Source organism: Lutra lutra, chromosome 5, assembly GCF_902655055.1.
Source record: "Lutra lutra chromosome 5, mLutLut1.2, whole genome shotgun sequence".
NCBI lineage: Eukaryota > Metazoa > Chordata > Mammalia > Carnivora > Mustelidae > Lutra > Lutra lutra.
This window is the reverse complement of record NC_062282.1, coordinates 54,771,549-55,059,906: the sequence shown is the minus strand read 5'-3', so window position 1 is coordinate 55,059,906 and position 288,358 is coordinate 54,771,549. Positions and strand designations below refer to the sequence as shown.

Here is a 288,358-nt window from a genome sequence, read left to right as displayed (position 1 = left end):
AAATCTAAATTTGGTTTGGTTCACAGATCATAAAGGATAGAATAAGAAAATTAGTCATTTTGCCCAAAATTATATAGAAATTGTGTATAGACACTTTTGGTGAATTATGTAACCATGTAAAATAAACTTTTCTCATTACAACAGTGATTATTTATCAACTAAAAAGTAACACTTAGAAATGCAACACATGTTTACTATGAGATTATTACAGAAAACACTAAAGAAAAAGATTAAAAATAAAAATAATGTGCAATTTTCTTACCCATAGAAAACTTCCATTTACCTTTGAGCTTCTGATCTTTAATCCTACTTGACATATATCTACATATTACTTTTATAAATAAGGGATCATATTATTTATAAATGTCATACATTTCTTACCTAATGTAGTATTCATTTTTCATGCCATTAAGCATTCTTTATGGTAATATTTTTGTCTATTTAACATGACTTTATCAAACCAATTTTCCATTATTTGTCATTTATATACAGTTGACTCTTGAACCACATTAGTTTGAACTGTATAGGTCTGCTTATACACAGAGTTTTTTCCAATAAATACAGTATTATAAATGTACTTTCTCTTCCTCATGATTTTCTTAATAACATTTGTTTTTCTACCTTACTTTACATAAAAATATATATAATACAAATAATATACAAAATATGTGTTAATCTACTGTTTATGTTATCATAAGGTTATTGGTAAACATTAGGATATTGATAGTGAAGTTTTAGGGGAGTCAAAATATATTTACTACTTTTGACAGCATGGGGCTCCTAATCCCCATGTTGTTCAAGAGGGAGACTATATTTTTTTAAAATATTTTTATTTATCCATTTGAGAAAGAGAGAGAGAGAACATGAGCGAAAAAGAGAGCATGAGTGAGAGAGAGAGCATGAACAGGGGGAGGGGCAGAAAGAGAGGGAGAAGCAGATTCCCCACTGAGCAGGGAGTCCACCTTGGGCTTGATCCCAGGACCCTAAGATCATGACCTGAGCTGAAGGGAGACATTTAACCAACTGAGCCACCCAGGTGCCCCCAGACTGTATTTTTTAATTGTCCTCTATCACAAACAAGTTAGTGACGAGCATCTTTATCACTAGGTCTTCACATATACCCTACACAAACAAATACATATACTCAAATGCATATGTTTGTCACAATCATTAGTGATCCATAAAATCACTAAAATATGCATCTCAAGTAATTACTGTATTTTTTTTTTAAACAGAAGCTCATAGTTACAAAAGGCAAAGTGTTTACTTAAAAAACCACACTGGACAAATTTATTTCTGTAAATTAATTTCTTCACCACAGCATCATAGCTGCCAACGTTTATTTCAAACATTTTATTTCCTCAAACATTAACCCACTGGCTGCCAGGTGCCAGGTGGTGTTCTAAGAATATAAGATGAAGATCACAAAGTTTTTATGTTTAATCTACTCACAGTTCCATGGAAATAGATTTATTTTATAGAAATGAGGTAGGGTAGGGGTATGTGGGTGGCTCAGTAGGTTAAGTGTCCAACTCCGTTTTGGATCAGGTAATGATCTCTGGTACCTGAGATGGAACCCCACAGTGGGCTCAACGCTCAGCAGGGTGTCTGCTGGAGATTCTCTTCCACTCCCTCTGCTCCTCCCTCTCTAAAATGAAATTTAAAAATCTTAAAAAAAAAAAAAAAAGAAGAGGCGCCTGGGTGGCTCAGTGGGTTAAAGCCTCTGCCTTCAGCTCAGGTCATGATCTTGGGGTCCTGGGATCGAGCCCCGCATCGGGTTCTCTGCTCAGCAGGGAGCCTGCTTCCTCCTCTCTCTCTGCCTGCCTCTCTGCCTACTTGTGATCTCTGTCAAATAAATAAATAAAATCTTAAAAAAAAAAGAAATGAGGTAGGATTGCAGAGACAAATCAAAGATAAAGCTTAACTTCTCAGAAGTCCTTACAAGTATACATCAAAACAGATAATAAATGAAGAAATAAAGGAATCAAGTGATAGACAATAAAATAATAATAGATGAAAAAAGGACTAAGCTCATATGTGCTAACATTTATTTAGATATTTGATATCTATATTACCGATCATTGATTATCACTATTATAGACACTAATATCCATGATGCTTACTTTCTACCATCCTAGGTTAAACAGCAGTAAATCCATAATAGTGTATATTGGGATTCTCTATAAAGAGATAATGGAAAGATTATGAAGGAATGGAGATTTGATTTACCCAAAGTAATGTTACAAAACAAAAACATAATTTAGTAGTATTGAATTATCAAATAACAATTGATGGAACTCTGAAATATAGCCTAATTCATGTATTTAGAAAATTTTTTTAGTTGAATTCCCTTCTGTGTTCTGGTATTTGGTGTACCCCAAAATCCACAATGATGCATTCATTATGCAACATAAACATTATCACAATTGCACAATCATTTTGGATCATGGTTCATTTTTCTTTGCTATATATTGATGTAGGATATGACAATGTGCAGAATTTGTCATTGCTGATTTATCTGTAATTTCAAAATTTAGTATTTTAAAGTTTCTCAAAAAGTTCTTAATAATTTACTTTTAAAAAAATGTTTCAAGTTCAGGCCCTATAATATGGATCGTGTGAAAATTAGAGAAATTTCAATGTTCTATATCCCTAGAATCAGCAATATTTTCACTATCATATTGACTTCTTCGAATCAATGTGGGGACAAACAATGTAATTTCTCATTTCTTTGATTTGAAGTGAAAAGTTGCATGGGTAAAATGGTCTAACAAATATTGTTCATGAACTGTTGACTGTCAAAGGGAAGAGTTAGAGAGAAAGAGAAAATCAGTCTTCAGCTCCTCTCCCTAATCAGACACCAATCAACCAACTCAGGTGGTTTTGTGCCTTCCTCACTTATCCAATTAAGTAGTGCTTGTATGGATACCATGTAAATGCAGCCCATTCATTATTTTCAGGATGTAGTGTACACTGCTAAATCCTTAGTGAAGAAACAGAAAAGCTGGTATCACAGTTGGCATTTATAAGGGGTTTGTATCCTGGAGTTTAAGTCAATGAGTTCGATTTCCTAATTCTATATATTCAGGGGCTTTATGAAGAATGGTTAGAAGTTTTATTGGCAGAATTATAAGCTATGTGGTTCTGACAAAATGATATCTCAATTCTTCTGTGTTTTGGAATTTGAAAGAAGAAACTATAGATAAAAAATATAAACACTTACTGAGAGCTATTTGTCATTTTTATTTGAGTATTATATGAATTTGTTTACTATGAAGAAATAAAAGAAATCTGTACTTTTTTTCAAAACTGGTTCTTTTTATCTGAAAAACAAAGAAAATCTAACAGATCATACCAAACTGAAATCATTCCAAAAGACTATTGAGTAAAGAATGCCTACTCTTGATAATTTAAAATATTCATTGAATTAATTCAGAACTAAAAATGTTTCTACATTTTAAGATTATTCTTTTTCCCCGTATTATTTTATGATAATGAACAATATTTTTTCTTCCAATAACAAGCAATAAGCATCATTAACAGAAGCACTAACTATTCTCTATGCTCACTAGACATGGGGCATTGGCTAGATGTTGGAAGAGAAAATGGTGTTATTTTTTTTCTTTTTAAGTTTAAATAAGTATAAGGCCTATATCTCATCTATAGGATCTTACAATCTAATTTGAGAGAAATGAGTTGAACAGAACAAAGACAGTTAATAGTATATGCTAGTTTCATAAAGTTTCAGATGATGTCCATGATACATGCCATAAATACTGAGAAAGGAATAGTCATAAAGGAACTGTACTCATAAATGTCTTTTAGGAGTCTCTAAGAAACACTGCAAGGAATTTTAAAGGATATTTTAATGAAAACACCAAGGGAAAGATTTGTAAGAGGGCATATATAGAACAAGAAATAAAAATGTGAACCTTATTATGATAGCAAAGAGAAGGACTTTTGAAGAAAGTATTGTTTGACATGGTGTTTGGGGAACACTGGATTACTTTGTTAACAATGTGAAATAAATTATAGGAAAGAGGCTATACTGAGGTCCATAGACAGGGGTCACCAGTTAGGAGAATGATGCAGTTGATCAGGTTTGAAACAATGAGACTGCTACTGGAGAAGTGGCAATGGGAACAGGCATGACTGGCTTGATGTGGTACCTCTGGTAAGTGGGCAAATGCGAGAATCTAACTGACAGAGATAGCTCCATCTGAGGAGTAAGAGAAAAACTTTTTTTTTTTCTTTTTAAAGGTCAGGTTTTTTTTTTTAAAGATTTTATTTATTTATTTGACAGAGATCACAAGTAGGCAGAGAGGGAGGCAGAGAGAGAGAGAGAGAGAGAGAGAGAGAGAGAAGCAGGCTCCCTGCTGAGCAGAAAGCCCGACGCGGGGCTCGATCCCAGGACTCTGGGATCATGACCTGAGCTGAAGGCAGAGGCTTAACCCACTGAGCCACCCAGGCGCCCCTTAAAGGTCAGTTTTAAGACTTTAACAGAAATGTTAGATTTGAGACACTATAAAGATCTTGAAGGTAAAGGTGATAAAGGTTGGAGATGTAGGTTTTAATAATGATCATCTAAGAATATGTGAATAGGTTCAGGCTGAATTACATCAATAATTATCAGGGTTATTTGTACACTAACAGATTTGATGTTACATATTTACACATTTACATGTTTAAATGTTTAACTATTTGCATTTTTATTTATTTTATTTTTTTAAAGACTTTATTTATTTGACGGAGAGAGAGAGATATCACAAGTAGGCAGAGCAGCAGGCAGAGAGAGAGGGGGAAGCAGGCTCCCCACTGAGCAAAGAGCCCGATGCCAGGCTCGATCCCAGGACCCCGAGATATGACCTGAGCCAAAGGCAGAGGCTTAACCCACTGAGCCACCCAGGTGACCTTATTTGCATATTGGTGTGTTTCCAAAACACCAAGAAGGACATGAAATGAAAGACAGGTAAGTTCTCTGTACTGAACCAAACAGTAAAGTTGTTGACAACTGAACTTGGAACACAGAACACATATTAGGGCAGGAACAGGAAACACAAATAGGAAGAGACACAAGGAAGTAATGGGTTAAGGAATAGAAAAAAGAAAGAAAGAAAGAAACTTTGTAGAATAAAAGTTAAGAGTTAAGGTAATTTCACAAAAGAATTGGTTCAGTCCACAATTAAAAATGACAATAAAATGTGACCTGAACTTTAAGATCTCGCATAAAATAGTTGCAGTAGAAACAGGGGTGCAGAAAAACAGATTTTTTAGCTTAAGAAATGAGTGGATGAGAAAATGTAATGGATTATCTCAAAGAATAGTAATTCTTTTATTGAAAAAAGCCTATTATTTTCTTCAAAAGATAATGTCTTCTCTGTGAAAAAAGGATAAAGAGACAAGATCCTGAAAAATAAAAAGATAGATTATGCATAAATCTTAAACATATATATAATGTTAACAGAGTCCCTTGTAGAGCAGGCTATCCCTAAAGAACATTTTCAGTATTTTATTCACTGCTTCACTGTAAACTTAGGATATGGAACTACAAACCATAGCAAAGATTAGGTAAGCTTTTGGTTATATGTAATCTTATTACCCTAATCAAAAAAATATATATTTCAAACTACAGTTGAGCAATAGTGACATGAGTAAAACTGAATCTGTAATACAGAAAAAAAGCAAAATACTAAAAAAATTCTGATATTTTGGCTATTCAGTCAATTCTTTAGAAAAAACTTTAACTGATTTTTCTGAGTAGGTCAAATCCCTCTGTTGTATGTGCTCTCCAAGAAGATCATTGCCATTTCAAAGCAATAATCACAGTTTATATTTGAAAAAATATTTTAGACTATTATTTGAATAAGGATTTTCCCCCACATGAATTTTAAGTACCATGAAAGCAAGATGCTTTTATGAATGGTTTTGCTCTTGTTATAACCTAACACCTAGGACTGTGCTGAGGCAGAGAGGACTAATCTCAGCATTATCACCATTTCAGACTTGGCATCGTTACCAATATCAGTATCAAGCCACAATTTCTCGATAATTTTTTCTTAGGGGTAATGATGGGAAACGTCCTACAATATTCTTGACTTCTAACCATCAGGGCTGTGATGAATTAAGTAGAAATATGTGAAAACAAAACAAAAATATCTCTAAGCATTGTAAAATATCCCTTAGAGGGAGCATAAAATTGTCCCTGATAATCAGAGTCCCAGGGCTGGCACGCAGTAGGTAGTCAGTAACTGTTTCTTGAAGGAATTAATGCAAATGATCACCACTTCCCTACTAAGCAAAACCTACACTGAGAACTAAAATCCTTTAGAAGGAACTGAGGTGACATCCATGGTATCTACTTCTACTATCCCTTAGCTGCAACCTTGACTGCTTCCACAGTGAGACTGGGAGACTTTGAGAGATGCTCTAATGCCTCTATAAAATGAAAATTCTAGTTCCTCGATTTAGCTTTAATCTTAATTGGCCTTGCCTATATAAAATTTTGCTGTTGCTACCAACAGAGGATTAAGTAATCTTGAGAAATGTAGTTAGGAGACAGTTGACTGAATTTAGCTAAAAATGCAGGATGTAGATGAATTTCTCTATAACCTGAGTTGTAATTTTAGTGATGGAATCAATCTGACCCTGGAAAAACTCTCATTCATTATGTATAGGAGTAAAACTCCCTTCTGAGTAAGAGAAAATTAAGATAAATCATGTCTTGTTTGGCTATTCCTTTAAGAATTTATTTCCTTAAAACTGCAGCTGTTACTTGGCTAGAAACCCTTGGCTGGGCAGAGCATCACTTACTTATTCATTTGTTTATTTAGCACATGGACTATAGTCATCCATAATGACTATCTGCAATATGTGTGGGGAAACTTGCCACCTCAATCTCTTCTACTAGTAATTTCTGTTAGTCATTCTTTTTAAAGTATCTTATCTTATGGGTCAAAGTGAGGAAACATAATACTATTTTTTAAGCTGTACTTCTTGTAAGTAACTGTGCTATGGAAAATACCAAGTATTAATTGATAAGAAATTAACACAGATAATATTACCTCACACTTGTACATTTTCACATAATCTGTAATTATACATTTTCAAAACATTTTTGAACCTTCTTTGCCCTCACAATAATCCTCTGATATAGCTAGGGCAGGTGTTGCTAACTACGTCTTACAAATAAATAAACAGATAGGAGCACTTTAATGTATTCATATCTCTTTAATATATGAAAAACTTCATGACTGTAAACTTGATTTCTCTTTGTCCCACTAATTAAATTTAGCAGTTCTCACAGGAATCAAAATAAACTAGTTGACTTTCAGAGATGTTTAGATGTTTCATCCTGTTTTTACGTATCAACAAAAACCTAGAGGAAAGAACAGACTTACTAGCAGTGGGCTCTACTTGGTATAGCTCTGGCAAGAAAAGAAATGTGTACTAAAATCCAACTTTAAGTCCGGAGTTTCAGCAAACCTGTAGAGAACTACTATGTGTGCAAAATGTGCTTTTTTCCTTCCCAATATCTACTTTGATACATATTTAATACTCTAACGTGTAGGAATTTGAGTAACATTAAGATAATAGTAAGTTTTTTTTAATTAGGAAATTGGAAAATACACTTGCTTTATTTAAGACCCTAAAACTGAATAAAGAGGCAGCTCAAATCCTTCGTATATATACATATTTTTTTTAAAGATTTTATTTGTTTGACAGAGAAAGAGAGGGAGAGAAAGAGCACAAGCAGGGGGAGCATAGGTAGAGGGAGAAAGAAAAGCAGGCTCCCCACTGAGCAGGATTTTTTTTCCCCAGGCAGGGCTCTCCTGGGATCATGACCTGTGCAGAAGGCAGACACTTAATCAGCTGAGCCACCCAGGTGCCCCCTTCATTTATTTTTTAACTGCATTTATACTTATGAAATAAAGAGTAGTGCTAGAGTGTCTTTATCACTTTTGAACTATAATCTAGAATGCTCTATGGTAATCCTAGGGCTGTTTGCCCTCAGAACCATTCCTCGCCCTTCTCCTCCTTCCTTCCCTACAGCAGTGGGGCTAATCCCTACAGACTGCACTTCTCAGTCTCCTCTACCAACCAACTGCCTTCCTCAGGATTTGGCCAGTGGCAGACACTGATGGCAGATTGGAGAGATGGAGAAAGAGAAAAACATGAGTGTGGATCCTCTTCTCTACTTTGGGCAGCCTTAGCAGCCACTGAAAGAGCCACTTTTAGGTTCCAGTAACACTAGTTCCTCTCTTCAACCCTCCAGGCCTGGGATGACTGTGCCCCTGCTCTTGATGAACATGGTTGATTATCCAGCCATTCCCTATTTGGCTTCTCAGCCATTCTATACATGGATAACAAACTCCCTCCATTAAATCTGGTCTCTTCTCAAAATGGATAATGGTTTCTGTTTTATTGTTTGAACCTTGACTGATATGTGGTTTTTATTGCTTTGGTTTCCTTTGGGAAGAGAGCAGGGGTAATGATGGCTTTGAGAAGCTTTTTAGCCTGCAACTTTTCTGAGCTGACAAGATTAGTAATTTCTAGATGTGGCCAGGTCAACATTCGCCAGAAGGCCATCTTAAAGGCAGAAAGATTATCTGGAACTGGAAAGAAAGATATTGCATAGCTGGAAGAAACTCTGACACTAGGGAAGAATGTTTAAGTCTTGTAAATAGTAGTCTCTGCTGTGTCTGCCTTAAATTTACTCTTTTTACTTCTAATCTAATGAGGAAAAACGATTGATAAAGAAGAACCACTCGTGACAACAAATATAAACATTTTTAAACATTAAAATACAATTGTAGTATCTGCTAGAATTAAAGAAAAAAATTCACAAAGGAGCAAATGCGATTTATCTGAATATAAACTGCTAAGAGCGGCTAACTATTGCAACATGCATCAAGGGAGATAACAGTGAATTTCCCCTTGAAGAAGGGCCTCCAAGACATGGAGAAAGCAATCTGAGATTCCAGGTGGAAGAGCCCTCAGGCTGGTGTCTTTGGGTAGGAAGTTGGTTACTCCCTGCCTAGAGTGTGGCATGCTTGAAACAAATATTTGTTGTTTCCAAGGAGGCAGAAACAAATGGAGGACAAATCTCTGTCCTAAGTACAGAATTCAACTCTGTCTCTGGGGCTGCTATTAATTCTCAAACTTCCCAAACTTAACTTTACCTTCTTAATGAAACCTCCAGTAACTACCCATCTTCTCTAACCTCCGCTTCCTAAACTTGACAAAAATAAAAAAAGAATTAAGACCAGTGTTTACAGAGCCTCGGAGCACATAGCCACATTGTAGGAAGAGCCTTCTTCCCCACTCTGGGGCTACTTCTGTTCTTTATGTACACATTTTGATTCAATCTCATGATCCTAAATATGATTATTTTGTCGATGACACCAAAATCTCTAATTGTCTGCTTTGACTTCTTGAGCTTTCATGCTGTTATTCCCAGTGGCTCAGCATACTCACAGGGCTGCAAATGCACTTAGCAGAAAGCCCCAACTCCTCAACTGCTAACAATGTCCTCCCTGATCTCACTTCATTTTGCTCCTTTCCTACCCACTATGTTCTAGTCAGATGCATCTTCTCATGTCAACTTCACTACTTGTGCAGCTACCATTCCTTCTGCCTTCAGAATATTCTACCATACCGATCTTCACAGGGCTGCTTCTGTCCATTTAAATCCCAGCTCAAATGGCACTGTACAGAAATCTTCCCTGACAACCCAAAATAAATTTTCTAACCTTTCTCCTTTCTTTAGGTTAATGGCAGTTAGAACTCTTTGAAAGTGTTTTTGTTTATTTGTTGTACCATAAGCGCTAACCTACTTTGTCTTGTTCATTACTACGTTTCTAAGACTTAGAACAATAGATCCTGTCAATAATGGGTAATCATATATTGCCTAGATGAGTGAATGAGTACATTCTAGTGGAAAAGAGTCCAAAAACAGTGTCCGCATCATAATACACTGGGAGTTAACAAGAGGATGTGGCATCTCTCACCATCCTTGCCCCCAAATACCAACCTTATTTTGGCCTTTAAATTATTAGTACTAAGATTAATGTACTGTAGAGAGATTTCTGTTATCATAGAACAAATTTCCAAGTAGGCTCACTGGTTCTCTAGACTGAACTCTTCTCTAGCCTAAAAAATGTAGAACTGTTATTCCTTTGAGTTCTAAACAATTTATAATTCAGAAACACTTTTGCCCTAATGGCCACATTAACTAATTAACAGAAACCTTCCAATGTATTTGCCCTCTCTCTGGTCCTGAGATTGTCAATTATTATTATCTGCATTGCAGACATGCAGAGTAATGGTCTCATGGGCACAAAATGTTTCCCAGCATAATATATACAACCAAACAGTGGTGCTGTTCAAAGAATAAGAATGTGATGAACTGTGTCATTCAGAAAATGTGGACTGAGAAAACAGTCTAGTTTCTAAAAATTTCTTGGATTTCATCTTGTTTTCCCAGCATTAATTCTCACATTACCTATTAATAATGAGCATTTAATAAATGGTTTTTAATTGAATTAACTTTAAGATATGTTAGTTTCTACATTAAAAAATAAATGTAAAAAATTCTTAAACATTTGCTGAGTTATTTATTGGTCCTCACAATTTATGATATCTTTTACAGAAACAGTTCATGTGTAATTTTCTTAGTGTCATATTATGAGAAAGTAAATTCTTTATATTAATTCAAAGTTTCCTTCTTATACTCTTTTTGTAGTGTATGGTGTTAGTAGTTTGTATCCTGAAGTTCATGCATAGTTTTTCATACTCAGTGTTGACAATAGGTATTTATTTTTATTTAATAATCTTTTATTTTGAAAGAAACCATATGCCTATCAATACAGAGCCTTGTGTCAAAGCTGAAGAAAAATATTTACCAAATTCAAACTGATCACTCTTCTTATGCAAATTCTCTTCCAGAAGAAAGGGACTAGATTCTGTTCCAGAAGAAAGGGTCTAGATGAACATGTGTCTAGATATATGTTTTGGGGAAAGTTTTGTGAATAAGTATAACTTTTTGTTAAACATTCAGTATAATTTTTTGTTAAACATTCAGTGAAGCCATCTAATTATGGATTATTCTCTCTGGGAAAAATTTTTACCACAAATCTGACTTCTTTAATAAATATGGGGATTATGTTGGTTATTTGTAAATTCCTATGAGAGCTTTAATAGTTTCTATCTTTCAGAGAATTTATTTCATATAAACTGCTAAAATTATTGATATAGAGTTGTTCACAATGTTTTCTTATCATTTAATGTCTGTAGGATGTATAGTGAAAACTCTTATTTTTGACATTGGTGATTTGTGAAAAATATGATTTTATATCTCCATTTGAGTTTGTAAGATACACAGGACTTAACAGAGTCTATGTCTTGTGTGAAACTTAACTTTTTCTTAGCTTAAATGTATTTTCAATAATAAAAATGTTAACAGAATTTCAGAGCACCCCAAATTTTAGCATTGTTTTCCATTTTTACAGACATGACTCAGATGCAGAAAAAAAACAAAAGGTTTTACGAAGACAAAGTGGCCAGCTGATGGAACATCTAGATTTGAAACTATTTCAATTCTATGTCCTAATGTTAAATCACACTTAGAAAATTTTTAGCTAATTGTTCTTTATAAAATTTGAAACCTGTTATTTTTTTTAGGAATTATTAATACAATTATATTTCTCATTCAAAAATTATCATTTAAACATTTCAATTAAGAATTATCATGTGAACATTTTCTAATCTACACACATACACACACACACACACACACACACATACACACACACACATACACATCACTTTTTTTGTTGTTTTTATGATTGCTGTGATTCTTCTGGTCTTTGCAGCCACCTGCCCATCTCTTGATGCTTGTAATGTGGCAATTAACCAGCAGCTTCTTAATGACCTAATTAAACCATAATGATTGAGGTACAAGGCATTTCCTGGGGATTAATGGCCAACTGAGAAGAGTTGATGGCCCATGGCAGAGCTGAGAGCCATTAACCCTAACCAGCCATTAATCCTGTGAAAACAGTATATACAGAAGTTATTATTATAAGCTCAAAATGAAAACAATGAAGTATGGTATATTTATATGCAGTGAAATTATACTTGCTAAATATGGCATCTTACTAAAGAATAAATGTTTGAACTGCTCTAAAATAACCATTCAACCTTTAAAACCTACTGCCAATATACAGAGATATTTAATGAATCAAATAAGCATTTCTTGAGTAACTTTGGTTGAAAATTAACAGGAGACAACTGGAGCTATATTAAGTCAATGAGGAGAAAGTAGTGCTTTCTGAGACCTGACATCAGAAAACAGTTGGAATTCAGGAATAATGGGAACTGGAATTTAGAGATCTGTGCAGAACCCAAACAGTATGTATATCTCTTCCCTCTATTCCACTCTAGAATTAAGTATTTCTCTCTCTCTCTGCAAATTAGCTTCCTTTGCATCAAAGACTTAGAAAGAAATAAGGCTACTCACTGTGTTCCATCACTCAAAGAGATTGAATCTCTTTTAAATTTCAATTACACGTTCCTAAATTAGGAAATCTGGCCAATTGCAGGGGCAGGAAACTAATTAGTGGCCCTTGTGTTTATATGCATATGTGTACATCTTGTTAGAAAATGAATATATGACAAATAATCCCACACAAAAAATGCTGAGTGTCATTTTTCCCTAGAGATACACAAAGTAAAACTACAATGAGATATTACTCTACATACCCATTAGTATAGTTTAAAAAGATTAACCATACCAAGAATTGGAGAAACTAGAACTCTGATAAACTGTTGGTGGGAATTTAAAGAGGTAAAATGAAACACAGCTTCTTAGTTATACATCTACCATATGATCCATCTATTTTAATTCCAGGTATTTACTCAAGAAAAATGAAAACGTGTTCAAATATAGACTTGTACATGAATGTTCATAACAGCTTTATTTGTAATAACCACTATATAAAAGCTATCCAAATATCCATCAATATGCAACATGTATAACTCTCAAAAAAACTGCAATGAGTTAAACAAACCAAACAAAAAGAGCACTCATTGTATGATTGTGTTTATACAAAATTCAGGAAGACAAATCAATCTTTAGTAACAGAAAATAGATCAGTGGTTACATGGGTTTGGGGGTGGGAGGGAGAGATTACAAAGGGGATTGCTGAAACTTTGCACTGATATGTATGTTCATTATCTTGATTATGGTTATGGTTTCAAGGGTATATACTTATGTTAAAACTAGTCAAATAGTACACATCAAATATGTACACTTTATTTGCAAGTCAATTGTACCTCAAGAAAGCTATTTTTAAAATAGCTGTTCTATGCCTAACACAGAAGCAGAGACAGTGACGACAAAACAGGAACTTGTCAAGTGATCAGTCTCTATTTCAACCTTTTATATCCAAAAGATATGGGAACCTATAAAGTGAGTTAAGCATACTCCTTACTTGTAAGGAATTGTCTCCATCTTACTTATAGGGCATTATGATCTTCGTTTTGAGGAGAATGAGATGACTATTTTTTTTTTTAAAGAGAGAAGATAATACAAAATGTTGTGTATTATAAGGGAGGTAAAAATACATCTAGAAAGTGTTTTAAAGCAGGGAGAGGTTATTTCCAAATGAGGATTCAAGAAAAGACTACACAGAATAATGGTATTTGGAAGTGAGGCTTTCAGAACATACAGAATTCCAGTGGGCATGAGCTGCTTAGACCAGCATGGGCAGAGACTCAGAGACAGGAAAATTTGGTGTGTTATTAAAAACACTAAAAAATCCAATCTTACTGTAGCATAGTTATGTGACCTGGGGAGTAGTAATGGGGAAAGGCAGAAAGGTAAGTTGGAGCATATATTGTTCAGGTCTTAAATATGGCAGTTAGGATTATATGTAATTTGGGATTTCCACCTCCGAGTAAAATGTAATAGGTTGAAACAATCATTTCAAGTGCAAAAAATGAGCAAATCATAAAAATCATACTTCTAAAAGCAGTATACAGCTGTGGAACCAGATGAAACAACATGAATTAAATTCTAGAGAGAGAACAGTTTTTCTGGGCAAGTTGAGATCATCAGCTATATTTTTTCCCCCAAGAGGAATAGGCTGAGACTGAGGATCCCGAACTAGAAGTAGAAAGACTCTAATAGGGGCAAGGGAAACCAGGAGAGTGTTTGGACCATGTTTTCTTGCATGGCAGACTGAAATCTAGAGGAGCCCCAAATGTATGGCTGGTTTTCCCAACAGGACATTTGCTGAGTGCTACTGTGGTACAAAAAGCTGGGGCTAGCCAGAAAAGCACAGTGAAAGAACCAGTCTTATAATGCTTTGGCATCAAAATTATTCTAAAGGAATGAGCTTGTAAAAAAATTCACTGATGCTCTCTTTGCAAGATTTTGAATCTGTGTAAGGTAGGAAGCTAAATAGTTAAGCCTATAACCTCCAAAAGGCAATATTTCAGGGAAGACAAAGCAACAACATAGCAGGATATCAACCAAAAGCAGGGAAGACTATTGTGAAAGAAGGGATAGTGCAGACTCATTTTGCTTAGAAAAAAAAAAGTGCCATTAGAAGACAGATACTGACAAACACACTACAGAGCTTGCCCTTCAGACATGTGTGGACTGTGTCTAACTAAAAAAGAACCTCAGGTCCAATTTGTTTAAATATAAATAGCCCTTAAGATTATCTGCTTATGAAGGGAAAGAGCCAATCTTCTCTGGATAAAAGTAACATTGATTTAGTCACTATTATTCTTTTAAAAACAATTACTAGAGTATTATTTTTTTAGAAGTTGAGACTTGAAAAGAGTCAGGAAAATATGGCAGTAGATCAAGAGAAAAATCAGACAATAGAACCAGACCTAGAAATTGTAGGTGTTAGTAGTCAATGTTGTTGGAGATAGTAGGCAAGGACTTTAAAATAATAATTGTAAAAACGTTAAGATAACTGAAGAAAAGATGAACAAAAAGGAGAGAAGGAGAATTTAAACAGAGACTTGGAATCCATAATAAAGAATAACTAGACATTCTAAAATAAGGATAGTAAACTTTTTTTGTAAAGCATCAATGAGTAAATATGTGGATGATGTAGTAAATGTCACAAATGGTAAAGTCCATTGCTATGGTAGGAAAGTAGGCATAGACAACATGTAAACAAGTAGATGTGGTTGTATTCCAATGACACTTGTTGAAGATAAATTATATAACACAGAAATATCTTGCAGAAAAACAAAAGCACAGGTAAAGTTTAAGATAAAGAATGATTTTTGTAACAAGAAATGAGAAAGATAAATTTACCCTGGTGTTTTATTTATAAGACCAAAAAAGTCAATAAAACATAATAAAAATGATCAGTTCATGGTGTGTCTTTATCAGTACTTGCAATATTATTTTAGGAGATTAGATGTTATAAAAATGGATTTGATAGTCACCTTGATATAAGTTTAAGTGACAGTAAAAGTTTTAAATAGCAAACTATGCAAATTATTCAAAATTATTCTATGGTGATCAAATTTTATTAAAATGAATACATTGCTAGAATTCATATAGGCATTCTTCTTGACCTAAAAGTCAGACAAAGTTGATATTCATTCTTACTCAAGTAAATTAGCCAGTAGAAAAGGGAAGTGAAATAAATAAATAAGTAAATAATAAATAAAATAAATAAAATAAATAAAATAAAATAATAAATATAAAAAATATATAAAAATATATTTATTTATTTAAATATATTTATTTAATATAAATATTAAATATTTATATTTATATTTATAAATATTTATATTTATATTTATATTTATAAATATTTATATTTATATTTATATTTATTTAAATATATTTATTTAAAATATATAAAAATATATTTAAAAATAAATAAATAAAATAAATAAATAAATTCCTCTCTTTCTTTAAGCTTCTGTACATTGTCTGAACTAGTTCATAAACTAGAGGTAACTTTATTTTATCTTTCCTAAAATCATTTGATCCCTGCTCTACCCCAATTAGCAGGAAGAGTATTAGCTCTGTCTCTTTAGGACTCATTTCTCTTTCCTAAATATCCATTAATTCTGGGAACTTAGCCTGTCCAAAAGAAGAGAAGGACTTGATATGCTTCAAAATGAGACGTATTCAGTTATTTAACTACTGACATGGGTCCTGAAGATAACCCAACCTTAATCACTCTTGCTACAAATTCTGAAATTCTTGTTTTATGCTCAGACCTAACCATTTTTCTCATTATAGGTATTTTTCATGTGGGGGTCTCTTTGTGCTTTCCTTCTCCAGAGTCTTTTGAATTTCATCCTTTCTCTCCTAATATTACTGCTGGGTCCTTGTAAATTGTGTAGCTCCTCCCAAGAAATCAGCATTATCCCCCAGCAGTCTTTTTTTTTTTTTAAATGTTGTTAGTCACTATACATTACATCATTAGTTTTTGATGTAGTGTTCTAATTCATTATTTGCATATAACATCCACTGCTCACTACAACACGTGCCCTCCTTAATACCCATCACTGGGCTATTCTATCTCCCTACCTGCCCTATGCTCTGAAACCCTTGGATTGTTTCTCGGAGTTCATAGTCTTTCATGGTTCATCTCCCCTTCTGATCCTCTCCCCTTCAGTTTTCCCTTTTTTCCCCTAATGTCTTCTGTGCTATTCATTATGTTCCACATATGAGTGAAACCATATGATGATTGTCTTTCTCTGTTTGACTTATTTCACTTATCATAATCCCCTCTAGTTCCATCCATGTTGATGCAAATGGTGGGTGGATATTCATCCTTTCTGATGGCTGAGTAATATTCCATTGTATATATGAACCACATCTTCTTTATCCATTCATCTGTTGAACAGCATCTTGGTTCTTTCCACAGTTTAGCAACTGTGGCCATTGCTGCTATGAACATTGGGGTACAGATGGCCCTTCTTTTCACATCTGTATCTTTGGGGTAAAAACCCAGTAGTGCAATTGCAGGGTCATAGGATAGCTCTATTTTTAATTTCTTAAGGAATCTCCACATTGTTTTCCAAAGTGGCTGCACCAACTTGCATTCCCACCAACGTTGTAAGAGGGTTCTCCTTTCTCCACATCCTCTCCAACACTTGTTTACTGTCTTGTTGATTTTGGCCATTCTAACTGGTGTAAGGTGGTATCTCAATGTGGTTTTGATTTCAATTTCCCTGATGGCTATTGATGTTGAACATTTTTTCATGTGTCTGTTAGCCATTTGTATGTCTTCTTTGGAGAAATGTCTGTTCATGTCTTCTGCCCATTTTTTTACTTGTTTTTTTGTTTTTTGGGTGTTGAGTTTGAGGAGTTCATTTTTTTTTGGGTGTTGTTTTTTGGGTGTTGAGTTTGAGGAGTTCATTACAGATCTTGGATACCAGCCCTTTATCTGTAATGTCTCAGCAGTCTTTATTAGTAGCAGCTGCAAGACAAAAGGTTCTGCTACAACCTAATTCCAAGACTATAAGAACCTCTTCGTGCCCTATTTACTTTAGGATTCAGAACACCCAATGCTTTAATGAAGGGTTAAGCTAACATTTTCAATGACTCATAGAACACCTGCATCAGAAGTACCTGAGATTCTTATTTAACTGGCAGATTCCTGGGTCTCATCCCAGGTCCACTAATTCACAATTTCTTAAGGTGGGCCTAGCACATCTTCACTTTCAACCAGCTCTTTGGGAGATTCTTATGTCCAAGGTCTAAGAACCACTGAACCAGATGGTTCTTTAGAATGCTGTACGCATAACTCTAATGATCTATATTTCTAAGAAATAGATAAAATATATAGTCAGGAAATTTCCTTTCCCCTTTAGTGGGCAAGCTTCCATTAAATAACAAGTGTTATTCTGTTTGTGTATGTGGTGAAAGGAGGTGGAGGGATTCTTCTACTAGTACATTAAAACTACAAACTATTTCATCCTGGGATCATAATTCCTCCCTACACATAACTGCCACTAAAGGTAAGACCAAAGTGGCTTAAAACTATAGCATGTTTCCCTTTACTATTAACTTGAAAGTCCTGTCATACTCTCCCAGTCTTCTAAATAAGCTTCAGAGAAGCCAATATTTCTGGTAATCAGTAAAGCAAACTGTTTTGGGAAAAACAAAGTATTAGTCATATGGCCTTCAAAACTAGACCTGAGAAGATACTGAAATTAATAAGAGAAGGAAATCTGTTATAAAAACGTGAGTCACTAGTTTTAAGGCAACATCATTATTTCATAGATTAAAAAGTCCTTAAAATTTATGGTCTTAACTATCTTAATGCTATCATATAACATGTATGCAGTTAACAAACAAAGACAATTGAGAATTGATTTTACTCAAGTGTGATAAATAAAAGGAAGGAGTTTAATTAATTATAATTTACTTCAGCCTGATTTGAGCTAAGAGAAGGAAATGAATTCTCCACTTTACCTGTGTAAAACTGAACAAGTGATAGTGGAGAAGCCTGGATGATATCATTGCTCTTTCCCAGATAAATGCCAAAGTGTTTCCCACATTAATGTGCCACCAGATAAAAATGTTTGTCTGGATTCAGTGGAAAGATCAATATGAACAAAAAGAGGTTTTACAGGCTCTGTATTTTCTTTCTAGAATAACTGTCAACTTATAATTAGAATGAAGGTCAAACTACTCCAAAGAGACTTCTCTCTCGACTTTCAGAACGTTAATAAACACTTTGTGAGCATTATTCTTTTGCACATTTGTCAGACCACCGATCCTGTATCTATAACTCCAGAAATTATGGGAATGCTTGAAACTGGGTATAGATCAACTCACTGAACCTTAATCTTCAACTGAAATTTAATACAAATCAAACAGTATTGAACATGTGTCATGTTCCATCATGATAAGAGTGAGCATAGTAATGTCACTGTTTGGTTTATGAATGCTCGTTTAACCATACCTGTATGGTTAAAGTCCTTTAAAGCAGAATGATCTATGATGAGGTCACAAAGTGTATAATTTCCTTTAACTAGAGAAGACTTTGAGGACAGCTATATTAGACATTTTACTTATTTTCATGTCCTCTATATTAGCCCAGCTGGATAAGCTTCTCTTGGGTAATATTTTGACTTATTTTGCTTTGTTTTTATGGACAGACTTGGTAGTGTAAAGAAGGCTGGCGCTAAACATAGGTAGTAGATCTACAATGGCATGGAGCCCAGGTGAATGTCTTGGTCTGGGAATTGGAGCCCCTCTATAGTGCCAACTGTCCTACAGTGTCCTCATCTCATTAAAGGTTAATTAGTTTCTTTTCAGCCTGTAGCTCCATGATATATTATGTGGGTCATAAAGATGATATGAACATGTACTTGGCATGAGATTGTAGACTAACCATATTCATTATGGAGGCATAAATTCACTGCTCTGGGGCCATTTCTATTCTGGCAATGCAAAAATAGTCTCTAAGAAAATCAGACTAAAGATTGGGACATTGCTCACATCCAGGCTCGAGGGGTGAAACTGATCCATTACTAGATGGAGAACAAATTTCTCAGGGCCAGTAACAAAGTTACTCCCAATTTCAGAAGGGTACATGAGACTCACAATTTTATTATATTCTGCAGGAAACTCGATTTAAGAAGCTACAACTGTAGAGAAAAAAAACATGAAATGAACTTGTCAGAACTTTAATATCTCTGCGTTCAATTTACCGCTGCCATATAATTGCTACTGGCAGGGTAGGAAGTGACAACAAAAACAAAAGGATGTGAAAACCAGTTCTCCAAAACCTGCTATAGATGGCAACATTTGAAAATAAGTTTTAAAGAAAAACCATTCCATTTATGTGAAGAAATTCTATAGACCTTTTGTAACTATGAGATAATAGTTTGGACAGTTCCCAGGAATCAGACATTATAAACAACTAATTCTAATAACTTACCAAACTGCAATTGTACCTTGAATATTTATTGCATCACTTTTTTAAAGAACTATTATTTTTTTATTTTGACAAAATATATGTAACATACAATTTACCATTTTAACTATTTTTAAGTATACAGTTCAGTGGCAAATGCTACTCCTTAAACCCTAAATTACAAAATATATCTGTATCATGTTGGACTCATGAGTAATTGAAATCAATGTTTTCCTAATAATTGCCTGAAAGGGAAGTATTTGAGAACCACTTTAAAGACACTAAACTGTTGGCTAGAGGAAAGCACAGCCCTTCCAGTATGGGCCAAAGCAGAACTCCTCCCTGCCCTGGGAGTGAGCACTCTGACCCAGATCTTCTATAGCACTCCTGGGTGTCTCTGCCATGTTCTCTTTTTCTCTTTCCTGCACCTCCATATGAACATCTCTAGCACACACACACACATACACACACACATGACATTAAACTGCATTTTAGTATAGTTAATGAAAGTATGGTGTTCATTTTATAAGTAGAAGTCCTATGTCCTGACTTCTTGAAATATATTTTTTGAAAAATTCCTATCTTTTTAAATTCTAAAATTGTAATTTATTTAAACTGAAAATGTTTATGTTATAATTTCTTAAGGTATATATTTCCAAGACAAATAAAATTTAACATGTATTTTGGCTAAGAAAACACACATAGGATTGCAAATACCAGTTAGTCAACACATAACCAAGAAAAATGTTGGTTCCTTTACTGGGGAATATGTGTAGCCAGTAGAATATAATCAGATTCCAGATTCCTAAACCCAATTATCCAAACTTTTAGAGAATTATTACACTAAACTCTCACCTTCATCTTAAGGATCCATGATAACACCTGTGGCATCTATCCATTTATTATAACATGATTTCCCAGTTCGCTAATCTGAGTTAGAAAGAACATCTTTGATTACTGGGATATTTTTGACCACTTAGGAAGGAAAGAAAAAACTGTCCTTGTCCCTTTTCAAAAACTCCCCTTCAAATGAAAAGGTAATAATGTAGATTCATGTCTCACACTTTCCTATCGATAAGGTTCATTTTATTGAAGTTAGAAGGCAGATAGATTCACCATGCCTTCATTCAGAGTGTTCACAAATAGAAGTGGTGTATGGTCATAAAGCAACCTTCCAGGTCCTTTGAGGTTCTGTGCTCCCCTTTCCATGTAGCTTTAATTAATACTTCTCTCTCTCTGGTCAAAATAGACAAAACCTATAATGGTAGTACCTCTACTTGGTCTCCACAGAGTACAGTGCTTTCCATTTCAAGGTCAGCATTCAAATGTTGCTATATAAGAATGGGACTAAAAGATTTATAAACCATAGCCAGGCTTTTTAGCAGATCCTTATATAAAGCAAATAGAATCTCCTTGGTTTATCAGTCAATGATGGGCTCCTTTTCCCTAAGCTGAAGACATAGAGATTAGCAGAGTAGAAATGAGATGTACCTAATTAATTCCCCAGATCTCTCTAGATTATACTGCTAGTTTTGATTAGCAGAACATCGTGACTAAAATGAAAAATGTATACAGTAGCTAAAATCACACAGAAGGAAAGAAATAAATTTCCCTAGTACAGAGATGTTCTAGATAAAGTTATCAATTTATAATGATAGTTTCTGATGTTAGTTTTTTCCAAGGACCCTTATTTATGATGGCATAACTTTTAAAAGGAAATTTCCTTTCAAGGTTATTAAAATGCCTTTTATATATATTTCTTTTATAATATAGGCAAATACACATTCTTAACTACTGTAAGTTATATTCCACATGAATATTAGATCCAAACAGGATATTTATATTTCTTTGTGGTAATTACATGACTGTAAAAAATGTCTTCTTTTCAACTGAAAAAGACAAGAATAATTTGGGAGCTAATTACCAATTATAATTTGGATCATTAAATGTCTGCCATTTCCTTTTACCTGTCATCAGCCTACTGTGTTTGATGAGAATTTTTGCAACATCTAGATTTTAGAGAAAAAACAGCTCTGTGCATGTTTCCATTAGTTTCTTGGAACAATAAAATACTGAACGAGATCAATCATGAAAAAAAGCACCCTCAATTGGGTTATTGCCTATTGAGTAATAGGTGAATTTTATTGGTAGTCATTAAGAATTTTTCCTTTGTAGTTTAAACTTATTCACAATTACTTTCTTGTACTCAGGAATAAAACACAGCTGCATGTTGTAAACAGTGTTAAATTTACTAGATATTGCCAAATGTTATAGTAACACATGATGTTCTAATGGAGGAAGGGAAGGCTTTCCAAAAGAGGCAGTGAATTGTAATTGTAGGCCCCTCTGTGTCTATCAACAAGATGAACAGGGTCAGATGTTCTCCAAACATAGCATAATAAAAGGAAGGCACCTAATGGTAAAACTACATTAAGGCAAAAAAAACCCAAAAAAACAAAAAACAAAAAAACAAAAAACTTTTTTGTGAAAATCAAGAACATTCAATATATTTAGAGTTATCTTCTAATGCATTTTCTATAGTAGTGATTCTTCATGGAATGGTAGGGGGTTGGACATATCTGAATTTCATGGAGGACAGAGTGCTGTATTGTTTGAATAGATTTATTCAGTGTTACAATTTTATATGAGGAAAATATATTGTTTTAATCATGCAGAAAATAGTGTTTGACAAAATCCTACAGTTGAAGGTTCATGGTTTGAGAAAATAGACAATATATACAGTTGTAAGGATCATAAACTGTACTAAAAGGGTATTAAGACTGAAATGTGCTCCACTCACTAAGCTATGAACCCTAACTCTGTCTAGACCAGAAGCACCCATACCTACAATAGAAGGGAAACCTCTAATGTTCTTACCTTTGTGTGGGCATGCATGTACACATATTTTTTTCCTCTATAACCTTATTCTAGATTCTAAGTCTTTATCTAAAAAATCAATCTTCTCTTCAGACCTATTGCTAAAATATTATTCCTTGCTCTTGCAATATGACTCCATCCTTACGCCAAACTCTGATATCTGGAAATCTAACCTGGATATAGCATTTCAGTACTCTGTCTAAAAAGAAAGCTCAGGGGCACCTGGGTGGCTCAGTGGGTTAAGCCTCTGCCTTCAGCTCAGGTCATGATCTCAGGATCCTGAGATCGAGCCCCACATCAGGCTCTCTGCTCGGCAGGGAGCCTGCTTCCTCCTCTCTCTCTGCCTGCCTCTCTGCCTACTTGTGATCTCTCTCTCTCTGTCAAACAAATAAATAAAATTTAAAAAATAAAATAAAATAAAAAAATAAAAAGAAAGCTCAGGAGTTTGCTAAGAAGAAAATCAGGGACAGCTGTGCCCTTCTCAATAAAAAAAAATCATATATTTGCAAAAGCAAATTTGAAAATTAGAAAAAAGTGTTATCAACTACATGGTAACATTTCAAGTGCTTGATTTATTACACCTGTATATAGAAGCAACACAGGCATTTTTTTTTAAGATTTTATTTATTTATTTGACAGAGAACACAAATAGGCAGAGAGGCAGGCAGAGAGAGAGAAGGAAGCAGGCTCCCTGCAGAGCAGAGAACCTGATGTGGGGCTCGATCCCAGGACCCTGGGATCATGACCTGAGCCAAAGGCAGAGGCCTTAACCCACGGAGCCACCCAGGTGCCCCAACACAGGCATTTTTTTAAATTTAATTTTTGTGGTGTCTGGTAGCTCTTGGGTTAGGGACCAATAAGTTAGGAATAAAACTTGGGGTATCAAAAAATGCTACTTAATTACTGCTGACTGAACATAGGCATAAATCCTCTTATATCTCTCTCCTAGGAAAAACAGAAACAAAAGTTTCATCTCTGCTGAGAAATACATGGTTGATTTAGGGAATCACTTAAATTTGGTGAGGTCTGTAAGACTTCAGAGAATTAGGAGTTCTTCCAAAAACTTTGTAAAGGAGGAAAGAACTTAAATAAATGCTAGAATAGTGTGACTGTTGAGATATATATAATAACTGAAGAATTAAATTTGTAGTTGATCATTTACTATAAAATGAAAGGCTTCACCATGATATTCAGTTGCTATAGAATTAGAATCTTCAGCTTTTGAAAATACCTCAGTGTTTTTCCAGGATTTATTTTCCATAAGATAATGATTATCAACTAAATAATTGGTTTTACCTTAGCACTTATCTAACAGCAGGGGATAGCTATTCTGTGACATTTTATTTTACTGTCATTATCGCTGAGAAAATAATGATCAGCTTTTTAAAAATTTTCATAATTGCCTAGAACAGAATCTATTGGTCTGTTTAAATCACTACCCCAAATCAACTTAAATTACACAAACACAAACCTGATATTTTTATGGTAGCATTAGAAACACTGAAGCTTTCACTGGGTGGGTATCTACTGAATTCTCAGAAGCTGTGATAAACTTGAAATGAATGTTTACAAATTAACCATGATCTTTGCACTCTGGTCCTATGACCTTGCTTAATATCTCTGGGCTACAGATTCAGAAAACATTCTGTAGAATTATTGAGGAAAGTATCTAATTTGGAGCTGGAGACAAATAATATGCTTACACTTTGTTTACTTAACCTAAACCTAAATGTGTATGGCCTAGCTCAATTATTTGGGATCTGAATGATATGAAGAAAAAATATGACATAAAGCCATTAGAATATGGGCTTCAGATTCAGGCATTCCATGATCTGCCATCATTTTGTTGTGTCATCAGGCTCTTATAACCAACAGGTATCTCATGTACCTTATCAGTAAAATGTGGGTAATAATATCCATCTCTTAAGGTATGCTCTGCATATTAATGCAGGTAGCATAATAGGTTGTGTACTTTAGTACCTGCTACACAGTAAATACTAAAATGTCAACAAATAAATTATACTATTGACAAAAAATAGTGTAATATCTGGTATAAATTATACTGCGGATATGCCTCTGGACTGCTTCAAGTTTCTCCTAGAAGTGTCTAGAAAATTCTATTGTTTGTTCTCTATAAAAAAATCATCCTTCTCTTCATTCAGCTAGGTTAATAGCAATAATAGTAGTGCTATTATTATTGATATATAATTGTTAATAAAAATTAAAATATTAAACAAAAGTCAAATTTGGTTATCATCTTTCATCCCTCTTTTGCAGATGAGTTCTGCCACAGATATTATTTTTCACCTACATATGGATGGAAAAACAAATAGTCTATAACTGGAAAAGATGTCTTTTATTTCACCTTTACAATTTAAGCTAATATTTACAGCAAGTACAGACTAGAAATACAATATTTCTGAGTACTAGCATCGACTGCTAATTGAACCCTTGTTTAACATCTATTTAGTTCTCATAAGGCACTCAAAGATCTGTTTCAGCCAACCCCCCACTAGGAATTTGCATAGTAATAAAGCTGCTAAATGTTTCTGAAGGAAAAAATATACAGTATGACCATAGTGTTATGCAAATTTTGTTTTTACAGCCATTTAGTTTTGCCATAACACCTTATGCCATTTCACAAGCAGTGCGTTGAGCCATGTCAGTGCTGACAACGGCAGACAGGAAGGGGACTCCAGATCCTGCAGCTTCAGCCTTAATGTATGGTTGCCTTAGGGGCGTTCTACCTATTAATTTAACATTCTAAAACTAATTATGTATGTCAGGGTGACCTCTCTGTAATCTACATTCATCACAGAGTCCGAGCCGTCTGTCTCTATTGTTCCCATAATAAAATAGCTGTTGATAGACTTATATAATTGACTGTGTCGGAAGTGAACTCACCCTACACTGCTACATGCAAATGGTGTATAGTCCCAATGGAATAAAGATAAGCAAAAAAGTAATCCAACTATCTTCAGTAATTAACTTTGGAGGTTTCATAACAACAGTAGAAAATATATTTCCCATTGGCCTAAAAATGAAATTAGGGAGTACATGGGAGTCACATGTATAGTAATTAAAAAAAGTTTTATTGGCGAAAAGTTGAATGAAAGAAATGCACCCTGAGTTTATGTAATACTTATAACACTTCCTGCTTCTTGGGCTAGCATACTTAGCACACTTTAATAGGAGATAAATTAAAACTAAAATTTTTCTATGTCGTTCTGAGTGTCCATTTCTTCAGCATATATCAAAATCTATAATAAGTATCCCCTTTCTAAAATATCTATGTTATCTTTTCATTTATCCTGGTGATGTCATGAAAAAAACAGCTTTAAAGATTAATTTGTTGGTTTTAGTAAACCTATTTTGGAGATGAATAATTTCCCTTTTGTTTAAAAGGACTCTCCTGATAATAGCAACACTTTTGTAGAAGCTGTCAACCATAAATACTGACTAAATGGCATTTCATGTGGAATATTATACCAAGTTTGGAGGAGATTCTTGAATGAGAGAAAAGGCAAGCCATAGAGTTTATAATAAGTAACCCAGACTGTTTCCAAAGGCAGTGGAAGCACTTCCAGTCACATTGTCCCTGGGGTTCTCTCCTGTTCTTACTGAAAAAAAATTATTTAGAACTTAATCTCTTTCCAGCTTTATGGTAGGTCTAGAAGGAAACAACAGAAACATCAAACATGGTCTTTGTCCTCAGAGATACCACTAAGGAGCTGGAGCAAGGTAATGTTTAGAAATGGACCCTCTGGGGTTTGATACAGGCCTTGGCATTCCAAGATTGTCTGGCTTTGGGCTAGCTGTTTAAAATACCATACCTAAATTTCCTCATCTATAAACTGAACTTACATAGAATTATAGAATCTACCACAAAGAGTTGTTGCAAAAAGCACATTTAGCAAAGTAAATGTAGATTGCAGGGCTCATAAGAAGCACTTAAACAAGGTTTGCTGTTATTTCCTTTAGTGTGAGATATGTAAATATCTTGAGAATAATACAAAAAATAAATATAAATAAATGCTTAGTTATATGGCATTAAGAAAAATCGAACAGGGGCGCCTGGGTGGCTCAGTGGGTTGGGCCGCTGCCTTCGGCTCAGGTCATGATCTCGGGGTCCTGGGATCGAGTCCCGCATCGGGCTCTCTGCTCAGCGGGGAGCCTGCTTCCCTTCCTCTCTCTTTGCCTGCCTCTCTGCCTGCTTGTGATCTCTGTCTGTCAAATAAATAAATAAAATCTTAAAAAAAAAAAGAAAAATCGAACAATAGTCTAGAGAATAAAGTCAGAGAAGTATCAATTTAAGTCCTACTTCTACCTCTGCGAACACAGTTACTGAAGCTTTATGAAGCTTTATTTTTTCATAACTAAAATTTGAATAATAATATACTTGTTTTACAGGTCTGTATAAGAATAAAACGAAATAATGTTTATGTCAAGTTCCTGGCATAGTGTCTGGAATTCATGAAAAGTATGAAATTCAGTAAAACTCATCAAATTTTTTAGGTTCTGTTTTGCTCTTTAAGTAATATTACCATTGGGCAACAAAAGAGGTTTAAAAGGAAGGAAGGAAGGGCCAAAATTATGGATTCATGGATGCTGTTTTCATTTCCTATGGCTGTTGAAACAAGGTACCACAAATAGGTGGCTTAGAACGGACAAGTATTGTTTCTCACAGTACTATCTCAGAGTTATAGAGGCCAGAAATATGAAATCAAGGGGTTAGTAGGCCCATGTTCCCTCTGGAAGCACTAGGAAAGGATCTTTTCCAGACGTCTCTCCTCGCTTCTAGTAGTTCTTTGGCTTTTGGCAGCACGACTCCAGTCTTTCCCTGAGGTTCTCCCTATGTGAATTCTTTTTTGTAGGACATCAGTCATACTGGATAAGGAGCTCACTCCAATCCACTATGACCTCATCTTAACTATTTAAACCTGCAATGGCTCTATTTCCAAATTATGTCACATTTTGAGGTACTTAGAGGTAGAGATTCAACAAATAAATTTTGGAAGTAAGGATACAATCCACATCAGGTGGTAGAAGACTCTAAATAATCCTGGAAAGATATGAGTAAGAAATTAATAGAACATTCTAGATCAGGGAATGTCAAAAGCAAAAAATAGAAGAGTAAGTTAACAGAGTATTCGAGGCATATAATGAAATAAAAGGGTTTGTATTTCAAGTGATGGGACCTAAGAATAAGGAGATGGTAGTAGGCCAGATCTGTGGTCATATAATACACAATGACAAGTACAGTTAAGTCAGCAATTCATAAGAGCAGACACTGGTTATACCAACACAGCCAGGTTGAAATCAGCCCGAGAGTCAATTCAGAAAATGTGACAGTCTAGTTAAGAAATTTAAATGCAATGTATAGGCATAAAATTCTGAGTCTAAAGTGGTATGTTCATTGCCTAAGGTATATACTTTCAATACCAAGTAATTATTATTAGCTATATATGAAAAAGGTAATCATGATTTGAAAATAGAATGAGAAGCTGTATGAGTATGGATTAGTAGACATTAGAATATCAACTCCTCTTTCATCCAGAAGAGTACAGAAGGACTTCTTGGAGAAATAACTGATTCTAAAGCTAAGAAAAGGAATATACAAGATAAGCCTGAAGCATCTTGTAATATCCTAAAGTAAGGAAATGCTCAAAAAACAAATGATTAGCATCATGTCAAAGGGACACAAGAACAAACTGGAAAACTCTCCCAGTAGCTAAAGCTGGGACAAATTGAGCAATAAAATCAATAAAGTAGTATTAGATTATAAGGCACAAAGCTTTATATACAAATTATACAAGAAATAGAAAACATAAATAAATATCTATGAATGCACACAACTATAAATCAATGACTAACTGAATGAATGGAGGATAAATACAAATTTCCATGTAGAAGAAATCTGCTACTATCCCAATGAGATAGAGCTTAATTCTTCACTCCTTGAGTATGAGCTGCATTTAGTAAGATGCTTCCAAAGAGGAGGATATGGAAAGAAGGGAAAGAAATGGTTTTATAGTGGAGAAACCTGGCAGGCACCAACTTGGCCAGGGAATCAAAATTAACATCATAAATGATGTCATATCAATGGTATGTATTATGTGTTGAGAATTTATTAAGCAAAACAGTCGTGACAGAGGGTTTATGCAACAACCTTGATGTTATCTCTGACTCTTTAATTTCTTTTATTTCCCACATCCAATCATTTAAGGAATCCTGTTGTATTTACCTTCAAAATATGTCAGAAACTACAAATTATCATTACCTGCACCACTACCACTGTGCTGCATGCATACATTATGTAATAGCCTTTAAATGGCCACTCTGCTTTCACCCATGACCCCTACCATTTATGTCTACTAGCAGCCAAAGTGATATTCCTAAATTTGTAAGATAGATCTTGTCATCCCTGCACTCAGAAGATTCTAGGGCTTCCTATCTCCCATACAATAAAAGCCAGAATCCTTACCAAAGACCTGCATGATTTGTTATCACTTTGAATTTATTTCCTTCTATCTTTCCTGTCACTCTGAGCCAGCCATCTTGCCCTCTTGCTGCACAAGGGAAACTACACCCTCAAGAACTTAACACAAACTCTTTCTACTGTTTGTATTCTTTCTCCTTCAGATATCCATATGCCTCTTTCATCTTTTCCAAGTATTAGCTCAAACATTACCTACTCAGAGACTTCCCATGAACACCAGGGTTGACATACTGAGGGTGATCAGGCCCCTTCCTTTGAGGTTGGGTGGAACCTATGATCAACTTTCAACTAATAGAACATGGCAAACAATATGGGCTATTTCTCTGTTATTGTTATATTGAATGGTAAAGATAAAGATATTTTGCTGATGTAATTAAGTTTCCTCATCAGTTGACTTGGAGGTAGTCAAAATGGGAATTTTACTGGGTTGACCTGACCTTAAGCCAGATTTTTAAAAAAGGCCTAAACCTTCTCTAAAGTCAGAGATTAAAAGCAGTAGAGACTCTCTGAATCTTTCCATTGCTGGCTTCAAAGAAGCAAGTTGCAGTGAAATCAACAGCTACAAGGAAATCAGTTAAAGATTTTTACCTAGTTAAGCCTTAAATGAGACTGAAGCCCAGCCAACAATTTGATTTCATCCTTGTGAGAATCTGAGCAGAGGACCCTTCCGAAGCATGCATGGAATCCTGTGCATTAATAAACTGGGGTTGTTTTAAGCCAATATATTTGTTGCAAGGTGTTACACAGTGGTAAGAAATCACAGTATTTAACAATGTCATGTCCCTGATATCTCTGCCATATTCCCCTGCTTTATTTCTCTCCTTAACTCTTACTACCATCTGATGCTCTATATTTTGTACTTATTCTGTTTATCAACTATCTTCTCTCATTAAAATGTAAGTTCTATGCAAACAGAGATTTCTATTTTTTCAATGCTACAAACACAGTGCCTAGAAAAATTCCTTCACATAGTGAATTAATAAATATTTGTTGAGTGTATAAATGGATAGATGGATGATATTTATTATTTAATTGAGACAGAAATTGCCAACATGGCCACAAATCATATATTTTGACAGATCACTTTTATTACTCAGGTTACTGTTCAAGCCTTGTTAACATGTATTTCTGAAATCCTTGGGAGTTATGGAACAAACTGGTATAGACACAAAAAAAAGTATCTTAAAATGTCTTATTCAGTGTTTGGTGTCTTAAGATAGTACAAAGCATCCTTCTGTTTTTACCTTCACATAAAATTTAAAATGCCTTGAAGTGATTCTGGAGGACTGGAATGGTAAGCTATGTAGATCACTCTGTAAGACAGATCTCAAAGTACCTGGAGAAGAAGACATATTTTAGGGAATTACCTGTACACTGAGCCCAGAGCATAAGGGAAGAAAGAGTCATGCTGTCTCAATGGGCAACTCTGTCAAGAATCTGAACCAGTAAGATTTGGTACCAAAAATGGACTCAACTATTTACTAATTATGTGACATAGTGAAGCTTCAAAAATTCTCCGAAGGAGTTTAATATCTACTCATAACATTGTTATAGGCTTTTCCCAAAGATCAATAAAGGCAGTACATGAATACAGCATAGAGTCAACATGGTCTGATGGTTTGGGGCTTTTGGCTCTGTAGTGAGGATGCTAAGATCCAACTTTCTACTCTTAACTTACTAGTAGTGTAATATTGAGAACATTACTTATTCTCTTTGTACCTGATTTTTCTCATCTAAAATTAAGAATTGTTTTTATCACACAGAGTTGTGAAGATTAAATGAGGTAATGCATGTAAAACACCAAGGCAGTTTCTAGCATATAATAAATGTTCAGTAGATGTATTTCTTTTCTTTTGATTCATTTTACAAATGAAAATGCTTTATGAAAGAAAATACTTTATTAATGAAAAACATTATTATTTAAGACATTTATTGATTCTTATTTTAGTCTAGAATATAATGTGTGATATAATACAATCAGTCACACCCTAAGATTAGAAAATATTCCCCCCAAATACTATTTTCTTTAAGTACAAAAATGCATTTAGAATGTGTTTCAAAGAAAGAGTTTCCATTTAAATTTAATGTGATGCAGCCACATGTTTTCTTGCTGGCAATATCTTATTTCATTTTTAGCTTTCACCTAATTCCTCATACTTTATTTTGAGGAGTCATTACTATGCAAATACATATGCACTATATTCAAGTACATGCTTTGAGGATTATATTACATTATATCATTTCACAATTAAACAGCTTGCATCCAGTTTTCTCAAATTACAACTGTTTTATATAAGTTGGTACAAGTTACTAAGTCCAATCAATAACCGAGATCTTCCCTTTGAACCAGGATAACACAGAAATGATCCTCTGCATGTATTAATGAAAATTTAATTGCATTATGAAAAAGATGTATTTTGGCTGTAGACTTATACAAAAATACAATCTAAGATCTAACGAAAAACATCTATATTTATAAAATTAGTTTATTATGATTGATCTGATTTTTCAGTTTTTAAATTAACTAAAATTCTCATTTCTCTTCTTCAACCTGGGTATTGTTTGTGTGCCATCTCTATTATTGGATGATATCCCCAGTTGTGTATAATAAAAAGAAGTGAAAAGAAATAATGTTAAAAGCCATTTTATTTCTTATCTTCATTAGGATTAATAAAACATTGGAGGGGAAAGAACTAAAAAATTGTTTTAAAGACTCTTAACTACTGATTTCATCTTTCATCACTTTTAAAAAGGTGTTGGGAAAAGAGGGTTATTCAACCACTCATTCTGAGGCAAAAATAAGGTTTCTTTGCCTTTGTTTACAAGATTTCCAATAGTAAACACCAATACACTGAGATTTCTCAGACAGTTCCAAGTTATTAGAATAGAATGGAACAGAATTCTTGAAATCAAAGTATTTAAGACATATGGTCTTTTTAGCTAAACAGAATTTAAGTCTTGTGAATCACTTTCAAACTGAGAATTTTATTGGCAACATATTTAAAATAACTAAATAGTCCTGTGGTGATTCTGTTCAATCTGACCAGTATGAAGAAATATCTGTATATATTTAAAATATTTAAAAGATCCTACTGTGCGGACTTTTATTGTCTCCTTTTACCCAGCACTGACAAGAGCATCAGGTACATACTGAGTGCCTACAAAATATTTAATTTATTGAATGAATGAATAGACTACAGCCAAGTAAACATGACTTACTTTCTATCATGAGGAAGTGACTCCTTTGGAAGTTTGGGCTGGGTCTGCAGTACACAACCAGACCTTACATTTTGTGTTAGAAATGTATGCCTCATCTCAGCTAGTAGTGATAAGACCATCTTTTAGTCCTTATGAAGATTATTAGGAGTTTTAATTTTTTTTTAATTTAACCCAGTAAAAAGTTATATACCAGGGAACATATAAATCTCTATAAAACTAACAGAAATGACACTATCATTTAATTGTTTCCTTTTTTTTTTTTTGCTTAGTATACGCTCTAGCTCCATCCATGTTGTTGCAAATGGCAAGATTTCATTCTTTTTGAGGGCTGAGTAATATTCCATTGCATATATCTACCAAATCTTATTCAACCATTCATCAGTCAATAGATATTTGGGCTCTTTCCATAATTTGGCTATTGTAGAATAATGATGCTATAAACACTAAGGCACATGTTTCCCTACAAATTAGTATTCCTGTATTCTTTGGGTAAATACATACTAGTACAATTGCTGGATCATGGGATAGTTCTATTTTAAATTTTTTGTGGAACCCAAATACCATATTATTTCATTCATATGTGGAATTTAAGAAATAAAGCAATCATAGGGAATAGAAGAGAGAGAGAGAGAGAGAGGCAAACCAAGAAAGAGACTCTTAACTACAGAGATATAAGTGATGGCTACTAGATGGGAGGTAGGTGGGGGATGGCTAAAATAGGTGATGGGGATTAAGGAGTGCACTTGTGATGAGCACTGGGTATTGAATCACTATGTTGTACACTTAAAACTAATACTACATTGTATGTTAACTAACTGGAATTTAAATTAAAAAATGTATGTTTCCTCTTTTTGAGCTTACTTTCCTAGGTACACATACAGTACAACTGCTACTTCTACTACTATACTTTAGTTATCTTTTGCTATAAGTAGCGAGCCAATTAATTCTACCATTAGTCAGATTTCATGTTCAAGTTTAATTTGGAGGATATTTATATATCATATAAATCAGAACCATTTAAGTAATTGTAAATAACCTGGTAATCTTACCTGTGCCAAACTTTGCACATAAACATCTCATAAACACATGTTTATATATGCATGGAATATTAAAACTTAAGGAAGTTGTTATGTGCTGAAATGTGTCCCCTTTCCTCAGATTGTTATGTTGAAATCCTAACCCCTAGTACTTCCTAATATGAACATATCTAGACACGCATCTTTGAAGAGGTCCTTAAATGAAAATGAAGTCATTAGGGTAGGCCTTAATCTGCCTAGCACTCTTATAAGAAGAGGAAATTTGGACACAGAGACATATACAGGGGGAAGACTAAGTGATGACATGGAGAAAAGATGGCCATCTATAAGCCAAGGAGACAGTCCTGGAATGGATCTATCCCTCATGGCCCTCAGAAAGAACCAACAACGCTGACATTTTGATCTTGAACTTCTAGCCTCCGGACTTGTGAGAAAACAAATTTCTGTTGTATAAGTCACCAGTCTGTAGTATTTTGTTACATACAGCCCTAGCAAACTAAAAGAGTGATTATTGTTTTTATGACTCAAGTGTTTAAATTTTTCATTTGCTTACAGTGTTTTCTTTTCTTTCTTTTTTTTCTTACAGTGTTTTCTATCTCTTCAGTAGTTTATAATGTATACCAAATGACTGAGGACAACAGTCCCAGGTTATAGGAGAATGCTTATTGTTAGTTGCAGTGTGTGGAATTCTCCTTTCTATATGACTTCTGCTCAGCTTCTGGCAGATCTATGCAAAGTTAATGTGATGGCAATGGCTTGTCTATACAGTAAGTGACATTATCAAGCAGTCAATAAAATGGCCCAGTTTTTCATAATGTAATACAAATTTTGGAATATAAGAACATTCTTAATACAATAGGAGAAACCGTAAGTACATATAATAGCTTTGCTTTATTAACAGCCTTATTCATGTTAGCAATTTTGATCTAATTTAAGTGATGTTCCCATTATAGTGGCAAATTGTGTTTTCATTAATAGAGTGAGAAAGCCATTAATATGAAAATTGCTCATTCAGAATCACATTAGTGAAGTGCTTATCCTATTATCATTAAACTGATTCTAACCTAGGTGCTAAGCAATCTGAGTTGAAGAATCTTATAGCAAAGGAGGCTTCATAATTCTTTAGCAGGATCTCATTGGCTTTCTTATGTTTCTTGACACCTTTTACTGCATTTTTTAGAAGTTATATAAATATCACCAGTATTGTTTATTCCTGAATCTTATCCTTTAAATTTTATATAATGACGCATACATCTATAACTTCACATTTGGATCTCCTAAAAACCCTCAGTATACCTTCAGAATATTAGTAAGTAGTGTATATGAGTTTGGGTTCTCTGGTTGTAAGCAACAGAATTTAACTCTGCCCTCTTATGCAAAAATATTTATCAAAAGGCTATGAGGAAGTTCACAGTATTAATGTGTATAACAGGCTTAGAAACATAAAATAAGAGATTTTTAGAGGGCTCCAGAAGGGGAATTGGAGAAATGATCATTCTAACAACAATGGTTGGGTCAGCTTGCTCTGTCAGAATGAATGATTGTTTCATTCTTCTTCCTGTTTTTCTATCAAGTCACAGACTTCAAGTTCGGTAGCACACCATCTGACTGACAATCTCCCTTAGGTTCTGTGTCTGGCTACCTAGAGTAAGAGGGAGGAACTTTCCACTTTTGCATCCACCTTGAAGACCACACAAAGTGGAGGAGAAGAAGTTCTCCCCCACTAATAATTATGGTGTTGTTGAAAAGAAAGTGATGGAATTGGTACTCTAAAACTAAAAGACTCCACTACAATTAAAATATACATAAGGAATATTCTACCTCATGGGGAAATCGTGGTCAGCATTATTTCCACAATTACCTGGTTCTCCTAAAGTTTCATCCACTGGAATTATTGTCATGTGATTTTCTCTGGCCATGTGAGCAAAAGTAATGTGTGTTTCACATCTCCATTACATTTTTAATTACAGTATTCAATTCTCCAATTCTCTTCTTTCTACCACTAAAACTACCAAATCTGGAAGGCAACCTTCCAGATGGTAGAGCCCCTCTTAATAGGATCCCACAATACAGCAGGGGTTTTCTAATAAAGTAGAATATGTAACAAAATCAAGAAACAGAAATTATCCAAGTCACAGAGCTATTGTGGGTTTTGTTATGGCAAGTTATCCTAGAGACCTATGTGGAATGGTAGAAGAAATACAAACATCGTTTAAAAAAAAAAGCCCTGATACTTATCAAATATATATCCCTGAATAATTTTGTTAATTTCTTTGTGTCAATTTCTTCATTTATAAAGTGGAAAAATAGATACCAACAGCATAGGTATGATATTATGATATTGCCTACACCTATGAAATGAGAAGGAAAAAAACTAACATTAAAACACTTGGAAATACTAGTTCTGTAAAGTAAGTGTAGAAAAAATGGTTGTTTAAGGAGACTGGAGTTCAGATTCTAGAGAATTAAAAGAAAAACTAGGGGAGGGAATAACTACAGAATAATAAGAAGAAATGCTATAGAAACAATAAGATAAAGTATGAATATACGTCCAATATGTGACAACTAGGAGATAAACAATGACTTTATCAGCAACAAATAGACTACTTCATATTTGTTTCAAGAGGATATAAGGCACTTCATATTAAAATATTAAGAACTAAGAACACCATTAAACAGGGAAAAGAGAAAATATCTTAGTTGTGGTGGGATATGGGAGGAAAAGTATGCTAAGGAAAGATAGAAAGCTGAAACTATAAATGATTACAAAAATTTCTGAGCACCTTGATGACCATACTAAAGAGGAAACAACAAGTATTAAAAGGAGGCATATAAGTTAAACAAGATACATTTTGTGAAAATATTTTCACAAAGATCTCTACCAAAGGCATGATGAACTAAGTCAAAAGATGGTGACCTCCTAAAACCACTGTTCCCTATATGGTTCTTATGTTCATTATTTTTGAGAAAATTTGCATGCTAAATGGAAATAGCATTGTGTGATAGCATATTAGAGGGGAGTGATAGAATTATATAACTAAGATTGTAATTTCTAGAGAATCTAGAGATTTCTGGAACTAGGTATGCTCCAAACTAAGATGTGCTTTCTTTTTTTATTATTATTATTAACATATAATGTATTATTTGCTTCAGGGATACAGGTCTGTGAATCAGTCTTAAACAATTCACAGCACTCACCATAGTGATTCACATACCCTCCCCAATGTCCACCAACCAGCCACCCTATTCCCTCCCACTCCCCTCCCCTCCATCAACCCTCTATCTGTTTCCTGAGATCAAGAGTCTCTTATGGTTTGTCACTCTCCCTGGTCCCATAAGATGTGCTTTCTTAAAGCTAGTTTTCACTATCTCCTGAATGTATCTTATTTTTGCCAGATACTTATTCTGAAAATGATAAATCAATTTCTCACCTCAACATTAGAATTAAAAATTCAAAAACCTTCAAATTTATAAAACCTTGTACCACCATTGGGTCAAGAGTTTTATTCTGAGTTCTTCCCTGAAAGATAATGATCTGGCAACATCACTTTTTGTAAAACATTTTCTCCATTTTTAAAATGGGAGAAAAATTCTAATCATTTTTGAATAAAAGATAAAGCAGAATTCCTGAATATAAATTGCCAATCTTGAAGAGTATAAACTCAATCATGAAGAATTGCATTAGACCACCTTTACCTTCTCATGTCTCATGTCCATTAAAAGGGAGCAAATTTAAAATACCTTGTGATTTTCCCATAATTTCCTTTAAACAAACAAACTCAAAATTGTTTTTTCCTACATTTCAATACAATTTCTTCTCCTTCCTCCAAAAGGATTTAGCATTGGATTAAAGTCTTCCAGGGATGTGTATGTGTGTGTGTTACATGAGTTAACAGATGATTTATGAGAGTGAAAATGAGATATTGTTACCTTTCACTTTCCAAAAGAGTCTATATGAATTAGGAGAATTATGTCTCCTGTGTATTTATTTCTAACTTAGAATTGAGGTTAGACTAACTTAGAATTGGGACGCCTGGGTGGCTCAGTTGGTTAAGCGGCTGCCTTCAGCTCAGGTCATGATCCCAGAGTCCTGGGATCGAGTCCCACTCCTTGCTCAGCAGGGAGCCTGCGTCTCCCTCTGCCTCTGCCTGCCACTCTGCCTGTGCTCACTCTGACAAATAAATAAATAAAATCTTAAAAAAAAAAAGAATTGAAGTTCTTTCATATTTTTTATCAGTTGTATACAGATTGCATGCTATAGAATCAGGCTGATCCAACAAACCTATTAGACATATACTTGTGTTTTCAATGTAGTCACTCTAAGGAGGCAGGATTTCAACTTGGAAACTTGCCCTGGATCATCCCAGGGTTGGGGCCAATTACTATGGCAAGTCTTGGGCATTTATTGCTGATCACTGCAAGAATGGTCATGCAGACCTTGGGAGCTTGAAATTTTCCCTTTTATTTTAGGAGACAGATGTGTCATCCAAGTCCCAGGAATAATGATGTACATAAACTACAGACCAGGAGCAGCTGTGTTCAGAAAAAGTGAATCCTCATCAGCATCATATCCAGTGCATTCTAGACCATCCATGGGTCATTCTCTCCTTTTTGCTATCTGGATTGCCTCCAAAACTATTTTTAATGTGATTTTCATTGAATTTCAAATCAATGTGCCTACTTGAAGAGAGAACAGAGTTAAAAAAAAAAAAAGATGCATATAATAGGGTTACAAAGTAGAAAGTAAAATAGTCACTGGCTATTGAAATTAGATTTTATTACTATGTTTAATTTTTTCCAGTGGGCTTAAGATGTGGTATTTGTCCTTATTTTGAAATTAAAGTAAAATATTAAAGTGTTGGAAGTAGGGTGGGAAAGCATTGTGCTAGTTAATGTCCAGTTGCCCAAAAAGATGATCTTTTCCTGCGGGCAATCTGTTTATGTCTAATGCATTTCTTTTTTGGCCTATTGCTAGCTCTATTATTATCCCATGATGAATGTTTCTCATCTAGAATTTAACCTGCTATTCCTGAGAATAGGTATTCAAATATCTGCTTATTTCAAGCTTAGGCATTTGTAGGCTTTTTTACTCCTCTGGAATTTTCTTTATAACTTCCTGAAGACTGGGAATTCAGCAGGCCCTGTTCTTTTTGGTCTTAGAACTGATAATTACCAACAGAACTAGTTACTGGAAACAAGTTATGGCTCACAAACTATTAAACTTCAGGGTGAAGTTTCTTTCCAGATTTCTGATAGTGAAGTTTGCCGGTTTATTTTAACTCCTTTGCTATTGTCTACTGAAAAAAGTATATTGTTCCACTACAGAAAATATTATTAGATGGTTTTGCAAAGATACAAGCTGCCTGTCAATTTCTTTGCGTATCTGCTTATTATCTACAGAGACAAAATTGCAAAATGCAATCATACTAACCTTCAGAATTGGAAAATAACTTATTAAAGTGTGGGTGCCTCTATATTTGGGTGCCTGATGACTGAAGCTCTTCTAAGTATGTATTTTCATTTAAAAGACGTACCTTGTCTGTGTGTGGACTAGCTCTGAACTTTCCAATTTATATTATGTTGTTCTCAGGTTCTTCTTACTTTAAACTTTGTCGTGTCTCCTATTGTACTTCCTGTTACATTTTCTGATTTCATATATAGTAATTTATTTTCATTGCCCATATTAGTAACAGAATCAGATCCAGAAGCAAGGATTTGAGAGTAAGAAATTCATTTTTTTTGAATTTGGTAGCAATGGTAGGAAAGTAGGAAATTGAGATTTAGAAGGGAAAGCAACCAAAAAAGGATGAGTTAAGGAAATAATTATTATGTTGTTGACAATTGGGGCTAAAACCAGCTAAACCTGGGACTTCTAGAAATTGAAAAGAACATGCTTCAGAGTTGTGCCACTCCAATGCTGAGCAAGTTGGGGCATTTATCCTCTTGTTTCCTTCCCTCATTGGTTCAGGTTTGCTTCCTGGAGGTCATTAACTCCCTAAACTTTTAAACCTGCCCCATATTTGAGCTAAAAATAACAAATAAAGCCTACAGGTGGAAAGCTGAATTTACTTGTTGAAAGCAAAGATTGTACTTTCAGAGACCATTTCTATAGTTTGTTACTAGGGAAGTTTCTCTGAAGTACTCGCTGAAAGCAGCCATCACTGTGCACTGAAACAGTGAAAATCAACAGAAATGGGTAGAGGCACAGAGAGCTTCACAGTAGTTACCGACACTAGGATTCCCTTTCAACAACTGTGGCTTCTAAGTTTTTGACAATAAAGTATAAACCAACAACCACTGATCTGGCCTGAAGAAACTTAGGATAGTTTACCGATTTTTATTTACAGATATTACAGAGCAGGAACACTGATATTTCCAGTTAGCCCAACAATAGGCATACCAGTGTGGGCAGTGTATTCAGCAATCAGAACATAAAGTGGTGTTCAAACTCTGTAGCCTATTCACACAACTATTTTGAGTGAAAAAAAAATCCTTCTTCCCACATTTCCTGGAGTCTAATAGCTGATATTTTCCTAGTCAACCTGTTAGTGGTTGTGTTGCTCTTTTCTTCCTCACCTATCAGTTATGTTTCTTTTATTTTCAAATATTGGAAGGCACAACTGGAATCACTTAAGCAGTAAGGGAATTTTTTTTATTCACATAATTAAAATGTGCTATGAGAGCTCTAACTCAGGTGTGGTTGTACCCAAGGACTTGGTAGCAATCACAACCTATTTGTCATCCTACATGCTTTGCTCTCTTGTTTCTTGGCTCTCTTCTCAGATTGACTATCCCCTTACAATACCAAAATGGCAACCATGAGCTCCTGACATTATATTCACAACTCTAATTCAGCATAAAAAAAAAATCTTTATTCCCACCGATAGTTAAAATAAAACCCTAAACCTGAGCCTCAGAAATATAAATAGATAATTGCATTGCATTTTTATGCCTGAATCCCTGAACTAAATACTGTCATTGGAAAATAGAATGATATTAGAGTCATGAGCCTCCTTGGAAGTGATTGTCTATGGGCAGATGAGGAGAGATACAGTGTAGTAGAGCCTAGCTCTTCTAGAAGATCATGGATTAAGAGGGGAAGAGAGGTCAGTTTGAGTTGTATTTTCAATCATTTGATTGTCCAGATGAAAATTAAGAGACAATTATGAAAAAAGGTATTATGGGTTCTAACTAGTATGGTAAGTGTCAATCTCTACAGTATAACATATCTTCCATATATCCTACTACTGGCTTTGACTATATTTCTACTTCCCCTTTCCTACCTCTATTGACACTTTTAAATAGCTCTAACGAAATCAGTGCTATCCACCCCAGCATCCCATGGAAGAACAGCATTAGCTTCTCACCCCTCTTTATGCCCAATCTAGACCTGGTCCCCAAAGGTAAATCTCTCAGGAGGTTCCGTAGCCCACAAATGGGATTTGTACACTTCCCAAACTGTAACAACCATTTTAAGCTGTTTTAAAATACATCATTGTCAATACATTTTTTTAAAAAACTAAAACTCTATAACTATTAAATTATATTAAACTAAGCACAAGAAGACACCTACCCATATGTGAATTACTTCTACTCTCAGAAAGATGTCTAAGTGCAAAAACTCTTCCTGTACAAAATCTTCCAGTGGGTTTGAAAGTGATAATTATTCTTTTTGTTAATAATCTACATAGTTCTCCAAAAAGGGAATTTTCTGAATGTCTATCAGATATTATGCATATTCCCCAAATCTTCATACTATTTACTTATGATTATTCACTTCATTATTTAATATTTATAAACTTGTCTCAAATCTCTATGCCACAGAATCTGGTAAACTCAGTGTCTCTCACAATATCTTTGGAATTTCTTGGGAGTGATAAGTATTAATTGAATTGAACACCATGTTGCTCTTGGCTCATTTCCTGATCCTGGGTGAATGAATTCTCTTCATTTTGCTTCTCATGAAATCTCTGCTGGACTATGACCCAGTTTCTTTATTTCCTTAAGTACCACTTCGACAACACTGAAGAACTAGCAGACCTATATGTAGGTCAGAAGTTCTTAAACTTTAGCATTATAATCCTCTGGAGAGCTTGCTAAACCCGGTTCCCTGTACCCCATCCCCAGAGCTGATTCAGTAGGTCTCCTGAGAATGGCTTCTGAGAATTTGCTTTTTTTGTTTTTAATTATGTTATGTTTAGTCACCACACAGTACATCGTTAGTTTTTGATGTAGTGTTCCATGAGTCATTGTTTGTGTATAACACCCAGTGCTCCATGCAATCTGTGCCCTCCTTAATACCCATCACTGGGCCAACCCATTCTCCCACCCTCTTCCCTTCTAAAACCCTCAATTTGTTTCTCAGAGTCCATAGTCTCTCATGGTTCATCTCCCATTCTGATTTCCCCCCTCATTTTTCCCTTCCTTCTCCTAATGTCCTCCATGCTATAGAAAATTTGCTTTTGTATCAAGGTCCTGCATAATGCTCAGGCTGCTGGTCAGATCACACTTTGAGAATTTACTTGTTTAGAGTACATAAGGTAGGGTGGTCAGGGGAGGGTTGCATTACTATGAATATAACTTAAAATTGAAAAATAGATTTCCTAATTTAAAAAGTCCCTTAACCATTATCTTCGGGAATTTCTCAGTAGTCCTACTGCAAGTAGAGAATAGGTCTTCTCATCACCTTCTCTTTCTCTTTTCCTCCTTCTCTGGCTACCTCATTCCTTTCTGAAGGATTGCCATGAGAAACTCAAAGCTCCTCCTTTTTTTATTATGTAGAACACATAAGCTATTACTGTCTCTTTACCTTAGACCTAGTCTATCTGGCCAAGCTGATGGGCTATTTATTTTTTCAAACTGCTTTGCCAAAAATTGTTCTTTGCTATTTACATATTTCTGCTACTGGCTCTTAAACTAATAGTTTCACTCTCTCAATGATATTTTATAACAAATTATTATGAACTTTGGTTTTCCATTTCATAAATCTAAGACTTTATATGTATATTTACCTAACTTAGAATCTTTTATTTTCACTGCATGTATCATTTACAACATGGCTATGATTATGATAATAAATATTGACTGGACTAATATATACATTAATTTTTGATGCTATATCCCAGATTAACCTTGGGAAATACAACCTGTATTAAGAGCAAAAGAGGCAGAACACTGAAATAATACTTATTAAGTATCAAGGCTGTCCCAATTGGAAGGCTCTAAATTTTTATAATTCAAATTTTAGGGATGAGTAAGATATTAAAATTATTGCTTTGGCTTTGCTGTTTCCTGGCAGTTGTATTCCTTCCTATATATATATATATATACATATAAAACTACATGTTCAGAGGCAGTTGGGTGGGTCAGTCTCTTAAGCATCCAACGCTTGGTTTTGGCTCAGGTCATAAACTCAGGCTCAGGTTATAACTCAGGGTTGTGAGATTAAGCCCCACATTAGGCTCTGTGCTCAGTGGTGGGTCTGCTTGCGATTTTTCTGCCTCTCCCTCCCCAGCCCACCCCTGCCACTCATGTTCTCTCTCTCTCAAATAAATAAATAAATAAATAAAATCTTTAAATACACGTTCAAATTATTTTTTCTCTTCTATGAAATAATATTACCAATGTTAGCAATTTCTTTGTGATAAAGAGATAAAACATTTTTACCTTTACATGTTCTAAATGGTTTACTATAAAAAAGATACTTAATACCTTTTAATTCAGTGACCTAATTTTTATATATAAAATAAATAAGAAAGTGTTTGTGTCCTGTCAATTCTATACTAAGTAAATGATGCAAAACCAATAATCTTTTAATATCTTTAGAATCTCTGTTTCTGTTTCATTTTTGCAGACTATGGGAAACTAAATAAGCTATTTTCTTTTTCTTTTATAAATTGTAGCAAATTTTGCTGTAAAAGGCTTTAATGAAGGCAAAGCTTACATTGGTTGTGATGTTAGCACTGGGCCTTTTTAAAGAAAATTACTTTTCACAGAGTTTATTATGTTGATTGGAATCAGAAGCATATTAATTGCTGGTAAATAATTATAGTTTTCAAAGATGGAGAAATGTTCTTACAAAAGAAATTGGGCAAAATGTCCATTTCTTTCTTTCTGTTCCATTCCTTCCCTGTACCTAACCAACTCTAATTCTACCCCTGTAGAGTAACCCCTGACTGAGTCAGCTCATTCAGATGTCTGGAAACCATGCTGGCTCCCTTTTTAGTCAACTTTTCCTCAGCAGATGTAGTAATACCACTGGTAGATCTTTGGGGAATTTTCCTTTCTGCTCTTTACCCTCATTACTCCTGCCATCTGGTCCATTTCTGTTTTACTTCCATTCAGCAGATGGGTTCCCATCACCCCTCCCATATTGACCTTAATGAATCTCCCTAGCTCAGCACACCCCTGAGTTTGGACAGGTACAGAGACAGAGAATGGAATAATGCCAAGGTCTTAAACCCATACAGATATGAAAGGAAAGACCTCAGTCCATTTAAAACAAAGAGACTTAATGTTTATACTTCTTCATAAACCAAGATAGTTATTTCTTTTCTTTGGTCTCTATACAATTCACATGAACACAAAACCCTCATTTGTTGCCAAAAGAAGGTCATGTTTTATAGGATCCAAACTTCTGCTCTTCTTTTAGTTGAAACATTGTGGCTTATACCAGTGAAATTTGCCCAGCATTTAACATTTGGGGAATACAAGTGGCTACTTGCACATAATTGGTTAAGTGGCCTGTTACTATTGATGCCTCATACATGCTTAAATATATTACACAAGCTCAATCATGTTCTTTTTCTTACAGGAACATAAAAGATAAATTCCATCCTAAAGTAGATATTAGTTCTGTTAAGAAATATGACTAGGTATGAGGGGCGCCTGGGTGGCTCCGTGAGTTAAAGCCTCTGCCTTCGGCTCGGGTCATGATCCCAGAGTCCTGGGATCCTGGGATCGAGCCCCGCATGGGGCTCTCTGCTCAGCAGGGAGCCTGCTTCCTCCTCTCTCTCTCTGCCTGCCTCCCTGCCTACTTGTGGTCTCTGTCAAATAAATAAATAAAATCTTTAAAAAAAAAAAAAGAAACATGACTAGGTATGAAATAACTATCGTCACTGCAAAGCCATATTTTTTTACTCCTAAATTGTTAAGTATAGACTATGAAATACAGTGGAATTGCAAAGATGAAGACTCAGTTCTGGGAGGAAGAAGGAAAAGTGATAAAAGTGGACAATGAGGGTAGTTTGCCCACTGAAGTGAAAACAGTATACATCTGTCTGAATCCCAAATTCCATTTAAATGTTTTTCTACATATAATGATCTAAGATTAAAGTTTCAAAAAGTATTCTACATTCAAACCTGCTGAGAAGACAAGAATTAGATTGGGCAGTAATTGAAAAAGTTAAGATTATACTTCAGTGCCTAAGTCTACCTTCATAAGAAAATCTTCTTGTAAAAAGGGATTCTGTATCCCTATATTATTTTGCACAATTGTACAATTGTACAATTATGCACAATTGATCTGTGCAGTTTGTGGGATAGAGCAATGAAGAAATGAATACTATAAAAATACATGCAAACTTATGTGGAATAACATGTTATGAAATTCTTGCTGACCCTTGAGGACCTTCACTAGCAGGGTGGACACAAAAGATTTGGAGTACACAAGTGATAGTGTTAGGACTCTGTATCCTGCATGGTGAATATTTCCTTATCCATACTCTTTGGCTCCACTGACTCTGGGGCCAAGTGTACTTCTTATGAAAACTTTTAAGTGAAATTACCTAGAACCCAAGGGAATACCCCAAGGTAAAGAAGCACTAAAAGGTAATGAACTTTGGGGTCAAAATAGAACTACCGCATCATCTTACTGAAAGGAAATAGTTTATAGTAAATAAATGTATATAATGAGGTTATTCAAATATAGAGCTAACAATTTGATTAGAAATAATCAACAAAAGTTTTATTATGAATAAACTTTATGTGCAATTCTTAAGTTCATACAATTTTTCAGATTAGTGTAGTTTCTCAAAAAATGATATGACTGGCATGTATATTAACCTGTCAGAATGCACTTGCATGTTTTTATATATTATGAAAAATCGGTAACTCTGAGTTAAGCATTTTGGAATAACCTGCCCTTTTTTTTTTTCTTTCACATGAATCTAATTATCATATAAATTTAGACCTAAGTACATAGTGCTGAGAAACACTGAATCATTGAATTACAGGGTAAGAGGTATCTGAAACCTCATTATGTCCAACAACATTTTATTATCTCCAGAGTAAGTGTACAAATATCAAATAGAAAACTCTGTCATCTTTTAAAGGTGATGATATGCAGAGAAAACCTGGAAGTTCAAAACCTGGAAGAAACCAAGATTCACCTATTCACAACATGTTAATTATAGAGGTAATACCAAATAAAAAAATAAATTGCATATTTACTACTATAATTACTAAACTAGTTGTTTTCCATGATAAAACTGTGTGTATATTGATTTGGAAATCATAAAAAACTGAAATATCTGAGAGACTACGGGGATACGAACTGAAGCTGGAGTGACTACAGATTAGACACTTAGATTTGGGCAACAATGATTTGGGGATCAGAATATATTGGATATTTAGGGAATATTTTATGAAAGAAAAGAGGACCCATATGTAGTTCTTAGAAAAAATCTGGGCAACCAAGGAAGTCAAGTCAGTGATAAAGGAGAAGGCCTTTATCGACTAGTTTTAAAGAAAAAATTGTCCCACAGAATGTTCACAGGCCACATGAATAAGAGAATAAGAACATCAGGGAGAGTGAGTGTGTGTGTGAAGCTGAGAGAAAAGATCCAATTAAAAGAGCAAACTTGAGCTCAAAGCCAGAAGGATTACGAATGGTAGAAAAGTGTCTCTGGACCTGGCATACGATGGAATCCGAGCTCAGAAAGGGAGGTTTAGATTTAGACACCTAAAAGAGGAGATGAGGATTTTTCTGAGACTTGAAAGAGAGATGAACGGGTGGGTATAAACAAAACACTGATGAGGACAAACATAAAAGCTGAAGCTCATGAACTCAGCCTCTCCAGGCACATAGTAGTGCGACCGCCTGTTGAGAAGAGCAAGTAGATATTAGAACCTAGAAGAGAAGAGAAAAAGTCTGAAACAACTTAGGTTGGGTACATACTGAGGAGCCAGCAGGAGGTAAATAAAAGGACTGATTAGCAGCAACAAGAAACAAGTTGTAGTTGGATTATCATACTTCATTGGATAGAGTAAGAACACTGGTTTTATATTTTAAAAAAACTTTGACTTGTGTCCTTGTGTCCTAATAATTTGGCCAAACTGCTTTGTGGTGGTTACTGATATTAAAGTAAGATACGGACCATGTTCAAGTCACAGTCTTGAACTAATTGCTAATTCAACAATGAATGAATTAGCAGAAAAATGTGTGTTTATTATTAACATTTACTAGGCAAAAAAAAAAAAAAAATCTAAAACTCTCTTGATTATCTTTATTTCTGTAAACAGTATCACTGTTCCAGATGTGTTTGACTCATTTTTCTCATGGGTCCAAGAAAAAAGAAAATTTAAAAAAACCATTCTTTTCTCAAGCTGAGTTCAAAATGAAGCAAAAAAATCTGTAAAAATTGGGCAATGGAAAAGCCAAGAAATCCAGTCTGCTTCCATATAGGAAAAAAATGACATAGCTGACTCTGAAGGTAACAATAAAAATGAGGTCACTCTGCTATTATCTCAACAAGACATTTTCTGTTTATTTGGATTTTTGTTTTGTTTTGCTTTGCTTTTAATGTATTGGGCACTGGAAAGGAAGAGAAGCTTAAGCAAATGAAAATGCTTTTATGTTATAATTCACACAACACTGCCAAACCCCAAGGAGCAAAAGACTATTCATTTTCCATGTCTTGGTATACAACAAATGGACACAAATGTGTCTAACTCTTTCTAAAATATAAGCAGGACATGTAAGTGTAATGTAGCCTTTCTAAATACCTGGTTAACAAAATGACAGTGAATATTTGGAAAGTAAATGGAGAAAAGAAATGTGAAAATTTTCCAAGATGTTGCATAATCAAAGTCAAAAGAATTTATGACATAAAAATGGTTTGTCCTCAGATTTATCTTAGAGTATATTGGCTGCTAACTGAAGCAAAAGAGAGAAAGTGATCAAGTGATATTCATAGTGAACACTGAACTAGAGTTCAAGATAGGGCAAAAGATTCCAGTCAAATACTGCCTGGGGATTCCCATTATTGCTATGCTGAACAAAAAGAGAGAAACCTGTGGGGCTCAAGGTTTACTGATTTTCAATTTATAAGCATAAACCATTGAGCCTCTCTAAATTACATGTGTAAAACTTTAGCTGACCACCAAGGTGAGACCCATCTAAAGAAACTACATTCAGATTTACTTTTGTCTGCCTCAGGTTTAAGCCAATGCTGTTTTAAATTACTGTGTAAGATCTATTGAAACTCCACTAATTATTTTATTTTAATTCATCTTACTTTCTACAACATTGTTCCATTATTTTTTTTTCATTTTTAACAAAAATTTTACATACATGATGAAGACCACAGACACACTTAAAAGAAAGCTAAACAGGGCGCCTGGGTGGCTCAGTGGGTTAAGCCGCTGCCTTCGGCTCAGGTCATGATCTCAGGGTCCTGGGATCGAGCCCCGCATCGGGCTCTCTGCTCAGCGGGGAGCCTGCTTCTCTCTCTCTCTCTCTCTCTCTGCCTGCCTCTCTGTCTACTTGTGATCTCTCTCTGTCAAATAAATAAATAAAATCTTAAAAAAAAAGAAAGCTAAACAACCTAATGGTTAAATGTAGAAGTAAGTATCAATCGCCATAATTTTAAATAACTCTTATCATGTCTTAATTATGTTTGGGGTCTCTACTATTTTAATATGAGTATAGTTCAAGAGACGTCCAATAGAACTTGGATTACAGTGCACTTGAATACATACAAAGATTTTTAAAAAGCACTGGAAAAATTATTTTCACTCCATTTAATTGTGAGGTTATTTCCCTTCATTTCTATGTTGAGGGTAGGAGAGAGGTGAAGAGAACAGAAAAACGTAGAGAAGAAGGAAGAGAAGGAGGAGGGAGAAAGGAAGGAAGGAAAAGAGGTGGAGGGAGAGAAAGAGATTAGCTCCAGGTAACTGAATGGTAAGTTAACTTCTAACATAATACAATATGAAGCTGACTACAGACTGAGGGTATAGTAAGTAACTGACTTCATGAGTTTCAGTTAGTCACAGCCTAAAAGGGTTTTGATTTCCTCATGAGGATGTTAGTCTAGAATTTAGACTACTGATTATTTCTTAGATAACTGTTAGTTTTAAACTTCCATCATTTTAGCATATATTCTATTTTTAACACCAAATAACAAAATGAAAGATTCTTGTTTGAGAATGAGAACAGATTAAGAATTGTTTTTGAAAAATTGGAGGTAACTGTGGTATTCAGGAGAGAAGGGAATTATGACTGCTTGCTGTGCTCCAACACATTCTTCCTTGCATTGATTGGGAATAATTGGCAAATGCATCTCCGTCAGATTTATTGATCATTTTGAAGACAGCTCAACTAGGTTTATATGTAGATATAATCATGCAGGAGTAACAATCTTGCAGAATATAAGACTTCCTACCACTATGCAGAGTTCAAGCCTTTAGCACTCCATTTTCCTTCTTGCTTCATCCCCAGACTTTTAAACAATAACAAAAACTTATGCTTCATCCTTTGGTTGTATCAGTAGTCACTGTTCACTAACCATCTGTGACAAAACTTGTACTGATTTTTTTGTGTGTAAATGACTTACTGTTGAAATATTATTTATTTTTCAGTATTGTTGACCCTTGAACAACATGGGTTTGAACTGTGCAGGTGCACTTACATGTGGATTTTTTTTTTTCGATAATTACATTGGAATAATTTTTGGAGATTTGTAATGATTTGAACAACTCTCAGATGAACCATGTGTCCTAGAAATACTGAAAAAAATGCAGAAAAAGGCATTATTCTAAGAATATAATACATAAAGCAAACAAAATATGTGTTGATACTTGTATTATCAGTAAGGCTTCTGGTCAACAGTAGGCTGTTAGTAGTTATGTTTTTAAGGAGCTAACAGTTATAAGCAGGTTTTCAACTATGCAGAGGACCAATGCCACTAACCCATGCACTGTCTGAGGGTCAACTGTATTCTTGATTCCCTGTAGTCATGAATCTCATGTTCAATGGTTAAAAATATTCTACTCTTGGCAGAGGATCAGATTTTGTATCTAACCAGCCTTTTTTTCTTGAATTTCCTACATTTGTCAGAATTTCTCCCTTTGGACAATTACTCTCAAGTATTTACTGACTCTAATTCCTGGAATACATTTAAAGTGTTTGCGTTCTGCCTAGATAATTTTCTAGCATCTCCATCTCTCCTCTGCTTAAAAAGGAAATTCTCCAAAAAATACTGGCCATACAAAATGCCAAACTTAAAATACAATCAGAATTGACATTTTCTTGAAAAAAGAATTGTATAGGTGTGTCTGATTTAGTAACTCTTATGGAGACTGGAGACAACATGAGATGAGAAGCATAGTCTACCTAACTATAATATGATACCAGTATCCTCTTAATTATGGTTTTCAATTTATTTTTCTAAGATTTATTTATCTATTTTAGAGAGAAAACACAAGCATGACTGGGAGGAAGCACAGAGGGAGAGAATCTTCAGGTAGACTCCCCATTGACTGTGGAGCCCACGACATGGGGCTTAGTCTCATGACTCATGAGATCATGACCTAAGCCGAAACCAAGATCAGATGCTTAAGTGACTGAGCCACCAGGCATCCCTCCCTTTATTTTAATTATAAGCAACCTCATATTAAATACTACTTCCCTACTAAGTGAGAGTTTGATATGGAAGAAGAAGTGTAGCATATGGAGTAGAATAAGGTCTCTTTCATCAGCTGCCAGAGTTTGAATCCAGTCACTTTCATGTACTAGCTCTGTGACTCTGACAAACTTCATAGGATTTTTGTATTACATAGTGTAAGTATGTAAGGTACCTCAGATAATGCTAAGCATATAAAATAGGATCCAGAAGAGCTGTAACACCTGAGCATTATAGTTTTTGTGCTATTTGGGAATATTATTAAGTTACTGCTAAATAAAATTATGTTTTTAAAGAATATTTCATTTATATAAAATGATACACAATGATGATATAATTATAATGATAAATTCAGTTTATATATGAACCAAGAAAAAATTATGAATATACTGTAATCTACATTTAAAACCATGCAAAGGCACATGCTTACATAACACTCTGTAACTACTACTGCTATTACCACTAACTATATAATTACTGGAGTATATTTGTGGAACTGCTTACTTATAAAAAGAGCAGTCTCAATGATGATGAATATACATTTAGCAACTTTAAAAAGCAGAGAAAATATTGACACAATTTGCAAGATGCCTATTAATGACAAAAATATCAAATTGCATGTAAAGGGACAAATTTTTAAAAATAAATTAACCAGAATGTGAGAAAACAATATGGTATAGCAGAAGCAGCATGAGCTTTGGAGCTGAGACCCAGCTGCTTAACTTACTAAATTCATCACTTTGGACAAATTGTTAAACTTCTCTGATTTGAAGCTTCTTCATTTTTATATATGCCAATAATTCTACCTACCTCTCATATATTACACATTTTCCCCCATTACCCATTAAGGAAGTTATGTGCAAACTTACTAAAGTTGCTTAAATATCCTAATAACATAGGAATATTAGTAATCATAATATACACCAGAAAATAGCTTACTATTGTCTAGTAATTTGTGGCCATTGTGCTTTAAGATACATGAACTGATCCATAAAAATGTCATACCTACTATCCTTGTCAGATATTCTTCATATTATAAATGAAGAACTCCTGGCTATGTAATATTTGAAGAATGGAATGTGAACTAACATTTATCGCCTGTACTGCACTAGCATAATGCTATAGCTCCTATATGTTAACTCATTTAATTCAAGCAATAAATGTATGGGGAAAACTAAAAATGGCTAAAAAGAAATAGGCTTTTAACTCATGCTGCATCCTGACTTCGATAAATGCCCAAGTCGAAACTCACTTTCTCTATGATTCTTTTACATCCTTTATTTTTCTTCTGTAATCTATACTCTCTTCTGAATTAATGTATTGATAAGAGGTAAACTAAGAATGAGGAGCTGGATACTACAGCAATTTGTGAATTGGGTGACATAATGAGGAGACAGTTAATTAGCAGGAGGACCATGAAGTAGACTGCTTGGGTTTAGTCAGTACCCTAGATCTTGAAAGGACAATTTAGGTCAAAGGCTAAGACAGAAAACCAGACAGCTACTTTGTTTCTGATCCTTGGGTTTTAGGCAGGCACTTCATTACCAGGCAAAGGGATAAAAATCCCAGTTCTACATGCAAAATAAGAAGCTGGAGTAGAGTTAATATAATGGCTGCTTGGCCTCTCGATTTAGAAAGTCTGGTCCCCAAACGGATGAAAGCTGAATTTATAAAGAGTAAATGATACTTTTTGCAAGGGTTAGGTCAGTGTTTCCCAAAATCTGGTCCTCCTCATAGCAGTATATAAATTTCCCCGTTAAGAAATGTTTCTGTTGTCAAATGATTTAGAGGCATACATAGTTTGTTCACATTTCTATGATAAATGCACTAAGAAATCTGGCAGCAGAGAAATCTATTCAATTTTGTTTTATCTAGTGTTTCCCAAAACTCTTTAATTACAGGATACTTTCCTCACATAATATCTCTTAATATCCTCAACAAGTATTCTACAAAACCCAGGTGTGTTATTTTATAAAAGTATGTCCTCCAGTCACGTGTGTGTGTGTGTGTGTGTGTGTGTGTGTGTGGCTCATGTGTGTGTGGCTCATGTGTGTGCATGTGTGTGTTAAGTGAAATACAGAAAAGACACATAAGTTTGATAACATAGGTTAGTGGACAGGTAGATGATTTGAGGAGAAGCTGAGGAAGAAGTCAAGAAAAAAAAAGAGAGAAAAAAAGAAAGAAGTAGAAGCAAAATAAAATAGTCTCAAAAAATGGCAACCAAAAAGTAAAAATCTGAATAGGAATTTATTCTAGATGAAATGAAATTCAGAAAACCTGCTGAACAAGTGTTTAAACAAGCAAAACGTCTATTTTAAAAGGATAAGAATTTGTGAAACAGAAAAAATAAATGAAAATAGTAAGATGTGAAAAACAATGAAGAAAATACTGAAATTATAAGGAAAATCACAACAGATGGGATAAACCTCTAATTTGGAGACCAAGAAAACGTAATGAATTGAAACATGTTATTGAGTAATTTTTTATAGTGCCTCATAAATGAATCAATCTCCAAACAACCCTATAAAGTACACTATTATTGTCAATATTTTATAAGTGAGGAAGATAATGTATACAGATTAAGTAATTTGCTCAAAAACACATAGTAAGTAAAGAATTCACCCTAAGCACTGTCCATGCAGATAAACAGATAAAAGCGTGAAATAACAATTACGAAACCTAGAAGATAGATATGAGTTTTGGGACTGATACCGTCTAACTGCCAAATAATGGTTAACTTTCAGAAGCTGGGGAGAGTTATTGCTTATGGCATTTAAACAGTATCTATTGAAAATGAGAGAACCCACTGAAGAAAATATAGAAAGGTGGCAACATCTTGTAAGAAGGGGTGTTGGGTATTTAGGTCTCCAGATGTTTGAAAAAAATCATGAAAATTAAAATTTAAAATTAAGAAAAAAACCTTCAATGTGATCTACAGAATGGAATGTATAGAGTTTCATTTTGTAAAAATAAATCATATGTACAAAAGGACTAAAGAAACACATCATTTTTGTTATTGTTACATTTAAAACAATGCTTTTAAAAAGGTTTTTATGTTATATAAGATGTTCCTATAAAAACAGCTGCTATGGATTTGGTATCCTACCCAGAACTCAATGTATGCTCTCTGAGTTGGAAGTATTATGTTTCTGGCCATATATTCCAGTTCCATAGTTTGGCTACATTGTGAAAAGCTTCATGCATCACTCTTAGGAATAATTAAGAGATCTTTTGAACCAATTTACCAGTAGATTATGGAATATGACATCACCTTCTTATATATCTTATCTCAAATTTAATGATTTTTACCACTGTATATTCTAAACTCTTCAACTTCAAAAAATACAAAATGAAATTGTCTTTAAAACATTAGTTTAGGGGCACCTGGGTGGCTCAGTGGGTTAAAGCCTCTGCCTTTGGCTCAGGTCATGATCCCAGGGTCCTGGGATCGAGCCCCATGTCAGGCTCTCTGCTCTGCAGGGATCCTGCTTCCACCTCTCTCTCTATCTGTCTGCCTCTCTGCCTACTTGTGATCTTTGTCAAATAAATAAATAAAATCTTAAAACAAACAAACATTAGTTTAAACGAACTAACCAAATACTTCCATTAAAATCTCCCTGAATAATAGGATTTTACTCACCTGTACTAAAAAAATACTATATAATATGGTTTTTCTTTTTGCAGATTTCCATTGTTTTGAATATGTCTATTGCCAAATATAGTCATTTCCCTAATGGCCGCTTGCTAAGACAAGTATATGACATTGCTGAAAAGACTGACTGGGATGAACTCAGTCTCATTAAATGTTCTCCCTAGGCTGAAGAAAGGTAGAAAACGCAAACAGGTATAAACAGTTCTCACCATCGTTTAAAAAATTCCATGGGTGGGGTGCCTAGGTGGCTCAGTCGGTTAAACTTCTGACTATTGATTTCTGCTCAGGTCATGATTTCAGAGTTATGAGATGGAGCCCTGCTTTAGACTCTGCACTCAGCAGGGAGTCTCCTTGAGATTCTGTCCCTCTCTGCTCCCCGCCCACCCCGCTCACTCTTTCTCTCTCTCTGTCTTTAAAAAAAAAAATCCCATGGGCATGGGAGATATGTGGGTGTTGCTGGTAGAGGGAGGAGACAGACATTGGCTCTTAATGTTTATTTTATACTAGACCCTTTATAACAGAATTTCAGATTATTGATCGGCATTGCCTGATTCCATTTCATTACATCCCATGAGAGTTGAAATTGCAGACTGAGATAAACTAAAAGTACCAAGTTCATCATGTTTAAAACTGCTTTTTCAGGGTATTGCTTTCCCTCTGCTACTTCAGTGCTATTCCTCTACCACTGAGAGGTTGTAATTGCAAAATGGATGTAGGGGAATAGCCTGAAAAAAAGAGCAGTTATGATCTAATGTCATATCGTCTGTGATGTGTGTCTGAAAGATTTATGCCCTGATTAAAGAAGCCCTGATTGAATTTTCTGATAGAAAATTGTTTTGGTCATTGGCACATGTGTTGCATATTCTTTGATCCAATGTCTGTTTTGCCTCTGCTTGGAAAAAGTTAAGAGAAAGGCCTAGGGAAGAAAAATACTGTAAGTAGAAAGGAGGTAAAATGTGCTCTATAATATAAAGCACGCATTGGGATTTAGAGAACAATAATTTGTGGTCCAGAAGAGTTTCCAGGGCATTCTCTTTTTTGTTGACATTTAAATCACTTATTCATTCATTTATTCATTCAACAAATATTTATTTATTCAACACAAAGAGTGAATACTCCTTTGTGCCAGGCATGGTTTTAGACACAAAGGATATATCAGTAAATAATATGACAGGGACAATGTTCTCTAATTTGTAGGAAGGACTATCAGCCAGTAAACAAGGAAAGGAATGAATGAGGATTTCCAACAGGGAATAATTCCATAAAGCAAATAAAATAGGGTTCAAAGTGATTAAAGTATTGGAAATGGCAAATCTTCTTAGATTTAATATAGGTTACAAATGGCCTCTTTGAACATTCAAAGGGGCTGACCATGTAGCTATTATCTCCTAGGGGTAAGAAGAATGAAAGGAACAGTCAATATCAGAACACTCTAAGCAAAAACAGCAAATACAAAACCGTAAAATAAAAGTGAGTTTGACTTAGTCTAATACTGAGTAGACTAATGATGGAAGGAATATTTCAGGGGTGCAGATCATGAGATTAGAGAGAGAGAGAATCAAGAGTTCTATTATGGAGGCCAGTGTTGCTCAATCCTTTTTGCACACTTAACTATCAACCTCTATTAACACTTAACCGAATTGGAACCAATTCAATAAAAATGGACAGTACCTACACATCAGTTGAGAATCATTCACGTGGGGCTTTGCCGGTCACAGAATGGATTCTGCATTTTATTCCAGGTATAAAGCCAACACATCTCTTTTTTAATGACTTTTGGCTTATACCTGACAGTAGATTGGCAAGACCCTTACTGAACCCATCTACAAATACCACCATCTTATCAGATCAACTGTTCACATTCCCAAACTTAAGAAATTATATTTCCCATAACCAAATATTTAATAAATACATTTTGCCTTTCATAATCCTCTTCCACATTTTCTTAAATGCCCACCAAACTACTACCACTTCTTCAATCTCCCAAGAGGTTCTTTTCCTCTCTCACATTTGCCTGATCACAGAATCGTGACACAAGCCCTGGTGATTTCAAAGTTCCAAGCAGCAGATTCCTTAACGTGTCCGGGGTCAGACACCCATGAAATCTCAGAGGCTAAGTTGACTTCTTAAGCAATAGCTTCTTATTCCACATGACATGGAAGAATTTTAAATATGTCATTAATTACTTTGATTTCAGTAATACAACCTCATCTCCAGGTGAATCCAAATAGCAGACTTACTTAGCATCATCAATCTTGACTTTCAATTCAAAATGCTTGTCCTGGAAGTTCCAAGTGCTCCTTAGTCCAGACATGTACTCAGGGCTTTGTATGAGTTTTATCAGAATGCTTGATAATGTGCCCTGTTTTTTTGGATAAGAAAGTTTTAAAAATCATGTGTGATCCTACTTCTTAGCCTTCTCTCTGTTAGCCCTCATTTTGCTGCCAAAACTCTCCTCCTCCTTAACGGCTTGTTATTTGGAGAGCTATTGATGATAATGCACTGGGGGCTGAAAGAGTGAAAAGAATGCATTTGGGATGGTTTTATTATCTTCTGTTTCAAAGTTAATAAAGTTCTATAGAAAATGGAGACAAGAGAGGTGTTAATTTGATTTGGGGCCAGGAAGGGAAGATTTAAATACTTAGAATAATTCTGAAGATGTTGATAACTTTAGAAATTAATGTGCCATTGGGGCACCCAGGTGGCTCATCAATTAAATGTCCAGCTCTTGATTTCACCCAGGTCATGATCTCAGGTCTGTGAGGCCAAAGCTGAGATTGAGGCTCACAGTGGGCTCAGACTGAGGCTCACAAGAGGCTCTAGGCTGGGTGTGAGCCTGCTTAAGATTCTCTCTCTCCCTCTCCCCACCCCTATTCCTGCCCTGCTCCTGTGCGCTAGCTCTCGCTCTCTCTCTCATAAAAAAAAAAAAAAAAAAAAAAAAAAAAGCCATCAATTTCATCTCCTGTTCTTTTGATTAAAGACACTAGTGATGTTTTCTGGGCAAAAAGCAAATAGTGCAGATTTTATGTATTTGATTACTTTGATGTTAAATGAAATGGATGGCAGAAAGGACAATGAGGCCAAATAACATTCAACTCCACTGTGTCCATTGATCAGATCCTGTGAGATTAACACCATTGAAACATAATTATCATTAGAAGATTTGTTTTCTCAAGGACATTGACTCCCTGGTGCCCTGATCCTAAATTGAAGTTTTATGAATCTTGATTACCTTGTGGAAAATGAAATGTATCAGAGAATTCAGCTTTGCATCTATTTGTGCAGGGCAGTTAAATTTATTTCCTGCCAACATCAGCAAGTCTGATTTTAGAGAATGCAGCTCATTAGAATAAGTTAACCGTATTAGAATATGTGCTGTTCCATTCCTCCCTGCCAGCTGCTCTGGGTGCTACAATGCATCCTGAGAAGCCAGAGAGAAAGCAGAACTCCACTGGACCTCATTCACTGATTCTGTTCAGACCAGGAAATGGGTTCAAATAAAGAGTACTTGCCAACAGGCAAGGTTCAGATATGTCCCACGTTAGGACCTGGGCAAGAGAAATTCTTATAAGAAAGTGGAGGACTAGGGACGCCTGGGTGGCTCAGTTGGTTAAGCAGCTGCCTTCGGCTCAGGTCATGATCCCAGCATCCTGGGATGGAGTCCCACATCGGGCTCCTTGCTTGGCAGGGAGCCTGCTTCTCCCTCTGCCTCTGCCTGCCATTCTCTCTGCCTGTGCTCACTCTCTCTCCCTCTCTCTCTCTCTCTCTGATAAATAAATAAAATATTAAAAAAAAAAAAAAGAAAGAAAGTGGAGGACTACTATAGAGCTTGTGCAGCCAGCAAATTCAAGCCATAAAAAGGGTAGGGTAGTTTGACTGTAGAGACACACTTATTGGTACATCGACTAGTTTCTGACAGATGTATTTGAACTCTTTTCTTCTCCCAGCTTGCAACTATAGGAAGATTTTGCTTGTGTTCTTGGGCTCAAGATCTATTCTGTTCTTTTACTTTGTTATAATCTTTGCCTCCATAGGTATGATCTATCCCATTTTTTCCATTCCTAATGTTATTAGTGTTTTTCAGGCCATCATCATCTTGTATTGGTATTAATTACTATGTTACTCTCCAAATTAATCTCTGCCCTCAAGTTGTCAGAGAACATTGTTCCATTCACCATTATACACACAAAAGCACACACTTGTTCTCACACAAAAAATCTATTATTCCCAATCTTAGTAAATTCACTAAAACCTATTTATAGAATTTCACTAATTGTCACTAAAAACATAAAATATTGACATCAAAATATTGATATGTTTAATTGTATCATTTCTCTACCTGAAAATCTCAAATGTCTCTTCATTTAGAATGAAAAGCAAACATCTTAACCTGGCCCTGAGAGCCCTCTACTACCTGCTATAATTCAGGTTGGTACCGGATCACAGACGAAATAAGGCATCAGTAGGACTTTAAACACAGAGTGCTTATTACAGAGCCTAACACATGAAGCAAATATTGTAGAAAATACTGTAGTCAACATCACCATGTCATTATTTCAATATAAGGTGGCCTTAAAATAATCAAACTGTCAACTTAACGGCTACCTAAATATTTGAAGTTGTCATATGAATTGCCATACCCACACTTTTAATTATACTGCCCCTCCCCTTTTACATCTATCTATCTATCTATCACCTTTTCTTTGAGACTTAGTTAGAAAGGGCACATACAGTAGCAGATCGAAAAAAAGGGCTCTGTTGTCTGAATCCATGATTTTGAATCCTGTCTTCACTATTTCCTAGTTTCGTACAAGTTGGTAACCTTTCTAAGCCTCAGTCCTCCTGTCAGTCGACTAAGACAATCACAACACTCACCTTCTGGACATGTGAGAATTAAAAGAAATAACGCATGTCAAAAACTTAGTATAGCACGTGGCACATAGAAGACATTCAACTGTTATTTTTTTAATAATCAATTTCAAGTTCCATGTTCTCTACCAATCTTTTCTCAAACAGTCCAACCCCTGTTGGTTCAATCTTTATTTTTAAAATGGTCTGTGCCACTCACTTGGCATAGAACCTTTACCTTGTTATACCATCATCACTGTCTTGAATTACTTAATTTTTGCTGTATTATTAACTTTTGCCAAAATGGGTGCTGACATTTAGAAGAAACAGAGAATTATGCTCTGCCTCCCCTATTTAGAATGTCTACCATGGTGAGTTCCCTTCCCCACTCATGTACCCACTTACTCATTCAACAAATATGCCCTGTCATGTTGAATTAAGACCACTTGGATTACAGTCTTTGATCTCATGGGATTAAGAGTTCTAATAGACAAAACAGATATAATATTAAGAAGAGTACAAGCAATTAGTTATTATTATTAGTTAATAATAAAATATTGTTAATTTTACATTAATAGAATATGTATTCATATATATGTATATACATTTTATACACATGTACACAGATTAAAACTTAGAAGAGGGAGCGTATATCATGCCATGGCTAAGAATTAAGGACTAAATGCTTTTGAAATTTTACAACTTTTATTCCTTAGCATGTCATCTTTAGGTGAGATGAAGTACTGGGGGCATTACTCACTTCTTAGTTTCTTTGGCTTTGGTAACTATTTCCATTAAGAATTCTTGTTTCCTTTAAAGTATGAGCATTATTGAGAGAGCCCTATATCATCTCCTAGCTAGTGTTCTCTATTAATTCCCATCAAAATAATTTTGTCTTTAGCACATGATTGTGTCTCCAGACTGTTGCTGAGCTGTTGAAAAGGAAAGAGGACACTGAGGATGGAACAGTCTGTCAGCAACAGCTGCTCAAACCTAATATGTAGAATCTGTTAGCTAAGCTAGCACTAAAAAGTAGCATTTATCAAGAGCATTTATCAGGGGAAAAGAAGCGCATGGGAGAGAGTAGTGTTTTATTGATCTGTGAAAAGTTTATTTTTCCATTCTGCAATGTTAAAGTAATCAATTTCTTAAATAAAGCAAAAGTACCAGTATTGATAATCTCAATGATGTTTTAAGTTTTCTAGGACAACAGAGGTATCATATTGACATTGTAATAACACAAATGCCAGGCTTGATTGTGTTTGACACATTCACTGTGGGTTTTGATTGCAAGAATTAATCCCTCACTGTGAAAGAGATGTTTTCAAGATGTTTGGTTTACGGCTGGTGAATTAGAAGGATATAAAGGATTTTTATTTCATCCTCTCTTAGTTGACATAGACATTTCATGATCATAGAAAGTCAAGAAAGCAAAGTAGGATTGTAAAAATTAGAGAGTATTTAAAAGCCCAAACTGGCCACTTTTAATCTGTATTATTCAGCAACTCCTAAGATTGAATACTTATTACTGGTTTATCATTAATATTTGTTTATAATCATTATAATACTTACTTAAAATAGCATATGTGTGTATTTTTGGAAGTCTTTCTTTAAACCATATTTTCATATCAGAGATCACTATGTAGCAAGCTACCCACTACTGATTTCCATTTCATTCCATTCCTGTTTCTTAAATTAATCTGACTCACCTCCATGAAGTCTCCTGCCAAATTCAGGATACAGTTACAGATAAGGAGGATAAGAAGGAGGCAACTGATGTAAACAGCTTTTATTACACCTACATATGGATACATTTCATGCTGTCATTAAAAGTTTCTAACTCTGAGGACACCAAACTGGCTCAGTGGGTAGAGCACATGACTCTTGATCTTGGGGTCATGAGTTCAAGCCTCACACTGGGCACAAAGTGTACTTAAAAAATAAAAAGTAGGGGCACCTGGGTGGCTCAGTGGGTTAGGCCTCTGCCTTCGGCTCAGGTCATGATCCCAGGGTGCTGGGATCGAGCCCCGCATCGGGCTCTCTGCTCAGCAGGGAGCCTGCTTCCTCCTCTCTCTCTGCCTGCTTCTCTGCCTCCTTGTGATCTTTCTCTCTGTCCAATAAATAAATGAAATCTTTTAAAAAAATAAAAAATAAATAAAAAATAAAAAGTAAATAAGTAAATTTTTTTTTCAAGTTTCTAACCCTGGTCAACTCCCAGTACATTTTTGAAGGTCTGTGTTCAAGTTGTTATTCAATTCAGAGATACAGGAAAAAAAAAAAAAAAAAACCCTAAAACTGACCCCCTGACATGTCCTCTTACATTTTTTATCTCACTTCATTTTTTACTTTTCAGAATGAAGATAATATTAAAAACATTCTATGTATATATCACTGATCATAGGAAAGAAACTACAAGCTCAAGAGGTGGTTGATGGATATAAATTCTAACTGTTTTGTTATTTAAAAAAAAGCCAATATACCAGTATATACTGGTTCAGATAAGAACCAAACAAATCTGCTAAAATATAAAAGGAAAAAATAACTGAATGTATTTTTCAAATCAATTATAAATCATCAGTGAAAGAAAAATATTTTAAATATCGGAAGAGTAACAGGATTATTTTCCTAAAGTATGGGCAGCAATCCAAGAGATTCAAAAAAGAAAAACTTAGCTTATACAAATCTTTAGCAAACAAGCTCACATAGACACAAGTGCATTTTTAAACACAGTCTTGGTTGTTGATTTGTTTTTTGTTTGTTTTTTTAATGAAATGCATCTTGGAAAAAAAAAAAAAACCCTCCATGATAGGTGTTCTTCAAAGGTCAGTAGCATTAAGCAGTGATACAAGCTAAAATAGAATGCTTTTAGAGAGTGATGGAATCCCTCATAGGAAAATATTTGCCAGCATCTTTTGCAAGATGGTGTCATAAGAAAAGAGATTAGACAAATTTTGCTTTAGAGTGTGCTATGTGATAATACATTTAACACCTTGCTTGGTGAAATTTTACTTGCAAAGCAATTTATTTCAGGGAAGATACAACATTTTTTTCTGTAATAGCTTGTCAAATATCTGTAAAATTAGTTGATTAAATGTTGTTTAATCATAAAAGAAGAATGTATGAGTGGTTCACCTGTCAGAAGCATGGAGTTTGAGTATTGCTGAGGCAAGGATTGAAGGAGAGGTGATGATGGTTACAACCCAAACAGTTAAGAGACTGAAGACAGAAAGAAAGAGAGATAGTTAGTCTATGCTGGGAATTGAACTGGAGAAAGGAAAAGGGGACTAAAATATAATTTTAGAAAGCCTTCCATGTGAAACAAAAGGTAAAATTTCTACAACATTCCTTTAAGGAAAATTATCAGTAAAGACTGACAATATTCTTCAGGAATTATGGAAGAGACATATCTTATGGACTATGATGAAGAGCAAAGGAAAGATTCATGACCTCTTAGAAATAACTGTCTTGTATTTTGAATATTATAATCTGGAAGGTTTGAATTTTGAGATTAATGGATCCTTTACATAAAATAATGATTCCAAGAAAACCATCACTAGCCAGTAAGGTATGAGAACCAGACTGAGATCAGAGATATGTTAAGAATGATGTGTAGAATGCTGCTTAGTTTGACTGTGTGACTTTATCTAATTAAGTGTAAAACAGGCAACCTAACAAACACTTCACTAGACAGTTTAATGTGCTTCAGTAAACACTCAATGAAACTCTTTTAAAAAGTTCCTTCTGAATTCAAGAGAATAGAAAGATTATCTCTGAGGATACTGGTATAATAGAATAACAGAAACAATCTGCAATAGTCAAAGTTGCAGAATCTGACTAGACCTATGTCATCCCATTTCTTCTCTCTCAATCCACAGGAAGACTGACTGCATTTCCTACCCTGCTTTGTGATTAAGTTGGGGACCTCTGACTACTTTTCATTAATAAAAGTGAGCAAAAGTCATGTCTCTCATATCTGGACCAAAGTGAACATGAGGAGAAAAGCACTGATGGTGGTTGCTATTACTTTTTATTTCATTTGATTCTATTTTGAGAAAGACCTTCAAATAAAATGTGGCTTGATTCAAAGAGAAAGTGAAAATATGCCGAATTCTGAGGTTTACAACTGTCATTCAAAGATATCTTTGCCACTCCCTGTGCTAGGCAAGTCTTCATAATGCTTCAGTATCTGTTTGTAAAAATTAAGCTTAAGCAACATATCTACATGTGAAATTATTTTAAACAAGCTAGATAACTAGCATAAGGGTTCACTTATTTGATTTATTAAAGTGAAACAGGTAAGTGACCAGAGTAACCTGGGGCCTCCTTTTCTTCAGTGAGGTTTTTTTTGTTCCTATCACCAGATGTACAATTCACGTGCCTTTCTGCTCTGAAGGTGGTTCAGATTGGGTTCAACTCTGAAAGATAAGCGATACCCTTGAGTTCTACCCAAGGAGATACTAATTGTGTTATAACCATCATTTTATAGGCTATCATAATCTTGTATACATGTCACAGCTGCAACTATTAATCATGGAATATATATTACAACTATGTTCTAACAAATACATAAATTTGATAATTCCTGGAACTTTCTTCTTCCATACTGTGTGTTTCAGTCTACAGCAATTCAGACTTATCTTTGTGTCATTCATTGTGCTGAATGTTGCCCCTGGCTAAGATCCTGGGCCAAAATGAATTAACCTTCAAAGTATGAAGAGTACTTTACATAACATGCATATTCTTTATCCTGAAAATGTTAGTTTAAAGCATTATAAAGGTATTAGGAAAAATTAAAATTCATAATGCATATTAAAAAACTTGAGATTTTTATAGCCCTGGTGACTTAGGTTGTTAGATGTGCCAGAGGAATTTTTCTCTACTCTTTTTTTTTTTCAATCTGTCATTAATTTGTGCTGTTTTTACACAGAACTGTCTTCCTCTGGAGTCACCACCTGCAGTAACTTATTATAGATTCTTCAGTTCCATTATTCATAGTTGTGCTTCTGCATCTAGATACCACCCTACTGTCATCCACTTTATGTGACACATGGTGCTTAGAACTTGCTACCATCAAATGCTGCAAAATAAAATTGAGATCCCATTCATCTAAAGTTAATACAATTTGGCAAATCTCCAACATGGACTTGAGAATTGTAACTTCCCAAATTGAAGTTTAGAAATCCAATAGTTAATAAATTATGGAAATAGGAAAAATAACTAAAGCATAGGTGGTATACAAAAGTTAAACCTTTAAATATAAAACTGATAATAGTAAAGACTGTGTCATTAGTGTGCTTTATGAAAATAATTCCCATTGTAAAATCATGGAAGAATTATAGAAGGCTACTGAATAAAAAGTTTTGGTTAATTACATCGTTTAGCATTGTTTCAGAGTCATGTAAAGTGTATGTATTTACCACAGCTTCTCAAATCTTTTCAAAGCACTCATTTTGGAAAGCTGAGCTATTTTCAAAGCCTATATATTTGAGAAAATGTCTATATATTTGAAAATATAGGTTAAATCCAATAGATCCTTTAAAATAGTTCCATTTTCCTGTCGTACAGTTTGATTCTAAACAATACAATGGAATCCTGAAGTAAACTTGATACTTGCAAGAAAGTTTTCTTCAAGAAGTTTTTTGAATTCTCTATCCAAACAGAGTCAATCATAAACATTTCAGATAGGGGACCTCTGACTAATGTCATATAATTAAGTACCCAAACATAAACCTATAAAAAAAAAAATCTATAGAGATGCCCCAATGACTTACACTCTAATGAAATCACAAAGGGCTGATATGTAACAGCTGAAATTGACTATATTGACAGGCTTATAATGACTGAGACTTATTTAACTGTAGAACAGAAATGCCCATCTGATTCTCATGAGTTCACTTCGCTTTATTACACTCTATCTGATTTCTCCCCAGAATTCTGCAAGCTATGCCCTCCAAGGACTGATCCTCAGATACTTGACTAAAATAAGATAAATGTCTTTGGATCTAGTCTCTCTGATCACTATAAAGAAATACAGAATGACTTTTTTTAAAAAAAGGTATTTGAGTCTTACTAACTTGTTTTAAAGAACTGAGCACTGTACTACAGGGGTTCAATTGTAAATAACATAAAACCAATTCAAATAAGTTTAATCAAAAATGAAATTTACTAGGTCCATGTCTGGGAAGTTCATCAGTGATGCAAAAGGCTATATACAAGAAAGACGAAATGCCTCAAACAATGTCATCTGGGCTCTCTCTTTCTCTTGGTTGGTTTCCTATGTATAGAGACTTGGTTCTAGACAGATTTCCCTGTGTGTCATTAAAGATGACAGTTTGGAATCCCTAAAGAAGAGAAACCCTGTTTATTTGAATTCATCTAACCAATCTCAAAGAAGCTCTTACTGACTGTCCTTATTTCGTGAACCAACACAAACCATGGGAATTGACTACTTACAATCTAGCTTGCTCTGTAGCCCGTCTTCAGAGTGATAGCTTTACAAAAACAATATGGAGTAGATACTGGCACCCAGTCCCCTTCCCCACAAAAGAGATGCTGGTTTTGTTTTGTTTTCTTTTGTTTTTGCCTTATGATCACTTTTGGTGTTTTCCACGTACTAACATAATTCATTTATGAAGAGGACTGTATATAGTAAAATCTGGCCATAAAGTGTCTCACTATACCCATTTTAGCTATAATGGATGAAGTGTATGCATTTTATTTTCACCTCTGTAATAGAACAAATATGTATGCCCTAAGTAGGCAGATGAATCCTAAAATAAATATTCTCTTGAGTAGGATTGGATAAAACATTATAGAGAGCTGCTCAGAAATGCAACCTCACTTAAAAGGAGCCAAGAGCCAGCAGTAAGAGTAATTTTACTTTATTTCACAATCATGGTTTGTATAATTTTCTTCCCACACATATTGTAACTTAGCTTGTTGAGTTCTCCTTCCTCCCCAAAAAAGTAATTTTAAATTAACAAGTTTGCACATACTCTATCACAGAAACTTGTATATAACTAAAGTAATAGTTGAAATTTTACCTAAATACATTTGCTCAAAGATTTAAAAAGTGAGAATTTCCCATCCATAATATTGTTCTTAAAAGCTTCAAGGAATTGTTTAGTGGACTTTGGCTAAATTCTCTTGGCTTAGAAAACACAGAAGCAATTAAAAAAAATATGGTAAAACTTAAAAACATTTAATGGATATTTTGATCCTTTCAAAATTAGTAGTTAAAATTTTGACTTATATCTGCAAACTAATATTTTATCACAGTTGCCAACACATCTTAGCCCATTAGTTGGGAGCATTTATTAAATAATTGCGAGATATTGTATATGTCACACGGAGTATAGAATTGTAAGAGAGATATGAGTCACTCTATTATAATTAAATAGAAACAGAACACAGTTATGTATGCTTCATCATGCACATAGAACAATCTCATGTATCCAGATGAATTGGTATTGGGTTATGTCTGATGTGAAAAATACACAGAAGCGAGACATAAAAATTAACATCAATAGAAAGGCATTGCTTTCCTATTTCACATCACACTGTACTTTTGGGCCCCAATCCTCTTTGTGACTTGCATGTGTGTGGCTCCTTTCCCATTTTGTAGCACAGACAGAAAAAATGGCATAGGGTTTATGGGGTAATAAATCATATGTAGCATTTCCTCTGTGAAATGTAGCATGCTATGCACCATAAAGCTTGCTTAAAAAATCTTTATAGAGATAAGTCTAGAAATAAATAGGTAAGTTTGTTGATGAGACAATAAGGGTTTTTCATAAGGAAAAAGGTTTATCCCTTCTGATGCACTGGCTTATATATGTTTATACATTTGTCTCACATTGGATCGTGTTAGAAGATATCCACTTTCTTTCACTACATTAACAAATCATTCTAAAGTGCAATGCCTTAAGGCAACAGAGATTTATTCTCAAGATTCTAAGAGGGAAAAATGGAAGGTTCAAGGCTTTTAGGCCTGCCTTTGACGTTCTTCAGCATCATTTCATTCTCTTGTTCAAACAAGTCACAGGATCTCTCCAGACTGGAGGAAGAGGGCACAGATTCCACTTCTTGATGGGAGGAAAGGAAAAGTACATTGTAGAGGAGCATGTGTGTGGACAAAATTTTTGCAGTCGTTTCTGCAAACAATTTACCACATTAAGAGCTCAATTAGAGACAATGCTCTCCTGCATTACTGATTGCATCACTACTGTGACGAGATGCTTGACATCTTAAGGTGACAAAGCTTTCTGGACAAGTGATCTGCTCATATTCCACAGTGCAATAAAACTCATTTTAAGATTTATTTTCTTTGGGTTTATTTTAAAAATTAGATGTAAAGCCTTTTTGCTGACAATACCCTCTGAAATGGGAACAACCAGTGAACATTGCTGCTGTTGAGCACCAACACCTGCTGAGCACCATCTTTTCCCTGAAGATTGACAGTTACAGTCGAGACAGCCCAGCTGTTAGGGCTCAACTTCACAGTGAAAACCTGGAATTTCAATTTCAGTATTTGATGATTCAAAAATCTTCAGGAAAATTAAGCAATAAAGGTAGAACTAATGCTGGGAAGGCTGCTCTGTGCAGGAGTTCCTCAAATTTTTCCAGCTTATGTTATAAACAAGAAATGAACTGAGAATATTTAATGTAACTCATTTAAGATCAGGACTAGAATAAAGGCAGCCTAAATATCATTACACCATACAATCCAGTACTAGAGCAACTTATATTGCTTGATATTATTTATATATGTAAAAACATAGCACTATGTCTCTTAGCATGGCCTAAACCTCAGAAAGCTTATCGGGTTTATGAATATGTGTGTGTGACTGTTTATGTATATAGATACATATATAAATGTATGCATATATACAAAAACATTTTATATATTTTTTTCATGCAACAGACATTTCCTTTTGGGTAACTGCATTAAAAGCAGTACCATAGTACACTCTTTCCATTAGTATTTTCATTCATATATATTTTCACCAATATTTTCATTTATATATAGTGGCAACCTGCATATTCAGGAAGTAGTCACAAATTCTTTAAAAAAAATTTTTATTTGTAGTGGTCTTGGGGCAAGGAGAGCTGAAATACACCTCAAACCTATGTTTAAAAAAAAAAAAAATTGAACCAAATATTTCTCCCAAATGAGTACCCTTTCCAAGATGTCAGAATCTTCACTTTCTTCTTGTTCTCACATTAAACCTCATACATACCAAAAAACTTAGAGCTTATAAAACAATTTCATGAGCACTGTCTCACTTAATTCTCACAATAATCCTCTAAATATTATTGCCCTCGTTTCATGAAACATAATTTCAGAAGCATTACAATGACCTAATCAATATGAAAGGCCTATTGAATCATGAAGCTGGGACTGAACTATAGATTATTCTACAGTACAGTTCTTCCTTTAACACATCTCCCACATGTGCCTTATTTTTTGTTTGCATACTTATTAAAATAGGCCTATGTCTGTCTGGTTCACCTCATTTTGTAATAACATTCAGTATATGTTGAATATCTTTTATGCACCAGGCACACTCCTGGATATGAAGATGTTGGATGAGTTTGACAGGCTCTATGGCTGTAAGAGCCCCAAGTCTAGTGACTCCCACAACACACTCAATTGTTTATTTTGTTCCAGGTTCTTCCAAACCATCTTTCATGCCATTGGCCTATGAAGTCTCCCTCTGTGGTAAAAAGGTAGCCCACCTTTATTAAATGCTATATTCCAGTGTTTTAAGTACATTAAATGATTTAGGTTTCACATAACCCTAGAATATAGCAAACATTTTTATTTTTATTTAACAGATTGAGACATAAAGGCAGACATATACACATGCACACAACCTCATATAGTTAGAAGTGTATGTTTTGAACCATAAGGTGTGATTCCATAGTGAATACTCTTAATCACTCCTCTAAAATGCCTCTCAAAAACTGAAACACTTTATTGTATCATTCTTTTGATTAATTACAAAGAATGGTTCCCTGTTCCCACAGTCTTCAGTGCTAACTTTTTAAGCTTTTTCCTATTATGCCCCTCAGCCATCTCCCTTGGTAACCTTCATATACTGTTTCCCTGCCTGATGATTTGACTCTATTTAGTTTTCTTTCTTTCCCCAAACAGCCTCTCCTTTGGTCATGTGGTCCCTTTAGCATGAAACTTGGCCTCCATACCCACACCCCTACTCTGCCTTTTCAAAAATTCTTTCTACCTTTGATATCTTATGTCTCTGAAGCTCTATTCACATCTATCTCTCCAATTCCTAGGACTCGCTATTATCACAGAGCGATTATTCCTGGAAATAGAAAAATGTAAGATTTAGAGACTTATTTCTATTTTTCATGTTTGCTTACTTCTTTGTCCAAACAAAGTCTTAGCTGACATAAACACATACCACATAAACTAGCATAATATTGAGTATTGTGTTAATTTACAATTTATTGACTGTTAATGTGTTAATCACAAAGTTGCATAAATTATATTTTTATGAAAAACACAAATTCCTCTAAAAATATTTAAATTAGGGATGCCTGGGTGGCTCAGTTGGTTGGACGACTGCCTTCGGCTCAGGTCATGATCCTGGAGTCCTGGGATTGAGTCTCACAGCGGGCTCCCAGCTCCATGGGGAGTCTGCTTCTCCCTCTGACCTTCTCCTCGCTCATGCTCTCTCTCACTGTCTCTCTCTCAAATAAATAAATAAAAATCTTTAAAAAAATTTTTTTAATTAAAAAACAAATACAAGGGCACCTGGGTGGCTCAGTCAGTTAGGTATCTGACTCTTGGGGTGCTTGGGTGGCTCAGTGAGTTAAAGCCTCTGTCTTCGGCTCAGGTCATGATCCCAGGGTCCTGGGGTCGAGCCCCACATCGGGCTCTCTGCTCAGCATGGAGCCTGCTTCCTCCTCTCTCTCTGCCTCCCTCTCTGCCTACTTGTGATCTCTGTCTGTCAAATAAATAAATAAAATCTTAAAAAAAAAAGTATCTGACTCTTGATTTTCGCTCAGGTCATGGTCTGAACATCGTGGGATTAAACCCTGCTTTAGGCTCCATGCTCAGAAAAAAGTCTGCTTGAGACTCTCTCTCTTCCTCTGCCCCTCCCCAGCCCACTCATGCATGCTCATTCTCTCTCAAATAAATGAATAAATCTCAAAAGAAAAAATACAAAGGGATGCCTGGGTGGCTCAGCTGGTTGAGCATCTGACTCTTGGTTTCTGCTCAGGTCATGATCTCAGGCTTATAAGACTGAGCCCTGCAACGGGCTCCCCACTGGACATGGAGCCCACTTAAGATTCTCTCTTTCTCTCTGCCACTATCCTCATCCCACTCACACACATGCACACTCTCTTTCTCTAAGAACAAACAAACAAAAAAACAAAGGTGTTTGTTTTTTTTTTACCTTGACTAAAAGAATTGCTTGTAAGAGAAAATGTCCATGATTTTGAATAAGCAAAGTAATTTATCCAGTTAATTCAGGCACTAATACATTGTTGAGTTAAAAAAAGAGAAACTCTAAGGCCACCACATTTCCAATTAGCTGTCTACATTGATTAAGAGGGAAAGGTAATTTAGCTTTGACCTCTGTGAAATTCATGTGTTTTTTAGTGAAATTACTCAGTTGAACTCCATAGAGATTTATAACTCATTTCCCATACCTAGCCAAACATAGTAAATTTACTATCTAGAAACACTGGCATGTTTGACCCCTAACCAAGATAGTGAAAATTCTCTCTTTTCATAGATGGGTTTTTCAGGAAACTGTTTTTTCAATGCTTTATGATTTCTGAAGCACAGTGCTGAAATATAAACTTTCCCTTTAGTGTCAATGTTTAAATCTTAATTTGTTCGAGTCTTTCCCAGAAGCACGGCACATTCAGGTACTCATATCAGTGTGACCTACTCTTAATTTTACCTAACTGAAATTCTAATGATTTCTCATTTTAAATTTAAAACATCCCATTAGTTTATGGTGTCAAGGGAGAATTCTAGAAGACCTGCTTGGCCAGCAAAATAACCATTTTGAAATGGAATGATTAATAACCAAACAAAGGGCTTTATCCAGCTAACTTAATTGAAACATATGAATAATATGTAATGAATAAAGGAGAAATGAAAGCAAAGAACCTCACTAACTGAAGAGCTTGGTAATGAAGGAGATGTTCTTTCTTCATTCAAGATTCAATATGCAAGTCATCAAGTTTTGAAGACAGGCAGGGTAATTTTAGGAGAGTAAATCGGTGAAGGTTCTCCACTTTATTAGTGGCCAACTATCATCAGAACTTAAGTTGGTAGGCTTCTATTTCCAGTGACTATGAAATAATTACCCATAAAATGCCAGTCATGACAGTGATTCTGGTGGCAACAGATGACTATCAAAGCTTTTATACTCTCTGAAACTTTGAGATCTACAAAGAGAAGGGGAAATGAAACACTTTGGCCATGTGATTATTAATTACATTATGTCTGAAAATGTTTTTATTAAGTCATTAAACAAGACCTTGATTCTTTAGTCTGTCAATATATATGGATTCCGTACTATAGTCCAGAACTGTTGGCTAGTTTTATTTACTTTCTCTCACTAAATCCTATCATCAAAAGCATGAAATTAGTCTTATTATTTGTTTCACATTTTACTGAGGTTGCGAGCAGTTCTGACATAAAAGTCTGTTATGATGACCATAACAAAAACAATAACAAAATACTAACAAATGATAGGATTTGACATGACTCTGTAATCTGTCCTCAAAACTATATACTTTCTATTACACTATAAATGCATATTTTACAAATGATTTTTAAAAAGGTGTTGAAGCCAGATTTAAATAGATTTTATTTCAACTGAAAATTCTGAAAGCATACAGCAAATTTCTCTTTCAACTGTAAAATCTTATCTCATCAGAATCTTACTTAGCCTAGGCAATGTATCTTGTTCAGGAACGTAGGGATTTTTCTTAAACACATCTTTAATTTTGCACTTGAAATGTAAAGCTTCAAGATGTAAATTCCAACCAGTTCTTGGTAGCTAAAATATTACATGAATAGTTTTTTCATCTTCTTCAAAGAAGATGTGGTCTCCTCACTGAAAGCTGGGCTAGAATTTTTGAGAAACTTTAAAGCCTGTATCAGGCACAAACAAAATGTTTCTTGTAACCAAAATGATTATAACCAAGAGTTTCATTCTGGAAATATTTCCTGTCAGCACAAGCATTTTTTTTTCCAAAGCATATTTTTGGTTGTTGTGACAATAACCAGTAAAATATTTTTGATGTATCTATATAAAATAGTATATAAAATTTTTCCCCTAAAAACATTTGCTTATGAAGGAAGAGGTAACATCAATCCAAAATAAACTGGCTTGGTGAAAATGATTCTGAACCTCTATTTTACTGCCATTTCACCTCCACTACCCAGACACAGACTGCCTATGAAAAATTAAATAAAACATTCAAATAGGCACAGAAATCAGTCCAATAGGGTCTGGCAGTGTAGCGTTAAAACAACTGGATCAAGTCATGTTGAACACTTTCTTATGTGTCTGTTGGCCATTTGTATGTCTTCTTTGGAGAAATGTCTGTTCATGTCTTCTTGCCCATTTCTTAACTGGATTATTGTTTTTAGGGGTATTGAGTTTGATAAGTTCTCTATAGATCACTTAGCATCAGAAAAATACAAATCAAAACCACAATGAAATATCACCTCACAGCAGTTGGAGTGGATAAAATTAACAAGTCAGGAAACAACAAATGTTGGCGAGGATGCAGAAAAAGGGGAACCTTCTTACACTGTCGGTAAGAATGCAAATTGGTACAGCCCCTCTGGAAAACAGCATGGAGGCTCCTCAAAAAGTTAAAAATTGAGCTACCTTATGATTCAGCAATTGCACTTCAGCAAGTGCAATTGCACTTCTAGATAGTACACATGCACCCCAACATTTATAGCAGCAATGTCCACAACAGTCAAACTGTGGAAGGAGCTAAGATGTCCACTAACAGGTGAATGGATAAAGAAGATGTACCACAGAAGTAGCCAGACACAATATATAATGACTATTATGCTGTGTTACAGTAAAACTTTATTTACAAAAACAGGTGGCAGGCCAAATTTAGGCAGTTAGCTGAAGTTTTGCTAACCCCTGCCACATACCTTTGTGGCACAGAAAAATTAATGACTAACAAAAATGTAATTAAAGAGCTCATACCACCAAAAATTGTTGGAATGAAATAAATTATTTCAGTAAACTTGCAGGATACAAAATCAATATATACAAGCAATTGCATTTTTATATATCAAAAAACTGTCAGAAAGAGAAATTAGGAAAACAGTGTCATTTTCAAATAGCATTAAAAAGGGTAAAATACTTGGGAATAAATTTAACTAAGGAAGTGAAAGATCTGTACACTGACATTGATGAAAGAAATTGAAGATACAAATAAATGGAAAGGTATTCCATGCTTATGAATTAGAAGAATTAATGTTATTAAAATGTCTATATTACCCAAAGTAATTTACCCAAAATGATCTAGATATTCAGTGAAATCTCTATCTAATGACATTTTACACAAAACTACAACCAACAGTCCTAAAATTTATATGGAACCACAAAAGAGCCCAAAGAGCTAGAACAATCTTGAGAAAGAACAAAGCTGGAGCCATTATCCTTATTCCAAACTATAATACGAAGCTATAGTAATTTAAAAAAAAAAACGGTATTGGTACAAAAACAGACATAAGTCAGTGCAACAGAATGAAAAGCTCAGAAATAAACTGATGCATACAAATCAATTAACCTATAACAAAGGAGCCAAGAATATATAACAGAGAAAGATAGTCTCTTCTATAAATGGTGTTAGGAAAACTGGACCACCACATGCAACAGAATGACACCAGACCCCTCTCTTACACCATACACAAAAATCAGCTCAAGATAGATTAAAGACTTGAACATAGACCTAAAATTATAAAACTTCTAGATGGAGGAAGTGAGCTCCTTGACATCAGTCTTGGCAATGATTTTTCAGATTTAACACCAAAAGCAAAGGCAACATAAGCAAAAATAAGTCAAGTAGTACTTCATCAAACTAAATGCTTCTGCACAGCAAAGGAAACCATCAACAAAATGAAAAAGAAACCTAAGGAATAGGAGAAAATATTTACAACCACAACCACATCTCTGAAAAGGGTCAATATTGAAAATACATGAGGAACTTAAACAACTTAATAGCAAACAAAACAAAACAAACAAAAACAAATAGCCCAGTTAGAAAATGGGCAAAGGATTCGAATAGACATTTTTCTAAAGAAGATAAACAAATGGTCAGTGGGTACATGAAAAGTGCTCATAATCACTTGTCATTGAGGAAATGCACATCAAAACCACAATGAGATATCACCTCATACCTATCTATTATCAGTAAGACAAGAGATAACAAATGCTGCCACAGAAGTGGAAAAAAGGAAACCCTAGTATACTATTAGTGGGAATGTAAACTGGTGTTGCCACTATTGAAAAGAGTATGGAGATTCCTCAAGAAATTAAAAATGGAACTACTATATGATCAAACAATTCCACTTCTGGGTACAGAAGGAAACAAAATCATTATCTCAAAGAGATATCTGTACTCCCTTGTTTACTGCAGCATTATTCGTAAAGGCCAAGACATAGAAATAAACTGTAGACAGATGAATGGATATAGAAAAAATATATTTATACATATGTAAATTATTCAGTCTTAATAACAAAGGAAAGCCTGTCATTTGTGACGACATGAGTGAACCTGGAGAGTTGCATGCTAAGTGAAATAAGTCAGATGAAATAAGTCAGACAGAGGAAGACAAATACTTCATGGTATCCCTTATAAGTAGAATCTTGGTGGTGGTGGTGGGCGGGGGGAGGGGAATATAGAAGTGAACTCACAGAAACAGAGAGGAGAAAAGTGGTTTCCAGGAACTGGGGAGTGAGGGAAATAGGAAGAGATTGGTAAAAGAGTACAAACTTCCAGCTGTGAAATGAGTAAGAGTACCAACTTTCAGCTATAAAATGTAAAATGTGAGGCTCTAATGTATAACATGATGATCATAGCTGATACCACAGTTCTGTGTACTTGAAATTTGCTAAGACAGTAAAATTTAAATGTTCTCACCAAAATAAAGAAGAAAAAGGTATGTGAAGTGATGGATTAATTGTGTTAACAACTCAATGGGGGGGGATCATTTCACAATGTATACACATGGCAAATCATCATGTTGTACACTTTAAATACCTTTTGTCAATTATATCTCAGTAGAGATTTTTGAAAAAAATAATAAAGAGCTTACAGGTCAGAGAGAGTGGTATTCTTATATAGTTGAAATAGAGAGTCATGAAGTGATACAATAAAACTGCAACAAGTACTATAGAGAACACAGAAAATATGAAAAAGTTATGCTGGTTCTTGAAGGATGATTAGGACTTTGACTACTGGGATAGAAGTAAACTCTACATAATGAGACCAGCAATCAACAAACTGACCAATGAGGTAAAGTTTAAGATACTCCAGAAAGAGCAAGAAATCAAGAGTAACTAAAGCAATAGGACCTTTAGGGGAATATGATAAAAGAGCCTAGAGAAGGCATCTCAGGGACACGTGGTCAGTCCTTGAATAATATCTTGAAGTTTAGATCTGATGCGTTAGTTGATGGCACATTCTAAATTCAGAAAGAATATATACCAAACTGCAAACTTATTCACCTCTCACATCTAAGGAATGAAGGAAGGGGTAAGGGTGTAAATGATAGATTTTTATCTTTTACTCTTTACCCTTCTACATACTTCTAATTTGTCATAATTCACACGCATTACTTCTGAAACAGGACAAAAAGTAATAGTATCATTTGTATCTTCTTATCCCTTATTTTTAAAAATTGTAGTTGAAGATACTTATACTAATTAGCTTCCTCATACTCAGAACATTTGTTTACTGCTTATATGTTGCTTAATCTCTGCTGTTACAAGACACCATGAACTATGAAAAATTTCATACAAGTAGAATTATTTGTGAGGGGTAATATGATGGCAGAAGCGAGCTGTGTGGCACTGACCTTACTAGACTATAACTTCCTGGGGTTAGGCCTGTGTCTGGAACACAGTACCTACTCTAACAATATTTGTTTAATGAATAGTTATAAGGTTTTCTTCTCTAAGCACTATCAAGTCTCCTTGCTATAACTGAAGGCAATAGAGAGCACTCATATTTTCTGTGTAGTCCTGAAGGGAGTAGTATCTGTTATTTTTGACAATCAGCACCCAATTGCCCTGCAGGTAGAGAAGTTCCTTAGATTTTATTAGAGAAGCCACCCTCCTCTACTTCAAACATACATAGTTGGCTGGGGCTGACACATGATCTAAGCCATAGGTACACAGCCGTCCACCAGTCTCAGTAGTTGGGTCAGGAGTTAGGAGTGAAATGTGACCCATCAAAGCTGAAGTTTGGTTGGAGTTTTCTAACAAAGGCACATCAGAAATAATCTCCAATAATTTTGAACTTGAAAGCACACAGACTAGATGCTGCCTCCATCTTGCCACCATTTATATCCTGCATGTGACATTAAAACACCAAAGAATGCTAGGGTACAGAGAAGTTACAAGCCATTTCACTTCTAACCGAATAGATGCCCTCTTTGAGCCACTTCAGAAAGTGCCCTATCTCTAAATTCATGTGCTAATGTGAGGCCACAATTGGCTTTTTATGCTTAGCCATTAATAAATCAATTACAACCTAAAGAGAACTTAGCTTTTCTAATTGGAATATATCCTCACTCCCCACATTTACAGTATATTCTAACGTGTCTTAGTTTCTTTTTCTAACACATTGTCTCCAAAATGAGTTATACAATTTCTGTAACATTTATATGAATGATTGAAGGAACTAGAAATATATAGATTGTTACATAAATCATTTTAGTTGGATCTAAATTTTTTTAAATAATTATTCATTATTAATTTGGTGGTCTATCTTTTCTTTTCAGTAGTCAACTCCAATTGATTTTACTTGGCTTACAGTTTCCCCTTCTATTCTTTATAAATTTCACCTGTGCAGAAGCATCTTTCCTACTTCTTGTTGTGCGTTCCTCCCCAAAATCAGCAACATCAAATGCCTTAGACCCTGAAATCACAAATGTATGTCCATTACTTCACTGTTTATAAAACCCAATTTATATTCGAAGACTCAGATAGGTTCAAGTAGTATTTAGTATTATAATTTTTCTTCAAAAGATTATAAAAAGGAAAAAATATTGTAATGTTTCTTCTAGCCATCAGTCTTAATTTTTTATTCCACTTAATAGGAAATTTGATCAAAACTCCCTCATTAAAAAAAAATATATATATATATATAAATGTATACTGGTGTGCTTTTTCTTCATACTTATTAGTAAATCCTACTTTCATTCAGAAGGATTTATGTATTTTTATTTAAATTTATTTTATAAATTTATTCATTTTATTTTATTTTATTTTTATTTTTATTTTTTAAGTAGGCTCCACACCCAGCATGGAGCCCAAGTGGGGCTTGAGCTCATGACCCTAAGATTAAGACCTGGAGTGACATGAAGAGTCGTACGCTTAACCAGTTAAGTCACCCAGGCACCCAGGATTTATTTATCTTTAAAAAACGAAGAAATGGTAACTTGATTACAATAAGAATTTTTTTCTTTAATTTCAGAAGACTTGATGGTTTTTTGTGGGTTTTTCTCCCCCACGATGATGTTTTTTTTTTCTGCTCTCCTATTCTTTCTAATAGCTCTTCTAAGTTGATCCCTGCCCTCTTCAAAAACACAACTCACTCCTACCCAAAACTGATTTTCATGCAGCTGAAAATAAGTCAACAATGGTACCGCATTTATTTACTGCACTACCTTGAGGATCATGTGTTCTGAGATACGGTGTAGCCATGTAAGATTTCATGGCCAATAAGGATTATGGTGATAATCTCATGGCCAATAAGGATTATGCTAACCAGCTATTATTTCTTCCAGAAACCAGAAATTATTTACGTGTTGATACAAGCTGGGCATTTATATAACATGACTGATTTGCCTCTTCTTGAATTTTTCTCGTAACCCATAAAATGCTTGCAATGTATCTTGCATAGGGATCAAAAACAATAATAATCTTATGGGGTTTTATGATTATATATTGGACACATACCATAACTATTACTCCCCTTCCTCCTCTAAACATTTTATATATCCAAGAATTGAAATAAGTCACTGATAATATGGGGACAATTTATATTTGTTAAATAGTTGGAGAATATAGGAAACTGAGTATATGCTAAGGAGATCTGCAAATGAAGGATGACTATTGGGTTTAAATTACAGATATCTTTGGCCAAAATAATACTGTAATGTTGTCTAGCCAAGCATATGTCATAATCTTCATCAACTAGTCTCTTCTTCAAGGATAATTTTTTTCTTAAAAACCAGAAACATGAGAAAGCTCATGTAAAACTAACAAGTGTAATTAATCAGTTTTAGGATCAGTAAATATTCTTTTTTAATATCTAGAAAATTATTTTTATAACATCAAGAAAGAGATAACAGAATTACATAGACAAATATTTCTTTATAACCTATAATATCTAATATTTCCCAAGACTGAATCACTGAGACTCTGTAACTAAACAAACAGACCTAACCATGCCCCTTATAATGTTTAAATGCTTGGAAACACATTTAAACACTTTTTAATTCCTATAACAAATTCTATCAGGGCAAAATTTCAAAGCACTTATTTTCAAAAGTTTATTAGTTGTCTAAATGAAAACGTAAAGTATACCCTCCCAAAATAGTCTGTGTTGCAGGAACAGTTTTCTGTCAGTGCCGACTTCATAGCCTAGCACTAAATTTTGTGCACAGTGAGCATGGCTACAGTGCAATTTATGGCATATGCATTACAGCAGATCTCAAGTAAATTATGAACCCTGTGTGTTACTGAGGCACTGTCAAACTCTGATTGATTTGGACAGTTTGCAGTTAATTAAGTTCATTCCAATTCTGTCTCTTCATCCAATTTCAAAGTATTCTATATTGAAAGCCTATTTTCAATTAGTAAGAAGGATGAAACAAAAAGAATTAATTACAAAAGTGACAATCCCCATTTAAGTCTTCATAGTAGAGCAATTATGTATCTTAAAAGTTAAGAAATTGAGGAGTTGTACTTGTCTAATACATTATGTCCTTGATGTGTATCTCATATATATTAAAACTTGACGGAGGCATGCTATTATAGTGAGGAAAAGGAAACGTGATGATTGGAGTTATCTGAAGTTGCTAGAAGTTAAATAAGGGAATACCATTTACATAGGCATTTTACTTAGTATTTAATTAAGAGTTAAACTTCTTTTCTGAATGATATAAATATGGCAGATGTCCTGGAAATTTTTGTGATAAGACATATTTACTTAGTGAATCTTACAAATCTGAAAAGTATGGCTAGTTTTTCAAAGCCTACTAGGCAACTGATAAAATAAACCACAACCCTCCAATCTTATCCTACACTGTCACTCACCAAGACCCTCCAAACCTGATCACCATAACCAATATGAGGCAAGTTTGCATAGCAGGTGTTAGAAAGGTATATAAATCTACCATAAATGTTTAGCTCTGTCACTTATTAGGCAGGATCTTGGCAGGGAATTTTTTAATCTTTTTCTTTTTCACTGAAGAGGTTTATAAAATGAGGATGATCCCATAAAATCTACAGGGAAGAGTCAAATATTAAGAAGAGAATTATGTACTTTATTTAACACAATACCTGGCATAGTGAATTGTTATTTATCATCATTCTCATAATAGTGATGATACTTAAAAATGAGACAGACACCCAGGTCTGTCTACAAACTTCACAACTACATTATTTTAACAGGATATTATTGCACAGAAGTTCCCAGAAGGGATAAGATTTTGGTGTGGCTTCAAGTACACTGACTCTGACATCCCAATGGGGCTTCAAGTTGGAAATATCAAGAAGGCAGACAAGATGAGACAGCGTTATATGAAAATATTTGATGTTTATTAATGTCAAGAAGAGATTCACAACTTGGTAGTTTTTAGTGGGTTTTTCTCCTAAACTCAGCAGTTGAAACACCACGTAGATAGAATAGAGAAGAAGGAAGCCCAGGGGCGCCTGGGTGGCTCAGTGGGTTAAGCCGCTGCCTTCGGCTCAGGTCATGATCCCAGGTCCTGGGTTCGAGCCCCGCATCGGGCTCTCTGCTCAGCAGGGAGCCTGCTTCCTCCTCTCTCTCTGCCTGCCTCTCTGCCTACTTGTGATTTCTCTCTGTCGAATAAATAAATAAAATCTTTAAAAAAAAAAAAAAAAAAAGAAGGAAGCCCAGATGTGACATAAGAAGTTGCCTTACAGGTGGAAGAATTTGAAAGAAAATATAAAACAAAAATTAAGACAAAGGATACTATGAGGTGGAGGCAAACTTTGAGAAAAAAGGATCAAGAAGAATTTAAAACCTGATAGGTATCAAAATAATGTAAAAAAAATCTATTATATTAAAAATGTGCTAATGGCATAGGAATGGTGAAATAAGTCAGAATAGAGAGTCAAATAAATCAAGCATATGAAGAATATGGATTTCAAAAGAGAGGGGAAACGCGGCTAAGTCAGTAAATACTTTAAGAACTACTAAATGATCTTCAGAGGATAAGAGAATTAGATATTTATCTTATACCACAAACATCTAAACATCCACGCTAAATGGATTAAAGATCTAGATATAAAAAATGTACTAGCCGAATAGAAGAGAATGATACAAAACTCAGGATCCATAGAAGAAATATTGGCATATGAATTATAATAATGTACTAATTCTCCATTAAAAATTAACAAATTAAAAAATAACCAAAAAGCAGAAACATTCTGGTCATACACAAAACCAAAGGTTAATATTTATAAAATACAAAGAGCTCCTACAATCTAACTTCTAAAGGGCTTGATCATCCCAGGGGAAAAATGGACAAAGTAGATAAATAATAAATCCCCAGATAGGGGCGCCTGGGTGGCTCAGTGGGTTAAAGCCTCTGCCTTCGGCTCAGGTCATGATCCCAGGGTCCTGGAATGGAGTCCCGCATCTGGCTCTCTGCTCAGTGGGGAGTCTGCTTCCCCCTCTCTCTCTGCCTGCCTCTCTGCCTGCTTGTGATCTCTGTCTGTCAAATAAATAAATAAATAATCTTGAAAAAAAATAAGTCCCCAGATAAAAATTCAAACAACCAGTGAACACATAAAAATAGTAACCTCTTAAAAATATGATACAGGTTTTTCTGCCTATTCATGAGATTAAAAAATAAAAAGGATTAGAACACCTAATGTGGGCGATACAATATGGAAATGTATATCTAATATTCATTTGGTGGGTGATAAATTGGTACAACTGTTCTGGAGTCTAACATGGTATTATTATCAATATTATAAATATATATAGTTTACAGCCCAGCAAATCCAGCAATACTAAAACCATTACTACTAAATATCACATAGAATTATAGCATAAATGACTATAAAGAATTTAGTTATTTTCACAAGAAAGTTCATTATAGCAACAATAACAAAAAGACAAAATGAAATTTAAAACCTCACAATATCCATTAATAGAAGAATTGTAGATCCAAAATCAAAATACATCAGAATTTTTTAAAAAGTGAAATCAATCCACTAACTTGGAAATATATAAATAACATATTATTGGTCAATAAATAAGCTGGGTGAACTCATGTGTGTAAATATATGCTGAAGCAAAAGATGGCTTACAAACTATTATGACAATAGTTAGCTCTATAAAGTTGAATTAGAGGAGAGAACGGAAATTTTCTAAAAATATTAATTATTTATTTATTTGAGAGAAAGAGAGCGAGCACATGTACCTGCAAGTGGGTGGGGGAGGAGGCCGGGGCCATGTGGGGGGCAGAGGAGGGGAGAAGAGAGAATCCTGGAGCAGACTCCCTGCTGAGCCGGGAGCTGGATGCAGGGCAGGGCTCATCCCAGAGCCTTAGGATCATGACCTGTGCCAAAAACCAAGAATTGTCTGCTTAACCAAATGAGCTACCCAGGCACCCTGAAAAGTTTTTAATAATTTTTCCTTAAAAAATAAGTTGGGCTATCATTTTGCTGATTGCCGTGTGTACACTTTTATCTTTCCTGAATTTTCCAAAATTACTATAAGTCGCATTTAGAATCAGAAAATAATATTTTAAAACAGGTTTCTTTGAATTGAAGAAGAATGAGAACTATGTAAATAACATATGTCAATATAAACGTGCTTTATAAACAGGCTACTCAGAGCCATGCCACAGTTAACCTACTGACATGGCTTGCAAGTTCTTTCACCTTTTGTGCCTCAACTTTCTCAGCTGCAAAGTGAGCATGAAAATACCCACTCTATAGCTTTATTTTATGAAATAGCAAATGGGAAACTGATAAGTTACTGAAGGTAAAGTATATGCCAAGCTCCTGGCATATGATGAGACTTCAGTAAACATGCTAGCATGATTTTTTGTTTGTTTGTTTTTGATAGTGATACTGACAGTAGAGTAGAAAAGGAAGGGCTGGCTTTATTTGATAGAGTGAAATATGGCAAATGATTGAATCTAAATGTTATTTATTTTGAAGAAGTTTCTTGAAGAAGTAGGTTATATCAAGATTATTTTCCTTTAGTACTCCTTAAGTCACCAAACCACCCTTACTCCCTGCCTTCCATTCCTCTGGGTGACCAGCCAGTCTCCAGTTTACACTCTGCTCTTCCCTATCTTTATGCCTTTGTACAAACCTTTCCACCAATGGGAGTGACCTCATACCGTTGAAATTCGATTCATCTTCTAAATAACATTTAAAATCCTGGGTCATAGGGTAGCTCTATTTTTAATGTCTTGAGGAACCTCAGCCATCAGAAAGGATGACTACCTACCATTTGCACTGACATGGATGGAAATGGAGGGAATCATGCTAAGTGAAGTAAGTCAAGCAGAGAAAGACAATTATCATATGGTTCCACTCATATGTGGAACAGAAGGAATAACAAAGAAGACCATAGGGGAAGGGAGGGAAAACTAAATGGGAAGAAACCAGAGAGGGAGACAAACCATGAGAGACTTTGGAATCCAGGAACCAAACTAAGGGTTACAGAAAGGATGGGCAGGTGGGGGGATGGGGTAACCGGATGATGGATATTAAGGAGGGCACATGTGGTGGTGAGAACTGAGTGTTATGCACAACTAATGAATTGTTGAACACCAAATCAAAAACTAATGATGTCTTATATGTTGGCTAATTGAACATAATAAAAAAAATTTAAAAAATAGTTCCTACTACCTCCTCCATTCCCCATTTCCCAACCTTCCTGCCCTGTGTTAGCAAATCCACTTAGTCAGTTCCTACCTTTTGCCTTATATCATTATTTGTGTCAATGTAAATCATCCCATCAAATAAACTTCTTCATGATGAGAGTAGGAGACTGGAAGTGAAGGGATGGCAGGATGTGTTAAACCTGATGTCCACACAGACTTTTAAAAAACTACTTATACATAGAAACCATTCAGTGATTTTTTTTTTTTAAGATTTTATTTATTTATTTGACAGAGATCACAAGTAGGCAGAGAGGCAGGCAGAGAGGGAGGGGAAAGCAGGCTCCCCGCTAAGCAGAGAGCCCGATGCAGGGCTTGATCCCAGGACCCTGGGATCATGACCTGAGACAAAGGCAGAGGCTTTAACCCACTGAGCCACCCAGGTGCCCCCATTCAGTGATTATTAACTGATTTTAATACAACTTGATGATGGAGGAGCTAAGGAGGATGCATTTTGCCTAGGTAGTGATGGTGCTATAAAGAAAACAAGATGGTGGGGACTTCTTAAATTGAACAGTGAGAAACACTGCAGTAAGAGAAGTCTCATTTTCAATGAAACCATGAGAAAACAACCCCAAACCACAAAATATGAAGATTAGTTAAAAAACAAAAACAAAAAGAACCTGTAATGAAACCAAGGGAGACTATTGGGGGAAAATACGAAACCATTTTTTAACTTTTTAAAAATTTTTGTAAAGATTTTATTGATTTATTTGTCAGGGAGAGAGCGACAGAGTCAGAGTCAGGCAGAGAAATTAGCAGTCTCCCTGGTGATCAAGGAGCCCAATGTAGGACTCGAACTCAGGACCCTGGGATCACAACCTGAGCCAAAGGCAGATGCTTAACCAACTGAGCCACCCAAGTGTCCCTGAAACCATTTTTTTTTTAAAGTACAAGTTACTATTGTATGTAGTACAACCTTGAAGCACCAAATAAACAATGCCTTACTTGAAGAAATGAATTCTGAGTGAGTCGATTAGCCAGGGGAATATGCCTGGACTGCGTTCCCCATGCTAATGATTAGATGTGAGGTTAAAGACATACCCTCAAGGGACGCCTGGGTGGCTCAGTGGGTTAAACCGCTGCCTTCGGCTCAGGTCATGATCCCGGGGTCCTGTGATCAAGTCCCGCATCAGGCTCCTTGCTCGGCGGGGAGCCTGCCTCTCTCTCCGCCTCTCTCTCCACCTCTGCCTGCCTCTCTGCCTGCTTGTGTGCTTTCTCTCTCTCTTTCTGACAAATAAATAAAATCTTTAAAAAAAAAAAAAGACATACCCTCACAGAAGTAGGTCAGTAGCATAGAAAGGTAAAGAAATAAGCATTGTGTGTCCTAGTTTCAGTCAGCTGCATAAATGTAAATAAATGCTAAATTGTAATGCATGAAGCCCAGATTAAATTATTTAAAGGAAAATGTAGATTTCTGAATTTATCTCAGAAAATGGAAAAAGACTATGCAGTTACCAAAGAAGTAACTGAATATGTGGACAAAGAGCTACCTCTCTAAGACTTATGAGGCCATGATGGTTCAACAGGTAAAATCTATCAAACCTTTAGGAACCAGTAACAGAGCATTAACAAAATTGTTTTTAATAATTTTAAAACATCCTTCCCAGGTCTTTCTCTAGAGTCATAACTGTGATGCCAAACTATAATAAAGATGGCCTCTTAAAAGAAAGAGAGGGAAGGAATACAAGCAAAGCTCACTTATTAGTATGAAGACACCAAAACTCTGAGGGAAACAGCAGTAAAATTAATCTAGCAGTATTTAAAGAGAATTACAAATAGGATTCAGCCTTGTGCTGCTGAAACGTTTCAATATTGAAAATGTTTATATTAAGAGTTTAGAGGTATACACTTATCTCCACCAAAACTTCAGATGGCATTGTGTAAAACTTAACATTCATTCTGATAATACAGTAGAATAGGAATCAATATGATAAACACATAGTCACATAAACAGACACACATTCTCTTTTAGAAATGGAAATATTAAAGATGTAAGCCAAGAATGCTCAATATATATAGCAATATTAAATAGATTAGATATGAAATAGCATAAAGGGAGAGAAAAAAGGTATAATTATCTGCCCAAAATTTGATCACACATTCCAGAAATCATAAAAGATTCAGTGGTAGTATTATAAATGTAGCAATATTTAGTACAAAATTGAGAATATTCTGTCTTTGCCTATCCAAGCAGTCTCCTCCTCCCTTACATTTTTGGAAGGAGGAAGGCTTTATTAGCCCAGCCAGTGTGTGTGTGTGTGTGTGTGTGTGCATGTGTGTGCACATCTATGTCATACATGTATACATGTAATGTAGAATTAGGACATGTTTAAAGGCAAATTAAAGAACTAAGATCAGGGGCACGTGAGTGGCTCAGTGGGTTAAGCCGCTGCCTTCAGCTCAGGTCATGGTCTCGGGGTCCTGGGATTGAGCCCCGCATCGGGCTCTCTGCTCAGCGGGGGGCCTGCTTCCTCCTCTCTCTCTGCCTGCCTCTCTGCCTGCTTGTGATATCTCTCTGTCAAATAAATAAATAAAATCTTTAAAAAAAATTGTAAAGAACTAAGATCAGCAACTTTGCATAATAAAGACTCTGGATATATTTGTAGATAAAGTAAAAAATACAGAAGAAAAAAGGACTGATGGCAAAGGTGGGTATCGCAGGAAGAAAAGAATTCTAAAATTTGAGAATCTAAGACAGATTTTGGTTGTGTGCAGAGGGGGAATCACCCAAAGAAGTTTGCAGCTGTGACCAATTAGTGGAAGCACATACCACCTGGGTGATGAGCAAGTCAACCAAAACCATTATTCACAGGGAATAATTTCAGGAGAACAAAAGGTTGCATCTCACATCTTCTGGTTAAATTTTGAACTCTAAATCTAAGAGCTGGATAAAAATCCTTTGGAAATGATAGCACATTACACCATGCATTGGTTTCTAATAATCATTTTTTATATTGGTGGAAAGTGAAGACCATACTACCTGCCACCCAACTTGGTTAAAAAAACAAGAGATGTTCTTTTCTTCAGAGGAATTAATTATGATTATAAGCAGTATAGTGGTACAAATTATCAGTTCTGGATTCTGAGACCTGGATTCAAATCCTAGGGTTGTTGACTAAGTTTCTGAACCTTCTGAGTATTGGTTCCTTACCTATAAAATTTGAGTAATAATAGCATTTCTTATATAATTTTGTTGTGAGCATGAATAACACATTCAATACAAAGCTGGGATTTGTATGTACTCAATAAATACTATCTATTTTTATGAAACACACCTGTGATATGTTTCTGGGGAAATATGTCACTGTTTAGTTTGTCATCTCCATACACAAAATTCTACAGCTCCAGCTTACTTTATGAGCACATACCAGAAAAAATACTTTTTAATTTTGAACACATCATGCTAGATAAGCAGTTTTTAATGTTGAGAAGTCTTCATACCTAGATTTATTTTTTAATCTCAATTAGTTGTCACAAGAAAAATTTTAAATTCTCACTTAAAATTTTATACACAGTATAGATGGTGTTTAGTTTCATGGTGAGCAATTATCCAAATAAGTCAAGATATAATACAGTTGTCACATTTCAGAAGAAACTATGTTTACAACTTCACAAAATTGAAGAGAGAAATTATTTGGATGAGAAGATAGATTTCCCATCCTGAAAAAAAGAAAAACAACAACAACAACAAAAAAAAACCCTCAATCTCATTCAGCCCCTGCTGTGTTTCTCTTCAAAGGGATGATCAGCTTTATACATTTCTAATTTTTGCTCCATTGAACATACAGACATAACCTGAATATACCCTTATCATTTATTTTCAAAAGAGATATCCTGATTCCTTGCCAGACTGCTATTTATATTACCCGTAAGACAGCTGGACTGATGATACAGGATGAAAATGGCTTCCAGCCCTACCCATAAGTCCACTGAGCTATAAAGCAACTTTGTTAACTTCACTTATTGGATTTTAAATTGTCATGTATTGGCAGTTTGTCACTGGCATTGACTTCCTGCCCTAGAGCCAAGATTACTGCTACAACTACTGGTTCATTCTTCATCACCAAGTTTATAGCTCACTACTCTGGCCACTGTGAAGAGGTAATGTTTGAGAACTCTCCATCACAGTACCATTTTTAGTACATCCCTGGAAACTGAACTATGGAGAATTTCATCCTGGATCCTCAGCCAGCTATCTTTACAAATTCTCGATGACTGAATAATTCCATTCCCAAACTCATTCAGTCAGCAAATACTTATGAGACCCAGCTGGTAATGACTTGGAAGTTTTGGTAGACAGAAAAGAATATCAAGACATGGTCTCTGCTCTTAAACAGCTTATAGCTTAAACAGCTTATAGCTTAACTGAAGAGAAAAAACAAATGCACAGCTAACCATTAGAGAAAAGTGATCACCTATTTCAAATGTCTGGCAAGTTTGTCCAGTTCTTGCTATCCCCACTGCGACCATAGTAGTGTCAGTCACCATTAGCTTTTGTCTATAACATTGTTTCAGGCTCTTCACTGGTCTCCCCTCCTCTGAATGAGTCTCCTCCATGACAATGAAAGTAACCTTTCTAATGTAGAAATATAATAATACAGCTTCCACTTAATACATCCCGCAATGCTTCTCCAATACTTTTAGGACAAAATTCAAATTTCTTAACATGGCTTATATGGCCCACCTAGATCTGCACCCTCTCCAGTCCATCACTCCAGATTTATCGCTCACCCTTTTCTTCCTCTAGCTTTGCAGTATAACCATATCCAATTCCTTTAGTCCCTAAAATTTCAAATAGGCTTAAGCCTCTAAGCTGTAAAACATGCTAGTCCCACTGCCTAAACCTTCCTTTTACAATTTTTCACTCTACCCCATATCTGAGCCTGGATAATGTTTACTTGATCTTTATGTATAAGCAGAAATTTTACTCCCCTTAGGAAACCTACACTGACCCATATATTTGATTACTTTCCCTACTCTATCCTAATATGTGTTCATTTCACACCTTGTTTATACTTTATCACTGTATTCTAATTATTTTTACTATCATTTTGGCTGAATATTAATGTTCCTAAAGACAGGGAGTATTTCTATCAAATTTATTGCTACTTAGCTAGTATCCAGCTAATACATAGCAGACTCTCAATAAAGATCAGGAATGAATGAATGAATGAATGAATGAGACGCATAACATAAATGTAATAGAAATTCAGAAAAAAAAGAGATCAATGTTACTAGAATAATCATGAAGGACCTGAGAAAAAGCATTTGATAAATAAATAGGATTTTGACAACTAGGAGAGAAGAAAAAAGCATTTTATACTAAGAAGCAGCAAATTTATAGCAAAGACTAACAATTATATTAAATAAGAAGGAGAATTTCATTACACTGTGTGTATATTATTAGTCAGGGGAAATAAAACTAGCTAGGTATATGGCGAAGACAGATCATGAAAAATCTGTAGAACAGGCAGAGAAGCAAATAAGTTCACTGTGATTTATTTATTTATTGTCTACTTAGGACTTACTGTGATTTTCAATCAGAGGATGCTTGATACTGAACAAATCTGGGAAAATAACCAGTCATTATCTCATCAAATACTGCCCCTTCTTTTCTCTATTATTTTTGCATTCTCATTAAACATATGGTAGTACTTGTCATTCTTTGTTCCTCACTTTCGTATTTTTCACTGCATTGTCTATTGTCTCTCTTATGTTGCACTGTTACTTCTTCAGACTGTTTGCCAAAAATGTCTTCAACTTTGTCCAATGCTATTAAACCTACCCATTGCATTTTTTATTTAAGTTACTACATTCTTTTAAGTCTTTGTTTTCCTCATTTTAAAAACAGTGGTGTGGTTCTTCTTAATATTTTAAATATTAACATATTAAGAATGTTCATTTTACATCCTTATTATATAATTCTATTATCTGAAGATCCTGGAGGTCTATCCCTCTGGGCTCTTGTTTCCGTGCATGTTTTTTTAAGTTTGGACTGTCCAGACTTAATCCACGGGAACTGTGTGCAGCCTGGGTTGAGAGAGCCTCATTCAAAAGAGAATTTGTTGTTGCTTCTGCCAAGTAACCTCATAGTCTACCAACCTGAGACTTACTTAATTACTCATTTACACATTTTCAGGGCTACAATGGAAGTATAAATTTTAACTACACACTAGCATGAGGGCCTATCTATCATTACAAATCTTTAGGGGAGGCATTTTTCTCCAACTAGAGCTCAAGACAAAACAGCTAAGTTATCTTCTCTTTGCAGTTCTGTTGGATTTTTTTCTTCTTTTCCTTTCCATCCTCTCATTAGGTTGTGGCCATTAGAGATTCCCAGCTTTGTCAGTTCCAGCTCCTCATGAATTCTCCCACCACTTCCCTAATAAGGCCTTCTCTTCTACCTCCAGGTGTCCATTAAAAGACAAACCTTTAGGTTACCAAGAATGGAAAACACCTCCAGGCAAATCGCACCTGTAGTACAGATGTCTACTCCAGAGTTTTTGAGCTATCTCTTTATTTTGGGGCAGTGGGAAGCTCCCTTACATTCTGACAAGCTCAGCATTCTAGTGCATGTTGTGATATTTTATCTAGTTGTTACATTTAATCTACATATTTTATAATGGGAGAGTTTGTGAGCATTTTCTCAATCACACTGACAGAAACTCAGGTCAAGAGGAATCAATAATTTAAATGGGGAAGGAATGTTGGTCTTAAATGGCAGGAACCAGATAGGCTCTAATTCATACTTGTTTGCATGGTTTTATCACTGTAAGTCCCTTGTCCTGGTAACCTGTCACTCCAGGACCCTACATCTAGAACTAATCACTTCTGGCAGTTGAAGTTGTTGGTGACAAGTAACAGAAATGGACTATGTTAAACAAAAGAGAAAGGAATTTTTTGGAGAGCTATTGCCAGAATCAGTGACAGATGGGCAGCCAGGCCTTCAAGATGGGAAAGCACAAGAGCAGTCATGATAACTTGCTCAAATTTCATAAATTCTCCTAGGGGCAATTACCCAAGCCTACATATTTTCTCCACTCCTTGACTGCATCATAGTGGTGAGCCTTAATCCCCACCAAAATGCTCCTGAAAGAGCTTCTCTAAAAGGAAGATGTGGTGCAGCAAAACAATACTAAACAAACAAACAAACAAAAACTCATCACAGCAGACATAGTGGGCTAGTGGAAAGCCATGGTGATAAGAAAATTGCCTTAGATCTTTTGAAGTCATATGACTATTAACCCTTTTTCACCACAACTGCCCTTAAATCAGATCACTTTCATCTTCCAGCTGGTGAATTTTTGTTATTTTAAGTGCATGATGTTATATTTCCTGCTACTAAAATTTTCACAGATTTATCTTCATTACATTTCTACCACTCACAGGGAACATTTAGAATCTCAGTTGGAGTCATCCTTTATCCTTTGTATTGTTCAATTCTCCACTTCCTCCCATATCCTGTTTATATTCCCGTGGCCCTCATTGCTTGACATTTTTTGAACAAATACATATCCTCTTATTTCTATCTCTATACTCATGTCTACCCTATAGGTATTTAATTGTAAAAGGTCTCCTTTTTTAGTAAAAAGCTACTTGTCACCCAGTCTCTAGGAAAGAATGGACAGAGTTGTGTTTTATACAACAGCACTACAGCTACATATTATTGTAATGTATGTAAAGATAAGCAAACTATTGCTTCTAGGAGGGGGAGAAAAAGCCCAAAATTTATGGAATGCGTAAGTAGCAGAAATGGGATCCAAAACCTTTATCTGACTATGAAGTTTTCCAGTTAGCAATTAGCTCATTCTGGTATAGAATATCTAAGAATTGCTTCCAAATATTTCCTACTACTGAATAGATAACTGAGTATCTCCTTTATTGTGTTCTAAGCTATAGTATCTGTTCATTCCAATGCTTAACAAATAGTAATTTAATGATTTGTGCCATGTGCTTTTCTAAACCCTGGGAATATATCTGTAAGTTAAAGAGAGGGAAAAAAAAAAAAAGATCTATATGCCCATGTATCTTTGTGATGGAGATGGATAGTAAATACTAAATATGACAAGTTTCCTTATATAGTATTTCAGATGAATGTTAAATGCTAAGGAAAAATAATTAAAAGGAATGTAGGGTAAGTGGGAAATGAGAATGCTGAGGGGCAGGAATTGAGTTTGCTGTACGTAGCAGCATATATCAGATTGAACCACATGAAATTGTCCCTGAATTATGAAAATAGCTCTTTTGTAGAGTTCAGCCTATCTGGGTGGTCAAGGCAAACATAACTGAGAAGGTGAGATGTGAGCAAATACTTGAAGTTGCTAAGAGAATTAGCAAGGCATATTTAGAGGAAGAATGAGTTGGGTTCCTTCTGTTTATTACCTGTTCTTCCTTTCTCATTTCAGTTTAAAGCCCTCTTGATCTACTGGTCTCTTTTCATAAATAATCCTCTAGTCTGAGATATTCATTGTTAGGTGTCAGAACCACCACTGTAGAAGTGAAAGGCATCAGAAAACCAAATGTTTTTTATAAAGCCATAATGGTCATGGGCTTATCACATAAGCTCTTTTTTTTTTTTCAAATATAAAATACAGTAAAAAGACCAAGCGAAACTTCAAGTTTCAAGTGTTTTCCTCACAATGATTCAGAAGCTGTAGATATACTTTATTTCTTTCATTTGGACTTACTGGTTCCCACCAGAGGAAAAATAGTTGTAGGATGTTTGGTATATTTGGTAAAGCCTGGCAGGCTCTATTATGACTTGTTATCCTCTCCAAACAGCACCATCTGTGCAGTAAAGGATTGACTCAGCAGGCCTCGTTACTCAAACCCTGTAAATCAAAAAAAAGAACTGGTCCTTGACCAGTTCCTGGGAGAAAACTTCTGAAAGCTTGAAATATCCTGCCTGATAAGAGTGTTTTGGTATGCCTGAGGCCTTGGGCCATGCCAGATATGCCAACAATGTACCCTATGTCACCACATGGGCCATGCTGTACCAATGTAACTTCTGAGGGTTGGACACTGAATAACTAAGGTCAGCCACATAGGCCATGCATGTCTCCCTGGCCAACCTGTTATATCTTGTTCTTGTGAGACTTCAGCACTAACTGGGCCATTCCTCTGGGAGAAGACAACAAAAACGAGTGCCTGATTTCTCCTGGACTCTGCTCTCTGTGTCCTTTGTCTTTCCTGAATTTAATCTGTATCTTTTCACTATAATAATCTATAACTGATTATCACAGCTTCTGAGTTCTGTGAGTCTTCCTAGGGAATCACAGAATCTGAGAGCGGTCTTGGAGACCCCTAACATACCATTCATGACATTTCATCTCTTCCTCCAGGAACACACTAACAACTTTCATTATACCTCCAGGATCTAAGACTCTACCCTTGAACAGAGTTCAGAATAAGAAGTAGGCAATCTCATAATTGTGTGTCAGAGTCCCTACCCCATCCTCACTTAATATTCATCATGTTAACATCTACACACACATTTTGATTCTTTTTCACCTTTTCAGATTTCCCTACTTCCATCTCCATCCTGGCTTTATTCATGGATTACTTCTCATATTTTGATTAAGAGCTTTTTATTTTAGAAATTAAGCTAAAATGCAGAGATTGCAGCATTTTTAGCAAGCACACTAGATGCCTTCTCATGTGTCCTAAAAAATTGGAAAGACAAAGTGCTCAATTACAGTCCTTCCTCAGTTATTCATTCCACAAAGATCAGTGACCTATTTTTAAATATCCCACTTCTATTTTCTTTTCATAGTAAAAATTAACATTAAACATCCTTCTTTTCATAATATTATAATATGTAATATTATATAAACTGCAAGAATATGGAAAACATGCTCATTGCATGGAAGGTTAAACTGCTCTAAAATAAATATATTAGAAGTCCCACATTCTTAAAAAATTTAAATAATTTGTATAAGTAAAGAGACAGATTACTTAAAATTTTAAATACTAGTGCCAATAAACAGACTTAACAGAACTGTTTTCTACAGCAAATGTTACAAATGGAATTGGAAAACATAAAAACCCAAACTGACAATCAATTTGCATTTCATACTTTTAGTTTTGGGGTTTCATTTTGGTTATACATTACTCTCACGGTAACCTATTATTTTGTTAAATGTGCAAGACTAGATGAAAATAAAGTTAATTAAAATAATTACATAACTATGAAACATGTTTTTTAAATTTCTTCAATATGACTTATTTCAAAAGATGTACTTCTCTTTAAAATGACATAAAAATCAGTGCTCAAAATAACCAACGAATCAACTATTCCATTAAAACCATCTGGTAAATCACTACTTACAAAATTATGTTTAATACTACCTTAAACTAATGAAATAAAATAATTCTGTCAAGTAGTAATCATATTTCCATCTCTGTAAATTCACTGTTTGTATAAGTAATGAACCAATACTTTGTACCTCTGTAGAGTAACCTCTGTGCACATTATTATTTGGCTGATCATCCTTTTGTGACAGATTATTTTAAGTAGAACTGTTACTGTAAATGAATTTGCTTAAATGTATGGTTCTAAATTAGTGAACATAAAATTACAGCTCCATGATTTGTCATCATTTTGGTTGTTATAGAATTACATTTAAATATATTATAATTGAGAAGTGATTTGAATACTACATTTTCAGCTACTCTGATAAGTTATCATCTCTACCACTATATTTAGCTTCTTTCTAGGACTATAGCTTTTGGCAATTCAGAAACTGACTGCAAACCTCTAACTTCCAGATAGCTCAATGTCAGTTAAAAGGGGCATAGCAGGGCGCCTGGATGGCTCAGTGGGTTGGGCCTCTGCCTTCAGCTCAGGTCATGATCTCAGGGTCCTGGGATTGAGCCCTGCATCAGGCTCTCTGCTCAGCGGGGAGCCTGCTTCCCCCTCCCCCTCTGCCGGCCTTTCTGCCTACTTGTGATCTCTCTGTGTCAAATAAACACAAATAAAATCTTTAAAAAAGGGGGGGGCATAGCATAAATAACATATCAGCTTATGAAATATATACCTTAATTCACAGCATTCACTGAAGAGAATGGTAGTTACAGAAAACAGGCAAAGGAAACTGGCTGTAACCAGATGCAAATGTTCCAGGCTTATGATCTGGCATCCAGTAAGAATGTATCATTGAACTTAACTTGTCTCTTCTCTTTGTCTAATCAGGCAATTGTTTTTTATTCTAGAAAACCTACTTTTCTTGTGAAATGTGGCACTCTCCCGAGGGGAGAGGTTTTAGCTTTTCATGAAGTTATTATGTCATAAACATACAGGGAACCACAGACACAAGTAAGAAATGACTGCCTTTTATGTTGGTTCAAGAGAGAATAAGGATTCGAGAATGATAAATACAAGTAAGAGTTACAAGCCAGAGAGAAAAGATTAGAAGATTTCATTTATATCTGGGAGAGAAAAAAACTATTTTTCAGACATACTACCTGAATAGGTCTGCCTAACGTATACATAAAAGACTGCAGGATTTTTAAAATATGAATTTAGCTTGGGTAAGATCAAGCAAATGTAGGAGAGAAGAATGCATATATAAGTTTAACATTAGTATTTCAGAGAATGTTGTAATCTATACTTATTTCATTTGCTCTTACCCTTCAAACATCAGGATACTTGTTTTATTCGAAAATGAGCTTTTCATTCAATTTACTAAATATCTCTAATGTGCCAAAGTTACATAGATCTCTTAGTTTCTGCTTTTGCTTCATGTGTGAGTTGGAATATTTCTTATTTTCTTACCAGGTCCCCTATATAATTGTTAGTGATTATCCAGCACTGGTATTTGTTAGTCTGGGTATCGAAGTCACCAGAAATGGAACTCATACTATTTGTCTTCAAACAATGTACATCTATTAAACTTATGAAGTTAAAATTAGTCAAAAGTAGAAATAATTTAAAGAAATATCTCAATAGACATTTCAGGTATAAACTTTAAAAAATCCTGAAGGGAGCACTATTTACATGAATACTGCTATAAACAGAGCAAAATTCTTGTCTATCATCAATATACCTACCCCTCCACCCCTAGGTCAGACAAAAGCTGTACAGTATATAGAGAGAAATCATTATGGTCTACTCAGTATTATTTATAAAGTTATATCATGTCTTCCCTACCAGAGATTTTTAAAAAATAGTAACATTTTTCCAAAGGCCTTTTCTTTACTCAACTAAAGAGATCATGTCCCTACCCCTGCTCTATTGAGGTAAAAGAAAATCAATACAGAGATAGTAAATGCTATTATCTATCCCTGGTAAAATTATATTTTGTACATAAGTAAATCTATAAATTTATTTACTGTTTATTGGGGAAAGGTGCATAGGAGGAGGCCAAAAGGCAGCAAGAATCCCTGGTATCAATCAATCTGTTCCAAATAACCTTAAAGAAATTTAGCTACTGGGAGGCAGAAACACCCAGTAATAAGCTGGCAGCAAATACTATCCCTTAAATCTATAAATATGTAAATGGCATGAAACAGTAACTCCTGATAGTTGGTACCCCAGTTAGAGTAGTGGGATTTTATTACCTAAAATTTAAAATGCTTATATCTGTATTGCCAGAAGTGTCAAGTAATCTCATTTCAGGGTCAGTGACATGGGAAAGAGTAAATGGATAAGAGCAAACTGATGTGTTTTTTGTTTAAAAAAAGGAAAGAAAAGAAGAAAGGATAGGAAGGAGGGAAAGAAAGGAAAGAAGAAAGAAAGAAGTCAAAGAGAAAATCCATTTCTTAAATGGTTTGAATCCAATGAATAAGGCTGATTCAAGGATAAGCAGAAGGACAAGAAGCTGAATGAGAAGCCTGAGGTTTATCTGCAAAAGTATGCAACCTAAAGCTGAGGAAGACCTAGGAGGGGTTGGGCGGGGGGGAGAATATATGTACTGCTTATCTGTGGCTAAGGTCCAAGTACTAGGCCAGTCCCTAGGAATACAGCAGGCAACAAAAGTACCAAAGCCCCTACCCTGAATGAGCTTAGATTTTGGTGGGAAAATAAAGATAATAATCAAAAACTCATATAGTATTTTGCTTAGTGATAGGTACTATGAAGAAATGTAAAAAATAAGGTAAGGGAATACAAAAATAATTGGGCAAGAAGGATATTCAGGAAAGGTGTCCATTAGGACAAGACATGAACAAGAGAGGCCTGAATGAAATGAGCAAAGCAGCCCTGGGCTACCTGGGGGGTGGAGTGGGGTGGGGTAAGGAAGAGTGATCTACACAGCACAGTAAAAGCAAAGATCTGAGGCAGGAACACTATGTGTGGAAGGCACAGCAAAGAGCCCACTGTGGCTACAGTAGAATGAGTTGGTAGTAAATGAAATCAAAAGAGGCTGTGGGTGGAGGCAGAACTGCAGATTGTACGAGGATTATGTAGGACTCTGGATTTTACTCTGAGGTGAGAAGTCATTAGAGTGTTTTGAACAGAGGAGTGACATGTTGTGACATAAGCTTTAAAAGGCTCAGTCTGCCTGCTGCAAAGAAACTAGACTGCAGAGTGACAAGGGTGGAGGCAGGAGAACAGTTAGGAGGCAGTTTTATGTGTGTGTTTCTCTGTGGGATGACTGCTGTTACAACTTGCCAGATAACAAAGGGAATTAGTTATAATTCATTTACCAAAGTGATTCCAGGCAAGTTATTGTCATGTTAATTTTTAAGACTTAATATTTAGGGTTATAGCAAAACTGAGAAGAAGGTACAGTGACTTCCCATATACCCCATCCTCACACATGCACAGCCCTTCCCATTATCAACATCCCTCAGAGCAGGACATTTATTACAAGTCATGAACCTGCATTGACACATTATAATCTCCCAAAGTCCACTGTCTACATTATAGTTCATTCTTTGGTATTCTACATTCTATAAGTTTGGACAAATGCATAATGACATGTACCCATCTTATAATGTCATACATTGTAGCTCCACTGTCCTAAAAATCCTAAAAGCCTTTGCAAATATTCTGTCCCAGTATGTGACTTGTCTTCTCATTCTCTTGACCATATTAACATTTTTAGGTGTGATTTTATTGCAAAAACATTTAAAAAACACAGAAATTAAAGGAAAAAATCATCAATAATAAAATCACCTCATCAAATAATTATTTTTATCAATATTCTAACTTTTCAAATGTAAATATTTGTGTCTAATATCATATTTACAATAATGTCATAAAAAGAATTACATCATCTGTATTTTTACCTTCACATTTAACATTTTACCCTGTGCATTTTCCTACTTTGTGTTTTTTTTTCCTTCCTTATATTTTGCCCTTTTGAAATTCCCTTCCTCTGCCTCCAAATAACCAACATGAGCAGGTTTCTGTGCATTATTTCCATACCTTTCTTGATTCATACACAATCTCTTTTTTAAATAATCTAGTCCTAAAAAATATTGTTCCATTTCCATTAAATACACTATGATTCTTCATAGGCCCACATTCTACTTGCATGATAGTTTTTTATTAATTCCAGTTAGTTAACACACAGTGTAATATTAGTTTCAGGTATACAATATAGTGATTCAACACTTCATACAACACCTGATGCTCATCACAACCGTACTCTCCTTACGCATGATAGTTTTAATGAGTTAAATTCTTGATTTTTTTTTAAGTGTCAAACTATTTTGAGGAAAAATAAGAGTGTGTACTCATATTAATAAACACAAACCTGTTTAACTAGGGCGTCCCCCCCCCCACCATTTGCTGGCTAGATGAGGCACACCCATCCTCTTCTCTTGAAACCTTCCCTTACAGCTCTTTTCAAAAAGGAATGGTGTGTTTCTAAATACATTTGTTATTTAAAATGTATCCCAGGGTGCCTGGGTGGCTGAGTCCTTAAGCATCTGCCTTTGGCTAGGGTCATGATCCCAAGGTCCTGAATCAGGCTCCCCACATTGGGCTCTCTGCTCAGCCAGGGAGCCTGCTTCTCCTTCTCCCACTCCCCCTGCTTGTGTTCCCTATCTCGCTGTGTCTCTGTCAAATAAATAAATAAAACCTTTTAAAAAATATAAATAAATAAAAATAAAATGTATTCCAAGGATGTTTCTAGTGAAGATTATGACTAAAATTGCATTTGCATTACTAAGTAATGAGTACTTATTCCAAGTACTATTCATGCATGGCCATCTGTTTTAATGGCACATCCAAGGCTGGGACAGCTCCCCAGGACTCCTCAGGACTCACTGAGATCCCTGAGAGGGCATCACTAAATCAGCAGACCCAGAATCTGCAAACACACATCCTCTAAACTGTTAACTGGCCCTAAAAACAGCTTCCTCCTTCTGGAAATCATGAAAATGGATTAAAGTTATAAGCTTAGGGTCCAGCATATTTTATTTAGCCTACTGTCCCAATAATCAGTATTTTGGGGAGAAGTTTACTGCTTTGATATTTTGAACACTTAATTTTCCTAGCTATATTCTGACTAAATAATTTGGACAAAGGAAAATGTGCTGGTGGGAATAAGTATTTTCTTATATTTTTCTAGGACATGATTATTAGGTGCAGTGGAAGAAGCTAATCTATTTTAGTGATATTCAGTTAGGAGAGGTATCTATTATTTGAAAAAATAGAATGACTCAATTGAATAAGTCCTTTCCAAAAATGCTCTCTTCCTTTGAAATATTTTAGAACTATAATGTGTAGGTTTCTTATTCCTTATTACTTTAGTGAAGACTAAACAAAAAGTTACATGACATTCCAAATTAAGTTTATGAATATATATGTATGAATATAGGAACTTATATGTATTATACACACATTTACATATTTTCTATTACAACTCTCCAGAGCCAATATTTCATGTTTAATATGCTTTATTCTTGATAGACATATTAATATTCTTCAGATAAGCCTATAATTCAGTATTTGAAAAAATATATATTCAACAAAATATTTTTCATTCCATTATCCTGTTACCTTTCTGTTACTTTATTCCATTTCTTCTACAGGAAAAATCAATGCACAAATAAAAAATGTCAGTCAGCCTCCTCCTGAGATCTTTTATAAAGACTTTACTTTTTTCTTCAAATACATGATTAAGAGATTGCCCTCTGTCCTTAGTATATATAATACACTAAAAGCCTTGAATTCAATCCTTTAATCATCAATGCTTAAAAGAAACAGCCCATTCTGAGTTCTCTATATAGGTTATCAGCTATACCTTTAAAAATGACTTTCTATTTTAGCAAGTGAATTTCCAAAAGGAATTATCATGAACATAAGATCTAACAGAGAGAAGCTCTTACCCAGTAGGATCTGAATAAATTAATTTCTGAGTCATAAAAGTCCTCAATTTCTCATCAAGTTTGACTTAAATATTTAACCAGAAACAAAGAATCAACTTACAGTCAAACCAAGTGCCTCTATATAAATCTTCCAAAGAATTAAGGCTGAAATCTAGACTTATCTAGCTCATTAATATCACAAAATAACCAGGCCCTGTAAACTATGACTTTCAACACCAAACAAGCTTAACAGAATTCTAAATAGGTAATCCAAAGGTTCAACATGTCACTGACCAGAAAAAATTTTGGCGTGTCAGGTGACTTTCATAATTTTAAAGTGTATTTAAGAATTATAAACTCACTAGACTCAGGAAGAAACTTCCATACTTAGATGTCATGCTTAGGAGCTTAATTTATTTTTAATATTTTTAAACAACAGATTTTAATTCCATTTTTTTATCAACTACCATAGGCAAAAGAATATGTTCAGAAGAGAATTTCTCAGACTACAGCAAATAAATATCACTAACATTGGTACCATTTTGGCTCTGATTAGATGAAACCAAAGTTGTTTATTTATTATTATTATATTGCAGGATTAGGAAACATGAGCAGAGCTTGAAGACAAAAGCTTTCCAGAGATGAATAAAATCAGTTAAGCAACAGAAACTGTCACTTCCAATAGTTCTTTTTGAGGGAGGAGTGTGTTCACTCTCAAATTTATTAGAAGTTCTCCCTTTTTGCCACAAGTTAAATTATTTTTCCTATTCGTAGATATCTTTTAAAGTCCAAATAGAAAGACATCCTTGATGTTTCTTAGCATAAGAAATTTTATTCTTAAACTGACCAATTTGGTTCTTCTACTGATACTCTCAAATGTTTACTCTTCTCATCAGATCCTGCTTCTCTTAAATACATCAAATCAAATAAAGCCTGATAAATCATTCAGATTTTAATTTTTAATAATCTTTTATCCATGGAAGAACAATTCTGAAGGGTAATCCCTAAGGAAATATTTTCACCATAATACATCTTTAGTTCCTACAAAGCTTCTGCAAAATAGCAAATTATCTAATACCTTAACCATTGTAAGAAGAGTTTCTCATCATGCTCCTCAGCTTTCAATCTGGTTCTTCTTATTCCACTTCTGGTGATTCAGTCATTTTCAAGCAAAAACCCTTCAGTTAGAAAATCTAAGGTTCTTTGCACAGTTCAGCATACCCTTAACAAGCAACAAAATTTTGGTCAAAGGTGCTAATATGTTATTTACAGTCCTTGGCATTTACTTCTTTTAGAAATTTCAGTAAGTCTTCTAAACATGCATGACTTCAGTTTTCCAACCCAGAACCATGCAAAAATAAATTATATATTTCTGTTGTTTAAGCCACCCAGACTATGGTATTCTCTTAGGGCATTCTGAGCTAAGATAATGGGATTGTCATTATATATGTAGTACATACAAAATGAGTGAGTTAATATAGAGTGTTTAGAACAGGGCCTGGCACACATAAAGATCTCTATATGTTTTAACAATTACTTTTATTTGGATCTAGATTCAAAATTTTTATAAAATCTTAGCATATTGAGGGTACTTAAAGGCTACACAGTACAATTGTACTTTCCTCTCAGAATTGCCAGTAACTGCTTTCTCCAGGTGTCATCTAAAGCACCACCCCCAAGTGGCTTACCCTGTGTTACACAATGATGTGTTAGCACACCCAGCTCTCCCAACTCTCATCATATCATTTAGGAAGCAGCATTCAGAGTACAACTTTAGAGTCATGATATTCAAAAAGCAACAACTACCATATTTTTACCAGGTTCATTTTATTCTTCTAGTAAAATCTGTCCCATTACTTTCATTGTAATGTTCACATTGGGTAAAATCTCTCCTCCCTCTTTCTGTGTATGTATGCGTACACATACACACACACTGTCTTTGTCTGTCTCTGAAAACAGAACTCAAAGAAGTAAAGTTAAAAGAAAGACATAGTTATTTGGGTAATAAGACATATTTGGTCTCTAGAAACAAAATTGTTTCTTGGAGGCTACTTCCATGGAAATCTGCAAAGCATCTGCCCACGTACTAGTAGAAATTTTAAGAGTAGTTTTTAATTGAGTCTGGAGAATGTGTCAAAGGCAAGAATATTTTAAATAGTTCTTAATGCCTGTGGGTGTACCCAGAAATAACTTAGTGTTGTTTCAAGCTCTTCATTACCTACAGCTAAAGACAGACTCATTTGGGGGAATTCCCTTAACATTTTATTTACTAAAGAGAATTTGGTTAATTTTTGTTTTCTTAGAAATGACTGGATATACTAAGTTGTACACTACTTTGAGAGATCTTTTTTCTTTATATTCTATGGCTAGCCTTCAATTACTTTATCATGATACTTCTAGAATATTCTTCCAACTTTAGTTTCCATCTCCTTCAATCTGAGACACAATATAAAGTAGTATTAAAGACAGAGATGTTTGTATTTAGGTCCACTAGTTCAAACCCCAACTCTTCCACTTTATAGCTAAATGAGTTGGTAGTGATTACTCAATTTTTAAAGTCTGATTTGCATAATGTTTACTCCATCTTTCCTTTAGTGACTTCTCACTGATTACGAAATACAATTCCAATTGTTCTTGAAGTCATTCAGTTCCACTACCATGTAACCTGCCCCTTACTATGTAATCTTACATTTGTATGGTCCTCTCTTCTATGTGTAAGCCAATTCTACATCAACTTTTATTTATGCAATTTCCTCTCTGTGCTACAGGAGGGTTTTTTTTTTTTTCTTATTTTTAGGGCCCCTCAGTATTTGTTAGTTTTTCCATTCATAATTTTAAAAAATTTATTAATTTTTATAGCCATTTTAAGTTCAGAGCAAAATTAAGTGGAAAGAATAGACCATTATTTTTTCCAGGAAAACTACAAACTTTATGAGTTGCATATATCTGGTTGATTTAATAGAGCTCTTACTTGTGTTATTACTCATTATATTACTTAATCACTGTGTATCATCACTCTGTATTGTACTTAACTGTAATGGACTGCATAATTTAAGTTAGCACTACCACAGCAGGACTTCAGTGGTTCTCTAGTGACCAGAGAAAATATGGAAGGCTGGATAAGAAATCTATTGCCCCTACATATCTCTCAAGACACATAGTAGTTTTTCATGGACTAAATGGAAGAATGAGCTCTGCAGAGTATGTTATCCAATTTGTTCAGTGTGGTAGACATCCTGCTACCTGGTTCTTATCTCCTTCTAGATATATGGTAGGACTATACCGTCTCACCCTACTGAAGCAAAGTATGGCCATACCACACTCTCCAATAAAATGGAGCCATACCACATACCAACAATAAAATGTGAAAAGTCACATATATAACTTTCAGATAGAAACACTAATTTTCTAGTTCTCTATCCCTTTCTATTATTCTGCCACTGCAATCATGTAAGCATGTGTTTATATGGATGTTCAATGTTACACATGTTTAAAGAAAACAAGCCCATGGACTGTTTCCCAGACTCAAAATGGAATTCATGGTAGAAAGACATAATCTTTGGGCTTTAAGCCATTGAGATTTATGCCATAGAGTTGGTTGTTATTTTAGTATCATCTACTCTATTTTGACTCATGTAAGTATGTAAAACTATCTGAACAAATAAAAATGAAATCTAAATCTATTTACCCACCACTCTTCAAATGCCTCTCTAAATGAGTTGATTGCATTTCTTTTCATCTTTACATCCTAATTTGTTAAGATTCATTTAGGATTTACTGTATGTATGGAACTAGACAAGTTGTTGGGGAATTAAAAAAATAAATTGGTTAGGTATGGTCCCTAACCTGATATAATTGGTATTCTTGTGTAAAAGACCAAAAATAGAAAATAAAAATAATTCAACAAATGAAACAGGTATAGAGTGTTATAACAGCTATAAAGGAAACAAGTAAGGGTCTAACGAAGAGCAATAGGGAATTTACTTTAGATAAGGTAGTCAGAAAAACATCCTTAATGTGATGAGATTTAATCTGAGCCCTGAAGCCTGAGGGGGAAGGAAAGCCATGAGAAGTTCTGAAGGCAAAAAGCACAGGTTTCCTAACTTGTTAATTTTAGCCATTCTGACTGGTGTGAGGTGGACAGATACTGGCAAGGATGAAGAGAAAGGGGAAACCTCCTACACTGTTTGTGAGAATGCAAGCTGGTACAGCCACTCTGGAAAACAGTATGGAGGTTCCTCAAAAAGTTGAAAATAGAGCTGTCCTACAACCCAGCAATTGCACTACTGGTTATTTACCCCAAAGATACAAATGTAGTGATCCGAAGGGGTACATGCACCCCAACGTTTACAGCAGCAATGTCCACAATAGCCAAACTATGGAAAGCACCTAGATGTCCATCAACAGATGAATGGATAAAGAAGATGTAATATATGTATGTGTACGTACACACACACACACACACACACACACACACACACACACACCAGTGGAATGTTATGCAGCCATCAAAAATGAAATCTTGCATTTGCAACGATGTGGATGGAACTAGAGGGTATTATTCTAAGCAAAATAAGTCAATCAGAGAAAGATAATTACCATATGATCTCACTGATATGTGGCATTTGAAAAGCAGGCAGGGGGCTCATAGGGGAAGAGAGGAAAAAATGAAACAAGATGAAACTAGAGAAGGAGACAAACCATAAGAGATTCTTAATCTTAAGAAATAAACTGAGAGTTGCTGGAGGGGAGGGGAGTAGGAGGGATGGAGTAGCTGGGTGATGGATACTGGGGAGAGTATGTGCTATGATGAGTGCTATGAATTGTATATGACTGATGAATCACAGACCTGTACCCCTAAAACAAATAATACATTTATGTGTCAATAAAAAAATAAAAAATTAAAAATAAAAGCTTGACACTTAAAAAAAATAAAAGTACAATTATATACTGTTAAAAAAACAACAACTGCAACAAAAAACAGGTTTTAACAGTATGTGCAGGTGCCCTAAGGTAAGAGAGAATTTTGCTGTTCAGAGAAACTGAAAAATCAGTGTGGCCATAGTCAGGTAACCAAGTTTCCAGATAACTAGTACCACTCTAATTTTATGTTCTCTAAACTATGGTAAGATCCCCAGATTTCCTGACAATATTTCTCTGTGGAAAGGACATTTAACATTATTCATGGTGAAAAATTCTCTCAACTGTGACTTCATGGTTTACCAACTGAAATTTTTTTTTTTTTTTTAGAAAATTCAGAAAACAAGGGAAGGACATAAAATACAAAGCTATTTACACATAAATTTATAGAAAGCCTTGACTTGAAAGAAAGAAGAGAGCAACAACGTCCCACAGAGAAAAGTAGTTGAGTTGTGTTGCTTGACATTTATAGTCACAGTCAGGTGGATTTTTCCCACATGGTGGTGAAGTCACTCCAATGTAAAGAAATTGAAAAGAAGTGCAATCTTAAATCATACCTGTCATAAAGAAACAGAATTTAAAAAAAAAAAAACAAAAAATAAAAAACCAAGTTGGTTAAATCCCCTTCAAATATTCTCAGAAAATTAGCCCTCATTGATAATTTAGGAGTAGAAATGTACAATCTTAGCATTTTATTGCAATGATATACCAGGCTGAATGCAATTAACACAGTGACCTTGAAAAATATGTGAAAATACAGTGTGGCTTTTCTGGTAGAACCCCAAATTACTTATAAATCTGGATAGATGTTACAGCTTTCCCTTGATTCTGTCTCCTACCATTTAGATGTCACAAGCATATATAGATGGTGTTCTTCATTATTTATTTTATTAATAAGAAAGAGGGATCTTGGAAAACAATGTGAAAAAAATATGGGTATTTTTCTTCACAGTTGTCCTTTGGTGATTTGATTTTATCTTTCTCTTTCTTATTCTTTCATTCATGACCCCCACAGCCTTCCAGATTACCAAACTAACCGAATCACATAAATGATGTTGAAATGATGCTTCTTTAGTTCAAAACAAATATTTGTTTAAAACCAAAAGCTACAAAAATGGACTAGTCACTCATTTATCCCTTTGATATATATTACATATTTACTCTGTTTTAGGTATTGTTGATTACTCTGCCCATGTTCAACTAAAATTTCAAACGATGTCTCAAATTCATATTATTGTGTATATACTGAAATAAAAATCCAAAATACTATGGATGGCTAGACAAATACTTAAAATTTACACATATTCAAAGTTTGCCTGCTTCTTCAATGTGTATATGTATATTTTTGAAAGATCCTATTTACTGCTGAAGGAAAAAAAAAGTAACCATGTAGAGGTATATTTGACCTGATTTGTTCATTCTCTTTTTTAAAACTTCTGATGTTTCCAAAGCATTACTATATTTATGCCAAATTTCTCAACTAAGTTTTTACCAAATGTCCTAACAGTACCTTAAGGGCACAGCTCAAAACTCTTTAATGATAAGCTGTTATCACTGAATGACAGTGAGGGGGAAAAAAAGTGTTAAATCCAATTCCATAAAGGTAGTCTTAAATGCTCCTCTCTTCTGAGGATGAGAGGATAAGGTCTGTTTACAGACCTAAATTACCAGAATTTTCTTGCCTATGCTTTTACTCATTCTATTTTGGAATCAGGGCTTTCATGAGGTCAATTCAATATCTAGATAGGAAAACATGACAATTTAAGGACTCTGGGAAAGTGGCAGAGTAGAAAATACTAGGAATCTGTCTGTCTCCCCACCTAGACAATAACAAATATAGCAGAATTACTCTGATGTAACTATTTTGGATCTCTGGGCTTTGTTGAAGGTTTACAATCTATAGAGAAAGAGTTAGATGGTCAACTATATTTAACTTCAGGTCTTTGTACAGTTGTAGTTATTTATCCCCGTTTGTACAAGTAGTAGTTACTTATCCCAACCCCATGACAGAGTCCTATGCATGAGTTCCAAGAGCAGTTTATATATAGTTTTAGGGACCAAGGTGGACAAAAAAGACTTTGTCCTTCAAATACTAGGAGTATGTGCTCTGATCACTGATTGCTGCTTCTTACCTAAGGTTCAGACCAAGAGACAGGCAACCATTGATTTTGAACCTCCCTCCATTGTTGCAAGCCCTCTCACTCTCTGGAAAAATTAAATTCCAGGAAATTGAAAGGGTCATTGCTCTTCCTTCCCACACCCTTCATATTTGTTACTTCTGTTGGGAGCCAGACATTATAGACCAGGACACTTAAAAACAAGTTCATATACTAGGAAATTTAGAATGCCACCACACGTGCCCACATAAAGAACAGGCTCAGAGAAGACTTAAGAAGATCTTAAATTTATACGTTAGACTTATCCTTGGCACGGGGAAGGAAGGAAGGAGGAAAGACAGGCAGCTAGCCAGCTAGGCAAGAAGGCAATAAACCAAAAAAATCCCCCAAAAATGGCCAACCTTGGGGAAGGGCTAGAATACAATCTCCATAATTAAACACATAATTTATTAGATTATGTGGGTTTTTTTTTTAATTCACGAGGTTTACAAAGGGGAAAAAAATGGCACATTCAAAAGAAAAAAAGAATACATCAACAGGAATTGTTCCTGAAAAAGACCTGATGGTAGACCTACCATCATTTAAAGCAACTACTTTAAAGATATTCATAGAACTAAAGGAAGACATAGAAAGAGTCAAGAAATAATGTATGCACAAAATGGAACTATCAGTGCAGTAACAGAAAATGTAAGAAGGAACCAAAAAGATATTCTGGAGATGAAAAACAGATAACCTAAATGAAAAATTTCACTAGAGAAATTAAAAGGCAGATTAGACAAGGCAGAAAAGGATTCAATGAACTGAAAGAGCAATGGAAATCATCATGGCAAAAGAAGAGAAACAAAAATACGAAGAAATGTTAACAGATTCTAAGCCAGATGTGGGACACCATTAGGCACACTGACATATACCTTGTGACAGACCCAAGAGAAGAGAGAGGAAAGAACAGAGAGAATGTTTAAAGAAATAATAACTGAAAACTCCCCAGATGTGATGAAAGCATGAATATGAACATTCAAGAAGTTCAATAAACTCTAAGTTTAAAGATGAACTCAGAAACCCACACCAAAATACATCATAATCAAACTTCAGAAAGACAAAAGGAATATTTAAAGCAGCAATAGAGAAGTGACTTGTCACATATAAAGGGGTCCTTAACAAGATTATCAGCAGATTTCTCATCATAACCTTTGAAAGCCAGAAGTCAGTGAGCTGATTTATTCAAAGTACTTAAATGATGTTCCACTCCCTCCTGGTCTCCATGGCTTGTGAGAGAAATCAGATAGTAGTTGACTCATTGATCTCCCTCATGCAATGTTCTTGGGGTTTTTTGTATTTATGCTTTTTTGCTTATATTAGTTTTGCTCATTTGTCGCTTGCTTTTGTTACTCTCAATGTATGCTCTTTAATTTTAGCTTTCAGCAGTTTCACTATATTGTGCCTCAGCATAAGGCATAAACCATAGTGTTTATTGTCTTCGATACTTGTTAAGCATCTTTTATCAGTACATTTTTTTCCATTAACTTTGAAAAATATTATTCAATTACTCTTCAAATGTTTGTTTTGCTCTAATCAATCTCTCTCTCATGATTTTTCAGTCCTACACCTATTAAAAAAAATCTTTTTTCCACACTCTGTTGTGATCCAGTGTGGGGCCCAAAGTCATGACCCTGAGATCAAGACCTGAGCTGAGAGTCAGGTAATTAACTGAATGAGCCACCCACGTGCCCCCACCTATTGAAATACTTGACATTAACTAGCAGGCTTCATCTTCATGCTTTTTAATCTTATTTTCTCTGTTCCTCATCTTGGTTAATTTCTACTATTCTGTCTTCCAATTCAATTACTCTTTTCTTTGTTGTCTCCATGTGGCTGTCCATCCAGTCAATTTTTTTTTTTTTCAATTTCAGATGACACTTCTATTTACTGGCTTTTTCTTTTTGTTTCATTATGAGCATATTTTCTCATACTTCATTTAAGACAGTTATAAAAGCTGCTTTAAAATCCTTGCCTGCTCTTTTCAATATCTGGTTCATCTCAGGGTTGAACTTGGTTGATTTCTTTTCATTTGAGAATATGGTTTTTTTGTTTTGTTTCTTTGTATGTTGTGTAATTTTGGTTTATATCCTGGACATTATGTATTTTAAATGGCAGATATTTTAGATTTTGTTACTTTTCTTCTATGAGTATAGTTTCTTTTATTTTTTTCTAGGAATTTTATTGACTGGATTTGAACTATTCACACTATTTCAGGGGCAATTGTTTTGTTCTCAGTCAGGTCTTTTGTTTTAAGTTGAACTTCTTTATATCTATCTCACAAATTTTGGGTGCAGGAGTTAGGCAGAGATGTGCATAAAATAGAACTGATTATCTCTCTAGTTCTTTTCCTTCTGGAATTCTGTCACCCCTTTCAGCTGTCATGGCTTCCACCAGAGTTCTATCACATTGTCCACACTATACTTATTGTGCTTTGTTCTGCCTTAAAACTATAAAGACTAGAAATTTTTTTTTAGCTTCTCAACCCCCCTATACCATGCATGCTTTGTCCATCAGAGCCTGTCTCCTCTGTTCACTACTTATGGCCTTCAAAATTTGCCTTTTGCACCATGTCCAGGACTTACATTATTCCTGGTTTGGAATCTTGTAAGTTATTCACCTAATCAGAAATTCCATTTTATATTATTTTTAAAGAACTTAAACACTGCAGATCTAAGTAAAGGCGTCTGAATAAAATTCCTCAATAACATTCTCTTCTGACATCTTCTAAATTTGATTTATTTCTTGTTACATGCATAATATAATCATATGCATATTTTCTATTATTGATATATATGCATAAAAATATATAGACTTTGTGTTACATAAATATTGTTGTACTGCATATACATTCACCTTTTTTACTCAATATGGTTTTTAGACCTGTATCTTGATAGTTCTAGTTTATTATAATGGGTGTATTACATATTACCTTGTCTAATTATTTCATACATGCATTTTTTCAGTTGATAAGCACTGATACATTTAAATCCTCCCTTTAAAAAGATGAATTTTTCCAGTCACGTTCTCCAGAGAAACAGAATCAATAGTGTGTGGGTATATTTATCTATCAATCCATCCTATAAAAATAGGATTGATCTTTTGGATATATATATACATATATGTATATATATATATATACACACACACACACAGAAATACACATATATACATTTCATGCACACACACACCACAAGATGACAGTTTATGTCTCAGCCCAAGGACAGGAGAAGACCAATGTCCTAGCTCACGTAGTCAGGCAGAATGTGAATTCTCCCTTTCTCTGCCTTTTTGTTCTATTGAAGAGTTCAAAAGATTGGATGATATGCCCTCCTACCCTAGGGTGACTTATCTGCTTTACTCAATCAATTGATTCAAATGCTAATCTCATTCTGTAACACCCTCACAGACACACATAGAAATAATGTTTAGCAAAATATGTGGGTACCCCAAGGTCAAGATGACACCTAAAATTAACCACCACACCTAAAGTGCTAGAGTATTCCTGTACTTGTCTTCTTAAACATAGTATTACTTATTAACTAGGAATATATACTTTCCTAATTCTATGCTAATATATATAGCATAGAATTGCTATGTTAAAGTGTATGTCCATCTTCAGCTTTAGTAAGTATTTCCAAATTGCTATCTAAAGTGGCTAACTTAACTTACACTCTCATCAACAACGGATGAAAGTTCTATGTGGTTGTTCCACACAGCCTTGGCAATCTTTTAGTTTTTACTTTTCTGGTGGCTTATGGGAGTAGGGATAGGACCACAGTTTTTTGGGGGGTTTTGGCTGGAGTAGAGTTGTCTAAAAGAATCCTGGCTGGCTGGCTTAGTCTGTAGAGCATGCAGCTCTTGATTTTAGGGTTGTGAGTTTAAGCCTCATATTCAGCATAGAGATTTAAAAAAAAAAATCTTAAAAAATAAATAAAAATAGGAGTGCCTGGGTGGCTCAGTGGGTTAAGCCTCTGCCTTCAGCTCAGGTCATGATCTCAGGGTCTGGGATCAAGCCCCACATCGGGCTCTCTGCTCAGCGGGGAGCCTGTGTCCTAGTCTCTCTCTCTCTGCCTGCCTCTCTGCCTACTTATGATCTCTGTCAAGTGAATAAATAAAATCTTTTTTAAAAAACTTTAAAATAAACAAACAAACAAACAAAAAGTCTTCTGCATTGCTAGGCTGCCCCTTTCCTAATCCTAAGGAGAGCAGACTTTTTAAAAAATCTGTCTGTACCAACTGGTATTTCTAGGTTAAAAGTTTCTTTATTACCCTATCCAAGATACATTAGGCAAAAAGAAAACTCCAGAAACACACTGCCATATGGCTTATCAGGTCCCAAGTTCCTAGCTGGTCTATCTTCTCTAACTTTCACAGTTTTTAATGTTTCCTCTATCTATCATTTACAGGCTTTTGAGCTATATATAGTGGAAGACAGGGAGATATGCATGTACTCCATTTTGTGTTCTTTCATATGAAGTGGTTAAATTTAAAATTGGTTATGTGTTGTAAAAAGTCCAACTGTAATTTTGACTGAAATCACTTTGAAGTATTGATTTAGAGTTTTACTTTTATATTCCCAAAGTGCTTTATAATTTGCTCCATAAAGCCCTGGTACATATCTTGTTAGATATAATCCTTTATACTTTTTTTTACTATTTTTTTCTTAGTAGCTCTATTATTTTCTAATTGGTTATTTCTGGTGTATAGGAACACTGATTACTTTGATAAATATATCTCATATCTTGCAAACTTGTTGAACTCTCTAATTAATGCTAAAGTTTATCTGTAAATTTTCCTGGAGTTGATATGTGGATTATCATACAATCTGCAAATAAGGAATGCTTTGTCTCTCTTTTCAATTTTTTTTTTATCTTATTTTCTGGGATACCTAGTAGTTGATTTGAGGACACCCTTGTCTTATGATTGATTTAGAAATATACTTTATTTTAGAATAAACATCTTTCATTAATTACTGCTTACTTTTCTTCCTTAGTTTTAATACATGATATTATACTGCACACATCTAGAAACATTTCAAGAATCATTTAAAGAAAAAGATATTATGTTACAGTCAATGTAATGAAGGTCACCTAAAGGCATATTATTATAAGATCAGTCTATTACTTTACAGAATAAAGAAATTTAAATTAATTTTAGCTCTAGTCTGATTTTTTTTCCTTGAGTCAAGTGATCAAACTCAGCACTCTTTACACGTAATTACAAGAGGTTTTATCAGATAGACCAAGTGTTAGTAACTAAAATAATGGCAAAGCCTTATTAATCATCTTCCTATACACTTATGTATATAGATTATATAGCTTTGTTTAGAATATCCCTATGTATACATTAAATAGGTAAAATTTAATTTTTTATCTCATTAGAGTGAAACATTTTTATGTCTATAGTTATTAACAAGGGGGTAAAGTATCAATATGTTTTAATTCAACTCAATTTAACCCAGATAGCAGCTGGGGTCTTCTTGACCTTCATATTGTGATAAAAATTATTCTAATACAGATATTCAACACCTGACAACTTCCCAAGATTTCTGCTAATCCCTGGTATTAAAGCGTGGATCAGTTTCTTCATCTTCACTTGATATTGTATTATCCCACCAAGTCAAAATTAGCACAAACCTGTCTTTAAGCTTGGACAAGAGGATTCATTATGGCAAGAATTCCATAAATTAGTTTATGAGTTCAGATCGTATCAAATTCCACACAGAATTCCATTGATATGCACACCTAATAACCAGTTCTCCCCCTATTTTTATCCCTCATCCCATGTAGAGTTGTTGTCTCTATACAACAACTTCTAGTCTCAGCACTTCCCGTTTTATATTTTAAAGTTATCTTTTAAAATAACAAAATTGTCTGCCTTTTCTCATATAAAATACACATAACTTTATAAAAATTAATAATTGTTTCCAGGTTAACAGAGGATATTTATAAATGTCCTGCATGTGCATCTTCCATCAGCTCTCTTGAACCAATTCAGTTTTGTGGTAATTTCATCGTCACAGTTTTAAAGTTGCTCAGTACTACTAGAATTAAACCTTTTTGACTTCCATAAAATTTCATCATGTCCAAAGAATGTGACTCATTAAAACCTCACCGTAAATCATATTTACAGAGCACTAACCTTAAGAAGAACATGGCAGAAAATCAATAGTGTATGGAGCTTGATGCCTTTTTTGGATATTGATTTACATGTGGTTTGTCTGCAATTATTGTTTAAATACAATTCACTCTTTGCTAATAGGATACTATTATCTCTATTGCATACAAGGATCAGACTTCCTTGCAAATGGTTTAAACCTCAGCCCAAGTATATTGTTGATTTCACTTGAAATATTAAAGAGTATTTTAATGCAAATGGAACACATATATGCTTGAAACTTGCAGTCATCTATGTTGAACTCTATAATTCATCTGAGATCTTCTTCTTATATATAAGTTTGGGTAACCCTTCACTATGACAAGAAGGGAATTCTGATGGCCTGAAGACTCTCACTTATGCAGTTTCTGCCCATTGCACTGTCTGTATGTAAGGTTACTACAATAAGGATACTAAAAATGATTTTCTACTTTGCAAATCAAATATCTCACTTACTATATTGAGAAGAAATTAAAGAGGAATCTCAAACCAAACCACAGATCCCCTCCTCCATGATTTCTGCCATTAAATAAACCCACATGGGATGGGGATGCTTATTCATTTTGCTTCATTCTCTATCTTCACACTGGAAGCAGTAATCAGATACAATTATTGGAAGCCCTGACTTCATCATTCCTACCCAAGGAAATGGCCTAGGGTCAGTGCTTCCAATTAAGCAGGTGGCCCAGAAATGGACACACTGATTTATACATGGCTATGCTTGGTTCTATCCCAAAGGTCCCGGAGATGCCTGGAGGAGAAGGTGAATCTCCCTATCAAGTGGCTCTCAGCTCTGTCGCTAGCCACAGAATTAAATAGAAGGCTGAATCTGGAAAAGAGGTTTTTTCCTCTTTTAATATGGTCCATTCTTAAATCACTCTGATGTTAATACAAAAATTCCATAGGCACACTTGCATGTCCTTCATTAAAAGGCAGAAATTAAAGAAGTGACAGAGTAATCACCATACCAGCTACAGAAGAAAGACCCATAGGAATAACAGACTTAGTCCACGTTTTAAGTAGTTCTGTCTGAAAAATTCAAAATGCTAATTCCTTTTAGGGAACTGTTACCAAAAGCATGCTAAGTCACAGACAACACATCCCATGCTGTTTTGATCAGCTGAAATTATTTTTCTTAAATTTGGCCTTTTTAAACCATTTGCTGCAGAATTCTTTAACAATCTTATGAAGGAGTCAATATATTAAAGAGTACAACAAAATAAACTTAAATTGCTTTGCCTATTTTGGGTGGAAAGTAGAGCCCTATCTGTGCCCTGCCTACATACTGACCCCCCACTCAGCAAACACATACACACACACACACACACACACACACACACACACACACACCTCTTCAATGTCCTTTACATTGAAGTGGATCTTTAAAACAACTCCTTGTCCTTTTGGACACTGTGCAAAAGCTAGAACTGCATAATATAAAACTCACACCAAAAAAGCTCATCTCCTTTTTTTTATTTTCAAAGACATCAATAAAGGATAAAGGATGGAGGCATAAAGGATGGAGGCATAAAATGAAAAATGCTCTTAGTCTATAGCATGGTAAGTCCCAAATCTTTTCTGAAACCAACCACAAACAATCCTAGCAAAAAGCAAGAGATGAATATCTATATTCAAGTGAATATTTGCATGATTTTTTTAGGACCCTCTCTGATTAGATTTCTGGTTTTGATGCAAAGCAAAATATTACCTAAAAGCCATTTTTCCCAAGAGAATTCTTAATGGTGAATAAGAGAATAAAGAAGTTTAGAAAGAGAAATAAGAAATTTATAATATCTGACTTGTGTAGAAAGACAGAATGTAAAGGAAGTCCTCATTCCACAGTGGAGATGTGATTTAGTATCTAAAGTCAGAATTTGAAGGGGAAATAGTACAAGAAAATTTTCCTCTCACATTCCATCACCTCAATAGCCCCACCTTTAATTTTTCCTTGGTAAGAGTATCTATCCACCACAGCGATCAGTGCAGAAGAGAGATACTAAACATTTAATGTGCTTAATGAAATTATATTATGCTGCAGGCTTGCATTTGTCATCCTGATAAGGTAGTGAAAAATCTCTCCTTTCCCAAGAAACAGTGAAACCTGTAAAACTATTCCAGGCAGAAATTTTAAAAATGGAAAGTAATCACAAACCTAGAAAACATCCAAAGAGGGTAAGATTCAGGAAGCAGTGTGTAATTTTTGTTTTGGAATAAACTACAGAATATAGATTTTCAATTTTAAGTAAAAGAAAAAGAGCAGACTTCAATGTGCCATTTCTCATTTTTTGTGCTTAAAAAATGTATTGCAGTATCATCATTAACTAATAATTTAAAATAAGGATCTAGAAATTGCCACTGAAAATACCTGCTGAAGATAGGAAGGTGGGCAGGGAAAGTATAATGTTTGTACTCAGTCATCCACAAGATGCAGCTTGAGATGGCTGAAGGGGCTTAGTTTTTTATGCACAAGAACTAAGACAATTTAAGAACTAAGACGGTGTATGTATTATGACACTAATTATCAGAAGAGCTCTGAGAGGCACACCTGAATGTCTCAGTCATTTGGGCATCTGACTCATGGTTTTTGGCTCAGGCCATGATCTCACAGTCCTGGGACAGAGTCCCACGTTGAGGCCCTGTGTCAGGCTCCTAGTACAGAGTCAGCTTCAGAATCTTTCTCCTTCCCCTTCTGCCTCTCCCCACTGGCACATGCGTGCATGTGCACTTGGTCTCTCTCCCTTGCTCTGTCAAATAAATAGATAAAATCCTGGGGCATCTGGGGGTCTCAGTTGGTTAAGCATCTGCCTTTGGCTCAGGTCATGAACCTGGAGTCCTAGGATGGGTCCTGGATCAGGCTGCTTGCTAAGTTGGGAGTCTGCTCCTCCCTCTCCCTCTCTCTTTAGATTTAAAAAAAAAAAAAAAAACTAAAAGAAAAAAAAAAAGAAAGAGGGCTCTGAGAAAGAAAATATCCAAAGAAATAACGGACATTTGAGAAGGCTTCATGGAGAAGGTAGAACCTAAACTAACTCACCTAAAGATAAGTGGAGTTTCAATCAGCAAGTAGGAGGGAGGTAAGAATGCATTCTAGATGGGAGAACAGCCCAAAGAGGAAGAAATTATTATTGCCTATTTGGAGTGGAAGATTGGCCAAGACAGAAAATAATAGATAAGGCTTACTTTTGGTATGTGAGGAGGATTATATATAAGTATGAAATATTACAGAGAGCATTATACATTACTTTAAATGCTTTATACATAAACTCAAAAACTATAATAGCCCTATGAGACTCATTGTATTAAACACTTAACTACCATTATCCCATGCAATCCAAATAGCAATTCTAGAAAAGTAGGTAGTAATATATTCTCCATCTGACATATGAGGAAACTGAGGCTGGAAGTAGTTCAGTAACATGACTAATATCACAGATACCATCTCATTGCCTCATAATAATCTTATATAATACATACCCTTGTTTCCAAAAATGTTTGAGGAAAAATAAAATCATTGATTATAAACATATATGTATATGAAATAATACTGAATGTTGTCTGATGTTAAATGTAGGTGGATAAAAAGAAATTATAGAATAATTAATCATCTGGAGCTATAAGCAAGAAAAAGTTCACGAGTGGCACAGGGTTTTATAAGTCAAGTCAGGGAGTCTGGGCATCATCAGAAAGGTAACGGGGGAGCCATTAGAGCATGGGGAACATCAGATGTGAGCTTAAAAACATGTTCTGGTTACAGTAATCAGAAAGATTTGGTGAAAACAATAGTGGATTACAACATGGCTAGCTACTGAAGGAATTCAAGTGCTAGGTAGAGGTGGCCTGACTTCAGAGGCAGTAATAATAAGCCTTGGTGATTGAGTCAAGATGGTATCTAGGTTTAAGACTTGGACAATGGGAGAAGAGTAATTCTACTCACAGTCACAAGAGGATAGGGATATATGAGTTCCATTTGGGAACTCAAAGAGTTTGAAATGCTTTTTGTGGTATTCAAGTGACAATATTTAATGGTTGGAGATGAGGATCTGATACTCAGAAGCAAGGGTGGCCTCGATGTCAACATTTGTGATTAGTTAAAGCCATAGGAATAAGCAAGGTTACTGAGGATGAGTGTGCAGAGAAACGAAGAAAAAGGGAATTAGGATAAAACCCCGAAGAATAATCTTTCAATGATAAAGTGCAAACTGCAGAAGGAGTAAGAAAAAAATGACTCCACAGAGTAAATTCCAAGGAGTATGTGGAGTATTTGAAACAGAAGGAAGGGAGTTTTTCCAAGATGAAGGAGAGATCACTTGTATCAAATTCCGAGGAGAGCTCCAGTTACATAAAGGAGACAAGCGACCATTGAGCCAGCAACCAAAGACATTACTCATTATGGATCCTGAAAGGATCAGAGGCCAAATTACAGTGGATTGAGTAGTTAATTAAAAATGAAAAAAAAAAAGCCAGTGTGTAGGTAGATTAGTGATTTCCTTCCAAAGATCAGTGCTGATGCCTTAACAAGGTTCCACAGGTGAGATGCAAATCCAGGAAAAAAAATTATAGCTTGTTTGTTTAATGAAGCTAAATTAGTCTATAAAATTATTACACTGGGATAATAGCCTTCTCATTTTTTAGTGCTAAAAATACATTTCTTTCAGAAAACATCAGTGATAGAAGATAATAGTTGCTTTCAAATATTATTGGTAGTTCAATGTATATACTATCCCAAATTGTGCAACCTACTATGGACTGCCAACTCTCAACTGTCTGATTCTAAAGGAATGGGTGTCCAAAAGAATGTCTCTGTGGTCCCTGATGGATAGAGGGGAGGAAGAAAAAAAGGGAATATTGTCTAGCACAGGCACTTGCTTCTTTCTAAATACAGAATGCAGTTCTGAAGGGTCAGTAGAGAAGTATTTGCATTTTGTCTTTGGCAGTTTCATTATGTTGTCAATTATTACAGTGCAGTGTTCCAATAGGAGTTTCATCATGCATTCAAATTGGAGAGAGGATTCATTTAGCCGCCACAACAAATTGAGCTCAGCAGGCTTCATTTCAGGAACTTCTGTGGTGTCAAGTGGTCAGTCCTTCAGTTTTAATTTCTAAATATATGAGATGCAAATTGCATGATCTTTTCTCCTCTGATAGTCAAAGCAAATGGCTCCAATTACATTCTAACATACCCTTAACTGGGAGGTAAATAACATTATCAGCTTGGGATGTGGTAGGATGAGTCACAAAGAAAAGATTAATTATCTTGTAAAGGTATTGTATTATCTTAATTGTTCACATCACTCAAGCTTTTCTAATTAGAAAAGTAAATACCAACCTAGGCAGGTTTTGCCCTTGCACAGTGAAAAAAAGGCTAAACATTTACATGAATTATACCTTTTCAAATATTTAAACCTGATAAGGCCAACCATCAGTTTATACCAGTTTTACTGCCGTAAGACTTCTCAAAGGTCAATTGTAGTTCTTTCATTAAAAGTTAAAGAATAACAGTCTACTATTAAATAACATAAATAACAAAGTATTGATTCCTCCAAGTGAGTCTACCAATCCACACCCTTATATAGAGTCCACAACTGTTTGGAGGTTTCTACAATCTAAAATCTAAAATTTCCAAAATCTAAAATGCTTTTCTCTATCAAATCTATTCTATGTGTCCTTTTAGATCTGTGGTCCACTTGAAAACACTAGATTATGCACAAGCCCTCCTTTCTTCCTTCAAGCAGGAGCTGTCATTTCTTATACAGAACATTCCCCATTCCATCTCCCTGGTTAATGCTTTGTCCCTGGATAAATTTAGTACTGTTAAACAATCAGAATCAGATCCTGTCGCCCAGAAGTCTATCTTACCTGAGAGAAGTACATCAGACACTCTTATGAATTGAATCTCACTGTGAGCCATTTTCCTACACAGGCCACAGTGATACACAGAGTACCTCTACCATTATGAATATCTTTCTTGATAGAGCACCCAGCATATAGTCTGTCCTCAAAAGTGTTGCTCCCTTTAGACCCATTCTCTTTGCATTGGTTTTTGGCCTTCATTTTGAAGCCATGTGGTCTAATGTTGGAAGAACAAAGGCTTTGAAGCCCTATCAATCTGCATTTTAATCTGATTGTAAAACTAGTTCCATTATCTTGGGCAGGGTGTTATGCATCTTTCCTCTTCTACAAAATGAGGTAAAAATAATACCAACCTGTTAGGATGGTTTCAAGGGATTACATGATACCATGCATGATATACACGGTCGCTCAGTGCCAGGCACTTAAGTTGTACTGAGTAGTTCTTGGCTATATTCTATTTTATTACCGTAATTTATAGCCTCTCTACCAAAACTTGGTTTGAAAGCTGTTTCTGAGATCGGAAGTGAAAAATTCTTGTCATTTAAAAAGGTCATCTGAACTTGCCCACATACCAATTGCTTCTCTGGATCCTATTCAGATATGTCTCTCTCATTCTTACATCTTCAAAGTGGGATATTTTCAGAGGTCTGATCGGCTGTAACACACTGTTTCCCTAGCTGGTTTACCAACTCACTGATCTGCAGCATTTCACTTAGGGCTGTTCTCTTTCTGACAGGAAGGCTTGAGGGAGATGATGATCTTAAATGCCAGGAGGATTTCCTATGTGGGCACAGGGGAAGAACAATGTTAGCACCTGGGCACGGCCTGCAGAGCAGATTTGGAAGGCTGTGAAACTTCATTTATGTGTTCAGTTAAAGAACCCTTGGGCTGGAACACAACATACTGTAGCAGGGAAAAGGGGTTAATTCAGTGGGAGCTTGATTTGTCAAACCAATTCTTTAGTCTCATTTACATTTACATTAGCAGAACATCTTTAACAGTGAGGGGGGCTGTGGCATTGGGTGGGATCGTGGCTGACATGGAAAATTTTATAGGTATGATCTTTGTACTCTCCAGTTGCCTGGAAGCAAAAAAATTAATAAGAAAATTGATCCCTATTTGCCCTGACAGGTCTGTTCCTCTAGCCAAGAATTTCTCCCTCCAATTGCTTCAGTCTTCACTTTATCTTTAACGGCTTTGCTCATTTCTGGCCATTTGTTCATGGTTCACATTACAATCAGGTCTGAAGTCTATGAAGTTGGTGATACCAAACCAATTATAACCCTGAACAAATCCCCTAACTTCTATAAACCTTAGTTAACCCATCTGTAAAATGGGAATAATGATTTATACATTGTATGATTGATTTTAGGACTAAACAAAAATCATCTATGTGAAGTCCTTAGTGTGGACTTCTTATAAATGTGGGTGTGGGTTTCTTAATCAATGTGAATTGTATGTGTGGCCCAATCCTTTGAGAGGATGCCAGAGAGAATGGTTCAAGAGACTTAGACTGCTTGAAACATAGACCCAACACAAAAGAAAGCAAATTTATCAAGCTTTTCCTAACCTTGGGTTTTATATTTCCTAAGGTTTCTTCGTAAGCCCCAATTCAGGAGTAGATGAAGTGAGGCAACTTAGAAAAATAGTTCCATAATTTAATGCCCCATACTGACTTCAGAGTACTGAGAAAAACAGCAGTTGACAAGTATCAGGAATATTCCTCTAGTATTTAGGTTCAAGTTAACATTTGTATAATCAGTATTACTTTCACTTCATAACCTCATTTTTAGCCTACATTCTAAGGTCTTCAGAACTTTCCAAAAAGGTGGAGCAAGATGTATCCACACCTTAAATCACTGCTTGTGTTTTTCTCATTATGATGTCATTTCCATAAGGTGATGTCCTATTCTCAGGCCAACCAGGAATGGAGTATGCTTTATCTAGCTGTATCAGTAGTTCCTCATTTTTCTTCATCCAATTCCTTGTGAGTTTATGGCTACACTTATTCTTAGAGTTGAAAGGAAGCAAACCATTCCAAAGTACTGTATCCAATCTCTTCATATTTCACATCTTTCCCTCCAAAGGGAGGGTGGCATAATTTCTCCCAAAATTATTATATCAGTGTCTGTAGGTTCAATAGCTAATCTTTATGCCTCTCTACTCTTTCTGTACAACAAAGATTCATTCATCAGTACTTCTCACTCAATATTTAGCATAATACCGGACACCCAGAATGCTTTCAATAAAGAAGAGATAGTATTACTATTGCCATTCTGTTCCAGACACTATCCCAGGTATTGCTACTATTGAAGTAAAAACCATAGTTCTTATTTGCAGAGAGTTCATCATCCTTTTGAATTTGTGATTGAGTCATATTTCCATTTATGGCAATGTCTTTTACCTAAAAACTCCTCTATCTTTTCTTTCCAATGTCCCTTACATGCAATGATGAGCATAACACAATCAGTGGTTAATGGTGTCAGGATAATACTTATAACCTAGGAACTGAGCTCCAGCAAACCTCTTAAGAACTCCACCCAATATTTCTCTTCCTAGATCAAAGTAAGTTAAATATTACTTGCAAATTACGGAAGTAGCATCCAATACAAACTGTCAAATAAGGGAGTCCACCGGGCTGAGGGGCAGGTGCCCAGAAGATCAGTCATTTTCCTACCAACAGACCAATCTTTGTTCCACTTTTCTATCTGAAGGTAACTGTAACTTAAAATAGTGAAACATTGCAAAGTCAAGTTCTTATATAGGAAATATTCTTTAATGCTTGGAAGTGGGCATTTTCACACTCAAGATTAATGGCAATTAGCCTGGAAAAGTAAGTACGACTCATTTCACTGGACTGAAATGTCCTTGAGAGGAAGGGTCATGTCTACCTTGCTTCTTGTTTCAACCCTATTGTCTTACACAATACCTGACACAGAATCTAGGCTTAATAAATATTTACTGAAGAAATAAATTCATTTTGCTATTAATTTACCATCTAGGCAAAAACAGGTGGGTAGCAAGCAAATTTAAAAGCAGTAAGAAATTTGCAAGTTTAACAAAAGGCTCTTCTGAACACAATGGACAAATAAAAGATTGAATGCAAAATAAGAATAAACTCATACTGTCACCCTCCAGAAATTCCTATTTTTTTGTTTGTCTCCAATTGATGGGAGTTCCCCACCCCCTCCCCAATTTACTATTTCCAATGAAAAGAAAGAATTGAAATGCTGACTTTGTAAGATTTTGAAAAGTTGGGGGAGTTACTCTGCCTTAGTTCCTTAAGTTAATGAAATCTTATTCAAACCCATCCACCAACCCTTCATTCAAATGTCACTTTCCTGATTGCTTTTGTTATGGGCCATTGAGTCATGGAGATTTCACGGCTGACTCATAACAGTGGCAAGGTGATAAATCATAACCACCAAATAACGTCACAGAAATTACAAATGATAGACGGCATTTCAGAGGACTGCCTGTGGGAAACCAGGTATTTATTTTCATTTTGTACAATTTCTAAATAGCCTACACTTGGCAAAGGGAGTTATCAGAAAGGTAAAAAGCTATTGTTAGCTCATTGCTACTCAGGCACATAGGAAGGACTTGTTAAAAGTAGAAAATTTAGGGCTCCTGGGTGGCTTTGATGTGAAGTGTCTGACTTTGGCTCAGGTCATGATCCCAGAATCCTGCGATTGAGGCTCACAACCGGCCCCCTACTCAGCAAGGAGCCTGTTTCTCCCCACTCTGCCTGCCCCCCTGCCTGTGCACTCTCTCTTTCAAATAAATAAATAAAATCTTTAAAAAAAGAAAGAAAATTCAGCTCTTTTGTTCTAGCATATTAAAATTGACATTGAGAAATATGCACTTGAAGAGAAAGCAAAAACAATATGAAGTTCAGGCATTGGGTGATGAAAACTAATTGTTGCCCCTTTTTTTGAAAGGGCTGCTCCGTATATTTTCTTCAGCAAAATGAGGAAAAAGTGGAATAAAACAGAAACTTCTGTTTCTATAAAAAAGCTATGCTTTACATGAATAAGCACTTTGGACTCAGTTTATCTTAGTATTAGATCACTATAGTCTGAGAACTGTACATAAATTCTGAAATAGCATTTAATAACACAGATGTTACACACAAACACCAGCTTTTAAATGTCTAATTAAGAATATTAACTCATGGGGCGCCTGGGTGGCCCAGTGGGTTAAAGCCTCTGCCTTCGGCTCGGGTCGTGGTCCCAGGGTCCTGGGATCGAGCCCTGCGTGGGGCTCTCTGCTCAGCGGGGAGCCTGCTTCCCTTCCTATCTCTCTGTTTGGCTCTCTGCCTACTCATAATCTCTGTCAAATAAATAAATAAAATATTTTTTAAAAAAAGAATATTAACTCATAGGTCTCTAATGAGCATTTGGTTATATGTTTCATGTAGTAACTCAGCCTATAATGATGGTCTCTTGATTAAACACAATTTTGGAAGCTCTAGATGAACACTGATAAAATTATTCTTATTTAAAGGAAAATGGGTGTGCCTTTTAAGAAAAATTCATAAAATTCCAAAATTTGTAAAATTCCAAAATTTGATAGCCTTATATAACTTGATATTATGAATGCATTTAAGCACATTTAGTATCAAGGGACAAGGAAATTTCAAGAACAAACAAGCAGATCTGTGGGTCTTCATAATATTATACCTTTATCCTCATATAATTTCAGAGAGCTGGGTTTGTGTGTATTTTAAAACAAAGAAAATTCAAGTTAATCATTGATTTTGTTGTTGTTTATTGGATTTTACCCAAATCTGTTTTTTGTTTCTAACATAAAGTTTTAGAAATTTAAATAATGTGTGAAGTAACACATTTTCACCCAGAAATCAAACGCACTACAGATTCTCATCTTCAAAAACACTGGGCAGGAAAAGTCAAACTAGGAAGTTTGAAATACAATCTATGCCACTTCACCTTCTGCCAAATTCACAAACCTTTGGGGAAGGGAGGAAAACAAGGAAGAGGTGAGTTGTTTACTAAGAATATCTAATAAAGCCATTTGAAGCTTTTACAGGAATATAACTATCTCTGGTAGACATTTAGAGGAATACAGGCATATACATATTCCCACTCTGTTAAGAATTGTGCCAAGAAAGAAAAGCTGAGAAGGCATCTTCTTCAAAATTCTGAAGGGAAACTAGCCTTTAAGTAGGCACTTTTGGTGCACTATGTATTAAAGTGTTTTAACAGCAACCATTTATCATTTTAACAGCAAGCATTTACTAAAAGGTTTATGACCAGGTGCAAAGAAGAAAGCACATAATGTATTCTGAGGCTTAAATTTTCAAAAGACAATGTGAACTCACGTTAGAAATGGGAAATGCTGTCCTTTGCCTTTTATTTGATTAAAACAAATGATTTTCAAGTCCTAGCTCTATGGGTTACAAATCTTTTGATCAGAATACTACTGATGGTCTTTTGTATGAGGAAATGATTGAAATAAAACCCAATCACTTCAAGTTAATTCAAAGTTATACTGGAATCTTTCTGCTAGCCATGACAACATAGTAAATGTAGCGATAATAATAACAGATGCTGTTAGGAAAAATCAGAGCTTAGTTACTGCTTTCACATACATTATTTGAAGCAGTTCTCCTACCAACCCTGTATGTATACCAATCCAGCCCCATTTGACACAGGCAACCCACAGAAAGCTGAGATAATATGCTGCCCATCTGGTGTACAGAACATAACTCAAATTATCGTCCCATCTCAGCAAACAAAATCATTGAGAAACCTTTGAAATCAGTGCTCCTTCAAGAAATAGTAAAGACTTAATCCCATTGATAAACTTCATCAAAACTTCTCAAAATCTGCTTTCCTCCCAAACCCCAGTACATTAAAAGTATCCTATATACTATATACCACACACGACTGTTCCTGAATACACAAATAATCTGTTTTCCTCAATCATATATATATATATATATACACACACACACATGTACTCACACACACACACCCTATTAAAGTATATTACTGTCATATTCTCAACAGGGCTTCTGCTTTCAGCCAGTGGCAATCATTCTTCTAGACTTATTTTATATTCTGGTGAAGAGTTTGACTCCTGTATCAACACTCAACAGATACATGATTGGCCCTCTGCACATATAAAAGAATATTACATTATATTTTGAAATTTAAGGTTTGTAGCAGCTCAAAGACTTTTTAAGAAAATGGTGGAAGAACAGTAAATATCTTCAAACAGGAATTAATGGGAATAAAAAATACAAGACTCTCATTAAGCACTAATTGAGTCTAGGAGAGCTGACCAATATTTCATTTGTGATTAATGTAAGAAAATGAAACTAGAAACTCTGTATGACTTCAGAATTATGGCCAATGAGGAGCACCAGAAATACATTTTTTTTTTCATTTTCCATATGTCCTCTGGTTATAACACAATTCCTAGGAGGACTTTATGGGTTCCCATTGCTGATTCCAATGTATTGTGTAACAGAGCAACATAGTTACTCTGGATTTTTTTTAGAGCAAGGGAGACAAACTTTTTTTTTTTTTTTCTTTTTAAAGATCCAGACAGGAACTATTTTAGACTTGTGAGCCAGATCTCTGTTGTAGTTGTTCAACTGCCACTGCAGGAGGAAAGCAACAAAGGCCATACTTAAATGAATGAGTGTGGCTGTGTTCCTTTAAAACTTTATTTACCAAACAGAAGCAATGGCAACTCTTGCTTTAGATTATGACTGGTAGTGTTGTTTTGGTTTGTTTGTTTCTTTCTGTGATGCTCAGTACCCAAAATCTGTAAAGCAAAGCAGTTTCTGAACTGCTCCCAGGTATTCTTCCTTCAGGTGAGTCAGATGAGGACAGGTGGACTTCAAATATTGCATGTGCTACACACATTCTTAGGTTCTAAACATGGATCTCTAACTTCAAGACTCATGTTCTTCCCTTTGGGCATGTAAAATTTACTTTTGGAGGCCTCTACGCTTGCTTTCTTGTGCTTGGAGCTTCTGCAACTTCAGATAACCTATTTGATGGTTGCTTGCGACAGTTCTGGCCATAGGTCAGCTAATTTGTATAAAGGAGTTAATAGGTGATATCATTTGGTGTTACACATGTGAGCATATTCTCTTAGCAAAAGAAGACTCCCAAGACTGAAATGTCTTGAAAACACAGAGGAGTACAACTCTGTATATTGAATATACCATGTCAGGAATTAGACAAGAGTGTCCAGGAGAATGATAGTTATCCAGTCACACTCTGTAGACCTTCATTACCTACTCACAGGCAATGTTTGAAACATTTTTCTCCTCTTTTCTCTCTATCCTACTTCAGTTTCTGGTGCTGGCATAACGTAACCATGTGTCATTCCACTGTCTCCACTGCCTTTGGAAATTGGAGGCTGTTATTAAGGTTTCTGGCTCAGCACTGGAGAATTTTAGTGACTCTTTTCATGACTTGGGCATAAAATAAAGTACATATTCCTCCTTCTACCCCTAGCCTGGCCCTGTCCTGATCTTTGTCTCTAAGATTCCAACTTACAAAACTCTGATCTTCTTATGAAATGTTCATTATCAGAAGGGGGAAAATAGCAAAATGGAAAGCAATACAGAGAGTGATTTATTTATTCCCTGTCTGATTATACGGTGCTAAAAACAGAAAATAGTATAGAAAAGAGGGAACAGTGATGACCAGCATCATATGGATAAGTCTGGTTGTCTCAAACTGTGGGTACAGGAGATAAAAAAGAAACGTATGTTTCTGTTAAATATGGTTAACTCAAATGTATAATTCACACATCCAGATGCAGCTGCTGCTTCTTGGCTGGAAAAGTAGAAGTCAGAATGCATGTATTGGGACAGCTAAAGAGTCCAGGGATTTAAAGCCACAAAAAAAAAAAAAAAAGAAAAGAAAAGAAAAGAAAGAAAAGAAATCCTTCCATATTCTACTTACACATTCAGAAACAGATGTGCACCTCTCTGCAGTCCATGTTTTTAAACACAAATAAGAAAGTTGCCAGACAAGGACACAGACCGAAACTCAAAAGTCATTTCCCAGCAAGTGACGCAGCAATCTCTACTTTGACTTTGACTTTAGCTCCACAGCTGTGGTGAAACTCACATTATGGCTGCGGGAAGGAAATTGTTCCCAGGTGAGAAGTAAATTATCTGGCTTGGCACAAAAATGTTGAAAAGGCAAATTCCACCTGCTTTTCTCTAGGCAAGATATTTCTGTTCAAATATCTCCCTGCCACCTAGTCAAGCACATGTCCGATTTACACTCTGATTCTGGAAATGATTCCAATTTTGCAATCTGTATACACATAATATGTTTGTGTGTGGAAATACATGGAGAACTTAAGGGCTGAAGCACACATTTTCTAATTCACTAAAGAGAGAGTTTTAAGAAACCCAAATATGGTTATCTTGATTTATTGACTGATCCATTCTTTCACTGATACACTCATTAGTTTCATCTTTTTTTTTCATCTTTCATTCAACAAATATTTCCTAAGTAACTATTTTATACCAGCCACTGTTTTAAACTGTGGGACTACAGCAGTGACAGACAGGGTCAACGCTTTTGTTCTCATACAAGAAGACAAACAATGAGCAAGTAAATAATAAATCAATTAGACATATCCATTCTTACTCATTTCACACTTACCTGGTATACAGTATTTGAGAAAACACTGTTCTAAGGCCCCGTGATAATAAAAGAGATGAAAAAGTTTATTATGACTTCTGCCTTAAAGAAACAGAATTTTATGGGGGTGGCAAGCATTCAAGTCACACACTATAATATTTTTTTTTAAAGATTTTATTTATTTATTTGTCATAGAGAGAGAAGCAAGAGCGAGCACAGGCAGACAGAGTGGCAGGCAGAGGCAGAGGGAGAAGCAGGCTCCCCGCCAAGCAAGGAGCCCGATGCCGGACTCGATCCCAGGACGCTGGGATCATGACCTGAGCCGAAGGCAGCCGCCCAACCAACTGAGCCACCCAGGTGTCCCCACACACTATAAGATTAAACATAACTTTTTAAGCTCTGTAATAAAGATACAATAGAAATGTTGGTAGAACACTAAGGAAAGAGCAGATATTCTGACAAATAATAGGAGAAAACATTTTGCATACAGAAGAATATTGGAAAAAGGTGATGATGATGATGATGATGACAGCTAATATTCCATGCAACGCTCACTTCTTGTCAGGCACTGTTATAGGTACTTCACATATGTGAACTCTTTCAGTCCTTGTCACCCTGAGAGATTAACATTTTCCAATCCTAATTATATTACTGTCACTGAGGCATACAGATGCTAAATAAGTCACCCAAGGTCACAGATGTGGTACATAAAGGAGCTAGGATTTAAACCAGGTAGACTGGATTTGGAGGTCATGTTCTTTTTTTTTTGTAAGGGTATATTTATTTATTTGACAGAGATCACAAGTAGGCAGAGAGGCAGGCAGAGAGAGAGGGAAGCAGGCTCCCCACTGAGCAGAGAGCCTGATGTGGGGCTCTATCCCAGGATCCTGAGATCATGACCTGAGCCGAAGGCAGAGGCTTAACACACTGAGCCACCCAGGTAAAACCTGGAGGCCACGTTCTTATACATACAATCCAACATGGTCTTTTAGAGTGAAAGAAATTTCAGCAGGTAAAAAATTACCCAGCCTATTAACACAGCATAACCAAAGGCAGGAAGGCTTGAAGACTCCAAGCATGTTGGAGACAAGGAAGCTGGATACCTGGATGGATAAGGGAAATCAGAGGAATGTAGAGGAATTTATGGCTAGAAAAGAAAGAACTAATTGTGGGACTCACAAAGGTCACACAAAGTAATTTTATTAGCTGGGTTGGCAATGGGGAATGACTTCAAGGGTCTAAAGATGAGAGCACAATACTACTATTAAGAAGAGTATTATTATGATGCATACCTGTTACCTCCTGATCCCTGTGCTAGGTGCTTTTTCTATATTATTTCTAGTGCTCATAAAATGGTACAAGCTATTGGCACAACTTTGGGGATGAGAAAACTAAAGTTCGCTGCTGATATGAGGCCAGGCTAGGATGTGAATCCACATAATTTAAAACTACTGCATCATTCCCTTTAATTCCTATAAATTCTAGATTTGTGTGGTTCGGGGAGGTAATGAAAACACTGAGAGACTGCAGGCAAGGAGACCAAAAGTGCACTTATTACTCTATATTGTATTATTTTAGGAGTTTTAATAGCTCACTATTAAATATCAATAGTATACATACATACACTGCCATATCATTTTTGAAGCTATTGAATTGGTTAGTTCAATTATGGTACTTCAAGGTCCTGTGAATCTGGTAGCATCATTCATTTATTTTCTTTTTAGTGCTCACTATTTCAGCATTTACTCTTTGTCACACAGGGTGCTAGGGGATCCTGTGGGTGCTGTCACAGACCCGGTCTTTCTTATTATGTGGGATATAGTGTAGTGAGGACGACTGGTAAAGATAACAACCAAAATGGGATACTGGTGATGATACAGGAAAACAGAAGGTGCTATGGTTCCTCACAGCACTGTCATCCAAAACTGGTAGAAGATGAGATTTAAAAGGGGGAGGAGCAGGAAATAGAGGAGGGGGGACAAAATGTTTCCTGGAGAGTAAATAGGAGTTAACAAGAATATTTGTATGAAAGACATATGCATATCTAAGAAATCGGATAGAGGAAAAGTAGAGCAGAGGGGAAGAGTAGACAAGGGCTCAGACTGTGGAGTTAGCTCTAGCTTAGAATCTTGGCTTCATACTAGCTAAATAATCTTGGGAAATTTATTTAACCTTTTTGAGTTTTCATTTTCTTACCCACAAAATAGTAATATTGTTGCCCTCCTTGCAGGGTTGTTGTGAAGGTACCTGAAATAGTGCCTATAGAGTACCTGGTACAATGCTCACCACATAGGTATTATGTAGAAAACAATATCAAAATTTAAATAAAGAATGAAATACAAGTATTTTATTTTCAAAGACCAATAAGATTCTTCATGATTTAGCCCCTGTTCATCTCCCTGACTTCATCTTGTACCAAACTCCACTTAGCCCAGTTATGACCACTATGCTCTAAACTTTATTACTTTCTTTCCATTTTTTAAAAATTGCCCTGTCTCAAGGCTACTGTATTTGTTCTTTCCTCCAGGAAGAACATTTCTGCAGGAAGATCATTCCCTCAAAGCATTGCATGGTTATTTCCTTCCATCCTTCAGATACTTTATCTCCTTGAGGAGGCCTTTTTATAATCAACCTTTTATCGCAATAAAATAATTGCTCCACCCAATAATTCTTTATCATGCTATATTTAGAGTCTATCTAATAATTCTCTCTACTTATAATTATCTTCATTATAAACTCATTTGCTTTTTAATTATTGGTTCCCCCACATGGTTGTGAAATGCCTAAGACCATGATCTTCTCTGCCATATGCCTCAAAAATGTCAGCACATGCTTGAAGGATGGAGATAAACATGTATTTCTGTTTATGTGTATCTAATGAGGGTCAAGTAAAACAAAGGAAAAGGAAAGGAAATATTTTAAAAGAACAGCATATGAAATTGCTTTTCTATGGGAAATGGAGACTGACATTTGCCTATTATCCCAGACTGGAGGGAGACAACAGAAAGGGAACAAAATGACTATACTTTGTTAGCTGTGGGGTTCACGCTGGAAACAAATTTACCCCATGATGCAGTGAAATCATAAGTCACCTTGATCTTTTTCTCTGATGCTCTTTATTCTGTCTTTCAAGTCTTATGAATGTGTGACCTAGGTACAATCTCTCTTCTTTCCCTTCTGGTATTTTGGGTTTAACTCTGGGTATGTGGCTGGGTGCCTCTCAATCAAGAAAAAATGTCTTCCTTTTCCAGGAAGTAGTATTTCAAGTCTCATAAAACAAATGCATTGCACATGCAAATCATTCTTCCAAAAAAACAAAACAATTCTAAAAATTACCCAGCTTGCATAAAAATAAATGTTAAATTCATTAGATTGACTATTTTTACTTTCCTGGTCTTCTCACTGGAGCTATCTGGCAACTGAAAATTCATCAGTGTATAAATGAATCCATGTGCTTGTGTAAGAAGCTTCTAATTAGCACACACAGTGAATTGTGAGAGTTTTCTATACAACATTCTCTGGCTGACGTTTAAACCAAGGTCTGTCCTCTGAAATATGTAGACATCTGCTATGCACTTAAAAAAAAAATAAAAGGAAAGGAAAGGAAATAAGTTGTTAACTTGAAACTGTGGTATGGATCTGGACTGTACCTCCAGAACAGATGTTTCAGGTCTGAATATTTTACAAGGAGTCATTAGACACTTCATATCCAAAGGCTCCTGGGAGCTATCTGACTATTTTGTTTAGTAATAGATCTCTTCGCAACTTAGAAGCAGAGAGGCCAGGGGACAAGTATAGATGTGTAGTATTGTTTTCCCACCTGGAAAACTGTTTACATTTGCCCTAGGTGGCCCTGGAGTGATCACCAAGCTTCCTGAGGCTTCAGTGTACCTATCCCTAATCGAAGAGGATATGAATCCTTCCCTGTTTCACAGCGATATGTCAGAGGACCCAAACTAATGAAGTATACCAGTTGTGTACTTCCTGACAACCCAATTTTTTAAATACTTAGTGCCTTCTTTTTCTTTAAAATCATCATGAATTCAGGCTATCATAATTGGGGGTATTAGAGCCATATTATATAATATTCTCACAATTGTTTAATGGCACGAACAGTTTATATTCTTCATCATTTATGTTCAAACATTCAACAACAAATTTAGCATTAAGCAATTTCATAATAGCTTTAAAAAAGATAAAGAGATACTTTGTTCTTCTGTGCTCACTGCACCCTGTTTGATTCATAAGCCTGGACACTTGGAATACGGAGGAAGTGCACATGAAACCCTCAATAGTGTGCTTTGTACAATGGCTAAAAAGGGCACCTTCCTTCCTGTTCTGCTGATTTACAAAGTGATCGATGATAAGAAACATCACTGAGCTCCATACCTAGCAAAGTACCACTCTTCAGCTATTAAGAGGATATCGTTTTAATATTGATAAGGAAATCAAAATGTTTCCCTGAGTGGTGGTTGCATGTTTTCTTCCTGGTGGAATATGATTTCCTAGTGTCCTTGGGAGAACATTTTCCCCCCACATCCTCACCCCACTGGAAAATATTTCCACCCTCTTTGCTTCCTCAAAGGAAGAGACTTCCTACTCACTTAGGCTAGTTCCCTAGAGATCTGAAGTCATTTCACCTATAGAAGACAGATGACTTCAATCCTCAGTGTTGAGCTTGAATTGCAATACAAACTAAATTAGATAAAATAAATCAATAATACCCTTGCAGGCCAAATTCACTTAAGTAACATTTACAGTACAATTGCCCACTTTGTCTATATACTTTAATCCATTAACACTCTACATCTGGAACCAGAATAAATATGTTACCCCAACTGAATATAAATAAAGTAGGATCCCACCATTATTTTGTGTTGAGTGAAAGGTTAGTAAATTTTCATTTCTTAAAAAAAAAAAAAAAAGATTTTGAAATGAAGCAAAAGCTGGTATATCATGAAGCCCTAAGACTTTGAGTAGCTACTGCAGTACCTTCCAAGTTTATTGATGGCTTATAAGTTTATTGAATTTATGGATCATTGCATTCATACATTACATCATGATTCTCCAAATACAAAAATGCCCCAATACATTTATATTTGGATTCTAACTTAGAAAGCAGAACTCAGATAAGGAACAATAGACATACACATGCTGAACTTTGGCAAAGAAAACTTCAAAGTAGGTTTTGTGCTTACAAAATTAATAAGACACCTGAAGATAACTGTGGCAAACACAGAAATAACTGAAAGATATTGGTCAGTCCTACTTGTTCCAGCTTTATGTAAATTACAAGTAAATTAGTCCCTCCAATTCCCAAGGTACCATGGAGTATATATAGTATATTACACTACGGGTAAGGTCTCTAATTAGTCACTGGTTTCAACTTGGGGAGAGCTATCAAACAAGTTTTTTAAACCATTATCAGAGCCATACTAATGTCAAAACTTGCTCTCAGCTGGAAAGGTGACATTGAAAATCTAGTCCCAGGGGTTTAAGAATTAGAATGAAAAGCAATCAAGGTACATGGCTAAGCAGATATATTTAAGACCACTACAGTTATAAGATTGTTAGTGACATAATTCTCACCAAATATACTTTTCCGGGTGCTTAACTACTTTATGTTTTCGGCTTTTTTTTTCCCCCCTCACACACTGCCACACTGCTGAGGCTGACTATACTCATGGGCATGTTTTATATTATAACACAGGGGCTAGGGTAAAAGCTTTAGTGTTAGGGAGCTGGATTCAAAAGCTGACACTGCTTCTTATTTACTGAATGACCATGGGAGTGTCATTAAACCTTATGTAAACTTCCGGATCCCATCTTGGATTGGGAGGGAAACAAACCATAAGAGACTCTTAATCTCACAAAACAAACTGAGGATTGCTGGGGGGTTCGAGGGTAGGGATAGGGTGGTTGGGTTATGGACATTGGGGAGGGTATGTGCTATGGTGAGTGCTGTGAAATGTGTAAGCCTGATGCTTCACAGACCTTTCCCTGGGGCAAATAATACATTATATGTTAATAAAAATATTAAAAAAAAAAAAAAACAACCTTATTTAAACTTACTTGTCAAAGATCCAGGACCTAATTCTTAAGGGTTGATTATGAGATTAGAGAGATAATGATGGAAACACAAAGGGAAGAGGACAGAATGAATGACAATTTAAGTAGGAATCAGGTCTGACATTGGCCTTGAGGCAGGTAGATACAGAATGGAAGTGAGATGATTTGACTCTCTTGTCTCCTCAGATGGTCCTAATATATAGGCCTCTCATATACTGTTGGCCTAGATCACCATGCTGAGCATGATCCTAATATCTGAGAATGTAGAGTTTTGCTCATGATGACCAGTGAACATACCAGTATTTCACCTGGTGCTCAATCAAAAACAAGCAATCTTTTCTGTCATTAGGAGAAAGGGTGTGTTACTCTTGTAACAGTACTATGTTGGTCTCCAATGTATCACTTTCCTAAGAGATTTTTGGTGGTTAATTAGACTCACCTAATTTTCATCATATGTGATAATTTTAAAATGTTACCCAGAATAACAGAGAACCCACCTTTCTGGGCCAGGCCAAACTCTAGAATGTACCCTAGAATGTTCATGGATCAGAGCACACAAACTCACACACACTGGGAATTAAAGTGACTCAGGGACCACCAAATGGGCATATTAAAGTCTTGAGAAATGGCTCTTCCATTTAACTGGGTTCTAGAGTTCTCTCATACTTAAAACTGAGTTGTTGATTCAATAGAGAAAGCCCATAATTCAGAGATAACTCACAGTACTTATCTAGTAAATTGTGTTGATAAAAAGGGAAAAATTAACTGCAGAGGGAGAGAGAGAAAGCATTTGTGCTACAGCCTAAATCACATGAAAAACAATTTACAAAATGAGCATTTTAATAGACAAAGCAAAATGCTTTTACTGGTTAAAAAATGCTGCAAAATGTTGGCAACAATAGTTTACATTCAAATAGTCAAACCTAATTGTTTGTGAATGCAACATAATTGAGTCTTCATTGTAAGAGCTTTAAGAAAAGCAAGTAATATAACATGGGTTTTATGACATTAAAAACAAATAATTTGTACAGAGTTATTATGTTTGAAGAAACACACACCCACCAACCCATTAGATTTCATTAGAGACAGACACAAATTGTTAAATGTCTTGTTTTGTATCTGCTTTGAACTTCACAAAAGATGAAACTCATTTCTTTGAAACATTTTCTACTCTATATCCTGAGAAATAAACTTTCAAGGTATGCACTAAAATAAAGCCACACTTAAACACAGCACCCGTAATTACTAGTAGCTGTCAATTCTATCAACTCTGAGGAGCATTAACAGTACTATCAAAACCTCTACAAATGAAATTAATGCCCAACAAACACTTTGAAAATTTTGGCCTCACTGACATAAGTGCAAATTTATACTTTTAATGAAGATATCTGCTCAGTCAAGAAACGAAAGGAAGGATTCAAAATAACCTGGATGAAAGCAAATAGAGTAACACATCAAAATATAAAGTCAACAAATATGGGATGCCTGGGTGGCTCAGTTGGTTAAGCGGCTGCCTTCTGCTCAGGTCATGATCCCAGTGTCCTGGGATCAAGTCCCGCATAGGGCTCCTTGCTCGGCAGGGAACCTGCTTCTCCCTCTGCCTGTCTCTCTGTCTGCCTGTGCTCGCTCGCTCTCTCTCCCTCTGTCCCTGACAAATAAATAAATAAATAAAATCTTTAAAAAAAAAAAATTAAAAAAAATAAAGTCAACAAATTTAAGTGACTTTCAAGAACTTTAAAATGATTCCCAGCTTCTGCCTTTGTTGAGCCCTATTGCACACGTAACACTGAAGTGAGAAAGAATTAAGCAGAGAAGCAAGTTATGGATCACACACTCCATTGTAATCAAACTCCAGCAGTTACCGCAGGAACAAAATGTCAACTCTAACTAACTACCTTATTGAATTCCCCAAATCTATGACCCACAAGATAGCCATATTAATTTGGTCATGCCCAGAGCCTAAGGGAAATCAGTCAGGGAATAAAGAATATCTGACAGAGACAAAACGAAATGCAAGACAGTCTAGCTTCTACAATAGGCACAGAATCATTTCACCATAATGACCAATTTGTCCAGGTTTTCCTGGGACTTACCTGTTGTTAGCTCCAAAAGTCCTGCATCCCAGAAAACCTCGCAGTCTCAGAAAAACTGCGAGAGTTGATCACCCTCGCATTTAATCTGAGAATCTCATTGCTGCTGACCTACTCACCTGAACTTATATTTGACTAAACTGTATAGACAGCAGCGTTGTCAGACTTTGCGGTACATAAGAATCACCTGGAGAGCTGTTAAAACACAGTGTGTCCTAGGCCCCACCGCATGGATTCCAATTCCATAAACGAAGTGGGGCAAATGAATCTGCAGTTCTACCAAGCTCACAGGTGATATGAATGCTGTTGGTTCAAGCATCACATTTTGAATAACACTGATTCTAACTTCACATAGTCCTTTCATTTCCCAATTTTTCTTCCTGTGTCCTTGAGTTTAGTTTTCAAGGGTATATGCATGAACAGACTGCATAGGTCTTTTAGAAATAGAAATGTCTTGTCTTCGTACAAGTGATGCCATATAATTAATGGAAAACTTACCCAATAATTGATTATTTATACAACATTACAAGATGTGATGAATTTATTTATATGAATTCAATTGGTTATTTCACTTGTAAAGTCTTACTGAAATGCTAATTCACTTCAGGAAATTAATAGAAATAATAGGAAAACACAGATAAGACTAACCAGAGCCAATGGGTTTATACAACTATAAAACTGGAATAACCACAAACCATTTGAAGAAGCTCAGTAAGGGAAATCTCAACTAAGTTATATTAGCAGATCTATGACTTCCCAACACCCAACTAGATGTCAAACAATGAAATTCTGACACTGTCAGGATTTAATGCATACTCCAGAGGTTAAGGGCTCTGTCTCACAAGACTGCCTCCACTTCAGATGCCAGTCTCAGAAGTCCCAAGGGCCACCTGTACTTCTCACCTACCAGCTACAAATTTGGTATGACTCCTTCCTCAAGTTCTATAGTTGCAAGAATGACCCACAGAACCCAGGAATATATATTATGTACATTTACTGGTTTATTATAAAGAACATAACTCAGGAACAGCCAAATGTAAGAGATGCATAGGATCAGGTATGGGCATGCAGAGCTTCCATTTCTTCCCCAGGCATACCACTTTCCCAGCACCTTGAAGGGTTCATCAACCTGGAATCTCCCCAAACTTCATCATTTAGGGGGTTTTACTGAAGTTTCATTACAAAACATGACATTAAATCACTGGCCATTAGTGATTTAACTTAATCTCCTCCAGCTCCCCTTCTGAAGGGTATGGGGGCTGCAAAAAGTTCTAACCAAAGTTCTAATCATTTGGTTGATTTTTCTGATGATCAACCCCCGCTTCCTGAAGCTCTCTAGACCTTCCATGGCCATGTCATTCACACACATAGACAGTAAATTCTAAGCAACTTGGGAGTTGTGTGCCAGGAAACTGGAACAAAGACCATATATTTATTTTTTATATTATTTTTATATTTTATTTTTATAGCAGGACTTTATTTTGTATTTATCTTCCCCAAAGAAAAGATACAAGTCATAGTAGAAAAAGTTGTCTTTCACCAGGGATGCAGTTTCAAAAGTTACAGCTCAATCTCTAACACCTATAAACATAATTTGAACCAAAGACCATGAGCATCCACACCAATGGCACAAGGTTATTATGCTCCATCCACTGCAGTTACTATGGTAAGAAAGTCAGTGAATACATTTTACAGAGATTTTTTAATAGCCAAAGCCAAAGCTGAAAGAAATTCTCAGGATAAATCCATTTAACTAGAATGTCATACTTCATGAGGATTTCAATTTATTGAATGTTGAATCTGTTATTTGTTTAAAGATAATCTTTCAAATTCAACATCTTTTTTATAAATGTTAACATTCATAAAGAGCCTCCAACTTTTTCATTTGACATTTCTCATATAATAAATTAGAAAACAAGCACATACACACTCACATTCACACACACTGTCCAGTCTTCACAGATTGCATATGGGAATAAGCTCCTGATCTTTCCTCTTAAACTGAAAATACTGCCAATCCCTTGCCATAATTGTGTTTTTCTCTTAATCCACATTAATATAGCAATAAATTTTCATGGTCTTCTCTAAAGTAATCATACGTCAACAACAATAACATCAACAATGATTAGATATTATTCAGTGTTACCTATGGTACTGGCCCTCAGCTGTATAATTTACTTTAATAATTATTATTAATCCTCAGCAGGGTCAAGTCTAAGGTGAGGTGAATGAAGTTCTTACCTTGGGTGCAAAATCTGAAGGACCATAAAAAACGTAGCAATCAAGATAAATAATATTTTAATGCACTATTTTTCAATGAAATATCCAATTTCAATGAAATATCCATGAACAGAATATAAAAATTTTAAATAAAGAATAGATCAGCATTACTGATTTTTCTCTTTGCCTCAGGTTCCGATATGGTTTGGCACAATACTGTCACAGATTTCTCATAACAAACCTACAATGGACAAAATAGTATTACTTTGATTTTATGAATAGAAACTCAGAGAAGTTAAATCACTTGTCCAAAATTACATAGATGGCTAATGGGAGAACCAGTGTATTTTACTTCAAAACTCATAGTCAATGATGTTACAGCACCTCTCCATATATATTGAGTGTTTTGTATGTTTGTGATGTTAAGGGATAGAGTGCCCAACCTCAGGCCAATGGTTCCTTAGAAGGGCTCATAATACTCACTGAAAGCTGTTAATCGCATAGTTGTTTTATGATAGTGAGAGGATACAGATTAGAGTCAGCCAAGGGGAAAAGAAGCATGGGGGCAGAGTCCAAGAAGTTTCCAAATATGAAACTTCCAATTAATCTCTCCCAGTAAACTCACAGACAAAACTACCTCTCCCATCAATGATGTCTGACAATATGCACAGAGTATAGCCAACCAGGGAAGCTCACCAGGCTTCGATGGTCAGTTTTTACTGGAAATCAATCATGTATACATGGTGGACTGTCAGTGTGCCTGACCTTTAGTCTCCAAACCCTCCAGAAGTATAGTAGATACCCTGTGGCTCAAAGCCTTTATCATTAATCATGTCGTTAGACTGACTAGCATGGCCTGAGGTCCCAAAGTAAACAAAGATACTCTGAGCAGGCAGGACATTCCAACAGCCTAAAGATTGCTTCCCAGGAGACAAAGGCAAAGGCCACACCTCTCTTTAGGAAATGTTAATTATTTACTACACCACCTGCCAGCACCAGGAGCAAAACAGGGCTGTGAATAAGGACTTGACACTTTTTTTGTTTGTTTGTTTTTTGGAAGAGCATATATAACTCTTAAGTAAACAGGGTAACATGATCCCATGTTTACGAATCAGCAACACTGCCTATATCTCAAGTAGAATGATACCTATGGAACAGAAATGGCTTTCCTTCTCAATTTTCAGACTGCCAACAGGAAAAGGAGCACTTAGTCTTTAGGTGCAGCCTGATTTTACTTCCTAAACCCACCTCTCTACTTTGGTGAAAGAAAAGGCCTTCCTATAAAAATAATCGGTATTATAAGTCAGGAGATTAAAGAAGATGCATACACATCTATATAGTATTTATAAATAACATCCATCAGAGACCACAGCTGCTCCACAAATCCTTAATATATTTCCTTATCACTTATAGAACATTATCCCTATTGTTCCACCTTGATAATGAGAAGAGTGTTTAAGAGGTGGGAAGTACACATCCATGTGAGATGTTTTAGGTGTTATATAAACAGGTTTTAACTTTAATAACTATTTTTTCTTTAACGTGTATTAGAAAATTCTATTACAAGCAATTAGAAACATTCTAAAAGTATTTATGTTTTTAAATAATTATCAATTTAAGAAAAACATTAACTTACAAATGAATAGAAGCCATACTTGGATATGACAAAAATAAGGAAGGAAAGGAAATAACTAAAGTTTAGGATACTACAGGTGAGTAGGATACAGACCTTATCCCATCTTCTTAAATAAAAAAATTTTAATTCTAAGTGTGTTAAAAAAATCAGTTTCTGAAATGGAAATCTAGCCATGTTCAATTTAGGTTTTTATTTATTTAATATGCTCTAAATTGAGGAATTTCCTCAAACTTCCTTTTTTTGCTAGAAATCAGTTCTGAAGGGGACAGGGTGAGCCTAACTCTTTCTAAGGGGTCTTTCTGAAATATTTTTAGTCCTGAATCAACTAGCGGATAAAAATTTTCTTTTTTATCAGTTTCCCCCAGTGTTAACCATTATCCTCAAATGCTACAACCTGTCTTCCTTGTGCCTTATGACTGGATCTCTTCACTAGAAAATCAATAGGAAAGCTGAGGTGGAGGCAGGTGGACCTGGTGGGAAGTACCCAGTTCCCCAGGGCTCCTCTCCCACCACAGTATGACCTTTAGAAAACTGTTCCTCCTCCAAATACCTCATTTTCACCATTTGGGAGGGATGGGATGGTGACCTTCTCAGCACATGGTGGGAGGAAGGAGTCCCTGTCTGCTGGCACCCTGAAACTCTTGAAATGCAAAGAAGGAGGAGGTGAAGGAACAGCAGGGTTTCTGGCTGTGTCTGTGATCACACAGAATGAACAGAGCAGGTGGCTAGTTGATGGAATACAAGGGCCCAGTTCTGAATATGGAGGAAGCTACTGGCTGTACTTGGAACCCCCACGCTCCTTTGTTGTAATAGAGTATGATTAAAATGAATGAGCAAATGTTAAACTGGAGGGTGGAACCATTTCATAAAATCTTTTTTTTTTTCTTTTCGTGTTTGTTTACTTATTTGTTTAAAATGGACTAGGAAAAAAAACAGTGTTCTTTAACACTGGACTTTAAGACCCATAAGCTAGAAAAGTAGAATAGCATAGTGAGTAATTATAGCAGCTTCAGAATTGTCAGATCTGGTTGTCAGCCTACTACTTCCTGTGTGACATTGAGGAAATAACCTCTCAGTGTCCTCAGCTATAAAGTGAGTATAGTAATAGTAGCAGCCTCTTGTTTTATTTGAGAGAATTAAATGAGATAATGCAGTGAAGCATATAATGTCTGGCACATAATTCTGCCTCTATTGTTGTTGCTGTTATTACTAGTTTAATTTAACCTCTCAAAGTTGCACTTCCTCATCTATAAAATGCTAAATAATAAATATTTGTGCCCACTGTATTATGTTAACGTGAGAAAATCTAAAGAAATAATGGAAGTAAAGTTATATATAACCTGATGTGACCTGGGGGCCTTTCTGTCCCTTGAAGATTTAGGTAAATTTGGGGGGAATGCTCTAAATTTTATGATTTTACTATCACATGCACACATACACATGCTACCCACACACCAACACAATTTCTACAAATTTCCATCTTACTTTGTCATTGTCCCCCTATCTCCAGGCCTTTTCATGGGCACTCCTGGGAACTCCTACAACAAATCTGGAGACAAAGTTCTGTTCTCATTTTATTCTCCTAAGAAACCATATCATTTTGAATAGGCATGACCTTAGTAAAGATCTTAGTAACTTTACTGAAGATCATGACATGCAGGCTCTTATTACTGCACTCCCTCACCCTTCTGTTCTGTGCCACACCTCACTACTGTCAGCCTCCCCAAAGCCTGTCCCACCACGTGCCATCTGCCCTGTCACACAGAACTAGCTGGGGAAGGTAATTTAACACCCCTTAACTGCAACTGCTTTTCTAAAGGGACTCCTCCACCACCTTCCCTCAAAATGTCTTCTCTTGTAAATGAAAAATAATTCTAAAGTATCAAAACATGCAAATTATGGGGCGCTTGGGTGGCTCAATGGGTTAAAACCTCTGCCTTCGGCTCAGGTCATGATCTCAGGGTCCTGGGATGGAGCCCCACATCTCTGTCAAATAAATAAATAAATAAAGTTTTTTAAAAACATGCAAATTATAAGAAAACTGGAATTTTAATTCCAAGTCAATTCAGGATATATTAATTGATGTTCATACTATGCCACAGATTATGCTGGTTTCTAGAATGTCATAATAACTAAAACACATTTCAGGGCTCCAAAGAACTGCAACCAGGAACAGAAAGAGTTAGGAAAATGAATACTTTCAAGATAGCTTCATCAGTGAAAGGAAGAGTTCAGGGGAGACCAGGAAACAACAATGGGTGGAGGCCCCACTTCTGGGGAAGGTGTTAAAAAGGCACAGCAGGATAATGAGATCTTGTATAATGAAAACAAAACACCACAAAGGAAAGAAAAAAGAAAGAAAGGGAGGGGCAGGCGGGAGGAAGGAAGGAAGGAAGGAAGGCGGGGAGGGAGGAAAAAGGAAGTTTATTTAAGGTAGAGGAAAAGCCATTGCAAACAAATGGTCAAAAAAATTAGAAGCAAGATATTTTAGGGGAACAGAAAATAATTCATTTTAGTTAGAGCCCAGTTTAGATGCTGAGCTTAGATCTCTACTCCATTATGCAATTACTTCTAAAAACAAAACAAGATTGAAAAGTCCTATTTCAGTATTATTTTGATAAAAATAATGATCAAGTCTAGCTCAGAATTATTAATTGGAGTAAAAGCAAGCCCCCAAATTTCAGGCTTATTGTCATATATATCTTACAATAAATAAACTGAATCAATGACAATACAAGCTTTATGAAGTCTTGACATCTGTGAAGGTGACACACAAAACATGTGCTATGGAAAAAGTGTGAATCTTTCACACTCTGTGCAAGAACCACGATACATGGGCCTTTCTAGAGCATATGCAGAGGCAGCCTTGGATGCTAAAAGGAGAGACAAAACAAAAATGTATTACTTGTTGCATTGTCTACTTTGAGAGCAAATTTGTCTATTCTCTATTATTACCAATTACTCATTGCAATGAAAATAGCATTTTGCCAAAATTTCCACTTAAAAATAGCCAAGAAAATATAATTATCATAAAGAGAAAAAAGACAGTATGAAGTTGGAGACTACCAAGGTCTAAAAAGAACCTAGAATTAATAACACAGAACTCAGAGAAGACCCATGTAACAGGTATAGATTTGCTGTGCCACTTTGGAGAGATGAGAATGGTCATATGTTTTCCACATACAGAGATAGTTTTTGTTCTTAATTATTTCAAATTTAACTTAGGTCCTACCTTCTGGTTTGAGAAGAAATCTACACGTTTGAATCCCAGGATTTATTCATTCCAAAAAAATTCAAGGAATGGCCTCTGGTTTTCTGGTCTTCCTAGCCCAATATGGCCAGCCCTGCTGCTTTTATTCGAGCTTGGGTGCAAGGATTTTAATTTTTTTTTTCCAGTGCATCAGCAGCAACTGTGTGATGAGCATCTATTTAAAATAACTTTCGTCTACACAGTAAGAGTAGTTGAACAACATTTGAAGTACCCTAATCAGGAATCCATACACCAGGTGTTTCATTAGCACCTAAAGGTTCTCAATCAGTTGTATACACTCCAAAGGTAGCTGCATTAGTGCTTCAAACATCACTATATAAATTTGTCACAGTATTTTTTAGTTAACATAAAGGGTATTAAAAATTTTTATTGTTGGAAAGCCACAAAGGTGGTTTTGTGGAGAACACTTTTGAAAACTGTTATTGATAAGCTCACTACTGAATGCTTTTGGATTATTACTCTATATATGGAAGTATTTTGAGAAGTTTATTTTCCTGAAAACAAAGGAATATGTGGTCTGATCCAATCAGTAGCCTTGCTGATCCTGCTGCAGGCATCCCCACATAAATGAATCTTTTTCATACCGGGGTCTAAAAGAATGGAAAGTCTTTACGGAGCATAAGAAACAGGCTGCATGACTGGTTATGCACCTAGTTATTAACAAAGTTTGTCAGTGTGCCAGATTTTTACTTGAAACTGGATATCATTAAAAGTTAACACCTGATAGTATTGTCAAACTGCATATAGTTCCGACTTGCGTCTAATGGTTTAAAGCAACCAATATAGATGAAAAGAACTTGAATTATTATGAAGCCTAAATGATCTTTGCCTGGGCTTTAGAAATTTCAACCTCTGTAGATACACACACTTGAAAGCATCCCTTATTATCAAAGTCCTGTCACTTTAGCACTATGGTGATTTTGCTCCTCAGGCATTTTTTGGCAATGTCTGGAGATACTCTGGTTGTCACAATTGGAAATTGGAAGGCTATGAGCATCTGGTAGTTAGGGGCGAGGGAAACTGCTAAACATCCTACAGTGCATATAGCACAGCACACATCCTTACAACAAAGAATTACCCAGTCCCAAACATCAACAGTCCCAATGTCGAGAAATCCTATACTAAAAAATGTAATTGTAAAAGACAAAATGTAAAATATGCTGACTATACTCAGTAATACTGGATTATTTGGTGAAGTTTCAAATCCTCTAGATTACATGTATAGGTTGCCACAGTACAATTTCTAATGCTTTAATCACTTATCTTTTTTCTGAAAAAGATTTATTTCTCACCTGTTTTTGTTTGTTTCCTATGTAAACATTTCCTATGTAAAACTGATTTCTTCCTTCAAGTTTAGAAGACCATTACTTATAAAGAAATGTTTAGGAAAAGATATTAAAACTAGCTAAATGAAGAATACTATGTAGCAAGCATTTTGTATTCTGTAAGAGAACAAAGACATTTTGTCACTTTCTCTGACCATGAACTGGGCAAGTGTGTGTGAGGGGGGCTGCTACTAAATAATGCTCCAATGGATTGTGACATGAGACAGATCATAAAATTGAGATTTAAACTGGAAAAGACCAAACAAAGCAATGAAAATTAACTTAGACAGTCAGAAAGTAAAATTGAAAAGGCAAGGAAATGAAACTTAGAGAGGAAATACAAAACCACAGTTATGAAGTACTGCTCCTTTGGATATTAGCATGGTGGAAACTGAGCTCCTAAGTGCTCCATCGATATAACAGAGACATCATTAATCTTTTGTAACATGATACTCTGGAGTAACCAAATTGTGATGGTCCTAGGCCCTGAATATCCTGTATTATCCTCGGGATTGAAGATGACTTCTATATACAGTAATTGTTGTATTGTGTTTCTCCACTGCAGTAAATTTTAACAGAAATGGCTTTCAAAAGCTATCTTAATAAAAAGTGATTTAGGCAAAAAAGAAAGGATACCCAACTCTAGTTATTCCAGTTATTTTTTTTACACAATGTCTCACTTAGATATATTTGATTTTGAACTTCTTTTTAGCAGGGCAGAGCTACTGTGTCATTTAAAACTGAAGTAAGAAATGGAAGGTTTGTACTTGGTTGAGGATTTTCTAACATAAGACATGCCCCCACCCCCAACTGTATAATTAGAGCTATTTATATATCTTCTATAAATCTCATCAGATGACATTTATGCCCTTACTGAGAGAGATTTTCAGAGAGATGTTAAGATCAAAGTTGGACAAATCCAAATCTAAATTATCTCTCAGAGAAAAACCAGGATTTATGCATAGGAGAAGGTTTTCCTTAGCACATGAAAGAGATCAAGAGGGTCTCCATATTCACTGCAATAATTATTGAACTTTACAGGAAGATGACAAATGGGTAAATAATAACAAGAGAGAAATCAGAACCCCCACAATGCGCTCCCTATGGTCAAAGGAGAATCACATCGCTGGGCTGGGAGTATAGACTCAGAGATCACCCTGAGTTTCATCTCAATTCTGGTTCCTTTCAGTGTGATCTTGAGCAAATTATCTAATCTCTCTGAGTCTCAATTACACCATCTGTTCAGTTAGATAATAACAATACCTATTTCACTTAGACTTGTTTTGAAAATTAAATAGTTGAGGTAGAAATGCTTGTAATTAGTGCCTGCCACCATAGCAAATGTTTACAATAGGGTATGAGTGTTTAGTGGATCGAATGGTGCCCACCTTGCAAATTATATCCATGTCCTAGATTCCGTGAATGTGACTTTATTTGGAAAAAGGATCTTTGCAGATATAATTAAGGATCTCAAAATGAGATCATCTGGATTATCCAAGTAGTCCCAAAATGAAATATAGTTCCTTATAAGAGACAGAAGAGAAGATACATAGAGGAAGAGAAAATGTAAAGATGGAGGCAGAGATTGGTGTGATGCAGCCATAAACCAAGGAATGTCAGGAGCCTCAGAAGCTGGGAAAAGGGAAGGAAAGATTCTCTCCTGCAGTCTCAGAGGGAGCACTGTCCAAATGACATCTTCATTTCAGACTTTTGGTCTCCGAACTGCAAGGTAAATTTGGGTTGTTTGAAGCCACGCAGTGTGTCATAATTTATTATGGAAGCCCCGGAAAACTAATACAGAGCTATTTTTTAGATGGCTTTTACTGAAGTACAATTCACATATCCTAGAATTCATTCATTTAAAGTCTACAATTCAGTGGTTTGGGGGCACATTACATCATTAATTTTTTATACTATCATATATTATGTTTAAACCATTTTTAAATATACAATTCAGTGGCACTGATTACACTTATAATGTTGTACAACTATCACCACTGTCTATTTCCCAAATTTTCATCATCCAAAATAGATATTCAATACCCATTAAGCAGTAATTCCACATCTCCCTCATCTCCCAGCCCTTGGTAACCTCTAATCTACTTTCTGTAATTCAGAGCTTTTTCTTACTTACTATTCCAACTAATACTACTTACACCATAGTAAAATATTTGGAAATATGATGGTGCTTCCTCTATTACTAGATTGAGGTGATTCTGGCAAAATCTAATTGCCAGACAGTGGCTTAAAAATGAAAATATCTGCCAATTCCCTCTTTGTGTGCTATATGAGGAACCAATCAGCAGCCAAAGAAAGCAGACAAAGCTCTGAAAGCAATTACACAGGAAGAGGGGCCTTCCTATCCAACTTAAATTTCTATAGCTTGATATAGCCTTGCTTTATCAGTGTATTTAACCCTCTGTCCTCCTAGGTATACTTGGCGGGCCACTGTGATCTCTAGAAGCCTTATCTATAAAATATAGACTCTCTGCTATATTGACAGTGGGACAGGACTTCTAGTTCACTCTCCTCTCAATATTATAAAAATTGCTTGTATTTTATCCATGATTCCACTTAACGATTTTCTTTTCCATTTGCAATATGGTTTTCTAGGGACATATGATATAGTATTTGTTTTATTTATGCATTAATTCAACAAATTTTAATTAGGGGAAATGACACACTATTATAGGTGCTATAAAGGAGATAAGTATTAGTAATTTACTTGGTCTATACTTTTATTTATCATCATAATTACTGCCTACCACGCTTTGGAGTATGTACAAACCACAGAAAATTCTTTCACCTGTTGTTTTAAAGACCCATTATATATAATGGTTGGGGGAAACTATTTGCCAGAAAAAAATTCTGTCCCTTAGAAAACATAATGTCCTTTTTGAGCCAAGACATTCCATATATGGTGTAGTGCATACAGGGATAGTCATATCTGGGTCCTAGTCTGCTAGTAATAGCAGAAAGACCTTAGGCAAGATACTTAACCACTCTAGACCTAATTTTCCTCATTATTATAAAGGATAATTCTTGAATCTACTTCTTATAATTGTGAGAATTAAATGAGATTAACTATTTTAAGCTATTAGCATAGTGTCTTGCCCATGATTGTTTCAGAAATGATACCCTACTTATCAGGTTATAAGGCTAAAGGATCTAATACAAATATTATGTAGTCTTCAGTTTTAGGTTTCCTTCTCTGTAAGATGTCTTCCATGATTTTTAAGGGCATATTCTTAGAGTTCTTTTTTATTTTAATCTTAAAGATAAGAATTATGTGGTTTGAGATTAGACCAAGATTGAAGGGCTAGTTCCCTTGAAAGAATGTTGCCCTCCTCATTTGTTTATCAGTGAGCATTTATTAAGCACTTACCATTCCCAGGGTGCTAGGTCCCATGCTATATCCCAGAAGTTCATGGTGTGATGGTACACAAACATATAAGCAAATTATTAAATGATCGAATAAAGGCTATATTAGCAGGGTGTGCAGGGCAGTAGAAGTACTTTAAAAAAAAAAAAAGCACTTAACTCCACCCTGCAAAGGCAGAAGAAGTGACATTTAAGAAGAATTTGGAATGATAGATAAAACACAAATAGGAAGAAAGGAAAGATAAGGTTCAAAGCACAAGAGAGAGCATAGCATAATTGAGGGACTTGAATATTTGGTTCATATGCAAGAGCCAGATACCCATGTGAGTGTGGCAGGAGATAAGATTGACAACAGCCAATCTAGATCTATGGTCCTTGGCTTCTCTTGAGATAAATGAGGAGCATATCTCAGAGATAATGAGTAGCAATTATACTTTTAAATAATTAGAAATCTGAATTATATTTCCTATCTCACCTCGTTCTTTCCACAAACACCTATAGAGCACCTATTTTGTGTCAGGTGCTTTGTCTGATAAATGATAGAGCCCTGGCTCTCAAAGCACTCACAGTCAAGTGAAGAGTGGGTGGATAAGCATATAAGCACACCATGATACACTAAGTACTGTTAGAAAATTAAGTGGAAGGTGCTCTGTGAGGTGCCAAAAGACACCTAACCAAGTCTTGCAAAGTCAAGGGAAGGGCTCCAGAAGTACTCTCTAAGCTAAGCCTTGAAAGATCAGCGGCGTAAAACGTAAAGGAATATGGCTAGGAAAATGCACTAAGATGACGAAGTAGCCCATACAAATCTATTTTACCAAGGCAAGAGGGAGCATATGGAATTCAAGGCACCAAAAGTGGTTCAGTCTGACTAAGGCTTAGAGTAGAAAGTTAGAGATGGGAAGAGACTGGGCTGAAGAGAGAGATGGAGACATTTTTTGGAGGTTTGTTAGGGAGCCATCGTTAGGGACCTTTTTCTGAGGTCAATGCATATCTACAAAAAAGATGTGTGCATAAAGGTAGCATAATCATATCTGTACCTTGGAAAGATCACTCAGGTGCTTGAGGGGAAAAACTGAAATAAGGAAATCAGATAGGAGGCTGATGCAATAACCCTAGTAAGAGATAAGACTTTCTTAAATAGGATCGTGGTAGTGGGTATAGTGTGGAAAGATACTTAGGAGTTGGAACTGACTGGACTTGCTGATGTGAGAAGTGAGGGATAAGGAGGAATTAAGAAAAATGCCAAGATCTCTGTCTTGGCAGTCAAAGGCTGATTATATTTTCATTCTGGAGGGGATCTCAGAAGAAGGAGTTGTGCTTTGGAAGAAAATGAAGAGCTCAGTTTGAACATGTGAAGCTGGAAGAAATATTCCTATGGAATCTCTAAATAGAGACAGATAAAGAATCTAGGATGAAAGTGATATTCAATATGTCCTAGAAATACAAATTTGGGATTCACCAGCAAAGAGGTAGTCACAGAAGCCTTAGGACTATTTGAGATTGCCCAAGGTAGAAGAAATAGAATGTAAGGGAAATAGATATGAAGACAGAGACTCTGAAACACCAACATTTGTGGAATTGTCAAGTGTAAAGAAGCATACAAAAAGACACGATGGGGACAGGCAGAGAGTTAAGAAGAAAACAGAAGTGTATTATTACATTCTGATGGGGATGTCAGAAGGAGGAGTTTTGCTTTGGAAGGAGTAATAGGAAGAGAAAGAAGTCAATATTATCCTGAGGTACAGATAGTTTGAAGTAAGGATTAAAAAGTAATTTAAAATAGATAACTACAGACGCATATGACTAATGGTCAAGAAAATATCAGGAATAAGTTAAGAAAATCAGTTATCAAACTAATGCACTTGTACAAGCAAGAGATGATGAGATTTTGGTTAGTTCAACAGTAATAGGATTATTAGCAAGGGAAAGGGACATATTTGAGAATTACAGATGATAAGACTTCAGAATTAAGGATGAAGGGGAAAACAGAGTCAGGGAGAAAACGTATGGTTCATTTAAACCATAGGGAACTGTTAAAGTTGAGGCATGACTGAAATTTCTAAGTAGAACACAAAGTGAAGAAAAATGATCTTCAGCTCAGAGGAGAAGACAAAAAAAGAGAGATCCAGTGGTGAATCACCATTTATTCCTGTGACTGAGGACTATATGCAGAGGGAGAAGAAAAAGACAAGAGGACTCAGGGAACACCATCCAGTGAAGGAGCAGAAGGAACACCTAGAGGAGTATTCACTGAGATAGAAAAAGAGTCACAAGAAAAATACTGTCCAAACTAGAAGAAACAAAACAAGGAGTATCCACAATATCAAATGCTACAGGAAGTTTCAATTACATGACAGGATTCTTCTGGACTGACTGAAAGAAATCCATTATCTTAACCTAGTTCCTTACACAAAGTTACAAGAAGAGAATTCCCCTGGAAATACCCACGACTTGGATTAACAAATTAAAAGAGGTATATAAAGAATATGTGTATCTGAAACTGATGATGTACTGTATGTTGGCTAACTGAATCTAAGTTAAAAAAGAAGGCTGAATGCCCAAATGCAAAACTTTAAAAAAAAAAAAAAAAGATGTATATAAATGTGAATATGAAATGGGTACAAGTATTTCTGGCAGAAGTTTAAGATTTTAGTTTTCGTACAGTTCATTGTCAAAAAATGATTCTTTGATGACATGTTAAGTAAGAGCTGGGGTAATGAACTGATAGACAAAAATGAGAAAAAAATCTCTAAGCAATAATGTGAAGAGAGTATAATATGAACTATTACATGGTCATTCTCTAAAATCCCATGGATTTGTTCAGCTGCTCGTTGAACCAGATTATACTTAGGAAGCTGACATCTAGCATCCTTTAAGACTATTATATATATTAGAAATGCCATTTATTACAGAAAAATGAACATTTTAATGACAATCAGCACTATTCTAACAATATAATTTCAAAGTAGATACTCTGGAGAAAGCTGAAAATGTTTAAACAACTGTTTAAGAGAGCAGGCTTAAATTTTGAAACTGTTCTGAAAACCATAGATGTTTTGTTTGTTTGTTTTTTTAAGATTTTATTTATTTATTTGACAGAGAGAGATCACAAGTAGGCAGAGAGGCAGGCAGAGGGGGTGGGGGGGAAGCAGGCTCCCTGCTGAGCAGAGAGCCCGATGTGGGGCTGGATCCCAGGACCCTGGGATCATGACCTGAGCCGAAAGCAGAGGCTTTAACCCACTGAGCCAACCAGGTGCCTCGAAAACCATAGATGTTTTAACCCACATTAGTGAGATACTTTGGTTGAACCTAAATGTCTTAAATTAGTTAATGATTATATTAATGGATAAATACACTAACCATAATGTAGGCTTATCTTCTTCCATACACAAGCACTTTTCCTTTATGTATTTGCTAATTTGTTTTCACATATAATTAAATTGGTAGTTCTAATAAAATAAATGTTCCATACTAAATGCTAGGTTGAATATAAAAATATATTAAAAATTATCTTGATGTACAATGACTGCAATAAAAATTAGGTATATCTCCGTGCACTGGATCTTTCCCCTGGAATGACACCACGTTTTTACCACTCCTCCAACTCACTCCACCCTCACACCTCTGGGCAGTTCTTGAACTGAAAAAGCCAGGATTGTTTGCAATTCAGTAAGTCCTTACATTATGAATTCAGACAGCCTAAAATTACATGCTGTCCAAATTCAATAATCTCCCAGCCTATGATAAACCCACAAATGGAATTTATGAGCAACAGAAACAGTACTAGAACATTTTGTTCTTTTAAACTAAAGTTCTGGACCAGTGGCTAGCTTAGTGGCCAGAAAAGTTATGTTTTGGCTCCAGACCATTGTAAAGCGCCTCTTATGGATAATAGAAACAGAACCTCTAGCTTTGAGAGTAAACTGCCACATTCTGATCTAATAGAGTAGCCATATTTATTAATATCCATATCATCATTTTAATACCCTACTTTATCTTTCCAAGAGTGCATGGAGTGCAATGAAAGCCACATTTTACAAGCCAATTTTAAATGCCTTTTAATGATGATGTACAGTGCTGTAATACAGATTTCTCATCAATATCACCATCCTTCAGGCACGCATTAAAGCTGCAAATCATTTCTTGGGTGGTGCTACTGTCAGATTCCAAATGTACTACAAACATAACTCAGAGGTCTGAGTTAAGCCTCACCCTTGGATGCAATGGGTATAATCTAATTTCTGCAAACTGGAAGTAACACCAGTCATGCTAGAGATAGATCCGAATGCCCTTGTTTGGAAGATAAGCCCAAGTCTCTCTCTCTTTCTCTCTACTCCAAATGAGAATAGGCAGACACTTTTCAGTTCAGAACCACTCCCAACCCCTCCCAAAATAACCATGTGATGAACATCTGTCTAAATTTCTACAATTTGTAAATTGTTTGATTATTTAAATCCTTTTCCCCTACTAAATGTTAATCAGCATTCCTGCTGGTGGTCCTTAGGGTTGTTACCATGGAACTTGTAAATTATTTTAAAGATGTAGCTTAGATAAAAGGGGACACCTGTGGCTGAATTCTTTCCATTATCATTAGCATAAACCCTTACAGGCCAATTTCTGCAACACTGTGATAAACTGCTAGAAATAGAAATGCTTGATACAAAACATGGTGGAAAAGCTTAAATTGTTCTGGGTCTTTAGCATATTTTCACATTGGTATCAAGAATGTTAGAAATAATTTAATCATTGCCTGATTATAGCGATGTTAGAAGTAATGAAATCCTTGCCTTATTACATATGGACTCATTCAGAGCCTCATTATTTATTTGGCAAGCATTAAGAATCAAATCAATTTAGTCAGATACTTGAAAATGGGAAATTCAAGATGAAAGTTAAAGTGAAGATTAAGAGGTAAAATTAAAACTATTTATTTCTAACAGGCACAGAGCAATTTCCTTTGCAACAGACCTAGCCCAAGAGGGTTTAAATAAGAGGGCAAATGGTAGAGTCCATCCCAAAGAAGGGAACCAAAAATGAAGAATAGTTGGCAAAACATTCTTTACTTACATTTGCCTGGGTCAAATGACATAAGAAGAAAAGGGTGATAATTTTGATTTGTAGCTATGGAATATATTCTGTGCTTTTATGCATCTGATTATTATTGGAATGGTTTCCATTTCCAGCTCAATAGAAATGAGAAGAAAGGAAGTGTATGCTAATCATTTGGGAATTTGTAGTTTCATTTTGTTTATGAAGAGCTACTGACATTAGTAGGATACAATAAATGTGTTCAGTAGTGTTGGGATTTGGGGCTTAGAGCAGTGGCCACACCAATGATACATATTTTCACACTGCAATGTATATGGGAAAGTATCCCACCCACATTAAATTGAGGCTTGAGATAATGTCACTGTAAGCAGCTTTCTGGTTGTTCCTTGTAAGGAAATTTTCTAATGCATTGATCCATGACAATAAATAGTGGATTGGGTCACAGGAAGCCAATCAAGCTCATTGCATAATGGGGAATAATTGGCAATAAAATCATACAGGAAGCCTTACAGAAAAGAAATAGCTTCTTCCTTTTGAACACAGAGGTAATTAGAAGTAGAGCCAAGAGTATCATAGGCCAGTATGTGCATTTGTTACCCTGGCTCTAAACCAGATAGCAATACATACAATCACACACAGAACCCGTGGCAGATGGGAGAAGCTGGAATTAATTCTAGTCTCTCTGAATAAGGTGAGAAGCTAGATATTTAGACTGAATGCAGGAAGTGGGCCAAAGCATTAACTACAGAAAGAACCATGTTACTACTGAAAGGAATAGTGTTTAGTGTAGGAACAGAAGGAATATATATTTTGTATTAAGGAAATGGGACACACCAATATGAGAAAATGAAAATCAAAATCCTTTTTTTTTTTTAAGATATTATTTCTTTATTTGAGAGAGGGAGAGAGAGAGAGAAAGAGAGTAGGCATGTGAGCGATGGGAAGGGGCAGAGCGAGGAGTGAGAGACTCTCAAGCAAACTCCAGGCTGAGTGCAGAGCCCAACTCAGGGCTCAATCTCACCACCCTGAATCACAACTTGAGTCAAAATCAAGAGTCAGAGGCTTAACCAATGCAGCCACCCAGGCATCCTAAAAATCAACATTCTTATTCACTGAGTTAGACGCCTTATGTATAATGTTTCATGTGATCCCATTAATAACCCTTCAGGCTGAGGAAGATTCAAGTTTAACAGATGAGAAAACAGTTAGGCAGATTATGTCACTGTTCCTGGTCATACTTGTTGAAAATGACTGACCTGGATATAAAAACAGCTGTCTAATACTAAAACTTATGCTTATTTAAAAAAAAAAAATGCGCCTTGGTTTACCCAGCATGTACCAGCAGGTAAAATAAAACCTATCTCCCCACAAATATCATCCAGTTGCAGACCCTATCTTGATATTTTCCACATTTCTGTCAGTCAGCTAGAGAAGACCTGAGGTCAAACAGCTTTTGTGAAGTGACCCCCAAATTCAATAAACAGTTGCTTAATCTGCTAAAGTGGTAAAAGTGACTTTAGTCTCAGTCAGGAATGGATCAATTCATCGCCATTGGAATTTTTTTTAGTGCTTAGATTTTACTAGTCAGCTCACCAGAGAGTCAAGCAGAGGGTAAAAGGAGGAAATCTTTTGTTTCATTTGGTTTGCTTGAAGATCTTATGTAAAAAGAGACAATATTAATATAAACAGGAGAAACTAATGAGCTCTTTTGCTGGGGTTACCTTTGGGTAACATTACCACCCACTGCGAGTCTCTATGCTATTTTCAGGAAAGATCTATTTATGTCTCATATAACTCATCATCATTGGGATGCAATATTCTCTTTATCATATCAAAGTTTGCTCTGTTTACATCCTGCCTAATAACATGTAGCCATCCAAGTATAATCAAATCTAAATGATAGTGTATTAGAAATGCTCTTTGGCTCTTTGTAGAAGACAATTAGTATTCTCAATGCTTTTATGAACAATCTTTTCATTTTTAAGGAACTTTACATTTTTCCTTCTTTAATTTTAACTCCTTAGTATTTCATGAATTCATAACTGTTCACATGATTAAGATAAAAAATAGTCTTGCTACTCTGATAAAGATTTGCTGTCCCATGTGGTCATTATAACCAAGTTTAATTTTTTTTTTAAATAAAGATTCTTGGTAAATAAGGGACACCTCATTGCCAATGCTACAGAGCCTTTCTAAGTAATAAAGGGAAACAGTATTGTGACTATACTAGGGGAGAAAGATGAAATGTGGTATCTTTCCAAATATTACATCGAGGGATATGCATGGGAAATAATATAAAATGCAGGTTAAAATGAGAGTCAAAGAATTTGATCACAGGAGGCCCTAGTAAAGTCTTAAACAATTCGAAATAATGACACATCTCTTTTTTAGATTATAAAAGTTGAGACGAGATGTTAGAAATTTTGCAATGTTTAAATATTAGCCAGTAAATGTTAGGAACTGTTTTGAGGCATTGAGTGCATGTGAATTTGAGGTAGTGAGGGAACAGAGGATGTGCTGACACCAATAAAGGAGGTAATTTTGACTATTTAAAGGAAGAATGTTCAAAAAGAGAAGACCTAAGAAGGAGGTTACACTAAAGTAAGCAAAAAGAGAATTAGAATCACATTAAGAACTTTGTGTGGGATGAGTTGCTACAGTAGAATGAAAGGACAAAGAAAAATACAGCATACACTCTGTTCATCATCAAGTATTAGAGACTAAATGACTAAGCCTTCCATTTCCATTATTTTTTAATTTTGCTTTTTCATGTGAATCATTTATTTTTCTCATTTTAAATGTTTTACAAGGTCATCTTGCTAATAGACATCTAATCAGGTCATGTAGAACTCCCACATAATTTATGTGGGGTGGGGCTGGGGGAGTCCATTTAATGGGCAAAGGAGTTGCATTTCCTATCATGGAAATTATTTCCATGTGGCCAAGCATCCCACTCCATCTACTCAGACAACATTCTACAACTTATAGAACTATATATATAATTCTATAATCCTGAACTTAACTCTATTTTTGGATTCCCCATACTGTGGAGGGGAATATTAAAAGAAAAAATATTAGTGACAATTTATATCACTATATCCATTTTAGAAGAGTTATTTTAGAAGACTATGTCAAACCAGCTTTAAGATACCATATCATTCCCATATTCATGTACCCTAACAGAGGATATATGAAAGTGAGCCCTTTGAACATCCCTGGTTATATCTCTTGTAAAGGGGAGTGCTCCAAGAATAAATCCTATCAATGCAAAGATGATATAATTACCTTTATGCTAAAAAATATCCACTCTGAACACCATTTACTCCTCCATGCACCATCCATTATGAGTGGTCAGGTAAATGTATTTTCAATTTCAATGTTCACAATTCTTTTTTTTTTTTTTTAGAGATTTTATTTATTAGCTTGAGAAATAGCACACACGAGAGAGCACGAAGAGGGTGGGGGTGCCAGAGGGAGTAAGAGAAGCAGACTCCCCACTATCAAGCATGGGGCCTTACAAGGGCAGATCCCAGGACTCTGAGATCATGACCTCAAACAAAGGCAGTTGCTTAACCAACTGAGCCACCCAGGTGCCCCTCAATGTTCATGCTTTTAATTGCATCATTAAATGAGTAGAAATTCTTAGGTACAACATAAGAATTATATTATGTTATAGAATTATTATATATTATATTATATATATATTATAAGAATTACATTATCTTAGGTATAATATAAGAAATTCTTAGGTATAATATAATCAGTTGAGAAATCTTTCCCTTTGTGGTTAATGCCTTTTTTGTCTTATTTAGGAAATTCTCCTAGAAGTCATGAAGATACACTATAAACATCCACAAATTCATTGTTTTGGCTTTCACAGGTATGTTCATAATTCACCTGTGATTGATTTTTCTGTGCATTCTGGGACTTGTAAATAACATCTTTATGGTCAAACAAGTGTTCATACAGGCATGGGCCTATTTCTGAGCTTTCATTCTATTCCACCAATATATTACTTTATTTTAAATTAATGATTAATTACCATAGCTTTAATCAAAATTTGCAGTAAAGCAAGATTCTCTACTTTGTTTTTCTTTTCCACTTTGGAACATTTCAAACTTTTTATTACATCTTTTCAAATATACAGAAATGTAAAATATTAATATGTTAAATTTCTGTATTCTTATGAGCTGGTTTAAATAATTATCAACAAATGGTCAGTCATGTTTTATGTCTATAAAACCACCGAGTTCCATCTATTGTACCCAATACAAGATTGGTTTCAGGAAAATCCAGATGTCATATCATTTTGTCTGTCCATAATCTGAAAACACTTATTTTTTTCACTTTTTCATACCCATAGTACTATTTTTTTTAATTTTTTATTTCTCATAGTACTATTAATACAGGAACAAAGAGAATAACTGGTAATCGGTCAAAACATTATTCAAACTACCCTGATTACATAAATACACAGAGACAGATGTGTATCTGTGAGCTTTTTATGTATATATACATTTATGTATGTATATGTATGTTTTATGAATTTATGTATATATATTTATGTATATAATGGCAGATACATATACTTCACATATACATATATATGTCTGTACATATACTTTTTTTTTAAGATTTTATTTATTTATTTGAGGGAGAATGAGTGAGAGAGAGCATAAGAGAGGAGAAGGTCAGAGGGAGAAGCAGACTCCCCAAGGAGCCGGGATCCCGATGCGGGACTCGATCCCAGAAGTCCGGGATCATGACCCGAGCCCAAGGCAGTTGCTCAACCAACTGAGCCACCCAGGCGCCCCTGTACATATACTTTTATGCATATGTTTTGTTTATATATGTGTGCTCATATCCACCTTTATATGTATACATTTTTTTAATGTATGAGGTACATATATTTGTGAATGTACACACAATAAAAAAATCTGAAGACTAATTTGAGGAATTGTAGATCTTCTGATCACTACTGAGATGCTGGGAAAAATTATAATATTTAGCTCTTATAATGAAATAAAAGGTGTTTTCCAGCAGGTGAAATTTAGCCAGTAGTAGGATGTTGGTAATTGGTTTTCAAAGGCTTACCCTTCAGATAATTTTAAAAGGTCCAAAGGCTATAGAATGGCTTTAACTTCTATCAACACAAGGATGTCTGTTTTGTTTACCACTGTATACTGCAGTGTCTGAGATAAGGCAAATGTCCAATAGATATTTTTGTTGTTGAATGAATATGAAATCATATTCTGACAACTTATTCTACATGCTGCCTGTCCCTTCACAGCCAAGAAGGATATCTGTAGATCAGTGACCCCAACCATAAACTTTTTTTTTCTGATAATTCCTGCTTTAACCTTCTAGTGAATGGGGTAGAATAAAATATTAATATTAGAATGATATATTAAATTTGAGCCTAGTACAGTTCCGATTACAGTGAGACTCACAGAAATATTTGTACATTAAAGAAATATGAATTTTCTTGCTGTTTATTCAAGCATTTTATATGTTCTCAGGTTTCTTAATATCTGAGTGGCTGCCAGAAGTCTGTATCTGTCCCAGATAGGTAGCCTAGTTTGTGTTGTCATCAGAGACATGTTGAACTGACAAACCATGAACACTTACCATGCAACTTGCCTAAAAATGCATTACAGCTGTTAAATGTCTTGGAATCCAGATTGAGTGACAGTAAACACTGATTTCAACACCTTCCAATTCAACAGGTGAAATTATATTGTGTGGTGTCTATTGTATAGGACCTTGCTTCTTCAAAACAGAATGAGATGAGGTTCAACATAATTGTATGCAGGACGAAGGGTTGGATTTGCTGGCAGTTAAAGAGCTGCTGAATTTGTCCAGCTCATCTGACATTTTGTCACAGGCTTTTTTATCTGTGTGTATTTTGTTCCCCTTCATGTCATATATTCTCTTTTCTTTTTAAGGTAAGGAAACAAAGTAGTAAATTCTACACCCCCTTTAGATTATCTTTACATGTCACTTGGGACCAAGAAATTACAATATATTTTTTTAAAGATTTTATTTATTTATTTGACAGAGAGAGATCACAAGTAGACAGAGAGGCAGGCAGAGAGAGAGAGGGAAGCAGGCTTCTTGCTGAGCAGAGCCCGATGCGGGACTCGATCCCAGGACCCTGAGATCATGACCTGAGCCGAAGGCAGCGGCTTAACCCACTGAGCCACCCAGGCGCCCAAGAAATTACAATATTGATCAATTCTTCTATTATTGCTACAGATAGTGAGAAACCCAGGCACCTCAATTTACTAAATTTTTTTCTATCCCAAAAGCATCTTGTAAAATCAGCTTTAGAAGAGTATGTTAATTTTAAATTAGTTTTCAATTAGTTTAAAAACAGGAACATGAATAACTAAACTAAAATTTCATTTGTAACTTGCAAAAGCAGATGCTACTTTACAACGTTAAAAGGCATCTTTGTGGGTAGAGCTCTGGACTATAAGCTAGGAGGTCTGGTTTGTTTGCCTTTCTAGGCCATTATCTAACCCTGAGACTGTGGATAAGATCCTTGAATAGTGTTTATTTCATTTTATATGTTGAATAGTAATGATATTTTACATACGTGTACAGTTTTATATGAAAAACAAGTCCTGGGAATATATGGGGAAATGCCTAGGAGAATATTATGCAATGTACAAATATTTGTTATCACACAGATTCTTTTATGTACAGAGAGCGTTGTGCTATATTTCATGCAGAAGTGACTCAGGCAGATGAAATCATCAGGCTAGCCAATCTCCTTTTGGTAACCACTTGTAAATTCTGTCACGATCCCTCAAAGAGCAAAGAATGGCTTACATATTTCCCGCTTCTAGATGCTGAGTAACTCAGGGACCTGAAAGAGGAAAAACTATTTGAACTTCAGTGCTTTAATTGAGATAAACAAGAGAAGTGATTCAATATATATATATATATATATATATATATATATATAAAAGATTTATTTGACAGAGAGAGAGAGATCATAAGTAGGCAGAGAGGCAGGCAGAGAGAGAGGGGAAGGGAGGCTCCCAGCTGAGCAGAGAGCCCGATGTGGGGCTCAATCCCAGGGTCCTGGGATCATGACCTGAGCTGAAGGCAGAGGCTTTGACCCACTGAGCCACCCAGGTGCCCAAGATACATATTTAATATTAATTATAATACTGTCACTTGCCTTCATGGAGTTTAGTGTTAAGCAATTTTCACAGACCTAGAATAAATAATTCTAAAATGTGTAAAGAACCACAAAAGGCCCCAAATAGCTAAAGCAATCTTGAAAAACGAAAAACAAAGCTGGAGGCATCACAATTCTGGACTTCAAGTTATATTACAAAGCTGTAGTGATCAAGACAGTATAGTACTGGCATAAAAACAGACACACAGATCACAGAACAGAATAGAAAACCCAGAAATGGAGCCACAACTATATGGTCAAATAAACTTTAACAAAGCAGGAAATAATTTTCAAAGGGAAAAAAAAAGTCTCTCCAGCAAATGGTGTTGGGAAAACTGGACAGCCAAATACAAAAGAATGAAATTGAACCCCTTTTTGGCACCAGACAAAAAATTATTTTAATATTCATAATATTAAAGGCCTAAATGTGAGAAAGGAAACCATTAAAATCCCAGAAGAGAACACAGGCAGCAACCTCTCTGTCATCAGCTGCTGCAACTTCTTACTAGATATGTCTCCTGAAGCAAAGGAACAAATAAAAGTAAACCACTGAGACTTCATCAAAATAAAAAGCTTCTGCACAGTGAAGGAAAACAGTCAACAAAACAAAAAGGCAACCAATGGAATGGGCGAAGATCTTTACAAATGACATCTCTGATAAAGGGTTAGTAACCAAAATATATAAAGAACTTACAAAACTCAACACCCAAAAAACAAATAATCCAATTAAAAATGGGTAGAAGATGGGGCGCCTGGGTGGCTCAGACAGTTAGTTAAACGTCTGCGCTCAGCTCAGGTCATGATCTCAGGGTCCTGGGATTGTGCCCCCCATCAGGTTCCCTGTTTAGTGGGGAGTCTGCCCCTCCCTCTCCCTCTCCCCTCCACTCCATTCATGCGCGCTCTCTCTCTCAAATGAATAAATAAAAAATCATTTTAAAAAGTGGGTAGAAGCTAAAGATACAAATGTAGTGATCCAAAGGGGCATGTGCACCCAAATGTTTACACCAGCAATGTCCACAATAGCCAAACTATGTGAAGCACCTAGAAGTCCATCAACAGGTGAACGGAAAAAGACGTGACATAGGGGCACCTGGGTGGCTCAGTGGGTTAAAGCCTCTGCCTTCGGCTCAGGTCATGATCCCAGGGTCCTGGGATCCAGCCCCATGTCAGGCTCTCTGCTCAGCAGGGAGCCTGCTTCCTCCTCTCTCTCTCTCTGCCTGCCTCTCTGCCTACTTGTAATCTCTGTCAAATAAATAAATAAATAAATAAAAATCTTTAAAAAAAGATGTGACAGGGGAGGAGTCAAGATGGCAGAGAAGTAGCAGGCTGAGACTACTTCAGGTAGCGGGAGATCAGCTAGATAGCTTATCTAAAGATTACAAACACCTACAAATCCAATGGGAGATCGAAGAGAAGAAGAACAGCAACTCTAGAAACAGAAAATCAACCACTTTCTGCAAGGTAGGACTGGCGGAGAAGTGAATCGAAAGCGACGGGAAGATAGACCGCGTGGAGAGGGGCCGGCACCCGGAAAGCGGCGGAGCAATGGAGAACAAAATCAGGACTTTTAAAAGTCTGTTCTGCTGAGGGACATCACTCCAGAGGCTTAACCGGGGTGAAGCCCACGCGGGGTCAGCGTGGCCTCAGGTCCCGCAGGGTCACAGAAGGATCGGGGGTGTCTGAGTGTCGCAGAGCTCACAAGTATTAGAATGGGGAAGCCGGCTACAGAGACAGAGCCGAGGAGTGACTCTCAGCTCGAGGTTACCTTGAACCGGTCGCAGGCTCGGTCAGCTCGGAGCGCGGCCGGAGGCCAGGGTGGCAGGAGTCATTGGGCGCTGTTCTCTGGGGGCGCACTGAGGAGTGGGGCCCCGGGCTCTCGGCTCCTCCGGGCCGGAGACCGGGAGGCCGCCATCTTCATTCCCTCCCTCCGGAACTCTACGGAAAGCTCGCTCAGGGAACAAAAGCTCCCGAAAGCAAACCGGAGCGGATTACTCAGCCCGGCCCCGGGTAAAGGCGATGCAACTCCGCCTGGGGCAAAGATGCTTGAGAATCACTACAACAGGCCCCTCCCCCAGAAGATCAGCAAGAAACCCAGCCAGGACCAAGTTCACATACCAAGAAGTGTAGTTTCAATACCAAGGAGAGCAACGGAATTCCAGAGGAGGAGAAAGCAAAGCACAGAACTCATGGCTTTCTCCCCATGATTCTTTAGCCTTTCAGTTAAATTAATTTTTTTTCTTTTCTTTTTCAATTTTTTTTCCTCTTCTGCTAAATTTTTTTGACTTTTACCCTTTTCTTTTTTAACATTTTTAACTAGTTTATCTAATATATATATATATTTTTTCCTTTTTATACTTTTTCTTTATTGGTTTTCTTTTTTTAATTTTTTCTCTTTCTTTCTGAACCTCTTTTTTTTTTAAGATTTTATTTATTTATTTGACAGAGAGATCACAAGCAAGCAGAGAGGGAGGCAGAGAGAGAGGAGGAAGCAGGCTCCCTGCTGAGCAGAGAGCCTGATGCGGGGCTCGATCCCAGGACTCTGAGATCATGACCTGAGCCGAAGGCAGCGGCTTAACCCACTGAGCCACCCAGGCGCCCCTCTGAACCTCTTTTTATCCCCTTTCTCCCCCCCACGATTTGGGATCTCTTCTGATTTGGCTAAAGCATATTTTCCTGTTGCCACCCTTTTAGTATTTTACTTGCTCCTTCATATACTCTTATCTGGACAAAATGACAAGACGGAAAAATTCACCACAAAAAAAAAGAACAAGAGGCAGTACCAAAGGCTAGGGACCTAATCAATACAGACATTGGTAATATGTCAGATCCAGAGTTCAGAATGACGATTCTCAAGGTTCTAGCCGGGCTCGAAAAAGGCATGGAAGATATTAGAGAAACCCTCTTGGGAGACATAAAAGCCCTTTCTGGAGAAATAAAAGAACTAAAATCTAACCAAGTTGATATCAAAAAAGCTATTAATGAGGTGCAAACAAAAATGGAGGCTCTGATGGCTAGGATAAATGAGGCAGAAGAAAAAATTAGTGATATAGAAGACCAAATGACAGAGAATAAAGAAGCTGAGCAAAAGAGGGACAAACAGCTACTGGATCACGAGGGGAGAATTCGAGAGATAAGTGACACCATAAGACGAAACAACATTAGAATAATTGGGATTCCAGAAGAAGAGGAAACAGAGAGGGGAGCAGAAGGTATATTGGAGAGAATTATTGGAGAGAATTTCCCCAAATGGCAAAGGGAACAAGCATCAAAATCCAGGAGGTTCAGAGAACCCCCCTCAAGATCAATAAGAATAGGTCCACACCCCGTCACCTAATAGTAAAATTGACAAGTCTTAGTGACAAAGAGAAGATCCTGAAAGCAGCCCGGGAAAAGAAGTCTGTAACGTACAATGGTAAAAATATTCGATTGGCAGCAGACTTATCCACAGAGACGTGGCAGGCCAGAAAGAGCTGGCATGATATATTCAGAGTACTAAACGAGAAAAACATGCAGCCAAGAATACTATATCCAGCTAGGCTATCATTGAAAATAGAAGGAGAGATAAAAAGCTTCCACGACAAACAAAAACTGAAAGAATTTGCAAATACCAAACCAGCTCTACAGGAAATATTGAAAGGGGTCCTCTAAGCAAAGAGAGAGCCTAAAAGAAGTAGATCAGAAAGAAACAGAGACAATATACAATAACAGTCACCTTACAGGCAATACAATGGCACTAAATTCATATCTCTCAATACTTACCCTGAATGTTAATGGGCTAAATGCCCCAATCAAAAGACCCAGGGTATCAGAATGGATAAAAAAACAAAAACCATCTATATGTTGCCTACAAGAAACTCATCTTAAACCCGAAGACACCTCCAGGTTTAAAGTGGGGGGTGGAAAAAAATTTACCATGCTAATGGACATCAGAAGAAAGCAGGAATGGCAATCCTTATATCAGATCAATTAGATTTTAAGCCAAAGACTATAATAAGAGATGAGGAAGGACACTATATCATACTCAAAGGAACTGTCCAACAAGAAGATCTAACAATTTTAAATATCTATGCCCCTAACGTGGGAGCAGCCAACTATATAAACCAATTAATAACAAAATCAAAGAAACATATCGACAATAATACAATAATAGTAGGGGACTTTAACACTCCCCTCACTGAAATGGACAGATCATCCAAGCAAAAGATCAACAAGGAAATAAAGGCCTTAAATGACACACTGGACCAGATGGACATCACAGATATATTCAGAACTTTTCATCCCAAAGCAACAGAATACACATTCTTCTCTAGTGCACATGGAACATTCTCCAGAATAGATCACATTCTTGGTCCTAAATCAGGTCTCAACCGTTATCAAAAGATTGGAATCATTCCCTGCATATTTCAGACCACAATGCTCTGAAGCTAGAACTCAATCACAAGAGGAAATTTGGAAAGAACCCAAATACATGGAGACTAAACAGCATCCTTCTAAAGAATGAATGGGTCAACCAGGAAATCAAAGAAGAATTGAAAAAATTCATGGAAACAAAAGACAATGAAAACACAACGGTTCAAAATCTGTGGGACACAACAAAGGCAGGCCTGAGAGGAAAATATATAGCGGTACAAGCCTTTCTCAAGAAACAAGAAAGGTCTCAGGTACACAACCTAACCCTACACCTAAAGGAGCTGGAGAAAGAACAAGAAAGAAACCCTACACCCAGCAGGAGAAGAGAAAACATAAAGATCAGAGCAGAAATCAATGAAATAGAAACCAAAAAAACAATAGAACAAATCAACGAAACTAGGAGCTGGTTCTTTGAAAGAATTAATAAGATTGATAAACCCCTGGCCAGACTTATCAAAAAGAAAAGAGAGAGGACCCAAATAAATAAAATCACAAATGAAAGAGGAGAGATCACAATGAACACCAAAGAAATACAGACAATTATAAGAACATACTATGAGCAACTCTACGCCAACAAATTTGACAATCTGGAAGAAATGGATGCATTCCTAGAGACATATAAACTACCACAACTGAACCAGGAAGAAATAGAAAGCCTCAACAGACCCATAAGCAGTAAGGAGATTGAAACAGTCATCAAAAATCTCCAAACAAACAAAAGCCCAGGGCCCGATGGCTTCCCGGGGTAATTCTACCAAACATTTAAAGAAGAACTAATTCCTATTCTCCTGAAACTGTTCCAAAAAATAGAAATGGAAGGAAAACTTCCAAACTCATTTTATGAGGCCAGCATCACCTTGATCCCAAAACCAGACAAGGATCCCATCAAAAAAGAGAACTACAGACCAATATCCTTGATGAACACAGATGCAAAAATTCTCGCCAAAATACTAGCCAATGGGATTCAACAGTACATTAAAAGGATTATTCACCACGACCAAGTGGGATTTATTCCAGGGCTGCAAGGCTGGTTCAACATCCGCAAATCAATCAACGTGATACAACACATTAATAAAAGAAAGAACAAGAACCATATGATACTCTCCATAGATGCTGAAAAAGCATTTGACAAAGTACAGCATCCCTTCCTGATTAAAACTCTTCAAAGTGTAGGGATAGAGGGCACATACCTCAATATTATCAAAGCCATCTATGAAAAACCCACCGCAATTATCATTCTCAATGGAGAAAAACTGAAAGCTTTTCCGCTAAGGTCAGGAACACGGCAGGGATGTCCGTTATCACCACTGCTACTCAACATAGTACTAGAAGTCCTAGCCTCAGCAATCAGACAACAAAAGGAAATTAAAGGCATCCAAATCGGCAAAGAAGAAGTCAAACTATCACTCTTCGCAGATGATATGATACTTACTATATGTGGAAAACCCAAAAGAATGCACTCCAAAACTGCTAGAACTTGTCCAGGAATTCAGTAAAGTGTCAGGATATAAAATCAATGCACAGAAATCAGTTGCATTTCTCTACACCAATAACAAGACAGAAGAAAGAGAAATTAAGGAGTCAATCCCATTTACAATTGCACCCAAAACTATAAGATACCTAGGAATAAACCTAACCAAAGAGACTAAGAATCTATACACAGAAAACTATAAAGTACTCATGAAAGAAATTGAGGGAGACACAAAGAAATGGAAAAATGTTCCATGCTCCTGGATTGGAAGAATAAATATTGTGAAAATGTCTATGCTACCTAAAGCAATCTACACATTCAATGCAATTCCTATCAAAGTACCATCCATTTTTTTCAAAGAAATGGAACAAATAATCCTAAAATTTATATGGAACCAGAAAAGACCTCAAATAGCCAAAGGAATATTGAAAAAGAAAGCCAAAGTTGGTGGCATCACAATTCCGGACTTCAAGCTCTATTACAAAGCTGTCATCATCAAGACAGCATGGTACTGGCACAAAAACAGACACATAGATCAATGGAACAGAATAGAGAGCCCAGAAATAGACCCTCAACTCTATGGTCAACTCATCTTCGACAAAGCAGGAAAGAATGTCCAATGGAAAAAAGACAGCCTCTTCAATAAATGGTGTTGGGAAAATTGGACAGCCACATGCAGAAAAATGAAATTGGATCATTTCCTTACACCACACACGAAAATAGACTCAAAATGGATGAAGGATCTCAATGTGAGAAAGGAATCCATCAAAATCCTTGAGGAGAACACAGGCAACAACCTCTTCGACCTCAGCCGCAGCAACATCTTCCTAGGAACATCGCCAAAGGCAAGGGAAGCAAGGGCAAAAATGAACTATTGGGATTTTATCAAGATCAAAAGCTTTTGCACAGCAAAGGAAACAGTTAACAAAACCAAAAGACAACTGACAGAATGGGAGAAGATATTTGCAAATGACATATCAGATAAAGGGCTAGTATCCAAAATCTATAAAGAACTTAGCAAACTCAACACCCAAAGAACAAATAATCCAATCAAGAAATGGGCAGAAGACATGAACAGACATTTCTGCAAAGAAGACATCCAGATGGCCAACAGACACATGAAAAAGTGCTCCATATCACTCGGCATCAGGGAAATACAAATCAAAACCACAATGAGATATCACCTCACACCAGTCAGAATGGCTAAAATTAACAAGTCCGGAAATGACAGATGCTGGCGAGGATGCGGAGAAAGGGGAACCCTCCTACACTGTTGGTGGGAATGCAAGCTGGTTCAACCACTCTGGAAAACAGCATGGAGCTTCCTCAAAATGTTGAAAATAGAACTACCCTATGACCCAGCAATTGCAGTGCTGGGTATTTACCCTAAAGATACAAACATAGTGATCCGAAGGGGCACGTGCACCCGAATGTTTATAGCAGCAATGTCTACAATAGCCAAACTATGGAAAGAACCTAGATGTCCATCAACAGACGAATGGATAAAGAAGATGTGGTATATATACACAATGGAATACTATGCAGCCATCAAAAGAAATGAAATCTTGCCATTTGCAATGACGTGGATGGAACTAGAGGGTATCATGCTTAGCGAAATAAGTCAATTAGAGAAAGACAACTATCATATGATCTCCCTGATATGAGGGAGAGGAGATGCAACACGGGGGGTTAAGGGGGTAGGAGAAGAGTAAATGAAACAAGATGGGATTGGGAGGGAGACAAACCATAAGTGACTCTTAATCTCACGAAACAAACTGAGGGTTGATGGGGGAGGGGGGTTGGGAGGGGGGTGGGATTATGGACACTGGGGAGGGTATGTGCTATGGTGAGTGCTGTGAAGTGTGTAAACCTGGTGATTCACAGACCTATACCCCTGGGGATAAAAATATATTATATGTTTATAAAAAATAAAATTAATAAAAAAAAAGATGTGACACATATATATGTGGCATACACACACACACACAAATGGAATACTATGCAAGCATCAAAAGAAATGAAATCTTGCCATTTGCAATGACTTGGATGGAACTAGAAGGTTTATGCAGAGCAAAATAAGTCAGTCAGAGAAAGACAATTATCATATGATCTCTCTGATATGAGGACTTTGAGAGGCAGGGCAAGGGTTGTGGGGGTTAGGGAAGGATAAAATGAAATAAGGTAGGATTGGGAGGAAGACAAACCATAAGAGACTCTTAATCTCATAGAACAAACTGAGGGTTGTTGGGAAGTGGGGAGGTAGGGATAAGGTGGCTGGATAATGGACATTGGGGAGAGTATGTGCTATGGTGAGTGCTGTGAAATGTGTAAGCCTGATGATTCACAGACCTGTACCCCTGGGGCAAATAACACATTATATGTTAATAAAAAAATGAGTAGAAGACATAAATAGACATTTTTCCAAAGAAGGCACACATGGCCAATACAGACATGAAAAGATGCTCAACATCACTCATCGTCAGGAAAATAAAAATCTAAACTACAATGAGGTATCACCTCATACCTGTCAGAATGGCTAAAATCAACAACACAAGATACAACAGGTGTTGGCAAGGATGCAGAAAAAGGGGAGCCCTCTTGCACTGTTGGTGAGAATGCAAACTGGTATAGGCACTCTGAAAAATAGTAAGGAGTTTACTCAAAAAGTTAAAAATAGAACTACCCTATAATCCAGCAATTGCACTACTAGGTATTTACCCAAAGGATACAAAAATACTGCTTTGTAGGGATACTTGCCCCCTGATGTTTAGCAGCATTATCTACAATAGACAAACTATGGAAAGAGCCCAAGTGTCCAATGACAGATGAATAGATAAAGAAGAAAGAAATAATCATATATATATATGTGTATATATATACATATACAATATATGTATATATATGAATACAACTCATGGAATATTAACTCAGCCATAAAAATAATGGAATCTTTTTTTGCATGAAATCATCATTGGCAACAATGTGGATGAAGCTAGAGAGTATTATGCTAAGAGAAATAAGTCAGCCAGAGAAAGACAAATACTGTATGATTTCACTCATATGTGGAATTTAAGAAACAAAACAAATGAGCAAAGAGGGATCAGGGAAGAGAGATAAACCGAAAAACAAACTCAACTACAGAGAACAAACTGATGATTGCTGGAGGGGAGGTGGGCGGGGGCGATGGGTTAAATAGCTAAAGGGTATCAAAGAAGGCACTTGTGATGGGCACCGGCAGTTGTATATAAGTGCAAAATCACTAAATTCTACACCTGAAACCAAAAATAAATAAATAAATAAATTAAATAAAATAAATAAATAAAAGAAAAGAAAAAGAAAAAGAGGGAGGAACAAAAAAGAAATATTGGTAATCAATGAGAATTATACCTTGAAGTGAAATCTTTCTGTGTGATTCTTACTATGATTTCCTATAGGATTCATACTATTTCTCAGCACATAGAAAATTGTTTAGCAATGAAGGAGCAAGCACTGGGTATGAACTTTAAGATACCCCTTGAGAAAGGAAAGAACAAAAGAGATGGCGTAGAGGAAAACTTCTCTAAAACGAAAGGAGATATGTTGGAGGCAACAGTAGAGAAGAAACCAGATAAACAGGAATTTTAACAGGGTGTAATAGGTAGAAAGGAGTTCAGAATGAAAGCATTTTTAGCTATTATAACTTTAATATGATTGAATTTAAACTGTATCAATATGATTGAATGTAAACTGTATCAAGCCCTATAACTAAGGACCTAGTACTTGGTTTTGATACAGTATAATGGCAGAAATTTTCCTAACTGGTTTTATTGGAGAGAAAAGAGGAGGCAAATAAATACTTTCAATTCAGTTAAATGAAAAATAGTATTTCCGAATTGGCTAAAATTGAGGAATTTAAGACAATTTTCAGAATTTTTGAGTTTTTAAAATATCAGTATAATGAGTTTAATACAATTAATACTAAGTCCTTTCAGTCCCACTTTTTTGCTGTCATTGTAAAGTCTTTTTCTTTGATAAATGGCATTACCTAACAGTGACTAAATGTTTCCACAGAAACATCCACAATTTTTATTTGCCCAAACCATTACATTTGAAACTTCGATAGGTCCAAAGTAGCATATAAACAGGAGTAACCAGAGTTTTAAAACATATTTATAGAGACACTATATTGTATACCTGAAACTAATATGGCACTGTATGCTAACAAACTGGAAATTAAATAAAAACTTTAAAAAAAGAAACTACAAAAATAAAAATAAACTTATAATAGCCCCATTTAATAAACAGCCTTTGTGTTGTCCATTATTTTACAAATATTTTGAAAGCTTGAATAGGCACATTTGAATATATAGTTCCCTGCTAGAATTTGTGTAACTTTGCTGTCACCAACAGGTTGCTGTGTGAATTAAATGTTTTTATCTCTAAGTTTTCATTGTATCTAACAGTTAAAAATCAAGGAATAAGCTACACTGTTATTTTTCTTAAACTTGAGATGCTCTGTAGAGTGCAATTAAGCATTAACATAGTACATCTGGGAAAGTAATTATTATTTTTTTATTTGCCTGAAGAGGATACTGTGGACATATATCAGCCAAAGAGCCATTTGTATTTTTTTTTCCTCGAGCAGTAGATTTATTTCTCCATTAAATGTAGAGAGATCATCAATATCCACTACATGGCTTCAATTAACTGAACATTTTGTCAACCACTGCTATTCTCCAGCTGCCAGATATACCATATGAAATAACAGAGAAGCTGTCCTGTTTTCTCATCTTCCTTCTCAATTAAACAGAAGAAAATAGAAAAATAAGAGGATATTAAAACTAAGGCTGCCTTTTAGTTAGCATCTGCTCATCTACAGAAAATTTATGAAAAGTTGTGTGAAGGAAGAACCAATGTAAAAGCAAGAACACAAAGATTATCCCATTTTCAGTCACCTTAGTTTTCATGCTTCCCAGAAAGTCTCAGCATCACCAAGGCATAAAAGAGAGGGATTCAGAGAGTATTATATGTTGATGATGCCAGAAACATCCAAGAAAACTACTGGCCAATCATGAGTAACACAAATAGTTTATTAATGTAATTCCACCTAACAACAAACTGTTATTCTTTTATCTTTAATAATCCAGACTGTTTTATTATTATCAATTATTATTTTTCAAGATTTCATTAAATCTAAAGTATCTCAGAGTACTAAAACACGTATTAAACTTAGGTTTATTTCTTTTTTTAAAAATTTTTAAAAGATCTTATAAATTATTTATTTGACACACAGAGAGAGAGATCACAAGTAGGCAGAGAGGCAGGCAGAGAGAGAAGGGAAAGCGGGATCCCTGCTGAGCAGAGAGCCTGATGCAGGGCTCAATCCCAGGACCCCGAGACCATGACCTGAGCCAAAGGCAGAGGCTTAATCTACTGAGCCATCCAGGCGCCCCTAGGTTTATTTCTTTTTAATAAGGATTAAAAGAATTTAGGATCATATACATGACAACATTAAAGTAAGAACATAATGTTTTCTTATTCTGTCACATTCAAGTGTAGCCCATATGGACAGATTGATTTGGACTATCTAAAAGAAGTGCTCTATATTTTATACCCATATTCATTTATTCAACTACCTAAAACATGCTCAGTAAAGCACTGAACAACTGGGATACAGATCTCCACTTTAAGGCTACTGTCCAGTTAAGAGTAGGTGAAGACCCAAGCCAATACTTATAATACAGCGTGACAAGTACAATAATAGGTGTGTGTGTGTGTGTGTGTGTGTGTGTGTGTGTGTGTGTGTGTAAGAGGGAGAATTTATATGAATTTGGGAAAAAGAAGGAAGTGGTCATGGAAGACTTCCTAGAGAAAAAGTTACTTGAAATGAGTCTCCCAGAATTTGCTTAGGACACTTCAGAATGAAAGAGCATTTGGGATTAAGACATGAAGATATTTCTTTGTTATTTCTATCTTAATTGAGCAAAATAAATTAGGACTTATGATAAATGCTCTAAGGAAGACACCTACTATAATCCTGTCAACCAACTGTAAGGCATTTAATATTATCATCTGTATATAAAGGGTAAAAAGGAGATAATTTGCCCAAAGTCAAACATACTGGATTTTACCTCAAAGAGGCTGATTCCAGAGCCCATTTGGTATAACACTAGAGATAGCACGGCACCTCTAGAAATATCCTAGTTTTCTCCATGATTAAGAATTTGTAGTATTTGGGATTTGAGGGAGCCGTAAGAGGTAACACAAATCAGAAATGAAAGTGAGAAAAAGATGGTCTTCTTATATGAAAATACTATGTTGGGACTTTATCCTGTTGACTATTTGGTATCATTGTGGGATTTAAAGAAAGGATAGAAAAAATTACATCTTAATTTTACAGTACTTAATTATTTGTTAATTTTATAATAATCAGTATAGAAGATAGATAGGAGAAGTAATCATTAGAGTTAGGAGTTAACCTTTATCTCTACCTAAGGTCTATCTCTATCTTAAGAAACTACAGCAACATTTCGAGCAGGAGATGGTAACTTGAACAGAATGAACGGGAACTGATTAAAAATGGACAAATTCAGGAGATAGTGAGGAAGACTAATCCATGGGCTTTTTGATAGATTCTATGTGTGGAGAGGGGCAGAAAAAGGAAGAACCTGGAATGACTCTCACATGTCTAGCCTCAGCAATAATTGGATTGTAATGACTTCTGCTGATAGGGAATATAGAAAGAAGACACATTCAGGAATAGAACAAGGGAAATGATGGATTCTCTTTGGAGAATGCTATTGCTGAAATACCTCTAAACAGTATCGTGGCAGTTGAATACAATGATCTTGGATGCAGAGAGAGGCTGAGGCCAAATGTATATTTGTATGTAATTTATAGACTACTGAACTTGTGTCAGTTGACAAAATCAATCAGAAGGATAAATTGAAGTAGAAGATAAGCTGGCTTAGATATCAAGAAAAACAAGATGCCATGAGAGAGGCGAAGAAATGCCAGTAAAGAGACAGAAGCAGAAAAAAATTGTGGAACAGATCATTTTAGAGTATAGGCAATGTCATCAGTGTTAAATAGTAGAGAGAGTATAAGTTCAATAAGGACCCAAATGTGTCTACTGTATGCGGCCTTTGAAGGATCATATTTGGTTGTATTGTAGGGCAGAAGTTAGAGTACAGTTAGAGGGGAAAGAGATGTCTAGGCAATAGAGGGGTTAAACTGATGCATCATGAGATCTACAGGGGCTAGAAAAGAAATTAAAGTCAGATAGAGCCTAGTACTAGAGGTTGTGATGAATTTAAAGAACAAAAGTTACACATCATCAAGGTACTAAGGAAACTGAAAGACTGGATGGTTGCAGTAAAAATAAGTGCCTCTAACTTTTAAGAATCCAGAGATAAAACATCCCTTAGTAATTATACCATCTAAGCATCTTGCCACAGACTGAGTAACAGAGATTGGAAATGAAGGTCATTGAAGAAAAGGTCAGAAATTTGAGTAAACAACTATGCAAATGTTCAAAGTACCTGAAGTACCTGACGGCAGTTAGAGTAACTAAGGCAGGAGACATTCAAAAAATATAAATGGGTGGGGAGGAGGGTTAGACAAGAGACTAGCCGGACAGCATGTGCCTCAGGTGAGAATGGCTTTCCCCAAAAGGTAAAAAACACTCGGTAAGGAGATGGAAATGGGGAATTGAAGAAGGTCAACATCTCCTACCAGATCCAAGATATGCAGAATATGGAAAATCAAAGTATCTCCACCAAAGAGAGCAGTAGAATATAAATTAACTTCCTCCTATAAGCACCTGGTAAGCCACAAACTCACCTCATAGCAACCAGAATTTCCTCTTACATAACATTCACTGTACTTGTGATTACAACAGCATATTTGTCATAGTTAACTTCTATCAGAGTTATTAGATTGTATCTATCACACAATTCATTATTATGTTCATTGCACCTTCCATAAAAGAGCTATACACATTATAACCTTCTAGGAAGTATTCTATGAATGAAGGGATGAGTAGGTGTACTGATCAGAAATGCTCCTCTGTCTTTTCCAACTGGTTAACATATAAACAACAAAAATATGGATCTGTCTCCTCCACATCTGTAACAATATATTTCTATTGTTACTTCTATCATCAGTAAATAAGCTAGCCAGAGCTTTGAAGTGTTTATTCCAGCCCAAAGGATTATTCAATGCCACTATATATTTTGATCAAATCAATTGGTAATATGGCAATAATCCTACTTCAACTTATGTTGTGAATAAACAGTCACAGAGATGAACAAATCAAACTAATTAACTTCGAAAAAAATCTAGATACCGAAAACCACATTTACGAAAAGAAAAAAAAAAGTCAGGGGTAATATTGCTAAAGATGCATTAAAAACATTCTAGTTTTGACTTCAGGGTCCCAGTTAAATTCTCCTTAATCCGTCTTCCTTTTATATTTCCTGATGATGCTTCCACTTGCAGTTTCAGAATCTGAAAATTACAACACCAGGGTCAGCATCAGAATTCTCAATACTCAGAGTGACTGTTGTAACGAGCAAGGCTACAGACTCAGTCACTGTTTCAGTTAAAGGATCAATATTTGTATCTTGTCCAAAGTCTGCTATCTCTCCTTGACAATAACTTCCACCATTCCCTTGAGGAATAACCTGTAAATGTCTGCAATTTTGTATCTAAAGTTCTCCTTTCTCTCTCACTATCCACTGTCTTGGCAAAACACTTTTCTTTCTCACCACTTTAGAGACCCAATCCGGCATTAGCACTACTATTAGTTAGAAGAACTGCAATTGGTAGAAGCTCATCTTAAAGAGGGCAGGTGGTCAAACTGATATTTAGATTTTTTAAACTTTTATTTCCTACCAATAGAAGCAAAAATTTCAGATATAGAACCTTTCAGATATAGAACCAGTCATTAAGTGTCAAATGCCAACAAACGATCAAGATTTGATTAGTTTTGTGGGGTTTTTTTTTTTTTAGTTTTTATTTAAATTCCACTTAGTTAACATACAAGGTAAAATTAGTGTCAGGTGTATAATAGAGTGTCCAAGGCTTCCATACATCATCTGGTGTTCATCACAACAAGTGCCCTCCTTTATACCCATGACCTATTTAACCTATCCTTCTACCCACCTCTCTTCTGAAAACCACCAGTTTTTTCTCTATAGTTAGTCTGTTTCTTGATTTGTCTCTCTTTCTCCCCCCTCCATTGCTCATTTGTTTTCTTTCTTAAATTCCACATATGAATGAAATCACATGGAATTTGTCTTTCTCTGACTGACTTATTCTGCTTAGCATAATACTCTCTAGCTCCATTCACATTGTTGCAAATGACATTGCATTCTTTTTTATGGCTGAGTAATATTCCATCATATATATATATGCTTCTTTATCCATTCATCAGTTGATGGACACTTGGGCACTTTCCATAATTTGGCTTCTATAGATAATGCTGCTAAATATTAGGGGGCATGTATCCCTCCAAAGCAGCATTTTTTAATCCTTTGAGTAAATACCTAGTAGTACAACTGCTGGATTATAGAGTAGTTCTATTTTTAACTTTTTGAGTAAACTCCTTATTGTTTTCCAGAGTGTCTACACCAGTTTGCATTCTCACCAAAAGTGCAAGAGGGCTCCCCTTTTTCTGCATCCTTGGCAATACCTGTTGTCTCCTGTGTTGTTGATTTTAGCCATTCTGACAGGTGTGAGGTGATATCTCATTGTAGTTTTGATTTGATTTCTGATCGTGAGTGATGTTGAGCATCTTTTCATGTCTCTATTGGCCATCTATGTCTTCTTTGGAAAAAAAAATGTCTATTCATGTCTTCTACCCATTTTTAATTGGATTATTTAGGGGGGAGTGTTGAGTTTTCTAAGTTCCTTACATATTTTGGATACTAACCTTTTTTCAGATACACCATTTGCAAATATCTTCTCCCATTCCATGGGTTGCCTCTTAGTTTTGTTAACTGTTTCCTTCACTGTGCAAAAGCTTTTTATTTTGATAAAGTCCCAATAATTTATTTTTTATTTTGTTTCCCTTGAGTCAGGAGATATATCTAAGAAGCTGCTGTAGCTAATGTCAAGAGAGATTACTGACTGTGTTCTCTCCTAGGATTTTAATGGTTCCCTGTCTCACATTTAGGTCCTTAATTCATTGTGAATTTATTTCTGTGTAAGGTGTAAGAAAGGGGTTCAATTTCATTCTTTTGTATGTGGCTGTCCGGTTTTCTGAACACCATTTTGTCGAACTATCTTTTTCTCATCGGATATTATTGCCTGCTCTTTTGTCAGTTCATTGACCAATTGGTTTTCTTTAAAAGTATCAGTTTTGGGGCACCTGGGTGGCTCAGTTGTTAAGCATCTGCCTTTGGTTCAGGTCATGATCCCAGGGTCCTGGGATCAAGCCCTGCATCAGGCTCCCTGCTCCATGGGAAGCCTGCTTCTCCCTCTCCCATTCCCTCTGCTTGTGTTCTCTCTCTCACCGTGTCTCTGTCAAATAAATAAAATCTTTAAAAAAATAAAAGTATCTGTTTTATTAACCCAAATCTAATAGTAGAAATAGCCAATCTTTCCTATCAATTAGCATATCACATAACTAAAAGATAGGATTGAATTCCTTTGATAAAGCAGAGTTCATAAAAATGGCTGGCACCTGCTATATAGCTTATAAAGGCTTTTCTTAAGATTTATTTATTTATTTGAGAAAGAGAGAGAGTGTATGAGTGAGGGGAGGGGTAGAGAGAGAATCTCAGGCAGACTCCCCACCGAATGTGGAGTCCTAAATGGGGATTGATCTCATGACTCATGAGATCACGACTCATGAGATAATGTCCTGAGCAGAAACCAAAAAGGCTGACACTTAACCGAATGAGCCACCGAGGCATCCCTATAAAGACTTTTTTATAAAATGTGATAAAAAGATAAATCTCATGGATCTGTTTATAACAGGAACCCTATAATATTTTTAATAATGTATTCATTTAGTTTGATTTTTAAATGTGAATTATTGAGGGCTTGCAAAAAAGTGGAATCATTAAATGCAGAAGAAAGCACATGGTAGCTGAAAACAACTGGGATTAGAAGATGAGATCCATGGATTCTAGCCCTGCTTTTTCTGTTTGTTTGACCATAGGCAAGTTATTTTGTCTGTGTTTGTTTCTTCATTTGTAAAATGAGAAATCATATCCCTCTAAGTTCACTTCTTATTCATGATTCAAATGAAAGTGTGCCAAAATATTATACTGTTAGCCAGATCACATAGCTAATGCTACTCTAAATACCTACCAAGATCGGTCTTCCAAATATTTTACTCCAAAGCTTTCTCCAAGAGTAGCAAATTCTAATCATCTTAAAGAATAATCTATGGAAAGAAGTTGAGAAATACATCTAAACTTTCCTATATATTGTGGGACTTGTATTTTCACAGATACTTTGTCAAAACAAAAGATGCTGAAACTCTTATTACATAATTCTATTTTTTCCAAACAACATCATCAAGTATAAGCCAATTAATAAAAGTTTTTACTAATAGATTCAATGCTAAACTTCAGGGCAGGCATCTTTCAAGTGCTCTGTCTAGATCAAAATCAAAAAACTTTCTTAGTTATCATGCATGCTGTCACTGGGCTTTCAGGCATGTATCACAACATCAAACTAGCTAAGCCAAAAATCTATGTCAGTCTCCATATTAGTATATTTTTTATTGACTGGCACCAGATCAACTCAATATAGATATTTCATATAACACACTTTGAGAGACAAAATATATGCATTATTTTAATATTTTAAATGGAAATAAATGCTTGCATTATTTAAATTTTTAGTCAACTTCGCTATTCAAAGAAATAGAAATGAATGAATGAGTAAGCAAGTTAGTGAATGAGCAGATTTAAAATTGTAAGCTGGGACTATGCTAAGTATGTTACATGCATTATTCCATTTGATCTTCACAAAACTCAAAAGGTGCTTATAATAATAATAATTATTATTATTATTATATTTCCCAGCAAAAGCAGACATAAAGATAAGTAACTTGTTCAAGGACAGAGTTGGGAAGAAGAAAAGTGAGTCCATGAAGCCCATCTTCAGAGCCTACACACTTAACCACTAAGCTGCTATTATCCACATCATAAAATAGTTTGCATTTCATTAATGACCATAGCATATATAAAATAGTTAGTACAGTGTGTGGCACAGGACTAGACCATGATATGAAACAGAAGAAGCAGCAGGGAAGAGTGTAGGGTCAGGAGAAAGAATGCAGGATTCAAATCCTGCTTCTGCCACTTACTAGTTGTAAATGGCAACTAGTAAATCATTTAACCTCTTTATGCCCGAATATGCAAAATATTTTGTACAGCACTCCAGAGACGACAGAAAATCTACTCAGAGAATCATTATTCCCATTTTTCTGAAGAGGAATATAAGAATCAGAAATATAAAGTAATTTTTCAAAGTCACATGGGCAAGGAGCGCCTCAAACTCAGGACTTTATATTCTAAAGCCATTTACTGTAGTATATGTTGTATTACTTTGGCCAAGAATCAAAATCAGGTCCCTCCCAAGGGAGGGAAGAATTTTTTTAGCTGACATATAACCTGACACACAATATCCTACATCATAGTGATTCAATATTTGTATATATCATGAATGACCCTCATGCAAAGTTATTATGATATTATTGACTATATTCCCTATGCTGTTCATTACAACCACATGAATTATTTATTTTATAACTGAAGTTATCCTTCACCTATTTTGCCTGCCTCCTTTGTCACAGATTATGTGTGCATGATCATTTGTGCATTGGTTTACTTCTGAGTTCCCATCTATTGCATGGATGATGTATCTGTTTTCATGTCGGTACCATACTGTTCTGACTACTACAGCTTTCTACTATAGTTTGAAATCAGGGAGCATGATACCTTGAGCTTTGTTCTTTTTCAAGATTTCTTTGGCTATTCTGGGTTCTGGGGTTTGGTTTTGGGGTTTTTTGGTTTCTGTTTTGTTGTTGTTGTTATTTTGGAGTGGGGGCAGGCTGTGGTTCCATATAAATTGAGATAATACATCTAAATGGAAAGATACTATGTGTTCATTGATTTTAAGAATACATTTAAAACATCTGTATTACCCAAAACAATCTATATTCGATGCAATCCCCATCAAAATACCAGTGGCATTTTTCACAGAACTAAAACAAAACATTCTAAAATGTGTAAGGGAGGTGAGAATTTAACTGCCAATTCTTACTTCTAAATACCTTTGGAAAGAAATATGGGTGGCATCTTGATATAAACAAATAGATTAACAAATAAGCCAATCAATCTAATAAATTAAACTGAGAATTCTACTTCTCTTCTAGAAATCAAAGAGTAAAGAGTAAAGTAGGTGTAGGCAAACTAGAGACTGTGGGACATCCAGCCAGCCACCTACTTTGTAAAAGTCATGAGCTAAGAATAGTTTTCACATTTTAAATGGGGAAAAAAATCAAAAGAAGAACATCTTGTGCTATGTATACATTACCAGAAATTCCAAATTCATGACCCATAAATAAACTTTTATTGGAAGACAGCCATGTCCATTAGTTTACATACTGACTATGGCTACTTTGCACTGCAACAGAGTTGAGTATTTGTGAGAGAGACTGTAATGGCCCACCAAGTCTAAAACATTTACTATCTAGCTCTTTACAGGAAAAACGTTTCTTGTTTTCCTTGCCTCTGCATCTTAGTGTTAAAGGTACTGGACAGTCCAGAAGAAATGTTGAAACAAATGTCTTCCGATCCCCTCATATACCCAGAAAATTCCCTATAATAATGGTTGACTATGCTGTGTTATACTATGTTATGCTAGGTCTCTGAATAAGGGTACTTGGAGTTACTGGAATACAATACTGAAATATTTACCTTTTGATTACAGATCTTTACATCATGCCTGTTTTTAAGTTCTCAGGAAGGTCTGACAAAAATCAGCTCTCAGCATTTTCCCACAGAGAAAATAAGAATAAAAAAGATGACTTCAGATGATTTAGATGACTTAGAAGATGACACCTAGACTGAAAACTGAAGGCTCCCAGGTTGCCGAGGATGCATACTGAGCATGATATTCTGAGACAGAGGAAAGGGCTGGTGTATCTGTGATAAAAGATGGCATACTAACCCTAGACTCACATTGTAGAATCAGCTGACTTTTTCTATTTGGGGCCTAATGAGCTTGACGACAGTCAAATGTTCAGAACCCTGGGACTGATAAATGATTGGATTTGGTATCAGTTCAGGCAACAGTGTTCTCTTGTTTAGCATTTCTAATGACCTTTTGAAACTATAAGCTCAACATTACTTTTTTAATGAATTTCCTTTGTCCTATTTCAGGAGCCCTCAGCAGTCCTTGGTTACACTTGGGTGATTCATAATTAGTTCTACAATACAAACATAGATTACAATTTTTAAAAAGAGAGAGTAAAAACAAATATGCTTTCAATCATGGCAGAGGGAGACAAAAGGAATTGTAACAAAATGTGTTGGTATTGCAAATTACCTAGTTTTATTACTTGTTCTCTTTTCTATCTATTTACTTATTTATTTATTTTAATTAAGATTCTACATCCTTTAACCCAGTCTTGTTCTTTCAATGACATTTTATTTTCTAAGCTTTGAAGAAATTACTTAAAAATATTCTTTAATATTTATGGCAGTTTGCTCAGATAAGCCACCCTGGTCATTAAATTTGATCTTCAAGTAAATAGTATAGTGATTGCTACATGGCACATCTAAGAATCATAGAACTGAATATCCATGAGCATCATGGCAGAAGCCATATGGAGTTAAATTATGGGATATTGCAACTGATAAATCCTGGTTTGAAACCAATTCCTGTTATTCACTAGTTTGTAATCTCAAGTAATTTATTTCAATTCTCTAAGCTTTGGTTTCAAAAGACTTGTCCTCACAGAATTGTGATCCAATGAAATCTCATAATTCATATAAAGTGCCCAAAACAGAAAGTGCTCATTAAACATACTTATTATTATTCTATTATAACACAGTCTGACAATCCTGTACCCTACTGAATCAATGCACAGTGATAAATGCATAAGTGTTCTTCTACAGTGTCCCTGAAGGCCTTCTGGCTGTATGGTCTTTACCTAAACTCAACAGATGCCCTTAAAGATGCCCAGTTTTAGACACAAAATGGATGAAAGACCTCAGTGTGAGACAAAAATCCATCAAAATCCTTGAGAAGAACACAGGCAGCAACCTCTTCTACCTCAGCCACAGCAACTTCTTCCTAGAAACATTGTCAAAGGCAAGGGAAGCAAGGAAAAAAATGAACTATTGGGACTTCATCAAGATCAAAAGCTTTTGCACAACAAAGGAAACAGTCAACAAAACCAGAAGTCAACCAACAGAATGGGAGAAGATATTTGCAAATGACATATCAGATAAAGGGCTAGTATCCAAAATCTATAAAGAATTTATCAAACTCAGTACCCAAAGAATAAATAATCCAATCAAGAAATGGGCTGAAGACATGAACAGACATTTCTGTAAAGAAGACATCCAGATGGCCAACACACACATGAAATAGTGCTCCACATCACTCAGCATCAGAGAAATACAAATTGAAAACACAATGAGATACCACCTCACACCAGTCAAAATGGCTAAAATTAACAAGTCAGGAAATGACAGATGTTGGTGAGGATGCAGAGAAGGGGGAACCCTCCTACACTGTTGGTGGGAATGCAAGCAGGTGCAACCACTCTGGAAAACAGCATGGGGGCACCTCAAAAAAGTTGAAAATATAGCTACCCTACGACCCAGCAATCGCACTACTGGGTATTTACCTAAAGATAAAAATGTAGTGATCTGAAGGGTCATGTGCACCCGAATGTTTATAGTGGCAATGTCCACAATAGCCAAACTATGGAAAGAACCTAGATGTCCATCAACAGATGAATGGATAAAAAGAAGTGATACACACACACACACACACACACACACACACACACGATGGAATACTATGCAGCCTTCAAAAGAAATGAAATCTGACCATTTGTACAACGTGGATGAGACTAGAAGGTATTATGCTGAGTGAAATAAGTCAATCAGAGAAAGACAATTATCATATGATCTCTCCGATATGAGGAATTTGAGAGGCAGGGCAGGGGGTCATGGGGGACATAGAGGGAAAAAATGAAACAAGATGGGATTGGGAGGGAGACAAACCATAAGAGACTCTTAATCTCACAAAACAAACTGAGGATTGCTGGGGGTTGGGGGGGCTAGGGTTAGGGTGGCTGGGTTATGGACATTGGGGAGGGTATATGATATAGTGAGTGCTATGAAATGTGTAAGACTGATGAATCACAGACCTATATCCCTGGGGCAAATAATATATGTTAATAAAAATAGTTTTTTAAAAAGATGCCCACTTTTGATCCATATGCTCAAATTACCATTATTCTTCTTGTATTAGTCTTCAATCATTGTCTCTCCTTAGTCCCACTCTGCTTTCTAGAACTACACAAAATGAATCTGTCCTATGATCACCCACATAAGTTTTCTCTTCCTCAAACTAATTAACCCACGTTATCTCAACAACTTCTCATATTTTTTTCAATGGTTCTCAATACTAGCTGCACATAAAACTCATATGGAATTTTTTAAAAATCCGGATACACGAAGAACTCATGAGAAAAATTAAATCAGAATCCCTGGAGGGGAGACTAAAGCATTGGTGTTTCAAAAGCTTCCCAGGCAGATTAAAGATAGCACTTACTGTGATAAGCATCGAGTGTTGTTATGCAAGTGTTGAATCACTATATTGTACACCTGAAGCTAATATTACACTGTATATCAAATAACTGGAACTTAAATAAAAACTTTAAAAAAGCTCCCCAGGCAGCTCTAGATATTCAGCCATGGTTGAGAACCACCATATATGTATTTTCAAAGTATTTCAAAATGACAATTATTTTATTCCTAAGTAACTTCAGTTTCTAACACTGTCTAAATTATTACTCTCAGATAAACATCATGCTCTTGATGGCTGAGGTGGATCAAATACATTACACCTTATTTAAACAAATGCAGTCCAATACTTCTCAGAAATTACTGTGCATTAAGAGTAACTTGGGGATTTTGTTAAACTATAGGTCATGATTCGGAATCTCTGGGATGGCACGCAAGATTCTGCACTTCCAGGAAGCCCTACGTAATGCTGATGTTGCTGGTCCAAGGACCATACTGTGAGTAGTAGATGTCTACCTGCTGATAGTGCCAGTACTGAGAGAGAAAGAGGACAAATAGTGTCTTGGTCACATCATGTGTCACTCAATTCCTTCTTTTATAATTTCTATGCATTTGGTGAGTTTGTAAATTGGTTGGCAAGCCACCTGTCTCAAATACTGGCTATTTTCTCAGATATTCTTTTTGGTGCCTGGTTTGGAAATCAACATCCATTTGTCTTTGTGGCAGCTGTGATTGTGAATTTAGCTAGCTAGAGGAACTCAGAGAAGAATTAATTTTGTATTTTTAATTTTCTAAAAAAAAAATCTAAAACATTTATGTAATTTCAGAAAATAAACATCTCTTGAGTACAAGGATTATGTCTTTTCTTAATAATGTCTCTTATTACACTCTGTCTTTAACATGAGAGACATAAAGAAGATGCTAAATGAATACTGGTTTATTAATAAATTGATGAGACATACTGGACAATAAAACATGCTTTTTATGCCCATGGAATAACTAAGGAGGGAGAGACTATGCAAAAAAAATGATAAATTGCCAGCATATACAGTGAATGTAATTTGGCTAAAAAATGGGAAAACTGGGTTGAAATAAATTTTGAAAAAAGTGATAATCTGTAAAAAGGTAGAGAAAGAGGGCAAGGAAAAGACATTTCAACCTTTAATATGTATAGTTTTACATCCAGAATCAACATCATGCTTGACTTGGGATATCTAATGAGACTGCAGACCTAAATGGTGTACTTGTAGGACCTTCTGTCACATAATGTCAGGGATAATATATTAAGCCAAGGAACATGTGAGTTATATTGCAACTGCAAGGGAATAAAAATTAAAACCCCTTCATGTGGAAATAGACATAATCATGCTACATTTCCCTGTAGAACAGCACACAGTAGCAATTTTTCTTCATATAATATTATATTAGTTTTAATTCTTATTAATAAGATACAAGAGTCATTAACACTATTAAAAATCTAATTATGTTAGCAATTTTCCATCATGTCATATTTGAGCAGTTAAGTATTGGTATTTGTTTTTCCTAATGGGATTCAAAAGTCTAATTAATAGGCTTTCTTTTGTGGTTAAGTGGAATGAATCTCTATGAGAAGCAAGCCATTTTTAGTATCTGCAGGCAGCTTATTTTCTCATATAGTATACTACCAAGTCATGTGCCCATCTGTGGTATAAATAACTAGATAAAAATTATGAGATTATCCTATGAAACTGAATAATGCTTTTTTATATGTGATGTTAGAACTACTGTGTTCTAAAAATGTTGCTATATTTAGTAGGCAAGAAGTGTAGAAAAAGAGTAGGCAGTAAATTATTGCTTAAGGAAATTTGTGGAAACTGAAGATGGCATATTGACTGGGTCAGATGCTTTTTCTGCTTGAGCTGGAATTATTTGGGGGCAGTGCACATACAAATAACTAAGAGTCAAAAGTTATGTTTCTTAACTCCAATCTTGTTAAATTTAACCTAAAGTTAACGTCTTAATGAGAAACATTTGTGTGTTAACTATGGCACTTTATTACTTAGTAGTATGCTAGTGTGTGTGTATAGTATATAATATGATATACAGACTATATAATATGTAATATATAAATATCATAAGTAATACATATAATAGGCTGGTATATATGTTATATATAGTATATATAATATCACAACATACATTAGTATACATAGCATATATATGTAATGTAATAATGTATATAATTATATGTAATATAATAAAGTGCACTTACAATCTGTATTATACACATAAGCATAGTACCAAAGAATAAAGAATATTTATAAAGGTAGCTCTTTCTTGGTGGTTGTTATTATTAAATATGCTTCTGTGGGGGCACCAGGGTGGCTCAGCCGATTAAGCGTCTGCCTTCAGTTCAGGTCATGATCCCAGCGTCCTGGGATCGAGCCCCACAACGGGCTCCCTGCTTGGTGGGGAACCTGCTCCTCCCTCTCCCTCTGCTTGCCGCCCCCCAACTGCTTGTGTTCTCTCTGTCAAATAAATAAATAAAATCTTTTAAAAAATGCTTCTGTGAGGGGCACCTAGGTGGCTCAGTGGGTTAAAACCTCTGCTTTCGGCTCAGGTCATGATCTCAGGGTACTGAGATTGAGCCCCGCATCAGGCTCTCTGCTCAGCGGGGAGCCAGCTTCCCCCTCTCTCTCTGTCTGCCTCTCTGCCTACTTGTGATCTCTGTCAAATAAATAAATAAAATCTTTTAAAAAAATGCTTCTGTGATATGCTAGTCATTTGTTATTAACCATCATATTTTTCCCTTCAGACTGTTAATTGTAATTGTTTTATTAAGACTTTATTTTTTACAGCAGTTTTATGTTAACAGCAACATTTATGGGAAGGTACAGACACACATCCATAAACCCCCATCATCAACATCCCCTACCAAAGCGGTACACGTGTTCCAAAGTGGTACACTGATACATCAATCATCACTTAAAGTCCATAGTTTACATATGACTCACTCTTGGTGTTCTACATTCTATGACAAATGTACATTTGGAATATACATTTGGACAAATGTACAATGGCATGTTTCCATGATTATGATATCATATAGAGTACTTTCACTGCCCCAGAAGTCCTCTGTGCTCTGCCTATTCACCTATCCCCACCTTCCAAACACTGGCAACCACAGATCTTTTTACTATCTTCATATTTTGCCTTTTCTAGAATGTCATATAGTTGGAACCATATAGCATGCAGACTTTTCACACAGACTTCTTTAACTTAGTAATATGTAATTAAGGTTCCAACATGTCTTTTCTTGGTTTGATAGCTCGTTTCTTTTATAGCACCAAATAATATTCCTTTGTCTGAATATACTACAGTTTTTTTATGCATTCACCTACTGAAAGGCATCTTGGCTGCTTTCAAGTTTTAGCAATTATGAATAGAGCAGTTACAAACATCTATGTGCAGGCTTTTATGTAGACTTAAGTTTTAAGGTCCTTTGGGTAAATTCCAAATTTTATAAAAAACTAGTAAACTGTCTTCTAAAGTGGTTGTACCATTTTTGTATTCTTGCCAGCAGTTTATGAGAGAGTTCCATATCCTTGCCAGCGTTTGGAACTGTCAGTGTTCTGATTTTGGCCATTCTACTAGGGGTATAGTGGTATCTCCCTGTGTTTTAACTCACATTTCCATAATGACATATGATGTGGATCATCCTTTCACATGCTTATTTTCCACCTGTACATCTTCTTTGGCGAGATGTCTGTTAATGTTTTTGACCCATTTTTAAATCAGGTTGAGTCTAAGCATTGTTTGTATTTTTTTTTCCTGGTTTGGGAGGCTTCTTTATTATTACTTTTTAAAATTAACATATAATGTATTATTTGCCCCAGGGGGTACAGGTCTGTGAATTGTCAGACTTACACATTTCACAGCACTCACCATATCACATACCCTCCCCAATGTCCATAACCCAACCACCCTCTCCATACCCCCCTCCCCCCAGCCACCCTCAGTTTGTTTTGTGAGGTTAAGAGTCTCAAGATTTGTCTCCCTCCCAATCCCATCTTGTTTCATTGTTTGTATTTTAAATAACAGTCCTTTATCAAATGTCTTTTGCAAATATTTTCTCACACTCAGTGGCTTGTCTTCTCATTTTCTTGACATTCTCTCTTGCAGAGCAGAAATTTTTAATTTTAATTAAGTCCAGCTTATCGATTATTTCTTTCATGGATTGTACCTTTGGTGTTATACCTAAAAAGATATCACCAAATCCAAGGTCATTTATTTTTCTCTTACATTATCTTCCAAGAGTTTTATAGTTTTGTATTTTGTATTTATGTCATGGTCCATTCTGAGTTATTTTTTGTGAACAGCATATGGTCTGTATCTAGATTCATTTTTTTTCCCATACCAGATATTCCAGCATCATTTCTTGAAAAACACTATCTTGGCTCCACTGTACTGCCTTTGTTCCTGTGTCAAAAATCAGCTGACTTGATCTATCTGGGTTTATTTCTGGGCTCTCTATTCTGCTCTAATCATCTATCTGTCTATTATTTCACCAATATCATATTGTCTTAATTTTTATAGTTTTTAGAGCAAGTCTTAAAGTTGAGTAATATCAATCCTTCAACTATGATCTTCTCTTTCAGTGATTTTTTGGGTATTCTGGGTCATTTGCCTCTCCATATAAACTTTAGAATCAGTTTGTCAAAATCCATGAACTAATTCACTAAGATTTTGATTGGGATTGCACTGAATCTATATATCACTCTGGAATCTATTTTTCATTCCTTAATGAGACTTAATATTATTCTATCTCACACTATAAACCTGTATATACTTATTTTAGTAGTCCCAGTAAACTGTAAATTCTTTAAGATTATGGGTAATTTGCTTAGTTATTTTTGAAAATTGCTGATTTGTTTGAAATATATAAATTGCCCAATGGAGCTTTTCAGAGATACAAGGAAAAGGGTGAGATTTGTTAACATATTAACATATACAGAATTTAAAAACATAAAGCAGGATTAATTGTAACGATGGCTCATCCCCCTAAAACAGACCACCCCTACTTCCATCTATTTTGCATCTTAATATTCTGTATTTTTCAAAGAGTTTTACAACTTTAAAAAGGTTTAAAAATCAAGGTTGAGATTTGCAGGTACGATGGTAGATTGAACATACACTTTTATCACTGTTACCTCTCTAAGAACCAGTAAAATAACAACAAATGATTTTTAATGCCTAAAACCATAAAGATAAAGGCAGTGCAAAAGGAGAAAGTAGCCCCAAATCTGGGCACTAGAAGGCAGGTAAATGAGTGCTAAGTGACATAGAATTAACTGATTGCTAAGCAGTCAGGGAGGAAATCTAGGAAGCAACCATCTTCTACAACTACAAAAGTTCAGGAAACGGGGATGAAGGTGGCATCAAAAGCAGGAAGATACTTATGAAGCAGTTAACTGCCAGAGCTCCCCTACAGCAGAATTAGTCTAGAGGGCTACACTCTTCTGCGGGAAGGGGAAAAAAAAAAGTTTTTCTAAACAACACTAAGTACAGTTAGGATGGAGTATCACACTGAGAAAAGGAGAAGAAGGGAAAGTGAAGTAAATGTTTATACACAGAAACTCAGATCCCCTAGCTTTTTTCTCACTCAAAACTTCCAGAATGTTTGCACTCTGGGGCTGAGTTAGAAGAGATCACTCTGAACATTCTAAGAAAGAGAATATAACAATACTGACATTTTATGTTTACCATTATAACTGCCCAGCCTTTGACCTTTTAAAACCTCATTTGAGCAGCGCCTGTGTGGCTCAGTGGTTAAGCGTCCACCTGCAGCTCCAGGTCATGATCCCAGGGTCCCAGGATCCCGGCCTCATCAGGCTCCCTGCTCAGCAGCAGCCCTGCTTCTCCCTCACCACTCCCCCACTTGTGTTCCTTCTCTCACTGTGTCTCTCTGTCAAATAAATAAATAAAATCTTAAAAAAAAAAAAAAACCTCATTTGATAAATCCTCAAACGTTTAGAATCTCAAATCAGCTTTTCGGTTTCCCACTACTGAAATCAGCAAAAAGCCAAGGATTATCAGATATGAGGAAATTTTCATAATGAAACACAGAGAACAAAACAAGCATGCAAAAATATGAATGAAACAGAAATACACGGAGAAATTTTAAAAATTAGAAAGTCATTAACACACTTAGAATGACAGGGGTACCTGGGTGGCCCCATCACTTAAGTGGCTGCCTTTAGCTCAGGTCATAATCCCACGGTCCTGGGATCAGACCTGATCTGGCATCAGGCTCTCTGCTCAGTGGAACAGAGCCTGCTTCTCCCTCTCCCTCTGCCCTGCCCCCCTGCTTGTGCGCATACTCTCTTAAAAAAAAAAATTAGAAAGGTAAATGAATATATTTATTAGATGAAACAAAAATAGACATAAGAGAAATCTTGATAAAGTAAAAAATGCTTGTACATAACTATGATAGCAGAAATATCAGATTCATCAGAAGTGTTAATAGTAGAACCAAAACACACCAAAAAATTAGAAAAATAGCATAGGAAAGATTAGAAAATTATAAAACTAGAGCAAGAAGCCCAATATCTATATACTTGGAGCTCTACAAAGAAAGAACAGAGAAAGGAGGGAAGAAATTTTTAAAAATCAAGAAAATTTCCAGGGACTTGAGTTTTTAGATTGTGAAGTCCACTCTAAGTAACCAGCTTAATGGACACAATATACTGGCACTAATGACAGACACTCACTATAATATCATCATGAAATTTTATAACACTAGGAACTGAGAGAAGATGCTCCAGCCTTATGGGGAGAATGAACACAGAATACCTTCCAAATTCTGAAAGAAAAATATTTTCTAATTTTGGACCTGGCTGAACTAAAGATAAGTATAAAGGTGGAAGAATGATTTCTACAGATATGCTACAACCAAATTAATTAATTAATTAATTAATTAATTAAAGAAGAATAAAACACTTCTCATTAGCTCATTCTCTGAAATAAACCAGAATGGGCTTCTCTGAGAATGTGTAATTCTAGAAAGAGGAAGGCAAGAAATCCAGGAAACAGAAGGTCCAACTCAAAAAAGAGAAAAAAAAAATCAGTCCCCAGGAAATCATGAATGAAACACTCAAAACCACAGCTAAGTAGATGTTTGGAAAACAAGTCTAAATGGGAACATGTGAAGGGCCAGGAGAATCTGCTTTTACAGTGAGACAGATAAATTACCTGATGTCTTTTTCCATATTAAGAGAAAACACAAACAATTGGGGGAAGAATTTGTAACTGAATTTGTGAAAAGTTCATAGAGAGCTAAGCAAATAAATAGCAATAAAAAATTAACTCTGGGGAGACAAAAATTTGCCAGTAAGGACAATTCATCATTACCGTGCTCAACTGAGAATAACATAAATGTTTAATATCGATCTAATGACATTTATGACATAGCTGTTTGGGGAAGCCAGGAGTGTTGGAAATCTGTGTTTAGGGAGGGGAAATATGGGCATAAATGTGTAGGCATGTAGGCAAGACAGTCTGGAGCAGAGAAAAAGGAATACATGAAATGCTGCTATTCTTTAGAGGAAATTCAATAGATAATGTTTAAAAAGGGAAACAGCATGTATTATTTAGAAATAACGAACTAAACAGATGGAAATATGAATGAACTAAACAGATGGAAAATAATTACCTTGAAGAATAGAAAATAATTGGGTGAACTGGATAAGAGGACAGTTATTTTCCATAAGATTGCTTATACTTGATAAAATTGTATATATATATATAATATATACATATACATATATATATATTTAAATACCTTAAAGTATATGCATATCCTTTCATAAACACAACTGATTTTAAATACCTGAAGTAAAAATCAATAATAAAATGAGTTTCCTAAAGTCTAAAATATGGTATGCCTTCAGTAAATACTTTGACTTAAACAGTTTGGTCTAAACTCCATTTAATTGAAGACACTGTACTAGAACCTAATATACCACACAAGGATGACAAAAAAATTTCTAAACTCATGGGGCGCCTGGGTGGCTCAGTTGGTTACAGTTGCCTTCTGCTCAGGTCATGATCCCCGGGTCCTGGGATCCAGCCCAGCATTGGGCTCCTGCTCAGCAGGGAGCCTGCTTCTCTCTCTCCCTCTGCCTGCCGCTCTGCCTACTTGTGCTCTTTCTCTACCTCTCTGTCAAATAAATAAATCTTTAAAAAAAAAAAAGAAAGAATTTCTAAACTCATGCCATTTGACCTAAGGGAGTTGTATACACAGTGATGTGTTGAATAGGATTTTGAAACTGAATCATCATATACATCAGCATATGTATTATTTCTCTATATCTTATTTTGCTTTTCTACTTATCTTAAGCTAACGGTTTCTTCATATTATGGTTTTTTACTAATTTTGACTTTTATGCTTGTCTTCTTTTGCTTTCTCTGTATTGATTATATCTTACTTATTTCCTAAATTCTTAAATTATATATTTATCTTAATTGAATCTGTCTTAATTATTCATGTTAATGTGCATTTAGGGCTGTGAATCTTCATCTGAGCATGGCTTTTGTTATTTCTCATGTGGTATCTTCATTATAATTTTTTTTTAATTCAAGTTAGCCAACATATAGTGTAGTATTGGTTTCAGGAGTAGAATTTAGTGATTCATCACTTACATATAACACCCAATGCTCATCCCAACAAGTGCCCTCCTTAATCTCCATCACCCACTTAGCCTCTATCATCCCAACCACCTCCCCTCCAGCAACCCTAAGTTTGTTATCTATAGTTAAGAGTCTCTTATGGTCTGCCTCCCTCTCTGTTTTTATCTTATTTTATTTTTCCTTCCCTTCCCCTAAGTTCATCTGTTTTGCTCCTTAAATTCCACATATGAGTGAAATCAAAAATTTGTCTTTCTCTGATATTCTGTAATCTTGGTTTCAACTGCTTCTGTGACTCAAATTCTTTATTTTTAATTTTCTTAATTTTCCTCTGATACGTAAAGATACTTCTTTTTAGTTTTATTACAACATTGTGATCAGAGAATGTTTGCTGTATTTTTTTTAACATTTAACTCTTTCTTTGAGGCCTAATATAAAATCAATTTTTATGACTGCTTTCTTGCACATCTGAAAAGAAATTATGTACTTAGATTTCTGGGTACAAAGTCCATGAATATCAATTAGATCTAAATTATTAAATTTTATGTGATTTAGGGCTCTCATACCCTTACTTACTTTTTGGCCATTTGTATGTCAAAGAGTAGGAGAAGCAAATTAAAATGACACAATCTTAATGTGCTCCTGACTATTCTTTGTACTCCCTGTATCTTTGGTTATATTAATGTTGAGGCTTTGGTATTTTACATGTAGATGTTTACAAGTGATAAATCTTCATTTGGATTAAACCCTGTTTCATAATAAAATGTCTTCTTGGTCTCTCTTCAGTGTTTTTTTTCTGTGAGAGGAGGGATAAGTCTTATTTCAATTTGTTTGATATTAGTATCACGACACTGCTTTCTTCGGCTTGCCTTGGTTAGGTATATCTGTTAATTACCTCTAATTTTAATCTTTCTGAGGCTGTGGTTTCTTATTGTGGTTTCTATTTCTTATACTTAGTTTACAGGTTAATTTTCTTTTGACATAACTGGAGTATCTTTTCATTTTAACAGTTCAATTTTGTGAAGTTGCAATTTTTAATAGATATACCTATCAGCAAACATCATGTCAAATGCTTTCCATTTTCATGAATATTTTGTCAATATTTGTTTTATAATATTTTATTCATCCTTCTGATTTTTAAAGTCTATAGCTATATAAAGTCTATAACTAGAAAGTATTAATGCTTACTTTTACAAGTATAGCTTTATATCATATTAAGTACTTTCTCACATATATAATAAGGAATTCAATATTTTTCCAAATTCTCTTGTACCATTTTAGTAGATAACATCTTTCATGTTTACCTTTATATTTTTTAATATACTTATAGCTCCATCCTTTGATTACTTGCTTTCAAATTTCACTTCTGACTACCATTTTCTCCACTATCCCCTCTTTAAAATTAAAGAAAATTAAAGATGCTATTCTGGTGACCATCTTCTCTACCATCCCCTTCCCAGATAAAATTTGTTAAGCTCACTTTCTATCTTGTTAGAGTTTTTAACATTTACATTCTACTTGTAACCATCATCTTCACAATTATTTACTCTTTGTCCTAGATTAAATGGACACATCAACTCTAACCAGCAGTCATTTTACTATAGCTGCTTCACTAATTTTATCTATGGCTTAAATTTTTCCTCGAGAATTATTTTTTCATAAGCTCATGAAATGAATAGCCCCTGAGTTGTCATATATTCAAATAAGTTTTAAATTATCTTTATACTTGAGTGACACTTTAAATGAATATAAAATTTTGTGGTCACTTTTTGCTTTCAGTGGGCTTTTAGACATTACTCTGATTTCTGACATTAAGACCTGAGATGATATCTCATTGTATTTTTAATTTGTATTTTCCTGACGATAAGTGATGTTGAGCATCTTTTCATGTGTCTGTTAGCCATCTGTATGTCTTCTTTGGGAAAATGTCTACTCATGTCTTCTGCTCATTTCTTAACTGAGTTATGAGATATCACCTCACAATTGTCAGAATGACTAAAATCAACAACACAGGAAAAAACAGGTGTTGGCAAGGATGCAGAGAAAGGGAACCCTCTCACACTGTTGGTTAAATGTAAACTAGTCCAGTCACTCTGGAAAACAGTATGGAGCTTCCTCAGAGAGTTAAAAATAGAACCACCCTAAGATCCAGCAACTGCACTACCTAGTATTTACCCGGACACAAAAATACAGATTCGAGGAGCATGTCAGTGGCTCAGCCAATTTAAGTGTCTGCCTTCAGCTCAGGTCATGATCCCAGGGTCCTAGGATTGAGTTTCCCCTCCTCCCATCATGCTCAGTGGGAAGTCTGCTTCTCCCTCTCCCTCTGATCCTCTTCTCTGCTTGTTCTCTTTCCCCTCTCTCAAATAAATAAATACAATCTTTTAAAGAAAAATGCAGATTCAAAGGGACACATGCAGCCTGATGTTTATGGCAGCATTATCACCAATAGCCAAATTATAGAAAGAGCCCAAATATCCATCAACTGATGAATGGATAAAGAAGTGGTAGAAATATATAATGGATATTACTGAGCCATAAAAAGAATGGAATCTTGCTATTCACAGGAACATGGATGAAGCTAGAGAGAGTACTATGCTAAGAGAAATGTCAGAGAAAGACAAATATCATATGATTTCATTTATATGTGGAATTTAAGAAATGAAACAGATGTACAGTGGCGGGGGGGGGGACCTAACCATAAAACAGACTCTAGCTATAGAGAACTGAGGATTGCTAGAGGGGAGGTAAGCATGGGGGTAGCTTAAATGGGGGATGGGTATCAAGGAGGGCACTTGTGATGAACAGAGGGTGTTGTATGTAAGTGATGCATCACAAAATTCTACACTTGAAACTAATATTACACTATACGTTGTTATTTATATTTATTTATAATTGTTATTGAAACTGGAATTTCAATAAAAACTTGGAAGAAGAAAAAAAGACCTGCTATTAGTATTATGGGGCACATCTGATTACTCACTACCCCATATGTGACTTGATCATTACCTGGCTGCCTAATGGGTTCTTTCTCACTGAAATTCGACAGGTCTTAGTTTTCCTAGGTAAATATTTCCCAATACACATTTTCCTTTTTCAAATTATAAATTTAAGTCCTCTTTTATTTATAGAATATTTTCATGTAATATGTACATACTTTTCCTACCCCATTATTTTACTCTCTTCTTCCAGAAAACCAATTATAAAAATGTTGTTTCCCCCTTACAGTTTCAGCAGTATCTCTTCTTTGCACTATTTTGAAATTGCATTTATCTGTTTGATTTTCTTCCTTCCCCTTATTTCCTGATCTCTGAAAGCTCACATTTTATCTCCTTCTGTTATCTTGATGCATTTTCTCCTAATTCTTGAAATTCTAGTTGGGGTATTTATTTTATACTATTGACTGATGCCATACATTTTTAAATATATTTCTTTACAATTTTTATATATCCCATTGCAACATGTTTATAAAGAATAGTCTTCATTTCTCATTTTTCCTCTTATTTTCTTCATGGTTTTTTATTATCATCATATAGTCAGCTTTTATTTATAAAAGTTTCATTCTTATGATTTCTTTTAGTGAGAGGACTTCTTGGAGCAGCTACATAAAGGAGATCCAATGGGAAGGGAGACCAGGGATATGTTACAGACTAGCAGCAGATCTTACGTACTAAGACAGTAAACACTCTGAGTTTCCTTAATATTTCCTAAAAACCCCACACTGGCAGTTAGCACTTCTTACAATCCAAGATTTCTCCCCTCCCCCCTCTGTCACTGATATACTACTTCCTATAAAATTCTAGTTCACCACTTCTTGGGACTTCCAGGCTAAAAGGGTATATCGGAGTGATTCCACCATGCCCTTCATGTTCCTACTGGATTTTGTCCTTATAGGGTATGCACTTTACTTGGAGAACAGTCCAGTTTTGTCTTTCTCTGAGTTCTGCATTCATTTTCCTCTTCTCTCACCATTATCCCATTGCTATCCGTGAAACTTATGGTACCTGGTAGTATTTCCTGAAAATTCAAATATTGTTCAACTGCTAGTTTTATTAAGGATACATTTACATTTTCTTTTTCTTCTAAAAATGTTTGTATGAAAATTAGGGAACTGCCAGTCTTCATTTCAATATGCTAAAATCAGTTTTTATTCCAATATGTTAGAACTAGATGCAAGAATGGAAACACTTTTAAGTCTTCAGCAGTGAAAAATACCTTCCTCTTGAAGACATTAGCAATGCAAAATTAGCATTAGTACTCATGGGGTATGTGCTTATCTCATCATTTGCCCTATCCAGTGATACACTATTTAGATTAGAGAGAATTTTATAAGTGTGAAGAAACTTTACAGAAACATTTGCCTTTTCACTACCTGATTTTAGGATCCAAGATAAGTATCTTAACAGCGTATGAGAAAAAGATTAAAAAATGCTTATTCCTTTTTTTTTAAAGATTTTATTTACTTACTTTAGAGAGGGAGAGCACAAAGCAGGGAGAGCAGCAGAGGTAGAGGGAGAAGCAGGCTCCCCACTGAACAGGGACCCCCCCCACAACACAGGGTTTGGTACCAGGACCCCAGGATCATGACTTGAGGTGAAGGCAGATGCTTAACTCTATTTATTTGAGAGAGAGAGTGAGAGAGAGCAGGGGTGGGGCAGAGAGAGAGAGAATCCCAAGCAGACTTCCTGCAGAGCGAGGACCTTGATGCAGGGCTCCATCTCATGACCCATGTAATGATGATCTAAGGCAAAACCAAGAATCAGACACTTAACCAACTGAGCCACCCAAGCACCTCAAGGAAGAGCATTTAAAAAAAAAAAATTATAATCATCTGACATGACTATTTTAGGTGCAAATGGATAGAAAAATTCAAAATGAGGAGCAGAATTAATCAAAGCTGTACTTTTTTTTCTTTGTGGACAAATTAATTTAAAAGGACTGCCTCATAATCCAAAGGAATAATAAAACACTTGATATTCGTGCTGCTTGTACCTTGATATTACAATGATTTGACTTCACCTAGTTCTGCTAAACTGTAAGACTAAGACAATAAAGACTGTCTTCTGAAATTGAAAATATAAAATCCGTATTCAATAAATTCGCTAATAATATCACCATTAAGATATTAAAGAGTCCTCAGGCTTACAAAAATTGAATAAAACTAGACTAAAGATTGCAACCTACATCAAGAAAGACTTTTGAACAGAACATAGCTTGATCAGTCATGTAAGCCTTAGAGAAGATATATCTCAAAACCAAACACTTGATAGTATATGCATGGAAACCTGTTGAGGGAGAAGGATTCCTTGCCAGGCACAGTTGCCCTGTTTGCCCTGGAAGGTGTATGTTACAATGCCAGTACCATTAAACATTTACTTTTTCTACATACCTTCCTTTTTTCTGATTATAGACTTGTCAAGAAATCTTTCAATAACTTGTTTTCACTTGAAGTCACCTATTGTTTGGGTTTTTGACTTTAGAATTTAAGGAAAGCTTTGGTCCACTCCATAAGGAAAACAAACAAACATGTAAACATGCAATTTTTCATGTGATTTTGAGGGTGACTGTGAAGACCATCCTGCTATTTCAAGTCCTAATTGGGAGAATGTGCTAACTCAGAACAGTATCTGGACCTCCCGACAGTTTCATTTCTAAAGGTAAATTAATAAATTAGCATTCTGGTTTGACACGTTAGTCTCTTAGGAGCCTATTTCAGAAGAAATCAGTATCTGTAAGTCAGAACAACTCTGAAAAACTCAAAAAAAAGTTCTGTGTGACCAATGGCCAGATAGAGGTGGCTGGGTTTGGTGTCCTATAGACAAATTCGCATGTATTCAGCTTGGATAGAGGAATTTCAGTATCAAAGTGACTTAGAAAAATGGAACAAACCCTATATCAACTGCATCCCAGGCAGGTAATCATCAATGGGAAAGACCAAATTGAATGAACAGTTCAAAAACAATTTTCATCTTTAAATTTCACTTTTGTTACCTCTAAAATTAATGACAAGAGATTCATTCATATGAGTCTAGATATTTCCCTCACTCGTTAATTCACACACAAACTTAGATTTATAGCCAGATAGATTAGAAACATTAGTGAAATGAAAAATATAGAAGATTAAGTAATAACATATTGGGGTCCGTGGGAGAGAAATGAAAAAATGAGTAAATGATACTATATATTTGAAGAATATTAAACAAAAGAAGAGTGAACAAAGGCTTCCCACACAAATCTCTTGAACTTAATTAACTAATCAATATTCAAGGATCTCAATGAATATGAATAGCAAAAGTTTAATGTCAATGCATAATAAATAATCTTAAAACATCACTGATGTGTACTTTGAAACAGCAAAGGCAAAAAATGGAAAAGGTAGCAAGTAAATCAGCAGACTGAAAGAAAATTAAGTGTGGGTGAACTAATCAAAGCTATTAGTTTTTATTTTTCTCTCCCTATAAAAAAGATATAATAAGCCTATTTTTCCCCAAATTTGCCCAACCATTATATAAATTAAATAATACATAGATTTCTTAAAAGAACAGTGGACAACAGAATGCTTTTCCTTCATGTTTGCTGTGCCACTGGTAAGATGTGAATGACCAAGTATACCTCTAACTTCAAAAGTTTAGCCAATATTCAAAATGATCTAACTAAACGAACTGATTTATCATTTTCTCATCATTTTTATTCATTCATAGCAAATTAACACATGCTCATAAAAATTCTAGGCCTGAGACATGTTTCTACACAGGGAGCCTCAAGATGCATACTTCAATAATAAAACATTTATTTGGACTGGGGAGGAACAAAATGGTGGAGGATAAGGAGACCTAAATTTCATCTGGTCCCAGGAATTCACCTACACAGTTATCAAACCATTCTGAACACCTACAAACTCAACAGGACATCGAAGAGGAGAACAGCAATAATTCTATGAACAGAAAAGTGACCACTTTCAGGAAGTGTATATTTTTCTGGGCTTGTTGTTACCCTTTCAGCATTTTGTTCTCTCATTCATCTATTCTTATCTGGACAAAATGACAAGGTGGAAAAACTGACCTCAAAAAAAGGAACAAGAGGCAGTAATGACTCCTAGGGACCTAATCAATATGGAAATTAGTAAGATGTAGGAATTAGAGGTCAGAATGACAATATAAGGATAGTAGCTGGGCTTGAAAAAATCATAGAAGATACTAAAGAATCCCTTTCAGGAGAAATAAAAGAACTAAAATTTAACAAGTTGAAATCAAAAAAGCTATTAATGAGGTGAAATAAAAAATGGAGACTCTTACTTCTAGGATAAATGAGGCAGAAGAGAGAATTAGTGATATGGAAGACCAAATGATGGAGAATAAAGAACCTGAGAAAAAGAGAGATAAACACCTACTGCATCACAAGGGGAGATTCTGGAGATAAGTGATACTGTAAGACAAAACAATATTAGAATAATTGGGATCCCAGAAGAAGAAAGAGAGGGGCAGAAAGTTTATTAGAGTAAATTATAGCAAAGAACATCCATAATTTGGGAAAGGAAACAGGCATAAAATTCCAGGAGGCACAGAGGACCTCCCTCAAAATCAATAAAAATAGGTCCACACCCTCTCACCTAGTAGTAAACCTTATAAGTCTCAGAGACAAAGAGAAAATCCTGAAAGCAGCTGAGGACAAGACGTCTGTAACCTACAATAGTAGAAATACTAGACTGGCAGCAGACCTACCCAAAAAGACTTGGCAGGCCAGAAATGACTGGTATGATATACTTAGAGCACTAAACAAGAAAAATAAGCACTCAAGAATACTATACCTAGATACTATATCTAGGCTGTCATTGAAAATAGAAGGAGAAAAAAAAGCTTCCCAGACAAACAAAAACTAAAAGAATTTTCAAACACCAAACCAGCCCTAAAGGAAATAATTGAAAGGGGTCCTCTAAGCAAATAGAGAGCCTAAAAGTAACAGACCACAAAGGAACAGAGACAATATACAATAACAGTCTCCTTACAGGCAATACAATAGCACTAAATTCATATCTTTCAATATTTAAATGGGCTAAAGGCCCCAATCAAAATACACAGGGTATCAGGATGGATTAAAAAAATAAGACCCATCAATACGCTATCTGCAAGAAACTCATTTTAGACCCAAAGACAACTCCAGATTTAAAGTGAGGGGGTGAAAAACCATTTACCATGCTAACGGACATCCAAAGAAAGCTGGAGTGGCAATCCTTATATCAGATAAATTAGATTTTAAGCCAAAGACTACAAAAAGAGATGAGGATGGACACTATATCATACTTAAAGGGTCTGTCCAACAAGAAGATCTAACAATTGTAAATATCTATGCCCCTAACATGGGAGCAGCCAACTATATAAACAATTAATAACAAAATCAAAGAAACACATTGGCAATGATACAATAATAGTAGGGGACTTTAACACTGCCCCCATTGACATGGACAGATCATCTAAGCAAAAGATCAACAAGGAAATAAAACCTTTAATGACACACTGAACCAGATGAATATTACGGATATATTCACATAATTCCATCCCAAAGCAACAGAACACATATTCTTCTCTAGTGCACATGGAACATTCTCCAGAATAGATCCCATCCTGAGTCACAAATCAGGTCTCAACTGGTAACAAAAGATTGGGATCATTCCCTGCATATTTTCAGACCACAATGCTTTGAAACTAGAACTCAAGCAGAAGAGGAAAGTTGGAAAAAAACGCAAATACCTGGAGGCTAAAGAGCATCCTACTGAAGGATGAAAGGGTCCACCAGAAAATTAAAGAAGAATTTTTAAAATTCATGGAAACACATGAAAATGAAAACACAACTGTTCAAAATCTTTGGGATGCAGCAAAAGTAGTTCTAAGAGAAAAATATATAGCAATACAAGCCTTTCTCAAGAAACATGAAAGGTCTCAACTATACAACCTAACCCTACATGAAATGGAGCTGGAGAAAGAACAGCATAGAAAGCCTAAACCTAGCAGGAGAAGAGAAATCATAGAGATCAGAGCAGAAGTCAATGAAATAGAAACCAAAAGAACAGTAAAACAGATCAACAAAACTAGGAGCTGGTTATTTGGAAGAATTAATAAAGTTGACAACCCCCTGGCCAGATAATCAAAAAGAAGAGAGATAGAACCCAAATAAACAAAATCATGAATAAAAGAGGAGAGATCACAACCAACACCAAAGAAATACAAACAATTACAAGAACACATTATGAGCAACTATATGCCAACAAACTAGACAATCTAGAAGAAATGGATGCATTCCTAGAGCCATATAAACTACCACAACTGAACCAGGAAGAAATAGAAAACCTAAACAGACCCAAAACCAGTAAGGAAATTGAGGCAGTCATCAAAAATCTCCCAACAAACAAGAGCCCTGGGCCAGACGGCTTCCCAGAGAAATTCTACCAAACACTTAAAGAAGAAATAATACCTATCCTTCTGATACTGCTCCAAAAAATAGAAATGGAGGGAAAACTTCCAAATTCATTTTATGAGGCCAGCATTACCTTGATCCCAAAACCAAAGACCCCATCAAAAAGAAGAATTGCAGACCAATATCCTTGATGAACACAGATGCAAAAATTCTCACCAAAATACTAGCCAATAGGATCCAACAGTACATTAAAAGGTTCATTCACCACAACCAAGTGGAATTTATTCATGGGCTGCAAGGTTGGCTCAACATCCACAAATCAATCAATGTGATACATTACATTAACAAAAGAAAGGAAAAGAACCACATGATACTCTCAACAGATGCAGAAAAAGCATGTGGCAAAGTACAGCATCCTTTCTTGATCAAAACTCTTCACAGTGTAGGCATAGAGGGTACATACCTCAATATCATCAAAGCCATCTATGAAAAACCCACAGCAAGTATCATTCTCAATGGGGAAAAACTGAGAGCTTTTCCCCTAAGGTCAGGAACATGGCAGGGATGTCCACTATCACCACTGCTATTCAACACAGTATTAGAAGTCTTAGCTTCAGTAATCAGACAACAAAGAGAAACAAACGGCATCTGAATTGGCAAAGAAGAAGTCAAACTCACTCTTTACAGATGATTTGATATTTTATGTGGAAAACCCAAAAGACTCCACCCCAAAACTGCTAGAACTCATACAGGAATTCAGTAAAGTATCAGGATATAAAATTAATACACAGAAATCAGTTGCACATCTATATGCCAACAGCAAGACCAAAGAAAGACAAATTAAGGAGTTGATCCCATTTAGAATTTGCATCCAAAACCATAAGATACCTAGGAATAAATCTAACCAATGAAGCAAAGAATCTGTACTCAGAAACTATAGAATACTCATGAAGAAACCTGAGGAAGACACAAAGAAATGGAAAAATGTTCCATGCTCATGGACTGGAAGAACAAATATGTGAAAAGGTCTATGCTACCTAAAGCAATATGCACATTTAATGTAATCCTTATCAAAATACCATCAACTTTTTTAACAGAAATGGAACAAATAATCCTAAAATTTGTATGGACCAAGAAAAGACCCTGCATAGCCAGAGGAATGTTGAAAAAGAAAAGTAGAGCTGGTGGCATCACAATTCCAGACTTCAAGCTCTATTACAAAGCTGTCATCATCAAGACAGTATGGTACTGGCACAAAAACAGACACACAGACTAATAGAACAGAATAGAGAGCCCAGAAATGGACCCTCGACTCTATGGTCAACTAACCTTCAACAAAGCAGGAAAGAATGTCCAGTGGAAAAAAGACAGTCTCTTCAACAAATGCTGTTGGCAAAATTGGACAGCCACATGCAGAAGACTCAAACTGGACCATCTCTTTACACCACACACAAAAATAAACTCAAAATGGATGAAAGACCTAAATGTGAGACAGAAATCCATCAAAACCCTTCAGGAGAACAGAGACAGCAATCTCTTTGACCTCAGCCTCAGCATCTTTTTCTAGAAACATCAACAAAGGCAAGGGAATCAAGGGCAAAAATGAACAATTTGGACTTCATTAAGATCGAAAGCTTTTGCAGAGCAAAGGAAACAGTCAACAAAACCAAAAGTCAACCAACAGAATGGGAGAAGATATTTGCAAATGGCATATCAGATAAAGGGCTAGTATTCAAAATCTATAATGAACTTATCAAACTCAATGCCCAAAGAACAAATAATCTAATCAAGAAATGGGTAGAAGACATGAACAGACATTTCTGCAAAGAAGACATTTAGCCAGCCAACATACACATGAAAAAGTTCTCAATCTCACCTGGCATCAGGGAAATACAAATCAAAACCACAATGAGATACCACGTCACATCAGTCAGAATGACTAAAATTAACAAGTCAGGAAATGACAGGTGTTGATGAGGATGTGGAGAAAGGGGAACCCTCCTACACTGTTGGTGGGAATGCAAGCTGGTGTAGCCACTCTGGAAAACAGCGTGGCGGTTCCTCAAAAAGTTGAAAATAGAGCTACCCTATGACCCAGTAATTACACTACTAGGTATTTACCCTAAAGATACAAATTTAGTGACCTAAAGGCGCACGTGCACTCCAATGTTTAAAATAGCAATGTCCAAAATAGCCAAACTATAGAAAGAGCCTAGATGTCCATCAACAGATGAATGGATAAAGAAGATATGGTGTATATATATACAATGGAAAATAATGCAGCCATCAAAAAAATGAAATCTTGCCATTTGCAAAAACATGGATGGAACTAGAGGGTATTATGCTAAGCAAAATAAGTCAATCAGAGAAGACAATTATCATATGACCTCTCTATTATGAGGAATTTGAAAAACAAGACAGAGGATCATGGGGGATGGGAGAGAAGAACAAAACAAGATGAAATCAGAGAGGGAGACAAACCATAAGAGAATCTTAATCTCAGGAAACAAACTGAGGGTTGCTGGAGGGGAAGAGGGTAGGAGGGACAGGGTGGTTGGGTGATGGACACTGGGGAGGATTTTGCTATAGTTAATGCCGTGAATTGTGTAAGACTGATGAATCACAAACCTGTGCCCCGAAACAAATAATACATTATATGTTAATAAAAATATAAATAAAGGAAGGAAAGTAGGAAGGATAAAACATTTGGTGCTCATTGTGATTCTCTTGGAACTTAATGAAAGAAGACTGTAATGCAGGTTCTCTCCTATGGGGAGATGTTCCCTGTGGAATTCTCAAGAACAAATATTATTTTTGAAGTAAAATTGTGAAACTCCACTGCCCAGGAATATGGCTCACTTTAATATCGCATTCAAAATCCTTCACTGAATTCAAACTAAGTTTCTAGTACTATCTCCTTTCTACCTCTAAACCCCCGTGCTCTCATCATGCTGAACCACCTACCACATTCCAAATATGCCAAGTATTTTCACAATTTCTCTTCTATTTTCTCTGCTTAAAATACAGGTATAACCCTATCACAGTGTTATTCATTCTTTAAGACTGAGATAAAACATAGAAGCCACAGACAAAGCTAATTCCATTCTCCCCTAAGGTTCTGAAGCATTTTGTTCAATTCTCCATTCAGCCCTCTTACATATAGTGTGTTAATATATCTGCCTCACAAACTAGAACACAAGCTCCACGTGTGTAGGTACTGTGCTGTCTCTATCCTTAAAGTTGCATCATTTTGCAAAACTCTTGATACACTCAATAAACTTAACAAACACAGAATTTCAGGAGTAGCCTCTCAGTGCATGTGAACATAGGCCTACCATGCTAGTAACAATTACATGCCAGTGTTGACCCTAAAGCAAGCACCTAGGTTCCGTTCTTGTTTCTCACTGGTGAGGTCAGGTTGTGTGTATTCACTGGCCCTTCTGAAATAGAATATTTTTATTGTAGGAACCCTCATTTTCAGGGGAGCAATGATTCCACTGTAAGCTGATTTATGTGGCTGCAGAGAGGCAGGACTTACAGAAGGGTTCTAATGGCACTTTCTGCTCACTCATACCACATGTATCATTCAGCCATGGCTCAAAATGCTATAAAAATGTCTCTGCCTGGATGATGAAATACATCAATCCCAAGGTATGCCAGAGATTTGGAAATAAAAAGTAAATCTCCTCCTTGGGTGGGATCCACATTATCATGCAATTTGTGAGCCTACCCACGTGAACCCCTTTCAGGAACTTTTAGATCAGTGGAGCAGCTATTAAAGTGCCATCAAAGCATTTTTGACTCCGTAGAATTAATCATGAAATCTGTTCCTGCCAGCTCACTTATCATATTCGAAATATTAATTTAGAGAAAAATTAAATCGGACACCCACCGACAGCAACATTTTGCCCTTCAGAACTCCCCTTCATATTGATTTATTAATGGCTGCCAGAATAGTGTACTAGAACAATTTATTACTTCTTTCTGGATGTTTCTATATGCTTACAAATAGTCCTTAGGAGTGAGAGGTGTTATCTGACAGTCTTTTGACAGGGGTATTTTTCAATTTATGTAACATTTGGGGGATTTATTGAAATTTAAGGAAGAAGTTTCATTTTTATATCAGCGGGCAATGGGTGATTTGCTTCAAGAAGTTTTAAAGCCGGGGTAGTCATCTGACTATGGTGCAAGTCAGAGATCATATAAAACTTAGTGCATCATGGAATCTACTCTGCACTGTGATGAAGAGCTGTAAAACGCACAAAGGAAGTACAGAGTATCCTTTTATGAGCTATGTAAATATTCTTTTTACCTTTACTATTAAGATCTTAAATATTCACATCAGCACTTGAGTACCATGAAAGTTTAAATGATCAAATGTGACAGCACATATTTCAGGCTGTAAAAACAAATAATTTTCTTATCCTGAGACAACTTTACTCCCTGGACCTTAGAGAAGAATCACACTGAGCAGAGCCATTGAACAACCCTTACAAGGCCCAAATTTGCCATCCTATTTGTATAAATCATATCACCAATTCAGATACAAGTAAGAGATAATCCTGTTTGAGCAATAGGCTTTGTGTTTCATTCACATTCTTTAATGGTGACCATTATTCTGAATCCTTCACACTGTAGCAAATATTTATGGATTTTTTTCTTGATCTCTGTGGCTAGAAACATACATGGAACAAAACCACAGGAGACTCCAGAGGTCCACATGTGGTCCAGAAGAGGAAAGCATGGTGCCCGTATTGGTCTCATAATGCTAGTGATCAACATTGAAACCAGAAGGCTCCCCTTTCTGTACCACAGAATTTGGGGAATGACACCAGAACTCTGCCTCTTACTTTCCTGAGACAAACCTAAACTTTAGGCTACCTGAGATACATACTGTCCCAAATGTACTGAATGCTTTTTTGGAGCCCTGTGCCTTTTAATTTGCTTGTCCCTCTGGCTGAATACCTGTCTTTTCTCTGACAATGCCTGTCGGTCCTTTAAGACTGTTCAAAAATCACCCTTCTAAGAAGCTGCATTAGCTTCCTAATCCTGCTGAGGCAAATAACTTAAAACAATACAAATTTATTACTTCACTATTCTAGAAATGACAAGTCCAGAACAGGTGTGCAGGCTTTTGGGAAGAATCCTTTTCCTCTCCTTTTCCAGTTTCTTAATGCCACCTACATTCTTTGTGTCTTAGCACTTTCCACCATCTTTTTTTTTTTTTTTTTTTTTTTTTTTACCTTTCCACCATCTTAAAACCCATCAAGGTACATCTTCTCATCTCTCTTCCATTATCATACTGCCTTCTCCTCTATAATCTATGCCTCTGTTTTATAAGGTACTTTGTGATTATATCAGGCCCACCCAATGTAAACCAGACTAAACTTCCCATCTCAAAATCTTTAATTTAATCACACACACAAAGCTCCTTTTGCAATGTACAGTAATATATTCATGGGTTCTGGGAATTAAGACATGAGTATCTTTGGTGGGGAAGGCATTATTCTGTCTAACACAGAAACCTTCACTAATTTCCTGCCATAGAATAAAGCTTTGCCATCCTCTGGGTAAAGCAGAACCTTAGCTGTATACTCCCCTGAGACAGGTACGGATGATTACCCAGGACACTGATATATATAAAACATGTTAGAACAACACTGTAAATGGAGTAAGTTGGAAGAAATTGTATTTGCCAGAAAAGCTCCCAGAAAAGGAGTTTGTTTAGTTAGAGGGAAGTTCTGAAGGAACATACAGGCCATCACACTGCTTTCTAAAGAGAATTCTTGTTTACAGAGTGGGGTCTGAGATGCCAAGGTCATCCTTTTCTGCCTCTTCCAACCACAAATTCAACTCCCTTTCTAAATTAAAAAAAGAAAGAATACACATTTAAACAATTATTTGTTGGAAAGGAAACCAAATTATCAGTCAGTGTAAGGACCAATACACTGCAGGTGAGGACTTATCTATATTTTAGTTCTTATCACTTTGGTATAAATATTTTCATCTATAAGGGGATAGAAGCTTTTAAACACATGTTGTTGACTAGACTAAATATGTAAAATGTTTAGAACAGCTCCATACACATAGTGAATGCTTAATAACCCCTAACTACCCTCGCTGGGCATTATTGGGCTTATATGATAGGTGCCTCATTTAATAGGTTGCATATTCTTCAAATTCCAACATTAATCATTTCTGCAATGGCTAGAACTTCATTGTCCAATACAACAGCAAGTAGCCACATTTGGCTCTTTACATTTACATTCATATTAATTAAAATTACATAAAAATAAAAATACAGTTCCTCAATCACACTAGCCATATTTCAAGTGCCCAGTTCCCTATGCACTTGTGGCTAATGATTACCTTATTGGACAGCAAAAATATGGATCATTTTCATCAACACAGAAAACATTACTGCATAACCCACTCAATATATACCTCAGTATCAGAGAGAATTATAAGATTTTTTAGGGGAGGTAGAGAAATGTTTAATGTCTCATAGAATCATACCTATGTGGCAGTCATAGTTTCTTCCATGGTGAATCTTAAAGACACAATAGATCTGAAATCAAATAAACACAGCATTTTTTTTAACTCTAAGATGGGTACACACTGGGCTTTGAAGTTCTGATATTGTGATAAAGATATCTTTTTTTGGTTTCCAGCCTCTAGCACCAGTCAGCCAAAAACTATTAACCTTCTTGTGGTAATGACCCCATTTTCTCACAGTCTTTCAAACTCTAGCTAGATTAGGGGAGGCCAGAATAGAGGACATTTAACAATTCAGGCCATGTACACATTATCAAGGATGAACAATACGCTCTAATGTTCTGACTCTCAACATATCACCTGTCACGACTCTAACATTTTTTAATATTCCACTCATATTTTCTGTAACTAGTCCCAATAGTAGTACAGAATTTATTCTTATTGTAAGTCCTCAGTATGTAGAATTCAAAATACAGGCTAAAGCATGAATGGCAAGTATGTCACTATTACAAAATTCTTTGCCCACAGCAGACACTATTAATCAACCTATAATATTCTCAACCATTAGCTTGGGATATAGCATCAGAATCCTTCTCAACACAAGTCTCCAGGTAGCATCCATTAAACAGTTGTTATTGGCATTTCAGTTGACACCTACCTGTCATTCCTGGGTCAAAGGGTGGCTTAGAGGACAAAAAGAATCAAAGAAGCAGAGGATCGCCAATTGTTTTTAAACAATGCTTTCCTTAAGGTGAAATCAAGTTTCATTTCTTTTCCTTTTTTAGTATAAGAGAAATGGTCTTTAACCAAGAACTCAGTGGAGCAACAGTGCCACCCAATGGCTGGTTAGGATAGTTTTGCATTTAGCTGTTACCATTTTAACAGAGAAACTGTCTTCCACAGATAAAAATGGGAACTGGAGTTGACTATTAGCTGCTTTAGCTTCTACTTACCGTTTTTCTAAATGATAGATACACAAAAGGTAGGAGGCATCCTGAGAAATGGAATTGTCTTAAAACAAAACTCTCAGCACGTTCCTGCTATCAAATCAAACAGCTCAACAACAAAAAAGGCTCCATGTGAATGATAAATGAACAGGATGGATTTTCACCTCTCATTTATAAGTGCGTGGAATGGGCAACAGTTCTCCAACACCTGCCCCTACTCCCAGGTGAGCATGGTTCTTTTTTTCCTATTTTCTAATAAATCAGTTTGCTAAACATACCCTACTAGAAACATTAGAGTAGGTATATGTATTGCAGCATTTTATATGCAGAAAAGGAGTATAAAGGCTATGACAAGTGTTATAAATAGAACTATTATTTAGTTTAAAGGGAAGCAGAATTTACATTTCCCAAATCGGAGACCACTCAAGCTTTGAGATTCAAGTAAGCAAAATAAATCTGAGCTTTTTGCAGTGTGAAATCGAAGCTCTAACTCTATTAATAGAAGAGGTGAGTAATAGATTTCCCTGGTTGGATGGTGGTGAGTTTTTATTACCCAATCTTCGTGATCTGCATAGCTCACCAAACACTTCCAACCATGAGGTGACAGGGAGTCCCCAGGCACTGAGGTTGCATGTTGTAAGTGCTGGAGTTTTTCTCCCTTGGAGGAACTTATTTAAAGATCTGTAGACATCCCCACGAGACTTAAGCCCAAGGAAAGGAAAAAGCCTCCTGCTCTTCTTTTAAATTTCACCAGAGAGCTCATAAAGACTTTTTTAAACTATACTAATGTTCCTTAAAAAATATTCCAACAGTCAAACAGAATGAGTTGGGGCTGGGTTGATGTGATCTTTGTTTAATACATGAAGAGGTGACATGCAAATGTGCATTACTGTTTACTGTGATTGCTATGATTAATCACTTTAGAAAAACAAATCCCCAATCTGGCATCCATTTGTGGTCAAAGGGCTTTTGTTCAAAACTTTTTTATTCAACCTTTGTCCTCTTATTTCATTTAGTTTTTATGTTAGTGACTTGGACTGTTTTGCTGATAAATACGATTAAATGGAAAGTGACTCTGGCTTTGAAAATGAAATGTATAGGCTGAACAGAAGCACACAGTAAATAAGCAAAGACCAAAAAAATACCCCTAGTGACTGTGAGAATATTCAATTAATGTCATGTTTCTTCACTGAGTCAATCAGGAAGTTCGATTAAAAGAAGTTCCATGAGTTATTTTAGGGTTTCCTTTGAATAACTATACTTTGCTCTTAAAGCGATCAGATAATAGAAACTAATTCAATGAGAGTCAGGGTAATATGGGCTGTAGGGTGTGAGATTTGACATCAGATGGCCTGCGCTTGAATTCCAGTTCAGCCACAAATTATCTATGTGAATTTGAGTAAATTAATGTTTGTGGGTCTCAATTCTGCCCAGAATCTGTTAAATGGAAACATCAATAGCCCAAATCCATAATATTGTTATGAGAATTAATGAGTTCCGTCTACTATCTATGGCAAGGGTATGAAATATTCCAAGACTCTCAAGTCCTGAATGGTAACCTGGAGGGGTAAGAGATGTGAGAAGAAAGAAAGACTGAAGTTGGAAAGTGATTTGTCTTAGAAACATAACTAGCAGCATCCTAGAAAGTAGTCTCTGAAGAAAGGGAGAGGCAAAGAAGGAAAACAAGGAAGAATATGGGCTCTGAGATCAAACCACCTAAATTTTAAAACGTTTTCACCACTTCCTAGCATCATGATGACACATCTCCCAATCTCCATGTGTACCATGAGAATAATAATAGCATCCCCCCTCCCAGAAGCTAAAGGGGATAAACTGAGGTACAACATATATAGCTTTTATATACTACATAGCTCAGAGTAAACATTTAACACATGGGATCCAAAAAACAAAACTCATCTTCTTTGTAGTTGAAGTAATAACATACATGGTTGTGTCTGTGCTTATTTTCACTGACAGAGGCAGAATTTAGAGAGTTTAGAAATTGTCAAGTCATGCAAAGTTAAATAAGCTTTGTAGTAGATAGAGAAAAAGAGAACATAATCTACAGAATTTATATAGTAAATTCCCCAAAATCCTAACTCTTTAACCTAATGATTCTTTGCTATAAAGCTACTATGTTCACCTTTTCCAGGTAGAAAGCATCAGGGAGACAATCTCTGCCTTAAAGGAGCAGGAATTCTAGTTCAGGAGAGAGAATGTTAACATATTAAATGTCAAGTAAGGGGGTCCCATAACAAAGACTGAGAGAGGCTTTTGCACAACGCTAAAGACTCAAACCCAGACTGCCTGGGTTTGATTACTGACATTACTTAGTGGGGCCACTCTGGAACTGTGTGGCCTTGGGCAAGTTACCTAACTCCACTATACCTTACTTTTCACACCTATAAAAGAAGGTTATAATAATAATACTTACCTAATATAGGATAGTTGTACAGAATAAGGCAGTTAAAATATATGAAGTACCTAGAGCATATTTAGTGTTAAATAACTATTTACTATTTACTACTACTACTTCTAGTAGTAATAAAGGTCCACCAATAAAGGCACTGTTGGAACCAGATGTGTTTCATAACTTTTCTGATATTAGAATGATAACATGGTATGAACCTGATATATTACACAATCATCCCAGTGGGCTCTCTGACAGCACCTACACTCAAAAACATCAATATAACTACAGTATGAATTTCCACACTTATTAGCTAAATAAACACCTATAAAGAGACTCACATCCAGCAAAGTCAAATTTCACTGATAAACGAATTCAAATTAGGTAAAATTTTATTACCGGATGAGTTTAAAAAGCTTTTCGATTCAGAGCTTCTTGAATTGTGGCTTTGTGGATCTGTACGGCTAGGAACATTTGCAAGAGATTAGGAAGGCTTTGTAGATAGGCATTTTTTCTTGGTAAACAAGGGCAGAGTTGCCAGCAAAGGGAATTTTGACAGATTCAAGCAGGATCACCCCCCACACCACCACCCCTTAGGACAAAAAGGCAAAGGGAGAGTGAGGCTGGACTTACATATCACCTGATCCCCAAGACTGGCAAAGATCAGACAAGACTAAACTGTTATAATCCAAAAATGTTAATTCTTTTGGAATAGCCACATATCTTTAGGCTAATGTGTGGAGCCAGAGACTGTAAACCAAGAGGTTTGGATACCAGTGGAGGCCTTACAGATGTGTTTTGCTTGGTGACACAGTGCGTGGTATTAGGAATTTGGAGGCTTCAAGGAGGTCATATACTTGCCATTTGCCACAGATGGTCCATCCCATCACTATCTACTGTCTTCACCTAGATGGACTCTCTCCTTTCTATCTCCCTGGTCTCTCCTGGCATTGGAATTTTTGACTTCTCATTACCAAATAAAAGAAAATAATGCTTTGAAATGAGGCCTGAGATTTCAAATGATCAGTTATGTCATGAACCTGTCTTACAGTCTCTATGCAAAGTGGCAGAGAGGTCTCATCCTAAAAGCCAGTTTTCTTGATTTGGCAGTGACTGCCTAAAATGCTGTTATGAAGATGTTTTAGGTTGCTGCCAGGCTCAATGTTATAGAAGAGGACAAACACAGCATTCATTTGTTCTATGTCCTGTATCACTTGTTCTCAAAATATAATCCAGTGATAATCCAATAAGTAACATGTATATTCAAAAAATATTCCAAAATACTAGTCACTGGCTACATGTGGCCAGGAAGCAATGGAAATATGAATAATCCAAGTTGAAATCTACTATAAGAATAAAACACAAAAAAAAAATGCAAAAAAAAAAAAAAAAAGAATAAAACACACACCAGATTTCAAAGGCTTTGTACAAAAAAATAATGTAAAATAATCCACTAGTAGATTTTAATACTGGGGTGCCTAGGTGGCCCAGTCAGTTAAGATGTCTAGCTCTTGATTTCAGCTCAGGTAGCGATCTCATGGTCATGAGATAGAGTCCCACGTCCTGCTCCAGTCAGTACAGATTCTCTCCTCCTCTCCATCTGCCCCTCCCCTCACCCCTCACACTCTCTCTCAAATAAATCTTTTAAAAAATAATACATTTTAATATTGGTTATACAGTATAATATTTTATATTGAGTCAATAAAATACATTATTAAAGTTAAGTTTACTTCTTTTTTTTTTTTTTGCCTTTTTTTTTTTTTTAAAGGTAGGCTCCATGCCCAATGTAGGACTTAAACACATGACCCTGAGATCAAGAGTCGTGTACTCCACCAACTGAGCCAGCCAGGCACTCCTTTTTTTTTTTTTTTTTTTTTTTTTTTTTGGCTTTTTTAATGTGTCTGCTAGAAAATTTGAAACATATATGTGTCTCATAAGACATTTCTATTAGATACCACTGTTTTATATTATACATGTTAATGATGTAGTAATATTAAAAGTGATTTCTGACTCTCATTTATATTATTTGTGCATTTTTAATGAACTACAGACCCCCACCAAATTATTATTTCAGGGGGGAAAAAAGGATTTCCTGTTAATGCTTGTTAGGAAAAATGATGAAAGTTTCCAGTACAGATTCTCTCAATATTTATCATCAAATGAACTTCCAAAGCTCCCTCCCTATCAAATACAAGCACCAGTTGGGAATCATGGCCCTAGAAGAGCAATGGGCCAAATACACCAGCCATATACATGTTTACATATTGCCTATGGTTCCCTTTGCACTAAATGGCAGGATTGAGTTATGGTCACAGACAGAGTCCCCAAAGCCCAAATGACTTATTCTCTGGTCCTTCACAGAAAAAGTTTAATGATCTCTGTTCCAGAACAATAATTCCAAATGGGCATTTCTAAGTGAATCCCCATAATGGATATTTAGATCAATTTACAGATACAAAAGACTTCTTAGGAAGATGGAAGTCTGAACCACTGCTATAAACCACTAACATATTCAGAAATAAAACATTATTTTCTAGCTTTTAAAAATATTCAAGAACATTTTTTGAAATGATGCTTTTACAAAATGAGATTCTGGGGACAGTGTGAAGAGACAGAGTAATTTGAGGCTGAAATGAGCAAATGATAAGGGGGACTACTTCTTTTCATTTACTCCCAAAGATCCCAGAGAACTTGTTTTACTCTCATGTTTCCAACCTAAGAATGGACTTCTGAATTAATGGCAAATTACTGGGAATTTCCTTACATTGATCATAAGCATCCTAAGCTTTTGGCTGCTTAGGTAATAGACACTTTTGTAAGTTTCTATAAGAAATTAAGGATATTATATTATTAACCTTTGTCATAACATGTCATTTCATTTTTTATAAGTTGAATCTAAATCTCCTGGTTTGTGGAACCCATCAGAGAAAACTCCTGGTTTGTGCTTTATGGGTCATCACACAAAAAGTACAGAGCTCCTATGTCAAAACTGGCATTGCACTTAGCAAAATAACCTCTGGAGGTTAATAAAGCATTGTTTCACCCTTCTAAGACCTAGTTACCATACTAAAGGATGCAGATGTTCATTTCCCAATTTTATTAGCTTTCTTCATAATTGGTTAAAAATGGAAAGAAAAGAAATTACAATTCTAATTGTGACTCTACTTAACTAGTTCAAACTGATTTAAGTCCGAACATCTGAGAAGTCTGAAAACTCAGCAACCATTTAAAAGTCTATTTGAGCAGTAGATCACAATTCCTTAGAGAAATGGAAAGGTGCTTTATAGTCTAATGCTTCCTTTTGAACTGTATATCACTTTTTCTATTTAGAATTCATTTGAATGCAGAAATCAAGTTAGGTTCCTTCCGTTGGAGACATTCCAAATATTTTGACAGTTATTTGAATACCATATTGACAAGCCCATTATATTTACTGGTCCTAAAACAAATAATTTCCACATATTCTAAGCTTTAAAACCCTTTAGTACAAATTATTAAAAGATTATAAAGTGTTTGTCTGTGCATTTTTAAAGGGAGGGATTTGTGACTTCTTAAAAAAGGAAAATATTTGAATAGCAGCTATAATTCTAGTATATTCACAAATCAGTCATTAAAATGCATAGAGCAGAGTTGTTGCAGCTGTATACAGCTTTTATTACTTAGACTGCTAAATGGGTGAAACATATATTTTAATTTAATGTATAATGCACAACTCAGAATGAACCAGAATGATTCTTCCTCCCCTCCCTTTCCTAAGGAGAAGCCAGAGATCCTTCAAAGGGCTGGTGATAATTTCTCCTGGACAAGAGCCAGCTGAGATTTACTGAATATGCCAGCATCTCTTCATAAAACATAACAAGAGCTGGCAGAAGATTAAAAAAAATCGGCCTATAACATTTCTACTTTTATTCATATATTTTCATGGGAGATTCAACTCTGGTTAGCAATTATGGCCCAATGGGAACTTCAGCTCCTATAGAAAGTTAATAAAGGAGTGTCTTCACATATTATTATTATGGGAATAAAAGACATGAGTTCAGGGAGGAGGAACACTTAAAGTCTGGACTAAAGGAAGCTACAAAGAATCATCTCAATATTATTGATAAAGGGAAAGAAAAGATGAGTAAGGGGTGTTTATTCTCAGTGACAGTAGTAAGTTAGTAAACGCATGTTTGAAAGCAGAAGAAATTACATGACATGACTATATTCAAAAGGGTGTTGTGATTCCTCTATTTTAAACAGGCCAGACTCCTGTCTGGAGGGTTCATACCTGGAGAATGCTATTGTCTACTTAATGGTTGAACTTTCTCTCCAGCCCTTAGAATGTTTCTTGAGCCTCCCTGCAAAATAAAGACCCTCCCCTTACATTTTCAGAACAACAACAAAATTCTATTTATAGCTTCTCTTGTCTCTACAAACACTTGCCGTTACTTTATTTCTTTGCAGAAATGTAAGGCTCTCTCTGATGCAATTTATTTCTTTCTTAAGATCTCCAAAAAGCTCTCACTGGAGTTCTGAACTATACTCCTACAACACAAATCTCAGCGGTAGCACTTAACTAATTTATTGTGTTTAATTAGAGACTCTGAAAAATAATTTTCTTGTGTCTTTTCATGTCTAGAGATTTATACTACTGCTTAGTCTCTTAGAAAGGACAGTGCTAAACTTCATGTCAGTTATGTTGGCTTTGGATTTAGTCAATTCATGACCATATCAAGGGGGGATTGTATCTTTTAGCATCATGGGTAATTTCACCATGGAGAGGAACAAATTACGGCTGAGAGTTTAGTGGTCTTAGGAGATTCTGAACTTGGCTTACTGAATTGCCAAAGCAAACTATGACACACAAAAGGCTTCAAATCTGTGAATGTCACAGGGTTCTATGTGCTTTCTCAAGCTGCCACTGCTCTGCGGCAGATGCCTGCCTGAGTCCAAAGGCCTTTTCTCATCTTCAAGATATCCAGACTGTACACAAAGTCCTACGGTAACTCTTTTAATTTTTCATCATTTTTAAATAATTAGTAATATGGCCCCATCTCTCTCATAACTGAATTATTTCTGAAACATCATCAGTATTTACTCAGGGTTTATCTACTACCTTATAAAAAAGATGTGAGGTGTCCTTACAATAAGGGAGATAAAACTCATAATTTTAATAAAATATTAAAGGAATGCAAGACCCAGGCATTGGTGGAACATGTAAATGTGCTACCTCCTGGGGCTTATATTAATTGCAATTGGACTTAACACAGGACCTGATGTTCCTTGCTAACAGTATAAGAACACAAGCCAACATCCATCCATACCATTTCTTTTGCTTACTTCTAAAACATATTATTCACCTGAGCCAATGATTTAATCAATCGTGCCTATTTGATGGCACCTCAATAAAAACCCAAAAAGACCAGGTTTAGATAACTTTAAATTGTAAACATGTGGGGGTGCTGAGATGGTGGCACATTTGGAGAGAGCATGGATACTCCACACTCCTTTCCCCATATCATACCCTCTGCATCTCTTCCAAATTACTATTCCTGAATTATATCCCCTTAACATAAATGAGTAATCTGCTGCAAAATTATTTCCTGAGTTCTGTGAGCCACTGTAGCAAATTAATCAAACTTGAGGAGGGAGTCTTGGGAACCTCCAATTTATAACTGGTTGGTCAGAAGCATAGACAACCTGGACTTGTTGTGATGGGCATCTGAAGTGAGAAGGAGCAGGCTTGCTGCTCCTTAAGGACAGAGCCCTTAACCTGTGGGATCTGATGCTAACTCCATGTAAACAGTGTCAAAACCGAGTCGAATTATAGGACACCCAACAGCATCATAGAAGTGGTTGGTGTAAGAACCCTCCCCACACACACATATATACACATTTGCAGTACAGAGCATTCTGTGACTAGACAATAGAACAGTCTTTTTCCTGTACATTTTAGCATCGAATATACACAAAACATTCTACCCTACCGCAGCAAAATATATACTCTTCTCAAGTGAGCACAGAACATTCTCCAGGACTGAGAGGTTACAAATAAATCTTATCAAATTTAAGAAAGACTGTAATCAGGGCCCCTGGGTGGCTTTTAGTCTATCAAGCATTGGGCTCTTGATCTCAGCTCACGTCTTGATCTCAGGGTTGTGGGTTTGAGCCCCAGGTGGGGCTCCAGTGTGGAGCCTACTTAAAAAAAAAAAAAAAATAGGAAAGAAAGAAAGAGAGAGAGATGCAACAATTCCAAGTGTCTTTTCCACCCACAACAGAACAAAACTAGAAATCAGTAGCGTAAAGAAAACTGGAAAATTCAGAAATATGTGAAAATTAAACAACACACTCTTTGAACAACCAATGGGTCAAAGAAAAAAATCAAAAGGGAAACTAGAAAATATTTTGACATCAAATGAAAAAGAAGGTACAACATAACAACAGCTACAAGATGAAGCAAATGTAGTACTAAGAAGGACGTTTATAGTGGTAAATTTGCCTGTATTAGAAAAGAAGAAAGATTTCAGACAACTTAACTGTACATCCCAAGGAACTAGAAAAAGAATAAACTAGACCCAGAGTTAGCAGAAAAAAAAAGAAAAGAAAAGAAAAGAAATATTGGAGATAAATGAAATAAAGAATAGAAAAAAAAAAAAACCAGGAAATTCAACAAAATGAAGAGTTGGATATTTGAAAAGATAAACAAAATTGAAAAACTTAGGAAAAAAAGAGAGAAGATCCAAACAAAATCAGAAATGAAAGAGTAAACATTGCAACTGATGCCACAGAAATAAATAAATTAATTAAATTTAAAAAGATCTCAAGAGATTACTCTGAACAATTATATTCCAAAAAAAATGGATAACCTAAAAGGAATGGATAAATTCCTAGAAACATACAACCTACCAAGACAGAATTATGAAGAAATAGGAAATCTAAACAGACCAATTACAAGAAAGGAGATTGAATCGGTAATCAAAAACTTCCCAACAAAGAAAAGCCCAGCACCAGATGGCTTCACTGGTCAATTCTTCTAAACATTTAAGAAATAATTAACCCCAATCCTTCTCAAATGCTTCGAAAAAATTAAAGAGGAAGGTGCAATTCCAAACTCATTCTCTGAGGCTAGCACCCTGTATAAAAACCAGACAAAAATACCATAAGAAAAGATAATTACAGGACAATATCCTTCATGAATATAGATACAAAAATCTTCAATATTAGCAAATTAAATTCAATAGCATGTTAAAAGAATTATAAACTATGATCAAGTGTGACTTATCCCTGGAATGCTTGAAGGTTCAACATTTGCAAATGAATTAATGTGAAATTAATTAACAAACATTAACAAAATGAAGGACAAAAATCACATGATAATTTTAATAAATGTGGAAAAGGCATTTGACAAATTCAATACCCTTTCATGATTAAAAAAACAAAAACAAAAAAACAAAAAAACTCTCTACAAACAAGGTGTAGAAGAAATGTATTTCAACATAATAAGGGCAATTTATGACAAGCCCAACTGTCCAAAGAAGACACACTAATGGCCACAGGTATGTGAAAAATTGCTCAACATCACCAATCATCAAGGACCTACAAATCAAAACTACAATGAGATATTATCTCATGCCTGTTAGAATGGCTATCATTAAAAGACAAGTGATAACAAATGCCAGTGAGGATATGGACAAAAAAGAACACTGCACAGCTATTGGGAATACAAAATGGTGCAGCCATTATGGAAAACAGTATGTTCCTCAAAAAATCAAAAATAGCATTACCATATATGATCCAACAATTCTACCTCTGGGTACATATGTAAAAGAATTAAAATCAGGATTTTTGAGGAGATGTTAGCATCCTAATGGTCACTGTAGCACTATTCTGAATAGACAAGTTGTGGAAACAACCAAAATGTCCACTGATGGATAATAAATCAATAAAGAAAATGTTGTATAGCATACAAGAGAATATCATTCAGCCTTAAAAAGAAAGGAAATCCTGCCATATACAGCAACATAGATGAACTGTGAAGACACGCTAAGTGAAAGAGCCAGTCACAGAAGGACAAATACTGCAGGAGTCCACTTATATGAAGTTATCTTGAAATACTCACACTCACAGAAGCAGAGAGTGAAATGGTAGATTCTAAAGGGATGGGATGGCAGGTCAGGATGAAATAGGGAGTTGCTAATCAATGGGCACAAAGCTTCGATTATGAAACTTTCAAGATAAATAGGGTCTAGAGATCTTCCAGTACAACACTGTGCCTGTAATTAACAAAACTGTATTGTATACTTAAAAATTTGTTAAGAGGGTAGATGATCTCATGTCCAGTGTTCTTACAACAATAAATTAAAAAAAAAAAACAAAAACGCTAAGTGGTAGGCATTGGTATCATCATTTTCTTATTAGGAACCCAAGACTTAGAGAGAGTACATACTTTGTCTAAAACCCCATGGCCATTAAGTAACCATGTCAATTAAGTGGCAACATTTATTGTATGCATGTACCCACTTGGCTAAAAAGGAAATGGTAACATCAGAGGACTACCTCTTCTGTTCTTATTTGTCTATTTGTTTTGTTTTGTTTCTTAGCATGAGCAAGTTGAAGGTATTTGGGGGAAGGCACTGCCTAACTCTGTTTTATGACATAAAGTAGTTGACCAAAGAAGAGTAGAAGGCAGTGACTATGGAAAGGAAGGCATTTGAAAGCATCTCCAATCTTTATGTACACTGTGTGTAGTGTTTCCTACTCAGATTCTAACTGAAAGCAGTGAGACTAGGCTTCATTTTTAAGTTTGTCTCTTTTTAACTCTGTGCTATACAAGTACCTGTTTGGTGTCATGCTTAATATTTTGTTTTAATTAATATTTTATTTTAATATTTATTTAATTTATTATTTATTTAATTTATTAAATATTGCATATTAATATATTTATTTGTATATTTAATGTTTGTATTTATTTTAATGTTTTAAGATTTTAATTAATTAGTATTTTCTTTTAATAAAGCAGATAAATCAGAACTTTGAGATTTAAGTTGTCTATTCCATCATTTCTCTCCTCAGCCTGATTGAAACCATGCTCATTATCTTTCTGCAATTAATTCTTTATTCCTCAGGCCCATTCCCATTATCCAAGAGATGAACATTTTGGAGGAAGGACGTTATTGAGATGATTAGGTCACACCACATTCACCAATTAAACAGTAGTTAGCTATGGATTCCTACTGAGAGATGTAAAGAATTAGCTGATCCTTTACAGAGACAGCTGTCATTCTAAGAGGTTATCATTTTATAGTTCTATTTCTAGAGAATTTCTTGGTATTTTCTTAAGGTCAGATTGTATGCCACAGTGCTGTTTAAGAGGATAAATCTGTAACTTATCACCATTAAAGAGTTTTTTCATGACTACTGCTAAAGTTCATCATATAGACATAAGTATTAAACACTTTCCAGTACAACCATGTGATGTTCCAAAGAAAAGTACACCATAACCTATTCACATTTTGCCTGTCTTTTAAGGTCTCACTAGTGCTTTATCACTGTCTCTTTCCCTCACATACACATACACACACATATATGTGTACATATATATGTATGTATGTTTTCTCTATATAAACTGTATTTCATGGACAAACATTCTATGTAATCAGGACCAAAGTGTCTAATCAATCTTTAGTGAAAATTAGTTCTGAATAGATAAGCAATAAGAACATAGGTTAACTTTAATAATAAATGTCTATAATCAGTATGGCTTTATTTATAGCACATTTCTTTCTCTTGCTCTCTCTTAATATATATTCCTAGTTTTGTATAATATTGAAAATGGATAGTCTGGGGTTGAATTTGAAGGTTCAAACAAGTGGTACAGAACTGTAAATAAATGTGGTATATATAATACTGGCAGTATGCAAGATAATGTGAAACACAGACAACTTTTTATAAGGTTATATATATTATTTCATGTATAATGATAAAAATATACTAAGCATAAAAAATTCATGATTTTACTTCTATCTATAAATGCTCAATATAAAGCTAAATAAAAACTTAAATTAATTTAAAGAAATATTGTGGGAATGGAGAAAATTGTGAAAGCTGTAAAAAAATATTAGGGTTAGATATAGGAATAGAAAACAGATTTCATTCAGGAAGAAAGAGTACCAATAATATTTAACATGTATATGACACTTGCTATGTGTGAAGTGCTAATTAGGGGGCCTTGTGTCCATTAATTTATTTAGTGTCCACAACAAATCTAAAAGATAGATACCATTAATGTCTTCATTTTCTAGATGAGGAAACTGAGGCACACATTTCATCTAAGTGATTGGCCCAAGGTCACACTGAAATTATGGCTCCAGACTCTTCTCATTTCTAGATTACACACTTTTCATTTTTAGTAATAGTCAGTGCACCAGGGAAGGATAAAAAAAATTGTAAAATTTAATGCCTAATCGTAAAAAAGAAGAGAAGCAGTAAGACATCAGAGGAGTCATTACTGAGTCCCCTGTGCTCCATACATTCTTTTCATTCCTTATTTGATCGAAAAATTGAACAGATGGAACTATCCCCTCAGAGTACTTAAGTTATTCTGTAATTTTCAGAGACAGTTAGAAATACATTAGGGGAAACAGCCCTATGTGGACATACTCTTTGTTCTCAGCACCTGTTCTCAGGTGGCTAACAACTTATAGAGAAAACTACTTCTGAATTGATAAACAATATGAATGTGATTGTCCCCAGTAATAAAGGACTATCATTATTATGACTTCCATTTATTGTGCCCTTGTTAAATAAATCCTTCATATGCATAATCATATTTACTTTTCATAACAAGTAAAGTGATTATTACAGCCCCATTCCTATGGAAAAAGATTTGGAAGCTCAGAAAAGTATCCACACATGAGAAGTAGGACTCAGAAGTTGCTCTAGGAGCTATCTGATTCAAACTTTTGCTATTTTGTCTGCATGTAAATGATATCAAAGGATTTTCTTAGCAATGTTCAAAAAATTAATTCAACTCAACAACAGTAACTTTGCTGCATACATTCAGAAACAATCACTGCTTATTTTAATAGTTCAGCTCAAAATGAACCCCCAAATTTGTAGCCATCCAAATGCAAAAGGGTCTCCGTGCAAAGATTTGGTTTTGTATATCCATGAATTAAGACTAGTTCTCTCTAGCTTATTACTAAATTCAAAATTTCCTTGTTTACCTTTTTAAAACATGATTTTTACTAACTCAGTTCAACAAATGTCCAAGTGCCTACCAGTTCCTGGTGATAAGGAAACTACCAACTTGTTGGAGATAATTAACAGGTCTATATAAAAAGTGACACAGTTGGGGCGCCTGGGTGGCTCAGTGGGTTAAAGCCTCTGCCTTCAGCTCAGGTCATGATCCCAGAGTCCTAGGATCGAGCCCCATATCGGGCTCTCTGCTCAGCAGGGAGCCTGCTTCCTCCTCTCTCTCTCTCTCTCTGTGTCTGCCTGCCTCTCTGCCTAATTGTGATCTCTGTCAAATAAATAAATAAAAATCTTTAAAAAAAAAAGTGACACAGTTCAAGACTACATGCTAGAGAATAAACTTTACAGAATAAACAGGTAATAACATTACTTTCTATTAATCCTTCAACAGTAGAAAAAGATCACTGTGCCTCAGATAGATAAGGGTAATTGTGGTAAAAATTAATTTCCTCCTAACCATTTTTGGAACTCCCTTTCCTCTGTTTTAGCATACAGTTTATATCACTAGAGTTATCTGGATTATGTCTCTTTCCCTCCATTACTAGATAGGAATACTTAGGGAATAAATACAAATTCTTACTCATCTTCATATTACACTTGATAATGATGGCTAGGTGTTAACTTTTATTGAGTATTGCTCATAGCACCTTACACATCTAATTCTTTAAATCTATATAACCATCCCTTGGGTAGGCACTATGATCACTGCATTCTGCAGAGGAAGAAAGTAAATCACTTGCTCAAGATAAAGACTTAGTAAGGGGCATTAGTGGAATGTGAGCCCAAACAGACTGACTCTCAAAAACAGATGTTCAGTTAATGTTCATTAGAGTAATTTAAGAAAAATCTGTTTCAAGATTCAAAGAGGAGGTGAGTATCTCATATCGAATAAGTAATTAACCAGGGACAATAATGAGGGTTAGGCAACCTTCCTCTTCTTCATTTCCAATTAAGTAATGTCATGGTATGTTGACACAAGTATAGCAACAGCAATGTATTCTACAAGGTGAGCACTGAACTCATGTGTACCCTGAATATTGTAAGACATCTTTTGCTCTCCCAGACAGGTGCTTGAAGGTATGTGTAAGTATGCTAAAATGGCCATAACAATTACATGACAGGGAAAGTAAGGATAGAAAAAAAAAGGAAGGAGCCATTTATTGGGCAGTTACATGCATTGTGCTCTGAGCCAGGCACCTCACATATATTATTTTATAAATCCTACCACATCCCCTCAAATTTTAAAATTTAAAGCTCAGATTAAAATTTAAAGCTGAGATTATCCAAGTCCACATTATGATTGGGATCTAAGCCTATCTGAGCCCAAACCTTTATTCTAACCACTGAAAACAGAAAATTTCTCAAATATTTAATGTATTCTTTGTTTAAAAAGCTACACATATAAAACAGCAAGTATATATAAGATACAAGACTTGCTCATTAAACGTCAACAAACATCATAATCTTCCTGAGAATGCCACCTAAATTCTGAGAACATCTGTCCATAATATTAAGCATCTGAGCAGTTTTTTAGAGTGTGTTATCCTATGAACACTAAGGATGCTTGTTTGTTGACTTATTAGAAAAGAAACAATTCTCATTATTTTGAAGTCAATAATTACTAAATTCAGAAGTAGAATATAAAACATAATGTACACGAAGGATATTTGTGCTGTGATTCACATTAGTCAACCTGCAATATGCACTACCCAAAAGAGGAAGAAAAGATGGTCTTTGCTCTTGAGATGCTCAATATTTTATCCTGAATTTAAGAAATAGGCACCAACTGCAAAAATGCATTTTAATTTGCTAAAAGGAATGATTCAGACTATATACATGCTATTTTTATTGAGGAGAGAGTAATACTAGCCATGGATAAAAACTTTTAGAGAAAGGAGCACTTTAGTTTGAAGGGGATATAGTATAATATTGTTATCATGAGCTTGGATTAGTAATAATAATAATAATAGTAATAATAATGATAATGATAATAATAATAAAAAAACCACCTGGGTTCAGATCCTGGTTGGCCTCCCTAGTGTACATCTGTGATTACTGGCCTTCCTGTGTCAACTCGCCATTCTTCTAGTAACAGCCTCCCGATCTTATCTAGATCAGCTCACCTTTATTCTAAGTCCTGTGTTTAGAGAAAGGAATATACCTGACCCCTGCTTCAATGACCCAAGCATAATCCTCTCAGAATATTCTATCCTGTGAACATTAAAGATGGCTATGTGACTAATTGGTTCAATCAGAGGCAGGCCTAGGACTTTTCAGGAAACTGCTAGAAATGGAAGTTTTTCACTTTTACTGGGGATATTGTCCCAGTCTGTCTGTGGCAGCCATCATTCCAGCACAGGAGGGACAGTCTGCCTGAGAATGGAGTCAACACATGAGGAACCAGTGACAGGTAACAGAGAGAAACAAAGTCCTAATGGACATCATTCGGGCTTCTTGAAGCAAGCCATTTCTAAACCCAGTAGTGACTCCTGAGTTTTTGATTATAAAAATCCATAAGTGACCTCCTTATTTTTGTCCCTATAAATTTAACTTTGGTTTCTATCACTTGCAACCAAGTGTTAATACAGAAAATTACCACTGGTATGTCCTTAGATAAGTTATCTACTTCTTAAGATTTTTGTGAGGAGTTTTTATAAAATAATATATGTAAAAGATTCAGCCTAGGGCCCAGCATAATGTGTTACTGGCTGACTATGGAAGTATTTGCTGAAGAGTAACAAGCTGAACTGAAAGTTCAGAAACCATCGCTCATACGGGTGCCGAACAGAAGTGCTACAGAGGAAGAGGGCAGAGAGCGTGAAAACTTTCCTGCAGCTCCTCTCTTTTCTCAGGCCTAGAGAAACTAGTTTGGAGTCTGAAGTGACAAGGCTGAGAAAGGGAGGAAAAATGAGTTAGGTCACATCCATTCACATCAATCACTTTCACATTCCTAAGTAGAGTATTTCAAATGAAAAACCTCAGACATACCAAAGAAAACAAATTAGGTCACTTGGACCATACTGTGTCTTTCAGGAAAACTTGTTCTGGCACAATCAGACTAACCTGAACTACATTGTGTGAAGCTAACATATGACTTGAGAATAACACCAATGGAAGTAATTTGGGACTTTCTGTTGTAGTTCTGTGGGCTATTTTTCATACCTCTCTATTGTAGAGAGAAATTAATAATGACACAAATTATTCTAATTATTTCCTTCCGGTACATAATTTGATAACCAGCAATTTAAATAATATGTTTATATTAAAATATTGTCATATTTAAAGATTTTTTGAAGTTCTATAGAATTTAAATCACATCTTTTCAGGTTTATTTTTCATAAATAAAGTCAATCCCATCACAGAATCAATGTAGTAAGACTAGGAAAAAAGAAAGAAAATTTACTTACATGATTTTGAACTAAGATTTAGCATGTGTGGGCGCCTGGGTGGCTCAGTGGGTTAAGGCCTCTGCCTTCAGCTCAGGTCATGGTCCCAGGGTCCTGGGATCGAGGCCCGCATCGGGCTCTCTGCTCAGCGGGGAGCCTGCTTCCTCCTCTCTCTCTCTGACTGTCTCTCTGCCTACTTGTGATCTCTCTCTCTGTCAAATAAATAAATAAAATCTTTAAAAAAAAAAAAAGATTTAGCATGTGTATTTGAAGGAAAATTTGAAATTGCTGAAATCTAGCTATTAATAGTAGTTTGTTTTGTGCTACCTCAAAAAAAAGTGAATACAGTCTCCTTTTTCTATATTTGTAATTCACCTAGGAAAATTTAAAACTTTATGTGGGCAATGCCAACAAAAATGTTTCTGAGACTTCGAACACTAGAATTAGTTAAATACACTATAATAATTCTTGTCATTTATTTTTTTTATAAACTCAATTTCAGAAGTTTGGTAGGACATTGAAATGGAAACATCACAAGGTACATCTTTAGGCTTGGCCATATCACTTTTAAAAAAAAAGGAAATATGAATACAAGCAAAATGACTCAGGGATAGTAGGATTTACTTACCCCTGCTAAAATAACTTGAAATTTTGTGAGAATACAAGAACCAAACTGATGATATTTCAGTTTAGTTTAAGTGTTTTATAAAAAATGATTCTATTAAAAAACTAGATAGTTTTAAGGAAGATCTTGAATTAACCAGACTAGGATTGTCAAATATTCACACCTTTAACACACATACATACACACTCACATGTGTGTTTTTTCCTAGTAGCCATAGATAGATAAAAATGAGAATCTTTTCATTTTTGTAAGCCACTTAACTGATGTATAATTGACAGACAGAAAGCTGTACATATTTAATGTACGCAGTTTGGTAAATTTAGAGGTAAGTATATACACACAACTGGGACTCTTTTATATCATAGTTTTAGAATTTCCTCCTTAATCACATAGTAGGATTTATTTAGTCTAACTCTCAAATGGTTCAAGCCTCAAATTTAACCCCAATTCTGACTCATTTTTGACTCATTAAATAAATATTTTTAAGCAGCACCCTCCAGTAAAAATATAATACAAGACATATGTGTAATTTAAAAGTTTTCAGTAGCTAGATTTTTTAAAAGTCAAAAGAAATAGGTAAAATTAATTTTAATACATTTTGCATAGCTCAGTATATTCAAAATATCATAATTTCAACATGTAATCAATGTAACATTAATGAGATATTTTACTTTTTTTAGGTACTATCTTTGAAATCCAGTAAAAATACTGTACACTGCCTATGTCTCAACTCAGGCCAGCCACACCATACACCATGTATGTATGTAATTACATACACCATGCTAGTGGCTTCTTATTCAACAGTACAGGTTTGTTTTTGTTTTTGTTTTTTTAAGATTTATTTATTTATCTGAGAGAGAGATAGAGAGTGCCCTCATGAGTGGGGGTAGGAGCAGAGGGGGACGGAGAAGAGGGAAAGAATTCCAAACAGACTCTACACTAAGCAATGAGCCCAGTAGGGACTCCATCTCAAAACCTGAAATAATGACCTAGCTAAAACTAACGCTATTGATGCTCAAGTGAATGAGCCACCCAGGCACTCCTCAACAGCACAGTTCTAAAGTCACCAATGGCTCTTCCTCTGACAACTTCCTTCTTTGAAAATTAGTGTGCCATAGCAAATGCAACATATCTACTCTCTCCCTGCATCCCTTCTCAACTATGCTCAACGTGGAAACCCATTAAGAGAAATCACAATCTCAGAAGTCTAAAACACAATCTGAGAAATATTTATGGGAAATAAATAGGTCCAACAAATGTGGATAACTGAGAGAAAGTAAAATGAGGGTGCAGATGTATATTCAAAGTGTATCCAGTCCAGTGACTTGACACATCGGCAAATTAGATGTCCTTGCATTTTCACTAAAACACTCAACAATAAAGTTGTTGGGGTAAATTCTACCAGGCCAAGAAATGCAGGCTTTGACTGAGTTTTGTAATATAGCAATTTGAGTTTCTCATTATAATAGCAGTAATTTTAGATAATACTTACTATGGAATGGTTCTAAGGAATAGTTCTAAACTTTTTTTAACACATTATAGTCAAATACTATATATCCATTTGGACTACAAACAAATATGAGAAGGCTGACATAGCCTCTGCCCCCCTACCCTCTTTCCCATCTGCAAGCTAGAAAAGGTGGCCAAGGAGGCTTTTATAGATGTTTTTTCTATCTTGGATTGGAAATAATGATACTCTATCAACATCCACAGTCCTCTGTCAAATTTCTTGTAATCCCATGTGGAAAATCACATAACCAGTTACTTATAGTCATAACAACCCCTCCACAAACTTACAATATTCCTTCTCTAAAATATTTTGTAGATACTCTTAGTTAACATATCCTTTAACTACCTATTTAAATTTCCTTTTTTTCCAATGCTCTTTGACCTTACCTTACTTCAATTACATAACTAATTCCTCCTACCTCTCCAACTGCTCCTGAGAAGCACCAGTAGGAAGTTTAGTAGGTGAAGCAACTGTGGTAATGAAAACCACAGGCTGTGGCCTAAGCCATCCTTAGTTCAGAACCTGTCCCTGCATTCACAGTGAGTGACTTCGGGCAAGATACTTAATTTCTCTGATTTGCTTCTTACCTTTAAAATGGGGACAAGATCTAACACATTCAGAACATCCATCAATAAGCCATGATACAAATGCCAATTCTGGCTATTTTTACCATAGTCCTTATCAATATTAACCCAATAATCTCATTTCTAAAATATCTCAAAGTCTTTTAAAGAAAATTATTAAAGGCTTAAAAAAATCTCCATATTATCTATCTATACCTTTATCTCTATATATAGATCTATGGATATACAGATATCTATACATCTATATTTCTGTGAAGATATAAAGATAGTGACAAAAATATTCTTTTTCTCTCTAACTTCAAAATTGGTCAGTAAATTAGACAGCTATCTCATGCTGTTCCCTCCTACTGCATTCTAGTAAAACAGATTTCAGGAATTATTCTCTGAGATGCTAATAGTATTTTTTAGATTCTACTTCAAAAAGGTTTGGGAAGTAAATTTTATTTGCATAATTTTTGACATTTGTCAAACTTTTTAAAATATTCTATATTTTCCCCAGAAAAGAGATATATTAAAACCATTTGCTAAATTTACATGACCACAGAACCTTTTCTCTCCAAGTATTCTACAGGACTGCAATTCCACAGATCATACTTGGGGAAATGTTTCTAGCACCTAATACTTTTTTTTAATCCAACTGAATCATAAAACTGACTCACCATCTTACACTTCCACTTTTACTTTTCATTGTAAATCAGAGGAACAAATACTTCTTGCTTCAAATCTTCCTGAAACAATTTTGTGCCAGGTTCCAAAATTTTGTAAATCCATATTCTTGTTACATTGTACTGTGTAAATAGAATTCTAAGTGAAGAAACAGTAATTAGAGACACAAAAGGAAGAAATCCAAATTTTCAAAAAAAATTCTCAAGAGCTTTAAGTTTAAACAAAATTGAATATCCCAGGTTTAAATTAAAAGATTAAAAGTTGCTAATAAAAAAGTTAAATGCAAAATTTTAAAAAGTCAGATGACAAAACCCATCATATATAACTAAATATCAACTTATAATAAAGACATATAAAAATACCATTGTTTATTAAGTATTAAGATTTAATTATAATTATTCACTAAGTTGCTCAAAAATCACAATTTTAGGGACGCCTGGGTGGCTCAGTTGGTTAAGCAGCTGCCTTCGGCTCAGGTCATGATCCCAGCGTCCTGGGATCGAGTCCCACATCGGGCTCCTTGCTTGGCAGGGAGCCTGCTTCTCCCTCTGCCTCTGCTTGCCATTCTGTCTGCCTGTGCTCGCTCGCTCTCCTCTCTCTCTCTGACAAATAAATAAAATCTTTAAAAAAAAAATCACAATTTTAAAAGGCACCAGTAAACTAAATGTACACTAATGTATTGAACAGTTGTCAAATTACTTGCAAAAGCATATTTCTCAAATCAATTTTAAGATCCCACACATTAAGAAGGTATTTAATTGACTTTTTTCCTAGAAGATACTCAAATGGAATGCAAATAGCCTAACACACATCTTAGTATGGTAGTCTCACTCTCTTAGTTTTGGGGTTTGGGGGGCTTGGGGGGGTTGTTTGTTTTGTGTGTCTGTGTGTTATTTTGTTTTGTTTTTTGTTTTTTTAAGAGAAAAAGAGAGTGCAAGCTGGGGGGAGTGAAGGGAGACAGAGAGAGATAATCTTAAGCAGACTCCATGCCCAGTGCAGAGCAGGATGCAGGGCTTAATCTCACAACCCTGAAATCATGATGTGAGCCGAAATCAAGAGTTGGATGCTTAACTGACTGAACCACCCAGGCACTTTTCTCTTAGTCATTTTTAGTCTTTCTATAAATATCAAGAATTTTCTGAGTCATAAGAGACCAATCATTATTGGATAACTCCTATTTGTGCTTTTCTTGGGAAATATGATAAACACCTGGGTTTTCCAAGGACTTCTTTCAATCTTTTTAGAAAGAATTACAGTTCAGGAATTCTTATGATGCAAATTATAAGTGAATTTAAAATCAGTGAGAGAGAGAAAGAGAAAGACATAAATGATTTGAAGGGAATCTACTCTCCTATAACCAGGTATTTAGAAGAGGAGACTTTATGTTTTGTTTTAGTAGAATACAATCACCAGGAAAAGAACTGCAATTTTTCATAATTTAACTAAATTTGGGATATTAGCCTCTTCCTAGTCTGTACTGTCTGCTTCGACATGAATGGAATGCTAAGTAAACATGGGAAGAGAGGTAGATAGAAGAAAGCCATAGAGATACAGGTTTCGAAAATGAATCTATTCTTCTATTGATTTTCACTAATTATATTACTTAGAATAGAAATCTGAATGGGGTAAGGGTAGCAAGACAGTAATCTATAGTTTTGAAACAACTTTCTCAGAAGACTTCAGAACATTTTTAATCTTTGAAATGTATAAACCCATTTTTCAGATGGCCGATTGAGAGCAAAACACGTATATAATGCCTTTTTGAAATGCCAAAATTTGAATCAATGATTTGTCCACCAAATGCTTGAAAAACCAAATCCAGGGCCCAATCAAATGAATTTATGGATTTATTATTTACTTATTTTAAATTACTGGTTCTTTTAAAAAGCTCTCTTATTTTCATATCTTATTTATGTGAATATATATATATTTATTTATTAGCCTATATTTAATATTATAAAACACATGCAAAATTCATTTGGAGCTGACCTTCTGACCTAAAAGATAACTCAAAGCTGGTCAAATATATAGGAATAGGCCTTTTTTTTTTTTTAAAGATTTTATTTATTTGTCAGAGAGAGAGGGAGAGAGAGCGAGCACAGGCAGACAGAATGGCAGGCAGAGGCAGAGGGAGAAGCAGGCTCCCTGCCAAGCAAGGAGCCCGATGTGGGACTCGATCCCAGGACGCTGGGATCATGACCTGAGCCGAAGGCAGCTGCTCAACCAACTGAGCCACCCAGGCGTCCCAGGAGTAGGCCTTTTTAATACTTCGAAGAGTCAATAACACCAACATTTTAGTTGTCACTAAACGGAGGCACAGTTCAGATTTTGTTGTTTCAAGTTAACAGTTTCAGTCTAAGAATCTCTAAAGAGCTCCAAGGCTCAAAAGCTTCTGGCTACAGTCAGAGTTCAAATGACACACAGTCATGGAAGCTGAGAGATAATTGCCAAAGGTTACTCTGAGCAGCAGTAGGGAAAATCGAATACAGGAGTCCCATGCTCTTATAAATGTTTTCATCTCAAAAACACAAAAAAATTCTTTGCTATTTGTCAGTTCTCAAGTATATTTATTATTTCAATTTAATAAGTATTCACCTCATAAGAACCCAAGAACCCAAATGAAAATAAATGATATTTATTAGTGAATAATGATTTGTTCCAGTCTCTGGGTCTAAAATAAAGTAACCTCATCAGAAGGTAAATACCAGCACTGCCCTTGGAAGTCAACAGGTAATGATAAATAAGAACAAATGGAAAGAAACAAGGAAAACAGCTTAGAGAGCTAGGAGATTGATTTTCTTATGTCAATGATATGTTCCATTTGTTTCTAGCTCCTTCATTGGCTAGCAATTACATTAAATGTAAGAATTTATCTTCAGTAGATTTGGGTACATTTGAATCATACATACATGGGGCCTAAAAGAAGAAAAAGAGATCATTTTATGATAGGTATAATTTCTGGGAAATGACATACTTCCATTTCTACAGATATTATATATCTTAGATGTAGTAGTAGTTTGTGGCATATCTCTTTCAGAGAAGTTGCTTTTAGGCAGTAGGTTGGCCTCAACCCAAATACATCTTTAGAGAAATGTCAATTAGAAATTTCTAATAGACATCCTGAGGTCTTGCTCAAGGTGTTTCTAAATGTCATTGTCATGTAGCTGAGGAAAAAGATGATGTACATTTAAAGATATATGATTATCTAATGGAGGTCAAAGTCAAGAAATAAAGCTGAGAATCAGGAACCAGAGATTAGTCATCCATCTGGTATCTTCTCTCTTCCTCCTTTCATATAGCCTATGTCTGCTTCTATTACTTGATTTGCTTCATGAAATGGATCTTTCTGTATACATGCCTCCTTCGCCATATCTTGCAAAATAAAACCTGCCCCAAAAGTCAACAGTAATTCCAGAGGTCATTTCCTAAATCCAGACCAGTAACTACAGTAGAAGTTAAATCCACGTATCTGACATCACTCAGTTACATGAGCTGAAAAAGTCAGAGAATTAAATATATATATATACACATATATACATATTTATAAAACTTATGAGTTATATTCACACATAATAAATACATAATACATAAATATGAATATGCATTATAAGTATATGAAATATATACTCAATCATAACTTCTTAAAATGAGTATATGTAAATCAAGCACATACGATCTTGAAGCTAGAGGGAAGGGGTAAGGTGAGGGAAGGTAGGTGACATCTACCTACGTGCTGGTCCACCTGCATGGAATGCTAATGTAGATAAGGGTCCAAAGGTGACATCTCATTTCCTAACTGGACAAAAATAAGGTCTGATGTTAGGCTTGTTGCCATTGCTTCTCTGGGTAGTTTACTGGCAGTCTTTGAAGAGTGGGTAGGGGGCCTCCATTACTATACAAATCTCTGACATGGGAGCTCCTATCTCATTCTTCTTCCTTTCTGCCCCCACAGAGGCAGCCCAACCCAGACTCTTATTGCTGGGGCCATTTCTCCCGATATATGAGTATATTTATTGCAGTTTTAGCAAAGTAGCTCAAGTCCAACCATCATCTACACTACTACCTACCACAGGAAGGTCATTATCCTTGATCAACAGCATGTGGTTAGGGGAGATTAGGAATTGGGTGAAGCAGGTGAAGGGGATGAAAAGGTCAAACTTTTTACCTCTGCTTTTAGACCATTTAGAATAAGTCTGAGAAACTTTGTGAGTCATTCCCAAGTATATCTTGTTCTACCAGAAGAAAATCACTTAACATTTTGAAGTTACCTCATTCTTATTTGAAACATTTGTGGAAAATAACTTCACATACAGGAAAAGAAAGTAAACAGAAATAAATCATAGAAATTTAATCTGCCACAGATGCAATGAAAACAGAAAAACTGTGGGGGAGGGACAGAAGAAACTTACAAATATTTCAATCAAATTAACATCAAGCATAAGTTAGATGAGACTGGGAAGATAATTACCTGCCTAGAAGAGCAATTAAATTGAAGTTTTCTCCCTTTTTTCCCCTTAACAGCAGATGCTGTTGTTAGAAAGAAATAGTGGAAGCATTAATTCTGGAAATATAATATTTTAGGATTTACTTTTTCTGGAAATATTTATAAATATGAAAATATGAATGCCTGGTGTGAAGGTAGAGCTATGCATAACCAAATGTTGTGGAAGCTGCCCAACCTCACAAAGCCATTCCATCTCACTAGATCTTGAGGAGATATTATTATATTACCTGCCCGTAATAAAACGGTTCTTTTTGAAACAAGTGTTACCTTCCAACAATTCTTTCTGCTTTAGTGGAAAAGCAAAATCTGTGAATCCTTTCTTGATAATTTTAGATTGTTCATCTCAACTGATTATTCATTTTACTTGAGTCCTTCTTCAAAAGTGTGTCAAGGACTTTTATTTTTGTTATAGAAACCATTAATTTGCATTTGAAAGATGGGAAGTTGGGAATAAAGTCTTCAACTAATTATATTCAGTGGCTATATCTCTATGAGAAGCCTGTGCATAGCCACAAAGGATCTAAGAGGAGTAATGCATCTGTTTTATTATTCTTTGTGTTTTCATCAAAATTGTAGAGAATTTTATTAGTCTCCTCCACATTTCATTTCTCATTTCTCATCATTTCCTATCTTCATTTTTACATGTGAAACATGCTTTGGACTTTCAATAGTCAGTATTTCTAATTCTCTCTCCTATAATTAATTGCTCTTTTCTTCCTGTATTTTCTTTGTTGTTTTACTTTTCTTATTGTGAGAAAAAATATAGGATAAAAGATGGATCTAATGAAGATGATAAGTAAGTATATTTTATAATTTATATTTTGGCAGAAAGTGAAAAAGACATATTCACTGAATATCTCTACTGAAATAACAGGCTTAGAATAAATAGCTAATTAGTATATGAAATCACAATTAGTTTATATCTATCTTTGAAAAAACTGTATTTCAGGGTGCCTGGGTGGTTCAGTGGGTGAAAGCCTCTGCCTTCGGCTCAGGTCATGATCCCAGGGTCCTGGGATCAAATCCCGCATCGGGCTCTCTGCTCAGCAGGGAGGCTGCTTCCTCCTCTCTTTGCCTGACTCTCTGCCTACTTGTGATCTCTGTCTGTCAAATAAATAAATAAAATCTTTAAAAAAAACTGTATTTCATATACAGTATTGTTAAAAGATAAAGCACACACAGGTACTCTGTGAAATACCAAAATAAAACTTCAAAGGCAAGTCATCTATAAATATAAAATTTAGAAAACTGAAACACAATATGAAGGAAAATAATGCAACAATGAATAGAAACCATACAATCTCCAATAAAAGAGTGCTGAGTAATGAAAACAATATAAAATAAAAGTGATTTCAACAAAACAGGTTCAAGTTTCAAAAGAGACAAGACAAGGGGGTCACATTCCATGACAGTAAAACAAAATAAATTAGTACAAAGTAAGATTTGGTGAAAAAGCTCAGATAAGGGATGCCTGGGTGGCTCAGTCTGTTAAGCCACTGCCTTAGGCTCAGGTCATGATCCCAGGGTACTGGGGTTGAGTCCTGCATCCGGCTCCTTGCTCAGTGGGGAGCCTGCTTCTCTCTCTGCCTCTGCCGGCCACTCTGCCTGCTTGTGCTCTCTCTCTCTGAGAAATAAATAAGTAAATAAAATATTTAAAAAAAGAAAAGCTCTGATAAAACGAAACTTTAAAAATCACAAATATTCATTCAAATTAAATCAAACCATACTGAACTCAACCCAGATATCTATTTTATATATTAATATGTATACAGAAACATTCTGGATCATAGCAGAATTCAATTTTTGGTACTCTTAAAGAGCAAAGAATTGGTGTAATATGATCTTTTAGTTAAATTACAAAGATCAAAACACAACAAACTTCAAGTAAATTCGCGAATGTAAAAATAGGTAGCATTTTAGGGTTGATTTCATATAATAAATTATCCATCAGCATACATTTCCATTATAAACATACCAAAAGAGACTCTGGACCCAATATCCAACAATATACTTTAGCCATGATATCTGTTCTCAGAATATGCTAGTAGCATTCAACCAGTATTTTCAGGTCAGAAGTGCCTCTAACTCCACATTTAATTACCATAAAATAAATCTAAATTGATTCCAAACCTTTATGCTTTACAGTCTACTTTTCATTAAATGAAATTTCATTAAATAAAATTAAGAAATAAAAAACATTTTTCCTCTCAGTCTTCTGGCTCCATAAAGAGTCCCACTGAAATCCATGAGAAAAACAGCAACTACAACAGAAGACATGTTCAAACACTGATTCATTTCTTATCTTTGGGATGAGATTGGCAAAGCCAACAGCAAATGAATGAGAGAACTATTGCACTAATAGATACTTCAACTGTTTCCCTTGTAAATGGCAATGAGACTAATAATAGCCTGCAATAACAATAATGAATCCTATTAGCTTTTCATGATGATAATGATGATGATGATGATGATTACCCTAGGTTGAAAATAAGATTACAAGAATACTGTGCAAGATGTTCTCTGAAATTATAAATGAAATATGTTCTCTTCCATATGTACATTTCCTCCAGTGTGTAAGGTAGCAGCTATTTCTTTGGTACATAAAAACAGAGAGATCATTACAATCATGCAAATTAAATTCTGATTATTGTTTCTGTGAAATATATACTAGGAGCAGCATATATACTTTTTCTTCCCATATCTACAATATTACTTCTTATCTGTAAGTTAGAGAGAAATCTTCTCGCCTCTGTCACAGAGAGAAATTAGCTCATCTCTGACAATGGATTAAGCCATCTTTAAATTACAGCTTTTCCAGGGTAAAATTCAGTACGTTTAATTCTTATCCTAAAATTTGTGTTTATATATTAAAAAATCTCAGTGCTAAACCCCCTAATGTATAATAATTTTGCTCACCTCATGCCATTACACTTGTTTAAAAATGGCAGTACTCTGTTTTCAATAAAACATGTCAACCATGTGATCCCTCAATGTAATGACTTGATAAAACAGCAGGTGGTTTTACAGTATTAACATTACTAGTCACTTGATAAAAGTTCATATTTCAATAACATAAGTTATTTTCTTCCAAAAGAACATGTACTGTGCATGATTAAGCAGTCTTTAATATTATGAAACTCTGGAGAACATTATATATAGCCTTCCATCCTGACTGAACTCCAAAACAGAGAATGAATAATGAAAAACGGAAGCTAATGTTAACAGTTTGGGTAACTAATGAGAAATGTGTCACCTAAACTTAAGCCAATATTTGTCCCATAATTTGAAATCTCTTCCTATTAAACGAAATCATTTAATATAATTAATTGTGGCTCTCCTTATGGTCACATACAAATCTCCCCTCTATATGCACCCTCAACCATTATATGCATCTTTCATATGGCATATAATGAGGCTTGTCTGCCTTTCTCACACATCAGAGGAGGGCCATCCAGTCTAAAATGAAATGTTGGAACTTGTCTGGGGTAAATAATGATTCCATCATAGAAAAAATGTCTCTACGTGCCATTTCTATTCCAGGCACTTTGTTCTGAGAGCTTCTCTCTTCTAGATAGAGCTCAACCCTAAAAGGGCTTACAGACTTGTGTGTGTGTGTGTGTGTGTGTGTGTGTGTGTGTGTGTGTGTGTGACACTTAGAGCTGCCCAGAACTCAGTTTGTCATCTCTATGGGGGGTGTCTTTTAGATAGTGACTTGAAAAATGAAAAAAGGAGTGGTGCAAAAGGAGACAGACCAGAAACTAGTAAAAAATAAATTCAAATCCTGTCTTTGTCTTGAGCTGTATGTTTTTGGGCATATCATTTAACCTACCTGGACCTCAGTTTCCTCATTTATTAAATCAGTGAGTGAGGAAGATAACCCCTCACCTTTGAAATTAACATACTTCCTTTTAATCACTTTTATGCCATCTTGTCTATGATTCTAATTTAAGCCTTTTTTTTCAATTAAAGTTGATTAATAGATTTCAAACTACTCTACATTTTCCATTCTGCTGCTCACCATTTTGTCTAAGGTCCTTGTATTTGCTTCCCAAAGCACTGTTTTCACTACTTCTATACCAGTGGTTCTTAACATTCATGATTTCAGGATGGATGAGCACTTGCCACACGTAAGAGGTTGGGGATTAGGGGGTAGCTGGTATTTGGCTGAAGCCGATCAATGATTAGCAGACAATAATGTGGACAGAAAGTTGCCCATTTTTAAAAAGAACCTAGAAATCTAGATTTTTATATGAAATTTACTAACTTTAAAGTCTTATCAAATGATTTTTAAAAACTGAACACCCTATATGGGTCAAATAACATCATTGAGACAACTATAGCCCCATGGAATAGATGAGTGCTTGAAGTCTCTACTGTAAGTCTTCTAGTACATGTCAGTACATTCTCAAGAACCCAATGTTTTCACTATGCATTCTGAGAGGCACCAGCATAAATACAGCAAAAGACTTCAACTACCCAACTATCTCACAGACTGGCAGTTAGTTCAACCTACTCATTTTACATGTATGTAAACTGAAATCTAAATAATTGTAATGTCTTTTCCTAAAATCAGATGGCAAATTGGTAAAAAAAAAATTGAAACAAGAATCGAAGTCTCACACTTCTGAGTAAAATTCCTGTACCTTCTAGCTTTTCCCTCATTTTTTCAGTGTGTCTGATAGAAAAATTCCATGCTTTCAAATTGCAAACATAATTTTCTCATTTGCAGAGCTACCTTTCCTAGGATCACTCTGACATTATTCATCTTGTTCATTTACATAAAAGTTACCATGTAATATCAAGTTCTATATAAATTATAATATAAATGTCATTCATGATATATGTGCACTTCATATATATTACAAGAAGTCTGTTTATTTTATATACATGCATGCACACACATACACACAATGAGGCTTTTAACAATGTGAGTTCTCCTCATTAAATCTTCAATTCTTTATCTACATTGGACAATACCTCCTTCACATTCCCCATTCTTATGAACAATATCCCACCCCTTCCTAAGTTCTCTGTCTGAAATATGTGGTTACTCCCACTTAGACACTATTCTGACAGTTCTATAAAACTACATAGATTAGTCAAACTGACCCATTCTTTCAGATGTCTTGTCATTTTTTTTTTAAAGATTTTATTTATTTATTTGACAGAGATCACAAGCAGGCAGAGAGGCAGGCAGAGAGAGAGACGAGGAAGCAGGCTCCCCGCTGAGCAGAGAGCCCAATGCAGGGCTCGATCCCAGGACCCTGGGATCACGACCCGAGCTGAAGGCAGAGTCTTTAACCCACTGAGCCACCCAGGCGCCCCTGTCTTGTCATTTTTAACCAGAGGTTTGAATCTGACTTCTCAAATATAGACCACTATGAAAAACATAACTAGCTGATTGTTGTAAAAAAAAAAAAAAAAAAAAGGAAGGAAAAAAAAGACATGGCACTGAGATGATCTTTATTTTTTCTTGTAACAACACTACATTCAGTATTTTTTTAAGCCACCATTACCCAATCACTACAGGAGAAAAGTATAGTATTGCTTAACAAGAACAAAAATTAATGAATAGTAGAACTGAAAATGAATAACTCTGGGAACATTCAATTTATTTGATCATTTGTAATCTCATTAAATCTTATGAATGTTCTCAGACCTAGGGGACCCAAAAACTATATTCCATTTCTTCTCTTGTTTCTCCTTGTAGAAAGTGCCAAATCAGAGGATGAAAATTAGGAATCTATAGGCCAAGTTTGGTCTATACACATTGTATATCATATATATGTATATATTTATCAATATTATTATAATATTGAGGTAGTTGTTGAAATTATTAAGTTGTCCACTTTCAAAAATCAGGATATTTTACATATGCACTGGATTCTGACTTCTAAATAATCAGAAAATCGGGAAACTAATCAAACCTAAGTTACCTGTCTCCCTTTTCCAACCAATTCATTCTAGGTGGTAAAGTTAAGTGATAATTCTCCAAGAATCTCTTGCACCTCTGCACATCACATGAGCAAGGCCTTCACTGCCCTTTCGTCTAGACAATCACATCAAAAACATTTATATAGTGAATAACTTGTGAAGATAGAATATCTTCATCCAGAGCAAAGAGGAGGCTCAATGCCTATTATAAAAGATAAGGGTTCCCTCAGCTCAGAGTGTCTGTCTTGTAAAACAACCCACTTTGTGCTGTGTATATAGACATCAATTTAGGACTATTTATATTGCTGCTTGTCTTCAGCAAACATCCATGGAACTGCTGCAGCTAACTTGTTATCTTAGAAATGAGATAAAAACTCAGACTCTTCACAGCTCTTGACTAATTATCCTATTCATAATCTTTTTATCAATTATCTAAACTTAGCTAACTCTAAACTATGCAATATGATTTCAAATGTGTTCATTACTCTTATGTTCATATAAGGGAAAAAATTATAAACCTCCTATATAGGTGTTCAGAATATTCTGGGTGAAATGTTCATGATCAGAATACTGATACTGTAGAGGTGGTATGCTATGGTAATAATGAACACAGGCTTTCTACACTAACAGATCAGATTTGAAATCATGGTTTCACCACCTATAGCTATCTGAATTTTGGACTGTTGCTTCCATTTCTTAAGCCTTAGCCTCCTCATGTATGAAAATAGGCAATAATTCCTATGTTATACTACAGCCATAAGTATTAAATTCAATATTTGTAAAATATAGTAGAAAAATTTTTTCTTGAGAAATTCATGTACTAGGATAACTTGTTGACAAGTTGTTTCTTGCTACTAAAAATGTAGTAGGAAGGAACAAAATAGAATGTCTAATTTCCTTTCTCAATCTCTCTCGCTCTCTCTTCCCTCCAATATTCAGGACAGTATTCAGGTCTATGTCTCCAAGTTCTAGGTTTTTCCTTAACTCTAGAGGGTATTTTTTAAAGTTGTTTTTAAAAACCAAGAAGTCAAACCCTAGCAGGACTTTAAGTCCACTGGCAATGGAATGTTCTTTTGGGGAATCAAAGTTGAAAGAATAGATGCAAGGATTGAAGAACCTGATGCTGTGAACAGAGGAAAAGCTGAACTAGTTCAAAGCTATTTTCTTAAGGTACCAGATGTAGCAAATATTTAAATTTGCTGCAGAAATAAAGCCTAGACTATGTAGTCTTGGCATCTTTTTGAAGGCCCTCTAGCAGAGTTGCCCTATAGGAAGTGGTCCATCAGTGGCAAAGTCTACCCTTAAATGACCATATTGGCCCAGGGAAAAGAAAATGCCAAAGCAGCAAGTGCGGATTTAAAAACAAAACTTTTAGGGGGCGCCTAGGTGGTTCAGTCAGTTAAGCATCTGCCTTCGACTTGGGTCATGATCCTGGGGTCCTGGGATGGAGCCCTGAGTTGGGCACCCTGCTTGGCAGGGCTCCGGCTTCTCCTTCTCCACTACTAACACCCTCTCTCTCTCTCTCTAATAAAAAAATAAAATCTAAAATAAATAAATACCCTTAAAAATAACAAAAACAAATAAAAACAAAACCCTTCCCATTTTCATGCACTACACAGGAAGAAAAAAGATTGCCAATGGAAGAAGGCTGATATTGGACTTCTGGCCAATTTTGGAAGTGGGGCCATCAACTTGGATTGTTGTATAGAAAAATAACTTGTTTATTTTATGAAGATCACCATAGAGAAATTTTAGCGAAGTACATGGAAAATAGCATGTGCTAAATAAACTAGGGCTTTTATTAGTATAAAATACTAATCAGTATATCCTAATCAGTATCGACTATTCTTGTTCAAATATCTAACTTCTGTGACACATATCTATTCTTTTCTTACATACATGGGAGTTTTAAATATTCTAGGAGATCATCAAGACCAACCTCTTATTCAAGGTAACAACTATTTGTATAGCTTCTCTGATAGATGGTTACATAACTCTGCTGGAATACGTTCACTGACAGGAACTTCACAGTTTTTACTAAGTATTCTTCACTTTGCATCCACCTGCTTTAAAAAATAGGGAATATTTTCATAAGGGAAGAACATCAATGTCCCAGATAAAGATCATTTTTCATAACTATACTTTATTCTAAAATATACTGAATAGCTGTGTCTACAAAAGAAGTAGTATCTAGGAACAATGGATTTTAGTTCACTCATTAAATGATTCATATATTGAATTAAAATTGTAGGTAAACAACTTATTTTTTAAAAATAAGATTTATTTACTTATTCATTTGAGAGAGAGAGACAGAAGCCGGATGCAGGGCTCAATATCACGACCCATGAAATCATGACCTGAGCCAAAACCAAGAGTTGAACACTTAATGAACTGAGCCACCCAGGTGCCCCTAAACTTGTTCTTATTTCTAATGTTCAATATCCACCCATGAGTTTTTATATGCACAGAACTTGGGTTCTCTCTAAATGTAACACTGACTATAAAATATTTTTTTAAATCTCAAGCATTATACAACAGAATAAAACATCAGGGTATCTGATCACCCGTGATATAAAGTGATACAAATCTCAGTAATAATTGAGGAAAAGTCTAACGAGGAACAAACCCATCTAGATTAAAATTTATAAATTAGCTCCCCAAAGTGTTCTGTGACTTGAATCTAATTCAAACTGAATTTGGCCCAAGACTTCAGGATAACACATGGAAATGTTGGATATGAAGTAGTATGGAGTACAAAAGTTTACCTCCTATGGATCTTGGTGACAGATCCTATCTACCCAATGCCAAATGGTAAAAGAAGTCATGTTTAAAACTGAAAAGAAGCAGAAATCATTCACATTTCATTAACTTAATTCATATATGCTCTGCTGAAACCTTGTGAAGTCATTCTTTGGGGGAAAGGCTTAAATTATAGGTGGGGTATTTTCTGTACAATGAACTTGAGTTATTAAAAGCACTAACTAATCTTATCAGCCACCTATTGTTACCTAAATTGTGAAATCCATTCTATTTTCCCACAGAAAATTTAAGCAATTCAACCAAATGAAGTTATTTCAATTCACTTCATTTATTGAGTATCTATTTTTATTCTTTCAGAGGCATTATGGGTCATGCACAAATGAGTAAGATTTGGCTCCTCCTTTTCCTTTAAAGAGTTTTAATCTCATTAGGTAGAGTTTAGAGGGACTTTTTTTTTTAAGATTTTATTTATTTATTTGACAGACAGAGATCACAAGTAGGCAGAGAGGCAGGCAGAGAGAGAGGGGGAAGCAGGCTCCCCGCTGAGCAGAGAGCCTGATGCAGGGCTGGATCTCAGGACCCTGAGATCATGAACTGAGCTGAGGGCAGAGGTCTAACCCACTGAGCCACCCAGGCGCCCCTAGAGGGACTTTTGATATGGACACAAAATACTTACATTAGAAGGCATAATATGGAAAGGACCATTATCTAAACTATGGGTTTCTCAAAAAAAAAAAAAAAAAAAAGCTTTGGTCTCATGCCCCACTGTATTCTCTTCTCCAGGCATAGGGTCCCATGTATCTGTTAAATGAAGCATTTTTAATTTAAAACTGGAAGAAAAAAAAAGATTGACCAAAACTGGGTGCAAAAAAAACCCAGAGGAAATGTCTATAAGAGAGACTGAGGAAAAAAAAAAAATCACAGTGAGTATTTGGGTTGGGTTTTGGAAGAATAAGGAAGATATGACAAGTTGTTATTGAGGGAGTGGGTACTTAAAAAACAGAATTCAGGGGAGCCTGAGTGGCTCAGTCTGTTAAGTCTCTGCCTTTGGCTCAGGTCATGGTCCCAGGGTCATAGGTCCTGTACTGGGTGGGCTCCTTACTCAGCAGGAGGCTTGCCTCTTCCCTCTGCCTGCAGCTCCCCTGCTTGTGCACTCTCTTTCTCTGTCAAATAAATAAGTAAAATCTTAAAAAGAAAAGAAAAGAAACAATTCAGCATGAGCAAATTCCTATAATGTGGGGAAGAATAAAACTAAGTTCAGTGAAGAGCAGGGAGCATCTCTAACTGTAAAAGTCTAGGATCAGCTGGAAAGGTACCTCTGGGAGGTATTGTGTGGGGACTTCAACTGACAGAGGCCCAGGTAGTAAGCATATGTATGCCTCATTTTTGTTATTATTGTCTGACCAGCATCTATTTACCTTATTTTAATGTAAGTGTTCTATTCTACTATGCCTAGGAATACCATCTCTCCCCTGTACGTGTTTAAAATTTTAAATTCAGTATAGCACTAAGTTGTAAGGTAGAAAATTGTTATAATGTATAAATGTGTAATTACCAATGAGGTCAATACATCCACAATCTCAGAAAACCTTCCTATAAGACTGTAACTATTACAACAAAAAACACTATGCCTGTCTTTATTACTATATACACTTCTTATCCATTTTGAGTATCATGTAAGTATAAACTTTCTTCAGCTCAACCTGTCTATGAGCTTCATCCATGCTGGTGCATGTAGCAGTACTTCATTCTTTTTCTTTTTGTATAATATTCCATCACATAAATAATCAGAACTTACTTATCCAGTCCACAATTGGTAACCCTTTTGGTGGTTTTCAAAATGGATAAATTGAGTTAAATATGGATTTTAATTAGGATTAAAATCTTCATACACAGAGTGAAGTGCCTAATTCCCACTCTACACCTATTTTCCTGGCATAATTATTAACAGTGCCCCCTTTTATTTTAAAATGTGACATGGTTTATAGGATAGATTACATGGTAAACCTATGTAAAAATCAGATGACACAATTTACAAATATATTATTTTCTGAAATGAAAACCCAAGTATATTCACCACTTATTATCACAGCAGTTGACTGGATTTATAAAATAAAATTAATTAGAAGAACTTCTAAGAATTCCATATACTGTACAGTCATCTTATATAATCTATTATAACCATGAAAAATGGGCAGTTTCTTATTTGAGAATAACTTTAGAATTTCACTACATAGATGATTGAAATTAATTTTTAAGACTACACAAAAACAACAGTATATAAAGAGAAATCACATCAAAAGCAACAGAACAATTTCTTTTTTTTTTTAAAGATTTTATTTATTTATTTGACAGACAGAGATCACAAGTAGGCAGAGAGGCAGGCAGAGAGAGAGAGGAAGGGAAGCAGGCTCCCTGCTGAGCAGAGAGCCCGATGCAGGGCTCGATCCCAGGACCCTAGGATCATGACCTGAGCCGAAGGCAGCGGCTCTAACCCACTGAGCCACCCAGGCGCCCCAACAGAAGAATTTCTTAACACAAACCCTTTTTAAGAACTTCTGTGGGTGAATCACATTTCTGAAACTTCTTTTTTTTTTTTTTTAAATTAGGCTCTATGCCCAACACAGAGCCCAACTCAGAACTTGAACTCACAACCCTGAGATCAAGACCTGAGCTGAGATCAAGAGTCAGGTGCTTCACTGACTGAGAAACCCAGGCACCCTAGGAGAATCACATTTCTAATTTTTTCTCCCTGTGGCCTATTCATTTCACATATATACACTCCAATCCCAAGAGAATAGAACCCACATCACAACATTTCACTGAAATCATCAGCAACATCTACATGTTTACTTTTTTTCTTCATAAAGTTCTATTTACTTTGGAACATCTCACAGCTAGACTTGATCTGGCTATTCTCCTTTTATTCAGTGCATTTATTATTGATGCTGTTTTAAATTATTGATTGTGCTATTTATTTGGTATTCCCAAGACTTTTAAATAAAAGGATTTTTCCCCTAAGTAACTCACATTTAACTCCATTTCCATCTCCCCTCTAAGCACTACTTTAATCAATTATTTCTACATACATTATGTATTTCATTCATCACCAATGAACTGTGTTCCGAAATACCTGTTTTTAATTTTTTCTTGAATATATTATATAGCTGAATCCCAAATTTTAAGTGTCAGTGATTTTTACTGTTATACAGGAGTATCACAAATATAATTTGTTACCATTAAAATCATATTACTAAGGATTACTTTTCAATCAGTTTTTAAAATTTAGCCTATACACACTAGAAGGCATGAAAAATTGGCAAATGGTAAAAGTTTGATGGTCTTACTTAACAAGGTGTTAGTGTACATTCACAGCAAAGGATTTTAAATGGATTTAGTGCTTCAACTAAATTGTTCAAAAGAGGTGTTCAAAAGAGGCCACAGACAAAAGCAGGAAGACTAGTCAGACATAAAACTATGAATGGTATCTTCTTGTCTTCTAATGAAAGAAAAAAGAATTTGTAAACGTCTGTTAAGCCAACAATAGGTGCTATCCAAATTTAAGTCACTCCTTGAATTTGTAGTAGTCCAGTAGGAAAATTGGTGGCAAGCTTTGCAAAAGTAACAACAAAGAAAACTTCTGATCTGTTTGTTAAGGAGATTTGCTCCTGAAAAGACGTATGTTCTAAAGGAGAAATCTACCTTTAGAATAGTGTCACATAATATTTATAGATAAAAACAAACAGTATCTCATAGTATCTGTATACACATTTATTACAGAATTATTTGGAAATCATTTTTCTTTATTGTCTGCTGTTATTTCTGTTCTTTTCTATCTTGCAACAAAAGTAACTTTAATGGCATCTCCAACTTCAAAGAACACAAACATACAGTTTGGTCACTGCCAGACTTCAGGGCATCTAGAGATAAAATTATTCTTTCCTTGTGGGCTTTTACAAAATAAACAATGTGCCTATGTTCTGCATGTTGAATTTCATTAATGTCATTTTGTCCAACACTCTTTAAAGTTAATCCAATTGATCAAGCTTCCAAAAATGGATCTAGAAAATGAACTGTGGCCTGCATTTTAAGGTATTCTGTCCAGGAAATTTTCAGACAACCATGGTCAAAATGCTAAGGCTTTGTAGGACACATCTTGAGTCTTCACTAAAGATAAACTTGTAGGCCCCACCTATGCTTAACTTCAATCGATAATATTTCTAGACCTGTTAATGGCTATTAAAAAATACTGTAGAACTCCAAAGTGTTTTTTCATAGGAAATATTCTGACATAAGGTAGCTAAACCAAACTCTATCTCTCTTGAAAACATAAGCATCACCTAGATAGTTTCCAACCATGAATGCTTGTCTTTGGCCATTCAAACATGTCTTTGGGCATTTCACAGCCCTCTTCTCAGGCTCTCTTTGGAAAAGTTTCCAGTCACTCCTGATGTTCACTGATTGATTTCATTAGTCAGAATCCTTTCCTGACCAAACTGTGACCAAACTAGATTTTTTTCACAGGAAGAATGGCTTTTCTTCCTAGGAAAACTTCCTCCAAAATGTATACAGTGTTTGCTGAAAAGCACATATCTAACAGTAAACAACACTAAAACAATGAGGAATAGAAACTTCATTCACTGTTGGTGAGAATGGAAAGAAGTGCAACAACTTTGGAAAACAATCAGGCAGTTCTTTAAGAAGTTAAATATAGAACTGCTATACGAACCAGCAATTCTATTCCTAAGTATAAATCCAAGAGAAATAAAAACATGCATCTACCCAAAATCTTCTGAGTGAATTAATTACTACACCCCCAAAAGTGGAAACAATCCAAATGCCCATCAAAAATATGGTAATAGGGACGCCTGGGTGGCTCAGTTGGTTGAGCGACTGCCTTCGGCTCAGGTCATGATCCTGGAGTTCCGGGATTGAGTCCCACATCGGGCTCCCTGCTCAGCAGGGAGTTTGCTTCTCCCTCTGACCCTCCCACTTCTCATGCTCATTCTCTCTCTCACACTCTCTCTCTCAAATAAATAAATAAAATCTTTTTTAAAAATATGGTAATAAATAAAATATAGTATATCCATGCAATGAAATATTATTTAGCCATAAAAAAGAATGAAGTGTTAATGCATGCTCTAACTGGGATGAAACCTGCAAATACTCTACTAAATGCAAGAAGCCTGTCACAACAGACAACATACTGTATGATGCCATTTCCTGTCACAACAGACAACAAACTGTATGATGCCATTTATATGAAATATACAGAATAGGCAGATTTACAGAATCAGAAAGTAGATTAGTGCATGCCTAGGAAAGGGGGACACGGAGGGGGAAGGAACGAGAAGTGACTGCTAGTGGAAAGAAAATTTCTTTTTGGAGTGATGAAAACATCCTAAAATTAATTATGGCAATGGCTGTACAAGTTTGTGAATATACTTCAAATTTTATACTTTAAAATGAGTAAATTATATGATAATTGAATTATATGTCAAGTTGTTATGTTTTAAAAAAGAGTATAATGTAGCATGAGATATATATGTGCCTAAATACATATATATATTCCATGTACCCAAAATAACGAGATTAAAATTTATTTAAACAACAAACATTAATTGAGCACCTAGAAAAACAGGAAGAAATACTAAACATAAAAAATGGTAGAAATAGGGGACTGGGGCCAAGATGGTGGAGAAGCAGCAGACTGAAATGACATCAGGTCCCAGGAGTTCAGCTAGATAGGTATCAAACCATTGTGAACACCTACAGACTCAACAGGAGATAAAAGAGAAGAAGAGCAGCAATTCTAGGAACAGAAAAACAGCCACTTTCTGAAAGGTAGGATGAGCGGAGAAGTGAATCCAAAATGATGGGAAAATAGAACGCAGGGTGATGGGCCAGCTCCCAGCAAGTGGTGGAGCAGCAGAGCATAAATAAGAACTTTTGGAAGTCTGCTCCAATGAGGGACATCGCTCCAGAGGTAAAGCAGGGGTGGAGCCCTCGTGGGGACAGTGTGGTTACAGGTCCCACAGGGTAACAGAAAAATCAGGGGGTGTCTAAGTGTTGCAAAGCTCCCAGGTATCAGAGCGGGGAAGCTGACTATAGAGACAAAGCCGAGGAGTGAGTTTTCAGATCGGGGTTACCTTAAACCATGATCGAAAGCACAGCCAGACCACTGCTCTTCAAGCAGGGACCCCTCAAGTGGCAAATTCAGAGAGACCCCCCCGCTTACTCCTCCAGGAGGAGCAGCGCAGGAACCGCGGCAAGAATCTGCTGGGTTTGGAGATGCAAACGGGGCCGTGTGCTAGAGACAGAAATGCCTGGTCACAGGTCAGGTGAGCACAGAGCACAGCCAGAGACCAGGGAGACAGGAGTGATTGACTGCTTTTCTCTGAGAGTGCACTGAAGAGTGGGACCCCTAGCTCTATGCTCCTCCAGGCTGGAGACTGGGAGGTTGCCATTTTCATTCCCATCCTCCAAAGATCTACTGAAGTGTTCAGGGAACAAAGGCTACCAAGAGGAACCCAAGCAGATTACTTAGCCTAGCCCCTGGCAAGGGTGGTGCAATTCCACCTCAGGCAAAGACGTTTGAAACTCACTGCAACAGGCCCCTCCCCCAGATCAGCAAGAACATCCAGCCAAGACCAAATTCACTGATCAATTAGAACTGCAGAACTCCTGAACTAGGAGAACGCAATCCATAGAATTCATGGCTTTTTCTCAATGATCCTTTAGTCATGCAAAGTGAATTTTTTTAAATTTTTTTTCTTATTCTGTTTTTTTACCTTTTCCCCTTTCCTCTTTAACATTTTTTTTAAACATTTTATTTATTTATTTGAGAGAGAGACAGTGAGAGAGAGCATGAGCGAGGAGAAGGTCAGAGGGAGAAGCAGACTCCCCATGGAGCTGGGAGCCTGATGCGGGACTCGATCCTGGGACTCCAGGATCATGACCTGAGCCGAAGGGAGTCGCTTAACCAACTGAGCCACCCAGGCGCCCCTCTTTAACGTTTTTTAACTAGTTTATCTTAATAATAACTTCCTTAAAAAATCTTTTTAAACTTTCATTCTTATAGTCATATTTTATCCCTTCATTGTATTTAACCTTATTTTCTGTATATATGCAGGTTTTTTTTTCCTTTAAAATTTTGGGATACAATTTCTTTTAATAGATCAAAATATACCCTAAATCTACCACATGTTGCTCTAGTCTCCAGCATGAGCACATTCTCTTCTCTTCTTTTTTTTTCTTTTTCCAGTCAACATATGTTATCAATTCCTTTTTTAGAATCTTTTTTTAACTTTCATCTTTACAGTCATATTCCATCCTTTATCATGTTTACCCTTATTTTTATGTATATGTATGTTTTTCTTTCTTTCAAATTTTGGGAGGCACTTTCTTCTAAGAGACCAGAATTCACCCAAAATCAACTGGGTGGTTCTGTTCTATTCACCAGTCTACCCCACACACACACACACACACACAAACACACACACACACACACACACACATTTTTTTTTCCCTTTTTTCCCCCTTTCTTCTCACCCCAGTTTTGGGTCTCTACTAACTTGGTTAGCATACACTTTTCTGAGGTCTTTGCCACTTTTTTAGTATTTTATTCTCTTGTTCATATATTCTTATTTGGATAAATGACAAGGCAGAAAAACTCACCACAAAAGAAAGAACAAGAGGCAGTACCAATGGCTAGGGACCTTATCAATATGGATATTGGTAATATGTCATAACTAGAATTCAAAATGACAATTCTCAAGGTGCTAGGTGGGCTAAAAAAAAGGCATGAAAGATATTAGATAATCCCTTTCTGGAGAAATAAAAGAAGTAAAATCTAACCAAGTTGAAATTTTAAAAAGCTATTAATGAGGTACAATAAAAAATGGAGGCTCTTATGTGGCAGCTGGGTGGGGTTAAAGCCTCTGCCTTTGGCTCAGGTCATGATCCCAGGGTCCTGGGATTGAGCCCTGCATTGGGCTCTCAACCCAGTGGGGAGACTGCTTTTCCTCTCTCTTTGCCTGTCTCTCCACCTACTTGTGGTCTCTGTCTGTCAAAAAAATAAATGAAATCTTTAAAAAAAATGGAGGCTCTTAATGCTAGGACAAATGAGGCAGAAGAAAGAATAAATGATATAGAGGACCAAATGACAGAGAAAAAAGAAGCTGAGTAAAAGAGAGACAAACAAATACTGGACCACAAGGGGAGAATTCAAGAGATAAGTGATACCATAACACAACACAATATTGGAATAATTGGGATTCCAGAAGAAGAAGAAAGGGGGGGGGGCAGAAGGTATATTGGAAGAAATTATAGTAGACAATCTCCCTAATATGGCAAAGGGAACAAGCAGCAAAATAAAGGACACACAGAACCCCACCTCAAAATCAATAAAAATAAGTCCACACACCATCATCTAATAGTAAAACTTACAAGTCTTAGTGACAAAATAAAAATCCTGAAAGCAGCTCAGGACAAGAAGTCTATAACATACAATGGTAGAAATATTAGATTGGCAGCAAACTTATCCACAGAGACCTGCCAGGCCAGAAAGAACTGGCATGATATAGTCAGAGCACTAAATGAGAAAAATATGCAGCCAAGAATGCTATATCCAGTTAGGCTATCACTGAAAATAGAAGGAGAGATAAAAAGCTTCTAGGACAAACAAAAACTAAGAGAATTTGTAAACACCAAACCAGCTCTACAGGAAATATTGAAAGGGGTCCTCTAAGCAAAGAGAGAGCCTAAGAGTAGTAGACCAGGAAGGAACAGAGACAATGTACAGTAACAATCAGCTTACAGGCAATACAATGGCACTAAATTCATATCTTTCCATAGTTACCCTGAATGTAAATGGGCTAAATGCCCCAATCAAAAGACACAAAGTATCAGAATGAATTAAAAAAAAAGGGGCGCCTGGGTGGCTCAGTGGGTTAAGCCGCTGCCTTCGGCTCAGGTCATGATCTCGGAGTCCTGGGATCGAGTCCCGCATCGGGCTCTCTGCTCAGCAGGGAGCCTGCTTCCTCCTGTCTCTCTGCCTGCCTCTCTGCCTGCTTGTGATCTCTCTCTGTCAAATAATAAATAAAATCTTAAAAAAAAAAAAAGACGCATCAATATGCTGTCTACAAGAAACTCATTTTAGACCCAAAGACACCTCCAGATTTAAAGTGGTGGTGGGGGGTGCCTGGGTGGTTCAGTGGGTTAAGACCTCTGCCTTCGGCCTAGGTCATGATCCCAGGGTCCTGGGATCGAGCCCCGCATCGGGCTCTCTGCTCAGCGGGGAGCCTGCTTCCTCCTCTCTCTCTCTGCCTGCCTCTCTGCCTGCTTGTGATCTCTGTCTGTCAAGCAAATAAATAAAATCTTAAAAAAATAATAAAATAAAATAAAGTGGGGGAACCATTTACCATGCTAATGGACATCAAAAGAAAACTGGGGTGGCAATCCTTGTATCAGTTAAATTAGATTTTTTTTAAAGATTTTATTTATTTGACAGACAGAGATCATAATTATGCAGAGAGGCAGGCAGAGAGAGAGAGAGGAGGAAGCAGGCTTTTCGCTGAGCAGAGAGCCCAATGCGGGGCTTGATCCCAGGACCCTGGGATCATGACCTGAGCTGAAGGCAGAGGCTTAACCCACTGAGCCACCCACGTGCTCCAGATAAATTAGATTTTAAGCCAAAGACTATAATAAGAGATGAGGGAGGATACTATATCATACTTAAAGGGTTTGTCCAACAAGAAGATCTAACAATTGTAAATATCTGTGCCCCTAACATGGGAGCAGCCAACTATATAAACCAATTAATAACAAAATCAAAGAAACACATTGACAATAATACAATAATAGTAGGAGACTTTAACACCCGCCCCTCACTGAAATGGACAGATCATCCAAGCAAAAGACCAACAAGGAAGTAAAGGCCTTAAATGACACACTGAACCAGATGGCATCCAGATATATTCAGAATGTTCCATCCCAAAGCAACAAAATACACATTCTTCTTTAGTGTACATGAAACATTGTCCAGAATAGATCACATTCTGGGTCACAAAACAGGCCTCGACTGATACCAAAAGATCTGGATCATTCCCTGCATATTCTCAGACCACAACTCTCTGAAGCTAGAACTCAACCACAAGAGGAAAGGTGGAAAGAACTCAAATACATGCAGACTGAAGAGTATCCTACTAAAGAATGAATGGGTCAATTAGGAAATTAAAGAAAAATTGAAAAAATTCATGGAAACAAATGATAATGAAAACACAACTGTTCAGAATCTGTGGGACACAGTAAAGGCAGTCCTGAGAGGAAAGTATATACTGATACAAACCTTTTTCAAGAAACAAGAAAGGTCTTAAGTATACAACCTAACCCTACACCTAAAGAGCTGGAGAAAAAAACAGCAAAGAAAGCCTAACCCCAGCAGAAGAAAAGAAATAAAAGATCAGAGCAGAAGTCAATGAAATAGAAACCAAAGGAACAGTAGAACAATCAACGAAACTAGGAGGTGGTTCTTTGAAAGAATTAAGAAGACTGATAAAACCCTAGCCAGACTTATCAAAAGAAAAGAGAAAGGACCCAAATTAATAAATCATGAATGAAAGAGGAGAGATCATAACCAACACCAAAGAAATACAAACAATTATAAGAACATGTTACGAGCAACTATACACCAGCAAATTTAACAATCTGGAAGAAATGGATGCATTCCTAGGGACATAAACTACCAAAACTGAACCAGGAAGAAATAGAAAACTTGAACAGACACAAAACCAGTAAGGAAATTGAAGCAGTCATCAAAAATCTCCCAATGAACAAGAGCCCAAGGTTAGATGGCTTCCCAGGGGGATTCTACCAAAGAGTAAAAGAAGAATTATTACCTATTCTCCTGAAACTGTTCCAAAAAATAGTAATGGAAGGAAAACTTCCAAAATCATTTTATGAGGCCAGCATTACCTTGATCCCAAAACCACACAAAGACTCTATAAAAAAGGAGAATTATAGACCAATATCCTTGATGAACACAGATGTGAAAATTCTCACCAAAATACTAGCCAATAGGATCCAACAGTACATTAAAAGGATTATTCACCATGACCAAGTCAGATTTATTCCTGGGCTGCAAGGTTGGTTCAACATCTGCCAATCAATCAATGTGATACAACACATTAATAAAAGAAAGAACAAGAACCACATGATACTCTTAACAGATGCAGAAAAAGCATTTGGCAAAGTACAGCATCCTTTCTTGATCAAAATTCATCACACTGTAGGGACAGAGGATACATACCTCAATATCATCACAGCCATCTATGAAAAATCCACAGTGAATATCATTCTCAATGGGGAAAAACAGAGCTTTTCCCCTAAGGTCAGGAACATGACAGGGATGTCCATTATCACCACTGCTATTCAACATAGTACTAGAAGTCATAGCCTCAGCAATCAGACAACAAAAAGAAATTAAAGGCATCCAAATCGACAAAGAAGACGTCAAACTATCACTCTTTGCAGATGATATGATATTTTATGTGGAAAACCCAAAAGAATGCACTCCAAATCTGCTAGAACTTGTACAGGAATTCAGTAAAGTGTCAGGATATAAAATCAACGCCCAAAACTCAGTTGCATTTCTATACACCAACAAGACAAAAGAAAGAGAAATTAAGGAGTCAATCCCATTTACAATTGCACCCAAAACCATAAGATACCTAGTAATAAATCTAATCAAAGAGGCAAATAATCTGTACTCATAAAACTATAAAGTACTCCTGAAAGAAATTGAGGAAGACACAAAGAAATGGAAAAACGTTTGATGCTCATGGATTGAAAGAACAAAAATTGTGAAAAGTCTATGCTAGCTAAAGCAATCTACATGTTTAATGCAATCCCTATCAAAATACCATCCATTTTTTCCAAAGAAATGGAACAAATAATCCTAAAAATTTATATGGAACCAGAAAAGACCTCAAATAGCCAGAGGAATGTTGAAAAAGAAACCCAAAGTTGGTGGCATCACAATTCCAGACTTCAAGCTCTATTACAAAGCTGTCATCATCAAGACAGTATGGTACTGGCACAAAAACAGACACATAGATCAGTGGAACAGAATAGAGAGCCCAGAAATAGACCCTCAACTCTATGGTCAGCTAATCTTCAAAAAAGCAAGAAAAAGTGCCCAATGGAAAAAAGACAGTCTCTTCAACAAATGGTGTTGGGAAAATTGGACAGCCACATGCAGAAAAATGAAACTGGACCATTTCCTTACACCACACACAAAAACAGACTCAAAATGGATGAAAGACCTCAATGTGAGACAGAAATCCATCAAAATCCTTGAGGAGAACACAGGCAGTAACCTCTTCGACCTCAGCCACAGCAACTTCTTCCTAGAAAAATCGCCAAAGGCAAGAGAAGCAAGGGCAAAAAGGAACTATTGGGACTTCATCAAGATCAAAACCCTTTGCACTGCAAAGGAAACAGTCAACAAAACCAAAAGACAACTGACAGAATGGGAGAAGATACTCACAAATAACTTATCAGATGAAGGGCTAGTATCCAAAATCTTTAAAGAACTTATCAAACTCAATACCCAAGAATAAATAATCCAATCAAGAAATGGGCAGAAGATATGAACAGACATTTCTACGAAGAAGACATCCAGATGTCCAACACACACATGAAAAAGTGCTCACTATCCCTCAGCATCAGGGAAATACAAATCAAAACCACAGTGAGATATCACCTCACACCAGTCAGAATGGCTGAAATTAACAAGTCAGGAAACAACAGGTATTGGTGAGGATGTGGAGAAAGGGAACCCTCCTACACTGTTGGTGGGAATGAAAGCTGGTGCAGCCACTCTGGAAAACAGCGTGGAAGTTCCTCAAGAAGTTGAAAATAGAGCTACCCTATGACCCAGCAATCAAACTGTTGGGTATTTACCCTAAAGATACAAATGTAGTGATCCAAAGGGGCACGTGCACCCGAATGTTTACAGCGGCAATGTCCACAATAGCCAAACTATGGAAAGAACCTAGATGTCTATCAACAGATGATGGATAAAAAGAAGTGGTATATATATATATATATATATATATATATATATATATATATATATATATCACTTCTCTCTCTCTCTCATATATATATATACCCATATATATGATGGAATACTATGCAGCCATCAAAAGAAATGAAATCTTGCCATTTGCAATGACGTGGATGGAACTAGAGGGTATTATGCTGAGTGAAATAAGTCAATCAGAGAAAGACAATTATCATATGACCTCCCTGATATGAGGAATTTTAGAAGCAGGGTGGGGGGTTCGGGGGTACGGAAGGAAAAACTGAAACAAGATGAAACCAGAGAGGGAGACAAACCATAAGATACTCTTAATCTCACAAAACAAACTGAGTGTTTATGGGGGGAGGGGAGTATGGAGAGATTGGTGAGGTTATAGACGTTTGGAAGGGTATGTGATATGGTGAGTGCTGTGAAATGTGTAAGCCTGACAATTCACAGACCTGTACCCCTGAGGCAAATAATACATTGTATGTTATTAAAAATAATTATTTAAAAAATGGTAGAAACAATAAAGGAAATAATGAGGTTTTATAAAATGAAGTAAGTAAGATCCAAGCAACTCTAGAGAACAGAAAAGATAGTGGATCTCAGGCCAAATTTTTGCTCTATCAGTTAACAGCAGGGTAACCTCAAACTGGACACTTAACCTACCTCAGGCAAAGGCCATTTCCCTCAACTAAATCCAACATGCATAGCAAAAATAGATTTTTCCAACCTGTCTTCCATTCTAGAACATTTGGGTTATTTTTAATGTTTCTAACAATTATAGTTTTTAAATAAAAATAATAGAACTTTTAGAAATTAAATTTAATCCATTTCATTAGTCTATATATTTTTAAAATAGAAAAAGAAAGAATAACTAGAGAGTATTATGCTGAGCGAAATAAGTCAATCAGAGAAAGATAGCTATCATATGATCTCCCTAATATGAAGAATTTGAGAGGCAAAGTGGGGGGTTTGGGGAGTAGGGAAGGAAAAAATGAAACAAGATGGGATCAGGAGGGAGACAAACCATAAGAGACTCTTAATCTCACAAAAAAAACTGAGGGTTGCCGGAGGGAGGGGGGTAGCGAGAGGGTGGTTGGGTTATGGACACTGGAGAGGGTATGTGCTATGGTGAGTGCTGTGAAGTATGTAAACCTGGCAATGCACAGACCTGTACCCCTGGGGCCAATAATACATTATATGTTAATAAAACATTTTTTTAAAACTCTAATAAAAAAAAAGAAAGAATATATAAACACATTTGCCATACTTGTACACACTACAGTGGGAAAAAAAAATGAGTGCCCATAGCAGAACAAGATACAGTATCAAATTCCTAAATTACGTTTCTAACTTTGCTCCTGTTACCACTATTTTAAGTAAGATATTTTCCTGATCCTGTCCTAATCAATAACAAATAAGTCAAATTTCTTTTTCCCCAAGAGTATTTGAATTCAACAATTCTCATATTTTTTGTCAAGCGACTTCATTTTCAACTCACAAAGCAAACACATTTTGCAGAGATCCATGCTCTAGAATTTGACATACCCGACCCAAAGCCCATCTGCCTTCATATGTCTTGTGATTCTGGCAAATTGCTGTACCTTAGTTGTTCTCAGTTTCAATGGCAAATGATGTTAAGTTGCCTTCTAAATGTCTATTCTCCCCTAGTCCCTAGATATAAATACCAATTAGTTTTGGTTATTGATGTTTCCAGTTAATACTCAACTTTAGCTTTCATCATGGAGAAGAGAAAGCTTCTGTGTGGGACTTCCAAGAAAGTTTTCAAAACAGGGGCAGACTCAGCTGGCATTCTATTTTAGTCCTCTGTTTTTCACTATTCTCCTGTGTAGCTTATCTAGAATACAGACACAATACTTGGAGGAGCAGGAGCTATACTGTGTCTAAGGAAGCACATCACACACTAAGGATGGCCAAGTAGGAAGATCAAAGATCAAAGGAATGCTTACAACACCATGTAGCAAATGCACTAGCTCTAGACACATACCTATAAACTAAATCTCACTTGCTTAAGCTCCTGTTTTCTAGGTTTACCACTACTTGCAGCCAAGCCCATTCTAATAGTTTCTTCTTCTGACACTCTCCAGGGATAATAATTGTACCAATCCTTATGCTTTTTAATTAGCACAATGCTTAGCACAGGTATAATGTTATTAGTAGGAATTCTATCATAAACCTTAACTGATAGAAATCTCTAAGATACCTAATGTCTGAAGCAAGATATGAGTGGGGCAGAGACTTGTAATAATGTGAAACCAAACATAGAGATATACATTTTAAAATCTGATTGGTTTCTAGTTACCTTCATATGGCTTGGGAAGGCTTATATAGTATACACTTAACCTTGGAGCTACTGCCATTTTCCCATGGTCTCAAAGAAGTCAATAAGTAATTGATAAATTTTCTGTCACTGTGAACAATTAATAGGAGTTACACAGCATTGGTTACATCAATTTTCCTGTATCTGAGGAGCAAAAAATTGATTCCACAAACTTACTGGTGCATATTGATTCAATGCCTATCCCTAGGCCATTTCTATTTAACGTTTTTGTGCAGTCATTGAAAAAAGTCTTAGGACTGTCAAATAAAATCTAGTTCTGTGGAGTTTTTATCTATTACTCTGCTTTGCAAGTATTTTTGTTATCAGTAATGTTTTCAGGCTGGGGGATGTGGCTATTCTCTCCTTTAAAGTATTTTCACATTTTCATCTTGAAAATAAAATAGTTAACAGCTAAAAATTACTTAAGTCTGAAATCTCATGTGACACATTCGCAAAGATATTAGAGTACTAGTTTTTTGGAAAATAATGGGATTTGTGTGTTTTAAGCCTCCCCCTTCAGTTTTAATAACTGGTTTGAAACAAAGGAATACAAATATAATTCCAATACTTTATTTGGGGGGTACTGTGCTTCTTCATCTTCCCAAGGAGACTTGGAATGGCATCCAAAGAGAAGGGAGGTATGCAAACATACACATGAAGATATGCTACATTTAGTAACAACAGACTTTAAGAGATATTTTACAGGTGTTTTTATTCAAATATTTCCCCGTGAACGAGTGTGGATAAAGGGTCCATTCTGTGTCAGGTACATCCTGCATCTTGAAGACAATACTGTAAATAAGACAGACAAAATTCCCACCCTTGTACAGCTTATATTCAAGAGAGGTACAGATAGATCGAGATGGGGAAGATAGAAAAAAACTAAGCAAACAACATAACAAATAGTGTTAATGCAGTGAGGAATAGCAATGGAATCTAACAATGAAAGAGACAGTAAGTGGTGGGAATTTGACATCTAAATAGAGTGGGTAAAAAACATGTTTTCAGAGCAGGTGACATTTGAGCTAAAACCTAAATGACAAGGAGGGAGCTATACCAAATCTGAGTATAGAACACTCTAGAAAGAAAGAATAGCTTGTGCAAAGGCCCTAAGGAAGGAAAAAGTTACTGTTGTTCAAGGATCAGGCAGAAATGCAAAAGGCTAGAATGAGCAAGGGGTGAATGGTAGAGGGTAAAATGAGAACTATCAACAATGTCAGACCATGAAAAGCTCCATACTTATAGGCTATGACAAAAAAAAAAAAAATGTGGATTTTATTTTAAGTAACATAAGTAGCCACTACCGGGTACTAGGCCTGGGAGTTAATGGACCTGACTCATACTTTGTTTCAATTCTAATGGCCTTAATTAGATGAATTAGATTAATTCATAGGAATTTGTTAAGATTATTTAAAAAATACAAAGATGTAATTGTTTGTTATAGCCCTCAAAATTCAAAAACTGTTAACCTTTTCTGTAAAACAGTGGTTCCCACCCGGTGTGGGGGGGGTTGTGGGGGGGTGGGTTTTCTCTCCTAGGGACATTGGGCAATATCTGGAGGTATTTTTAGTTGTTGTAGTTGCAAGCTACTGGCAACAGGAGGATAGAGACTAGGGATACTACTAAACATCATAACATGTACAGCCATCCCCACGAAAATGCCTTATCTGGCCCAAATGCTAATAGTGCCAATGTTGAGAAAATCCCTGCTTAATGTTGAGAAAAACCCTGCTTATTGTAAATAATTAAACATTCACAGCATTTTTGTGTAATATACAAGAAGTGTTTTTTGTTTGACTTATAACCGATCTCACAGTTTTACTCAAAGTTCCAACACCTCTCCTATAAATACATACATATATAGAAACAGAACAAAAGCAATCAATTCTTGGTATTATGGACTGAACTGTGTCCCCCCCGATTCATATGTTGAAGCTCCAACCCCCAATATGACCATATCAGAAGACAGAATCTTTAGGAGGTAATGAAGGTTAAACAAGGTCATAAGAATGTCATCCTAATTTGATAGGACTGTGTCCTTAAAAGAAAAAATAAAGACATCCCTCTCTTGGGTTCCTTCCACACTTCTCTCTCCCCAGTGTGAATACATAGAAAGAAGGCAAGCCAGAAAGAGAAAAAACTTTGATGTTAGACTTTTCATCCTCCAATTCCATGAGAAAATACATTTCTGTTGCTTAATCTACATAGTCTGTGGTATTTTGTTATGACAGTCCAAGCTTGCTAAGATATTTGGATATGAGCTTTCCAAACAGTGATAAACGAACATGGAGAAGAGCTTAACAAATACTAACCCTTGTGACACATGTCAAAGTCATAGTGACATTCAAGCCAACACTATCAAAATATTCATTTTGATAGATCGTCAAGAAATTGTTATCCTAACTTTGCCCTAGGATAGAAAATCTATAGTGTATACAACAACCCTTGACTTACTCACAGCAGTACCCTCCTGAAACCAGTTATCTCCTTGATGATGAGGTAAACCTTCAAACTTATGAATGCATTCAATAAAGTACCAGTCATGCTAAATATATTTTCATTTTAGAACAATCAAATTTATAGTGTGGTATTTATTCTCTAATTGAAATTTACTACCATTTCTTCCTGAGACATTTTTTCCTAAATATGTAAAAGCATTTTATGTTTCAGCAATTGCAATTTTATTCTTCATATTTAATAACAAAATCGCTGTGTATTTCTCATTTTGATGCATTACAGGAGATCTCACAGTTGGAAGGGTTTGTAAAATGTGTTAGGTTGTGTTGCTTAATACCTTACTAGGAAAACTATCTTGCCTCCAAGTTAGTTCCGCTTGCTACATTACAATGAGACTGTAAGTTACTTTGTCAGGGAAACAGGAGAAGGAAGTCAAAAAAAAAAAGAGAGAGAGAGAGAGAATGAGAGAGAAGGCCCAGACAAAAAAGAAAATATAAAACTATTCCACAACCTACATGATGATTGAGAATTCTGATCAGCATAAACATAAAACTCAAACACAAGTCTATTTTCTTTTTCCTCTGATATCTTTATGAACATAATCAAGACTTTGATACAGCCCTTACTAGCCAGTACTATAAACACTATTAATGTTTATGAGTATATACTCATTTCCATTTTGAGCATTTACATATTCCTAAAAATAAATGCCCTATAGTTATGCTCAATTTAAATATTATTAAGAATCTCCTAGGACCTGCTCTCCTCTGTAAGAATGACAAAATAAATTTATTTCATGGGGGCGCCTGGGTGGTTCAGTCAGTTAAACATTCAATTCTTAATCTCAGCTCAGGTCTCAATCTCAGGCTCATAAATTCAAGCCTCGTATTGGGCTCCATACTGGGTGTGAAGCCTATTTCAAAAAAAGAGAAAAGAATGAGAAGAAAGAAGAGAAAAAAGAAAGAAAGTAAGGGGCGCCTGGGTGGCTAAGTGGGTTAAGCCTCTGCCTTCGGCTCAGGTCATGATTTCAGGGTCCTGGGATCGAGTCCCGCATCAGCCTCTCTGCTTGGCAGGGAGCCTGCTTTCTCCTCCCTCTCTCTGCCTGCCTGTCTACCTACTTGTGCTCTCTCTCTGTCAAATAAATAAATAAAATCTTTAAAAAAAAAAAAAAAGAAAGAAAGAAAGTAAGAAAAAAAGAAACCTACCTATCTTATTTCATGGTTATGTATGATTATTCCAGTGTAAAATATTCATAAAATTGATTGTAACATAGGACTGACTCTTCAACATGCAATGTAAAAACATAAAGAAGACAGGGACAGCAAACTGTTGCTCACAATGGAAATCTGTTATTAAACCAAAATAACAGAAAATCAAGGCAAGAGAAACAAAACATCCCATTTTCCTGATGAATTGTTACATAATTAATCAGTTTTGTTTGGTGAGTGCTCTTGTAGTACTTGCGGTTCACAACATCAAGTAATCATCTCTACCCATGAAAAAGAATCCTTAGTTTCTGCTTCTCCTTTCTCAAAAGGAAGAAGGAAAGGGAAGGGGGGAAGGAAGGAGAAAAAAAGAGATTGAGAAAGAGAGGGGGAATGAAAGAAGGAGGGAGGGAAAGGAGAAAGAAAAGGGGGGATAAAGGAAAAAAAAACTGAAAAGGCTAGGAAGAAGAGCTTGGACATAGGTTAAAAAAAAAAAAGAATCAAGTAAGTTTCACGCTGCTTCAGGAGTAAGAAAAGAAATGATAGAAATCCTAAAGTCAGACTGCAATCACACCCTCCCTTTCAGTAAGGTCCATTGTACCACATGCACCACCATTGCACCACAAGTTTGTCAAATTCCCACCCCTTTGGAAGCAAAAAATTACTTAGCCATAATCAGATGTGTGCCCTATGGGGCCAATCTGCTTGGGGAGCTGATAAACCAAGTCTGCACACTCAGCTTTGGGTAGTTTGGACAGCAAAATAAGACTGGGCCTTTTGAATGTCTTGCATTGCAGCACATGTCACTCTTTAAAGATAAAGAAATAATACCTTCCAGCAACCATCTTTCATTAATCAGTTGGGTCTCAGTAGAAATTAAGTTCAAGATGCCAGTGCCTGGTGTGAATATTCCTTTGTAAACATACTTGGGCTTCATGCTGCTTTATTATGTGGCTACTTACATGATTTATTGCCCCAACACTTGGCCCAGGATTGCAGGAAATCTATGCCCAAAGTCTATATTTTGTTCTTTTATTTGGCTGAGCATTTACTTTAAAGAGATAATCTTAATAATTCTGTTCCTACTTTTCTTTAAACTCCTTTTTTGTTTAAACAAACATTTAGTGCCAAAATAAAAAATAAAAGCAGGACTTTGTTCCCCTCTTGACTCTTTATGCTTTACTCATCTTGCCTTAGTCCCCAAGGTAGGCAAAGAGCAAAATCTCACTTATTCATGTTGCACATTACTTCTTTAAACCACAGGCTGATTTTTGATCTTCATAGTAAAGGCCCCCTTAGAGAAAAATATGTGTCTTTTATAGAGAATTACATTCCACCTAACATCCCATGTGTACTTCTCAAATAATCTGTTCTCTTTTAAAAGTAAAAGTACTACAGCTCATCACAAAACCATTAAGAATTAGAGGAGAAGCAGGGCACTTGGGTGGCTCAGTAGGTTAGGAGTCTGACTCTTGGTTTCTGCTCAGGTCATAATCTCAGGGTCATGAGATCAAGCCTGGCATCAGGCTCTGCATTCAGCACAGAGTCTACTTGAGATTCTCCCTCTCCTTCTGCCCCTTCCCACCACTTGTGCACATCCTTTCGCTCTCTCTCTCTCTCTCTCTCAAATAAAAAATCTTTTTTTAAAAATCTAAAAAAAAAAAGAATTAAGGAGGAGCCCCAAAAATGAATACATAGAGTGGAGTAGGTTTAAAATTGAGGTACTGTAATATATTATGTTGCCTTAGTCAATTTGGGCTGCTATAACAAATTATGATAGACTGGGTGGTTGGCTTAAAAACAAACATTACTTCTCACAGTTTTGGGTGCTGAAAGTCCAAGATTAGGGTGCCAGCATGGTTGGGTTCTGGGGAGGGTCCTCTTCCTGGTTTACAGATGGTACTCTTCCTGCTGTGTCCTCATGTGGCAGTAGAAGAGCTAACTAGCTCTCTTGCCTATTCTTACTAAAGCAATAATCTAATCCATGAGGACTCTACCCTCATGACCTAATTACCTCCAAAGGGCCCCATCTCTTAATACCATCACACATTTAGATTAAGGTTTCAAAATACAATTCTGGAGACACAAACATTCTCCCACACCATAGACAGAGAGATGGATATATAGATAAATAGATAGGTAGATAGATTCAAAGTACAGTGAGTAATAAAGCCAAAATTAAGAAATATCATGGACATGTTTAATATATCATAAAATTTGTAGCCAGTGTCTGTGCATGGGCTCTGGCACTCCTGTCTTAAAGGAACTGTTCTGGTGTTTATTAATGCTTTAAAGGCATCTTTAAAAAAATACTGAATATCACAAATGAAAGTCCCTCTTGGTACAATTTCTGGTATTTGCAAGATGACAGTAGAGAAGATAAAGTTTTTGTAAGAACTCCATACCTTCTCAACTAAAAGTATGTAATTTGAATATCTGTTTCCTCCATCAACAAACACATGGCTGAATAATTACTAAAATGTACTTATACAATTTTCTTTATATAATTACAGACTCATCAACACTGTTAATAAGATAGGTATAACAATTGCTGTTACGTGGATATTGTTATTACCAACATGTGTGTAACTACTAATGTGAATTAATAGGAGAAAATAGAGCCCACTGTTCCTTTAATCTTAGTTTTCCTCCCTAAGATATAAAAAATAATAAACTATCTTAGAGAGAAATATAATATCCATAAGTGCCAAAATGTTGACTTTCTTCAAACATCTGCCACCAGGGCACCTTCTACAAAGATAGAAGCAAAAATAACAGAACTGGCAAAATAAAGCTTCATAAAAACAAAAAACAAAAACAACCATCCCTGCAAAGAGGCAAGAGCCACAAGCTTTCACTTATCATTCTCTTTCCAGGAATAAAAACATGACCACTGTGGCATTTTTCAGCAAGACTCCAAGTAAGTGGCAAAACCACTCCTCAATACACAATCCACTTCAGATTCTCATTTAGAATCCTCCTGAACAAAGATGGCACATCATATGGTATCTTTCCACTTCACCTGCCAGTATCTTTGAAGAGTTGCACTTGACATTCAGTGACAAATCGCCTCCTTTAAGGCTCTTAAGTCACCTATCACCTACTGCAGACTTGAAATTTGAGTCCTCTGCAAGAGTATCACTCTCAACCAAGCCCAAAATGTGCTTTCCAAGAATTCTCACCTCTGCCTCCAAAGCCCCCTGCCAACTGGCTTCCTTGAAAGAGGTCTTTAAAATAAACATAAAATAGCTGTGTTGTCCCCAACACCCCCACCACCCAAGCTCTGTCTCACAGAAGAATTCAGTATAAGACAGTATAAGTCAGTATAAGTCTTTAAACTATAATCACAAGGATTTTCTTATAGAGGGAAAATGCATATTAAAATATGTATTTACATACTATATTCTTTCCCTTGTAGGAAATAAATCAAAATTAATTAAAACTATAAAATTCTAACATTCTTTCTAATGATCAGTGTAAAATTAAAACTCAGGTGAATACATAGTTCTAGAAAAGAGAGCTCTATCAGGCATCTGTTTTGCACACGTATAATGGTGGAAGGGAAGGAGATAACAAAAATTGAAAAAAATTTTCCTCAAATTGTGATTTGAAATGTAGAAACAGTCAGTGGTGTGAATATAATCTTGCTAGGATTTTTGTTTTTGTGTTTTTTTTATTAATGTTCCCCATATTCTTCATAGCATGTGGCTCAGGTGACTTTGTGTCTAAACAATTTTACATCAAAATATCCAATTAGTCCAGCTATTCCACTGGTGATGTAACACAGGTCGTAGAAATTTTATGAGTTTAGAAAAATGAACCAGCTAAATATTTTATGTCATAATAGGCATTTACCAAAAAAGCTGTTAAGGGTCTTAGAAACATAACAGGAGTTTCTGACTGGACTTCTGTTGGCCCCACCCTCTAAATAGGCAAGACTAGGGAAATATTTATATGATAGAGAGGTCCCAGTTTCTGCATCCTTCTCACATCTACCACCTTGCTTGATCATGTGTTACAACTTTCCCAAACCAATCTCTTTCTTATTTGTATGTGGAAGGGAGGCATTCCCTAAGGATATATACAAAATTGAGGTATTTTATGGGGTGCAGTCAGCATGTAACAGATGACTTATGGCAACCATCTGAAATGTAGCAATTTTGCATTTTCTAAGTCCGTTTACTATACTCCTGCTCTACTCTTGAGACATAACCAAGGCCTTAAATGTTTCCTCATGTCCGGAAGACACTCAGAGATGAACTTTTCATAAAGTAATAAGTTTCCTTGGGCATATCTACTGCTTCCAGGTAACCATAACTATGATGGTCATCAATATAGTGGTTGGTGGAAACATCCTGAATGTCTCAGTTGCAATTAAAATAAATAAAAGGATGCTAGGAGTTGCATATAATCCACCTTAGCCTTTAGGATAAACCACTGTCAAGATTCGCCTAGCATACTTCCTGTCGGCATACCCCAGTCTTGGCAACATAATTATATCTAATAAGAGTTTTAAAAATAAATTGTTATTGGAAAAATACAAAAATTTCACATATATTTAATGGGAGGTAGCTCTAGCTACATTAATGAAATATTAATTCAATAATACCCTGTTTGTTGTACCTCTGATAACGTCACCATTTTATTATTAAATTAATCTGTCTAATGCTCAGGAGTCATCACCTCCATCTCAGAATCTAATGTTTCCTCACTAGACACTGGATAAAGGCCAATCTCCTCACTCAGAACACATGATTTGACAAGTGTAGCCCACCTACCTCTGAATTTATCCTCTATTGCTACACTGGATAAGCTGTCTCAGTCAAATTCTTTAAGTTGCAAGAATAAGATATCTGTCACCATTATTTGTAGAATGTCCCTCAATTTGGATTTATGTGATGTTTCCTCATTATTATATTCATATTCCCTTGGGAACCCTGCATACACCATTCTTCCTGCCTGTTCACTCCTCTCTACTGTGTTTAGAAGCATCACCCTTTCTTCAAGATTTCCACAGATGGTATCAGAGTTTTGTGATGGTAATGATATCAGCTTCTCAATAAACACTGCTATTCTTATTATCTACAAGTTACTGTGCTTAGAATATCCTCACTATATAAGAATTATCATCTTCAGTATTAAAACATCAGATTTTAAAAATCATTTCTAATCTTCATAAATTTAATTCATTCAGTCCACTTATCGAGTGCTTACAGTGTGGTAATATAATACTGACAGGGGATGTTGTGGACCTTGCCCTCACATCATGGCAGATGAGGAGGGCAACAAGTAACTACAAAGCAGACATTTTGGGGGCACATGGGTTGCTCAGCAGGTTAGGCATCCAACTCTTGGTTTTGGCTCAGATCACAATCCCAGGGTCCTAGAATCAAGCCCCATATCCAGCCCCATGTAGGGCTCTGTCTCAGCAGGGAGTCTGCTTGGGATTATCTTTCTCCCTCTCCCTCTGCCCCTTACTCCATTCCTGCTCTCATTTCTCTCTAAAATAAATAAATGAATCTTTGGAAAAAATAAAGTAGGCATTATTATTATTTAATGTCACAGATGGACAAATTCAGGCCTAGAACAGAAAAGTAACTTAGCTAACTCTACACACTGCTAAGCAGAGTTGGATTTCACTGTCCATTTTTTTCCCACTTATTCCTCATTCCTTTGTCTAACTCCTTGATCTAAATTTTTCCTGTGTTCTGTGCATACACCTTTCATTCAGCACTTACTATATGTTATTTTGCATAGATATTTAAATTTCCTATGTATACCCTTTCTTCCTGAATAAAGTGTTAAAGCCCTTGAAAGTAATGACCCCATTATATTTCTTTGTAACCAGGAGGCCTAGGGCAGTGTCAGATCTAAAAAGCAGATATTCAATAAACTTGATGATGAAATGAAGTCTTTCATTTGTACTTATTATCAACAGATATTACAATAAGTTTACAGTACCTGACATGTATCAAGTATAAAGAATATGTGCTTAGAAATATTGCCAGTTTCAAGCATGTTATTTTAAAGCATAACAAATGTTTTAAGGCATATCAAATTATTAAAACATGAAAATTAACAATGACACAACACTATTTTCTAACCCACAGGCTTTATTCAGATCTTACCAATTATCTTAGTAATAATATTTACAGCAAAAGAATATCCAGGACTATGCACTGCATTCAGTCATCATGTCCCTTTAGTCTTTTCATCTAAGCAGTTACTAAGTCTTTACATATTTCAAGACCTTGATATTTTAGTCCATTATTTGGACTATAGTCCATTATTTGTAGAATATAGTCCATTATTTGTAGAATGTCCCTCAATTTGGATTTATATGATGTTTCCTCATTATTATATTCATATTATGGACTTTTGGCAAGAGCGCCTCAGAGGTGACAAGATGATGTAAAGCTCTTCTTAAAACATCACATCAGGAGGTATATGCTACTAATTATCCCATAACTGGGACCAGTTGGCTAAAGTGGTATCTGCCAGGATTCTCTATAGCAAAGTTAGTTGATCTAACCTTTGTAATTGATAAGTCTCTTAGGAGGAGATAAAAATAGGTAATACATTTATCTATGTAAATATTCTATTACTCCTTAAACTATATAGGTAATACATTTAATTACCTATGTAAATAGGTATATATTACCTATATAAACATAGGTAATACATTTATCTATGTAAATATTCTATTACTCCTTAAACTTTCACCCATTTGAGTTTTTTAAATATTCTATTACTCCTTAAACTTTCATCCATTTGAGTTTTTCACTCATTTCGGTTTTATTCATAAAACCCACTGGGTTTTATGAATAATTCTTGTCTGAATAAATTACTATTATTACAATGGCCAAATGATAACTTGCTAATTGTGAGGAGATTTCTCTTTTATTTATTTATTTAATTAATTACAACAGTTAACATATGCAGTACCAAACACTTTACTCATAAGAGCTCATACCTATTGTTCTCCCAGTCCTCCCAATCTCAGAAAATAGGAGCCAGAGGAATCCACTTAAAAACATAAAACATATTACTTCTCTACTCAAAATACTCCAAAGGCCTACCTTATTATTAAAATTATACCTAGCCATTTACCATGACCTATGGGATCAACATAGCTTTGCCTCAGCTACCTCCACACAACCTAACATCTCTTTGCCTCCTGACTCACTCACAGCCTCTGTACTGTTTACTCCCTACCTGAAGCACTCTCTTCCTGTCCAGATCCAAATGTCTCATTTGCTCACAGTCTTCTGTTAGTCAAGCTACCTCAGGAAAACAGAACTAACAGGATGTATACACAATATACAGAAATTGCTGATTCAAGACCCAGAAAGAGCCAATATTTCATCTGAGTCTGAAGTCAAGGAAAAAAAAAACCAAAAAAACAAAAACAAAAAACCAACCATGGGTCCTGATCAAAGGTAATCAGGCATGAGGAATTCCCCCCTCAGCCATGGAAAGGTCAGCTTTTTGTCCTATTCAGGCTTTCAATTGCTGGAATGAGGCCCACCAACATTAGGGTAGGCAATCTGCTTTCCTCATTCTACTAATTCAAATGATAATCTCACCCAAAAATACTCTCTCAGAAGCACCCAGAATAATTTTTGACCATCTATCTAGGTACCCCATGGCCTAGTCAAGGTGACACATAAAATTAATCATTACACAGTCTTTCACAGTTTTGTTGAAATATTCTATCAGATAGGACATCTCTAACAACTCATAGAAAGTCATAATCATATTCTGTCTCTATATCCTTTACTCTAATTTTTCTTTCTCCCACTTATCACCAACCGATATACTGCATACGTGTCCTCTGTTCACAGTCTCTTCCCTCCACCCCCACCTCAACACATTTGATTAAAAGCTCCATGAAAGCATGGACTGTTTTATTCACTGCTTTATTTCTAGTGCTTAGAACAAAGAGGAAATCATTAAACATTTGCTCTTTGAATGGATGAATACCTTCCTTACCTGCCACATTTAAAAGGTAAACTAGCTTTTCTTTATCACAAAAAGGACTAATAACCATGTAATTTAGTCATCCATGTGTGATAACCTAGAGACAACCTTCCATAAGGCAGCCATTGGAGACATGTGAAACATTGCCTTTTGTTTTAGAATATACATATTATGTGAGTTATCATCATCACTCTTAAAAAACAGATGCTTACTTCTCAGTATTCACCAAGGCAGGAGCAAAATCTTTTGATGAGCTTTTAAGAGATTACCAAATTCAGCATAATTGTCGGAAATATGGAAGTGTTTATTTTAAAGCTTCTGATCATTTTTTTTAAAAAATAGTTAAATTTCTCAACTGTTCAAATAACAGTTTACACCAAATAGTTATCATCTGAAAAGCTGTGATGACTACATTTGAGTTAAAATAAGCTAGCACAGTGATCAGTTAACAAAGAGTATATATATATATATATAAAATGTGCCTTCTACTCTGATTTCTTGTTGTTTATCCTGACAACCATCTCCATTCTGCTGCCTAGACTCATTTTACAGATAAAAGAAAAACATTTTTCTTTTCCATTTTCCTTCTCCCAGTAGCCCTCTTTCTCTCATTTGATCTCATTTCTATTTTTGACTTCTGTTAGGAAATGGAATTTTCTGTATTCAATCTATAATACCCTGTATCTTCGTCAATTTTGCTTCAATGACACACAAATCTAGAAACTGATAACTGCAGCCTGTCAGAAGGTATTTCTATAATAAGGCAGAAATTTCTATGATTCATTTTTATGGGAGTTTCCTAATGAATTTTTTAAGCATATATTTTTTCATTCTTCTCATCAAAGTCTATTATTTTCATAAGCAGTTTTGGGAATGGTATATCCACATGTGAAACTTTGATAACATCCTTTATTATGTTCTTAACAAATGTAGAGCTCAATTATTTCAAATCTGTTCAATTAATGCTCTACTGCTTTTTCACACTGGTCAGTCAGTCTTTTAAGCTCTTTGCAGAAATAACAGGAGCTTAAACCACATAATACTTGGTGTTTGAGGAGGGGATATGCTTTGAAAGGCTCAATTCTCTAAGCAAAGTAGTTCTGTGAAAACTGTTTTCATTTTCTTGATGATAATCCATCAATTTCTTCAGTCCTTAAAATAATATAAAGTAGTTAAGCCATGGGGTTTCAAGCCTTACCTACCACTGGAAGCAAGCTTAAGTCCTGTGTGGAAGGATGTAAAAACATTTTTATACAAAGAAAAATTAATAACCTCAAGCATTTGGATAAGGACAAAATAATCCATATAATGTTTTGGTTTACTTGAGGAGTCTTCAAAAGTGTCAGAAAGGAAAAAAACAAATATCTCAAAGGTATCTTGAAAGGAAAATTCTAGAAATTAAACCTTTTCCCTCCAGTGGCATATGTATTCAATTATTGTAAGGACAGTCTCAAAGAATCAGAATCAAAATAGAGTGTCTCAGCACAACGATGCCAAAGAAAACTTCTTGGTTTGATATTTGTAGACACGATTCAAGAAACTATGAAAAAGAGGCTGATTCTCTTATCATTTCTTAGAAATTTCAACAAAAGTGTGTTAAGGCAGCCATAACCACAAGCTTATAGGGCAAAGGCAAAGGTCAACAACCTACAGTCCTGGATCAAATCCAGCTAAGGGCCTGCTATGGAATGGTCTTTACATTTTTAAAGGGTTGTTTAAAAAAAAAAAAAAAAAAGGAAAGGAGGAAAAAGAGAGGATTATGAAAAGATACTGTATGTAGCCAGCAAATGCTAAAATTTTTAGCACACAACCTAACATCTCTTTGCCTCCTGACTCACTCAGCACTACACAGAAAAAGTTTGCTATTCCCTATTCTGAAGCATAATCTGAAATTTACACTTATTATTTCTCTTTTCTTTAACAGGAAAGCAATAAACTAAGATAAGAGAACTAGAACGAAGATAAAGTGAAAACGCCTTGCCTACCACAGAAATTATCCAAGAATACTGATTAAATGCAGAGATGTGCCGGAGCTGGCTCATAGTGGCTTCAAAAAACCAGCTACTAAATTTCAACAATTTTGTGAGTTAGTTGGTGAACTGTTGATAGTCTGAAATCAGCCATTTGTGAGAGTATTAGAAATTAGCAAGCACTACAAATAGGGCTTTTTTGGGGGGAGGTTGTTACTTTTTTTCTAGCATATCAGTGAATGAATATCTTCTTTACATGAATTTTAAAAGATTCCTGTCAAAGAATCTCAGAGTTGAAATTATCTTGCTCAAGCTTCTATATATTTCTAATGAAGCAGCCCTTTGCCTTTTGATTGTACCTCTTTTGACTAAGAACTTGCTTTTGGCAAGGTAGTCCATTCAGTTTGGGATTTATGTGACCAGCACCATGGACTTTCACTTCTACAGTGCTATTAACTGAAAATCTTCAGTTACAAAGTACAAAGAAACTCTGGAAGAGATATAACAACTAGTCCTTTAAAAGCATACCTATGTATATATGTCTTGTACCTGCATTTGGATATCCCAGGAACAAAAATTAAAAGACGACTAGAAAGCAGAGGGGCTGACAAAAGAGCTAACACCACAGAAAATGTACAGAGTGTTTCTGCTCTCATAACCAAGACTAAGGGACTTCAAGTTTAATGATCATGATGATACAGAAGAGGAAAAAATATTTTCACACAGATTCTCACATGAAGGCAGATCACTTAAATAGTTACTAAATCAGTAAAGTGCCATTAAATGAGTTACTTTCCCACAAATGATACAAAGAGGTGAGAAGGAAATTTAAGATTGAATTCTGGTGGAAAAAAAAAAAAAAAAGTCTTCCTTGAAAATTCAGAGGCCAGAGCTTCAGACTTAAACTATTTGCTTGACACATTCAACAGAATCCCTATCAAAATACCACCAGCATTTTTCACAGAGCTAGAACAATGAACCCTAAAATTTGTATGGAATCATAAAAGACCCCAAGTAGCCAAAGCAATCCTGAAAAAGAAAAACAGAGCTGGAGGCATCACAATTCCAGACTTCAAGCCATATTACAAAGTTGTAATCATAAAGACAGCATGGTACTGGCACAAAAATAGACAAATAGAACAATGCAACAGAATAGAAAACCTGGAAATGGACCCACAACAATATAGGGAATGAATCTTCGACAAAGCAGGAAAGAGTATCCAGTGGAAAAAAGACAGTCTCTTCAAAATATGATGTTGGGAAAACTGGACAACATGGAGAAGAATGAAACTGGACCATTTTCTTACACCATACACAAAAATATATTCAAAATAGATGAAAGACCTAAATGTGAGAGAGGAAATCATCAGAATTCTAGAGGAGAACACAGGCAACAACCCCTTTGACCTTAACTGTAGCAATTTCTTACTAGACATGTTGCCCAGGGCAAGGAAACAAAAGCAAAAGTGAACTATGGGGACTTCATTAAGATAAAAAGCTTCTGCACAGTGCAGGAAACAATCAACAAAATTAAAAGGCAACCTACAAAATGGGAGAAGATATTTGCAAATGACATAACTAATAAAGGGTTAGTACCCACAATCTATAAAGAACTTATTAAACTCATCACCCAAAAAACAATACAGTTAAGAAACAGGCAGAAGACATGAATAGATATTTTTCCAAAGAAGACATCCAGATGGCTAACAGACAACATGAAAAGCTGCTCAACATCACTCATCATCAGGGAAATAGAAATCAAAATCACAATGAAATACCACCTCACACCATTAGATGACCAAAATTCACAACACATGAGTCAACAGGTGTTGGCAAGGATGGGGAAAAAGGGGAACTCTCTTACACTGTTGGTGAGAATACAAGCTGGTGCAGTCACTCTGGAGAACAGTATCATGGTTCCTCAAGAAGCTCAAAATAGAAATACCCTATATTCCAGCAGCTGCACTACCAGGTATTTACCTAAAGGATACAAAAATACGTATTTGAAGGAATACATGTACCCTGATGTCTACTGCAGTATTATCAACAACAGCCAAACTATGGAAAGAGCCCAAATATCCATCAACTGATGCATAAATAAGGAAGATGTGGTGCGTGTGTGTGTGTGTGTGTGTGTGTGTGTGCGCGCGCGCACGCGCGCGCAGGAATACTACTCAGCGATCAAAAAGAATGGGATCTTGCCATTTGCAATGATGTGGATGGAGCTAGAGTGTATTATGTTAAGCAAAATAAGTCAATCAGAGAAAGACAAATATATGACTTCACTCAATGTGGAATGTGAAAAAACAGATGAACATATTGAAGCGGGAAGAAAAAGAGAGACAGGGAAACAAATTATGAGAGACTCAAGGATAGAGAATAAATGGAGGCTGACAGAGGGAGATGGGTGGAGGATGGGATAGATGAGTAATGAGTATTAAGGAGGGCACTTGTTATGATAAGCACTGGGTATTGTATGTAAATGATGGACCACTGAACTCAACTCCTGAAACCAATATTGGACTGTTTATCAACTAATTAGAATATAAATTTAAAAAAACGATTTGCTTGATATGGAGCTTATTTAGATGAAATATTAATATCAGAGGGGCAATGATAATCATTAAAGGCATTTGGTAGAAGCAAATGCAAATCTCTTTAAAAGATGAATTATCACAGATAAAGGCCTTCTAACAATAAGCCTACATGTAGAACACAAATTTGCAGAAAATGAGGAAACAACAGACCACAAAGAAAGTAAAAACAAACAAACAAACAAAAATCCTGGCCAAATTGAAAAAGAAACAAGTTAAGCTGGAAATGAAATCACTGTGAATAGTGTTAGTAAACTGTGTAGGTAAAAAAATTACCTAGGAGTAAGCACACTTAAGTAGGAGAACATTTGAAAGAAAAATTAAGAAATGTAGAGGACAAAATGAGAAGATCTAATATATCTTTAATAGGAATATACAAAGAATAGAATCCAATGAATAGGGAAAGGTGATAAACTGAAGATTACAACTGAGAATTCCTCATGACTGACTAAATGCAATAATCCTCAGCCTGAGAAAACATACAGAATACACAAGAAAAGAAAAATAAAACAAAATCCACAGTTGGATGTATTGAATATAAAGACAAAGAACAAGTCTTAAAAGTGGCCAAAAATGAAACAGACTACCCTTAAAAAAAAAAAGACAATTATATCTTTAAGACAAATTTCAGTGGCAAAAATGAAGTCCAAACTATGTTAAAGTATTTTTTTTATTATTTTAGATTTTTTTATTTATTTATTTGACAGAGAGAAATCACAAGTAGGCAGAGAGGCAGGCAGAGAGAGAGGAGGAAGCAGGCTCCCTGTCAAGCAGAAAGCCCGATGCGGGGCTTGAACCCAGGACCTGGGATCATGACCTGAGCCGAAGGCAGTGGCTTAACCCACTGAGCCACCCAGGCGCCCCAAACTATGTTAAAGTATTAAAAGAAATTATGGACAATTATTACTATTAACTGCTAGTCCAGAATAAGAAAAAAAAAATGAAACAATTTTCTGCCAAAAATAAGAGAGAGAGGAGAGAAAGGGTTTGTCATAAGAGCCACTGAAGGATGTACTTCATGGAAGAGGAAGTTAACTCAGAAGGCATGAGTAGTGGGAAAGAGTAATGAGAAGACAGCGATGTGTGGAGAAAGGGGAACCCTCTTACACTGTTGCTGGGAATTCAAGTTGATACAGCCACTTTGGAAAACAGCGTGGAGATTCCTTAAGAAATTAAAAATAGAGCTACCCTATGGACTGCTAACTCTAAAGAAGCACTTAACTACAGGCATACCTCAGAAATATTGTGAGTTCAGTTCCAGACCACCACGTTAAAGTGAACATGCCAATAAAAGGAGTAAAATAAAATTTTCTAGTTTCCCATTGCATATAAAATACATGTTTACACTATACTGTAGTTCATGAAGTGTGTAATAGCCTCACACCTAAAAAAAAAAAAAAATGAACGTACCTTAAGTAGAAAAATACTTTACTGCTAACAATGTTAACTATCATGTGACTCAAGGAGTCACAATCCTTTTACTGGTGGAGGGTCTTTCCTTAATTTTGATGGCTGCTGACTGGTCAGGATGGTGTTTGCTGAAGGTCTGGTGGCTGGGGCAATTTCTTAAAACAGGACAATGAAGTATGTCATATCAACTGACTGTCCCTTTCACAAACCATTTCTCTGCAGTATGCAACACTCCTAGCATTTACCCACAGTAAAAACTTCTTTCAAAATTGGGAGGGAGTCTATTCTCTCAAACTGTCCCTGCTCTATCAACTAACTTTATATAAACATAAATCTCATTGTACATCTCCATCAGAGCTCTTCAGTGGCCTAATGCATTATCTATGAGCAGTAAGTTTAGAAGGAATCTTTTCTTCCGAGCAGTAGATACAAAATAAGTTTAAAATACTGAGTAAACCATGTCATTAACTGACGTGCTGTTATCCAGGCTTTGTTGTTCCATTTACAGAACACAGACAGAGTAGATTAGCATAATTCTTAAGGGCCCTAGATTTTTCAGAATGGTAAATGAGCACTGGCTTCAACTTAAAGTCACTCACTGCATTAGCACCTAACAAAAGCATCAGCCCCCTCTTTGAAGGTCCAAAGCCAGGCACTGACTTCTCTCTAACTATGAAAATCCTAGATGGTATCTTCTTCCAACATAAGGCTATTTCATCTACACTGAAAATCTGTTGTTTAATGCAGTCACTTTCTTGAATTATCTGAGCTACATGTTTTGGAGTACTTATTGCAGCTTCTACATCAGCACTTGCTGATTCACCTTGCACTTTTATGTTATGGAGATGGCTTCTTCCTCAAACCTCATGAACCAACCTCTGTTAGCTTCAGACTTTTCATGTGCAACTTCTTCACCTCCCTCAGCCTTCAGAGAATTGAAGAGTTAGGGCCTTTCTCTCACTTAGTCTTTGGTCTAAGGGAATGTTGTGGCTAGTCTGATCTTTTATCCAGACCTCTAAAACTTTCTCCGTAACAGCAATAATAATAAAGCTGGTTTTGCTTTCTCATCATTTGTGCGCTCACCAGAGTAGAACTTTAAATTTCCCTCAAGAACTTTTCCTTTGCATTCACAACTTGGGAAGTTGGTGCAAGCAGCCTAGATTCTTACCTATCTCAGCTTTTTTTTTTTTTTTAAGATTTTATTTATTTATTTGAAAGACAGAGATCACAAGTAGGCAGAGAGGCAGGCAGAGAGAGAGGAAGGGAAGCAGGCTCCCTGCTGAGCAGAGAGCCCGACGTGGGGCTCGATCCCAGGACCCAGGGATCATGACCTGAGCCGAAGGCAGCGGCTTTAACCCACTGAGCCACCCAGGCGCCCCCTATCTCAGCTTTTGACATGCCTTCCTCACTAACCTAAATCACATCTAGCTTTTGATTTAAGTGAGAGACAGGTGTGTGACTCCTCCTATCATTTGAAAACTCAGAGACACTGTAGGGTTATTAACTGGCCTAATTTCAATAATGTTGTGTCTCAGGGAGTAGGAAGGCCTGAAGAAAGGAACAGAGATGAGGGAACAGTTAAAAACATGCACATTTATCGATTATGTTTGCCTTTTTACGTGGGTGTAGTTTGTGGCACCCCAAAACAATTAAAATAGTAACATCAAAGATCACTGATCACAGATCACCGTAATAAGTAGAATACTAAAGAAGAAGTTTAAAATATTGCTAGAATTACGAAAACATAACCCAGAGACATTAAGTGAGCAGATGCTGTTGGAAAAATGGCACCAAGAGACTTGCTCAACACAATTACCACAAACCTCTAATTTGTAAAAAGTGCAGTATCTGTGAAGTACAACAAAGCAAAGCAAAATAAAATGAGGTATATCTGTATATACACTAGTCTGTTCTGGTTGCCATAACAAAATACCACAGACTAGGTAGCTTAAAAAACAGAAATTTCTCTCTCATAGTTCTTAAAGCCAGAAGTCCAAGGTAAGGTACTACAGGATTGGCTTCTAATTAGATCTCTCCTTGGCTTGCAGAAGGCCATCCTCTTTCTGTATCCTCACATGACATTTCTCTGTGCATGCATACTAATGAAATCAGACTTGGCCAAGAACATCCAAAGCCACTGATAAAAAGAAAAACTCAGGGTGCCTAGGTGGCTCAGTCAATTGAGTGCTCGACTGTTGATCTTGGCTCAGGTCTTGATCTCATAGTTGTGAGTTTGAGCCCTGCATTGGGCTCCACACTGGGCACAGAGCCTCCTTAAAAATTAATTAATTAATTAGTTAATTAATTTAAAGGTAATACTCCTGCAACAATATAAAGAAGATACTTGAAAAAGAAAAGGGGGGGGAGTCAGAAAAGAAAACCAGCCATTACAGAGAAAAATATAATAGAAAGCAACCATACTTAAAGCAATTTGGTACCAACACAATCTAGGGCTAAATAGAAAAATAAATACAACAGAATTGAGTCTAGTATTAATTTAAAAGCTCATGGAAATTTTTTTATCAGATTATTTTGAGTAATGCGAGAAAAACTATAGTTAATATGGTCCAGTGAGGCAAATGTGTAATTGAGAAAAATGATGGAAAATGGAAAATGGAAGCTAAAATGTTTTCAGGAACACCTGGATGATGACCTTACTCCTCTTCCCTATGTGATAACATGGACCTAATGACATGGATATTATACAGGGGAACTGGATGTTTCTATTTATTTCCATATCTTGAAATGCCTAGTTCTGTGTGCTCATTTCATGGGAGGGTTAATAAAAGCAGAAAGTCAAAGAGGCCTGCAGCTTGGCAATCACTAAACTTTCCAAATCCAGTTAACCCCACTGCCCTTCCTACCCCACTGGCCCCCATGCCCATACATATTTTACAATTCACATGAATCAGAATATGCACATGAAATTTAAGTGCTAAAAAAAACAACTATAGCAAGTGTTAACATTTTCTATAAAAGGCCAGATAATTTTTTTTTAAGATTTTATTTATTTATTTGACAGAGAGAGATCACAAGTAGACAGAGAGGCAGGCAGAGAGACAGAGGGAAGCAGGCTCCCTGCTGAGCAGAGAGCCCGATGCGGGACTCGATCCCAGGACCCTGAGATCATGACCTGAGCCAAAGGCAGCGGCTTAACCCACTGAGCCACCCAGGCGCCCCAGGCCAGATAATTTTTTAGGTTGTGTGAACCAAGAGGCAAAATCAAGAATATTATGTAAGCAGTAATATAATAAGAGGAAAAAAAAATTCCACACATTTTTTTTTTACAAAATTCAAAATAGAAAAATCATTGAGTATACTTTTTACAATAGAGGTCTATAAAAGAAAAGAATAGAATTCTTTTCTTATGAGGGAGAGAGAACATTTCACTTAAAGGGTGTTCAAAGTTGGCATCCCTATAATAAAACTCAGTTGCAAATGTTTACCTGTTAATGCTGATCTGTAATGACATTTTACCAATTCACCTTTAAAAATGTCTTTTCAGGGGCGCCTGGGTGGCTCAGTGAGTTAAAGCCTCTGCCTTCGGCTCAGGTCATGATCCCAGGGTCCTAGGATCGAGCCCCGCATCGGGCTCTCTGTTCAGCAGGGAACCTGCTTCCTCCTCTCTCTCTCTGCCTGCCTCTCTGCCTGCTTGTGGTCTCTGTCTGTCAAATAAAATAGATGGAATCTTTAAAAAAAAAAAAATGTCTTTTCACACAGATAGGTACAATCAAGTACCAATACTAATGCATGACCATATAATTTTAATTAAGGATATTTGCCATTTGTAAGACATTTATAAATTCTACTAGATTTTTCTCTTGGTATTTGTCTTTCAGCATGTCATTACAATGTAGATTAATCACTCCAATCGAAGGTTAAGTGGAAGCTCCTCAGCTGTATAGTTAAATGGATTTTGCAATATGGAAATTCCATTTTTACTCGCATTGAAGTAAAAAAAAAATGCTGCTAGATCTTTAGTTCGAGCTTAAAAAGCACATCTATCGTAAATGTGTATAGAATTGGATATCTTACTACTTGTTTTAACTCCTAATAGTACAAGAAGTATATAAAGAAGTTTGACATTACTTGTAATCCAATGTTCAGTATTGCCAAAATATCTATATTGCAGTAAAAATTTCAAGTTTAAGTGGTTTTGTTTTATAATTTTTTTAAGATTTTATTTATTTATTTATTTGACAGATAGAGATCACAAGTAGGCAGAGAGGCAGGCAGAGAGAGAGAGGAGGAAGCAGGCTCCCTGCTGAGCAGAGAGCCTGACGCAGGGCTCGCGAGGATCGATCCCAGGACCCTGGGATCACGACCTGAGCCGAAGGCAGAGGCTTTAACCCACTGAGCCACCCAGGCACCCCTTGTTTTATAATTTAAGTTTTAATTCTTTATATAAATTACCAAGTCTTCACTACAAACAACTGCAATGAAACTTTATTCCTGTTAAGTCACCAGACTTAACCTGCTGAGTGATGGGGCAAGCCATGATATTTAGCTTCTATTTTTGACAAAAATTCACAAAACTAATGATGGGTAAGTCCAGGAGAATGAAGTTGACCACTGACATTATCAGTTCAGTAACACATGATAAATTCAAATATTTTCTGCAAATCATCTGCCAAAGAATAATATGATGAATAACTATGGGCTTTAAACACTTCATATTTTTATTGTCCAGCTAATCCTATTCCTTCTCTACACACATTTTTATCAACCTTCAGTTATAACACATCTTAGCAGATTCCACTTCAGGTAACACTGGATTAGTGCTTTCTTAAAGTCTTTGAAAAAATTATTACCTATAAATGTTCCATACTGACTAATCCTTCAGCCTCTTCAAACTTAGTGCTGGTTCATCAAATAACTTAGCAATATGGTAACATCTGTCAACTCACGAGTAACAACAAAAGTCCATTCAAAATTATTGTCTTGTTTTAGGACTGACTATTGATACTGTTCCAAATGTCCTCACTCTTTAACAAACAGTTCCTGCTGAAAAGCTAACAGTCTTATACAAATTTTCTCTGAATACATTTTTTGATTGTTTCAATCAAACAGTTTATCCAAATATCAGTATGTGACTTTTCTTGCTTAGTTAACAAATGGGCCATGTGAAAGTTTACTTGTTTGCAGCTTCCTGTTTGGTTATTATTGTTGTGAAGAATTTCTGCTAAGACGAGATATAAATTTTTTATAAATTTTTAAAAATTATTTAAAATTTTTAAATGCTCCTGACCATTGTTTTCTTTTGCATTGCAGATATTGTGATGTGTGCTTATTCTGGTAGTATCATCACACATTTTAACAGTCTTTTTTGCACATCTCTATTGTCACTGCATAAAAACACAATTGGGGGAATCTTTTCAGTGATAAAGTAATTCACACTCCACTGTGCTATGAAAGTTTGATATTCTGTATTAGTTTCCTGTGGCTGCTGTAACAAAATTACCACAAATTAAGTGGTTTAAAACAACACAAATTTACTCTCTTACAGTTCTGGGAGCCAGAAGTCTGAAATAAGTCTTATGGAGTACTAAAATCAAGTTATCAGCACAGTCAGTACCTCTGGAAACTCTGGGGAAGAATCTACTCCTTGTTTCTTCCAGCTTCCAGACCCAGCTGGAATTTCTCGGCTTGTGGTTTGCAACATTCCAATTTTTCCTTCTGTTATCACTTCACCTTCTGTATCTGACTTTCCCACATCATTCCAATAAGGACCCTCATGATTTCACTGGACACACCCAGATAACCCAGGGTAATCTCTCCATCTCAAACTTTTTAAATTTATCACATCTATAAAATCTCTTTTGCCATGTGAGGTAACAATTTCTGGAAATTAGGACATGGACACTTTTGAGATATTCTGCCTGCTGTACATAATCCACATTTGCTTTCTCATTTTGATATAATGAGTATGCACTGATAATAACAAGTAAATAAGACAGTGTATAATAATATGCATTTTGAAATGTTGTCAAGTTATAACAGCATCATTGCAATTTGTGGTACAATGAACATGAGAATATGGTCTTTCCTGCAAATACTCACCTCTGCTCTTGTAGCACGAAAGCAGTCAGAAACAATATGTAAATGAGTAAGTGTGGCTATATCCCACACTACAATTTAAGTTTCATATAATTTTCACATCATGAAGTATTAATCTTCTTTTGATGTTTTCAACCATTAAAGTGTAAAAAACATTCCTATCTATCAGACCATGCAAAATTAAATGGAAGGCTGGATTTGGCCCCTTAAGTCAAATTTGCTAACTCTTGGCATAAACCAACAGACAATACAACAACCAGACAAGACCTATAGATATACTTTGGACCAAGTGGTTAAAACAGATAATAATCTTACATTTAAAATTCAGGAGAATTCACATAAAAACCTTACTTTTTCTCCTCTTATAAAATCTGAACATCTGGCAACACTGGGCCCACATGACAAAACTGCTACAATGAAAAAATTTCCAACCTTACATAGAATATGGACTCCTCATCTAGTCTACCTTAATTTTATATCCCTTTGTGTATGTGACCAGGTTTCTTACCCCACCAAATAGCTTACTGAATTCTTTTTTTTATTTTTAAGGATATATTTATTTGGAGAGAGAGAGAGAGAGAAAGAGTGGGAGAGCAGGGCTGGGGCAGATGGAGAGGGAGAAATAGAGAGAGAGGGAGAGAATTTCAAACAGACTTTCTGCTGAGTGTGGAGCCTGACAAAGGGCTCAATCCCATGATCCTGAAATCTTGACCTGAGCGGAAATCAAGAGTCAGACACAACCAACTGAGCCACCGAGGTGCCCTTCTTACTGAATTCTTTAACAGTTCCTTCCAGTTTGTAATTTTTCAACTTTCAGCCACCTCAACTCCTTTTCTTTGTACTAGCTCGATTTCCTCCTAAAATACGGCACCCAATATTCAATACTTAGCAGAGAACACAGTAGTAGTGGTTCTTAACCCAGGTTATGCATTAAAATAACCTGGGGATACTATAAGAGACAATTCCAATGCTTGAATCCTACCCCAAACCAATTAAGTCAGAACTTCTGGTAGTAGGGTCCCACTGTAAATATTTAAAATACTCTAGGGTGATGTTAATGTAAAAGCAAGACCCATATCTACTGAATTAGAGCAATAACATTGTATCATTTTATCTTACTATGAGGTTTATGTATTTAAACCACTTTTAAGATTTTGAACTTAAAAACAAATATCCAGTAAACTTCTATTTATCTAGAATAGTTAGAAATTATGGATTATTTCTGTTTCATTTTTATTTTCCATTTTCAATCAATCGTTCTTTCATTCAACAAGAATTTATTAAGTACCTATTTTCCACACAGTTGGCTTGATTAGACAGCTATAGTGAGAATAGCTTGGTAATTCTCATTTCAACTTGATGACCTGAACTGAATTCATACTACATCAATAATTACCAACTTGCCTATGTGACATACTTTATACCAGGCACCTCTCATGGATTTCTCAGTGTCTTCTTAAAGCAACATACTACTATATATAATACACTCTTACTATCGCCAGAAAACAAATGTTGATCCTGAGACTTGACAGGGTTGGAAACTTCTCCATGGCTCCACAACTAACAGGATGTACACAAGAATCTGAACCAAGACTCCAGAGCTAAACTATCTGCTACTCCACTAAACTGCCTTATACCATGTGACAAACTATAACACACACTAAATATAACGTAATAGTTTTAAGGATAACTTTAAGGATATAAAGTACTTCAGGGTCCACTGCACTGCTTCAGGCTCAATTCTAAACAAGTAATCATTATTTGTAGGGAGACCATACATTCTAGTTTGTCTATGATACAATACACCTGGCTTACACCCATTTTGGAGCAAGGCAAATATATTAACAGACTGACCTTCACCTTAAATCTGTCCTAGTTTGTTTTTTTTTAAGATCTGTTTATTTATTTGAGAGAGGGAGAGAGGCAGTGAGAGAGAGAGAGCAGGAGCAGAGGGGAGAGGGAGAAGCAGGCTCCCCACTGAGCAGGGAACCCCAACATGGGGCTTGATCCCAGAACCCTGGGATCATGAATTGAGCTCAAGACAGATGCTTAACCAACAGAGCCACCCAAGCACCCCAATAGTGTCCTAATTTAGACAAATTATATAGTCACCTAGTTTCACAAGACTATAGCCAAGAACAGTGCCAGTAAACTCTAGTCACTCAAATGCATTATTTACCAATTTAAAAAATGATGGTGAAGACAAAGAATTTATGCTCTGCCTATGGTTTGACAAGTTTATGTTTAAGGAAAGTCATGTGCCACTCTCAAAAATATAGTACAAGAGAGGCTCCTGGGTAGCTCAGTCAGTTAAGCACCTGACTCTTGATTTCGGCTCAGGTCCTGATCTCAAGGTTGTGAGATGGAGCCTTGTGTTGGGCTTCATGCTGGGTGTGGGACCTGCTTAAGATTCTTTCTCTACCTCTCCCTTTGGTCCTCCCCCTCCCCCCAAAAAAAAAATTCAGTAGAAGAACATTCTAAGTATTTTCACATTCAGAAAAGTAAAGTCTTACAATCAGAAGAGTTGCTTTAGTTATTATGACTGCCGCTTTCTGTCAATGAAATAAAAGTTACTAACTAGCACTAAATTTTAAACAGGGCTAATGTTAGAAGCTTTTTGCCCCCTGAGTATACTTACATTGTTTTCCATGTGAGAGAAGGGATTTGAGTACATGTTTCCTTCCTACATAGTGGCCAAAGAGACAAGTAGGGATAGGAATTTTTCCACTTACAAGGAGCCTTCTGTCCTGGGCTATGTCTAATAACTCCATTTAATGTGACATGTGGTCAGGCCTAGGATGCAAACTCACAACCAAAAGCTAAAGAAATTTGTCATTTAATCTTTTAATCACTCCTCATAATTTATTTTACATGCTACTGGACCATTTGTGAAGGCTTACAAAAAATCACTATCAGTTTATTTGCAAATTCTTATGTAGGTTAGAGAGGAGATGAATCTGCCTGTGAGTTTGCATCACTCACATTGCAGGTGTTTGTTATGTAACGAGATGGTGCACTTTCTCAGAATTCTAAGACTATCACTGACACAAATCTTTTCTCACATCATATTTCTTTCTCCAAAATTGTCCATACTCTTATTTGACTTGTATTTTATACCCTGTGACTATAATTATATTACATATTTAAAAGGAAAAAAAAAGTGTTCCCACTTGAAAAAAAATACAGAAAGTTACGTTTCTCTAGTCACTTCTGATTAGCTCTAATCTGGCTCTCCAGAGGGAAAGGACACGACATTGAACATTGAGTTTCTCTATTCAGAAAGCTGATCCTTAATAGCACTGAGGGGAAAAAAAAAGATTCTTTTGATCTTGTATTTTAATCTTAAATTTTAATTTGCACTATACAATTTTAATAACTGTCCTCTAGGTTTCAAAGTGAATAGAATTAAGTATTTTATGCACGTTGCATATTACACATGTAACTTCAGATTCCTTTGTATCTGCAAGAGCTTTGAAGACTGCTTATTAAATTAGTAATGACCACCAGTCAAGAGCTGTCAACCCCTTTTGTACACTCATGAGCCTTGGCCACAAATCAAAAATAGATGTTGAACTCCTTTTTTGTTCCCAAGCATAATATAATGACATGGCCCATGATTAATAAACTACACATTTCACATGGGTTTGTAAATAACCATATCTCTTGCTTTTTCCAGGCTCTGCTTAATACACACAAATGAATAAAGATGTCAACTGATTGCTTATATTGTCCAAAAAACTGATCATCAAGTTCTAACACTAACAAAAATAGTACCACTTCTGAGAAGTATGTACCTATCCTTATTATCCTAAACTAAAGCAAAGTTTATGTTCCAACTATGCAGACATCAGTAGTTGAAGCCTATTTAAAAGTGGCCCTTTCATTGTTCTGTTTTGGTTTTTGTTTTGCTTTTGAAGATTAGATAGTGTTTAAAATTAAAGAATACATGTTTAAGAAATTACAACCTATACTCTTTGAATGCATGTGAGAGAATATGAGTCTAAGTTTATATATTTACAATTCAATTTGGAAGCCAGCATTGAAAGGGCACAAACCATGTAATACAATTGGCAAACATTATGTATTTTTCGAAGAAAGCATGATTTGTTCATTAGTTCACAAAAGGAAAATGCACTGAAAACTCACTATATGTAATACACTGTACTAGAAGCTGAGGAGATACAAAATTTTATAAAATAATAAGTTTTTTTCAGTAATCCACCATTTACTAGCAAAAATAAACATGGAATCAAATGTTCACATTTAAGTGCCATAAGTGAAAGAAAGGCAGAAGAGAAGTATGCCAGAACAAAGGTGACTGGGCACTGTTTTGAGGGGCAGAAAGCTTCAGTGAGGACAGAAAGCTTGACTGGAGACTGAAATGCTAAGGAGGAACTCACCAGACAGATCATTGGAGCAAGGGCATTCCAGGCTGATCTTAAGGGAGGATAAGATACAGAGGCTTGGAATGTAAGGCCCATTAAGGCTTTTTGAATTATTAGTATTACACAGGACAAGGGGAGAAATAGGAGATGACGCTCAATTGGAAATCTGGATACTATTGTGTGTGTATGTGTGGGGGGGGTGTATACATGTACATAAGTATGGATATATATTAGATCTTAGCTTCTGAGATTTAAAGTGGCTACCTAAACTATGTGTCTAGTCATGGAGAAAAAGACAGCAGGAGACTGCTATTGTGTTTTTCTCCAACCCTCAATGCCTCAATGCACAATATACAAAAGGAAATGTAAAATTGGCCCAGAATAAGGTATTCAATGAGTATAATCCATATATATTAATGATCTGGTAACATACAAATTATAATAGACTGAAGTTTTTATTATCATGATGATTAACACTATCAACTCAACAAATTGTCTGATATACTTCACTTATTGAGTTACAATTTACCCATTGTAAAATCAGATCTTTTTAATAGAAGGGGTCTATGAGTTTGAAAAAAAAAAACCTACAGCTGTAAAACTATCCTGAAAATTACAATATAGTACATACAGCCCCACCTTCCAAAAAAAAGTCCTTGTACCCCTTTTAATCACTTCCTTCCCCACCCTTCCCCACCCTTAGCCAAGGCCAACAACTAATCTGTTTTCTGTCCCTATAGTCTTGCCTTTTCCAGAATGTAGTATAAATAAAATCACACAGGTGGCAGTATTTTGAGTCTGGCTTCTTTCTGTTAGTCCAATGCATGTGAGACTCCTTCACATATGATGTATACTGACATGTATCAAGAGGTCTTTCTTTGTTGCTGAGTAGTTTTCCACTGTATGGATGCACCATATAGTCTGTTTATGCATTCATCAGTTTAAAAATGTTGGGTTATTTCCAGATTGTGTCAAATATCAGAAAAGTCGTTATATATATTACATAAAGGTTTATGGGTGTATGTAAGTTTTACCCATACTTCTTACATAAGTATTTTGTAGTAGAGTTGATGGACCATATGTTTTTCACTATATAAGTTACTGGTAGTTTTCCAAAGTGTTCCATTTCATATTCCCACCAGCAATGTATGAGAAGTCCAATTTCTCTGATCCCCACCAACACTGGGTTTTGTCGTCTTTGGTTTTTTAAGCCATTTTAATAGGTATATAGTATCACAATATCATTTTAATTTTCATTTCCCTAATGACTAATGATATTGAACATCTTTTCATGTCCTTTTTTACATACACTTATTTTCTTTGATGAAGTACCTTTGCAAAACCTCTGCCCATATTTCTAAATGCGCTATTTTCTTGGTATCATAATTTGAAAGTTCTTCATATATTCTAAATGTATATCTTTTATCAGGTATGTGTTTCATAAAGATTCCTCTCAGCCCACAGATTCTCATTCTCTTAATAGTATCTTTCACAGAGCAGACATTTCTTTCAGGAAATTCAATTTGTCATTTTTTTCTTTTTTATGACTGTCATTAATGTCATATCTAAGAAATATGTGCCTAACAGAAGATCACAAAGATTTTATCCTATATTTTCTCCTAAATATTTTATAAGTTCAGGTTTTATATTTAAGTCTAGGAAACATTTTAAATTAATTTATGTGTAAGATGCAATATATAGGCCTAGGTTCACTTTTTGCAAATGGATCTCCTATTATTCCAGCACCATATTTTTGAAAAAATTCTTCCTTCTCCAGTGAATTTCTTTTGTACCTTTAACTAAAATTAACTGGACTGTTTTGGAACTCTTTGCTATACTTTTTTAAATAAAACTTAAAAAACGATGGAACTTACTATAGTTCTACTAGACAAGCTATCTAAAATACATATAAGAAATGAGAAGCCCAAACAAATACATGAGGAGATGGGAAAGAGAAGCTTGACAAAGAGCACCAATGGCTCTAAAAACATGAGATGCTCTATACAGTAATACAGAGCCACCCTTCTTTGGTGAACTGCTACTTCCACTGGACCGCTTCTCTTGATTAGAAATACCAGGTTCGACTCTTTTCCCGTGAATTTACTGACATAAACTGAAGCTGACACCATAACCCAGGAAAACAACAGAGAGAAGGATTTGACCCATGGTGGGTAAATACATTAGGAACTGGCATACCATAGGGTTAAAAAAAGAATAGCTTTTCATTGCTGTGCACAGATCTTGCAAGATGTGTTTTTTTCTTGCAAGATATTTTTTCTTTTTCCTGACTCACTATATGTCTACAGCACAGTCTGTCAAAGACTTTCCATTGAAAGAGCACTCCACTGAAAGGGGATTTCTCAGATGCAAAGCCTTTATTCTTGGGTAACAATTTTTTATGCCTTAACTATCCAAATCCAAATCCTTAGCTGACTTCTTGCTGTATGCCATGTTCCTTTGTGTGGTAAAAGACGTAACTCATACAAAAGTCATCTTTCTTTTATAAGCTGTAATTCTCTTTTAATTAGAATATAATGAAAACCAAATAAGGAAGCATGCAGATGAATGACTTTATAGGTTTTTTATCTTGAAAACTGGTGATTTTTTTCTTTGATAATCAGTCTAAAGCTGGAAAATGGTTTTGAGCATTTTGATAGTAAACCACTGATGTGTGTGTGTGTGTACGTGTGTGTGTGTGTCTTCCCCTGAAAGGCACTCATACAGAGAGCATTTTAATTTTCCATGGTATTGCTATTTTGACCTCTGAGACCTTGCAAAGTAAAGTATTTATGATCCTGGGCTTTTTTATGGTATTGTTTCAATATTTTTGTAACATTTGTATTTCTTGCTGATGTTTTTGGCATTAAAAATCACTCAAGCTGTGCTGAAATATAATGGTATTCACTGAACCATACCATGGAAGGATAATTCAGTTCAGTGAGGTTATTCTAGCTCATCATGTACACAAAGGATTGAAAGAAATTGTAGAAGATTCTCAGTTCTCTACATGGGCAGCACTGAATGTTTTTTTTTTTTCCTCTAATAACTTGACATAGAAAAACCTTCACTTGAATATAAAAATATCTAGCTTTAAGTCTTTAGAGCAAACCAAAGGAACAATACAATGGCCTAAGGTATAGGGAAGCAAAGTACTGGTGAACAGTTGCTCCAGATCACTAATTTCCTTTACCTGTTACTCAGACAAAAGTCAAACCTCAACAAGCAGCTTTTCATGCCCAGTTTCAACACTTCCCTATCAAGCCCCCTAAATGATTAGTTTCAAGCTCAATTAGAGTAGTGGAATATGCGATTATAGGTCTAAACCAGGGATGATTTAATTTCCATATATTTAAGTTGTTCCTAACTATAGATATTCATAATACCTCAGACTGACTACTATGCTTGTACCATTTGTAACTATTTTGCAATTTCTATCCAAAGAATAGATAAATGCTCTGTGTCTCTAGTCACTCGGCTTTAGATGTCAATTACATAGCACCCAATATTATTTTACCTTTTGTA

The 288,358-nt window shown here is 35.7% G+C and overlaps 1 long non-coding RNA gene across 2 annotated transcripts; it reads right to left on the bottom strand.

Moving 5' to 3' along the window:
- Positions 1 to 71,232: 71,232 nt before the first annotated feature.
- On the bottom strand, positions 71,233 to 228,266 carry LOC125100939 (uncharacterized). Of its 2 annotated transcripts, none has more exons than XR_007127705.1 (4): positions 228,143 to 228,266; positions 119,270 to 119,477; positions 77,044 to 77,117; positions 71,233 to 71,381 (listed from the first exon to the last, which is right to left on the bottom strand). It is a non-coding gene; the product is annotated as an uncharacterized LOC125100939 (long non-coding RNA). The 2 variants fall into 2 exon arrangements; XR_007127704.1 differs by lacking the exon at positions 228,143 to 228,266 and adding an exon at positions 127,361 to 127,399.
- Positions 228,267 to 288,358: the final 60,092 nt, after the last annotated feature.